This window comes from Monodon monoceros, unplaced genomic scaffold, assembly GCF_005190385.1.
Source record: "Monodon monoceros isolate NGI ecotype Baffin Bay Population unplaced genomic scaffold, NGI_Narwhal_1 Super_Scaffold_21, whole genome shotgun sequence".
NCBI classification, from domain to species: Eukaryota; Metazoa; Chordata; class Mammalia; order Artiodactyla; family Monodontidae; genus Monodon; species Monodon monoceros.
In genome coordinates this window covers 93196184-93484541 of record NW_021703778.1, presented here as the reverse complement: position 1 = coordinate 93484541, position 288358 = coordinate 93196184, and the positions used below count along the sequence as shown (strand labels likewise).

Genomic DNA, 288358 nt, shown 5'->3' with positions numbered 1-288358 from the left:
TTCATTGTATTTAGGCCTTCATTCTTATCTAGGTGTTTAATTTCTTTCAACAATGATTTGTAGTTTTCAGTGCACGTTTTACACTACATCATTAAATTAATTCCTAAATATTTTATTCTTTTAAATACAATTATAAATGGAATTGTTTCCTTGATTTCATTTTTCGGTTATTCATTGCTAGTGTATAGAAATATAATTGTTTTTTGTGTATTGATCTTATTATATCCTGACATCTTGCTGAGCTCATTTATTAGTTCTAGGGTTTTGTTTAGGATTTTCTATATGCAAGATCATGTCTTCTGCAAAAAGAGGAAGTTCTACCTTCTTCTTTGCAATCTAAATCTTTTTATTTCCTTTTCTTTTCTAATTTCCTTGCCTAGAAACTTGGTGCAATGTTAGATGGAAGTGGCAGAGCAGACATTCTTGTCATTTTCCTGATCTTAAAGAGAAACATTCAGTTTTCACCATTATGTATAATGTTAGCTGTGGGTTTTTCTTAGATGTCATTTGTCAGATTGAGGAAGATGCCTTCTATTCCTAATTTGTTGTTTTAGTTTTTATCATGAAGGGGTGGTGAATTTTGTCAAATGCTTTTACTGAATCTATTGGCTTGATCAAGTAGTTTTTCTCCATTATTTTTGCATCTATATTCATTAGAGCTGTTGGTCTATAGTTTTTTTCCCTGTAACGTTTTTTCTGGTTTTGATAACAGGACTCATAGATGGCACATTATTTTTTTTAATAAATGTATTTATTTATTTATTTTTGGCTACGTTGGGTCTTCGTTGCTGCGCATGGGCTTTCTCTAGTTGCGGTGAGCAGGGGCTACTCTTCGTTGCAGTGCGCAGGCTTCACATTGCGGTGGCTTCTCTTGCTGCAGAGCACAGGCTCTAGGCAAACGGGCTTCAGTAGTTGTGGCTCACAGGCTGTAGAGCGTAGGCTCAGTAGTTGTGGCACACGGGCTTAGTTGCTCCGCGGCATGTGGGATCTTCCTGGACCAGGGCTCAAACCTGTGTCCCCTGCATTGGCAGGTGGATTCTTAACCACTGTGCCACCAGGGAAGCCAGGCATATTATTTTTAAAGTATGAAAATTCCTTTAAAAAATTCATACAGTAGGGAAGACTGAAAGTTGAAAAGTATAACTCCTTTGCCCTGAATTCTATTCACTGTGAATAGAATTAATGTGTGTGTGTGTGTGTGTGTGTGTGTACATGAATATATATACAAATTCTATTCAAGTGGACTTAAGACGTATACGTGTGTGTGTGTGTGTGTGTGTATTTTGGAGGTTTGTGGTTAATGAATGAAAAGTGATTATCTGAGATCACTTTTTTGAAAATTAATACAATCATTTCAGATTCTTGATGTTCTCACTACCAATCGAATGAACCTCACAGGCTTGGGAATCAATGCATTTTTGGAGATTTTCCAGTCCCTTGTGATACATTCAAACAAGGCTCTACAAAATAGAATAAATTCAATTAGGCTATTGATGGTGAATATTGGATCATCAAGTTGGCTATTAATTTGAATTTGAATATCAGTATACCATGACAAGCAATACCACTCTACTTTTTATTTTAATGTATTTCTCAGCATAGCCATACACTCTTTCTCTCTCTCTCTCTCTCTCCCTCCCTATTTCATATATGTGTATATATATATATATATATATAGCCAAATTTCTTATATCTCATCATAAATTATTGTATTAGATAAAGTGACATTGGCAGGTCTTCCTAATTAGATGCCAGCTCTCCTCTAAACAGGAGGTCAGGCACTCAGGCTCCTTCCATATTATAACTCTGCCATCATCAGCACATGGTTTTCAAGACATCTTCAACATATAACTTGCAAAGCTGTCATACTCATCTGCATAGAGCTACAGAGGGAAAGGAGTATGGAAGATCACATGTGGGAGATTTATATGGACCACAAACGAAAGTGATACACATCATGTCACTTGCATCTATTGCCAGACATATGGCAATGCTTAATTGCAAGGAAAATTGGGAATTGTAGTCTCACTGTGAGCCCAGAAAAAGGAGGAAACAGGTTTGGTGACCATCTAGCCAGTCTCTGCCACAATTATCATTCTTCTCTATGGTAAAGTTGCAGAATCAGAAATTTTTACTCCAAACCCTTTCTGCCCAAACTGAATGTCTAATATCTCTCACAAATCTCAATCTTCCCTTGACCTAAATTTAGAAAACTAGAATTTTAGATTCAAAATTCTTTTAGTCATCCTTCATGCATTTTTTTTTTTTTTTCCCGGTACGCGGACCTCTCACTGTCGCAGCCCCTCCTGTTGCAGAGCACAGGCTCTGGACACGCAGGCTCAGCGGCCATGGCTCACAGGCCCCCCGCTCCCCGGCATGTGGGATCCTCCCGGACCGGGGCATGAAGCCGTGTCCCATGCATTGGCAGGCGGACTCTCAACCACTGTGCCACCAGGGAAGCCCCTTTATGCATTTTTGAAAAATGCATAATATAACAATTATTTTTATATCAAAATTTAATTGTTCACCATATATGTTGGCAAAGTTTGTGCATATGTATAAATATTTCTAATGTATGTATCTTTACCTATATGTCTTACTTAATTAGACTCTGAATTTCATGAGGGAAGGAAAAAACATGTCTTAGCTTTGTATCCCTGGCACTTAGCATGATATCTAGAACATCATACTCATTCATTTATTCAGCAAATATTTGTTAAGAGGCTACTATGTAACATTTAATGTGCTAGGTATTGGAGCTATCCTTTGAAAGCTCACAGTCAAGAATTCCATATCAACCAACAAGGAGACCTAGAGATCCTGAAACTCTACCCCTACATAACATCTGGCAATGCCTCATAAAATATTAAAAACAGTATTGTGGTGGCTTCATAATATGTCGATTTGGCTAGGCTGACCCATGTTTTCCAGAAATCCCTTTCCTGTATGATTCCAGTTAGGGGTGGGCCACGAGAGAGGTTTGGAGAGGGGGAGTGAGTCAGCAACCATTCTGTAACTCATACATGTTGCTTCTCTGCTGGATTACCCTATTGGCTTGAGGAAATAACTACATTAACTGCTCCACCTTAGCTCTTCCTAAATCTTCCTTCAGGTTCTCTGACTCCTGGGCCAGGTGTATGTGTTTAGCTCTGTGGCAAAAGACCATCTTCAGAATACCCATATCACCAATGTCAGAGACCAAAAGAACTGACATGGTCTTCACTCTGTCCTCATGGGTTCTCTCTCACGCTTGTGAGTTCCAAATTATTATTGCTGTCTACCTCTTTATATCCATCTTTCCCTGCCTGCCCCATGGACTTCAAGCCCCAGCAAAGACAAGCGCCTTACAGAGACTTCTTTTTTTTTTTTTTTTTTTTTTACGGAGACTTCTTAATCAGCTTCTACAATTGCTTAAGGTCAAATCCTTGTAAAACAAAAACAAATCTCTCTCTCTCTCTCTCTCTCTCCATCTACCTCTCTTGCTTTCTATTTACCTATATTCTGCTTCTCTGAGTGAACCGTAAACCCTGACTGATACAACTATTTTAAATGAATAGCTGAGCCTGCAATGAAGTAAGAGAAATTTGCTGAGGCCAAAAATTAAACGCAAGTCAAGGAAGCTAAGCAAGAACTGAAGTTTTCCAGCCACCCAAACATCATATATGAATGCCAACAAAGTGGACTTGCTAGGTGCCAGGCATTTTTCTAAGTACTTTCCATGTGTTAATTCATCCTTGTTAACTTCATGAGGTATGTGCTATAATTATCCCAATTTTGTGGATGAGGAAATTAAGATGGTAAAAGTCACAAAATGTAGGTCACAAAGCTAGTGAGTAGCAAAGCCAAAACTGGAATCTAGGCAGTCTCCTGCAGAGCCTGTGCTTTAACTCTGTACTGTGAGCCCTGTGGCCAAGTACTTCAGTACATATTAGGACTAGGAACAATCTTTAATATTGTGAGGAAAGCATTAAAGACTGAAGACAATTCTGTATAAAACCTGGACTCATATGACCATCAATTTAGGTGGAAATTCCAAAATTAAGATCTCTCTGAAGAATGCATAACCTGGAGAAATCAAGTCTTCACTTGATCATGAAGCCTATAAGCTTAGAACTATAACTTAAAGGGCCATAAAGTCCATAGGGCCCTGCAGCATCTCTCTAGCAGAAGCAATTAATAGCCCTCTTTGGGAGAATACAGCCTCAACCTTAGGCCTCATACAACTTCTATGCATAAGAGAAATAACAGAAATTAATTCATAATTTTTAAATGCACTCCTACAAGAAAATAAGCCACCATGAACAAAAAGTCTCAGAAATAAACACACACAAATTTTAAAATACACCTGCAACCATTTCAGGTATTGGAATTATCAGATACAGACTATAAAAGATATATGCTCAATATGTTTTTTAAAATTTTAAGGGAATGGGAATATGAAAAAGAGCAAAAGACAATAAAAAAGTAAAAGTCAATTAAAAAAATAAGTATATCTAAGATATAAAAAGTGTAATTCACATTCAGTGATTACCTGTGATCACCAATGATCATCTATGTCTTGATTTCTAATACCATTCTCCAGTAAAGGAAATCAGGGGTCATTGGAGAAATGGCTGATTGTAGGACTTGAGAAGGAAATATACAAAATGAGATTATAGTGCCAGAAAGTAAGAGAGTGCAAAACAAAAACAAAAACAATGATACAGGGACACTGGAGCCAATTGAAAGCGCTCCCAATGGCCAAAGCTGAAACAATTTGAGCAACAAAATAAATAAAGTAGTATTGGACTATATATAACTCAAAGTGTAAAATAAATAGTCATGAGTCTATACTGACTTAAAAAAATGGTTGAACCAATAAATAAATGGAGAAGAGACAAATCTCCCATGAAGAAGAATTCCAAATAATTTATTATATATTCCATCATCAAGGAGGTAGAGCATAACTCCCAACACCTCAGGTGTGGGCTGCATGTAGTGACTTCCTTCCAAAGAAGACAGTATGAAAAGTGGATTGTGTGCGGAGAAACTTTATAGTGGAGAAGTCTGATGAACACTACCTCAGCCAGGTGATCAAAGTCAACATGAACAGGGATAAGTCCTGTATACTAGTATATACCCTTGATATGATATGATGAGAAATAGCACTTTTACCTCTGTGGTCAGAAAAGTCCTAGTAGAGGGACATCTGCAAAACACATGACCAGTACTCCTTAAAACTGTTACAGTCATCACCAAGCAAGGAAAGTCTGAGAAACTGTCACAAGCTGTGACATGACAACTAAAGAGCCTAAGGAGACATGACAACTAAAGGAAATATGGGATCCTGGAACAGAAAGAGAAAGAGGGTATTAGGAAAAAAACTAAGGAAATATAAATAAATATGAACTTCAATTGATAACAGTATATCAATATCAGTTCCTTAGTTGCTGTAAATATACTAATGATAATAGTGTATCAATATCAGTTCCTTAATTACAACAAATGCACTATACTAATGTACTACACTAAATGTTAATAGGAGAAACTGGATTCAGAGTTTATGGGAGTTCTCTCTACTATCTTTTTAATTTTTCTGTAAATCTAAAACTGTTCTATATTAAAGTTGATTTTGTTTGTTTTTAAAAGTCTCACTGGATGGATTAAACAGTGGTTTGGACATAGCTGAAGAGAGATTTATTTTTCTGGAAAATAGATCCAAAGATACTACTCAGAATTCAGCTCAGAAATACAAAAGGAGGTTAAGAGACTAGGAAAATATAGCAAGAATCTCCAACATATGTCTAATTGAAGTTCCAAAAAAAGAATAAGGAGAGTGGATGAATGATGAAAGTGAAAGACAAAAAGTCTGAGAGTTTTCCAGAATTAATGAGAAATACAATTCCTTAGACTCAAGAATTGCAATAAATATCAAGTAAAAAAAAAAAAAATCCATACATCAAGACAGATTGTATGCAAAAAGAGAATCTTAAAAGCAGTTGGGGGACAAAAAAAAAAGCCTAATTGCCTGTAGGGTAACATGAATTAGACTAAAAATTGACTTCTCAATCAGAAGATAGTGTAATAATATCTTCAAAGTTGTGAGAAGAAATAATTTCATACTTAGAATTTTATATCTGAAAAAATTATTGAAGAATAAGAATAAAATAAAGATATTTGGATAAACAAAAATATAAAATATATTGTATGACAGAGGTGGTGTTAAACACACTGTCCATTATTGGCTATTTAAATCCTCATTTATCAGTGCTACTAGAAGTCCTGACTTGAACAGCAAAAAATGAAACATATCAAACTTAAATATGTCATCCATATTTCAGCAGCCTCGCCAGCCTATGACTATAAAATAAAGACACTGTTCATATCCAAACTATAATTACACATACCCCAACTGGCCTATTTTTGGAAAACAGCCTACTTAGAGCTTCCCCCAGGTATTTCTGAGAGTTTCTCAGAGTACTGCCTCACATAAACTCTGAAGACAAGAACCCCATTTTCTTCCACACCAGCTTTCTAACATTATACTTCATTTCTGCTGTGGATGAACTTATGTGCTCACCACTTCAGTAAACATGTCTATCTGCTGCTGGTGAACTACCAATGAGTTCCCCCTACTCTGACCTCAGGAAGTAAACATTCTTCTCCCTGATTCCCCACATTATAACTGAGACCAGTCTGTGACTTTCAGCAATATTTCACTGAAGGTTTAATAATGTAACTATAACATGAAGTGGCTATCAGAACATCTGATCATATCCAAAGAAGATATAACCAACAGATATATGGCCAACAAATGGCCAGTGGGCACATGAAAAGGTGCTCAACATCATTAGTCATCAGGGAAATGCCAATCAAAGCCACAATGAGATACTGCCTCATACCTGTTAGGATGGCTGTTATCAAAGAACAAGAGACAGCAAGCATTGGTGAGGTTGTGGAGAAATTAGAACCCTAGTATACTATTGGTAGGAATGCAAAATGTTGCAACCCACTCTTGAAAACAATATAGACGTTCCTCAAAAATTTAAAAATAGAACTACCATATGATCCAGCAATCCAACTTCTGGGTATTTATCCAAAAGAACCAAAATCAAGATCTTAAAAAGATACTAGCACTCCCATGTTTATTGTGGCACTGTTCACAATAGCCAAGATGTAGAAACAACCTAAATGTCCATGACGGATGAATGGATTTTAAAAATGTGATATAAACATGCAACGGAATCAGCCTTAAAAAAGGAAATCCTGAAACAATATGGATAAAACTTGAGAACATTATGCTAAGCGAAATAAGCTAATCACAGGAGGACAGATACTACATGATTCCACTTACATGAGGTATCTAAAATAGCCAAGCTCATAGAAGCAAAGAATAAAGTGATGGTTACAAGGGGCTGGGCAGAGGGAGAAGGGGAAAGTTGACAATGGGTGTAAAATTTCAGGTATGTAAGCTGAATAAGTTCTAGATATCCGCTGTATAACATTGTGCCTGTAGATAACAATACTAGATTGTGTACTTAAAAGTCTGTTGAGAGAGTAGATCTCATGTTCAGTGTTCTTACCACAAAAAAAATAAAAATTTAAAATACATATATATAGTCATGGAACCCCAAAAGGCTAAACTCAATCTAAAAACTCAGGCCTCCCTATGGTTTTGTCAGACTCAACGGCCACTAACAAAAATCTTCAGGCCTTTCCACCCTACAAACCCAAGCCTAACTAAACCCTAGCTCTCCTAACCTAAGATTCACTTTCTTTCCCACCCCTGGGTGATCAATAGTCAAACCATAGATTCCCTTGAAAAAGATTCTACTCCATACCCGCAAAGTATGGTTCACCCTCAGAGAACAGAGAAGTGAATCAATGATAATATTCTGAAAAGTTATTTCCTAATATCTGAATTATTCTATCTCAAAAATGCCATGTAGAGCTTCTCTGGTAGTGCAGTGGTTGAGAATCTGCCTGCCAATGAAGGGGACACAGGTTTGAGACCTGGTCTGGGAAGATCCCACATGCCACCGGGCAACTGGGACTGTGAGCCACAACTATGGAGCCTGTGCTCTGCAACAAGAGAGGCTGCGACAGTGAGAGGCCCACGCACCGCGATGAAGAGTGGCCCCCACTCGCCGCAACTAGAGAAAGCCCTCGCACAGAAATGAAGACCCAACACAGCCAAAAATAAATAAATAAAAATAAATAAATTTATATTTAAAAAAATGCCATGTATGAGCTATCAGTGGTTCAACCCATGTTCTGCTGCACCAGATCGATGTCAGTTCCTTTTCACAGCCTCTCCTCACATGTTAAGTGAAGACATGAGCCTGTACGTGTATGTGGTAGAAGTCCAGTTCCCCAGTGTGCTATGAAGAAGTGCTTATACAAGAACACTGTATGAATTAGGGTCAGATGAGCTGCTGTAACAAATAAGATAAAAAATTTCAACAAATATACTTTATTTTCCATTCATTTAATGATCAAATATAGCATTCCAGATCTGCAGGTAAGGGTCCTCTCAATTCAGGGACCCAGGCCTCTTTCATCTTGGGGCCCTGCCACTCTCTAGATGCTTTGTCAACTGAATCCATCAAGGGAAAGGAGAAAGAGAGCATGGAGAAGTCCTATACACTTCTTAACAGCCTTGGCCTGGAAGCGACACACATCACGTCCACTTACATATTTTTGACAATGAACCAATCACAAGGTCACAACTAATTGTAAGGGAGGGTAAGAAATAATACTCTAGCTCTGTGCCCAGGCAAAAAAAAAAAACAGGAAACAGTTTATAAACAGCAGAGTTGTTTGCAAACACACTCACACAAATAATCAAAGAAAAATCAATTTCTGTCCATTAGGCAACCTCCATTCAGATTTCAAGGGAAAAATTATCCAATTCTGCTGGAGTACAGTTGTGCTAGTACACTCGATTTACTTAACAAATTATTTTACAATGCAGTCTGAAGCAAGTACATTTACATTACTTCATTTCATTGAGAGCTCCCCAAACAGTAGGTGGCGAGGCCCATTATTTAAATCTACATGACTAAAAGCAAAACAATCCCTCCCAAGATGAAGAAAAAGGTTTCCCTAGAGACTAATTCCTACCTCTCACTTTATAAGCCAAAACTGAATTCAACTTCAAACTAGCAGTACTCCATCTTCAAAATTTTAAAATTCAGTCTCCACTGGCTCCCTGTTATAATTAAATTGTAAAGTCTTTGGGAATTCTTCATATGTCACATGATGACTCACACAATACATTTGACAAACCAGGCTGTCAATAAACATTTGTGGAATTCAACTGATTTGATGTTGAGAACTTTTTTTCTTTAATATTTATTGGAATATAGTTGATTTACAGTGTTAGTTTCTACTGTACAGCAAAGTTAATAAGTTATACATATACATATATCAACTCTTTTTTTAGATTCTTTCGCCATATAGGTCATTACAGAGTATTGAGTAGAATTCCCTGTGCTATACAGTAGGTTTTTATTAATTAACTATTTTATATATAGTAGTGTGTATATGTCAATCCTAATCTCCCAATTTATCCCTCCCTTCCTTACACCCTGGTAACCGTAAGTTTGTTTTCTATGTCTGTAACTCTATTTCTGTTTTGTAAATAATTTCATTTGTACCCTTTTTTTAGATTCCACATATAAGCTTATCCTACGATATTTGTCTTTCTTGTCTGACTTACTTCACTCAGTATGAGAATCTCTAGGTCCCTCCATGTTGCTACAAATGGCATTATTTCATTCTTTCTTATGGCTAATGTTCCATTATATATATGTACCACATCTTCTTTATCCATTCCTCTGTTGATGGACATTTAGGTTGCTTCCGTGTTTGAGGACATTCTTTATCAGGTATTTTTGAAGTGAAGAACAAGCCCCGGGTAGTGACTTACCAAGACTCTTTAATCTTTGTTTCCACTCTGTAATACAGGAGAGCAGCTGTGGGAAAGGCTGATGATCTTCTCTAGCAGGCTAGAGCAGGGGCACATGTGCACACAGAGAGGTTACCAAAACTAACTGTAGCATAGCCTCTGTTTAAAAGTAATAATGACTGTACAGGTCTTGGATTCAAACAAGCTAGTTAACCCAAGCATTTGCATAAGAACTTTGAAGACTTTTGTAATTCTGTTGTGTTAAATAGGTGTGCCTTCCGACACGTATTTGTGAATAGTGTTGATTACTTGTTATAAGCCCATAGTCTATACGTTGCACCAGGCTGTTTGGCTTCACTAGACTCCTATACCTATTTCGTCAAAACTCCTGTACCCAAGGAAGGCCTGCATGCACGGATTCAACATAGCCTCAGCATTTATTAAATAGAACTTCTTGACATTTAGTCACACATTCTCGTGTGACACCTTTTTTTCCTCCTGATTCTAAAGTCTAAGTCAGCAGCTATCATATTTTCAACCTACAATATATTCTCTACATACCAATTAGGTTAAAAAAAAAAAAAAACCTAAACCTACAGCTGACACAATTTATGAAGCCTCCAATAAGTCCACTGCATGAAAAAATAGTTTAAAAACTTATAACAAACTGGGGGTAGAAGAAAATTTTCTTAAACTGATAAAGCACATCTATCAAAAAGACCTCAAAAATACTTAATGGCAAAACAATAGAAGCATCCCAACTTTAGTCAGAAACAAGATATGGATGCCTGTTTTCCTGGCTTTATTCAACATTTTATTGGACTATCTATACAGTACAACAAAACAAGAAAATAAAGTGAAACGTAAGGATAGGAAAATGAGAAACAAAATTATTGGAATTAATAAAAGTACGTTTCTAGATAGGCAATGCACTATTAAAAAATTAGCAATGGTTCCATATGCTAGCAGTAATCAATTAGAAAATATAGGGTTTCCCTGGTGGCACAGTGGTTGAGAGTCCACCTGCCGATGCAGGGGACACGGGTTCATGCCCCGGTCTGGGAAGATCCCACATGCCATCGAACTGCTGGGCCCGTGAGCCATGGCTGCTGAGCCTGCGCGTCCGGAGCCTGTGCTCCGCAACGGGAGAGGCCACAACAGTGAGAGGCCCACGTACCGCAAAAAAAAAAAAAAAAAAAAAGAAAGAAAATATAAGATCAGTTTTTTAAAAATCTCATTCACTATAGGAATAAAAATCCTAAGTGTATATCTAACCAAATATGCTTAGGATATTTATGTGGAAGATTTTAATAATAACTTAAAGGGCATAAGAGAAGCCCTAAATAAATGAAAAATACATGATTTTTTTGTGGAGAAAATTTATTATCAAAAAAGTGGTAATTCTTCTCAAGTTAACCTATAACTTCAATGCAATCAAAATCCCAACAGCATTATTATAAAGCTGATTCTGAGTTTCATGTGGAAAGATAAAAGGCTAACACACCTAAGATAATTTTGTATAGAAGGAGAGGAGAAGGAGGAATGATAATGTCCCACCAACTGTCAAGACTCACTATAAATCTTTAGTTTAAAAGCCATGTGGTATTTGCAGGGATAAACAGACTACTGGAACAGGATAAAGAGCCCAGGAAAATATCCGCATATATAGGAAAACGTGGTATTGGACAGAAGGTAAAAATGATAGACCATTAAATAAACAGTACAAGAACAATGACTTATCCACATGGAAAAATGTAAAATTCGAATTATCTTTATACTATGCTCAAAATATGTTGCAGATGGATTAAAGACTTAAGAAAAGCAAAGTTTTAACTCCTTTAGAAGAAAATATTGGCAAACATAATAAGAAAGTTTTTTGCAAATAAGGCAAATAAAGGATAAGGCTTTTTAAAAGATCGATACATTTGACTTCATTAACATTTAAAATTTTTGTATTTCAGAAAGTATCATAAACAAACAAAAAAAGATATACCATGCACTGGGAAAATGTACTTGCAACATATATAACAGATAAAGAATAGGTACCCAGAATATATAAACAACGTTGACAAGTCAGTTTAAAAACAACAACTCAGTAGAAAATTGAGGAAAGCTATGACCAGGCAAGTCAAATACATAGGAAGAGAGCCAAATGCAATAAAGCATATAAAAATATCATCTATTACATCGGTAACAAAAGAAATGCAAGTTAAAACTGTGAGATACCACTTCACTCTCATTAAGACTGATAAACACTTTAAAGTTGTAATTCCAAGGATATATGAGGATGGGGGAAGCAGGAGCTCTCATATGTGCTGGTGGGAGGGAAAATTAGTATAACTGAGAGATATCTGATAAAACTGAAGAAAGAATTTTGAGCCAGCCTTCTACTTCTAGTTATATATCCTAGTACTCCATGTGTACTAAGAACAGTATATAAGAATGTTAATTGCAGTACTGCTTGTGAAAGCAGAAATAAATTGGAAAAAAACCCTACATATTATCTTTGGAGAATAGAAAAATAAATAATGCAACTGAATACTACATTATAATTTTTTTACATTATACTTACTTGTATATTAACATGATATTCACATAGATAAAACTAAAAGCCATAATTTGAAACATTTATTAAATCTGGTGGTGGAAATATGAGTATCTATTAGATTTTTATCTAACCTCTTTGTATGCATGAAATATTTTATAATTTAAAATAATAACAAATTACTGTTTTACACAGTATTAAGCAGAATCAACTAAACCCAGGAATTTCGCAAATGATTTTCCTCTTGTAAATTAGCCAGTGTGGACAACATTTCATAACAAACTGATCAGTAAATTACTTCACTGAATTTTTACTGATATTTTGTTGTTGTTCAACATTAGGATGTATCCCCAATTAAAATAGTATTTGTTAAATGTTGAAATAATAAAACAACTTTTTTGCCTAAATAGTAAAATGATCACCCTCCTTTGGACACGTTATGAAGAGCTCTAAAATGACAGCCCACAAATTATCTAGGTTTCAGGCCAGATCTCTTTGTTGCTAATGAGTCCTAAGGATTTGGAAAAGTTATATTTCCTCTTTGACCCTAAGTGTCATCTTCTATGTAATGGAAGTTTGGACTAGGGGATTCCTAGAAATACTAATACTCATAACTCAGCGACCTACAATTTGACTTGAGAACAAAAAAGTAAATTTAACTTCAAGCATCCCAAGCTCAAGAGAAAAAGAAAAAAAAAAACAAAACTTTTTGATTACTAATAATTCCTGAAGAAGAGAACAGTTCCTAATTAAGTTATTAAATAGGTGATTAAATTGAGAATTTAAACCTCATCATAAATGCATAGCATAGTCTATTGATCTTCTGGTTTTTGAAGGTCAGTGGCTGGTTGAGAAACTTAAGCAATTGAATTTAGAATATTTGCAAATATCCAACTTTCAAAAACCCTGTCTCTTTTTGAAGTCAGACAGCCACGGGCAAACAAAACATAGCTTCGATTTAACTTCAAGATGTGTCCACAACAACTGATTACCCCAATCCTTCTATTTTTCTCTCCCAATGGCAAAATGCAAAAGTTTTAAATACCTCTATAATTATGGTAAACATAGACAACAATCTCTAAAATTGCAGCATACTATTTGGTGTTCCTAACCTATGGGCTGTCGATAAAGGGCTAGATTAAAAGAGGCCATCTGGGAAGTGGAATCAAACACCAGATTCCAGTTGTTTGAGAGGCAATGCAAAGGCATTTCCTTCTTTTCAATATTAAATGAAAACGGTTTTCATATAAGCTATTTTCTAGCTTATATACAGAAAATCTGGAAATCTGTCTGAGGTTATGTTGTAAACAATCCCCAACTCCCACAAGAAATCTAGAGTAATCCAAAACTCTATAAAATGGGACCCATGATTAAAATAATTTATGTTCAGCAATCATTATTCTTTATACTTTTATTTAGTCTTATTTCATTCATCTTTTTCTGGTTTTTTTCTTGTTTAGTGGCCTTCCCCCCACCCCCTTTCCTGTTTTCACTTAGAATGTAATGTTTTTCTCTGTTGGTGTGGAAGTTATAGGTTATATTTCTATTCTTCTAGTGGTTCTAGTGGCCTCCCTGAACATATGTACTTAACTATATGTTTTTCTAACAAAGTCTAAATTATTCAGTGTCTCTCTTCCAAACAAACAAGGCAATGACCCTAGAACATGTAAACACTTCCCACCTCCATAAAGTTATTACTATCTAGCTTTGGTTTCTTATTTTTTCACACAAGATGACATTATTTTTAACAGTGCAATTGTTCTTTTTGAATTTACCAATATCTTTAACTTCTGTGCTCACTGTTGTTTGTTACATTCCTCCTATCCCCTCTGAATATTCTCACCTGTGTAGTATAGTTGCTGTTTTAGGAAGGATGTGTGGGTGGATGTATGCCTGAAAATATCTTTAGTTTATCCTTGCCCTTGAATAACAATTTAGCTGGGAATAGGATTGTATGTTGTCCATTATTTTTTCTCAGAACTTTTGAAGATGTTCACTTCACTGTCCTCTGAAATCTATACTTAACAGATGAGAAATCTACTGGAAATCTGGTTTTCTTGATAGGCAATCTTTCTTTGGGATTAGATAGTCTGTGAGATTTTCTCTTTATCCTTGATATTCTGTAGTTCACTCTGAGGTGGATTTATTTTAGTTAAGTTACTTGAAACTTGAAATGCACTTTCCATCTAAGGATTCATGTTTCTCTTTAATTCAGGAAAATTCTCAGCCAGTTTCCCTTCAAATATTGCTTCTCCAAGACTGCCTTCTGTCTCATCTTTTATACAAACTAGATTCTCTAAATCTAACCTCCATATACTTTCAGGGTGTATGACTTTGGGTAAACTCCTTTAAAATTCTCAGGCTCAGATAATATGGGAAAAATTATAAAACATGTGTCTTCAAGTGGATAGGGCCTATAGATTGCCTGGAAAATGACTTTACAAAGTTCTGTAGCAAGGTCTATCATAGTGAAATTATGGAAAAATGTGGAGATAAAGAAAAGTCTCTAAAATATTTCCTTCACAATAGTACTGGAAACATAGGAACCATAAAATGTTTACTCTAAAGGAAACTTCGTTTTTCAAAAGATAAACTTGAAACATAGAAAGATTAAGGATGATTTCATTTTCATTTCAAGCTATTGTCAGATTCACTACTAAACCCCAAATCGGCAGAATTTCAGTATTCCTAATGTCATTCCACATTCCCTTGCCAAAATATTAGAAATATCTTAGCTATCACATCAATTCCTGCTCAGCTCATTTTCTAATCCAATAGTGGAGGATCCTGAATATCAGGGATCCATGGAGCACCAATGGAATAGCGAGGGGTTACCCTAGTTACCCAGCAACATGAATAAATTAGCCCTCCAACACTGAGCCCTGCCCAAGCAGCCAAACCAGAGTGATTCACTCAAAGAAAAACTACTGGAAATATCGTGAATTAAAAGGCCTGTTTTGTTGAGGAACTGAATATTTGCTCACTGTATAAGCAAACCCATACTGATTTTTCTGTGGGTGGCTGCAAAAATAAAGTTTTGACCAATTTCTTAAGAACTGTATTATAGGAGCTAATTGGTGGGAACTGATTTAACTAGAAGAGCCCTTTCATGGGTTAAAGAGTTTTTACCGTAAGTACCAGAGAAAACTAATGATTGATTAAAGAAAAAAAGAAAGGTAGGGCTTCCCTGGTGGCGCAGTGGTTGGGAATCCGCCTGCCAATGAAGGGGACACGGGTTCGAGCCCTGGTCCCGGGGGATCCCACATGCCGCAGAGCGACTGGGCTGGTGAGCGTGCCACGGCTGCTGGGGCCCGCATGCCTGGAGCTCCGCAACGGGAGAGGCCACTGCAATGGAAGGATCACGCACTGCGGCAGAGAGTGGCCCCCACTCACCGCAGCTGGAGAGGGCCCACGTGCAGCAATGAAGACCCAGTGCGGACATACGTACATGAATAAAAGAAAGAAAGGTAAATCAGGCACGGAGGTAATTAGGCAGGCAAGATGATCTATGCCAGGAGCATGATGGTTACTTGAAAAGAAAAGTGGAGCTGAACAAGAGTCACGTACTCCTTTAATTTATCAATTGATGAATAATTTCAGTATTTCAGTTTGTGTTATATGTCCAGCATGCTACTACAGGTATCATGGGGAAAAGGTCAAAAATTATTAGCAGCTCAGTTAATAAATACCCTACATTGTGTTTTCTCTCGCTCTTCACAGCAAAGTGAAAAGGAGAGCTTGCAGAAGGGAAGAGATCCCATTTTGTCAATTCTGGGTGAGGCAAAGCAGGATGTAATTGGACTTTGCCCACAAGTATATAAAGAAACAATTCTAAGTCAAATACAGATCCTCAATCTGGTTAAGGAGTTCAGAAAGAACCATTCATAAGCAAGAGAAGAGAAAGGGTATTTCTTAGCTGAGCCTGGAAGGAAAAATCACATGAAGATAAAGAAACGTGAATACGTTAAGATGAAGATAAAAATAGCCTAATCTTGCTGAAGAAATGCGAGATTGTCAGTATTTCTCTACCATTGTCTGCAGTGGTAAAGAAAGCAAGCTTGGAGGTTTACAGAGAAAGAAATGTATTTGAAACAACCATCAGGGGATGGAGTTAGGCAGGTAATAGAGGAAGAACAAACAACAGAGTTATGTACAATGGCCAAGGAGGAAATATAAGATTTCGTGGGCCATTTGGGTTTGATTATGAGTCTTTCTTTAGCAGCTTTTGTGGTTAGGAGCAGTAGACAAAAAAGGTGCCTCTGAGGACAGGAGAATCTGATTAACATGACAGAAAAGTCAAACAGGCTGAAAAGATCACCCTGAAGTTGTTGAAATTTTAGTCCTTGGTGAGGAGAGAGTCTAACTCGGACAGGGGAAATAAACTATCAAGACTAACAAAACTTTCCGTGAATTGGCGAGGAAGGGGTAAGAGGCCAGAATGGATGGTCCCAAAATGTATGACTAGCTCCAAAGGAAGCTGGCCAGTGGTGCCAATTATGTTATCCCAGGGAATCTAGAAAACACAAGTCAGATCTGAGGTAGTACCAATATCCATCGGCCTGTGTGAGCATAGGGAACCCCAGTAGGAGTCATCAGGCAGTAACACATAGTCAAAGCAATTAGAGACCCAAGGAGGTGAGAACCTCCAATTTAAGTAGCAACTCAGGCAACAATGTTATATGCACTGAGCAGGGTCCGATCCCCAGGGGAAGAAGATGACAAGGAATCAGCTCCTCAATCAAGGGATAATGGGATTAGGATTATGCTTTAGGATTATTATTATGCATTAGGATTATTCTTGAAATCCAGCATAGACTACAGTACAGATCAGAAGTCAGGGCAGAAGCCAGTCATAGAGCCTAGGTCTGTGCAGTGGGACCTGGGAGAAAATGCTGAACCAGGAAGGGCACTCAGGGTTCATCCAGGGCATTTTAAACACATAGGCCATAGACCATTTCTCAATTCTAACATGTCTTTTTTTTTTTTTTTTTGCGGTACGCGGGCCTCTCACTGTTGTGGCCTCTCCCATTGCGGGGCACAGGCTCCGGACGCGCAGGCTCAGCGGCCCTGGCTCACGGGCCTAGCCGCTCCGCGGCATGTGGGATCTTCCCAGACTGGGGCACGAACCCGTGTCCCCTGCATCGGCAGGCGGACTCTCAACCACTGCGCCACCAGGGAAGCCCCTCAATTCTAACATGAATCCTAGGGAATAAAAATATTTTTCTGACTCTAAATATATATATTCAGGCTTGGTCCTTATTAGCTCAGAGGTTGAGCAGAGCTAGCCTCAGGTTGTGAGATTTCAATTTCTATAGCTCAGTGGTTCTCAAACTGGGGCAATTTTGTACCCCAGGTAACATTCAACAACGTATGGAAGCATTTTTGATTGTTATGACTGGGAGGACTGCTACTGGCCTCTTGCTAATAGAGGCCTGGGATGCTGCTAAACCTCCTACAGTGCACAAGACAGCCAAAGAAAGATTTGGCCCAAAATATCAATGGCATGGAGTTTGAGAAACTCTGCTCTGGATAGGTATGGGTCTGGCAGGGATTGGCACCAACAATTAAAGATCAGGTGGGAAAAACTGCTATTACATTGTAAGTGTTCATTCATTCATTCAATGAACCTTTCAGCAAATATTTAGCATTTATTATGTGCTAAAGACAGTACTAGGCACTGGGGGTATATTGATGATTAAGAAATGGTCCCTGCCCTCAAGAAGTTGTTAGTCTAAAAGGAAGATCTCAACTTTGCAGCCTTCATTCAGTTTTATCAAAATGCCAAGGAGCCAATAATAAATTATTGTTTCCTTCTAGTCTATCCTTTACAGAATAATTTAAATTATTCCAATTATTTAAATTTCCAGTAGAAATTATTCCTATTAAATAGGCCAACTGGGTTTGGGCTTAAAATCATAGTGGGATGCCTTCAAAAGATATGGAATATGTCTAACATTTCCAAAGCATGAATTTCAGTGTCCTCATGAAGGAAAAGGCCAAGAATAAGAATGCGGTTAAGAAAAGTGATAGATGGGGCCACCTCCATAAAGAAGACTCCTGAATAGCCTCCACAGTTTGATCACCAACCAGGAAGAGTCACTTTTTAAAATGTAGCTTAGAAATATTTTGGAAGACGTGCACTGCTGTTTGCAACTCAGCTTGAAACGCATCAAGATATAATATAGATTGAGGTTGGATAGAAAGATGATAGCTGGGGACTTCCCTGATGGCTCAGTGGTTAAGAATCCTCCTGCCAATGCAGGGGACACGGCTTCGAGCCCTGGTCCGGGAAGATCCCACGTGCCGCGGAGCAACTAAGCCCGTGCGCCACAACTACTGAGCCTGTGCTTTAGAGCACCCGAGCCACAACTACTGAAGCCTGAGCGCCTAGAGCCTGTGCTCTGCAACAAGGGAAGCCACCGCAATGAGAAGCCCGCACACCGCAACGAAGAGTAACTGCTGCCCGCCACAACTAGAGAAAGCCTGTGTGCAGCAACGAAGACCCAATGCAGCCCAAAACCAAATTAATTAATTATTTTTTAAAAAGATGATAGATTGAAATGTGAAAAGCAAGAGTTGTACCATGTTAATGGTGTAGTCTAGGTGGTGGGTTCAGTATAAAAATCTTTCAACTTTTCTTTATGTTTGAAAATTTTTGTAATGAAATTTTGCAAAAAGTGCAACCTACTCCCTTCTCCTTGAAAAAAAATGTAAGGCTAAATCATATGTATTTAAGTAGACTATCAAAAAGGTTCTGGCAAAGCAGAGTTAACTTTTGCTTCAGGAGCACAGCTGCAGGAGAGTACTTGGAATGTGGGCCATGGACCTGAATCACTGGCATCCTCTGAGATCTTCCCAGAAACGTGCAATCTCAGAATTCAAGACATTCTCAATCAAATTTGGATTTTAACCAGATCTCCAAGTGATTCATACGCACATTAAAATTTGAGAAGCGCTGGAGTAATAGGTCAATAATCTAGCAGACCCAAGTTCTACTTTTCATTCATTCATAAAATTTAAAAATACATTCATTAAGTCCTATTATTTTCCTGGCACTATTTTAAATGCTGGGGACATAGCAACGATGAAGATAAATTTTTAGTTAAATTCTAGTAAAAGAGATAGTCAATAAACAAGGAAACAATATTTCAGAAAATGTATGTACAATAAAGCAGGTAAAGATATTTAGAAAAATTGGTCAGAAGCTATTTTAATTAGGGAATTCAATAAATCCTGAGCAGAATCCTGAATAATGAGGTGACAAGCAAAGCAGAGGTAGGGAGACAGAGGGAACAGCAAGTGTAAAAGCCCTGAGGCAGGAACCAGAAGATGCACCGCTTCACTTGTCTGGAACAGAGATTCCTCATTGCTAAAATAAAGCTGTCGGACCAAAAGACCCCTGAACTCTTTCTAATGCTCTGATTTCATGGCTATTTTTAAGATGACTATTCATGAGTGTCCCAGGAAGGATAGAGAATTGTATTTTTAATGGAAACAAACCCATGGCTATGTTTTTAAGGTAGCAAGGGTTAAAATGGCCACATGTCCAGTGGTTCTAATCATTATTTAAGTTGCTCATCATTCAAAGATTTATTCTTCTGGTGTTTTTTTGCCTCCTCATCCCTCAACTCATAGCGACAAGTCAAAGATAATTGATAATTATCAGTTACCAGCTAAGTGCTCAGGAAGCCCTTGTATCTAGGAGCTGTTCCCATCACGGTCCCCCTCATCTTCCATTTATTAGTTGATACATTAAACAGTGGATTCCATCTGCCAAGGATGCCAACATCCCAGGAGTTGAGACCTGAGATGAGGTTCTGATATTTAGCAAGTGGGCCGAGGAATACCTGAATCTTGCCCCATCAAGCATCCCTCGAGTTTCCTTTGGAAACTATTCACGCTTGAAACAATAGCAGAATGGGAAACAAGGAAACATGTTACACACCTCTCTTGGCAAGTTTCGGTTCAAGCAGATGACTTGGGCCCAAAATCTGCAGGGAGTTATACCTTCCTTTCGATCCTAAATCCACACCTTACCAGCATCAAGCTGCTGAAAGGAAGACAATAGGTATCCTGCCAACTTCATCTCCAGCTACTCCTCCTGCAACATTCAGATACATTAAAATGAGTTTAATTCCTCAAACCCACTCCACTCTCTCTTATGTCTAAGGCTTAAAATATGCTATTCCCTCTGCCTAGAACACTGTTTGCACCCACAGCTCTCTTCATCTGACTGAATTCTGCTCATCCTTTGGATCTCTGAGTCCCCTCCTATGCAGCCTCAAACTTCTATCAGGACCTTTATCACACTGTATTGTAATGATGTGTTTACTTGTCTGCAGCCCCCTAGGCTGTTAACATGAGGAGTCAGGTACATCTTGTTCAGCTTTGTTAACTCAGAATTGTATCTACAATCCCTGGAACACAATAGGTGTGTAATGATTATTTATTGAATGAATGAATGTAATTTCCATTTGTCCTCTTTCTAATTTTTTAACCTTGCTAACCATCTTTAGATCTGTGTTCTTTTCAACAAACTTTTCTAATCTTTTTGACCAAGGAAACGTTTCAGAATTGAGAACCTGCTCCCCTGACATCTTAATGTCCAAAAAAGAATTTCTTTTCAAGAGTCCCTAGAAAGGGAACCACAGTATTTTTTAAAATACAGGATGATTTTTTTTTTTTAAACCAAGAATCCATGACTCCTATGACAGTGGAAATAAATATACTGTCTTAGTCATCACTATTCTCTTAAACCAGTTTGAGGAAACATGTTTTGCTTTTTGTTTTAAACAGGAACAGATTGCTCCGGGTTTGGGAGAGCCAGACACGAATCAGAAAGCCCTTCCTCTTTCATTTTACAAGTCCTTGCTCTCTGCCCAGCCCTGAAATATTTACTGAACTGCAGATGAAACAACCTTCTTTCTCCTCTCCTGGCAGCCTTGTGTGGTGTTGAAGAGGGAAAGAAATCGTGAGTTCTTCTCCAGCTGCCAGACTCGGGAGCTTAGCACAGGAGGAAGGCCATGAATTCTGCTCACCCTGGACACAGGAAACTCTGAACCCAAGTGGCCTGAGTCTAAACTTGGAGAGGGAATTGGAGTTGAAAATTAACTCTTCAGATGCTGGACAAACTCAGCAAGTTGTGGAATAACACTACTTACCAGATCAAAGGAGGAGCAAGCAATTGATATCTGCTCCAAAAGTCCTTCTAGCATTTTCCCTATGGCTCTGCACCAACCTGTTCTTTTTAACTTTTTAGAAGTACATAGAGGGAAACCAACATTTACTGAGTTCCTTTTATGTGCCAGGCACTGTGCTAAGTGCTCTGCATGCATTGTCTTATTTACTCATCCATACAGTCAAGTGAGGTATCTATTTTTATCCTCATTGTAGAAAGAAATTGATGTTCAGAGAAAACAAGTACCTTGGCCGCTGAATTAATAAACAATAGAGCCTAGGTCCAGATCCAAATCTAATAAATTCAAAGCCCTATATTTTTTCCTCCTGCATCTGGGAATTTGTACCTTGAAATCATAGAAATTTGTCCAGCCCTTTGGAGATAGCACAAAATTTTAAAAGGTTCTACACAGCTCATAACATCATAACAATAACCATTCTGTAGGTGACCAATAGTTGATCATAGCCAGAACATTGTCTCTTGCTGTATTGATAAGACTTTTCTGAAAGACCGTTTTGACAAAGGTTAGTTATTTATCCAAATAATCCAGCTTCCCATTACAATTGAGGATGATTCTGACATCCAGAAATTAAGTATTCCCATCTTAAACAATAGCCCTAAGCACTTAGAGTTTTCCTTAACATTATATATCTATGTTTTATAGCCTCTATCCAGGTATATTATAATGATATATATATCTTTCCCATTGCAGTATGAGCTCCTAAATGACAGAGGAGGTAGAGAGAATGATTCACTTTTGTGTTGCACTTGTGGCCACTCATTAAATGTTTGTTGGATTGATCTGGCAGAGGCGATGATTGTGAACACAACTGGTTATGATGCAATTTGATAAGAACTGCCATTAAAATAGGTTCAAGATGAGGTGTAAGCATGTAAGAACAATCAATTCTGTTTAGAGGAAGGATTGTTTGGGACAATTGCACAGTGTAATGAGTTCACCAGGTGGAGAAGGAATAAGAAGAAAGGCATTGCAAAGATAGAAAGCATAAGCAAAGGCAAGATGGCAGGAAATATGGCAAGTAGCTGGAAGAAGCATCCATGGATTTGTCTTCTTGAACTTTTGAGGGAGACAGAGGAAAAGCAACAAGGGTCAAAATAGTTAAGAATTTTGTCAGCAATATAAAGGGTACCTACTTATTTCCTTACATTTTGTGCTTAGTATATGATGGAAGGTATGGCTGTAGTTCACAGGCTATGAAGCCTGGAGCATGCTTATACATAGGCCATCTTCTTAGACTGCTTACTCCAAATATCACTTGTAGGACTTCAGGGGGATGTGAGGTCGAGTGACCTATAAGGGCAAAGGTCATCAATACTGAGGAAACCTTTTTGGAAGATAGAGACAATCTCTTCCTCCTAAGAGTGAGAAATGAAGTGATTCCCATAGTATTTGCACATCAACATATCCCTGAACTAGTTCTTTCAGGGAGCCCCATGGCCAAGGGCAATGAAAGGAAGTGACACTGAAATCATAAGGCTCCCTTCCCACAGTCTAAGGAGCCCTAGAACAGTGGCTCCAAACCTTGCCTACCTACTAGGATCACTTAGGCAGCTTCCAAATACCCTGATGCTCAGGCCACACCACTGACCAATTGATTCAGAATCTCCATAGATGGAACTAGGCATCATTATGCTTTAAAGCTCCTTGAGTGATTCCAATATGCAGCTAAGTTTGAGAACTGCTGCTTCAAAGAGTGGGCACGTTGGTGGTGGGTAGCTGGGATGGTGAGATTGTGATGTAGTAGATCTGGGATGAGGGAAACCTTTTTCCAAGGTTGAATTTAATATTTCTTTAGTAGTGCTTAAACAATTGACATTAGTGTAGGATATTTACAGAATTCTCAGTCAGCTTGACTGTGGATCGTACTAGGGAAAACCCTGGTATAGCAAATTGGCCTCTGTTAGCCCTATAGCAAGGACCACAGAGCTAAAGTCCATTTGGAGCTTGGTAACCATGTGTGAAAGCCACTGTGTAGTAATGGATCATTGTTACATAACAGCAAACTCTAATCTATTCTTATTCCCAAAGACAATAATGCAGATATCCTTCTAGAAGAGCCAGGGCACTATGTCAGAACATGGAGTACGAAATGCGATATAGCACACAATTGCAATTTCACAGACTGCTTATCCATTTAACCATATGATTTCTCCTGAATGTTTCGCTGAACAACAGCACGTATTGGTCAAAATAATAAGACTGTGGAGGTAACCTTACTGATTTCAAAAGAAAATGCACCTTTAGGGCAAAGGCAAATACTTTTAAATAAATAGGTGTGTGCAAATATGCTTGTGACAGCCAAATAAGAAATACTAGCAGTTCCTTTTCTCCTACTCAGAAGAAGGAAACCTTTTTCCAAGGTTGAGTCAAATGTTTCTTTAATAGTGCTTATGCAATTGATATTAGTGTAGGATATTTACAGAATTCTATAAATCTATAGATTAGGAAAGCAGCATTAGGTTTTAACACATTTAAAGGAAGGTGTATTATGTTTGTGATTTTCTAAAAGTAGTATGATGTTCTTTTACTCTCTATCTACCTCTTGAAAGGCAGTGGTCTTCCTGAATATGTTCATGACCTGGAAGTATTTGATACTTGATCAACAAAGCTGCATTGTAGGTAATTACCTCAAGTATTGGGGTCAGGGGCCAGATCCTTTTAGAAATGGCATGGGACTTCCCTGGTGGTCCAGTGGGTAAGCCTCCGTGCTCTCAATGCAGGGGGCCCGGGTTTGATCCCTGCTTGGGGAGCTAGATCCCACATGCATGCCACAGCAAAGGGGCCACAGCAAAGGGTTCACATGCCGCAACTAAAGAGTCTCATGCCGCAACTAAGACGCCCACATGCTGCAACTAGTATCCCATGTGCTGCAACTAAGACCCAGTGCAGCTGGAAGGAAGGAAGGAAGGAAGGGGGGGGGAGGGAGGGAGGGAGAGAGAGAGAGAAAAAGAAAGAAAAGAAAGGAAGGAAGGAAGGAAGAGAAGAAATGGCCTGCCAGCTCTTCTGGTGTCTTCCCCATCACTAGAGAAATGAGAGTCCAGGAAGACAAAAAGGTTTCCCAGAGGTGCATAGCGTTGTATTGCAGCAACTTTTCCTATACCCCAAAATACTGGGGTGAGACTTTTATACCCTAAGTATTCCCTTTTACAATGCAACCCCCCACCCCCGATAATTCACTAGGCTGCAGCATTTCTGAAGAGAGCAAATGTTTGCTGCCTGTTCATGCAGCACCTCCTGTGTAGAGCCTATTAACCAACAGACCCTTCTTCTGCCAAGAACTGCGGTGGGTTTCGGAATGAAACTTGGGAAGCTATGGATGGTTGAATTGAGTCTAATTCATGGAACCAGGTGGACCAAGCATCTGGCTTACTGAACTATTTTATCACTATGCTTTATAGGAATGTCATGATAAAAGCCATGTACAAATTAGGTAACTTACATACAAACAGATTTCTCAATGCAATTAATTTGATAGATTCAAGCACTACTCGGTCCATGCTAGTCACCCCTGGCTTCCTATCATCATTTCTAAACAGCTGGCTCTATCTGTAGCTGTAACTATCTTTTATTTATTCTTTCTACTTCTAACCCCAATCCAATGGTAAGGTACTTCCCTTCGTTCTCTCTGTCCCTAGGAAAGCTAAATGTCTTTTTCTGTCCATGCCCTTGATAGACTTTTTGGTTTTAGGTCTTCCCGGTCACCAGATCCTCATCGCATAGGTTCTCTGAGCCCCAGCAACTAAGTCACCTTGCAGATGTTCATGGGCTGTGCCCTTTCAATGTCAGTCATCTGAGCCTCTCTGAATTCTAACGATTTTCTCTTGTACTAGTTTCATTAACTGCCCCTATCACCTTCAAATCATTCTAAGCTCTCTCCCCAAGTTTCTATGAGTTCCCTTCTATATATTAGTCAAGCCTTTCTTCCCTTCTCTTCTCTTCCTTTATTGTTGGTTCCAAGGAAAAAAGTCCCATGCACACTTGACAAACATAATGGAGGTTTTATGGAAAGATCTCAGATAATGAAATCCAATAGTTTCCTCAGGGATGGGGAACTGCGAAATGCAAAGAAGGGAAATTTTCGTCTCTGGCGCTCTTTAATACCACTTTCCCCACTCTTTGCTTTCTTCTACTTCTTTATTGTCTTCCTGGAAAATGACCATGACAGCCATACCACAGCTCCCAAGTATACATCAACTCAGTTCAAATCCCAGAGTCTAGAACCTAAGAACCCACATTAAAAACAACCAAACTTCCATGAGCTCTTCACTCTTGGTTCAAGAAGTGATGGCGTGATCAGGTGGGAAATCATGGTTTCTGGGGCAGCACGTCTATGGAAGTGGATCGTTTTCAAAAGAGAGATCATATGGATATGTATTATGCTTAAGTATTATCCCTTACATTTCTCTGTAATTTCTTTGGCCCTACCGAAATTTACGTTTTTAATCCAAATCTTTTTAATGGATGCATCTTATCCTAGATGATGTTTTCCAAACATTTTAAAAACAAGGGACCGTTTTTTTTGTTTTTTTTTGGGTTTTTTTGCAGTAAACGGGCCTCTCACTGTTGTGGCCTCTCCTGTTGCGGAGCACAGGCTCCAGACACGCAGGCTCAGCGGCCATGGCTCACGGGCCCAGCTGCTCCGCGGCATGTGGGATCTTCCTGGACCGGTGCACGAACCCATGTCCCCTGCATCGGCAGGCGGACTCTCAACCACTGCGCCACCAGGGAAGCCCAAGGGACCGTTTTTTTTTTCAGTAAAATATTTCACTGTAACCCAAGATATAAAACAGTTACAAAGCAGAGTTGTTCCAGTTGAATGGAAGAGGGTGGGGAGAAGAGGCCACCTCCTCTGTACATTTTGCCCCCTGAAGCCCTGCTTCAGCCCCTAGGGAAGCCACTGCTCTTGTGTTTATAACTAAAGATAGTCACTTCCATCACCCCAAAAAATTTTATACTTCTGTGTCTTGACTTGTCGACTTTAGACAGTATTTTTGGCTTTCCATCATAAAAGGTAAAGCACTTTAACTCAATTCTACTTCCTCCCCCTTCTTTCCTAGTTTGTAGAGTTAACTTATTTGTAGTCATTATTTGTAGTCATTTCTTCATTACTGTTAGAACTTCAAATATTATACTTAAGGAGTATTATTTTTTTCTTTTGACTTTAGATAATATCTCATCTCTCCACCAACTAAAATAGCACCCTTACACTGCCCTCCATTCCTCAACCATTCCAGTACACACACACACACACACACACACATATATGTATACACACATATACATATATATATATCACTTTTAACATCTGAACGCAGAATAATTAATAGAATTTCTAACCATCATTTCCATTCCTTGAGCCCCTCTGTTGCATAGTGTACTTATTCTCTCACCAGTCTGTGAATACAAAGTTAATTTTAGAGCATAAGCTCCTAGGAAGTAATGGAAGAGCTGGTCTATATTCTTTTAAATGGCACCACCCACAGGAGAAAAAGCAGACAGATGTGGTGTGATGGTGGAGGTGGTGGAATTCATCATCACTGGTTTCAAGAAGCTTGAAATTTAAATTTGAAACACTCTGGGGAGAGGGAGAAGAGGAATGGTTTCCTGCAGAAACTCAAGCATCCCTTAGATTTCATGGTCCCTTTTCTTACACAAATACCCCTATTTTTTTTTTTTTTTAATTCTATACAGTACCACAGAGCAATGCCACATTCAAGCACTGCTAGAATACTTTTCAACTAGCAGCAGCCAGTTTTCCACCGGTTTTGTCAGGGAGATCCCACGCCATAACTACAAACATATCGTATTGTCTGTGAGATGCTCATACTGTTTTCCTTGTTTTTGACAAGAAAAGTCATTCCTCGGTCTCTTCCTCACACTCTGTTCTGCTTTCCCAGCCCTTCTATGAGAATAATGAAGACATTTTTTCAATCAACCTTCTCCATCGACATTACCTCCCTATGTAAATGATTTTCTTAGTAATTCACTGACTCTCTTGGGCTCACTTCAGTTTCCAAGTAATTGGCCAGCAATTCAACACTCATGCTGGAGAAGGTGCTGAAGAACTGATGAGGGAAGAAAACTTTCATTGGTGCTAAGTTGTCAGTGGCTTTTCTAATTGGTGATAAACATTAAGAATACTCAGGCAGAACAGATTATCCTGGCAGTGTTAGTAAAAGGAAGGGGCCACTGGGGATTCGGTGGAATAGCCTTCTCTGGAGTTTTCTTCTTCTTCAACTGTTCTTATTTGGCTATGGGTTTAGGATGGCTCAGTCCATGGGCAAAAGGAAAGGTTTTATGAGCTTTCAAAGTACCATCTAGTCAAGGTACATTAATCCCCAAGTACTTAATTGATTTTGAATACGTTCTGGAATTTAGGAACATTTTCAAGTATACGATCTTATTTGATCTTCCCAACCATACTGTGAAGTCAAAAAGGCAGGTAGTATGTATTCACTTTATTTTACAGATTAGGAAACAATGATTTGTAGAAATTAGGTGTGTTTCACAATACCACATAGCTAAAATGTAGCAGAAGGCTCTTTATACCAAACCATGTTGCCTTTTCCACTTACTGACCAGGGTTGCACCAGCAGTTCCTCTGGGAATGACAAAGTTTATCCACTAGTTTACCGAACAGGATTCATGGGGTATAATCACCAAGCAACTTTATAGTGTCTCACATTTTCCCTTTAAAGGTTAATCAATCAGGAACATTCTTCTTCTGAGTGGGACGAAAACTGAAAAGTCCTATTATTATTCTTATCACTCACGTAATAAAAAAATCCAACTGTCCTTTCAAGTTGCAAATACAGTTTCAAATTCATAATTGAGTATCTAATTACATGTAATAATCAAAACTTCAAATTGGGTATAGAATTAAAACTCCTCCCTCCCTCCTCCTGTAAGGCTTTTGATGGGTAGGAGGTCAGGAAAGTGGTTGGGTAGAGGAGGGGGAGTCCTTCTTCCCAGTTCTTCCCCTTCTCCATTTTGCTAACCTAGTTGTGATCCCTTCCTCCAAGGCCAAATGGTATGAGAAGAGAGAGGAGAGACTGTGAAGAGCAGGAAAACTCTCACCTAATTAGTACTATCATAAAATGGTTTTGCACTCTGGTGAATAACACTGACTCTTACGAGCTATTTAGCAGATTCCTAGAAAGAGCCCTATCACTGAGGATTTCTCATCCGAGATTCCCTTGATATGAGTCATGCACACTCCCCCAATTCCTCCATCTAAAGCAAACCAGGCTGTCTGATGCCTTTTAGATTTCTCAAACACGAGGAAAACTCTGGTCTTCTCTCTATCCTAATTTCCTATCAAGTTCAGTAAGCATTGCTAATAAGACCTTTGCACTGAGCTTAAGATAAGGTGAAGGTACCTCATCCTGCCCCCTTGGGGAAAGTTAGAAAGTTAGAATCCCAGCCCAGATCTCTCCAGAGAAATTTTCTTTAAAATTCTTCCTCAGGCTTATTCTTTTGATCCTCAATGTAGGTAAGTGTTGTAAGTCCTGTGATCTGTTTTGAGACATATCCTTTGAAACTTCACCTCTTTATCTGGAACCTCTCCAGGAAATGTATCTATTGACTCTATGAACTTTAGTCAAAATTTTCAAATGTTACATCCTAATATATTAAGTGAGTATAAAATGTGACCTCTGCTGTTTAAGAGTTTCCTTTCTAATTGGGAAGACAACCAATATATGAAACTACATGAGGGTAGAAACAGCATTAACCACAACTGCTGCAGGTATTCAGTAAAACTGAGAATCACCATGGGCTAGAACAATATATTCTGTAAGTCTTATATTAAAACAAGCAAAAATCTAGAACAAAGTAGGCATTCCAGAGAGAAAAATCACCATTAAAAAAGAAGAGTATATGATACAAATGATCATGATACTTTAACTAACTCCCCGAATTGTCTCTTCTCTCCATCTCTATCACTGCAGTCTTAGTTTAGGCCACCATCATCACTCACCTTGATTAATGCAATAGCCTCTTGGTTGGTCTGCCTAAGTTTAATATTCCTCTTCTGCCACCTTCTCCAAGTCCATTCTCATCATCTGGGTGATACTTCCTTCCAGAAACATCCTTTGTTGTTTTTCCTTTCCAGCCATCCCAGAAATTTCCTAAATCTCTGTGTTATTTTGCCTCCCTTTGATGTACTAATCTCTCCATCTGACCCTCCTACTCCCACCTCATCTTCCCCTCGTATATGTTTTCCTTCCCCTTTTATTGAGATATAATGGTCATACAGCACTCTATAAGTTTAAGGTGTACAGCACAATGATTTGATATGACTTGACATATATTGACATATTTGACATGACTTGACAATAGATCATGAAATGATTACCACAATAAGTTTAGTGACTATCCATTATCTCATATAGATACAAAATAAAATAAATAGGAAAAAATTTTTCCTTGTGATGAGAACTCTTAGGATTTACTTTCTTAACAAATTTCATATATAACATATGGCAATGTTAATTATATGTATCACCTTGTATTACATCCCTAGTACTTATTTATCTTATAACTAGAGGTTTGTACCTTTGACTACCTTCATCCAATTCCCCCTCCTCCTACCCCCACCACCACCACCTCTGGCCACAATACTGATCTCTTTGTCTAAGAGTTTTTTTGTTTTTGAAGTATAGTTGACCTACAACACTGTTAGTTCCTGGTGCACAACATAGTGATTTGATACTTCTGTACATTTCAAAATTATCATCATGATAAGTCCAGTTACCATCTGTCACCATAAAAAGATACTATGTAATTATTGACTATATTCTCCACACTGTACATTTCACACCCATGACTCATTTATTTTGTAACTAGAAGTTTGTACCTTTTAATCTCCCTTAGTTATTTCTCTTATCCCCCCCCAACCAGGCTCCTCCCCTCTGGCAACCACCTGTTATCTATGACTGTGTTTCTGTTTTATTATGTGTGTCCATTTGTTTTATTTGTGTTTTTTTTGTTTTTTTTTTTTTGCGGTACGCGGGCCTCTCACTGTCGTGGCCTCTCCCGTTGCGGAGCACAGGCTCCGGACGCGCAGGCTCAGCGGCCATGGCTCACGGGCCTAGCCGCTCCGCAGCATGTGGGATCTTCCCGGACTGGGGCACAAACCCGTGTCCCCTGCATTGGCAGGCGGACTCTCAACCACTGCACCACCAGGGAAGCCCCTGTTTTATTTTTTAGATTCCACATATAAATTATATTGTACAGTATGTGTCTTTCTCTGACTTATTTCATTTAGCATAATACCCTCCAGGTCCATCCATGTTGCTGCAAATGGCAAGATTTCGTGCTTTTTTATGGCTGCATAGTATTCCATTGTATATAAATATATAAATATATTTATATACATAAATATATATGTTTTGGCTGTGTTGGGTCTTCATTACTGTGCATAGGCTTTCTCTAGTTGTGGCAAGTGGGGGCTACTCTTCGTTGCGGTGCACGGGCTTCTCATTGTGGTGGCTTCTCTTGTTGTGGAGCATGGGCTCTAGGCACACGGGCTTCAGTAGTTGTAGCATGTGGGCTCAGTAGTTGCAGTGCACAGGCTCTAGGGGGCATGGGCTCAGTAGTTGTGGCTCACAGGCTCTAGAGCACAGGCTCAGTAGTTGTGGCACACAGGCTTAGTTGCTCCACGGCCTGTGGGGTCTTCCCAGACCAGCGATCGAACCCATGTCCCCTGCATTGGCAAGTGGATTTTTTTTTTTTTTTTGGCAGGTGGATTCTTAACCACTGTGCCACTGGGGAAGTTCCCCCTTATCAGATATATTGACTGCAAATATCTTCCCCCATTCAGTAGGCAGGTTTTTCATTTTGTTGATAGTTTCATTCACTGTGCAAAAGCTTTTTAGTTTGATGTAGTCCCATTTGTTTGTTTTTTCTTTTGTATCCCTTGCCTAAGGAAGCATATCCAAAAAAATGTTGTTAGAACCAATGTCAAAGAGTATACTGCTTATGTTTTCTTCTAGAAGTTTTACAGTTTCAGGTCTTACATTTAAGTCTTTAATCTATTTTAAGTTTATTTTTGTATATGGTGTGAGAACGTCATCCAGTTCAATTCTTTTGCATGTGGCTGTCCAGTTTTCTCAAGACCATTTATTGAAGAGGCTATCTTTTCCCCATTGTATATTCTTCTTCCTTTGTTGTAGATTAATTCACCATATAAGTGTGGGTTCATTTCTGGACTCTCAATTCTGTTTCATTGATCTATGTGTGTATTTTTGTGCTAGTGCCATACTGTTTTGATTACTGTAGCTTTCTAGGAGAGTGTGAGGTCAGAGAGTGTGATTCCTCCAGCTCTGTTCTTTCTCAAAATGGTCTTGGCTATTTTGGGTCTTTTGTGGTTCCATACAAATTTTACAATTATTTATTCTAGTTTTGTGGAAAATGCCGTTGATATTTTGATAAGGATTGCACTGAATCTGTAGATTGCCTTGGGTGGCATGGTCATTTTAACAATATTAGTTTTTCCAATCCATGAACACATAGATGTTCTTAAGGAGTATTATTAGTCTGCATTCTTTCCATCTATTTGTGTCATCTTCAGTTTCCTTCATAAGCATCTTACAGTTTTCTGAGTACAGGTCTTTTACCTCCTTACTTAGATTTATTCCTAGGTATTTTATTCTTTTTGATGCAGTTGTAAATAGGGTTGTTTTCTTAAATTTTCTTTCTGATCATTTGTTGTTAGTGTACAGGAATGATGCAGATTTCTTTGTATTAATTTTCTATCCAAATTCATTGATGAATAGTTTTGTGTGGCATCTTTAGACTTTTCCATATATAATATCATGTCATCTTCAAACAATGACAGTTTTACTTCTTCCTTTCCAATTTGAATTTCTTTTATTTCCTTTTATTGTCTGATTGCTGTGAGTGGACTTCCAATACTATGTAGAATAAAACTGGTGAGAGCAGGCATCCTTGTCTTGTTCCTGATCTTAGAGGAAATGCTTTAATTCTTTACCACTGAGTATGATGTTAGCTGTGGGTTTGCCATATATGGCATATATGTTGAGGAATAGTCCCTCTATACCCACTTCATGGAGAGTTTTTTTATCATAAATCAGTATTCAATTTTATCAAAAGCTTTTTCTGCATCTTTTCAGCTGATATTTCTTCTTCGATTTGTTAATGTGTTGTATAACATTGATTGATTTGCAGATTCTGAAAAATCTTTGCATCCCTGGGATAAGTCCTACTTGGTCATGGTGTATGATCCTTTTAATTTATTGTTGGATTCAGTTTCCTAATATTTTGTTGAGGAGTTTTGCATCTATGTTCATCATTGATATTGGCCTGTGATTTTCTTTTTGTGGTATCTTTGTCTGATTTTGGTTTCAGGGTGATGCTGGCCTTGTAGAATGAGTTCAGAGGTGTCCCTTCCTCTGCAATTTTTTGCAATAGTTTGAGAAGAATAGGTGTTAACTCTTCTTTAAATGTTTGGTAGAATTCACTTATGATGCTCTCTGCTCCTGAACTTTTGTTTGCTGAGAGTTTTTTGATTACTGGTTCAATTTTATTACTGGTAATTGGTCTGTTCATATTTTCTATTTCTGCCTGATTCAGGCTTGGAGATTGTACTTTTCTAGGATTTGTCCATTTCTTCTAGGTTGTCCATTTTATTGGCATATAACCATAGTAATCTCTTATGATCCTTTGTATTTCTGTGGTGTCAGTTTTAACTTCTCCTTTTCGTTTCTGATTTTATTGATTTGGGCCCTCTCTCTTTTTTTTTTGATGAGTCTGGCTAAAGTTTTACAAATTTTGCTTGTCCTTTCAAAGAACCAGATCTTAGTTTAATTGATCTTTTCTAATTTTTTTTGCCTCTATTTCATTTATTTCTGCTCTAATTTTTATAATTTCTACTGATAATTTTGGGGTTTGTTTTTCTTTATCTACTTCCTTTAGGTGTAAGGTTAGGTTGTTTATTTGAGATTTTTCTTGCTTCCTGAAGTATACTTGTATCACTAAAAACTTTCCTCTTAGAGCTGCTTTTGCTGCATCCCATAGATTATGGCTTGTTGTGTTTTCATTTTCATTTGTCTCCAGGTACTTTTTGATTTCCTCTCATTTCTTTAGTGATCCATTGGTCCTTTAGTAGCATATTGTTTAGCCTCCACATGTTTGTGGGTTTTGAATTTTTTTCCTTGTAGTTGATTTCTAGTCCCATAGCACTGTGGTTGCAAAAGTGCTTGATATGATTTCAGTCTTCTTAAATTTACTGAGACTTCTTTTGTGGCCTAGCATGTGATCTATCCTGGAGAATGTTTCATGTGCACTTTGAAAGAATGTGTATTTTGCTGCTTTTGAATGGAATGTTCTGTAAATACATACATACATGCATACATACATATTATATATCCATGTGGTCCAACATGCTGTTTAGGGCTAGTGTTTCCTTATCGATTTTCTGTCTGGATGATCTGTCCATTGTTGTAAGTGGGGTGTTAAAGCCCCCTATTATTACTGGGTTACTGTCAATTTCTCCCTTTAAGACTGTTACATTTGCTTTATGTATTTAGGTGCTCCTATGTTGGGTGCATATATATTTACAATTATTATGCCTGCTTCTTGGCTTGATTTCTTTATCATTATATAATGTCCTTCCTTGTCTCTTGTCTTCTTTGTCTTTGTTTAATGTCTATTTTGTCTGATGTAAGTATTGCTACCCCAGCTTTCTTTTTGTTTCTATTTGCATGAAATAACTTTCTGTCCCCTCACTTTTAGTCAATATGTGTCTTTAGATCTGAAGTGACTCTCTTGTAGGCAGCATATATATGGGTTTTGTTTTTATATCCATTCAGCCACTCTATGTCTTTGGATTGCAACATTTAGTCCATTTACATTTATTGATAGATATATACTTATTGCCATTTTGTTCATTGTTTTGGGGTTGTTTTTGTAGTTCTTTTTGTTCCTTTCTTCTACTTTTGTTCTCTTCCCTTGTGATTTGATGACTGTCTTTAGTGTTGTGTTTGGATTCCTTTCTCTTTTTTTGTGTGTGTTTCTATTATAGATGTTGGTTTGTGGTTACCTTGAGGTTTATGATTATGATTGTTTTAAGTTGCTGATCTCTTAAGTTCAAATACATTTTATTTAAGAATCCTGCAGTTTTACTTCCCCTGCACATTTACTGTTTTTGATACCGTATTTTACATCTCTTTGTTTTTTGTTTTGTCCCTTATGTCCCCTTTTGTCCCTTATACTTATGTGGATATAGATGATTTTACTATTTTTGTCTTTAGACCCTCCTACTAGTTTTACACGTGGTTGATCTATTACCTTTACTGTATATTTGCTTCTACCAATGAGATTTTTCCGTTTGTAATTTTCATATTTCTAGTTGTAGCCTTTTCTTTTCATCTTTTTTTTTTTTAAATAAATAAATTTATTTATTTATTTATTGGCTGTGTTGGGTCTTTGTTGCTGCATTCAGGCTTTCTCTAGTTGTGGCAAGCAGGGGCTACTCTTGGTTGTGGTGTGTGGGCTTCTCCTCACAGTGGCTTCTCTTGTTGCAGAGCACGGGCTCTAGGTGCGTGGGCTTCAGTAGTTGCGGCATGTGGGCTCAGTAGTTGTGGTGCACAGGCTTACTTGCTCTGCGGCATGTGGGATCTTCCCAGACCAGGGCTCAAACTCGTGTCCCCTGCACTGGCAGGCTGATTCTTAACCACTGCACCACCAGGGAAGTTCTCTTTTCATCTTAAAGGAGTCCCTTTAACATTTTTTGTAATGCTGGTTTCTTGGGGCTGAAATCTTACAGCTTTTGCTTGTCTATAAAATCCTTGATCTCTCCTTAAAATCTGAATGATAGCCTTGCCAGGTAGAGTATCCTTGGTTGTAGGTTTTTCCCTTTCATCACTTTAAATATATATTGCCACTCCCTTCTGGCCTGCAGAGTTGCTGCTGAAAAGTCAGTTGATAAGCTTATGGGAGTTCCTTGTATGTAACTTGTTACTTTTCCCTTGCTGTTTTTAATATTCTCTCTTTATCTTTAATTTTTGTCATTTTAATTACAGTGTGTCGGTGTGTTCCTCTTTGGGTTGATCTTGTTTGGAACTCTCTGTACTTCCTGAACCTTGATGTCTGTTTTCTTTCCCAGGTTAGGGAAGTTTTCAGCTATTATGTCTTCAAATATGTTATTCAAAACCAAACATTCTGGGGCTCAGCTTTCCACTGCAGGCTAGGGAGCCCCATATGGGGCTCAGACCCTTTGCTCCTTGGGAAAAACCTCTGCAGTTGTGATAATCCTCCCATTTGTGGGTTACCCACCCAGGGAAGTGGGTCTTAACTATACCATATCTCTGCCCCTCCTACCCATCTCATTGTGGGTCCTTCTTTATTTTATATTTTTAGAAATATTTATTTATGGCTGCATTGGGTCATTGTTACTGCATACGGGCTTTCTCTGGTTATAGCAAGTGGGGGCTACTCTTCATTGTGGTGTGCAGTCTTCTCATTGCAGTGGCTTCTCTTGTTGCAGAGCACAGCCTCTAGGCATGCAGGCTTGAGTAGTTGTGGCACGCAGGCTCAGTAGTTGTGGCTTGCGGGCTCTAGAGTGCAGGCTCAGTAGTTGTGGCGCACAGGCTTAGCTGCTCTGCGGCATGTGGGATCTTCCCGGACTGGGGCTCGAACCCTTGTCCCCTGCATTGGCAGGTGGATTCTTAACCACTGCGCAACTGGGGAAGTCCCGTTGTGGGTCCTTCTTTAAATCTTTAGTTGTAGAAGATCTTTTCTGCTAGTCTTCAAGTTGTTCTCATTGATAGTCCTCTGTAAATAGTTGTAATTTTGGTGTGCCTGTGGGAAGAGATGAGCTCAGGGTCTTCCTACTTCTCCATCTTAGCCATTCCTCTCCCCTGGTATGTTCGATGATTGATCCACATTCTGCATTTATTCCCACCTCTAACTAGTGTACCTTCCTTTGTTTAGCAAAGCCTAGAAAGCTAAAAATCACATCTCCCAGCCTTCCCTACAGCAAGAGTTTGGCAGGGGGTGGGGGAGGGTGAATTAGTTTACATCAATCAGATGTAATTACTCAAAAATCAGGTGGAAATGAATGAGAAGCCATATTCCAGCAGTGTTTGTTTTCTATGGGCAAGGAAAGTTGTGCAGATATGGCTATTTCTGCATTCCAGTACAGTTTCCAGCTTCACAGATATTGTTGGCAGCAATGGCTTCCTGATTCCAGCTTCCTGATGCCTGGGTCTCAGTCACAGTATTATGTTTTTGAAATCAATAGGTCCAGCACATCTCTTAATTCCCACCTCCTCAATGTGGCAAGATAGTAGATCCCATAATAGGTGGTATTTTGTGAGGCATTACTGGAGGCTCAGGCTAGAGCTCATTCTTCTAGCTCTTCCAGTAATTTCACAAGAACATAAATCCCTGTGTTTAATCCCTTTCTGCTTAAAATACTTATGGTGCTTTCTTTTTTTACATATAAAACCTTGTTTGGTTCACCCTCTAATGTCAAGTCACTCCATAGGCCCCAATTCAAATGTCCCTTCAGCTAGGAAATCTGAGTCATCACAAAACAGACAAAAACAAAGCAGGAGGGTATTCCAGATGGAAGTTTACATTTTCTCCTACAGACTTTCACAGTACCCTGTACATACCGCTATCATTGTATATATCACATACTATAAGATTTTCCTAATATTTATCTTTCTTACTTGCTAGACTTCCCTACTTCTCTTTTAGAAGGAGAAACTTTATCATAATCATTTTTGTACCCCAACCTTCTAGCACAGTCCCTACTACTTGATGAAACTTCAGTATATGTTAAATGAATTAATGACTGAATGAATGGATGGATGAATGGAGTGTAAATAGACACTCAAACTGAAGTAAATGATAATCTTGAATGAATCACTTCTTTTCTGCTTACACATAGCTTATAATTTTTTTGTCTTCATAAATAGAAAATTTTCAGAATATCTCCTACTAACTCATGGAAGTCAAATAGTGAGACTTTTGTTTTCCTTCAGTTGCAGCTTTTAGGATTTTAGTTCCCCAACCAGGGATCGAACCTGGGCTCCTCAGCAGTGGAAGCACAGAGTCCTAACCACTGGACCACCAGGGAATTCCTTCAAATAGTGGGACTTTCTTTTTTTTTTTAAACTTTTTAAAAATTATTTATTTATTTGTTTATTTTTGGCTGCACTGTGTCTTAGCTGTGGCTCGCGGTCTCTTCGTTGTGGTGCATAGGCTTCTCTCTAGTTGTGGCACGTGGGCTCCAGAGTACATGGGCTCTGTAGTTGCGGCACGTGGGCTCAGCTGTTGTGGCATGCAGGCTTAGTTGCCCCACGGCATGTGGGATCTTAGTTCCCTGACCAGGGATCAAACGGGCATCCCCTGCATTGCCGAGGTATTCTTAACCACTGGACCACCAGAGAAGTCCCAGTGGGGCTTTCCTAATGTTTCTTTCTGAAGCAGTGTTACAAAGAAGGAAGTGTACAATTACATGAATATTTTCCCCAGATTTAGTTTCATAGTGAGGGACCAGAAACTCAAACAAAAGTAGAGAAATGTTTTCTTCCTATCTTAATATAAATGACATTATCATATAATAAGGACTACATTGGAATAGCATTTATTTGGAATAAAAATGGGAAAAAACTATAAGAAGATAGATTGTGCAATTGTGTATCTATTAAATACAATAGTTAATGGTACAGTTGTCCCTTGGTATTTGCAGGGGATTGGTACTAAGACCCCCATGGATACCAAAATCCACAGATGCTCAAGTTTCTTATATAAAATAGTATAGTGTAGTCAGCCCTCCATCTCCACAGTTCCACAGCTGTGGATACAGAGGACCAACTGTAGTAGTAATTATTATATATATATATATATTTTATAGTCAGGAAATTGAGCTTTAACTAATAAAGGGCAGAAGAATTGAGAGTCAAATCTGACTTTGATGAGAGACACACCTTAAATGTGAAGACTCAGAAAGGTTAAAGTAAAAAGATAGAAAAGATATACCATGTCAACTTTACACAAAAGAGAATTGATATAACTATAATAATATCTGATTAAGAAGACTCTAAGGCAAGAAGTATGACTAGAAATAAAGAGGGATATTTTATAATGATACAAGTGTCAATTCAACAGAAGTCATAAATTTCTGTGCTTTTAATAACATAGCTTCAATGTATGTGGATGTATATATATATATATATATAGCAAAATGGTCAAATTTATAATGATAATTAAATAGTTTAATATATCTCTTTCAGTAACTGATAAAATAGGCAGATAAAAAGATTAGTAGGATGTATGACATTTTAACAATATGATTAAAAATGATATAATTTGTACATATATAACACTATACTCAACAACAGTTTTTATAAATGTACATGGAACACTTACTAACATAGATCATAAGGAAAGTATCAACAGATTTCAAAGGATACAATCACACAGAGTAAATTCTTGGACCATAGTAGAACTAACCTAAAGATAAATAACAGAAAAGCAACTAAAATATCCCAAAATATTTAAAATTAAGCAATATACTTCTAAATAGCCCATGCATCAAAGAGTAAATTACAATGGAAATTTGAACGTATTTTTAACTAAGTGATAATGAACACTTGAAATATCAATACTTGTGGTCTGCAGCTAAAGCTGTGCTGAGAAAGAAATATATAACTTTAAATGCATATGTTAAAAAGAAAGAAAGGTTAAATATCAAAACTTTAAGCTTCCTTCTCAAGAAACTAGGCTGAAAAAAATACATCAAATTAAACCCAAAGGAAATAAGAGCAGAAATCAATAAGATAGAAAGCAAATATACACTAGAGAAAATTAACACAGGCAAAAAAAGATGATTCTTTGAAAACAGATTTAAAAATTGATAAACCCCAAGAAAGATTAAACAAGGGAAAAAAAGAAAGAAAATACAACTTGCTAATACCAACTATAAAAATGGCAACTTCACTACGCAGTCACAGACATTAAAAAGATAATAAATAAACAGATAATAAATAAATTTGAGTTTAAATGAAATGGACAAATTCCTTGAAAAACACAATTTACAAAAAATGACTTAAAAAACCCAGAAAGTCTCAATAGTCCTGTATCTTTTAAAGAAACTGAATCCATAATTAAAACAATAAAAACTCCTGGCCCAGATGCTTCATCGGTAAATTCTTCCAAACATTTAAGAAAATAAGAAGAATCCTGCAAACTCATTCTGAAAATGAAAAAGAAGGACTACGTCCCAACTTATTTTATAAGGCCAGCATAAGTTTGATGCCAAACTTGACATAAACATTACAAGGAAGGAAAATTACAGGCCAGTGGTTCTCATGGATCTAATGCAAAAATCACAAATAAAATACGAGCAAATTGAACCTATGTATATATCATCATCATCATCATAACAATAACTACATGTCAATCAGGTAGGGCTTGTTACAAGAATGCAATGTTAATAAAGATTTGAAAATAATGATAATGAGTAAAGGAGAAAATCCATATGATCATTTCAATAGAAAAAGTAATTGAACATCATTGCATGGATAAGAAATGCATTCAGCTAAAAATAAAAGAAAATAATAAAACTTAGTAAAGGGACTTCCCTGGTAGCGCAGTGTTTAAGAATCCTCCTGCCAATGCAGAGGACCGGGGTTCGAGCCCTGGTCCAGGAAGATCCCACATGCCGCAGAGCAGCTAAGCCCATGCACCACAACTACTGAGCCTGAGCTCTACAGCCCGTGAGCCACAACTACTGAGCTCGCGTGCCACAACTACTGAGGCCCGTGAGCCTAGAGCCTGTGCTCCACAACAAGAGAAGCCACTGCTTGCTGCAACTAGAGAAAGCCCACGCACAGCAGCAAAGACCCAATGCAGCCAAAGCTAACTAAATAAATAAATTTAAAAAACAAACAAACTTAGTAAAGGTAGCTTAAAGAAAAGGGTATTCATGAAGTTTGGAGGTAAGCAGTTAAAGCTGTTTCAATGTTTAATGATGCCATCTGGGATCTAGACTCTTTTTATCCCTCTGCTCTGCCGCTTTTTGAAGCATCTATAATAGTGCCTGGCACTATAGTAGGTGTTCAGTAAATATTTGCTGAATGACAGAATCAATTTATTCTTCACCCTGAAGCTTATTATCTAGTGACTGTGAGACTAGCCTAATAATGGCCTTCAGGTCCATGTTCCAGGTGCAAAGAAGAACAAAGCTGAAAGGAGTGTGGTGCCTATATCCGGAAAGCCAGAAAGCCTCAGCTTTTAACTCCTTGTACAGAACTGACCCATTTGGCAAGGGAATTTGGAGAGTAAGTATTTTTAGCTGGGCACATTATCACCCTGAAAAAACAGGAGTTCTGTTACTCAAAACAAAGAAAGAATAGGTACTGGGTCCCTCTTTATAGAAGGCACAATGATAAGCACTGTTAAATCCACAGTATGAGTAAGAAAAGTCTCCATCTCTAAGGAGATTGAAGTTTAGCAAGGAGATAAGAGAAGTTGAAAATAGCCATAATACAGGGAACGGTAAGATAACAACCCTGCAAGAGGTTCAAACAAAGTATTCTGGGAAATCAAAGGCAGAAAAGATGACATCTATTAGGGACAACTGAACAGCTTCATAGAATAAAACTTTTGAGACCTTTTAAAGATGGTGAAGATTTTCACATGTAACAATGAGCAGTGGTATACTTTAGCTGTAAAAGAACCAGGGAAAGCAATTAGGCAATATATCTGGTATCTGAGGGACAATAAGTATATGCTGCAGTATCAGGTATTCACAAGGGTGTACTTGAGATAAAGCTAGAAACATATATTTGGACTATATCATAGGGACACTGAATGCTGGGTGAAGAATTAAAACTTAATCCTTTGACAAAGAAGAGACAATGAAGGGTTTGGGGCAAGTCAATGACAAGATAGATGTGGTACTTTTTCCTTCCAGGTTTATTGAGATATGACTCTGTGATACTGTGATTCATAGTAAGAAATATATATTTAGTCTTTCTTCATCCCCATTTCTGGCACAGATATCCTAAAACCCTTGGAATTTCCTAAGTGGCGAGAGTAACAAAGGTGTCTTGTGATGTTTCTGAGGCTACTTCTGGACCGCAGGGAAGGAAGGACCGGTGGCTGGTTGCCAAGGGAGCCAACCCTGTGATTAGCGGGTTGAAACTTTCAGTTCCACCCCCGACCTCTGAGGAGGAGAGAGGGGCTGGAGGTTGAATCAATCACCAATGGCTAATGACTTAATCAACCATGCCTATGTAATAAGGCCTCCATAAAAACCCAAAGGATGGGGTTCATAGAGCTTCCCAGGTTGGGGAAAAGGTGGGGATTTGGGGAGAGTAGAGAGCCTGGAGAGGGCATGGCAGCTCTGCACCATGGAAGCTCCAGGCCCTTTCCCCACACCTTGCCCTATGCATTTCTTTTACCTGGGTGTCCCTGAGATATGTTCTTTTATCAATATAAGAAACCTGTAATCTATTGAGTAGACTATTGCTCTGAGTTCTGCGGGTAGCTCTAGCAAATTATTCAAATCTGAGAAGATCATTGGAATCTCCAATCTATAGGCAAGTCAATCAGAGGCCCAGGTGACAACTTGGACTTTCAACTGGAGTCTGAAATGTGGGGAAGAACAGTCTTGTAAAAATGAGCCCATAACCTGTGTGACCTGACGCTATCTCCAGGTAGATAATGTCAGAATTGAATTGAATGGTAGGACACCCAGCTTGCGTCAGAGAATTGCTTGATGGTGTGGGGAATCATCTCTCCCCACCCCAGGTTGGAATTGGTACTAAGAGCCTTACATTTTCATGTAACATTATATTAGTTTAAGGTGTACAACATAATGATTTGATATACAGTTGATCCTTGAAAAATGCAGGAGTTAGGGGCACTAACACGTGCATGGTCAAAAATCTTTGTATAACTTATAGTTGGCCCTTTGCATAAGCAGTTTGTTTCCTCCACATTCGAGGGTGAGCATCTGTGGGTCCAATCAACCAGGAACTGTGTAGTACTGTAGCATTTACTACTGAAAAAAGATTTGCGTACAACTAGACCCATGCAACTCAAAACAACTCTGTGTATATATTATGAAATGATTATAGATGTGGTACGATTGAAAGTTTATTCCAGTATGTAAAATATTTGGGACAGGGAGACAAATTTCCAGGATACTGTGATTGTTTAGGTGAGAGGCCCACATTCGAGGCATGAAGAAGAACAAAGCAGAAAATTCTTAGTGCTATAATGGTTTCAGTTAAGTGATAGGGTGAGCAAGGAAAGGAAAGGCTGAATGAGAGAGACCCTGAAGAGGAAGAGCCATTTGGATGTGGCAAGTGGCTGGACACTGAGAACAGAGACAAGGTGGTGACAGTCTTAGACTCTGAAAGACATCAGTGATGTCATTAACAAGAGAAGGGCAGGGCATCTAAGTGAACTGGTTCAGCCAACCCAAAGATGCAGCTTTAGGATTCATCCACATGGACAGGAAGAATTTCTCTGAAGGAACATGCCTAGGGAGAAAGAACCCAGGGCAAACTCTTGGAAGGAGTTTGGTAAGTGGAAAATTTAATAGGAGCCAGTGGAAAAGAGAGAGAGGAAATGTAAAGAGGAGTTAGAACCCTGAACATCACCAAGGAAGGGTCCAGGGCCTTCCTGGCATCAAAAACAGAAGCAACAGATTTTTGTGAAGTAGTTGCTTATTACCTATGTGCCTCTCCTGATCCTAAATTCCTTAAAAATAAGAAGGGTCTGATTCATTCTTGTGTTTCCAGTGCATAGCACAATGCCTGCCACTGAATAGTCAGGTAATGCAGAGGGAGAGAGGGAGATTGGAAGAAAAAATAGGGAGTTAGGAAGAAAGGAGGAAGATACTTTAAAAAGTTGGATCAGTAATTAGGAGGGCATTTTCGGTAGAATGGCAGCAACAGAACCCAGAGAGCAAGTAGTTAAAGGTGTGACTAACACAGAATGAAGGCAATGAATACAGAAAGGTTGATGGTGGTGAAGAGAATGGGGGTGAGTTTGGGAAAGTCCAAGACTGGTTTTTGTTTGTTTGCTTTTGTTTTGTTTACTGTGATGGGAATCCCATTTGAGATATTATTCTACGAATTTTTCCTTCTGATATTTAAAGTATTCAGTCAGCTCTCTCCTTGCTCAAAAGTCATGGCTTTTTTTTTTTTTTGAATTTTATTTTATTTATTTTTTTATACAGCAGGTTCTTATTAGTTATCCATTTTATACATATTAGTGTATATATGTCAATCCCAATCTCCCAATTCATCACACCACCACCACCCCCTGCCACTGTCCTCCCTTGGTGTCCATATGTTTGTTCTCTGCATCTGTGTCTCTACTTCTGCCCTGCAAACCAGTTCATGTGTACCATTTTTCTAGGTTACACATATATGCGTTAATATACGATATTTGTTTTTCTCTTTCTGACTTACTTCACTCTGTATGACAGTCTCTGGATCCATCCATGTCTCTACAAATGACCCAATTTCGTTCCTTTTTATGGCTGAGTAATATTCCATTGTGTATATGTACCACATCTTCTTTATCCATTCTTCTGTCGATGGGCATTTAGGTTGCTTCCATGACCTGGCTATTGTAAATAGTGCTGCAGTGAACATTGGGGTGCATGCATCTTTTTGAATTATGGTTTTCTCTGGGTATATGCCCAGTAGTGGGATTGCTGGGTCATATGGTAATTCTATTTTTAGTGTTTTAAGGAACCTCCATACTGTTCTCCATAGTGGCTGTTATCAATTTACATTCCCACCAACAGTACTAGAGTGTTCCCTTTTCTCCACACCCTCTCCAGCATTTGTTGTTTGTAGATTTTCTGATGAAGCCCATTCTAACTGGTGTGAGGTGATACCTCATTGTAGTTTTGATTTGCATTTCTCTAATAATTAGTGATGTTGAGCATCTTTTCATGTGCTTCCTGCCCATCTGTATGTCTTCTTTGGAGAAATGTCTATTTAGGTCTTCTGCCCATTTTTGTTTTGTTTTGTTTTGTTTTTGTTTTTGTTTTTGTTTTTTGCGGTACGCGGGCCTCTCACTGTTGTGGCCTCTCCGGTTGCGGAGCACAGGCTCCAGACGCGCAAGCTCAGCGGCCATGGCTCACGGGCCTAGCCGCTCCGCGGCATGTGGGATCTTCCCGGATTGGGGCACGAACCCGTGTTCCCTGCATCGGCAGGCGGACTCTCAACCACTGCGCCACCAGGGAAGCCCCTTCTGCCCATTTTTGGATTGGGTTGTTTGTTTCTTAATATTGAGCTGCATGAGCTGTTTATATATTTTGGAGATTAATCCTTTGTCCATTGATTCGTTTGCAAATATTTTCTCCCATTCTGAGGGTTGTCTTTTCATCTTGTAGTTCTGGCTTTTTTTGTTGTTGTTCTCCCAAACTCTTAAGCTCTTAGGAGAAATTAGGGAATTTGTGGTTAAAGAACAAGTTTCTTGAAGGAAAATGAAGGGAGACATATTTCCCCTAGACTGGAGTTTTCCACAGTCAGGGCAGGAGGAGGAAATAGAGAGAAAGCCGGCTGTGGATTCCCAGAGCAGAGATATGGGGCCCTGCAGCCCCTCAGAAGGAGGTAAAGCCTGTGAGACAGAGGGCTGTGTGATCTGTCTAGAAATACGGGATCCCAGGCAAGCTCAGGGGTGATGCCCACGTGCCAAGGAGAGTGGAAACACTTCTCAACGGTGACCTGGCAGAGCAGTGACGAAGTGAACAATGGTTGCCCTCTTCATTCTCCCCCCCATTCTCAAGCCTTCCTACTTCAGAAGCTCCACTGGGGAGAAGGCATAAGCCCTAAGAAGGAAAGAAGTTAATATATTTTTAACCACATCGGCAGAATGGGGGCTTACAGTCAGAAATTAAGTTGTATTATAAGGACAGAGAGGTAGGTAGTTAGCTGAGTTTGTGGACTGAGCTCCACTGGAGCAGGTGTATAAGCAGAGCAGCAGGGGCCTCGAGACTGCAAAGTACAGTTAGAGGCAGCCCACACACACCATGATAGGGGCAGAACCCCTCACATGTCCAGCTGGGCTGCCCTGAAAGAGAGGCTGGGGTGGGAGAGGTAGAAGTTAAGGAAAAACTCCTTAGATGGTATCTATTTTTTTAAGTAAATGTTGGAACCAATTCACTAAAAGAAAGAATGGGAAAGGTTTAGAATGGCAATCCTGAGGAGCTGTATGAAAAAATAAACCAATATGTACGTAGGTGAGCAGCAAGAAGCACACAGTGACCTTTGGAGAGCGTGCAGTCTGCAATATGTGTGTATGCATTTATGCACTGATCTGCGTTGTGTATTTATATTCTGCCTTGTTCAACAAAGCATAAAAGCTGCTTTCATGGCATACATGAGAACAGTAAAGTAAAAAATAAATCAGAAGCAGAGAAAATACATAAATATAGGCTAGAATTGACAAGGAGGATGCTCTAGGCCACACAGTTCTGTGTGTTTCTCCAGCCAACACTCAGCCACCTGTACAAAGGATCAGGGAATGTTAATAGCTGGGCTCTTCTGTGGGAACAGTGCAGGAACAAAGAAGAAAGTAGGGAAGTGAAGCCATTAGCTGCTTATGGCTCTGAGCTTTGTCAGAAGCGTGAAATCAAAACAGGATGGATGGACTGAAAGAACTGGGGGGAGTAGACTACAGAATACAATTAAGACAATAACAGGAAGAGATGGAAGAAGAAACAGAAGCTTGTGATCAAAGACTGCGTGGTACAGACCATATGCTTAGATGCTAGCCAATCAGAGTCTACTTCGGAGACCACTGTGGACTAGTTAGTGATGGCATACTCCACCCTGAAATCCAACCCTTCCCAGCTAGATAATGACAGAATACTCAAGCCAATCCTGTGCTTTTAGCCGTTGAGTCAATAGATATTTATTGATCATCAACTATGTAATAAGCTAAGAACAGGATAAAAATAAATAAGACAAGCCCCTTGAGGTACTCAATGGGGAAGTCAAGTTAAGCAAAGCAAGGGAAACCAGGCACAGTGATGAGGGCTGTAGTGAGATATGGGCGGTGCTGCAGGACTACAGCCCATGTGGGCGCCATGCACAACTCACCCTGGGAAGCCAGCATCACCAAAGGGGACTTTTGCCCAGTGTCTTGAAAGAAGAATTGGAGTTTCAGGGAGGAAACACGCAGAATGAAAATGTGTCAAGTCTTGGAGGCACGAATGAGCACTGTATGTTTTGTAAGTAAAAAGACATTCTATGTGGCTTTGTCAGAGTACTTAGAGGTGGGTGCTCAATGAGGCTGAAAAGGGAGGCTGGGGCAGACTGGGAGGGGCCTTGTGTGCCGCCATGGAACCCATGGGACTGAGGAAGATCAGAGATTTTTCTTAGGGAAGTGACAAGGTCAGTGGTGTGGAAAGTTATGTCTGGCAGCAGTATGGAGAATAGCTCAGTGGTGGGACAGAGAGTAGTCAGGGATACTGCTTAGGAGCTTAACAGAATAGCTCATTTAAGACCAAACTGGAGTGAAGCAATCACAGGCAAAGTGTGTGGATAGGTGCTATGAAGACAGAATTCTCAAAGATGAAGCAAAATCGACCACATTGTTCACTTGCAGGGGGACTGCAAATAAGCACGATCTTCCAGGAGGGCAGCTGCAATATGTACATGTAACTTTTAAAATGTTTGTACCTTTTGATCCCATAATTCCTTTTCTAGGGATCTACCTTAGGAAAATAATCAGGACTACAAAAAAGCTTTGTGTTCAAGGATGCTCACTACAGTGTTTTCTAAAATTCATAAACATATTAAATGTGCAGTAATGGAGGAACTGTTTAAAAAAATTATAGCACATTTACACAATACACTACTATTTAATCATTAAAAATTTTGTTTTTAAAGACTATGTGATAGAATGGGAGAAGCTCACAATAAACTAAGTTAAAATATTAACTTTTATATTAAGTATAAAATAATATACAGTTTGAAACCAATTTTCTAAATAGACATGTATGAATTTGAATATTAGATTAAAATTCACCTCACCTCACAGTGGTAAGACAGTAGATAATTTTTATTTTCTTCTCTCTACCTTTCCATATTTTCCAAATTATATTCAGTGAACATACATCGATTATATAACCAGTTATTTTAAAAAATAAGTGAATAATGTAAAGCAAATTGACAAGTATAAGAAGTTTGAGCTAGGACTTCCCTGGTGGCACAGTGGTTAAGAATCCACCTGCCAATGCAGGGGACACAGGTTCGATCCCTGCTCCAGGAAGATCCCACATGCCACAGAGCAACTAAGCCCATGCACCACAACTACTGAGCCTGCGCTCTAGAGCCTGCGAGCCACAACTACCGACCCCACATGCCACAACTACTGAAGCCTGCGGGCCTAGAGCCCGTGCTCCACAACAAGAGAAGCCACTGCAATGAGAAGCCCGCACGCCGCAATGAAGAGTAGCCCCTGCTCGCCGCAACTGGAGAAAAAAGCCCGCGTGCAGCAACGAGGACCCAATGCAGCCAAAATGAATAAATAAATAAATAAATAAAATAAAAAAACGTTATTGTGTTAACAAAAAAAGTTTGAACTACTGGAAAACACAAGTAACCAAGAGAGAAGTAAGTCTGTCTTGCAGCAATCAAAGATGGAGTGAGTCTGGATTATCACACACTGACATTGGCATTGCTATCGCCATTGCCAAAGATTCTGAATCTAATTATGTTATCTTTGTCACTTCACTATCCAAGAAAAAGGCAATTGAGAGGAGTGAAAAAAAAAATTCTGCAATGTTATCACAGGTACAATCAAGACAGAGATTTCTATGAGGATATTTTTATTTAGCGACATCGCTTTTCATTTTCATATCTTTTTAAAAATTCTTGATATAATGTATTCAGATTCCAAACTGCCAGAAAATTCAAATAACCAGATTTTTCCCTAGAATATACAGTAGTCATTACTTTTCATAACAATGACACTAAACCCGTGTGAGATATTTAGACACTTATTATTATCCCAAAACCATTTGCAGAAATGTTACTCTTTTTTTTTTTTAATTTATTTATTTGTTTTTATTTTTGGATGTATTGGGTCTTCGTGGCGGTGCGCGGGCTTCTCATTGCAGTGGCTTTTCTCATTGTGGAGCACGGGCTTTAGAGCACAGGCTCAGTAGTTGTGGCGCACAGGCTCAGTTGCTCCGTGGCATGTGGGATCTTCCCGGCCCAGGGCTTGAACTCGTGTCCCCTGCATTGGCAGGTGGATTCTTAACCACTGCGCCACTAGAGAAGCCCCCAGAGATGTTACTCTTGATCAGAGTAACTGAATGGAGCTAGAAGAAACATCCATCCACGCTGACCAGTCTCCCTTTAAATTCATGACATCCACAACTATTAATTTCAAGCGTGCCCTTCATGCTGCCCAGCAATCATAGTGCATTGCCCTAGTCCTAATCCAAGGAAGATGGTTCTTTATTTTCTTCTCAAACTTCCAGCACCTCCTCTGCCATCTTCTTTCTCAGCCCTTGACCTTGATTGCTATTTCACTGAGAAAATAGAAACAATCAGAAGAGAACTTCCACAAGTTCCCACCTACACCTTCACCCACCCACCAGCATCTGGACCCTAAACGCTGCCTTCTCTCCTGTTACCAGGGATGAACTCTCCACGTTCCTATCTAAGTCTGAACTCTCTGCTTGTTCACTAGATCCCAAGCCTTTTAAATATCCAAGAACATTGCTCCAGAAGTCCCTCCTCTTTCCTTCTCCTTCATTATCTTTTTTCCCCTCTTTCTTCCTCTTTTTGTTTAGACCAAGGAGTCAACCTTGACTCTTCTTTTGTCTTACACCTTGATCCATCAGCAACATCTGTCATCTCAGTCTTCAAAATGTATCTAGAACGTAATGACTTCTCACCTTTTCTACCGCTTCCTCCCTGACCCAAGGCATCATTATCTCTCTCCTGAATTATTTCAAAAACGCTTGCTCCCCTGTCGTCTATTCTCTTAGGAGCCAGAGAGACCCCAGTCTTTACAATAGTCTACAAGGTCTTGCACAATCTACTTCACCCCAAACCTTCCCTCTCTGACATTATTTCCTATGATTTCCCTCCAGTCACACTGGTTTTCCTGTGGTTTGTCCAACACAGCAGGCACACTCCCTCCTAAAGACTTTTCACTATAATTCCCTCTGCTCTTCCCCAGCTATCTCCATGACTCACTCCCTTGCCTCCTTCAGATCTTTGCACAGATGTCACCTGTTCAGTGAGGCATTTCCTGACCATCCTATTTAAAACTACAACTCACCGTCTCCACCAACACACCCTATCCCTTCTACCTGCTTTATTTTTCTTCTCAACACTTATCACCATCTGCCATGTTATCTGTTTTGTTTATCTGGCTGGGGGTTAGGCTGTGTTTATTGTTTGCTGTAGCTATGGGTGTCAGAGATTAAATATTCCTCTGGTGTTCTTATTTTTGTCTCCCTTGTCTTTGGGTTCCCCTAGAAGTGTCTTAACTATATCATCTGAGCTGCACAGTTGTTTCAGTTGTTATTATAAAGGAGCCCTGTGGATGTGGTGGTCAGGTGTGGGGGGAGAGGAAGTGTTCTATAATCCTGTGATTAGGTCTCAGTCTTTCAGTGAGCTTGTGTCCCTGGGCTGTGACCTTCACAGGTGCTTCTGATTTTTTTCGCCCCTTAGGACAGACAGGAAGGCTAAAGGATGCTGGAGCTGGGTATTTCCCTTCCCTTAGGTCAGTTAGTAAAACCTGGCAAGTCAGGCTCTGGTAAAATAGTTTCTCTTAAGGGCAGGCCTTGAAAAGAACAGAATGCCCTGGGCATATTTCACAATGGCTGCTTTCCCCTCCCCTGCCAGAAACACAAGGAGATTTTTCTCTGATCTTTACTGTGGGAACCTGATAGGGCTCCTGGAGGTGAAACTCCCAAAAGTGTGGGGTGCTTCCCTAAGACTGAGCCCCTCTGGAGTTGTTATCTCTCACACTTGTCCACACCCAACCTCCAGCAATTTGTCAACTAGGTTTTCCAACTCTGGCACTGGTTCCCAAGGAGTTTTATACTCCTGGGCTTCTGATTCTCTGTATCTACCTGTTTGTTACTCCAATTTTCACAGCAGTGGTTTGTCCTATGACCTCAGTTCTCTGATGGATCTAAGAAGAGTTGTTAGTTGTCAGTTTGTTTAGCTTTTTGTTGTTGTTGTTGTGTGGAGGAGAGAGACAACGTCCAAGCTCTTTACTTGCTGGACCAGAAACCGGAAGTACATATTACATATTTTGTTCATTTATTTTTGTCTATTGTCTTTCTCACCCACTAGAATGCAAGCTCTGTAAGTGCAGGGATGTCTGTCTGATATGTTCACCACAGTATCCTCAGTGCTTACAACAGTGCCTGATGCACAGTAGGCACTTGGATATTTCCTTGAAGAAATTGAATAAATGGAAAAACATATCCCGGTAGTTTCTAGCACAGAAACTTCTTAGTGAACCACTGCACAAGGGCCTTCACCTATACTGTCCTTCTGCCTGGAAAGCTCTTTTTCATCCTCCACTTTACTCTTTACCTGGTTAACTCCTAACTCCTAAGCATTCACTGAGCTTCAATGTCAGTTCCTCAGGGAAAACTTTCCTCACCTTCAGGTTGAAGATCGTAAGCGCTCATAACCCTGCTATTTCCTCTCACACTTATTGTAGTTAAATAATTATATAAGCATTTATTTGATATTTATATGTATCACAAGTTTATACATTCTTTAAAGGGAGGAATTATGTCTCTTCAATTCACTTTAGTATCCCTGGCACCTAACAGAATGCTTGACACATATTAGATGCTCAGTAAATATTTGTCGTATGAATAAAGACAGCAGTTATCTTGTTTTGGTAAGATAAAGGTATTATTGCTACTTAACACATTGCCCCAAAACTTAGTGCGTTAAAAATAACAATAATCATGTATTATATCTTCATAGACCTTCTATGGGTCAGGAGTTTGAGAGTGGCTTAGCTGAGTGGTCTGGCTGGAGGTCTCTCATGAGGTTACTGTCAAGACATCAGCCAGAGCTCCGACTATGTGAAGGTTTGTCTGGGGCTGAAGGATGGACTTCCATGGTGGATCTTTCATGTGGCTGGCAAATTTGCAGTGGTCATTGGCAGGAGGTCTCTGTTCCTTCTCATGGCGGCCTCTTTCAAGGCTATGTGGGTACTCTTACAATATGTCAATTAGCCTCCCCCAGAGTGGGCAATCTAAGAGAGATCCAATGGAAATGTAAAAATTTTTTTATGATATAGCCTCAGAAGTCACAAGTCATGACTTCTGTCACATTCTGTTTGTGAAAAGGAAGTTCCTACATCTGGCCCCATTTAAAGGGAGAGTTTAGACTCCCCACATTTGCAAGAAATTGTGTCAAAGAATTTTTGGACATAAATTAACAAATTAATGGATAAAAGAATGTAGTGACTCAAAATCAGTTTTCCTAACTTTGGAAGAGAGAAGGAAAAATAACTCTGCAGTCGTTTAAGAGCAACAAAATAAAGAATCAAACAGTAGATGAATATCTGGAGAGATTACTTTTTTAATATCAACATGGTTGCAGAGGTATAATGTTCATAAATGCTGTTCTACATTAGAATATCTTAGGGGAAAGAAATAACAAATGCTAGAAGGTCAAAGACCAACAGCCAACACAGCTATGCAAAAAAAAAAAAAAAAATATATATATATATATATATCATCAGTGTATAAGGTAATAAATGGTAGTTGCAAAATAATTGCACTTTCCATCCTTGCAGGGGTTATAATACCCCTATAAGTATCTGAAAAAGAAAATCTTCTTCAGTCTCTTCACACGTTTTTGGGATTGTGGGTGGAGGACAAGGAGCACATAGAATTACTTTTTCTTTTTCTCATCTTTATTGGAGTATAATTGCTTTACAACATTGTGTTAGTTTCTGCTTTATAACAAAGTGAATCAGCTATACATATACATATACATATATCCCCATATCCCCTCCCTCTTGTGTCTCCCTCCCACCCTCCGTATCCCACCCCTCTAGGAGGTCACAAAGCACTGAGCTGATCTCCCTGCGCTATGCGGCTGCTTCCCACTAGCTATCTATTTTACGTTTGGTAGTGTATATATGTCCATGCCACTCTCTCACTTTGTCACAGCTTACCCTTCCTCCTCCCCGTGTCCTCACATCCATTCTCTATGTCTGTGTCTTTATTCCTGCCCTGCCACTAGGTTCATCAGTACCATTTTTTTAAGATGAATTTATTCATTTATTTATTTTTGGCTGTGTTGGGCTTTCTCTAGTTGCAGCGAGTAGGAGCTACTTTTTGTTGCAGTGCGTGGGCTTCTCATTGTGGTGGCTTCTCTTTTTGCGGAACACAGGCTCTAGACGCGTGGGCTTCAGTAATTGTGGCTTGCGGGTTCAGTAGTTGTGGCTTGCGAGCTCTAGACCACAGGCTCAGCAGTTGTGGCGCACGGGCTTAGTTGCTCCACAGCCTGTGGGATCTTTCCAGACCAGGGCTCAAACCTGTGTCCCCCCGCATTGGCAGACAGATTCTTAACCACTGCGCCACCAGGGAAGTCCCAGTACCATTTTTATAGATTCATATATATGCGTTAGCATACAGTATTTGTTTTTCTCTTTCTGACTTACTTCACTCTGTATGACAGACTCTAGGTCCATCCACCTCATTACAAATAACTCAATTTCATTCCTTTTTATGGCTGAGTAATATTCCATTGTATATATGTGCCACATCTAGACTTACTTTTTCTACTGATTCCTATCAGCCAAATATCCGATCCTAGGATTAGAGAATTAAGTAGATAAAGTACAAGGTTAGAATTTGAAAAGGCATAAATTATATAATCTATTGTAATAGTACCACCATATATATTGCCAAGCAGAACTTTAGCACAAGCCAAGATCCTTAAACCACTTTTCGTGGAGGAGAAGTTAGCCTCAGTGTCTTAGGTCTCCACTTTGGGTGTATACTATCTGTCTGATAAAAATCCTTCTCTAGTTTTAATCGACCGCTGCCATCTCTTTTCCTTCCTTTCCTGGGCCATTTTGAGCAGGAAGAATGGCTTGTAAATTACTTAATAATAAATAGCCCACACCACATAAGAAATATGTGAATATAGGAAATGGTGGTAATTCCTAGGGGATGAAAAGTCCAGTTTAAAAAAATACATGTGTGTGTATGTGCATCTTTCTGTGTATATTCCTTTTTCATTTGACTTCCTACTAAATGAAGATTTCACATAAGTGACTTTTTCATATAACAAAAGCTTACTCCTTCAGGTACCCAAACATTGTTATTTTAATGTAATCACCTTTAACAGACTATAGTAAAATACTATAGTCTCTTTAGTAAAATAAATTTAGTAAAATACTATAGATTTTTCTATATTTTTAAACAAAGTATGCTAAACTTTAACATTTGCTTGATGATTCCAGATTATGGTTATTAAGGATTGTTCTATATTTGTACAAGGCAACCTAGTGCAACAGAAAGATTATTAGATTAAGAATCACAATGACTTCATCAAGTTGTTCAACCTCACTGACATACATTCCTCATCTGTAAAATGGGAACAGTATCTTCCCTGGATTTCTCAATGTTTATGATAAATGTTAAATTATATAACATATGTAAATGTTATCAATCAACTGTTGAATAGAAGAATATAGATACTAAAATAAAGGACTATTTAGACCAAGAAGTATTATGCAACTCTGATTTTGATGTTTTTGTGTTTATTGTATATAAATCATGATTCCCCAAAACAGTTAGATTATGTTTAAAGTTACAGTAAATAGATTCTGAGTAAATGGACTCTCCTATGGAAAAAAATATTTACTTCTGATCAATGGCTTTTATAATACCCATATTTAGTATATGGAGTTCTCTTTTTGCTTATTTTTTCCTTCTTTGCTCTATCTCTCTGGTTAGTTGAGTTTGCTAGATGAGGGAACTCTGAATAACTGAAGTTTTATATTCTGTATATCTTTTCTTAGCACGAAAGCAAATGTCGTGAATGCTTTACTTAATACAATATTCCCATGTTGATTGTCTCTGAAAATATCAATAGCTGTAAAAATATGGCCAATACTGAGCGACACAGAGTGGTCAGCATGGGCACTGATCATAGCCATCATGGTTAAGTTTCCCAAGTATTTGGGAAAAGTACTACATCAATACATTTCTAATATTATTATCAGGCTTTAGTACACTGATTTCTAAGAAAACATAGTTCAACCAGCCACATTACTAAACAGAGTGGATAGTACTGGGGGCATTCTCTCTCCAGAGCTGTTGTGTAAAGCAATGTCTCTCCTCGAGAGAAAACTTTCAACCTCACCTTCCCCATTCCATCACAGAACAAAAAGAACAACTGAGCTATGGAGGCTACAGGCCCCAAATTTGACAGAGATTTTTTTTTTAATAAAATTTATTTTTTTAAAACTTTAGATTTACAGAAAAAATGTGACGATGGTACAGAGAGTTCTCATATACCCACACCCAGTCTCCCCTGTTACAGACACTTTACATTACTATGGTATGTTTATTACAATTAGTGAATCAATATAGATATATTATTGTACGTTCATACCTGATTCCCATCTTTTCAGTTTTTACCCACTGTCCTTTTCCTGTTCTAGGATCCCATCCAGCTCTCCACACTACATTTTGGGGTCACGCCTCTTTGGCCTCTCGCGGCTGTGGCAGTTTGTCAGGCGTCCCTTATATTTGATGACCTTGACAGTTTGCTGAGTACTGGTCAAATATTTTGTAGAGTGAGTCTGACAGAGATTTTGAAAGTCATTTCAGGGCAACACCTAAGGTAGTAGTTTCTAAACAGTGAACTCTGGCCCAGGGCATCAGCATCAGGTGGAAAACGTATTGCTCATTCTGACCTCATACTATTGAAGATGAAGCGTAGGTATTTGTACTTTAAACAAAACATCCAAGTGGTTTTCCTGAGCAGGTCATTTTGGAGAATCACTGGTCAAAATTGGATGCCTGAGGGTGCCCACCACTCTGCATTATCTCACTGTTGATAGAATGTTCCACAGAGAGCCCAGGATTCTGCCATTCTTCCACCCCAACCTAGAGGGGTGGGATAGGGAGGGTGAGAGGGAGACGCAAGAGGGAGGGGATATAGGGATATATGTATATGTATAGCTGATTCACTTTGTTATACAGCAGAAACTAACACACCATTGTAAAGCAATTATATTCCAATAAAGATGTTAAAAAAGAAAAAAGAACTAGTGCTCTGATTTTCATCCCTTCAGCAAGTATATACCAAGTTCCTACCACACGCAATGTGGTGGTGCCAGTTTTACAGCAGAATAAAGCCGATATGGCCTCTTCCATCACTAAGTTTAAAATCCTGTGATAGGAGGAGGGGAGGCAGTATATGAAGCAAATAATCAGTCAGATCTCTATATATCATGGGTGTTATAAAGGAAAACAGGATGTTTGAGACAGTATAACTAGTGCTTCAATATTGATGAGTATGGGAGTGGTCAGAGAAGCCCTCTGTTGAGAAATGACATTCAATTTGAGATTTAAATAATGGGTACCAATCAGTGGTTTGGGCACTCCAAGAGCTATTAACAGCGGGTACAACGAGACCTACAGGAGCAAGGAGTTTCACTTCTTGGACATGATTGTTCTCAAACTGTAGTTTCAGGTCCACTGAGCAGTGTGCCTTAAAGCAGCTTAGGAAAATAACAGTCAAAATCAGGAAGGAGTCCCCATGACTGGTGGGGGTCCATTAGGAGATCCCATTCCTGCTTGTTAGTTCATTTATTACCTGTTTTCAATCTGGGGTTCTAGCAATCAGCTTTTACATAGTTTGACCTAAAACAGTGGTTCTCAATCTTGGCGGTACATTGGATCCTCCTGGGGAGCTTAAAAAACAAACAAACAAAAAAACCAATGGCTTGGCCTCACTCCTAGAAATTCTGATTTAATTGGTCTGGAGTATAGTCTGAACATGAGGATCTTCTAAAGCTCCCCAGATGATTCTAGCATGTAAACAATTTTGAGAATCACTATTTCAAGAAGAAAAACAGCTGAATTGATCAATGAGGAAAGTCAATGAAATAGTTAAAAATAATCTGTGTGTTTCGCATCTCCCTGTTGGAAAACAAAGAACAGCTGGCAAAGTCGAACCATAGGTGACTAAGGTTAACGATAGCCTCACTGGCTCTCTACTTCACATATAGATGACCCTCTTTGGCACTCGATTTGTTGGTATGATGCAATCCTTTACGCCTAGGACTTAGTGTGCTGGGCTGAGGAAAAAGATGTAAATGCAGGCTAAGAATATCTTGTCCCTCAGAAAATTTGAAGTCCACTGGAAATATATAATTAATACCACAAAATAATAAAATAGAGTGTAGGAATTAACTGAGACAACAGAAGTTCAAGAGGTGGAAACAAGCTACACTGAGGCTGGGCAGATCGAAAGAGACAAGAGGATGTGGGTCTTAAGTGATCTTGGGAGCATGAAAAGGAGTAAACCCAGGCAAGGAAGAAGGAATAACAATCATAGAAAAAAGAGAATAGGGAAGAGACCTGCCTTATTGCCCCCAGGGCGGGAGTTGGCAGTAGGAAGAAATCAGCTCTCTCTCTAGTTGAAGTTGGCCAATAACCAGTAGCCATTATTACATCTTGTTTTTCAGAGAACACTTCTTCTTGGGTATCTCCCCTCATAGTGAAGAGGACTGATTCTGTTTTTCCATTTTCCTCCATCAGAAAAGGGACTAATCTTTGATTTCTGAATGCTTTGATGTGAACAAAGGACCTCCCAGGTCCTCCAGTCCTCCTGTCATAAGTAGATAAAATAGCGTTTCATATTTTAATGGTACATTTTGATCACTCAGGTACAAGTGTACCTAAAGAGAAATCAAATCACAGCTATACCATATTACGTCTTTACTAAGTGCCAGGCATGGTGAGAAGCACTGCACATACAGTATTTTATTTAATTTTCACAACATTTCATTAGGAAACTATTATCCCCATTTTTTCAGATGAAAATCATAAAGTTCAGAGAACGTAAGTAATTTGCCCAAGTTCACACAGTAAGTGGTAGAGTCTAGACTTGTGCCATGTCTACCTTATTCTAAAGTTTAACTTGTAGGTACTTCCTTTTACAAAGTTTATAACAGACAAGAAATTAAGATTCTTGATATTACTTTACTACACTTAAGACCTCATGATTACCGTGCAGCAGAACCACCTGTGATACATTTTTAACGTGTAGAGCTTGGATCCCACCTTGGAACTACTGAATGAGAATATCCAGGGCAGAGCCTGGAAATCTGTAATAGTCTCTAAGCCCCACAGGTGTTTATGATGTGCAGCCTGGATGGAGAACAATGATCCTATTTAGTGGCAAGAGCTGGGAAACGTGTGTGGCCTAGATGCTACTTCCTTTGCTTATATGCAGGTCTGCATAAGGCTCCTCACCTAGAAATAAGTGTAGCATCTTTCTATTCAAACCACTAGAAACAACCATAATAAGGAAAACAGTGATGATGATAATTAATAGAAGCAAGTTTGAGAAGACACTCTACCTTGGAGGAGCTCAACCAATCCCAAATTCAGGGAAATTATGAAATGTCACTATTTCTAGTCAGCAATGGGATTGTTGCATTCTTCCAAAAAATATATTAAAACATACTATACTAGCACTGTTGTTTATGGTTTGCAGATGTGCTTCTGGAGCTGAAGCCTGTTTGAGATGAATCCAGTTGCTGGCTTTGGTCATTTCAGCATATATTTTTTGCATCCTTAGAAATTATTTTATTTAAGTACTAAGAAAGGTCAGATTTGAGCATCATCAAATAATGGCAGTCTTGTTAATCATGATCTCAACGGCTTTAGATGTTTTTACAACCAGCATGTGGTTACTTTAGGCAAAGGGGTTTGGGATAACCACAGCAGGCTACGAGAACCAAAGTGGAGAGTATTTGGAAATAAAGTGGGATACATAAGTTTGGGTCAATCCTTCATCCTTTTGGGGAGCAACAATTAATATCCATGTTATTCAGAGGACCATTCTGAAATAATTATACTTAAAACTAAATTTTCTTTCCTTGGGGGCAAAAGACTATTACTCAAGTGCTGTCTATGTGAAATGAGACCTGTAAAAGAAACTCAGCGTTCTCTCATCATCCTTAAGAACTGAGGCACAAAGTAGAAGGCAAAAATGAAACTAAGCTTCATAAGATTTATAAAGCATCTATCAATCGTTTGCTTGATTGTGGCATATTTGAAGCTCTGTACTAATACATTGTTTCATGAGCAATTGAAAACCACCAAGAAATGTTTTTGTGTTGAGTTGTTTGACATTCCCTAGGTATAAATGCAAGAGAATATAAGTGATAAGTCAATTTCTGGAGGTAGGAGGTTTACCTATCATTAGATCTTATGTAACAACTTATAACTGCCTAGGCTTTCAAAAATAGACAAGGACATAGCAATTAAAGAGCAGTTTTGGGACACATAAACCCACTCCAAGCAATAAAATTAAGGCCATAAATTTATTTGCCTACCAGCTCCTGCATATTCATTTGTCGCTACAAATGGTTTAATATAAACAGGGAGGACAAACTACCTAACATCCCCACATTCTGTGATTCCCTAGGAAGTGGCAATTATCAGTGGAAATTAACAGAGAGAGAAAGTGGAAGAGAGCAATTAACATCATAATTTCTCTTTATCAAATCCAAATTGCAACAGATTTTTTTAGTGGCTAGTTTTATACAATTAGAACCCTCTGCCATTTGATGAGAACACATTTTTGGAACTTATTCTTAGAGCAATCTCACCTAGCAGAAACATCTCCAAAGCATCAACTGAAAAATAGACCTGTACTTAGCAGAGAAAAACCTAGAATAGCAAGGTATGTAGAACAGTTTTGCATAAATACCTTTGAAATCATAGGTTTACAATTATCTACCAAATACTGGTGGCAATTCTGAAAGCAGCACTGCTGGATAGAGGATCCTCCGCTTCAAACATCATTACACCAAGACCCACTCTTCTCAGCAGTGATTCTTTGCTCTCAGTAAGTAGAACAGACTCACTTTGCCAAGGTGAAGAAAGGTAAAAGGCCAAGTGACATAACAGTTTTTAAAGTGAATTCCCCATTTTACATCTTAGTTCTAGATTTATAGAATCATAAAACATTCCATCTGGAAAGAACCTTGAAGATCATCAAGCAACCCGTTTATTTTACAGGCGAGGAAACTCAGACCCAGAGGACTTAAGTTGCTAGTTCAAGGCCATATTCCTAGTTCACTGCTGAACCACTAGGTATATCATCAGTGCCCCAGCTTATTAGAGAGAAAGAGACAGATTTCCCTCTCACATTCTACCAACTAGAAATTCTTTGAGGTTAACAACTAGTTCTTTTTTTTTTTTTTTGGAAGGCACTAAACCCATTGGTCATTCCCATATTAATGCCTTGAGTGCTTTAGACAGGCAACATCTAGATGTTTCTGTGAAAGTGTGAAAGGGAGGTTTGTTTGCAACTATGTGGAGGGGAGCAGAGAGACTCTATCCCACAGGAATGTAGGAGGTTTGCTGAACTTGCCATCATATTTTAAAATGTCTATCCCTAGGTCCTAACTTACTACTTGTATGACCTTAAGAAAGTTACTTGATGTCCCTATGCCTCAATTTTCTCATTTAACCAGGATAATAACAATTACTTCCAAGGTTGGTATAAAATTAGATTTCAGGTTGTTAATTATGAAAATACCAAGGAAAATGCCTGGCATTAAGTAGGTGCTCATTAAACATTAGTTCTCTTTATTTTTCTTTTCATTCACCGTTACCTCTGCCAGAAAGGTCTAATAAAATCAAAGTGTTTTTTAGATCCCTGGGCTTAAATTTCCTTATCCATAAAATAGAGATAAGATAGCCTACTTCATGGGGTCCTTGTGAAGATAGAACATGATAATGTCTATGAACGTGCTTTGTAAAGTATACACTATTATACACATAGGGAATTGAGGCTGTAATTGTTATGATCCACACCCCAGTACTCCAGACTCAACGCTATGTTTTCCAATCGGCTTCAAACACCTTCATCTCTCCCCTCCAAGTACCTGACCCTCTTCCTCCAATTCCTAACTTGCCTTTTTCTCTGGTCAAATGAACAGTTTGCTCAGTCTTTGCTGTATGCTGGGATGCATAACAAAGCCCAGACTCTACTCTACCCAACTCCTTTTCAGTGTATGTGTATTATCTCATTTGGCACTCACCACACATTGTTAGCCATCTTTTTGTACTTATATATTTGGATTCCTCTACTAGATTTCTGTACTCTTCAAGGAAAAATAATACGTTTTTTTGTTTTTGTTTGGGTTTTTTGTTTTTTGCAAACTCACAAGTCTAGCAGAGTACTTTGATCTGAGAAAGTTTCACAATACCTATCTGTTGAGTGATCAACAGATTACAGTATTGAATTTGGTCAATAACTTTGTTTTAGTTACTCTACTTATATTAAAAATTACCAGAGGAAATTCCCTGGTGGTCCAGTGGTTCGGACTCTGCACTCTCACTGAAGGGGCCCAGGTTTGATCTCTGGTGGGGGATCTAAGATCCTGCTAGCTACGTGGTATGGACAAAAGTAAAAATAGTTAAAAAAAAAAAATAGTTTAAAAAAAATAGTTAAAATAAAAAAATAGTTAAAAATAGTTAAATAAATAGTTAAATAAAAAAATGGTTAAAAAATAGTTTAAAAATATAGTTAAAAAAATAAAAAATAGTTAAATAGTTAAAAAAATAAATAGTTAAAATTAAAAAAAACACAGAAAACTTAGTGGAGTAAGACAACCATTTATTATGCTTGTGGATTCTGTAGGTCAGGAATTTGGAGAGGGCACAGAGGGAATGGTTCTTCTCTGTTCCTAGGTGGCTGACACTAAAAGGCTTAAAGCAGGAGGCTATAATCATCTGAAGATTATTTGCTCACAGTTAATGGTAGCTGTCCCTGGGAACTTAATAGGAGCTATTGACTGGAACACACATACATGGTCTCTTCACATGACCTGGGCTTCTTCACAATATTGTGCCTGCAAAAAAGAGTCAGGCAGAAGCTGTGTCTTTCATACCACCCAGCTTCAGAAGCCACCCAGCATCACTTCTGTCATATTCTACTGGTCAGAGAAGTCACCAGTGCACCTAGGTTCAAGAGGAGAGGAAGGTTCACCTCTAGTCGGGTTCTAAAGGAACATGTAAGAGTAGAAATGCCACTGTACCCATTTTGAGGGGAAATGTAATCTGACACAAACCTTTATTTTTCTAATGAACTAACACCAAGTTTTTCTGTGTTTTAAATTTAACGGGCTGTCTTACTTAAGTCTCTAAATAGATGACCAGAAATCCAGAGGTCATTTGTTTTACAAATTGAGAAAGCAAGACATGGAAAAGACGTGAGCATAGTGAACATGGGTCCAAACAGCCCTCTGCATTGCTGATTAACTGGATATTCAGGGCAACAGAATCATTAGTTACTATTTAGGTAATACATAAGTAGTCCCATATTTGGCATTGGGTTTGAACTTCTTTTTCTCCCCCAAAAGATGCCTTATCCTTGTTGATACCACAAAGCTGGCTCCCTGATTGATTTCCCTGCCCTGAGAGCTGACCCTTTCCTTGGCTGAAATAACAATCTATTTATGATGCTGACATACTCAATAGCTTACCTGTGATTGCATGGCTAAGGAAGAGTAGAAGACTGTTTTTCAAGTTTATATGTTCTTTACTTTTCTGTAAGAGGTTCAGGGCTCCCTACTATCAACACTTATCCACCCCTAACCACCAAAAAACAAAGAAAAACAAACAAACATGGATAATGTGGCAAATAAAGGCATTACAGTCCACAGAGTATGAAAAACTAACCTGCAGACATCTATTATCATAACAGGGAAGCAAGCTTCTCTAAGAAAGGTGCACAATAGAAGTTCTCCAGGATCAGTTTAGTACAGAAAACTTGTTCTCTTCCAAGACATGCAGCAGGCAAAACTATGAGACAGTAAAGTTTGTATTTTGCCCTTGCTCCATGCATTTACACGCGCGCGCACACACACACACACACACACACACCCCTCCTGTTAGTTCTCATTCCTGCTCTGTCCACACTTAACAACACAGACTACCATGACAGCTACTCACCCTGTTCTTCTGGTCTGCTAAGAAGGTTTCTTTAATATTCTCCATATAAAAAACTACATGATCTTCTAGGTTGTTCACCCCCCTTCTCAGAGTCCTGAAGCCAATTTGTTCTACTGGTCATGATTAATTGGTTAATTAGTTATTCCTTCCAGTTAAACTATTTGTTATTAAGATCTTCTGGGGACATAGATCCTTGGACTGCAAAAAAACAGTAACAAGAATCAGCACTACTTAGCAAAAGCCTTAAAAGAGTGAAAATCTTTTGACCTGCCAATTAGACTTCTGGGAATATATGCCAGGTAAATCATTGAACCCAAAGATGTGTGTAATGTAGATGTTTACCACCATGTTACTTATCATAATGAAAATTTAGAAATAATCTGAATATCTAAAAGTAGGGGAATTGTTAAATACAGTAGAGTATATCCAATTAGTGAAATAATGGCAAGGAATTCACATAATGGGATAATATACAAATCTTTAAAACAATAAATTAAATATATATTTATTGGTGTAGAAATTCTTTGATAATATGAAATATAAAAAGTAGGTTATATAGCATAATATAGAGAGCCATCTGGTCTTTGTAAATATATTTTTCTTATGTATAAAATTTTTCATATGCATATTCTTCCAGGAAAACCCTGGAAGGATATCCACCAAAATGTGTTATAAAGCCTCTGGCAGATGTTTTGGGATTATTTTAATTTTTATTATTTTTACTTACTTGAATTTTCTACTTTTACCCAATGATGAGTAATACTTATATTTCTTTTACAGTTAAATAAGTTAAAAATTAGAGGTAAGTCAGTAGAAAATGTATTTTAACCAAATAGAGTTTTCCATTTTCCATCAAATATACCATGTACACATTGGTGTATTTAAAACTGATAACCAACAAGGACCTACTGTGTAGCACAGGGAACTCTGCTCAATATTCTGTAATAGCCTAAATGGGAAAAGAATTTGAAAAAGAATAGATACATGTACACGTATCTGTAACTGAATCACTTTGCTGTACACCTGAAACTAACACAACATTGCTAATCAACTATACTCCAATATAAAATTAAAATTTTTAAAAAATTTTATCCCATAATCAGCCATCCATTCTGTCCATGGATAGTCTAAGTTTTAAGGGGCAGTAGGTAATTATTTTATCAAAGTATATCAAGGACACAAATCTTACAGTTCAATACATGTATTACAGTAGGTAATTATCTTAAAATGAAAATGGAGATCAATATCTGTACCTATAACAAAGGATAAATAAGAAGTAGAAATTCAGGTGTCAAGGTGATGTCTCTCCATTCCCCAAGTTCAATCAAAGGCACATGAAGGGACTGCCAGTCAGGGAGTCAACACACTAGGGAGCAATCAACCTTTGCTGCTAAGTAATGAGTGGGAGAACATTGTACTTACAGAAATTTTCTCAGGAAGATTGAAATATGTGGCTTAAAGAAATACTTGGATAAGGCAAGCGCTAGGATGTGGTGTGAGGCCCCCCAAGGGGAATGTTTAAGGCCCATTTTCTAAGGAGGTGGGTCAAGTTAACTTCAGGGTGTCTGATTGCTAAATGGTGTATTGTGAATTCAGGGACAGCACTAAAGTGCTTGGACCTTAAAAGAATAGGCCGAGCTCTGCTTCCAGTGGTTTTTCTTCTATGCTTTCCCTCTGTAGTGCTCAGACTCTCCTGCACATAAATATTTAAATATTTAAAGAAAGTTGATTTGTAGGGGTGCCAAAGTTTTAGTCTGCCCGGGACACTCATATGCTTCATTCCACTTCTGAATCCAGCATATAAATTCTCAGGACTCAAGTCTCACCAACAGTACTGGAGCTTCTGCCTCCAAATGGCATCTTCATAGGACTAAATTTATAGTTGTTAAGAGATGTGCTATAAAAACGCCTTAAAGATAAACAACAAGGACCTACTGTATATAGCTCAGGGAACTATATTCAATATCTTATAATAACCTATAATGGAAAAGAATCTGAAAAATAATATATATATATACACATATATATGTAACTGAATCACTTTACATCTGAAACACTAAATCAACTACACTTCAATAAAAAATAAATAACAACAACAACAAAACTTTTAAAGAATTCTCAATAAGACTTTTGATACCAGAGTGTAAGAGGATATGCTGTATTCTCTCATCTTGTATTATATTCTCCCCTCTTGTTTCTTTGAATTGTCCAAATTATTTGCCCTTAATATTTTGGTTCTATATAAATAAAATTAAGGTAATATTATTAGAATTACTAGAAATATTCCCCTTTGGAAATGGTGAAGTACTCCGTACATTCACTGGTTGAACATATTCTACATGAGTTCAAAGGAGTTATAAACAAGTCAGTTGATGACAGCCTGTCTGGTAGGTATAGTGGCAGAAAGATACATGGCACATGGCGTGTCGTGGGAAGAGAGCATGACCACCTGAAACACTGGAGAGCGTGCACGCTAAAAGAAGAGGTGACCACTAGACAAAAGAGGGGGAAAGATCATGTCCCACAGCAACATCTACTTGAGCAGTTTCCCAAAGTTTGTTCTATAGAGTAGCAGTTCAAAGGGATGCTAATCATCAATAAAAGGGTCTGTGAAAAAACATTTAAAAAACACTGGGTTGGGCTTCCCTGGTGGCGCAGTGGTTGAGAGTCCGCCTGCCGATGCAGGGGACGCGTGTTCGTGACCCGGTCCGGGAAGATCCCACATGCCGCAGAGCGGCTGGGCCTGTGAGCCGTGGCCGCTGAGCCTGCGCGTCCGGAGCCTGTGCTCCGCAGCGGGAGAGGCCACAACAGTGAGAGGCCTGCGTACCGCAAAAAAAAAAAAAAAAAAAAACCTAGAAGCAATAAATGCTGGAGAGGGTGTGGAGAAAAGGGAACACTCTTGCCCTGTTGGTGGGAATGCAAATTGATACAGCCACTATGGAGAACAGTATGGAGGTTCCTTAAAAAACTAAAAACAGAATTACCATACGACCCAGAAATCCCACTACTGGGCATATACCCTGAGAAAACCATAATTCAAAAAGAGTCATGTACCAAAATATTCATTGCAGCTCTATTTACAATAGCCAGGACATGGAAACAATCTAAGTGTCCATCAACAGATGAATGGATAAAGAAGATGTGGCACATATATACAATGGAATATTACTCAGCCATAAAAAGAAACGAAATTGAGTTATTTGTAGTGAGGTGGATGGACCTAGAGTCTGTCATACAGAGTGAAGTAAGTCAGAAAGAGAAAAACAAATATCATATGCTAACACATATATATGGAATCTAAGAAAAAAAAAAGGTCATGAAGAACCTTTCATGGGGTTTTTGGGGTAAGATGGGAATAAAGACACAGACCTACTAGAGAATGGACTTGAGGATATGGGGAGGGGGAAGGGTAAGCTGGGACGAAGTGAGAGAGTGGCATGGACATAGATACACTACCAAATGTAAAATAGATAGCTAGTGGGAAGCAGCCACATAGCACAGGGAGATCAGCTCGGTGCTTTGTGACCACCTAGAGGGGTGAGATAGGGAGGATGGGAGGGAGGGAGACACAAGAGGGAAGAGTTATGGGAACATATGTATATGTATAACTGATTCACTTTGTTATAAAGCAGAAACTAACATACCATTGTAAAGCAATTATACTCCAATAAAGATGTTAAAAAATTTTATTTTATTGAAGTATAGTTGATTTACAATGTTGTGTTAATTTCTGCTGTACAGCAAAATGATTCAGTTACACATATATATACATTCTTTTTCATATTCTTTTCCATTATGGTTTATCATAGGATATTGAAGAGTTCCCTGTGCTACACAGTAGGACCTTGTCATTTATCCATCCTATATATAATAGTTTGTATCTGCTAATCCCAAACTCCCAATCTATCCCTCCCTCACTGCCCTCCCCCTTGGCAACCACCAGTCTATTCTCTATGTCTGTAAGTCTGTTTCTGTTTCATAGATAAGTTCGTGTCATATTTTATAATAGATTCCATATATGTGTTATCATGTGGTATTTATCTTTCTCTGTCTGACTTACTTCACTTAGTATGATAATCTGTAGATCCATCCATTATTTCATTCTTTTTTATGGCTTAGTATTCCATTGTATATATTACCACATCTTCTTTATCCATTCATCTGTTGATGGACATTTAGGTTGTTTCCATGTCTTGGCTATTGTGAATAGTGCTGCTGTGAATATTGGTGTCCATGTATCTTTTCAAATTATAGTTTTGTCCAGATATACACCCAGGAGTGGGATTGCTAGATCATATGGCAACTCTATTTTTAGTTTCTTGAGGAATCTCCATACTGTTTTCCATAGTGGCTGCACCAATTTACATTCCCACCAACAATATAGGAAGGTTCCCTTTTCTCCACACCCTCTCCAGCATTTGTTATTTGTAGATTTTTTAATGATGGCCATTCTGACCAGTGTGTCCTCTTATATCTTCTGTATCTTGACTATGGTGATGGCTACACCAATCCATACATGTGATAAAATTGTATAGAGCTAAACACACATACATAAATAAGTATATGTGAGACTGGAGAAATCTGAATAAGGTCTGCAGATTGTATCAATGTCCATTTCCTGGTTGTGCTATTGTGCAGGTTATGGGTGAAGGGTATGCAGGATCTCTCTGTATTATTTCTTCCAACTGCATGCAAAACTGCAGTTGTCTCAGAATTAAAAGTTCACATAGATACACTCTAATCTTTCCTAATGTGTTAACATTTACCTTTCCCAAGGAATAGATATGTATTTTAATGGCATCTAATGGAGGCAATGCCTTTATCCAGACAAGCAGTTCCAATAGCTGGCTGCCTTTAAGTATCTAGGATAGACCCAGGGGAAAGATATTTTTATGCAGGCAAGTCTTTCGGTAATGTTCACATCTCACGACACTGGTAGCTGCCTACTCCACCTACTCCATCTCCCTTCAGTGGATTGAAACTAAAAGTTCGTTCTTATTCATGAGGAGCTGTGCTTAGCCTTGTTCAACTAGGTAACTATCTACGTACATTTCTCTGGGTTATAGTGCAAAACTTAAGAACACTGTTTTAGTCTAACTTTTTCCCTTTTTGAAGGTGAAAGAACAGGTCTGTTCTTGAAGTGTATGTCTAGGACCTCAAAGCATGAGAAATTAAAAAGCCAAACTCAAATGGGTATATAAAAGCTTCCTCCCTCACCCTCCTCTCAGCCACTATGGAGGAGTAAAAGCCTTTTTTTCCCTGTTGACCATCAATCAACAAATATTTACAACCTTTTCAACAAGCTTTTTCAACCATTACTAGATCATTAGAGAAGACTTCAAACTCCCTGGTCCTTTAAAGGCTTTAGGGATTTAGCTGCAGAAAGATGAAACCATACACAGTTAATGGAGCTCCCACTCTGCTCCATACTTCAACCGCAGGTAGCTTTTAAGAATCAATTTGTGGTTCTGGATAAACGGGCTGCACTAGAATGGGAACCCCGAAAAGAAGCAACTGAAAAAGGAGATAAGCAATTAGGAATTATTCTACCAATTATTGTTAGAATACTACTCAATTATATGAGACCTCTTTAAATGAAAAAAAAAAAAAAGGATGTCTAGCTATAAAATAAACATTCTTCACTACTTGTACTTTGTATTTGAATAATTGAAAATGCTCTGCAATTAGGACATTTAGTAATTTGCCTTTGTAAATAACCTGTGGGCCAAGATGATAAAAGATCTACTTAGAATGCTGATTTTATTCACTTCCCTGCATGTCTTTCAATGCCTCTGCAGGTTAGAAATGTTGTACTTACTTGCAAGATTGCATTTATTCTTTCAGCAAATCATGAATTGCAAAACTGAGCACTTCCAACCTCACAGAGTAGGGGAGGTGGTATATAGCAACTCTCTGTACTAGCTACTCAATTTTCTGTAAACTTAAAACTTTTCTAAAAAATAAAATCTGTTAATTAAAAACAGAACAAAAACCTCATAAGGAACCAGAGTTAAGGTTAAAAATATATCTGAATAATTTCCTTATGTTGTGTACTGATATTCTGGATTCCTCCCCTTTCAAGCAAATGTCACAAAAGCCACCTGCCCCCATCTCCCTTCCCCAAAGGAAAGAAAGGAGGGCAGACCTGCGTGGTTCTTAGAGACCTCACTCCTCAGGAGGAGAGCTGGGCGGGAGTAGATGACGTGGGAGGCAAGAAGAGAAGAGTCCCTAAGAGAGACCCTTGCCCGGAGGGTCAGTCATCCTCCGCGCCTTCTGTAGCAGAGAATATGGCCACATCTGCTGGAAATAAGAAAGAGAAAAGCATTCTGTGTTAGCACATGGAATGTTTAGGCATGGGAGACGGGGCAGACAAGACTGGCATACAGTCTGTGGCCAGTGGCTGGGTCAGGAAACACTGGCGTTGCGAGACACAGAGATGAAATGTGTAGGAGAGCCTGCAGGTCCTAGGGCACTCATTCCCCAGGGATTCCCCTCTGCTGTCTGAGCAGAGGGAATGAGGGACTGAGTTGGTAGTTCCCACAGGGCACGGGCAAGGGGAACAGAAAATCAATTTGCTGCAGTAGGACATCCCACCTCTATCCCATGACTGGTATGGCTGGAGGGAAATCCCTGTTATGTAAGTAATCTCTGAAATGATTCACTAAATCATGCAGTGTTGTTAACATGCTGCATCCTTTGTAATAACAATTCCCATTAATTTCTTTTTTAAAGTACACTTACTTTAAGAGAGTCAGATGATGCCACCCATTTCAGAAAGAGTAAAAAATGGGAAGGCTGTGCCATGTTGCAGTTTCTTCGCTTTCCAATCCCAAAAAGACTTTTCAGAAACATCAAACCAATTAGACTTAAAATTCTGAGACTCCTGCCTCTGCTATGCACACTTTACATGGCCTTGGGCAAGAAGGTTCACTCCAAAGTCTCCTTTTTAAGTCTGTAAAATGAGGATAATATCTTCCCAGGAGCAACTGCCACATCTAAAGCGCCACTGGTGACACTTTATCAACTCTGTCAATACATACAGAATGCTAAACTGCATAGGGTACAACTTAGGATGTGAGATGCCAGGATCTAATATGAAACCTCAGACTTTTAGAATGCCTCACATGGACTTCTCAGAAATGTCAGTTAATTCCCTTTCCCCGATCCTAAAAAGCCTAGAAGGGTATATAGCATGGTAATTTCCTATCATGGGTCAACATGGAGGAAGCAACATCTGGGGGTTTCCACAGCTCTTTTACAGTTCAAGGGCGTAGAGATAACACTGGAATTCCCAGCAGCAGCCTCAGTAGTAGAGTTTCAGGATTATAGACGGTGCATGTGCAGAATTGCCACAAACCTTCGAGGTATAAGAAGGGTTTCCAGATCCAGACATAGCAGTCTGGATTGCTAGTCTCTATTGTACTTTCCCAGATAAAATTAGGACAACAAATAATGCCAAAGTTGTAGACCAAACTCCAAGCTTCACTCTTCTCAATACTCCCTGCTGTGCCCAAGAGATGGATTATGGCTTCCAAATAGTCTTGTCCTGGTGCCTTTCAATGAACCCAGCTCTCCCACACAAATACGTGCTACAATCACATGGAACACCTGCCAGCCACAGGAATCTGGAATTTGTCTAGACCATTTCCCTTAAAGAGATGAAGAAATTTCCCCAAGGTCACACAACCAGGAACAGGCAAAACTGGGATTCAAATTAAGTTTACCGAACTGTAGAGATGGTGACCACTGCTACCCACGGCTCTAAGTGCTCCTTTAAAGGAAAAACAATGCTGCCAGTTTGGTTTGACAGGTGACCTGGTCCAGGGTAAGAGCACTAGTGTTCAAGAGGCTAATAATAAAACACACAGAGAATCTCAGGCTCAGGTGGCTCTGTCAATTTCAAGTGTTGTCATTATTTTATCTGCCAGGATTCATCTCTGCCCACATCTCACATTGTACAGTTCGCCAGTTCCTAAACAGTATTGAAGTCAGTTAATGTGTATTTTCCGTTTGCTATGTTCACTGCAGTTTACTGAGTACTATGTGGAATTAAAAGAGGAATGAAACATTTTTCTGATCCTCTAGCAACTCAACTGGGGACTGGGGGTGGGAGTGCAGATATGGAGAATAAAGCAAAAACGCAATTGTCTGTTATTCAGCCCAAAGTAAGATAAATGCCAAGAGAGAAAAACCAAGTCCTGTGGAAGCACAGGTATTACCAAAATGATTTTTCCTAGAGTAGCTGAGGTCCTTTGCCATCAGATTAACCCTAAGCTCACCTAATAATGTGTCTATCAGTTTACTTTGCCTCAGTAGAAGTTGCCTGAAAAAGTCTTAACTTGCTGTTGCCATAAGTCCCTCCTTCTATTTTTATAATAGAGAAGCAAAATTCTCCACTGTTGTTGGGTTTTTTTCCCCTGAGCATTCTTAACATGTTAGGACTTAGTTCTGATCTTTTTGAGAACAGCATAATTGGTAGGAATGTGATCAAGGGCCCTATTCACTAGGAATGTACACACAATTTACATGGCCAAATTATGTCGGTTTTGGGGACATGTTCTCAAGTCACGTAGAAGCAGCTTGAAGATTAATGCACACCTAGGGAGGGTGGGAGGGAGGCGCAAGAGGGAGGGGATATGGAGATATATGTATACATATAACTGATTCACTTTGTTATACAGCAGAAATTAACACAACATTGTAAAGCAATTATACTCCAATAAAGATGTTAAAAAAAAAAGATTAAAGCACACCAAAAATATATTCTTTTTTTTCCCCTCAGATTGTTGCAGCAATATAGTGAGGCCATTCTCTCTGCCGGGCTTGTGTCAGCACTTCCCATCTAACCCTGTTTTTTCAAGTCTTTCAGACTTGGCTGTGAAACTGCCCTGTGGGTCTGAAATTCAGGAGACAGTATTGTAAGGCCGTTTTGATTAGATTTTTGCAAGCCTCCCTGTCTGAGCTGTCTGCTTATTACATGATAACCAAGGAAGGTTGCACAATTCTTAAGCTGTTGTTTCTAAAATGAAATGGGATTATCTACCTGACAACCAGGACTGAGTTTAGTATTGCTATTCAGGAACCAATTAAAATCAATTGCTTTGATCCTTTAGAATTATATCTAAAACACTTTTGAGTTGTGTAAAAATTTGAGATATGTGATTTTAATCTCCATTTTTATGAAGCATGAAGATATTATACATTTTGTCTGATTCTCTCCTTCATGTGATTTTTTTCACCCTCTAAGATCTGGAACTAAAGAAATTCTTCACATGCTTACTCTCACCTTCAAGTGATATGCTTCACTCTGATGCTGATTATTGAGAGGCAATAGGTACCCCGATTTCCAGACAATTACTCTGTTTGTTTCCAATCTAAAACACACAGATTTCTCATTTCTCTTAGTGGTGTCAAGAATTGGGGTGTGTTTTTAGAGATGAAGCAATAAAGGAAGTTCACAGATCGGAGTGTTTCCTTTAAATCATTTTGCCCTTGGTTTCTGCAGGCTGCTGAGAAAGGCAGATTGGTGTGGTGGAAAGTGCATGGGCTCTGAGTCAACAGACCTAGGGTGGAATATCAGTTTTACCACTGTGTGACCAAGGGCATATTAATGGACCTTAGTCCCCTCAACTACTAATCTGTGAAAATAACACTTCATTTATAAGGGGTTCAAGTGGTTAGGATTCACTCATGTATTCAATAAATACTGGGGGCGGCAGGTATTTTCTATGTGCCAAACACATAAGCATTGGAACTGCAGATACAGTCCCCACCCTGGTGAAGTCTACAGTCAGGTAGACAAGCTTGAATCTGATAATGACCTAAATAAAAGTAAAAAGGTAGAGTTACCAAATGATAAGTGCTACAAAGGCAAGGTACATGCTGCTTTGAGAGCATATCAACCTTATCCAGGGAACCAGGGAGGCTTCCTTAAGTGAGTCATGTTGAGTGAAGTCTGAAGGATGAGGAAGCATTAGTTAAGCAGAGTTGGAGGTACTTGGGGGGAGTTGTGTTCCAGGCAGAGAGATCAACATGTGCAAAGGCCTTGCAACGTGAGAGAGAGAGAAAGAGAGAAAGAGATTTTAAATAATTGGTTCATACAATTGTGGAAGCTTGGCAAATCCAAAATCTGTAGGAAAGGCCCAGTGTAGAGTTGCTGTTTGAGCCCAAAGGCCACCTATTGACAGAATTCCCTCTTCTTTGGGAAGGTTAGTGTTTTTTTCTATTAAGGCCTTCAACTGATTGGATGAGGCCCACCCACATTATAGAGGGTGATCTGCTTTATTCAACATCTACAGACTTAAATGTTGATCTCATCTAAAAAGCATCTTTACAGAAACATCTGAAATAATTTTTGAGCAAATATCTGGATACCATGGCCTAGTCAAGTTGACACATAAAATTAACCATCAAAAGTGCCTACTGGTACAGGTGAATGAGTGAGGTTTTGACCCTTCTGGTTTTTGAAGAGTAAAATGCTAATCCTAGTATCCTTGGGATCTACTCCCAAGTGTATTTATTTCCATAGATTCTCATGGCATCTCTGTGCTGGGGTGCCAGCTCAATTAAGACAGTTTCTGAACAGACAAAGCAAAGTTTTAGAAGAGACACAATGGGCTTTGCGTTCCCCAGGATTCCCACCTACCACAGGCCCCAAATGTCCCACGTTCCAGAGTGGGGTGGTGAGATGTTCCAGGAAGAGATATAGCTGAGGGACCTCCCCTCTTGAGAGTTTCCCACCTTGGAAGATTAAGGCAAGAACTGTTTAGCTTGTCAAGGAAATTCCCTAAGGAAAATATTAACTTTAAAACTTCACAGTTTCGACAAGGAAGTTATAAAGACCAACATCTAAGAGCTGAAACTCTTCCCCCACATTCTCATTAAAAAAGAAAAGGAAGGAAAAAAAAAAAGACTTCTCATAAGTAGCTTCCCTGTGATACTTTCGTGCTTGTGTGAAGAAATTGGAGCTATGCATTATAGTCTAACCACACTGACTGCGTTTGTGATACCAAGTCATAATTTCCCCATGGCATTAGCATTTGACTTTTTAATTCACAAAACCCCTCCCTTACTGCTCATGAGGAAAAAAATGGCAGGCTCTGGTTTTTTGTTCATATATCCCCTTATTCAAGAAGGTAAACAAGAGGTCAAAGTCAGAGAATTCAGAGGGTATTAGGGACTCTCTGAAGACATTCCATCTAATGCCACACCCATTTTTTGTTTTCTTTTTTTCTTTCTTTGTCCTTTTATAATTCAAAGAGGGGCAGCATATTTAATAAAGGGAAGAGAAAGTTTTCAGTGTTAAGAATCATTCTGCAGACAGGCTGATTTTTAATTTCACTCTAGATAGAACAAAAGACAATGGGCTTAGACGTAGCCTAAGTGATTGGAGTTATGGGGATCTGTATGATATTGAGAGAAATGCAAATGAAAAGGGGTGTCTGAGACAGATTGTGGACTCTGCTTCCTGAAAAGATCAGAGTGATGATAGACCAGGATTTTCCACACCAGTAATATGAGGACACACCGGCGTATTAAATATCTTATCAGTGTGTCTCAGGAAGGATTTTTGCCTCACATACCCCAGGAGCCAGTGGCCCCAGATCTGTTACTGTTCAGAACCCCCAAACTCTTTCCTTCTTTCTATTACCCTCTCAGTTCAAAACACAGCCAGAACTTTGAAGAAACAAAAATGGTTTGGACGGCCTGCTCTGAGGTGTGTCCTCACCCCAACAGCCAGCACCACTAGTGTCACTTAGATTTCCTTTCTATAATATACATGATAACAAAACAAAACACAAAGACTCATCTATGTTGACACATACCATATAACTACACACACCAACTTAAAGAAATATATAAATGGCAAATTGTTCTAAATAATGTTCTATAACTTTTTTCTCTGTGTAAAAATATACTGATTTTCTTTTACCAGACAAAAGTGATAAATTGCTCTTTTAGAGAGCTACAGTATTTCCACCAGATTAGCCGGTTATTTAGAAGTTGAGACAACCTGAAATTTGCAGAGTCTTCATCACCAAGTACCATCTTTACTTTAGGAACTAGCTAACGCCAACTTAGACCACTGTAGACAGCAAATCTCTGTTCCTCTATAGAGGTAGAACTGAGCAGAAGCAAAGAAACCAATCAGACTTAAGGGAGTAGAAAGGCAGAGGAAGAGAAAAGGGAGGTGAACTGCTTATGGGACCACTTTTTTTCAATCCTGTGGTTTGTCACAGTAAATACTTGTCAAAGGACAAACATTTCATTCACCCCCATCCCTCCCCCATCACAGCTTTCCTTTTTTTCCTTCCCTTAATGAAACACCTCCAATCAAGTTTTATCCATGACTGTCAGCTCTTATTTCCACACCCTCCTCACGTTGTAGAAGTAAACCCTGGCCACTTCAGAAATGTGTAAATTCAACATAGAATGATTATATATGATACAGACCACGTCTTACTAGGATGATGTGATGCTGCTCTACCTGAAGTTTGGATACGATGCTCTAATTGTAAATAATCTGTCAAGGTCCTCGTATGTGTATAGTTTAAACTGAGTTCGATTTAAAAGATATTTCCGAATCCTGGCATATTTGTTTTAACAAGTTTACACTTGTTTGTAAGAATTGAGAAAATGTTATTACCTTGCATTATGAGAGAAAAGGACTTTTTTCCTACCACAGAGGGTCTGACTTTTGTTTTTTGACATGATGGATCAGGAATTAACGCTAAGTCCAGGTTCCAAGGGGGAGAGGCTATTATGATCTGAATTGTATCTCCCCCAGACTCATATGTTGAAGCCCTGTATCTGTAGATATAGCCTTTAGGGAGGTAATAAAGGTTAAGTGAGGTCCTAGGTATGATGCCCTAATCCTCTGGAATTGGTGCCCTATGAGAAGAACAGACAACAGAAATCTCTCTCTGTGTATGCACGTAAAAAGAGGCCACGTGAGCACACAGAAATGGTGACCACCTATAAACCAAGAGAAGAAGCCTCAGAATGAAACCTATCAAGCCAGCACCCTGATGTTGGACTCCCCAGCCTCCAGAACTGTGAGATACAAATGTCTGTTGTTGAAGCTGCCCACTCTGTTGAATTTTGTTATGGCAGCCCTAGCAGAAGCAGACAGAGATCACATTCCTAACTGTGAGGACCAGGAGATGGGCCAGGACTTGAAACCTAGTGAGGAATCTGAATAGCTAGAATGCCCCATGGTTGAGAAAACACAAGGGAAGCACCAGTGTACATAGAAATGCGGCCTGCATTTATAGTGAGCTCTGAGAACCAGAGGATCAGCGAGTGCAGAGCTTATTGGTTTAGAGCAGAACAGGATTTGAATCCTGGCTCTTCCCAGCTGTGTGACCTTTAGCGACTTTTTCTGAGTTACAGTCTTCTCTTTTGTGAAATGAGGATAAAGATGGTGACTATGCATTATGAAGATTAAATAAAGTATATAGGTAAAGAGCTTGGTACAGGACCTGCCTCATAGGAAGCACTTACTTAAATTATCCAAAGCAAGAAAGAGTCAGAGCAGATTGGCCAAGGCTGCCACTTAACAGCTAGCATGGCCAGAGGATGGAGGCAAAGCACAGCTCAGAGTGACAGTTCAACATGGGGGCCTGGGAACCACATCTCCAAAGGGAGAACGACTACCGGAACCCACAGCACTCTAAGATATAACTGTTTGGACCCAGATCAGGGGCTGGCTGCTTGCTATCTGTTCTAAGCAGACTTGCTGTTATGGACAGAGGTAACGTCATCATTTTAGAAGAAAACAAAGAGTGTAAAAGAATAATTGTAGTCAAGGAAAATCAACAAAGGACGGTGAAGCATCCCTGGGCTAGCAAGAGAAGGACACCACCAGCAACCCTAGGCCAGGGGAGGGAGTGGTTGCTGGAGCCCAGTGAGATGTGTATTGTAGGAAAGGGTCCCAACAGGAGTGGTGGCCTTTTCTAGAAGAACACGACCAATGATAACCAGAGGCCTGGCAGGAAGGATGATGGGGAATAGGTAGGTCCACCTCTCTTTCCTGCTGCCCTCTTCCTCCTTTGCCAGTGCCTCCCATCAGCCAAACCCAGAAGGAAGCCAGAGGCAAGGGAACCCAGGTGGTTTAGTACATAGACATCAGACTCACAGGGCTCAGTGTGGAGAAGAGTGGGGTGTAAATGTGAAGGGGCACACAGACTATACAGTGCCAATGAAACAGGGATAAAAGGAGTGTACCTTTCCTCTAAATAAGAAGAGGGTCTGAAGTCATTGTTCTTAGAATTGAGACTAAATCCTCTTAGGAAACCTCCTCAGTGTAACCACAGACTCATCAAGGCAGAAAGGAGCTAAGAAATCCCTCTGTCTTCTCAGGGACACGAAGGCACCTTCCTAGCTCCATCATCCAACACACATCTCCTCCTCTGACTATATTCCCTCATGTGTGTTTCAGAATCTTCAACACCTGGTTTCTGCCTGGGTGGCTGCTCTTTTCTCCTTCAGCTTCCTGGAAGCTTAAAATTCTTTCTAGAAATTCTGTTTCCAAGTGAGCTCTGATGACCCTATCCTACTAAACTGGGGGTAAGTTTGACTTCAAATGTTTTAGAATCTGGTGCATATCTGAACACAATTCAGGGGGAAGAAAATTTTTTTTTTCTTTTTGCGGTACGCGGGGCTCTCACTGTTGTGGCCTCTCCCGTTGCGGAGCACAGGCTCCGGACGCGCAGGCTCAGCGGCCATGGCTCACGGGCCCAGCCGCTCCACGGCATGTGGGATCTTCCTGGACCGGGGCACGAACCCGTGTCCCCTGCATCGGCAGGTGGACTGTCAACCACTGCGCCACCAGGGAAGCCCAGGGGGAAAATTTTTTTAATCTTTTGCTTCTTCTTTAACTTGTGTCCTGAATGCTCTTTGTTTTCTGTTAGTCATTGAAGACTAATGGGACTTCAATCATTTTCATCTTGGACTGTATTGCAAAGATGTTGACTTTGGGATCTAGTCCCCTTGCCTCCACCCCACTGGATATGCACTCATATGTCTTGTTGACATTAATGAATAGTTGTGTGTGCACAGTGCGAGGATAAGAGAGACAACCAAGGGGTCAGAGTGGCAATTTCTTTCCTAGAAGCAAGAGCAATAAACTTTGTCCAACCAAGGAACCACTGGAGTAGCAACACAGGCTATTCTTTTTTCTTTATTCTATAGGGAAACATTATAAGTTCTCCTAATTAATAGAATCTTTTGTGCATCACATTCAGAAGAGCTTTTCCCTTTCAAGAAGGAATCTCACAGCACAGAAAACATATGCATTTCTGGCTGCTTCTCAAGCCATATTTATTACCTAAGTGCTAGGGTGGAGGATGGTTTTCTTGCCAACAGGATTCATAGGACACAGCACTTGAAAGCACATCAAGGAGTGAACCATTTCTGTGACAAGCACAATCGCTGCCTGTAACTCCAACTGAGCTGGTGCTGTCAGCACTGACCACACAAACCACAGACTAACTGAAGAACTTCAGGCACCTGGGATTAAACACAGTCTCCCAGTATTATGAGGTGCTGGGGCCAATCCCCAGAGCCACTTGAATTTAGAGAAAATAGCAGCTGGTCAGACAGAGACCATTTCCGACTTCTCCCCACCATTTTGGACACAGTGATCTTCCTGGGGCTGAACTCTCCCATATCCTGTTGCTGGAAAGGAGTATCTTATTCACCAGAGGGCCTAGACTACTCCACACACCCTTTGCAAAACAACATTTCTGGAAGAAATCCAATGACCTATGAAACTAAAGCAGGGAATCTGCCAGATACTTAAGACACAGGCAGGTTTTCTTTGGTGCCTCCCCCCTCTTCTGCCCACCTTCTCTCTAGTCTCTTCCAACTTCCAAAGTCAGAAATTCTCCTTCCCTCAGAGGCAGCCTGAGAAGATGAGGTTGGAATAAAAGGTAGTTACAGAGTTCATGCAAGGTGACAAAGCTGGCACACACTAAACACTTAGCATTATACAGCCACCCCCTAAGAGTGCTCTAAATCCATCAGTCATCATGGAAAAATTAGAAGCTTTACTGGATTCCTGCCTCTCCAAACAGATCTTCTGAATTTCTTAATGGACTCCATAATTCAGCATTTGAGCATAGAGCTTCAGACCAGCAAGACTGTCTCTGTAACACTCTGTCAGGCAACTTGGAACAGGCAGAGGAGAACAAGTCAAAACAATCAGCTATTTCATTAAGGGGATAAGATTAACCTTGAATAATGCCCAAGGCTGACTCACATTGTCAAATATTATATATGATCTCTATGAGCAGGCCATTTTCCCAATTCACTGAAACATCTGCACATTTCAATGAGCTAAGCTTTACCCTGTCCACTGCCCTCTGGCTGCTTTTGTTGTGGATTATATAATTTAGTGAATGATGCAATCAGAAGAATTCTTTCTACCTGTGCTTTGTACATGAGGTCTGTTGATTACTACAACAGGCTAGATGGCTTGGAACCTTGGATTTCAACACCCTGAATTGCTCTGTGACCTTGGGCCTGTTACCTCCCCTCTCCTGGCATCCACTGTAAAAATGGGGAGAAGCAAATATTCTTACCTCTCTTACCACTGGATTTGAAAATACATTGTAACTGCCATGAAAATAATCACTAGTCCAAGAGACCAATGCCCAAAGAAGTCAGGCTAAGAATCCTAGAAAGTAGGCAGTAGGCAGAATTTAAAGAAAAAATGTTTTTGCCTTTTTTTTCTTTTCACCTGCATTGGGTCTTTGTTGCTGTGCACAGGCTTTCTCTAGTTGTGGCAAGCAGGGACTACTCTTCATTGTGGTGCGCGGGCTTCTCTTGTTGCAGAGCACAGGCTCTAGGCACGTGGGCTTCAGTAGTTGTGGCACGCGGGCTCAGTAGTTGTGGCTCACGGGCTTAGCTGCTCTGCGGCTTGTGGGATCTTTCCAGACCAGGGCTCAAACCCGTGTGCAGTCAGATTCTTAACCACTGCACCACCAGGGAAGTCCTGTTTTTGCCTTTTTAATTTGCCTTTGTGTTTAACTATGTGAGAAGCTCTGTGTTTAAAAGAGGACTCTGAGTATAACTTAGATTTTCATTCAGTGATGTGAATAAGAGAAAGAGAAGTTAGAAAAGTCTAGGAAGTAAAAAGTTTGCTTTGTTAGATGTAAAAATGCTCACACTTTACCCCAAAATATATTCCACAAGGATCAATAATTTAAATGTAAAAATACGATGCTATGAAAACACTAGAAGAAAATGGGTGAATATTTTTAGTATATGTGCTGCAGAAGCGAGCACAAAATGTGTGAATATTTTTAGAACTTTGGAGCCTTTCTAAGGATGTTGTGAAATCCAGATGCCACAAAGGAAAAAACTGATGAGATTACTACATAAAATTGGAAAACTTCTTTACAGGAAAAAATGAAAGATACACACAGGGTCAATGTATCAAAAAAAACAGGAGGCAATGTTTCATTTCACATGTCAGAACAAGGCAAGTGTCCTCAACATACCAGGTCCTCTTTAAAAAACCAGTATGAAAATTATGAATACAAAAATGTGCAAATGAAATGAACAGGCAACTCAGAAAAAAGATTCAAAAGACCAATAAATGTACAGAAAGATGTTCCACCATGCTCATAACTAAAGAAATATAAACCAAAGTCATACATATATGTATATATATGTATATATATATATATATATATATATATAATGCATACATTTGGCATTCCACATCTAATAGAGTGAAAACGGATAAAAGGTTGGCAAATTGGCAAAATATATTCAAAAAAATTTTTTAATAAATTTATTTATTTATTTTTGGCTGCATTGCGCCTTTGTTGCTGTGCGCGGGCTTTTCTCTAGTTGCGGCAAGCAGGGGCTACTCTTTATTGCGGTGCGCAGGCTTCTCATTGCAGTGGCTTCTCTTGTTGCAGAGCACAGGCTCAGTGGTTGTGGCTCACAGGCTTAGTTGCTCCACGCATGTGGGACCTTCCCGGAGCAGGGCTCGAACCTGTGTCCCCTGCATTGGCAGGCGGATTCTTAACCACTGCGCCACCAGGGAAGCCCTATATTCAGATTTTACCTTTGAATTCCAAGTGATTCTTCTTCTAGGAATTTATTCTGCAGATATGCTCCCAAAAGTATACAAAGACTCTGCTTTAGTATTGTTTGTCATAACAGAAATCTGGAAATAGGTGATGCAATACTCTAGTGAATTGTACTGACAATACAAGTTGTCGAAGATTTATTCTTAAGAAAACAAGCTCTAGAACAATAAACATGGTATACTTCCATTTGAGGTTAAGAAAGGATCTATAGTATTTAGAGATGTGTGTGTGTGTATATGTGTGTGTGTTGCTTAAATGCACTTCCTGTTGTATCAGAATCTGGGCTGAGGTTTCACCATTAATAATAGTAAGCAACATGTTCCCCCATATTTTAAACAGAGATATATTATTACTCATTCAGAACTTGCTAAAAGGTAAACAAAACCTTATACTTCAACTCTTAGCTCATCACCCACCTTCAGTCTCGGAAAGGATGTTAGAGGGTGATCAGAGTGAGGAAGAAAAGGCTGTGCCATTGGCCTGATGACATTACAGTTCCATGGGGTTCCCTCCCTCATGAGGAGGCTGAATGGAGTGCCAAGAAGAGAGAAAGAAAGAGAAAACCTAAGAAAGAATGGGAGGCTCACCAGAGTGAAAAAAGCATCTCCCCCACCTTATTGCTTGCTAATCCGTAAAAATTCAGAGGGATCCCTCCATGCTGTTCTTGCAACAGAACGCGGTGAGAGAGCTCTTGGGTGCACTTAATCTGTGTTCCCTGGAACTCAGGGGCACAGAATGGGGTGCCTGCCTCCTGCCTTGAGAAGGCTAAAAGTCAAAGGTTGCCTGGAATGACCTGTAATAGCAGAGCAATGACAGCAAGCTGCAGTGGGAGTGGCCATTTTTCCAGGGTTTGTTGGGGCAACAATGCCAAATTTTCCCATGGGCTAAGCCATCTGGAAGTTAGCCAGCCTAGTGCCATCTTGGAAAGATCTTGCCCCAGACCTCTGATGGCTGGGGCAAGATAACCCCAGCAGAAACCTTCAGAGAAAGGACAGGAATCTTAAGACTGCTCTTGAAAGAGAGTTGTGAGAGGTGAGGCTGAGAGAGAGCATCTCCCACAACAGGAACAGTTCAGAGAACAGAGAACAGAGTCCCTGATTGGGCAGAGGGAGTCTCTGAAAAACTCACAGAACCACCCCATGTAAAAAAAAAGCCAGCGCTAGGTATCCACCACCCGGAGGGCTTAGATTTGTGATTACAAAGCACGCGTTGAGCAAGGCCTGTCCTCTACCTCTGATCCACCTCTGCAGTCCGGTGCTAGAGCGGCCACGGCAGCAGAGTTCAGTGCCGGATCCAGAGGAGTAGAAAAGCACAGTGCAGGAGGGTGAAAAGCCGCATTGCACACTCCTCTTTCTCCCTGCAGGTTTCTGAACCAGGCTCAGGCCTAAGCCCCAGGAAGGGTGAGAGATTTTAAACTAGATATAAGAAGGAACTTTTGATTTTGATCAGATTGCCCTTTTAAATACATTTAAAAATAACAGACTGTTTTTTAACATCTAGACATATTTGGAAAAGCTACAGGATCTGCCTGATGTATTGTCCCAGGGCTGTGCAGAAAGATCTGTAGAGTGAGTTTGAAGGGCTTGGCTTAGGCGAAGAAGAAAGCTACTTTTTTTTAATTTCACTCCATTTAGTCTAGCCCATTCGATATACCAGTTATCCATGCATTAAACACTCCTGAAAAGATAAACAAGAAACTCCTAGCTGTGCTTACTCGAGGTGTGGGAATAGGGTGTCACACAGGTGGGGGCTGTACTGTCATTCATCTGTACTTTTTGGATTGTTTACAATAAAGACAAGTCACTCTGAAAATTTAAGATGTTTTAAATATGGAGCTAACACACACTTTGAAGCCAGATGAATTTATGACAACTCTCTGCCCCGGGGCATTTATAGTATGTTTCTCAGAATCCTCTCCTTCACCTTTAACACAGTTAACAACTGCCTACTTGACCTAATCAGCTAGGATTGGGTGGAGTTCCCTGGCCACCTAGTTGGCCCCCTAGTACACCAGAACCTTCTGGCGTCTATCCACGGAAGTGTGCTAGAGAACAAATAGCCCCCAAAAGGAGGCTCCAGACAGCCGATGCTGCCGCCAGTCAGTCTCACGGAACTAGGTGCATCCCCAGGTGAATTCCTTAAGCCTTTAAAGATGCTGTCAGGGCTCCCGATACGTATATAAGGTACCAAAAGGAGTTCCCAGCATGAACAATCTCAGGTCTCGAGAGCTTCACATCTTTCACTGAGATGCTCGTTCATCCACCCATCAAGCCTTCATTCAGTGTATTCTGACACCTAATATTATGATTGACCACAATGTACCATACTGTGAAGTAGAAAACAAATTGCTGACAATGCTGAGAAAAGGAAAGAGAAATTTTACTCAGTGGCCCTTTTTCCTAAGAATTATTTTGTTTATATCACAGTAATCCTCTCATGTCAATTCAATGGTGTATTTGGTCTACATCCTCACAAATACCCAAGAGTATGGTAAGGTAGTTTCTTGCCTTCAGATTAAATGGCCTGTGAGTGGGCTGTTCACCTGGTGACTCCATCAAAGAGATGGAATCTGGGAAAGACCTTGCTCTAGGGCCTGAGCAAGGGCCTCATGCCTTTGAGTGACAGTAGCAGAAAAAGACAGCCTGTCTCACCTTTGTCTTGCCTTTCCATGGAGGGAAAGTTTGTGTTATCTCACTGTATTTACTCTTCCAAAAACTGATTAGAGAGCTAATCCTTCAGGCTCAGGGAGAAACAACCAAGGACCTCTTTCCATTTGCTCTGGAAAATGCTGAGGAGGCAGTGAAGGAAAGGGGCACAGCAGGGGCTGTGCTGCCACCTTGCCCAGCCCCAGACCTGCCGAGTCCTCTTGACATCCGAGCCAATCTGGGGTACCTGCGTATTGGCTCTTCTCAGCAATTGTCACTCATTCCTGTGGGTTACAGAGCAAGAACCTCATAAATCCAAGGCAAAGTGAGAACCGTGGATGAGGAGGGTCAGACACTGGCAAGTGAGCAGTGTAGGGAAAGAGGCAAAAATCAGGAATCATTTCTGGTGGTAGAATCCAGACCTGTGGCCATGAGCCAGGATGATGTAGGTACCTGAGGTCAATGCAAGGCAGCAGAAGGAAAAAAGGGGATAAGGGAGGGTAGAGGAAAGAGTATGTCAAGAACTTGATTTTGTTTGTTTGTTTTTTTTTGCGGTACGCGGGTCTCTCACTGTTGTGGCCTCTCCCGTTGCGGAGCACAGGCTCCAGACGCGCAGGCTCAGCGGCCATGGCTCACGGGCCCAGCCGCTCCGCGGCATGTGGGATCTTCCTGGACTGGGGCACGAACCCATGTCCCCTGCATCGGCAGGCGGACTCTCAACCACTGCGCCACCAGGGAAGCCCAAAAACTTGATTTAAAAAAAACCAAATAACAGCAACAAAAAAGCAGAGGTAAAGAAGAAACTTGAAGCAGAGACAAATTCAGTTTAGGACTGGCAGCCTGTTTTCTCTTTCAGTATGTTCTCCTCTGCTGAAGACACGTGATCTGCTGGGTCATGCTATGACCGCTCCCTGCCCCCGCCCCGCCTCCCCAGTAGTTGGCTGTACTAGGGAAATAGCTAACAGGATCATTAACCTGGATTTCAGAACCTGAGTATGAAGATAAAGGTAGATCCTAACACAGCTCTCTCTGTTTAGTTATGTATTACGACAAGACTGCTGGGAAAGGAAGTTGCCCAAGGCTGAACTATAACAATTAATTAACAATGCAAAAGAACAGGCTCTGAAAGGTAAGGACAGGAAGCACTCCGTAGTCCTATAAATTATTCCTGCTTATTGAGTGCTAAAAGCACAAGTTCCAGACATATATAAATAATATATTTGTATAAATAATTGAAAACTCAAGGAAAATTACATAAGCAAGAACGAAATCTAAATTTAGCAAGGCCCCTGGCTTTAAGAACCTTTATAAACTATGCTTTTCACTAAGCCCCATCACCTCATCCAGGAGAAAATCAAGATGAGAAATATTTTACTGTAGTGTATGGAACTGACCATAGCATTTCCTTTCTTTTTTCAGTTTTCAATTTCCACACCTAAAAAAACAAAAAGAAAGAGGAGTGTGAATAAATGAGCTCTAAAATCCCTTCCAGCTCTGTTACCATATTATTTCCTTAAAAAATTACTATAATACTCATTAATTAGGATCCTGTTTATACTTCTATAGTTCAGGATAATAACTTGTTTCAGGCTTGATTTTCTGTCTTTATTGCAAAGTCCCCTATGTAAATCCTAACATCTCTGAGCATCCCAATCTCTGAATTTCAATTTTATAATTTATGGTTTGACTTATCCTTAAACAGCACTTTCTCTAGTAACCTTGGTGTTAATTAAGCTAACAAATTACTCTCTTTGGCTAAAAGTATATACTGTAACTACAGCCTTAGTTCATGAATTGGCTAAATTGTTTCTTTCTCTTTGGGATATTAACTTGTTGGCTGTTTCCTCCAGAGGAAGACTTTATACCAAAAGCTCTGGTGTAAATTAAATAAATGGGCTTCCTTTTCCAAGTTGTGCAAAAGGAGCATGTACTCCCTGGTCTTCTTTCCCTTAGAAATGGTTACACTTGATTCTAGGGACAAGTTATCAAGTAGCCAACCGGAAGCCCTGGTTAATGAGAAAAGGAAAAGTCAGGTGCTCTCTGAGTTAGACATAGCATTCAGCATTCTTCCTTGATGAATCTGATTAAACTCAGAGATAACAGTTAAATCAAACTGTCATTTATTGAATAGTGACCATGTGGCAGGCACACATTATCTCTAATCTTATGACAATTTGGGAAAGAAGATAATATTATCTATACCATTAGATACTAGTACTATAGATATCAGTAACTATAGATACTTATAGATACTATAGTACTATAGATACTATAGTACTATAGATACTATAGATACTATAGTATAGATATTAGTGTCTATACTACTAAACTTTGAGTCTCAAAGGTTAAATACCTTGTCTGTGGCCACATAAGAGACAGAAATAAGATTTAAGCCTGGGTGTCCTCTGACTCCAGTATTCTCACACTATTTCTTAGACCCTTTTTAAGCAACATACCTCAGGGGTGAAGCCTATTGGCCTTAGAAACAATACCTGGTTTCAAATCCTGGATCTAGAATTTACTAGCTCTGAGGTCTTGCACAAGTTTCTTAACTTCTTTGAGCCCTTCTTTTCTCATCTGTTGATAGTAATAGTACTGAGTAGGGTTGAATGATGCAATATTGCAGTAATACAATAATGCAAGTACATGCACTTGGCACATTGCTTGGAAGTAATAAGCACTCAGCACATGATGGTGGTTACAGTTGCTATTGTTATATTGGGATCCCCCAGAAGCAGAATTGATTCTGCTTGGAACAAGTTCTGCAATGGAACAAGGCCCTTGCCACAGTATCCACCAACAGTAGGTCCCTAATAAACATTTGTTAATGATCTCTGTGGTGGGCTTAATAATGTATTTTTGTCTGGGTAAGGGATGTGTGTGCATTTATTTTACTTTTATTTACATTTCCTACACTGGAATGAATATCTTTTATTTTTTTACCTTATACGTGTATGTGCACACGTGCATACACATATATATGTGTGTACATGCTATATATGCAGGGTCCCAGTTTGTCACAATGCCACAGAAATGGTTTATTTTAGAGTTTATCATATGGTATGAAAGAGCATATCTTGCATCTGAAATTCCTTATTGACTATTTGGTCAATAAGGTACAACACATGTACTTTGAAGAATACCAAAGAATAGGGTTTTTTTTTCTTCATTTTCTATTTTTTAAAGATGTTATGAAATATTTATTTATAATTCAAAAAGACACATGCACCTCAATGTTCATTGCAGCCCTATTTACAATAGCCAGGTCATGAAGCCACCTAAATGCCTATCGACAGATGAATGGATAAAGATGTGGTACATATATACAATAGAATATTTCTCAGCCATAAAAAGGAATGAAATTGGGTCATTTGTAGAGACGTGGATGAATCTAGAGACTGTCATACAGAGGGAAGTAAGTCAGAAAGAGAAAAACAAATATTGTATATTAATGCATCTATGTGGAACCTAGAAAAATGGTACAGATGAACCGGTTTGCAGGGCAGAAATTGAGACACAGATGTAGAGAACAAACGTATGGACACCAAGCGGGGGAAAGCGGCGGGGTGATGAATTTCCTAATTGGAATTGACATGTATACACTAATATGTATAAAATGGATAACTAATAAGAACCTGCTGTATAAAAAAATATAATAAAATTCAAAAATTCAAAAAAAAAAGAAATGTTTATTTATATCTCTCAAATTTTACCTGGAAGCCACTTATGTCTTCAGAGAATAGGTTTTGGAGCAAAATGTCAATAGTGAAAATGTGTGAGTGTGTGTGTGTGTGTGTGTGTGTGTGTGCGCGCGCCTGTGTGTCTGTGTGTCCCATACCATTCATTTACTATGTAGTTATGATGCTGTCAAATTCACCAGTTCAATTTCTGGGGAGACAACAATTATCCTTACTGTACATTCATCTTATAGTTGATAAATACAGATGGTTAGCAACAATTGTTCCCTCCCAAGCTGTTTAGTCTAACAGAAAAAAAAATTAATACCCGTAATTGAGTTGGTTCCCTACGCTATACATGTTCAAGGAGGCAGGCGAGAGCCATAAAATATGGCCAAGACTGGTCATAGTCACTTTATGAGCCAAAAATCACAGATGTTTGAGGCATTAGGGGTTATGAACCTTGAATAGAAAGCTGGGAAAAAGTGTCTCTCTCTCCCAGTCCCATAAAGTGGAATACAATATCCTCTCCATGAGTAGAATGCCATTCTCCTTGGATAAAGAAGACAGTGAGCCTTGTGAAAAATACTGACCTTAGGACCTTTGCACTCACTGTTCCCTCTTCCTAGAAATGCTCTTCCTATAGAAGCTGCGTGTCTGACTCTCACTTCCTTTGAGTCTTTGCTCACATGTTACCTTCTCAATGAGGCCTAGCCTGATCACTCTGTTAAAGATTGCAACACTCTCCCCCCAGCACTCCTGATTCCCTTTACGCTGCTGTATTGCTTTATTTTTCCATACTATATACTTCTTTATCAAGTTTGGTATTTATTGTCAGTCATCTCACACTAAAATGTAAATTCCATGAGGTCAGGCATCTCTATTTTGTTCATCATTGTATCCCAAGACCCAGGAGAAGCACCTAGAACATAATAGGTCCTCAACAAATATTTGTTGAATGACCATTCTGCAGATGATACTGATGACAGTTATTTCCACAGACAGACATTGCTCCATGCAGACAGGTATTTTCCTAAAAAATACAAAATTTCCATATTCAAACAGTGACCCATTACAAAAATAAAATTCTTTGGGGAAAGAAGAAAAATAAAAAATAAAATCTATCATTGTATACATTTCTTTCTTTCTTTTAACGGAAGTATTGTTGATTTACAATGTTGTGTTAACTTCTGCTGTACAGCAAAGTGATTCAGTCATACATATATATATACACATTCCTTTTTATATTCTTTTCCATTATGGTTTATCACAGGATAGTGAATATAGTTCCCTGTGCTATACAGTAGGACCTTGTTGTTTATCCATCTTATATATACTAGTTTGCATCTGCTAATCCCAAACTCCCAATCCTTTCCTCCCCCAGCCTCTCCCCCTTGGTAACCACAAGTCTGTTCTCTATGTCTGTGAGTCTGTTTCTGTTTTGTAGATAGGTTCATTTGTGTCATCTTTCAGATTCCACATATATGTGATATCATATGGTATTTGTCTTTCTCTTTCTGACTTAGTTCACTTAGTATGGTAATCTCTAGTTGCATCCATGTTGCTGCAAATGGCATTATTTCATTTTTTTTGGCTGAGTAGTATTCCATTGCATATATGTACCACATCTTCTTTATCCATTCATCTGTTGATGGACATTTAGGTTGTTTCCATGTCTTGGCTATTGTGAATAGTGCTGATATGAACATAAGGATGCATGTATCTTTTTGAATTATGGTTTTATTATTGTATACATTTCTTGAGGTGGGAGATCCTGACATAGTGATCCAATCACACATAGTGGATCTATATATGTAGATCTACTCACACATACATCGTGATCCAAACATACAAGTCTGTTCATTTCAGGAATCTGGTCAACTAAATCACACACAGTGGTCTGTCCAATTCTTTCCCCAAGTAATATCTATTCATTTTCGGGTGATGCGGGCTAATCTTCATACAATTACATCTATCTGAAATTGTATCACAATTCCCCAGGCCTTTTTTCAATGGCTTTTGCAATCTGCCTCATACAGAATCCTAGTATTCCATGTTGAGGTGCTGTAAAAGCATTTCACAGCAATAGCATATCAAGTACAATGTGAAAGAGTTGCTCCCCTACCTCCAATATTTGAAGTTTATGTGAAGGTATAGTTTCAGAATCCAGCACCTTTCTCTGTTATTGTTTCCAAGTTATACTCATCCTTACCCTGTAGGACAGCAGTTCTACCCAACCAAAATTAAGGATGATGCCTCTGGTGACACCAGAGTATCTCCACCTTGTATCTCCACCTATATAACTGATATTATAAAAAGAAAAAAAAAAAATTGTGACCACCACAACTTCCCACCCTTATTTGTCCTTCCTCAATTTTTTACACCTTCCCCTTAAAGTTGACCAATAGTTACAAATTTATATCTTTATTATCATTTGTCATGTACATTTATAATAATTAATAATTAGATTGAGAGATATAAAAGTTAAATGCTTGACCATTTTCAACAAAGTATACATGTTGTGAATTTCAAAGCATTTGAGAACTTCTGATTTAAGAATTCGCTTGGAAATTAATTCTCTCTTCCCTAGATTGAATTGGATCTAGCCTGGGGTGGATGTTAAAATCAAAGTGTCTTCAAAAAGTGGATCTAAGGGGCTTCCCTGGTGGCGCAGTGGTTGAGAGTCTGCCTGCCGATGCAGGGGACACGGGTTTGTGTCCCGGTCCGGGAAGATCCCACATGCTGCGGAGCGGCTGGGCCCGTGAGCCATGGCCGCTGAGCCTGCGCGTCTGGAGCCTGTGCTCCGCAACGGGAGAGGCCACAACAGTGAGAGGCCCGCGTACTGCAAAAAAAAAAAAAAGGTGGGGGATCTAATTCAAGTGAGAGTAGGCATATATACCTTACCAAGCATGGATCTAAAATCACTGGAAATGCTGAATGGTTGTTACAATATTTGGAGCTCTCCCTTAGTATAGAATGACTTGCAGTGTTGAACAGAGTATTACTAGGACAAAAATTTTTTTAAATCTCATGCAAAAGTAACAGGATTAAATGTGTCTTTGATGAATGATATTTAAAGAAAAAAATTATTTAACAAAAAAATCTCCACTCGTATAAAACCATCCAATCCCAACTGGCCATCGTCACTGTGATTTCCTGATCTGTGACTTCTTTGTCTCCAACTCCATGCTCTGATTGCAACTGTCACTGAGTCACACAGCCTGCTCTAGGCATGGAGCCAATTTGATTACAACAACTGCTTGTGTGACAGAGAAAGGTGGTTTTCAGGGCCCTAGCAAATGGCTCACCCAAGCTTCTGACTCTGGGGCATAAATTTTGAGTGTCATTCACAAGATGGAAAATAAAGATCCACCTAACCTAGTAAACCAGCAACCTGGGAAATACATATGGACACAGAGTTCTACAACCAGGATACGGTAGGAATGATCAGATTGATCCCACTCTAGCCTTGTAATAAGCACAAAAAAGCACAACCACATTCCTCAAAAGCACAATTTCCAGGTAAACTTAATACGTTTGCAATCATTTTTATTTTCCAAGGTTACAGGTGTGGCTTGCTCATGTTTTAATCCCAGGTGCCTCATGCATGGCATATGCATAAAAATAGTTATTTTAATTCTAAGTGACTTGTTATTTCATAATATATAAAATATTATCAAGTCACTTAGAGGCAGAAAGGTACCTGCTAGGTAGCCTCATCCACCCCAAAACCTGCTAATTCAGGGGGAGGAATCTAAGTATTCTTTTAATCTTTAAGACTGAACTGAATTGTTCTGTTTTAAATTAGTTTTTTTAGTTTCATGGAAACCAAGCCCTGTTTTGTTTTGGTTTTTTTACTTATCAAATAATATGGCATTCTACTAGTATAGTTAATACAATCAAAAATTATTTATGTAGGGAATTCCCGGTCCAGTGGTTAGGACTCTGCACCTCCACTGCTAGGGCCCCGGGTTCCATCCCTGGTTGGGGAACTAAGATCCCACAAGCCGTGCGGTGAGGCCAAAAGAAAAATTATTTATGTAAATAAGATATCTTAACCATGATGACAACTATGAAGGATATCACACTGTATTTATTTTCATGTCTCTATGTTTCTTTTTCTGGTTTTCTATTTTATTTATTTATTTTTGGCTGCGTTGGGTCTTTGTTGCTGCATGTGGGCTTTCTCTAGTTGTGGCGAGTGGGGGCTACTCTTCGTTGCGGTGCGCAGGCTTCTCATTGCAGTGGCTTCTCTTGCTGCGGAGCACGGGCTCTAGGTGTGCAGGCTTCAGTAGTTGTGGCATGCAGTCTCAGTAGTTGTGGCTCACAGGATCTATAGCACAGTTGTGGCTCACGGGCTTAGTTGCTCTGCGGCATGTGGGATCTTCCTGGGCCAGTGATCGAACCCGTGTCCCCTGCATTGGCAGGTGGATTCTTAACCACTGCGCCACCCGGGAAGTCCCTTCTGGTTTTATAGAACATGAAAACTTTTCAAACCTCTGGAAAGAAGTAAGCCTTTTATTATGATATATCTTTTGCCCTGACTAATGGCATATCCTTTTTTTCATTCATATAGTTCACCTGACAAAATCTTCCTAAGCTGAGTACTTAGGCATTTGTGGGAGAAAGAAAAATAGACTGAAAAATAATCATTGGAGCTACCATATAATGAATAGTTCTTGGGCTCCACTCCTGTGCTAGTGCTTTACATGTATTATCTCAAACAAACCTACATGGCTGTTACTATTCTTATGCCCACTTTCCAAATGAAGAAAGTTAAAGAAGTTAAATAATTTGCCCAAGGTGATCTAATAAGTAGGGAGCTGAAGTTCAACCCAGGGCTGTTTGACCCCAAAGCACAGTCCTTTCCTGTTTACATACAGAGTTAGAACCAAAGGAAAAGATGCATTTTGCTATTCCAACCAGCAATTTGGATGGCAAATGAGACACATGTGCCTGAAACAACTTAAATGATTCTACAGGAATACAAAAGGTAATATAAGATGGTCTACGCAAAGGACCACTTTCTAGTAAAATAAACCAACTATACAAGCAAAGTAGAACTTAGGAAAGTCAATCCCAGACTGGAAAGAATCTGCAATTTTTAATCATCCCCATTCTTCCTCCCTCTAGAACATTCATCTCCCAGCTCAGCCAGCTTTTTTTGTGCTTTTGTTTTGCAGCTGGGGTGTCCCTCAGGGTACTCAGCTTTCCATAGATTTCTGGCCACAGTAGAAACTTATTCTTCCTTCCTTTTAGCTGAATCAAAGCTGGAAGTTTCCAAAAAGTATTCTACTAAGAAACAAAGGGAAAAATGAACAGGGAGGAGAAAGAAGGGGAGGAAAGTTTTAAAAAAAAAAATGGAGAAGTAAGAAGAACATTTGAAATTACAGAAATTAATGTTTACAAATGCCAGATATTTTTAAGTTTTTGTTTTGTTGCTTTGTTTTGTTTTCCATTCCTAAGGAAAGTCTACTCAGAGCTCTGTCTTTTCAATTTAGTTAATTCAAAGATCTCAAGTTTCTTTGTTTGCCTTTCACTGGGGGTGGGGGTAGGTGGCAGCTAAGGTTTCTCTGTGAATAAAGTGCATCCATTATCTTATTTCACTAGAGGGACTCAATGAATGTGGTATTATCATCAGCTTTTTACAGAATAGGAAACTGAGGTTCAGAAAAATGAAATACCTTTTCCAAGGGAGCAGAATTTCTGACCGTTCTCCTCTCACAGTTCCACTTTACAGCCTTCAGAACTCTCCCTTTTTTTGGCCCTGAGGCACTTGCTGCTACCACTTTGCATTCTGTCCTGCACCCATAGGTTCTCCAGTAGTGGAAGCAAAAGTCAGCCGTAGGTAGTACACCTAAGACTGGGGCTTAGAGGTTGCATGCAAAGACTCTCAGAATGCTTGGGTTCAAAGCCTTGTGGATTATGTGTGTGTGACTGTATGACCTTAAGCAAGTGCCTCAACCTTCCTGGGGTGAGATTTCTTCATCTGTAAAACGGGGATGAATCATGGTGTACCACCTTACGGGTGAGAACTAAATATGTAAATACCTCCGTGAAGTGATGAGAGCAGTGCCTAGTGCAGATAAGCGTTACATAATTGTAAAATGCTGCTATTAGGGAAGTTGTTGTGTGGGAAGGAATAAGAAATTAGGACTTTAACACTCTTCCTAAAACTATCGGCACTCACTGAGTGATGATGGGTCAGCCGATGGGTCAGCTCCATGGCTTGGAACAATAATGATAAACAGCAAGGAATATCTCCGAAAATAGGAATACCTTGGAATCGCCAGTGTTAATACAATCTATTATATTGATCTTTGAAGTAATGGTTCACAAGGAAAAAAACACATCCTGTTGTTGCAAGATAAACAGAGGCATATCACATTTTTAAGAGTTTGAGCAAAAACTGATTCAAATCAGGCAGAGACAAACCGGAAGTGGTTAGGAGTGCTTCACCAAAAGAGCTAGTGGAAAGACTTTTCTAGAGAAAAGGAAGAAGCAAAGTAAAGAAATTATTTGATTGGCTGTAACTTAAGTGTTTGCCTTATTTGGGAAAGCCAAGTTGGCTGTTTGTGGTTGGTCGTCCTTAGGTTTCCTTTTCTTAACCTTGAGGCATTCCAGCTTAAGTTTTGGTTTGCTTACAGGAGCTACTAAAGCATTAAAGCCACCTCAGAGACTTCCCTGGCAGTCCAGTGGTTAAGACTCCACACTTCCACTGCAGGGGGCATGGGTTCGATTCCCGGTTGGAGAACTAAGATGTTACATGCACAGTGAGACCAAAAAAGAAAAAAGAAAGACACCTCAGTCTAATGGCCTTGTTTAATTAGTTTAACACTGTTGGCCATTTTCTTACTGTGTGTATTTCTTTGAGCAAAAAAGGAACTACAGATAAACAGTTGTTTATCTTGGGGCTGAAGCAACCTTCAGAGGTGATATTTAAATGCTTTCGTACTCAACCACAGCCTTCCAACCACCTTTCATTCCAATACAGATGTTATGAAAACACACACAGAGAAGGCAGATTCAAAGAGAGTCCCAGGTATGAAATTCTTCCCCAAATGGACTGTTGCTCTTGAAGGAAAATGTTATTCATTTATTAAAGAGATATCTATCTATCTATCTAGAAGAGGATTATGTAATTTGGAGGACTGGAGAAAAGACATTTTACAGTGATGCCCATTTAAAGAAAATTTAATTGAATGAGATATAGCTTCAAGTCAGGCCTGTTTTCAATGACCTGAAGGATTTAAATGGGTCCTTTAAAAACAGATGTATTATTTGCGCAATAGACTGGTTAAGAAAAGTCTCCAAGTCTTTGACATAAATAATAATACTTTAAGCAAAATTAATATTCCTGCTATAAAACTAACTTCTGTCTTACCTATTGAAGCCTAACTTCTGTCTTACCCATTGAAGTTTCCAGTTATTTTTAGAATAGTTTAGATGTGACCTGGGAAACATTATTTTTAACAGGTTCCTTGGGCAATTCTGATGCACACCAAAATTTGGAACCCGCTGACATACTTTTTAAAGGCTGCCAAGTAGTATATTATATAGACATATACCATTTATTTCATCAATCTCCTTGTCTTGTGCACTTAGGTTTAATCTAAGTTTCCACCATTATAAATCATGCTGTGATAACTTTATTTATAATAACAGCTAACATTTATTGCATGTTTCCTATTTATCAGCCACTGCACTACACACTTATTTCCTTAGGACAAATTCTTAAGAGGTAGAGTTACTCAGATAAGTTATGTGTATTTTTAAGGTTTTTGATGCCCATTGCCAAGATGACACTCCAGAAGGTTTGCTCTGTGGTGACTTTGGAGTGGGAAAACACTAACGGTTATGTTCCATGAAGACTAGTATTCAGCTATCAGCTCAGTAAGCACCCACAAACAGTGGCTCATTCAAGAGACTTAGAGAAGATACAGCACAATGTTCTGACTCGTTCATCATATCTTAGCTGCTATTGTTGCTAAAAGTAGCACTCCTGAGTGGTTGCTTCCAGGAATGCCTATCCAGAATCCGGCCACAGAGACAGTATGCTGTTTCTGGGAACTGGCACATTTCACATGCTGTCCCTTCCAGGGCCCATCAAGGCACAGCCATCTCCAGTAGTCAAGGGAATGCAAGGCAGTATGGAAATGCTGGATCCAAGATCATTTTTTTAAATAGCATTTAATAAGAAAATGTTCTGATATCAGACCAAAAAATATGTACTGACCTATGTGTCCAGGTAATGAAATTAAAGCAGGCCTAAAAAAACTAATCAGGTAGGCATACTGGAGACATCCAGTGAACAAAAATGAAATGCCTTTCCTCTCCATTGCTCTTTTCTTAGATTTTCATGGAATGAAATGTGTGGAGAACTCTGTGGTATGAATTATATATTCATACCACATCTTAGCCTTCTAACATGGGAAGGGGCAAAAGAAATCATTTGGAGGGATGGTATTTTTCCATGTAACACCAGTGTGAGATGTTTTTGGCTACCTAAATAGATATTTTTAAAATCACAGCAGCAATCCATTATAATGCTAGCACTGGGAAACAAAGTCATCTTGTTTTCAAATAAATCTGGCTGATTTAATTAACATAAATTAGATAATTTAGGATCTGTGTAGAAACGGTAAAATGCAAGCACTATTTCACCTTTTCAAAGCAGAGGGAAACCACTTGCTATCGTGAAAGTGTGGAATTTTGAAACTGGAATGGATTTTATTTTTCATTGTCTTCTCCAGTCTTTTTCAGAACATAGTAAGATTAGAAATTATAAATAATTTCAATAGAGATTATCTAGTCCCCGTTCTTATTTTATAAATCAGAAAACTAAGGCACAGAGAAGTTAAGTGAACTTCTGAAGGTCACAGAGCTGGCAAATGGAAAGTGTGATGTCTGACTACAGACCAAGACTCAATGTACTGTCTATTCCTATATATTCTTTCCTTCTTGGCATTCCCAAAGAATTTGCAATTGTACATATAAATGTTCCGCCCTTGAGGAAAAGTAGTAAATGGGGCATTGTAACTACTAGCTAAAGGTGTTTTTTTCTCTCTACTTACAATGTGCCTGCTATATGATGAAAACATCTACCCCTTTGGAAGCCTTGTGTATGTTAAATATGTATCTTATGACTGGGTGTGTCTCAGAGCAATCACTCTTTGTGTGGATTTTAGAAAAGCTAATATCAGAATCAATTGGCACGTGGGAAAGCAATGACGAGGCAGAGAGAATGGGATATTTTCTTGAGTTTTCAATCAGGAAGATTAGGGGCAGTGATTTAAAAAAACGAAAACAACAAACTAGGCTCCTTAGAAGAAGGGTGATCAGAAGACAATCTGTTTGATCTAAGAAGCAGTAGAGTGAGGACATGAGGACTTCCATGGCTGTTCATTGCTGTAACCACCCTGATCACCTGAAAGCAGCAGTTCTGGCACGTAGTGAATGCTTGGTAAATGTCTGTTGAATAAGAGAACACAAGCCTGGCACTCAGGAAACCTGGAATCCACTTCTAGCTCTCTTACTAGCCTTGGTCCACCTACTTTTCTGAGCCTTATTTTCATCATCTTACATTTTCATCATGTAAGGCTTGGATTAAAGTATTTCATGGTAGATACAGACACTTTATTCTGCCACATACCCTCTTCAACTCCATCATCTATATGGTTACAATGGCACCACACTACTAATCACCAAATTCATAAACTCCAACCCTGCCCATGGATAATGTTGATTGATCCAGTGGGGCCCATATTAGTTTTTTTCACAAGGAATTTCAGAACTGGAACCAAAAAATTAATATCAGCCTCCTTTTGGTGGCCGAAACTGATGCAATTGAGAGTCTACAAACCTACATCTGGTTTGTGGCCAGCTTCCTCAATTTGATATGAGTGGTAGAAATAGCCAATAGACAGAAAAAAGAAGCAGACACAGAAGTACAGCAGAATGACAGAAACAACTTTTAAATCCACGACCCTGAGGCCCAATGCATTCTTGTCCTTTATGTAATTAGATGCCTGAGAATTCTCACATTAAATTCCCCATTTTTAAAAATTAAATAGGACATGTAGCCATTAAATCATCTATTAATTGAGATGAAAAATTATATCCAATATATTCTGATATCTCTTTCATTTCTAAAAAGTTGAAGATTCTAAGGACTATGACGCCTGCAGCATAGCCAGATAGGAACATTATACTTTGACAGGAAGCAATTTAACCAGAGCAGACATGAAAACAAGAAGATGTTCTGCTGACGGGAGATTTCCTGGAGTGGGGATCAAAGGAATATTTTCACTCAGACATCAGGGAATTAAATGAAGTCTTGTCTTGCCTAAATGTGAAGGTAAGTCATGGAGAAACAAGACAGAATGGATATTATTTCCACAATCCCAAGAAAGCTAAAAAACAAACTTCTCTGTGATAATTTAAAATTTTGATGTTTTGTTCACCTGACCTTAATCCCAGGCCTAATACAGAGTTCGGTGTGCACAAAGTGTAGAAGCACGAGTATTGGTAAGAAGTGAAAGTGGAGAAAATTATAGACGCTTTAGTGACATCTTAAGTCAAATTAAATAAAGTAACTAAATGGTATGTTTAGAATTTGCCTTCTTGCATATAATTCATGTCCCCAAGATTTCCTTCCTCTGTAGTAGAATAGTTTTACATTTTCACTGAGTGACCCTAGTATGTACTTTATTGAGTGATTATTATAGAAGAAGCACTGGAGAAGAACTATAAGCATATTTCCTTGGGACTCTGAGATAAAGTTCTTCGTTATGAAGTGTTGGGAAGCTTTTGATCTTGTGTGCTGTGGATCTGCTTTGCCATACTCACTCTCTCTCTCTCCATATATATATATATATATATTTTTTAATTGAAGTACAGTTGATGTACAATATTATATAATTTACAGGTGTACAATATAGTGATTCACAATTTTTAAAGATTATACTCCATTTATAGTTATTATAAAATATGGGCTATATTCCCCGTATTGTTCAAAATATCCTTGTAGCTTATTTTATGCCGAATAGTTTGTACCTCTTAGTCCCCTGCTCCTATATTGCCTCTCCCTCCTTCCCTCTCCCCACTGGTATCCATGAGTTTGGTCTCTGTATCTGTGAGCCTGCTTCTTTTTTGTTATATTCACTAGCTTGTTGTATTTTTTAGATTCCACCTATAAGTGCTAACATTCAGTATTTGTCTTTCTCTGTCTGACTTATTTCACTGAGCAAAATGCCCTCCAAGTCCATCCATGTTGCCACAAATGGCAAAATTTCATTCCTTTTTTATGGCTAAGTAGTATTCCATTGTGTATATGTGTGTGTGTTTATACATATATATATGTGTGTGTGTGTGTGTATATATATATATATATATATATATATATATGACATTTTCTTTATCCATTTATCTGTTGATAGACACTTAGTTTACTTCCATGTCTTGGCTGTTGTAAATAAGCTGCTATGAACACTGGGGTGCGTGTATCTTTTCAAATTAGTGTTTTTGTTTTTTTCAGATATATACCCAGGAGTGGAATTGCTGGATCATATGGTAGCTCTATTTTTAGTTTTTGAGAAACCTTCAGACCGTTTTCCACAGCGGCTGCACCAATTTACATTTCCACCAACAGTTCACACTGTACTTTTATCTTGGTGATGATAATGGGGCAGAAGTCCCCTTCCCGCCATACTCTTCATGTTCTTCTCTCATGAATGAACGTACTATTCTCCTGTTATTTTCAAGTTGTGTCACTTGGTTTTAAATGTAGATCTGAACTGGGTTTGGTATCTAATATTGATCTGACAAAAAGTCATTTCTAAATGGAGTCTCTGAAGACGCACTAATAGACCAGGTCTCTTAGTTAACACATATAGCAAAGAAGAACTGACCCCATTGCTTTAGTGGTCTCCAAAGTGGTGAGAAAACCCCAGGAAGTATACAAATGATGATCCATTGGGGTACAGGAATACAATTTTATAACTGTTACTTTCACTTGTTTTTTATCTCATTTATTTTTAAAATTTTATTTTGGAGTGTTTTATAATGAACATAACATATATATATATATATACACACACACACACACATATATATACAATTATATATATATATATATAAAACACACACATATATATATAATTTTTACATTGATTTATTTGATGCTGTATTTAAACATTACCAATAGGGCTATAGTTCATTCTTTGAATGATCTTGGGAGCAGGTATAATGAGATAAGGAGAATCATGTTGTAAAATAATGCTAGATTTGGTTGGAGTCAGAGAACATGAATTCAAATTCTGATATACTTCTTACTAGCTGTAAGTTTGGGCAGATAAGTTCACCTTTTTGAGACTTCAGTTTCTACATCTGCTAAATGGGTATATGAGGTTTACATGAGACAATGTACATAGGTTTAAGCAGAGTATCTGGTACATAAAATTTTATATAGCATATAAATCTCAAATATATTATTAAATACTCATTTTCTTAGACTCTCTAAATATATCACATTATCATTAATCAACACATAAAAAGGGACTAATCAAACCTGTAAAGTATGTTTTCTTAAGATAAGGAATATTCATCCAAATATCCTAGTATTTGGGTAATACTAATTACTGAGTAATAATTATTCCTTAGATAGATTCAGTAGAATAAAGGTTTTCCTTCCTTTTCTTCTATCATTATCCCAACAATACCTGCTCAGTTTCATTTAAATCCATGGCTTTATAAAGAAACACCCAAATAACATCATTCACAAAACACTTCTGCAAAATATTTCATGACCTGAGGTAGAAAACTGTGGCAAGAAATTGCACCCAAATATTTTGGCTTGGACCTTTATACTATTTCTGTTTTGCACCAATTTTTTTTTTTTTTTCATGTATGGCCTGGCCTTAGGCCAGACAGGAAGGAGTTGGAAGGAAAAGATAGAGTTTGGCTGGAAAGAAAAGTTCCAATTACCTCTGTATTTTCGTTAGGGGACAAATTCCCATGCCGCCAGAGAGGAATTTCAACCTGACCTGGGTAGTGTTGCCTTACCTACCAGGGGCTCTCAACATTGGTACTGTTGACATTTTGAGCTGGATAGTTCTTCAATGCAAGGGGCTGTTCTTAGTAGCATCCCTGGCCTCTTCCCACTAGATGTCAGTGGTATAATCCCTTCCCCTGCCCCCATCCCAGTTGTGATAACCAAAAATGTGTCTGGACACCACCAAATGTTCTCTGGGTGGGGGGAAAACCACCCCTAGTTGAGAACCACTGTCAGAGAATAACCCCCATTATCTTTTCCGCTGTGCTCAAGATTGAGTCTATGAATCAGGGAGAACGTGAAATCAAAATCCAAATTTCTCAATGTTTTTTCTAGAATTTTTTAAGGGCACACTTTGTAAATATTTGGCCACCAGCTTGTGTTACGCCTAAAAACACAAATCATATGATGGACTACAGTCAATCCCATCTTTCTTTATAAGAATCCACATCTCTACAATTTTTGTGAATCTTTGAAGCACAGCAAGGGAGATGTTCCCAAGATGAAAGAAGTATGTCTGGATATGGGTGGAAAGAGTGGCTGAGCCAAAGGCTAGAGAGCATGAGGAACACCAAGCCCACAATGCAGTGCATTTCATTGGTGCTGATGTGAGCCCTGTTTAGTTGGCCACTGGGTTGATGGCATGAGAGGGTCAGAGGGCAATTTTCCCCATTTCTTTCTTTCCTATCTCCATCTTCTTTTTGTCCTTCAGCTTTATTTTTTCTTTCTTGTCCTCTTACCCCTCACTTCCTTCTTTTCTCTCCTTGTCCATGTCCTTCCTCTTATAGTTCCTTTTCCATGTTACTATTTTAACCAAACACTGTTCATGTAAGCCCAGCAGTGTGGCTGTGAGTAGGGCTCTTGAACCAGTTAGCCTGAGTTTGAATCAAGGCTCTGCCACTTTCTTGCTATAAGACCTACTCAAGCAAGTTATTTAACTTATGTGGTTTCATTTCCTCATAACTAAAATGGAGATGATAACTACCTATCTCATGATGAAATTTGTATTAACACATGTGAAGCACATGGAACAGAGCCTGGCATGCAGTAAGCACCCAATATATGTTAGCTATTATGATTATCTTCATGTCCTCTACCAAGGAAGAATGTATCACACTTTTTTTTTAAACTGAAGTATAGTTGATTAACAATATTGTATTAATTTCACGTGAACAGCAAAGTGACTCAGTTGGGTTTTTTTTTTTCAGATTATATTCCAGAATAGGTTATTACAAGATATTGCATATAATTTCCTGTGCTATACAGTAAATCCTTGTTGCTCATCTATTTTATGTATAGTAGTTTTTAATCTGTTAATCCCATACTCCTCTTCGTCCCTCCCTCCCTCCCTCTCCCCTTTAGTAACCGTTTGTTTTCTTTGTCTGTGAGTCTGTTTCTGTTTTGTATATAGAATCATTTGTATTATTTTTAGATTCCATGTATAAGTGATACCATACAGTATAATAATCTCTAGGTTCATTCATGTTGCTGCAAATGGCAATATTTCATTCTTTTTTATGGCTGAGTAATATTCCATTGTATATATATATATATATATATATATATATATATATATATACATCACATTTTCTTATGCCAATCACCTGGGTTTTTTTTGTTTTTGTTTTTTTAAGTTTATCTTTTGGATAACTTTTTTTTAAAATTTATTTATTTTTGGCTGCATTGGATCTTTGTTGTGGTGCATGGGCTTCTCATTGCGGTGGCTTCTCTTGTTGCAGAGCACAGGCTCTAGGCACGAGGGCTTCAGTAGCTGTGGTGCAAAGGCTCAGTAGTTGTGGCTCATGGGCGCTAGAGCACAGGCTCAGTAGTTGTGGTGCACAGGCTTAGTTGCTCCGTGGCATGTGGGATCTTCCTGGACTAGGGCTCGAACCTGTGTCCCCTGCATTGGCAGATGGATTCTCAACCACTGCACCACCAGCGAAGCCCCCAATCACCTGTTGATGGGCACTTGGATTGTTTCCATGTCCTGGCTATTATAAATAATGCTGCTATGAACAATGGGGTGCATGTATCTTTTTGAATTAGAGTTTTCATCTTTTCTGGATATATGCCTTGGAGGGGGATTACTGGATCACATGGTAGCTCTATTTTTAGTTTTTTAAGGAACCTCCATACTGTTTTCCATAGGGGCTGCATCAATTTACATTCCCATTAACAGTATAGGAGGGTTCCCTTTTCTCCACACCCTCTCTGGCATTTATTATTTGTAGACTTTTTGATGATGGCCATTCTGACTGATGTGAGGTGATATTTCATTGTGGTTTTGATTTGCATTTCTCTAATAATTAGTGATGGAATTGAGCATCTGTTCATATACCCGTTGGCCATGTGTATGTCTTCTTTGGAGAAACATCTATTTAGGTCTTCTGCCAATTTTTTGATTAGGTTGTTTGTTTGTTTTTATATTGAGTTGTATGAGCTGTTTGTATATTTTTGAAATTAAGCCCTTGTCAGTTGCATCATTTGCAAATATTTTTTCTCATCCTTTAGGTTGTCTTTTTGTTTTGTTGATGATTTCCTTTGCTGTGAAAAAGCTTTTGAGTTTGATTGGGTTCCATTTGTTTATTTTTGCTTTTATTTCTTCTACCTTGGGAGACTGATCAAAAAAATATTACTACTATTTATGTCTGAGAATGTTTTGCCTATGTTCTCTTCTAGGAGTTTTATGGTGTCATGTCTTATACTTAGGTCTTTAAACCATTCTGAGTTTATTTTTGTATATGGTGTGAGAGATTGTTCTAATTTTATTGAATTACATGAGCCTGTCCAGCTTTCCCAACACCACTTGCTTTCTCCATTTTATATTATTGCTTCCTTTGTTATAGATTAATTGACCATAGGTGTGTGGGTTTATTTCTGTGCTCTCTATTCTGTTCCATTGATCTCTAAGTCTGTTTTTGTGCCAATACCACAGTGTTTTGATTACTGTAGCTTTGTAATATAGTCTGAAGTCTGGAAGGGTTATGCCCCAGCTTTGTTCTTTTTCGTCAGGATCGCTTTGGCAATTCTGGGCCATATACATAGTACCACACTTTTATGTAAGATTCCAGGAACATCTGCCCATATGTATTTATTGAGAGGGTTATGCTATATTACCGGTTTAATATAGAGGATAACGTTACGTTTCTGTCTCATAACACCTTTTGAAATAATGCTGGTTTTATTTAATACCTTTGCACTGGGGAAACTGTGCTAGGGGAACACTATGGACAAAGGTACATTTTATAGTAATAGAACATATGTAGTTCCACTGAATTTCTCCCTGAAGTATATGTATTGTTATTGCTAGTTGAAATACAATGTATACAGTGTTGCCATGTGACTGGAGAAAAAGCAAATTTTTAAAGTACATAAACCAAAATAGAATACCAAATACAGGAATAAAAATTTTGAAAAGCCCTAGTTGATCCTTGAACAACACAGGTTTGAACTGTGTCAGTCCACTTATAAGTGCATTTTTTAAAATAATAAACACTACAGTACTACACAATCAGGTTGATTGAATCTGTGGATGCGGAACTTTCAATATGGAGGCCCGACTGTGAAGTTATACACAGGTTTTCTACTGAGTGGGTTGATGTCCCTAACCCCAGCGTTTTTCAAGAGTCAGCTGTATTTTTATTTTTTTATCTATTATTTTTCTTAGAAAAGATAGTGACCCACGCAGAAGAATGTTTAATAAATGAGTCTTTTCATAACAGTTACTTCACAACAATATTCAGCTAAGGGGAACAGCTAAGGAAACTGAGGCATATAGAAATTAATGAGAAACAGTTGGATTAGGAAATTCACTGAAGAAACATGAATAAAATTAAACCTAATGATTAGAGAAAGGCAAAATAAAACAGCAATAAGATACCATGTTGGGTGGTACTAGACTGGCAAAAATTAAAAGAGATTTTTTTTTTTTTAAACATCTTTATTGGAGTATAACTGCTTTGCAATGTTGTGTCAGTTTCTGCTGTATAACAAAGTGAATCAGCTATATGTATACATATATCACCATATCTGCTCCTTCTTGCGCTTCCCTCCCACCCTCCTTATCCCACCCCTCTAGGTGGTCACAAAGCACTGAGCTAATCTAAAAGAGACTGTTAATATCCACTTTGAGTGAGAGTATAGAGAAAAGGGTACTCTCATACACTATTGGTGAGAAAATAATTGATTAAAAAACGGAAGAGCATTTTTGGAAGACAATTTGGTATTATTTTTCATTATTTAAAATATTCGTTCTCTTTGACCTTGTAATTTCATTAATATAAATCTTTCCAAGAGAATTCTTCACTTTTAAGCTCAAAATAAGTGTACAAAGATGTTCATTAGGGCTTCCCTGGTGGCGCAGTGGTTGAGAGTCCGCCTGCCGATGCAGGGGACACGGATTTGTGCCCCGGTCCGGGAAGATCCCACATGCCGCGGAGCGGCTGGGCCTGTGAGCCATGGCCGCTGAGCCTGCGCGTCCGGAACCTGTGCTCTGCAACGGGAGAGGCCACAGCAGTGAGAGGCCCGTGTACCGCAAAAAAAAAAAAATGTTCATCAAAGCATTGTTTCTAGCCGAAAAATCAAAATCTACAAACAATGACTGATATCCATTTATAGAGAGAAACAGATAAATTATAGTATACTCACATTATAAAATACCATATAATCATTTACAAGAATGAACTCTACTGTCGAAAATGTACTTGGCATGTTAAAAAAGAAGTAGAATAATATGTAAAACTTGTGTTCATTATATGTGTATGTCTATAAATACATAGAAAAGGATCTGAAATTATATATTCTAAACTGTTAATAGTGGTCACCTTTAGGCAAGTGAGATTGGAGTCCTCACTTTTACTCTGTACTTTTTTTCTACAGAGAGAAGTTTTTACAGGAGCACTTGTTTTGATTAATTTAAAACTGAACCAAAAAAGGCAGTTTAGTAACACTTGAGGATTACTGGGGTGATATATGGAAAAGGCCATATAAATGTTCAACTCTGATATATCTGATTTGAGGTAGCTGATAAAGTCTTGGGATTTCTTCATCTTGATATAACTTTGTGCCTTTTAAATTTATAGTTCTGAATTGCACAAGGTGAGTGATGACCCACCTTCACATGAGCTTCCTTCAAATTTTGGAGAGGCAACAGGTAACTTCTGTCAACACTGTTGAGGGTACAATACTAGACATTTTGAGAAGATAAAAGAAATCTTAGAAAGTAAAGCCCCCATTTCCTTAATGTGATATACAGTAGGAATCTAAGAACATTTTTTGGAATAAAATAAATAAAACAAAATATATGTCGGTATAGAATTTTTGCATGCATTCAGAAGAGATGAGAGAAATGGAAGGCTCAGTGAAAACTACCTTGGGGTGGATGACATGAGAAGCAGCCTTGGGCATTTAGTACACAAAAAGCAGCCACAGACAGTTGTTGAGTTGGGAATCAAAACGAAGTGCATTGTGTAAAAGATTATTTTCTCAGAGTATTTAGGTACTAATTAGTAGACTGCTGAAACAAACCAAAATCACCTATACAATAAATAACTCCCAGAAAACATAATTGTAAACAATCAAGCCACCTACATAGACATCTATTAGGTCACTGCGTGGTATCAAACAGACATTCTCCCAGGGAAAGTGAAGGTAGGTATTAGTGAAAGGGGTGAAATATTTAAATAGGCTGAAGTTTGGGGAGTGGCTGTAAGAGCTTTATCCTCATGGGCCTTCATCTTCAGCATTCTGACCTTATTGTTATATAAAAATGTACAAAAAAGAACAATTTATCAAATCTCTCTTAGCTCCAATTGTCCCTTTGGAGGTAGAAATTATACAAATAAAAACCATCAGCATTTTTTTTTTCTTTTCACACTCTCCTTGAACACATGGGTAACGACATTTTCAAGGATGGTTTTCCATTTCATTGTTCTTGCCTGTGTTTCTTCACAATAATGTTTTACAGTAACTCAATGTGAATAGGGAAAAAAAGATAGATAGATAGATAGATAGATATTAGATATATATTGGTCTCTGCCCCTGGTTCCTGGCCCAGAGCGCATAAAACCCTTGTAATTTCCTAAATGATAAGAACACTAGGACCATCTCTTGTTCTAGTATTTGTCTCTGACCCCCATCCCTGACATAGAGCTCCTGAAACTCCTGTAATTTCCTAAATGATAAGAACACTAAGACCACCTCTTGTTCTAGTATTTGCCTTTGACCCCCATCCCTGACATAGAGCTCCTAAAACTCTTGTAATTTCCTAAATGACAAGAACACTAGGACCAGGGTGGAGTCAAGATGGTGTACTAGGAGGACGCGGAATTCACGTCTCCTCACAACTAGGGCACCTACCAGGCACTGGTGGGGGACCATGGACACCTAAGGGGAGGGGAGGAACCCCCAGTGACCAGGTAGGACGTGGGGCATGGGGGGAGTGAAGGGGGAAGAGAAGTGGAGGAGGGACGGGACTGGCTCCCCTGAGGGGTGGCCGGGGGAGGGGAAGGGATCCCATACCCGAAGGGGGAAATTGGGGAACCACTGGGAGGGCAGAGGGTCAAAAGGGAGCGTAGCCAGGTTTCCCCTGCCCACTTGGGACCCTGGGAGCCTGCTGAGATCCTGGGCCTGATCCTCTGGCCACCGAGGACCCCTCTAGCTGCGCAGTCCTGAGGGAGTGGGAAGGAGGTAAGGGGGAGAAAAAACTAAAGGCTGGACCTCCAGGACCAGCACTCCTGAGGGGTGGCTGGGGGAGGGGAGGAGTTCACAAACCCAGTGGGACCCACCCACGTTTAGGGGTCTAGTGGTGACAGGGGAGACCCTGGGGGAGACGGTGGGGCAGGGGCACAAAGGAATAGAAGGGAACACGGCCAGTGCCTTCCCTGTCCACGTAGGCACCGGGAAGCCTGTTGGACTCCCGGGCCTAATCCTCTGCCGTCGGAGCCTCCCTCCTGCCCTGGAGAGCCCAAGCCCCACCCCCATACCCCCACCCAGGGCCCTACCTCCAAACTCTGGAACTCCACACTCCAAAGGCCCTCCTTTCCACATGCTGCCTCTCCCCTTCTATGCAGGTCCTAAGCAGAGGCCCCGCCCCACGCTTGAATGTCGCCCAGCCTAGGCCAAGCCCCCAGGGCCTTTTGTGGCTACACGGATCCTGAGCCTACGCCCCGCCCAACACTCAAACTTCACCACCCCCCCACCAGCTTAGGTCCCACCCCACCCTAAACCCTGGCCCTGCTTAAGTTCCACCCCTGCCCATAGCCAAGGCATTTTTTTCTTCTTCTTCTTTTTTCCTCTTTTAGATTGGGATCCTGTTTTACCTTGTTGATTCATTGTTGTTGATTCTTTTATATCTAATTTTATTTTATTTATTTATTTATTTTGCGGTACGCGGGCCTCTCACTGTTGTGGCCTCTCCCGTTGCAGAGCACAGGCTCCGGACGCGCAGGCTCAGCGGTCATGGTTCACGGGCCCAGCCGCTCCGCGGCATGTGGGATCCTCCCGGACCACAGCATGAACCAACGTCCCCTGCATTGGCAGGTGCACTCTCAACCACTGCACCACCAGGGAAGCCCTCTAATTTTATTTTGATTTTATTCTTTGACATTGTACTGCTTGCTTGCTTGCTTGCTTGCTTTCCTTTCTTTCTTTCCTTCCTTCCTTTTTTCTTTTCTTTTCTTTTCCTTTTCTTTTCTTTTTTTTTTTTTTTCTGCACCATGAAGCTTCTGGGATCTTGGTTCCCAGGCCGGAGGTCAGGCCCAAGCTCCTGTGGTGGAAGCTCCAAGTCCAAACTACTAGACTAAAAGAGAACCTCAGACCCCAGGGAATATTACTCAGAGTGAGGCCAACCGGAGGTTCTCATCTCAGCACCAAGACCTGGCTCTATCCAACTGCCTTCAAAATCCAGTGCTGGATGTCTCAGGTCAAACAACCAGTAAGACAGGAATACAGCGCCACACATCCCCAAAAAAAAGAAACGACAAAAAATGAAGGCGAAATAGGCAACCTACCTGAAAAAGAATTCAGAGTAATGATAGTAAAGATGATCCAAAATCTCGGAAACAGAATGGAGAAAATACAAGAAACATTTAAAAAGGATCTAGAAGAACTAAAGAGAAAACAGTGATGAACAACACAGTTACTGAAACTAAAGATACTCTCGAAGGAATCAATAGCAGAATAACTGAGGCAGAAGAACGGATAAGTGACCTGGAAGATAAAATGCTGGAAATAACTACCACAGAGCAGAATAAGGAAAAAAAAATGAAAAGAATTGAGGACAGTCTCAGAGACTTCTGGGACAACATTGAACACACAAGCATTCGAATTATAGGGGTCCCAGAAGAAGGAGAGAAAAAGAAAGGGTCTGAGAAAATATTTGAAGAGACTATAGTCAAAAGCTTCCCTAACATGGGAAAGGAAATAATCAAGTCCAGGAAGCACAGAGAGTACTATACAGGATAAACCCAAAGAGAAACACACCAAGACACATATTAATCAAACTATCAAAAATTAAATACAAAGAAAAAATATTAAAAGCAGCAAGGGAAAAGCAACAAATAACATACAAGGGAATCCCCATAAGGTTAACAGCTGATCTTTCAGCAGAAACTCTGCAAGCAAGAAGGGAGTGGCAGGACATATTTAAAGTGATGAAAGGGAAAAACCTACAACCAAGATTACTCTACCCAGCAAGGATCTCATTCAGACTCGATGGAGAAATTAAAACCTTTACAGACAAGCAAAAGCTGAGAGAATTCAGCACCACCAAACCAGCTTTACAACAAATGCTAAATGAACTTCTCTAGGCAGGAAAAACAAGAGAAGGAAAAGACCTACAAAAACAAACCCAAAACAATTAAGAAAATGGTAATAGGAACATACATATTGAAAATTACCTTAAATGTAAATGGATTAAATGCTCCAACCAAAAGACACAGACTGGCTGAATGGATACAAAAACAAGACCCGTATATATGCTGTCTACAGGAGATGCAGTTCAGACCTAGGGACACATACAGACTGAAAGTGAGGGGATGGAAAAAGATACTCCATGCAAATGGAAATCAAAGGAAAGCTGGAGTAGCAATACTTATATCAGACAAAATAGACTTTAAAATAAAGACTATTACAAGAGACAAAGAAGCACACTACATAATGATCAAAGGATCAATCAAAGAAGAAGATATAACAATTGTAAATACTTATGCACCCAACATAGGAGCACCTCAATACATAAGGGAAATGCTAACAGCCATAAAAGGGGAAATCGACAGTAACACAATCATAGTAGGGGACTTCAACACCCCACTTTCACCAATGGACAGATCATCCAAAATGAAAATAAATAAGGAAACACAAGTTTTAAATGACACATTAAACAAGATGGACTTAATTGATATTTATAGGACATTCCATCCAAAAACAACAGAATAAACTTTCTTCTTAAGTGCTTATGGAACATTCTCCAGGATAAGTCATATCTTGGGTCACAAATCAATCCTTGGTGAATTTAAGAAACTGAAATTGTATCAAGTATCTTTTCCGACCACAATGCTATGAGACTAGATATCAATTACAGGAAAAAAACTGTAAAAATACAAACACATGGAGGCTAAACAATATGCTACTAAACAACTAAGAGATCACTGAAGAAATCAAATAGGAAATTAAAAAATACCTAGAAACAAATGACAATGAAAACACGATGACCCAAAACCTATGGGATGCAGCAAAAGCAGTTCTAAGAGGGAAGTTTATAGCAATACAATCCTACCTCAAGAAACAAGAAAAATCCCAAATAAACAACCTAACCTTACACCTAAAGCAATTAGAGAAAGAAGAACAAAAAACCCCCAAAGTTAGCAGAAGGAAAAAAATCATAAAGATCAGATCAGAAATAAATGAAAAAGAAATGAAGGAAACAATAGCAAAGATCAATAAAACTAAAAAAGCTGGTTCTTTGAAAAGATAAACAAAATTGATAAACCATTAGCCAGACACATCAAGAAAAAAGGGGAGAATGCTCAGATCAACAGAATTAGAAATGAAAAAGAAGTAACAACTGACACTGCACAAATACAAAGGATCATGAGAGATTACTACAAGCAACTATATGCCAATAAAATGGACAACCTGGAAGAAATGGATAAATTCTTAGAAAAGCACAACCTTCTGATACTGAACCAGGAAGAAATAGAAAATATGAAGAGACCAATCACAAGTACTGAAATTCAAACTGTGATTAAGAATCTTCCAACAAAGAAAAGCCCAGGACCAGACGGCTTCACAGGTGAATTCTATCAAACATTTAGAGAAGACCTAACACCTATCATTTTCAAACTCTTCCAAGATATAGCAGAGGGAGGAATACTCCCAAATGCATCCTACGAGGCCACCATCACCCTGATACTGAAACCAGACAAAGATGTCACAAAAAAAGAAAACTACAGGCCAACATCTCTGAAGAACATAGATGCAAAAATCCTCAAGAAAATACTAGCAAACAGAATCCAACAGCACATTAAAAGGATCGTACACCATGGTCAAGTGGGGTTTATCCCAGGAATGCAAGGATTCTTCAATATATGCAAATCAATCAATGTGATACACCATATTAACAAATTGAAGGATAAAAACCATATGATCATCTCAATAGATGAAGAAAAAGCTTTCAACAAAACTCAACACCCAATTATGATAAAAACTCTCCAGAAAGTGGGCATAGAGGGAACCTACCTCAACATAATAAAGGCCATATATGACAAACCCACAGCCAACATTGTTGTCAATGGTGAAAAACTGAAACCATTTCCTCTAAGATCAGGAACAAGACAAGTTTGCCCACTCTCACCACTATTATTCAACAGAGCTTTGGAAGTTTTAGCCATAGCAATCAGAGAAGAAAAAGAAATAAAAGGTATCAAAATTGGAAAAGAGGAAGTAAAACTGTTACTGTTTGCAGATGACATGAAAGTATACATAGAGAATCCTAAAGATGCTACCAGAAAACTATCAGAGATAATCAATGGATTTGGTAAAGTAACAGGATACAAAATTAATGCACAGAAATCTCTTGCATTCCTATACACTAATGATGAAAAATCTGAAAGAGAAAATAAGGACACTCCCATTTACCATTGCAACAAAAAGAATAAAATACCTAGGAATAAACCTGCCTAAGGAGACAAAAGACCTGTATGCAGAAAACTATAAGACACTAATGAAAGAAATTAAAGATGATAGAAACAGATGGAGAGATATACCATGTTCTTCGATTGGAAGAATCAATATTGTGAAAATGACTATACTACCCAAAGCAATCTACAGATTCAATGCAATCCCTATTAAAATTACCAATGACATTTTTTACAGAACTAGAACAAAAAAATCTTAAAATTTGTATGGAGACACAAAAGACCCCGAATAGCCATAGCAGTCTTGAGGGAAAAAAAGCAGAGCTGAAGGAATCAGACGCCCTGACTTCAGACTATACTACAAAGCTACAGTAATCAAGACAATATGGTACTGGCTCAAAAACAGAAATATAGATCAATGGAACAAGATAGAAAGCCCAGAGATAAGCCCATGCACATATGGTCACCTTATCTTTGATAAAGAAGGCAAGAGTACACAGTGGAGAAAAGACAGTCTCTTCAATAAGTGGTGCTGGGAAAACTGGACAGCTACATGTAAAATAATGAAATTAGAACATTTCCTAACACCATACACAAAAAAAAACTCAAAATGCAGTAAAGACCTAAATGTAAGGCCAGAAACTATCAAACTCTTAGAGGAAAACATAGGCAGAACACTCTATGACATAAATCACCGCAAGATCCTTTTTGACCCACCTCCTAGAGAAATGGAAATAAAAACAAAAATAAATGGGACCTAATGAAACTTAAAAGCTTTTGCACAGCAAAGGAAACCATAAACAAGACGAAAAGACAACCCTCAGAATGGGAGAAAATATTTGCAAACAAAGCAACTGACAAAGGATTAATCTTCAATATATACAAGCAGCTCATGCAGCTCAATATTAAAAAACAAACAACCCAATCCAAAAATGGGCAGAAGACCTAAATAGACATTTCTCCACAGAAGATATACAGATTGCCAACAAACACATGAAAAGATGCTCAACATCACTAATCATTAGAGAAATGCAAATCAAAACTACAATGAGGTGTCACCTCACACGGGTCACAATGGCCGTCATCAAAAAGTCTACAAACAATAAATGCTGGAGAGGTGTGGAGAAAAGGGAACCCTCTTGCATTGTTGGTGGGAATGTAAGTTGATACAGCCACTATGGAGAACAGTATGGAGGCTCCTTAAAAAACTAAAAATAGAACTACCATATGACCCAGCAATCCCACTACTGGGCATATACCCTGAGAAAACCATAATTCAAAGAGTCATGTACCACAGTGTTCATTGTAGCACTATTTACAATAGCCAGGACATGGAAGCAACCTAAATGTCCATAGACAGATGAATGGATAAAGAAGATGTGGCACATATATACAATGGAATATTACTCAGCCATAAAAAGAAACGAAATTGAGTTATTTGTAGTGAGGTGGATGGACCTAGAGTCTGTCATACAGAGCGAAGTTAAGTCAGAAAGAGAAAAACAAATACCGTATGCTAACACATATATATGGAATCTAAAAAAAATGGTTCTGAAGAACGTAGGGGCAGGATAGGAATAAAGACGCAGACATAGAGAATGGACTTGAGGACATGGGGAGGGGAAAGGGTAAGCTGGGACAAAGTGAGAGAATAACATTGACATATATACACTACCAAATGTAATATAGATAGCTAGTGGGAAGCAGCTGCATGGCACAGGGAGATCAGCTGGGTGCTTTGCGACCACCTAGAGGGGTGGAAGGGGGCTTCCCTGGTGGCGCAGTGGGTAAGAATCTGCCTGCCAATGCAGGGGACATGGGTTCAATCCCTGGTCCCGGAAGATCCCACGTGCCACAGAGCAACTAAGCCCACGCGCCACAACTACTTCTCCTGAGTAGAGCCTGCGAGACACATCTACAGAAGTCCATGCGCCTGGAGCCCATGCTCTGCATCAAGAGAAGCCACTGCAATGAGAAGCCCGTGCACCGCAACGAAGAGTAGCCCCTGCTCGCCGCAACTAGAGAAAGCCCGTGTGCAGCAATGAAGACCCAACACAGCCAAAAAAAAAATTAAAAAGGAGGGTGGGAGGGAGACACAAGAGGGAAGGGATATGGGGATATACATATACATATAGCCGATTCACTTTGTTATATAGCAGAAACTAACACAACATTGTGAAGCAATATTACTCCAATAAAGATGTTTAAAAAAGAAAGAAAGAAGAATACTAGGACCATCTCTTGTTCTAGTATTTGTCTTTGACCCCCATCCCTGACACAGAGCTCCTAAAACTCTTGTAAATTCCTAAGTGATAAGAGAGCTGGGAGCATCTTTTGTTCTAATAAGGTGACTCTGGGTGGGCTTCTGGATGGGGGACAAGCCATGATCAGAAGCTTAGAATTTTTGGCCCCATCCCTTATCTTACAGAGAGGGGAGAGGGAAGTAGAAACTGAGTTAATAATTGATCATGCCTATGTGAGGAAGCCTCCATAAAATGCCAATAGTAGGGGGTTCAGAGAGCTTTTGGGTTGGTGAACACATGGAATCTCTACCCCTTTCCCCATACCTTGCCCTACATATTGCTTCTATCTAGAGGTTCATCTTTATCCTTTATCATATCCTTTTATAATAAACTGGTAAACATGAGTAAATACTTCCCTAATTTGGTGAGCTGCTCTAGCAAATTAAACCTGAGGAGGGGCCTTTGGAACCTCCCATCTATAGCCTATTGGTCAGAAGCCTAGGTGATAACCTGGGCTTGTAACTGGCATATGAATTTGGGGGGCAGTCTTATGGGACTGAGGCCTTAACCTATGAAATTTGATGCTACCTCCAGGTAGATGGTGGCAGAATTGAGTTAAATTGTAGGACATGCACCTGGTGTCGCTTGGTGTGTGTGTGGGGGGGCAGAAACCTCTACATGTTTGGTAATCAAAAGTGAAGTGTTCGGGCTTCCCTGGTGGCATGGTGGTTGAGAGTCCGCCTGCCGATGCAGGGGACACGGGTTTGTGCCCCGGTCCAGGAAGATCCCACATGCCGCGGAGCGGCTGGGCCCGTGAGCCATGGCCGCTGAGCCTGCGCATCCGGAGCCTGTGCTCCGCAACGGGAGAGGCCACAACGGTGAGAGGCCCGCGTACCACCAAAAAAAAAAAAAAAAAAAAAAAGTGAAGTGTTCTGTGTAAAAGTAACAGAGACACACAGGAGAGAAACATAGTAGGGAAGAACTGATTTTTCCCTACACAAAAGGAAGAACACTGATTTTTTCTCCCCTAAGTACTCACCTACTGTCAATCCTCTATTTTAAGTGAAGCAAAAACCAGTTGTTCCTGTAGCACTTTATTTGTAACTCTTAATAGCACTTACCATGGTGATTTACCAACTTATATCTTCACCAGACATGGGTTCTTTGAAATCAAGTACTGCTTTAATTTCATCTCTAGTACTTTGCCTGGCATATAAAATAATCAATCAATTAATTAATACTTCTGGTATAGACAGCTTTTGTGTGTTTATTAAAGATGGATCTTTTGAGAGGTGGATGTAACACCACTCTCCAATGATTTCTGATGATAGCTTTTCTGAAGCTTCTCTCTATCCTTTACTGAGTACTTTTGGTTTTATAAAAGAAGATCAATATCAGAAGTGAAGGTGATGAAAAAGAATAAAAAACCAAGAAACAATTATTGTTAGAATTAAATGAGTTACATTTCAAGTGATTTCCAAGGAAATTTGACATTGTAGATATGTGAAAAGTATAAAATAAACTGGAATCATACATAAATATAGAATTTATGAATTTGAGTGAAAGTTTGGCATAATTTCTAATATCATTTATACATTTGAATGGATAGGAGCTCCAGAGACAGCTGTCTGACCTATCAGAGAGCTCACTTTATAAGTTATTATACAAAAGTAATTTGATTTTTTTTATAAAAACTTGGAAACGATGAATAAAGGTTTTATAAAAACTTGGAAACAATGAATAACTAAATATAGACATTAAACAAATATGTAATTAACAATAATGTCATGGGACTGTCAAGAGTAACTCATTTCTAAGATGTAGACTAGACCAAATAGTGTAGGACTGTAGGAAACAATTTCATTTTACCAAATCAATTCTAAAAGCTCTATGGAAACTAGCAGGGGATGTACTTCAAATAAGCCAGGACAATAAGTTAGTAAAGAGAAACTGTTCAAAGTACTTGGCACAGCTTGGCAGGGGACCCAGAAGGAAGACTGGGATGACCCAACCAAGGAAGCCAACTTGAAATAAACAAAGATTGGCTAAGACCCAGAAGATAATAAGGGTGTGAAGTGTTTTAGGGCTTCCTGATAAAGAGCTTTAGAGCTGAGGGTGGCATTCTCTAGTATGAAGGAAAGTCTGTGTCTTCTTAGGATTTTGAATCTTATGGAGAATGAAAGCATCTCTTTCTGGTGAGGTAAAGACTGGCCAGATGTCACTGGAACTGAAGTTTTCAGTATCTAATAGTTTTTAAACACAGCACATGGTGTATACTTTAGATTTTATCATACAAAGATACTAAAGATATTATCATAGGATTCCAAAAGGGATATATTTGGGGATGCTAATAAGATTATTGTCATTAGAGGGAAACAACAGCAGTTATTTTTACTACTTGCCACGACATTTGTTCATATAACATCTTGTATTTTCTAAATGCTTCCTTTTGGTTTTCCATGTCTTCCTAGCTAGACTGTAAGTTTCTGAAAAGCACGTTCGCTCCCAGAACCTAAAGTAGTCCTGAATATTCTGTAACCAACATGCATTGCTATTTGTATCCATTCTCTTCTCTCTAGCCCCTGACCAGTGCCCTAATTTTTTTCTTATGTAGACCACTGCAACAGCCTTTTTACTGCTCTCCAAAATCTCACAATATATCTAGGAAGACATGGAAAACCAAAAGGAAACACTTAGATAACACAAGATGTTATACAAAGCAGATAACAAAAGTAACTGCTATCTTTTCCCTCTAAGACTGACATTTCCTCTATAGCTCTCGTTCCTTCTATCACTATCGCCTAAACTTCTATATTCTTTGAATTATAACTATTAAACTATATATTATATATGTGTGTACACATACACACACACACACACACACACATTGCCAACATAGATGGAGGGCTGGAAGGGCCAATGTTATATGTAAACACAGGGTCTTAAGTTTGTTTTTAGATTATAGTAGAGCAGATAGAAGTTAGGACAATGCAAAGTTTTAAGACTCCCTGGGTGGGTTGTGTAGAACCAGTAGGGTTCACACATGCCTAATAAAGTGTAATGAATTCCAATTAAAGTGTGATGTTGCAGAGTGGGGAAAGGAGGGAACCTTCAGCTTAGAAACAGAGAGTACCCCAACTTGCCTAAAAAAAGAATGTTTTTTAGGAGAGTGGGAAGATTTGAGAGAAAAGAGGGAAACAGGGATGGGGGGAGGAAAGGGGCAGACCTCAAGGGCACAGTCAGTCCTCTGGCAGAGTCCCAGGACTGCAAGGGGCTCAGAGTACACAGTAGGCTTAATCCAGATAGAAGCGGAGATAAGGTGCTGGGCGGTCTAAATCCTAGACCAGAAAGAAAAGGCTAAAAGAAAACAGGAACAAAAATCCTCTTTGGGGGGCCGGGTAAAAGGGTTGGAAATAATGGGAAAATTTTACTTTTATAAAAGGAATATTTTACTTTTATACAAAATCCTGAAGAACAACAGACCTAGTTAAGGTTAGGAAAGTCCCATAATTAGAAAGAAATCTTCAGCAGGACTTCTTAAGCTTTAGTGTGCAGTTGAATTACCTGGGGATCTTGTTAAAATGCAAATTAGGATACAGTAGGGCTGGGGTGGAGCCCAAGAGTCTGCATTTCTAACAAGTTCCCAGGTGGAGCTATGCTGCTTTGAGTAGCAAGGATTTATGGTATTAAACATGAGCATTTAAAGCATTTTTATAAAAGAAATAGATCAGTGAATCAGTATAGAGATCTCCCCAATATAGAGAGATCCCAATATAGAGATCTTCTGTGGGTTTATCAAAGACTTTAATTATGAAATTATCCTCCCTTTTACCTTTAGTTGAGGGCAATGAAGACATTTTATTTTAATTGGAGTAAAATTGCTTTACAATGTGTTAGTTTCTGCTGTAAATGAAGACATATTAAGATGAAAAGACGGAATACAGTGCCTCAGTTCAAACCAATAATTACATATTTGAGAACATAATTATTGCTAGATGTCTATATTAATAACAAGATAACTACCTGTGTTGGTTACAGGTAGTATATCTGCATGTTAAAGTGCCCCAAAGAACTTTCTGTGATGACAGAAATGTTCTCTATCTGAACTGTCCAATATAGTAGCCACTAACCATCTGTGGCTATTGAGTACTTGAAATGTAGCTAGTGTAACTGAGCAGTAAATTTTTAAGCTTATTGAATTTAATTAATTTAAATTGAAACAGCCACGTACGGCTAGTAGCTTCCATGATCATCAAAGCTGCTGGGATCACCAAAAGACAATCAGATGTTTTTGCCTTCTGATGGAAGTAGTCTTCCTATCAAGGCTCTAGAATTAGCCACCAATCTGCAAAGGAGACCCCAGAAGTGTTCAGATCACATTCTGAGAACTGATCGTATAAGAGAATTTACTACCTGATGCCCACAGAAAGCAGTTGATAAAACAGCCAGAGAATTCAATACTCCCTTTATCTAAAGGAGAGTTCTCCTGCCAAGTCATCATCTACAGTAATACTGACTTGAAATAGAAAGAATATCCCACGAAGGATTCTGCCTTTGAAAAGTTCCATATAATACACATAAACACACATATATGCGGCCTTTTGAAGGAGAAATTTTTTTTTTTTTTTTTTTTAAGTTTTTGGCCATGCCAGATGGCATGTGGGATCTCAGTTCCCCGACCATGGATGGAACCTGCATCCCCTGCATTGGAAGTGCAGAGTCTTAACCACTGAACATCCAGAGAAGTCCCATGAAGGAGAAAATTTGAGTTTCACCTCTAGCTACATCCTCACTAACGTGTGACCTCTGGCAAGTCACCTAACCTCTCTGATCTTCAGTTCTAATTCTCTCTGTAAATTGGAGTTGATAATACCTAGTGGGCAAGAGTGTTAGGAAGGTAAGTTCTTGAAGGACACTGTAAGTTTTAAAGCCCTATGCAATGGCTAATTATTTATTACTCACTAAAAGGGAAGTGAAATGCCATATTTAAAACAGAATCCAAGGAACTGCTCAGACTCTTTTGTTGTACTGAACTTGTGTTGCATGCACATGACCTTGGAAATGTTATGTAACGCATATTCAATCCTTCATTTTTGTTGTAACGGGGTGTAACCTTCAAGGAACGGGCATTCCAAAGCCATTTGGGAGAATGATGGTAAGGGAGGAGTGCTTTATTTAGTAGTGTGGGGCCTGGTAAGCATCCTCCCTGCTAAGATTATACTGAAAAGAAAGGAAATCGCAGACGGCTCATTTCCCTTGTACTGGTTGTAATCTTGTGGAAACTTCCTGTAAAAGGCAGTTATAGCATTAAACGTAAACTGATTTCACACTCGCCGGATACTACCAGGGCAACAATTGCGGTCCTTTGGGAGAAAAATAAAATAGCATACTTATCGTTTATATTTTGTATTAGTTTGGAAGAACATAGAAACCCTAGTAATGGAGAAACAGACTCATGCCAGAGGCAAGGAAACTATTTAGAAACATGGTTACCATTTAGTAATTCCACTGAGAGGCAGAGCTCATTAGCCAAGAGACTGGTTACACTAAAAAAAAAAAACACAAAAAACCCAAAAATACCCCAAAACATTCATTAAACAAAGTACAGCATGAAGAAAGAGTCCCCTTTGATCTAGGTACATATTAACTACAGTTTTAAAACACAAAATACAAAATTTTAATAACATCTGCTAAGGGGTAATGTTAAGAATAAGTTTAGAAATGGAAATGTGTACATATATTTTATGTACTGTTAGAACCTCAAATGTTGGCATGGCTGTCTCCTTTTGGCTTTCCAAGAATACAAATATCTGCTGAGAGCTTATTAGTGCAAGGGACAGAGTGTGTGAAATGCTGAACTGCAGCAGTGTTGAAGTCACAATAGGAAGCCAGAAGGGACTCCTGATTTCCATCACAGTGTCAGTCAACACAGCATCATTTTCATACATACATAAGGCCTTTGCATAATATTTGAAAAGCCTCCATTACTTGAAACCACTGCTAAAGAGAACAGCAAAAAATATGAAATGCAGCCTCTGCCTTCAAGCCACTTAAAAGAAACATGAACTCAAAAAAGTTGATTAGGAAAAGAGAGAGAGAGAGAGAGGATTATCAGTGAAGGCAAAAAAAAAAAAGGAATTTGTTGAAGACAAATTCTGAGTACATAAGAAAGATAATCAGTATGGACCAAGTGGTCTGGAAAGAGGGAGAAAGCCTTGGAGTGCTACATGCTGTCTGTCAGTGACTCCATGAAAACAGGCTACCTTTGCTATGCTTATGAACCCTGGTCTGACACACACATAGAACCCAGAACACATTTGTACCTTAATTTTCATGGCATCCTATACTGGCAACTAGTTGGCAATTGTGCTGTTGGTTCTTGCATGCTTTTGATAATTAATCATCTATAACAGGTTAAGTGGCTGTGGCTAATTCCTAAAGCTGAGGACAATAGTACTGAGAGCCACCTGTGAGCACCAGCAATTGTGACCAGCCTCTTTCCTAAGACCCACCTGAGAAAACACAACTGAGCAAATACAAGTGTCCCGTGCCCTGCTGACCCCTGACATGGCCATAGAATCCTTCCTGACTAGTGCTCACTGGTAGCTATACCAGCTGAATGAAGTTGGAACTTGAATTGTGATCTATATCTTCTCACGTGGCTTATCAAGTCTTACTGGATCTACCTTCCCTAGCTAAACCAGCCCTTTGGCCTTGGCCAGTACCTACCTTAGTCTGAGATATACTTTGGACCGCACTTTTTTGTGTTCTGCTGGAATGAGCTCTCAGGGATGTGTTCAGAGATGGGATGACACAAATAGTTGCAAGGAAAGAGGGAGAAGCCTGTGAAGGGCTAAGAAGGATCTAGTACCTAGAATGCTTCTGAAAAAGCAGATTTCTTGGTCCCATTGCTGATCTGCTGATCACAATCTCTGGAGTGGCGCCTAGGAATCTGCATTAAAGCAGTACTTGCAGTGTACTTAAAAAACCTTTTTATTATGGAAACTTAAATATATAAAATAGTACAGAATAACCAATCTTGTTTCATCTAAATCCCTACCTACTTCTCTCTACTCCTAACCCCACTGGATTATTTTGAAGCAAATCTTAGATATTATGTCATTCACTTGTAAATATTTCAGTATGTATTTCTGAAAGATAAGGACTTTCACAACAGCACAACACCAATTTTTTATAATCATCAATTTCCACTTAGTGTACGTTTCTCCAATTATCTCAAATTTTATTTTTTTTTAAGATAGATTTTTTTCTTTTTTTTTTAATTGGGGTATAGTTGTTTTACAATGTTGTGTTAGTTTCTACTGTACAGCAAAGTGAAGTAGAGTTTCCTGTGCTATACAGCAGGTTCTTATTAGTTATCTATTTTATACATATTAGTGTATATATGTCGATCCCAATCTCCCAATTCATCCCACCTCCTCCCACCCTGCTTCCCCCCCGTGGTGTCCATATGTTTTTTCTCTACATCTGTGTCTCTATTTCTGCCTTGCAAACCGGTTCATCTGTACCAATTTTCTAAATTCCACATATATGTGTTAATATATGATATTTGTTTTTCTTTCTTTTTATTTTTCTCTTTTCTTTTCACTTCACTCTATATAACAGTCTCTAGGTCCATCCATGTCTCTACAAATGACCCAATTTTGTTCCTTTTTATGGCTGAGAAATATTCCATTGTATATATGTACCACATCTTCTTTATCCATTCATCTGTCAATGGGCATCTAGGTTGCTTCCATGACCTGGCTATTGTAAATAGTGCTGCAATGAACATTGGGGTGCATGTGTCTTTTTGAATTATGGTTTTCTCAGGGTATATGCCCAGTAGTGGGATTGCTGGGTCATATGGTAATTCTATTTTTAGTTTTTTAAGGAACCTCCATACTGTTTTTCATAGTGGCTGTACCAATTTACATTCCCACCAACAATGCAAGAGGGTTCCCTTTTCTCCACACCCTCTCCAGCATTTATTTGTAGATTTTCTGATGATGCCCATTCTAACCGGTGTGACATGATACCTCATTGTAGTTTTGCTTTGCATTTCTCTAATAACTAGTGATGCTGAGCACCTTTTCATGTACCTTTTGGCCATATGTATGTCTTCTTTGGAGAAATGTCTATTTAGGTCTTCTGCCCATTTTTTGATGGGGTTGTTTCTTTTTTTGATATTGAGCTGCATGAACTGTTTATATATTTTGGAGATTAATCCTTTGTCCATTGATTTGTGTGCAAATATTTTCTCCCATTCTGAGGGTTGCCTTTTCTTCTTGTTTATAGTTTCCTTTGCTGTGCAAAAGCTTTTAAGTTTCATTAGGTCCCATTTATTTATTTTTGTTTTTATTTCCATTACCCTAGGAGGTGGGTCAAAAAAGATCTTGCGGTGATTTATGTCAAAGAGTGTTCTTCCTATGTTTTCCTCTAAGAGTTTTATAGTGTCTGGTCTTACATTTAGGTCTTTAATCCATTTTGAGTTTATTTTTGTGTATGGTGTTAGGGAGTATTCTAATTTCATTCTTATACATGTAGCTGTCCTGTTTCCCCAGCACCACTTACTGAAGAGACTGTCTTTTCTCCATTGTATATCCTTGCCTCCTTTGTCATAGATTAGTTGACCATAGGTGCGTGGGTTTATCTCTGAGCTTTCTATTCTGTTCCATTGATGTATATTTCTGTTTTTGTGCCAGTACCATATTGTCTTGATTACTATAGCTTTGTAGTATAGTCTGAAGTCAGGGAGTCTGATTCCTCCTCAAATTTTAAAATACTTGTTTAACTCAGGATCCAAATAAGGCATAACACACATTGCCTTGTTGTTATGTCTCTTGTACCTCTTAAGGTCCAGACACTGGGATAGACCAGGGCAGCTGCTGATAGAAAGTCAGACTAGAAGACCTGGGCTCTGAGCTTCATTGTAGGACCATTTCTGATGGTTTCAGGGTAGAAGACTAAGAGCTCTGGCCATTCAAAGACAATTTTTCTTTTAAAGTTGGTAAGATCTTCAACAACTGGGTGAGAGGAGAGAGCTACAAAGTCACCCTTTAAAGAAGGGCACAAAATTGTCCTGAGAATGGCCTGGGGAACACCAAAGGCAGTGAATGGATTATGACTGTGTCTTGGTCATGGGACTGGGAGCGATTTGGAAAGCATCAATTCGAGCTGTTGATCATACCTTGTCCCTTTAGGTAAGCAATATGTGTACAAGTAGCCAGCACAGTGCCTTGCACACCACAGCCAAGATGGTTTTCATATCTTCTCTCAAAATTTGTAATTGATACTTTTCCTGATGCACTTGAACCTCAAACAGATAAGAATTTTCTTCAAAAGAAAAGAAGGCCTTTGCAAGTGACCCAACTTTCCTTGTACTTACTTACCTATAATAACTCTGAGAGCTATGATTTATTGATGGCTTACTAGGGACCAGGCCATGTGTCTAGCAAAAGTGGTACATGGAAGAAAACTGATGGTTATTTGTTGAATGGATGAACAAGGCTACTGAATGCTTTACATTGAACCTTCAGAGCAACTGCCACCACCTTGTCATGGAGTTTATTATTATCTCCACTTTACCAAATCATGGTAAGAGCGACACATTGAGCTCCTAGTCTGTTCTAAGTGCTTTCTGTATATTATCACCTCATTAATCAGTACAGCATTTCTAGGAGTTAGGTACTATTATCCCCATTTACACAGGCACAGAGTTTAAGTAACTTGCCTGGAACACACATTGTCTAGAACACAAATTACAACTGATGGAACTTGATTCAAATCTGAGCAGGCAAAGTGGTGAGTACTGGAAGGAGAGCAGGGTAGTACCAACACTCCCAGTTACAAGTTATTTGCAGGAACAAGACCAAAAACGCAGGTTCAGAGGTAACCTCTGACTATGGAGGATCCCCTTACCTCTTCCTTTCACCAACACTGCCCCTTCCTTGCTCTCAAAAAGGATAATTCTGCTGCGAGGCAGGAAGCAAGAGTTACATAAAGAAACCTCGCAAATCAACAGTACGGATTTTTGGGCAGACTGACTAAACTCCTTCATTTATTCCTCAAACATTTATTAAACACCTACTATGTCCAAAACACTGTTAACAAGCTAGTGTAGAGCTCCCGAGTACAGCAATCCTGAAACTTTCTGGGGATGGCAAAAGAGGAGTGCTGGCTCGTTCGGGAGTTCTCCCACTTTCTTCTTCCTCAGGAATTGTTCTACCCCTCAAGGTGGCAGGAGCAGGAACCCTCATTCTCAGGTCTCACAAACCTGAGAATGAAGAGAAAGCACTGCACACAGAGCTAGACTGATATCTCGGGGGATGCGTCAGAAACCTGTGACTCAGTCCGCCAGGCCTGATGATGTATAGGCTGGCTTTCTAGGTAAAGAAGAGATAATAGCATTCGCAGAGACAGGAGCTGAGTCTTCTGGTCCCGCAGACCCTAGACTCCGGCCCGCAACCCCAGCAGGTTTCTGTACAAAAACCTTTTGAACTGAATGCATACATTGTCCTCTAACAATGCAAACGCTGCAGCTGCCTATTGAATAATCGTCCCGCCTCCGTTTAGAGCAGTTCGTGCGTGCCACAGAGGCATCTTCTGCGCTATAGTTATGCAACCTCACTCGCAGCGGGAGTTATTTCCTGTGCTTCTGGCTGCGCCAGATTCATGTAACACGCCTACCCAGGGCTCAATGGAAGTCGTTCTCCATTAACAACCAGTCTAGCTTTCAGAGATGAATGCCCCGCACAGCATACCCCTTGCACGGTAAGAATCCAAGGTATTAAAACTCTTCCTCGCTCTCCAACACACACACGCACACACACACACACACGCACTCTCTCTTCCCCCCCCCGTGTGCACGCAGCTAGGAGACTGCAGCAGTGCAACCAGAGGGACAGCAGGCGGAGCTCTCTTTGTACAGTCCCTCTCTCCAACCCCCACCAACTAAAGATGAACTCATGCCAATTCCATTCTTTGCAAGGAAAACACACACACACACACGCACCCACAGAACAGAGCAGCCTCCAGTTTCCTCCTGGAGCACACTGTCATTCTAGCCTCTCCGTTCAAACAACCCGGATATTCCAAAGCGAGTAACGGGGAGCATCGCGCCGCAACAATGCAACCTTCCGAGCTGCTCTCCGTGCAGCTCCCACCCCCGCCCCCTTTCGCGGCGTGCCAAGAGTTTGGAGCGCGCGCACGCACATGAGCGCGGTGCCTGCGTATCCCTCCGCCTCCCTCCTCCTCTCCCCGCCCGGAGGCTCGACAACGATTTGGGAAATGAAGGGAGGAGGGAACTACTTTCCTGAAACTTGCTATGCTGCACACGACTTCGAGTTGCAGTGATTCGCCCGGAGGCCGAAGCTTTTAGTCCTCCTACCCACACGCCCTCTCAGTCCGGGCACCCCGCTCGGCAAGCCCAGTTCGTACCCGCTCTGGCCCTTCGGGAAGCCGGCGTCCCGGAGAAATCACCAGGGACTACTTCGCCTCCTTCTCCCGCGGGCGCCCCCCGGTTCGGGCAGCGGCGGCGGCGGCGGAAGGAGCGGGCGGCGTGAGCGCTTCCGCCGCCCCCCTAGCGGCTCCCCTCTGGCGAGCGTGAGGAGCTGGCCCGCCGAGCTGCTGGTGGGCACTGGCTGGTGGGGGGCTCGCGGTCGCTCTCCTTGCTCTCCCGCCTCTTCTCGGGACCCTGCCCCTCGGGCGCGCCGCTCTTCTCCGGCCCTGGTGCGGACGATTGGTTCGCTCGCCCCTGCCTCACACGCGCCCCGCCGCCCCCTCCTCCCCCCTCTGGAGTCGTTCGGGCCGGAGCGTGTCTGGAGGAATCCGCCGCCGTGAGGCCCCTCGCCCGCTTCGGCTAGTCCCGAAGGACTGGCCCGGTCGCCGCCGGGGGCTGAGCGGGCAGCCGGCGGCGAGGCGGGAGATGGTGGGGTGGGCTCCGGCAGGACCGCGCCGCCGCCGCCCGGAGCCTGGGCTCGGCACCCCCCCGCCGGCCCCCACCGAGCGGAGCCCTGCTTCCTCCTCGCCGCATCCCTGAGGGAAGCGCCGCCTCTGCTCCCGGGTTCTCCGCCCGCCCGCCTGCTCGCTTCTTCCTGGCCGGACCCCGCCGCGCTCCACCCCAGTGGCCGGAGGAGCCGCTCTCCAGTCTGCCTTCACAACCCCCTTCCTTTTTTCCTTCGCTTCCCAATCCTCCCTGGCCTCATCGGATCTCTTGGTTGGGCGCTGAGGCGGGGGAAGAGGCTGGGGTCGCCACGGCGGAGGTTGTCGCCGCCACCCCCCTGCGGGGGTGGCCGGGGTTCCCGGCTGGGGGGGCACCGTTCCGGGTGAGGCATCCACCATGGTGAGGCCCCTGAGCCGCTGCCCCCGCGCCCCCCCGGCCGCCGCTGCCTCCTGCCCCTCGGTGCTGCTGCTGCTCCTCCGCCTGCTGTTCCTCCTCCATCTCCAGATCGGATCACGGTGAGGGAAAGATGAGCGAGGAGACGGCGACTTCTGACAACGAGTAAGCACCTCACAGATCTAGATTACTTCCCCCCCACCCCCCATTCTTCCTCGGCACCTCCCCAGACCCCCTGGGAGACTTGGGTGCTTGCAATCCTGGAGAGTTGAGTGCATTCTGTTCTGGAGAAAACATTTGATTTCCTTAGCCATTTTATTTAATGGCAGCAACCCCCGACCCCCACCCCCACCCCCAGTATTTAGTTGCTTTCTTCTGGGAGAAGGTATTGAATGTTGGGCTGGAGTTGGGCTGGAATGGCAATTGTATGTCCATGAGATGGAATAATGTAGATGGATGGAGTCGGGGTAGAAATTACCCCAGTGCCTGGAAGACCTCTGACCTGTCCTTTTTCACTTTAGCACACCAGTCAACATACCTTGAATATCCGTCCATACTCCTTTATAGCTATTTCACTTGGAAACTAATGTGTGGGAGCACCTCTTGCAGCAAACTGTTCTTGAATCTTAATTCGATGAGTCAGTGACTCTTAAATACCGATTAAGCCTTCCCCCCCTCCCCCCCGCCCTTTTTAAACTTATGACCTGTAAGATTCTTGTAAAAAATGGGGCGAGGGAAACATTTTTATAATTTGATAGCATTAAGGACACCTGGAGTGTGGGAGATGTTGAACTATTCTATTTTGCCTTTGCGAATACTGGATTTGTCTTTATTAGGAGCGTAAAAGAATTTTATAGGCTAATTTTTATCTTTCAGCTATATTGAAACACACCGTTTACGTTGATTTAACACTGTTTACATTGCTGAACATGTTGATGACTTCATTCATTAACTTGTAGAGCGTCCCGGCTTAAGTTTTTGTTTATTTGGGCTGTCCTTATGTTTTCCAAACGAAATACTTTGCCTTTTAAATATTTTGCTTTAACATAACAGCTGACTGGAGGAATAATGATGCGGCAACAGTTTCCTATTGAGACGGGGTTTAATTCCATGCGAATATTTGTGTCCGTTTTCTTGTAATTAAATTCAAGTTTTATCTTCGGAGGGTTGGAAATGGTTAAGTGAGTTAGGACTAGTCCTAGGACGCATTCCTTTAAGTAAAGTGCATTCCTCGGATCAGACCTTTCTGAGAAAACTTTAAAGTCCAAGGCCTAAGCTTGTTTAACATAAAATAGCTTGAGAAATGCCAAGCAGCGTCCCCCCACCCCTCAACACACTCTTCTGATGAGCGGGGGTGGGAGAAGGTGGATTGCTGCAGTGTCAGTGCAGCCTAGAAGCAGAAGTGGCCGCCATGTTCTCTCTCTTTTTGTGAATCGCCCTCATTTGCATAGCACACTCTTCATTCATAAAAAAATAATTAAACATCCATCACCTTGGACATCTTGAAAGAATTTCCCAAGAAAAAAATTCGAAGCTCAACTGTCTGTCTTCATGTAGATTTTTGAGTTCAGAAAGTAAGGAGAATTCGAAGTTATAGGTTAAATTCAAAAATAGACGCCCACACAAACAACTACCCCTGTTCTCAGAATGTTGACACAGTTATGTGGGAAATATCAGTTCGGGGAGGTGCTGGGATCACGTGATCGCCTCCATTCATAAAATACCTGGCTGTCCATTCACAGTGCAGTACACTGTCTCACTGCCTTCCGCAGATTAGACCTACTTTGAGAGAGATCAAGAAGTATCTCAGCGCTTAGTTAGGAGAAAAACTGCTAAAAATCCTAACAGAATGACGATAATTTTTGCTGCCGTCTTCTTTTAAGAAAGTAGCCTGGATTAAAATGTCAAGTTCTATTTTTGAGATGGGAGAAGACTAATTACTATATTTAAAGTAAAATATTGAATACCTCCTTTTTGGGTGCAGCTAATTAGAAACGCTAATATGGGAATGTGAATTGACACACCTGTGAAATACAGTTTTTAAGTGAGCTCTTTTTCAAATACTTGTCATGGACAAATTGAGAGTACAGGTTTTTCGGTGTAGTGATTATCAGTGGATGATACCACTTTTACACTAAAAATGAATAAATATTCCCGGTGGTTTAAGTCCAAAGATTTTGATATTTGAAACACCTAAGGGCAATATTTACTGGTAGGATTGCCTTTAAAAAAAAATTTTTTTTTAATGTATTTAGTATGGGACAATTTGGAAATTATCTCACTCACCCAGACTTTTAGAATTCTGTTTTCACAAATTTATCCTGGTTTATTAGTAAATTTTTCCCTACTAGGGGCTTTGTTATGTTTATTTTGGTAGGTCAAGAATAATATGTTTTAGCGTATAATTTTTTGCCATGAGATGTTAACTCTTCATGGGGACAAACTCTTGGAGGTGTTACTTAAAAATTTTTTTTATTTTAGAAAGTGATGTGTTCATCTGATAATCAGTTTTATTATAGCCCGCATTGTTTGTGTAATAGCTAAATCACAAAGAGTGAACTTCTTCGGAATGTAGACTTTATCCCGATAACTTACATATTTCATCTTTCATATATATAGTAATGTTTTGAAATGGCAATTTATTATATACAATCATACATATTATGAAGAAACAAGAGAGATATTATTGTAGATGCCCTTAAAGCCTTAGCATAGTTTAAAACTGCCCTGTAATATGGATTTTATTTGGGCCTTATGTTTATTTTTTCCTTTTGCTTTTCTCCCTTTTTTTAAATCCACAATCAAAAGGTATTTACTTAAAGTAGAGACTGTTCTTAACACTCGAATGTTTTTCCACCTGATTTCGACCTTTAAAGAGTGAAAATCACCAATATCTTGGCAAACTGTTAACCTTTTCTAGATAGCCATTGTGGTAAAATCCAGTAAGGCCTTTAGAGGCCTCATTTTGAAATCCTCTAGTACATGCTTATTTGAAATTAGAGTTCTGTGTAGAGAGAGAAATAGTTCTCAGAGGTTGACTGTGGGTATATAATTAATCAAGAATTACTGAAGGATCATATTATAAGTCTATAACACTTTGTCTTATGCAGTGCCAAACTTGGGGAAGGGTTGGTGAAAGTCTGCTTTTCTTCTCTGACCTTCAGTAGGAACTGGAACTGCATTAAAAGTGCCATTAAAAAAAAAAAAAATTCCTCCATGCAAGAGTAATAGTTCATTTCAAATAATGTACAAAATGGTCTTTAAAGTAAGTAATTATTTATTAAACAAATACTTATTTATTTAATAAGTCTTAACATTTGACATATAATCAAACTTTACCTTTTCTGTGATGTTGATGATGAATCATATTCATTTATTGGATTTTTACTATGTGCCAAGAATAAAAATATGTGATAAATGCTTTACACATGTATTATGTAATTTATGTATATACATGTAGCTTCAACAGAGTAGAATTGCATAGTAGGTACTATCATACCTTAATATATTGTGAACATTTTCCTGTGTCATTAAATATTTCCTAAAACATAATTTTTAATGCCTACATTATATTCACTGTATAACATATATTAGTTTTAATCAGTCTACTATGTCTCTTATTTCTGAACAGTGCTGCATTTGATCCTGAGTTCTGTCTTCATCCAAATTTATTACTTTTTCCTTGAAATAGTCTAGGAGTGGAGTAAAAGATGCAAATTTTAAGTTGATTTATTTTTTCTACTAAATTGCCCTCTAGAAAAGAAGCAGTGTGTGAGAGTGCTTATGCCTTGAAATGTCTGTCCAGTTCTCTTTGAAAAAAATTTTGCCAATTTTGAAGGTGGAAGTGAGATCATGTTCCTACTTTTAAGATGTGATGGATAATAAAATAAAATTGAGTTTTCAAAAAACTTGTTAGGTTGTTTTGGGGCAATTGGACTGTTTTTAAATATAAGCAGAATTAAAATGATCATACAAAAGGCATCTGCAGATAATTTAACTCTTACCAACTTTTATGCAGTATGGTATAATATAAAGAACATTGGACTTGGAATTGGGAGATGCATTTCTGTCCTCACTGTCACTAATTTATTCTGTGATTCTGGGCAAGTGACGGCCTTTGTGGCCCTCAGTTTGCTCACTTGTAAATCAAGGAATTTGAACTAAGCATCATTATGGGCCCTTCTTGTGCTAAATTACCCTAAAGTAATACAGTGATAGACACATTGCAAGTCACTAGACTTGTAACATACATATTTGTTAATTGGTCAATTTTATTAGATTGTTGATTTTGATATATTTAAGCAAATGAAAGACTTCCAGTAGAGATCTTTTAGTATTATGAAGTAGAAGCATGAATTTTGAAGAAACAAGATAAATTTGGAAACAGTTGGTGCATTCATAATCTTTTAAGACTTTCTCATTTTGAGCTTAATTTAATAGCCATGTGTCTTTGATAATATATATACATCACAGATGGAGAACTTTGTAGTGCTTTTTTTTTTTTCTTTTAAATAAATACGGTCTCTGGATGAATAAGTAAACAAAAGGCTATTGAGCTTAAACATCAATTTGAGTAGTTCTGAGAGGAATATATTCCAGCCCTCATGCTTTACTTACTGGCCTAGAAGTGTCAAAAGTAAATCTTCTCATTTGGTTATTCATACAAATTATGTTAATCTAATACTAAAGGATAATTTCACATTTATTCAGTGCAACAAATTAACTCAGACAATGAATTTTTTCATTCTTTAACATTTAAGTTGAATTTGCTGTTTATCTCAAGTTGTATGTCATAGCTGCGTCTCATTTTAGAGTCCAGTACCAAAGTTACTACAAATCCCCAAGATGTTGTTTTTGTGGCACTCAGAATGGTTTGAAATGGAAAACAGACAAACTTATTGGTGTATATTTGTTTAAACATGGTTCATTATTTTTGCTAAAACATAGTTTATTAGTAATGGATCTCAGACTGAGGTGTTAAATTGATTTAGACATAAGAGTCTTAGAATTCAAAGTGTTTTTACTAATTTCTAACTGAAACTTGTTTACTTTCATAATTGAAGAAAATACCAGCAAAGCATAGCAGCATCAGAGGTACTTGTGACAGCAACTGTATTAGTTTCCTAGGGCTGCTGTAACAAAGTACCACGTGTGTGTCATGCCCATCTTCTCATAAGGACACTACTGGATTAGGAGCACACTCAACTCCAGTATGACCTTCTCTTAACTAATTGCATCTGCAGTGACCCTCTTTCCAAATAAGGTCACATTCTGTGGTACTGGGGGTTAGGACCCAACATCTTTTTTGGAGAGATTCAGTTCAACCCATAACACCAATAGAAATCAGATTTTTTTTCTTTCTTACAGTACAATTGCTGTTCAGTTGTTACAGATATTTTGAAATAGCACTTACGGTCATCACTAGTTTGAAATTATTATAGTTATTAAGCCATTGCTAGAGCTTGTATTTTAATATGTTAGTACAAAAACATTACTATATCAAAATTAATATTTTAGCGTATGTGCTGCCAAAGCAAGCACCAAAATTAAAAATATTTTGATAATTATTTCAATATAATTGATTTCTTTTGTAATTTTATGTAGTTTGTTTTAAGCCTTTAATATTCTGAGAAAGGGGGCCATTGGCTTCACCAGACTGCCGAAGAGGTCCATGGCACAAAAAGCTAAAGTCCCCCGCTATGACTGAGGCCCTAAAGACTGAACCCAAAGATAGAGATTATAAAATAGGAAGATTAAGAAACATGGACGATAAGATGAACAAGTCCAAGTTACAGCTAAGGGTTGCAAAAGAAGAGGTAATGGAGAGGAAATATGGAGAGATACTGTCTGAGAATTTTCAAAAAGTAGCAAATTAAACCCAATTCAGTGAACTAAAAACAACAAAGCCTCACAGTAAAACCGAGTTTATCGTGAGATTGCAAAAATGTCAACATGAGAAAATCAATGTAGTTTGTCACATTTGAAGATTAAGGAAGAGAAATGATACAATCTTAAATGCCAGATTGTCATTCAGTCTCTGCTTATAAAATGGAAGTGAATGTCCATAATTTATAGATTTATAATTGTTCATAAATATGGATTTATATTATTTTTCTGCTTCCTAGAAGATTTAGACTTTTAATTTTTCTGATTTAAAATGAGAGTGTTGGATTTTATCAACTTTTAGTGTTGCTTTTAGTTCAAGAATCCTAAGTGATTTTCTTTGTATTTCTGAAATTCACATTTAATCATTCATGTAGCTCATAAATACAGGATTGACTACATAAATTACTTTGTATCTGAAATTTTAAAATTACCTTGGAAGGCATTTTCTATATTTAGAGTATGAAGAATAAGCTTTGGTAAATTTAAGAGTAATTGGAAATTAAATTTTAATCTAATATCAGTTTTATCATTTTATTTCTAAATGTTATCTGTAAAACAGAGAGTATAGTTTAGATAAAGGCCATTATGACTTGGAATGCAGAATGTAATTGTTCTCCTGGTAGTATATAATGGTACTGTTTCTTATGATTAGACACATTTTGTTTGTCTATTCCCTTGGTTAGAGATTACTTTCACAAATACACCGTATTTGTTAATGTGTTGGTATCCAGTAGTTGCATTACCGAAATTTAGATGGAATTTAGTGAAATGTGACTTTGATGCCGCTTTTTCAAAGTTATTGTAACTTTTACCACATCAGAATGTTAATGATTAACTTTGGCATAAAATCACCAAACATTTTTTACTGTTCTGTTGTGAATTACATTGATATTCTGAGATTGGGATTAGGGATCAATTCTGGGTTTGCCCCCTTAGTAATATGTAAAAACATTTCAGAATTTTAGTTGCTGAATTATATATATGGATTTCTTAGTTTTTCTGGATTTTCTTCAAGAATTTCAGTTCAGTGACATTTGACTGCCTACTGGGCACTTGACTTTTCTTTAGCCCCGGAGATACAAAGGTAAGTAAAACCTGATAACTGCTTTCACTATCCAGCAAGGGAACTAGATCCCTCTGAAATGTGGTGAGTGCTCTGCTTATGAAGTTCTTCAAGGCTTAAGAAGAAAGTAATTCTACCTTTGGTGGATGGCATAGTGGGAGTTGTGTGAAGGAAGCCTTCAGAAAAGAGATGGCATTTAGGAGTCAGCCAGAGAAGAGGGCAATGGAAAGAGGAAGGGCATTCCAAGAAGATGGGAAAAAACCCCAAACAAGCATAAAAGTTATTTCAGTGGTCTAAACCAAACCTGCAGTATCTCCCAAGTATGCCTGTAGTTGAAGTGGAAAATTGACCAAGGAGAGTATTAAATAGTAATAGAAAAATGAATAGGGAGAATCAGGAGTGTTTTCAAGGGAGAGTGAGAAGAGACAACAAAAGAAAAATCTTGAGAGGTAGGAGAGAAAGTGTTGAAGACAAAATGGGAAGTGATGAAGTGGAGACAGCAAAAAGTAAGATTACATAAATTTAGGGGGAAGTGTTAATAGTTGAGATTATTTGTTGGATGAGATGATGTCAGTAGTGGAGAGGAAGAGAAAAAGAGATTTAAGGAAAGGTGGGTAATTGGGAGAGCAAGGCCCAGGAAAGCGGAGTCTTGCAACTGTTGTACTGCTTGTGTCAGATACTGTCGTAGATTTAATCCTTCTAATGACCATGTGAGCCAAGTGTTATCCATAGTTTACAGATGAGATAACTGAGACTTAAGAGAGGTTTAGTAACTTGCCCACAGCCACGCAAGGGAGTAAGTGTTAGAACTGAGATTCAAATTGCACTGTATTTATACTACACTATATCTCATATATTTAATGGCCAGACTGGATTTTGAAGAAAAAAACTAAGTTTGAAGTGATAGGTAGACAAGTAGAAGTGACAGCTGTTTTGAGGGACTGCAAGTTTTGGTAAAGTTAAAGAGCATGTAGAGTGGAAGTGGGGAAAATCGAAAGATAGATTTTGATCAAAGAACACAGGCTCCAGAGTGATAACATATGAGGGAAGATTAAAGTAGAAACAGGTTGTTAAAAGTAGAGGAACCAGGATCTGTTAGGATATTTAAAAAGGTCACCACTGTGGCTGTTCAAGTTGCTGGGTTGGTATCAGAAGTTGAGGTGGAGAGGAATCCTGAGCCAGCGCCAGTGTATTTTATAAGTGTGTAGGATGAGCTGCTTAGAGTGGGAGTATGAATACTGACATCTGCCCCTGCAATTTAAAGAGACAGGAGTAAGGGTTTTGGTGAAAAGGAGTATGTCAAGGGGAGGAGGATAAGAAAAGGGAAGGGCTTAGCCTGGAGGAGTTGAGAATATTGGAAATGAATAGGATCTCATGTAATAATGGTCCTACCAAGAATGAGGGGTGTTGGGAATTAGGAAATAGAGAGGAAGACAGACATATGAATAAATTATCCAGATTTGGATTTTATTAAGAACTTTGTTTTCTGAGAGGCTGATCAAGATGTTGACTGATTTTGTAGGGCTTTATCCAAATAAATTATATGTCTTTGACAGAATGTATTTTTTGTGTACTCCAATCCTAATGTGGTTAGAAAGGCCTTTTCAAAACAAAATTCACTAATTAAATTTCTACAATTAACATGGTGTTCATAATTAACATGATCCTGTGGTTACTACTGACTGTCCCATTAAGACTTTGGCAAATCATGTAACCTGTCTTTGTGCTTGATTCTCCATCTCTAAAACCAGGATAACATGGCCCTACTTCAGAGCCATGTTAAGATAACACGTAACCTCCCCTCCCAATAACATTTTTTGATTAGAGATAAGAGAATATTAAAAATAACTTTTAGTTCTTGAGAAGAAAGGTACTATGTTCATGAAATAATCAGTGCTCATTTTCATTTAGCCTGAAGGTAGGGTTACTTTTAAAAAAGGATTATTGATCTGCTGGGAAAATTGTATTTCAGTTTAAATGTTAAAAAGCTGCTTTTCAGAAAAACTTAAAATTTAAACATTCCAACAAGCAAAAAAATAATTTAATTCTATATTGTGAACATTTTTAAAGCAATTTTAATACCTGAGCACATTTTGGAAGTACATATGAGTAGATTTGATGTCTCTCCATCAATTTCAGGGAAAAGCCATCTTTCTCAGAGTCGAATGAAGGAGGTTTCAAATTATATGGAGGGAAAAAAATCTACTTTCATGGGAGAAGGGGAGAGGAATTTTTTTTTCAGGTTATTAAAGATTTAGACATTTAATTTTTCGCAACTGTAATCAGCTAGGATCCCTGTTAATAGGTGAGATAGGCTAGATCTGCTAGCTAGAAGTTCATTGCTTGTGGTTTAGTGCCGACTTTAATTTGGACAGCTAAAGGTCTGTAAGCTTATGTTTAGTTCATTTTATAGTCATCAACAGCTAAAGGAAAAATTTGTTTATATTTTGATTTAGCCTGATGTTTAGAATTATTATTCTGAAACTGTATCATTTGTTAATTCAAAAATAACAGGCTTAGATACATAATTACTGAAACTTGGTTTACAAATCAAGATCTTGAATGAATGTAAATCAGGAACTTAAAAATACGATGATGAAAAATGTATATGCTTTTTCTCTTGAGAATTATTTGATCTAAAAATCCAAACTTAATTAACTTAGTAAAGATTAAGAAAATATAGCAAATAACTTTAATAAGTAGCATATCAAATTAAGATATTCTTCAACTCTGCATTACGATTTTTTCAAAAAGGAAGGGGAGAGACAGGAGATGAATGAATAAGACAAGGTGACCTCTCTAATCATCTTAGTTTTCCTTAGCAGTTTTTCATCTTGATACTTCTGGAGAGAGCCAAACTTAGCTTCTAAGTCAGCCAAAAGAAAAAGAATGTATCTGATTTTATATAGACCCTATTATTGTTGAGTCTGAAACTGTGTAATGTGTACTAGGCCCCAGCATACATCAAATAAAAGTCGTTTGATTATGGCTAACTTCTATTCCCATTTTTGCATTTACACCGTTTCAGATAGATTTAGCTAGGTACTTAGGAGGAGGAAAACTGAGCTGAATCCTTTTAACTGACTCTTACTGTCTGAATGTTTGTTTCCCCACCAAACTCATGTTGAAATCCTAACCTCCAAAGACAATGGTATAATGAGGTGGGGCCTTTAGGAGGTGCTTAAATCATGAGGATGGAGGTTCCACAGAGATCCCTAGCCCCTTGCACCATGTGAAAAGTCCCTAGCTATGAACCAGGAAGAAGGCCCATACCCAGCCATGCTGGCACCTTGATCCTGAACTTGTCAGCCTCCAGAACTGTTAAAAATAAATTTCTGTTGTTTATTAGCTACCCAGTCTGTCGTATTTTGTTATTGCAACCTGAATGAACCAAGATGCTGACTTTTCTTTGTTTTGGGGAGGACAAGGAGCAATAATTACATCAAAGAAAGAACAAAATCAATTAAAAACCCAACATAGTTTTCAGTTGCTTCTAGTTCCATACAAATATATTTTACTTGTTTTAATAGTGTATGTATGAATATTTATTTTCACTGGATATACTTAAAGAATTTCTATGCTTGTACATAGTTTTTTAGTAATCATTATTTTAATGCCTATAATAGTTCATCAGGTTGTACCATAAGTTTACATAGCTGTTTTCTTCTTAGTGAACACTTCAGGTGTCCAGCTCTTATAAGTAACATTGTAATGGGCATCCTTTCTGCATATAATTGTTTTTTTTCTGTTCAATTAATTTCTTAGGATGAACTTACAGGAGTGAAATAATTATGTCAAAGAATATAAGTGGCTTTTTAAAAATTCTGGTTATGAAATGCTGCTTCCAAAAATTTGTATATTTTCTGTTGTGGATTATTTATAAATGACATTCTCATATTTCTTAGATTCCATTTTTGTTCTTTAGTACCTTGCGGGTTTTTTACATAGCTCCCAGTATGTAATTAAATGATAGATAATATTTGAGTCATTACCAGCATTGTCTTAAAATCATTTGATAGAATTAGTCTTCATAACAACTCTTTTAAATGTTATTACTATTATTACCACCATTTACAAAGATGAGGAAGCTGGGGCTTAGGAAAGTTGAATAGCTTAGCAAAGATTACATAGCTGGTGAAGACTCCAAAGCCTGTACCCTGAAACAGTAGCTTTTAAACTCTCGACTGTAACAGTAACAAATACTTTATACTGTTTGACAGTGTACATACATACATACATGCATTCATACACACACACAAAACCTTTTGTGAAACAACTTGGACTTACTGTGATGACATAGGCTGACTTCTGTATTCTGTAGACTAGAATTATATATTACAGAATATTTTATTCTGTGTAAGAAGTTAATGCTGGTAAAGACCCTTGTAGTTAAAAGTACCCAGTTCTGAACTACAGTGCGTTATATGGGATATTGTCCTCTAAGGGTGTATCTCCTTATTGGTACCAGAGATTTACATGTATGTTCAGCTTATTATTTCATGAAGGAGATAATATGAAAAGGTATAGGATTCTCAGGGGGAGTGCATTTCAAGGTTGAGTTGTGAGGCATTGTAGGGGAATTCAGATTTGAATTGCTGTAACTAGATTATAGATAATATGCCTTACGTCATTGCTTCTCAGATTTCTTTCGGGGCACCAAAGTGCCCCGAATGTTAAGGGAGTGTATCCCAAAGCAGCCTGTAAGATTGTATAATTATTTTGAAATCTAGTAAACTATCACAAAGATATCATGTGAATATTACATTTTAATCAATAAGAGAGTTGTATTTTCAATATGAAATGTTTTTAGTCATTTATATTAGGAAAAAAAGAACTCTTAACCATGCAGTCTTTACGTATTTATATCCTATGGCATTATATGTCTCTAACTTGTATGACACATTCCTGGGAGAATGTGTACTCTGGTGAGAGGCAGCATTTTGGATACATTAGGGTGTTGCTCAAGGGTAAGTCATGATTGTGCACTGTAATTATAGCAGCTGCCATTTTCAAACAAAAAGTAGGAATGTATGAATCCAGCAAACATTAATAGAAACTTTTTGAAGTACAAAAACAATATAATCACATTGTAGAAAACTTGGAAGACAACTGGAAATTACTCATAGAAGAAATTTTCTTTTTTGCACTCTTACTAAAAGTTTTATAAAGGCAAGAAATATATAGGAAGGATTTGAAATTTAAAATTTGTTGTTTCTCTAAACACTTCATGTAGATCATACGATTTATATAGATAGTGAATTACCTGGGTCAGAAAGAATAAAATTATGCTAATTGGCACACTAAGAAATCTGCAAAGCTGTGTAGAAAAGAAAGAAAAACTCAGGTTCTAGTCTCAGTTTTGCCATTTACTTATGTGACTTAGAGCAAATCTTCTAGTGTCTAAGCATCTGTGCTAATGAAGACAGTAATCTTTTCTCATCCATAAATTACTTTTTGCCTGAAAATTGTATAAAAATGGATTTATGTATGTATGAGTTTTGATTTACTCACAGGGAAAGGTAGTGTTTTCTAGAGGATTGGGGGGAAAAAAAGAGAGGTAAGGCAGAAGGCAGAAAAAGAAAAGGTTCTAGCAAAACCTTAGGGAGAGGAGGAAAGCTGAGGAAAATGAACCTAAACCTTAGAATTGAAATGTCTGGGCCTGTTTGGGGAACTGAAGGGGATTGTACATCTAAGGAATACAGCTAAATTAAAGATTATATAACCTACATATTGAGAAGTAATGCAAAATATCTACATAGGTTATGTAACCTATATATCGAGAAGCTTTGCGAAATATCTACATAGTTAAAATCAAACTGTGTATTAAATGCACTGGAAAGTGCCCTTTTAAAATATTGTTTTCAGTAAAACAAGTTCACAAGAATGTTGAGAACCTGAAGTGGGATGGGGGAGATCCTAAACGCTTTAAAGTGATCAGGGGATGGTAAATGAGAATTGGTTATACAAGACCCACTGTTTTTGAAAGATAGTTACTGTTGATATTCTGTCCATTATTTGAGCATGCTTTCCTTATTTCTTTATTAATGAAGGTAAGGTAATTATAAGAGTTTTCATAAGCTCATATATTAAAGCTGTGTTTGGTACACAATAAGTGCTATTTGCCAGTATGCCTTCAGATACGACTGCAGTCTCTTACCTTATTTTCTAAGTATTTAAGTCTTTTCCTCGGTTGAAGTAATAACCTTACTATCTTAGTTGGGGAGGGATTCCTGCCTGCTTTTGTACATCTCCAGCCTTTGAAATCATTATAAAGCAATTGTAGAAAATATATTTTTACCACTAGGTTTTAATTCACTGTCTCTCAGTTCTTTCCAAATGTTTCTATTACTTTATTGAAATACTTTTTTTTTTCCTCTGCTGAAATTTTCCTTATTTCCATTTGCTACCATTTGGGCCTTATCGGAGTGCTTTGAGAATCTAAAGCAGTGTTTCCAATAGAAGTTTCTGTGGTGAAGGAAATGTTCTGGTGTGCTGTCCAGTATGATGCTCCTGTGTGGCTGTTTGGCTTATGAGTACTTGAAATGTGGCTTGAAGGACTGAGGAACTAAAATTTTAATTTAAATTGCCACATGCTAATGATTCCTTTATCAGACAGTGTATATCCTGAGTGTTTCTAACCCTTAAGTCCCAGCAAATTTTTGAAACCAATGACATGGTCTCTATTCAATCTTAGCCAGTTTGTTGAAAAAAATTCTAATCTTTTAAATAGGGGGATAGCTAGAGGAAGTGCAGCATTTTCCAAAGTATGGAACTTGCCCCTGGTATGTAAGGTAATTTCAGTTGTTTCACAGATGTGGCATTAAATTGACAAGTTACTCCTTTCTCAATACGTTTTGCATCTTAATTAAATTAAATTTTATTTTTTGTATGTTTGTTGTTTTTTTGTTTTGTTTGTTTTGGCGGTACGCAGGCCTCTTACTGTTGTGGCCTCTCCCGTTGCGGAGCACAGGCTCCAGACGCGTAGGTTCAGCGGCCATGGCTCACGGGCCTAGCCGCTCCGCGGCATGTGGGATCTTCCCAGACCGGAGCACGAACCCGCGTCCCCTGCATCGGCAGGCGGACTCTCAACCACTGCGCCACCAGGGAAGCCCTGTTGTTGTTTTTTAATAAGGAAGGAGTGATGTCAACCTCAGTCTCTGGTAGATAAGCCAATACTGTTTGGCTTTTACTATATTAAATTTTATGGTTACCATCTGTTTATGGCTTGTGATAGTTTTTTTTTTTTTAATTGGCTGTTGTGATTAAAACCTTTCCTTTTAGGAACAACATTTTTTGGATAATATATATGGTACACATATAAAGCAAAAAAGTAATGAAGGTCATGACTATCAAAACAAAATTGAGTTTGTGACATACTGATCTAGTGGAAGGAGAATTGGATTGGTAGGGAATCAGGAGCCCTGCTGTGCCACTAGTTTGCTGAGCAGGTCTCTGTCTTTTTTAGGGATGGTTTCTGCTTTAGGAGGTGGGAAAGAGGTTGGTTTAGAGTGAGAAGAGATTTTAAATCTTAAAATGTGTTTTATTCTGTAATAAATTATACCATTTTAGATAGTAGCTAATGTGTATTAAGCATTTTGCTGCGTGTCAAACGTGAATTATGTCATTTGACCCTTCATTCCAAAGCAGGTTACAATTAACTCTCAATTCTTTTTTAAAAAACCTTTGGTGCACAGAATTAGACTAATCATTATCTTGGTTCATACTGTCATCATTGGTCTATATATGGACCTCTGTAGTCTAGTAATTTTACTTTTTTATTTAATTGACAAATACCCACTCACAGTACAATCCAAGAATCAGGACAGTGATGATTACTAAAATGTACCTATTGTGCTTCTGTTATATTCCTTTTATCTTTTCTTAGAGGTTACTCTATCCTGAGTTGTGTATTTACCATTTATTTCCTATTAAAATACTTTACCATATATATTTGAACTCTCTAAAAGGAATATACTTATGTAAATATCAACTCCTGAACTTGATTTTTTTTTTTACACTCAGTAATAGTAAGATGTGTCCATTCTTTTTGCTCTAGTTTTTTGTTCATTTGCCCTGACGTATAAGATTCCATTGTGTGACATTACCACAATATAGACAATCTGTTGTCTAAGGATATTTGAGTTATTTTCAGTTATTTCCTATCATGAACATTACCCCTGTGAACATGTTTGTAATATGCTTCTGATGCATATATGCTAAAGGTTCTCTTTAATATATATTTAGAAGTAAAATAGTTGGATTTAAGTTATGTTGTAAATTTTCAAGTTTATAAGGTAATGCCAAACTGTGTCCCCGCATAGTTCCAATTTGTACTCCTACTGGCAATGTAAGAGAATGGGTATAAAAACTGTATTTTTATAGCAGATAATGACATTTGCTAAAATTTTTTGATTGCTTACTATGTGCCAGGCACTGTTCTCAGTGCTTATATGAATTAATAAATTCTTTAAATCCCACAACCACTCTATTGGGTACTGTTACATCCATTTTATAGATGAGGAAATTGAGGCATGATGAGGTTAGTAAATGACTGTTAGGATTCAAGCTTGGTTAGGTCGGGATGCAGAGTCCAGCCTCTGAAATGTGATATTTTACCTCTCCAAATGCATATCTGTGCATTCACCTCTTTCCTTTTTCCCCTATCCCCATCAATTTCTTGGCCTTTATGTGCTTGTGATGGTGAGTGTTGGCTATTCTTTCCTTATATTATTGTGTATTGTCCATTGTATAGTCTTCCTTTAAAAAGCAATTTCTTAGAAAACCTGAGTTTCCTAGAACAAGTAAGATGGCTCAGATGATATCTAGCATTTTTGGCTCTAGTATTTTGTAATTTGACATAATCTCCTATATATTTCATAATTTCAGGGTAATCTTATTCACATTTTCTCTTTTTAAATATTAAAATGTGAAACAGTTTAGTGTACTTTATTTCACTGTATAATTTTATTTAAAGTTAATTCTTTATTTTTTAATAGAATCTTTTTAATCTATTAAGTAGTTAAAAAAAATTCTGGCGTGGACATGAATGTATACTCATCTCCACATAGGCTTTTGTATGTACATCTCTTGTACTGAATGAAATTTTTTCCTTTAACGTTTGTAGGTATTGTTCTTGAGGTAGTTTATTTATTAAGCCAATCATCTTCGTAATCTGCTGGATGCTTGGTAGATGTTTTGTTTTTTGTTTTACCTTTTAGGTACTGAGTTAAGATGAAGTGTTACTTTAAAATTCTAATTGTAGTGATAGATGAGAAGTTATTTGCTTAATGTTGAATGACAAAATTCTTGACCCAATAATATACACCTAATTATCCATATATCTTGCCAAAGTAGGGTATTATCTAAACCGCAGATGTTAAAGTGTTTAGGTTCTGTAAAAATAGTATTAGAACTGTTTCAGTAAAGAACAGTCTGTTAATTCAAATCTGTTATGTGTGCGCTGCACATTTAGTGGTAGTTAAATGTTTTTGGTGCAGTGGGCCCTAAAGGATCAATCACACGTGTGTTGGAGTGGTAGGCTGATAGAAGCAGCCAAACAGATGGAGATCAGAATGTTGCAGCATTTCTTATTAGTCAAATTTAGTCCTTCTTCTGGATTTTACATTGCTCTTAGGTTTGGCACAGTCATTAGTGTTGATACTGAATGAAACAGCTACAATAAACGTTTATTGAGCCTTTCTTATATGCCAGAGAAAGGATTGGAAACTAACCTTTTTGAGATCCCAGGTGTTAAGCCTATAGGCTTTGGGGATGTAGATGAGTAAAATCTGGGTCTTTGCCTTCACAGAGTTCTCAATCTGCTTTTAGAAATACATGATTGGTTCTTTGGTAATGAAGGACTTGATTCTCTGCTAGGGGAAAATACAGTTGTCCCAGAAGAGTGAGGAAAAACATTGAAAGTAAAAATTACTTCATTTTGAAGAGACATGTTTACATGTTATGTGTAACTTGGTGTATAGTTCAGTAGTCTTGTGATCTGACAAAGTAGCTATAGTCTTGTCTTTCAGTTCACTTTGAAGTAGGATAGATTGTGTAAGAAAGGCAAAAGATTTAGTGTCTTAACAACTTAGAGCTAAGGGTAGATGATTACTGTGAACTCAGTCTTTTTATAACTTTAGACTTTATATATTATAAAGTTCTATATATTAACGTTTATTTATAGGATGTGAATGATTTTAGTCTTTTCTTTTTAAAAAATCATGTCTGACTAGCAAGAGCTTTGAAATGAGTAATTTTTAATTGTTTAGCCCAGTTGGGTCAGGCTTTAGTGTTTAGCCCAGTTGGGTCAGGCTTTAGTGTCAGAGCAATTTCTGATAGGAAGACTAAGGGGCATTTTAGGTGAAGTACACAGTTGTGGTTCCAAACTCCTCACATAACTTGTCGTGAACCTACTGTAATTTTTCTCTGTTTCCTCTTAATTATTTGTATTAAAAATTGGAGATTTTATGGGCAGAGATGTCAAGGTAGAAGCACTGAAGGGATTACATGAATATGTAGGTCTGTCATTGCCTCTTACCAGCCTACATAATCTTGAGAATTTTTTCACTATTATATACTAAAGAGCTGCTCAAAGATATGTGGCAGTTATTGGTAAAACAAGTATAAGCTAGTCTTCCTCACATTGCTGTGTTTCTTCAGAAATTCATGTGTGTGTATATAATCTCACTTTGAAATAATTTTAGACCTACAAAAAATTTTTTTCCTACAAAAAAGTAGGAAAAAATATCCAAAGAATATCCATATATTCTTCACCTGGCTTCCCAAAATTTTAGTATCTTACATAGCCAAATCAGGAAATTAACATCGATGTAATATTATCTACTGACCTTACTTCAAGTTTCATCAGTTCCATAATGTCCTTTTTCTAGTTCAGGATACAATCCAACTTTGCATATTGTATTAAGTATTCATGTCTCCTTAGCCTCCTTTAATCTGAAATAGCTCTTCGGTGTTTCTTTCATGATTTTGAAACTTTTTTGAAGAGTACTGGCCAGGTATTTTATGGAATGTTCTTCAGTTTGCATTTGATGCTCAGTCTTGATTAAATTGAAGTTAAACATTTTGGGCAACAATACTATAGAGTGAAGGTGTCCTCATGCTTTAGGAGGTCTGTGATGGTGATATATCCCATATGATGGTATGAAATTTGATCATTTGGTTAAGATGATGCCTGCCAGTTTCTCACATGGTAGATCCTTTATGTAATAAGCATCTTCTGGGGGGTGATACTTTGAGATTATGTAAATATCATGTTTCCTATTATACATTTGCTCACTATTTTTAATGCCTGTTTATGAGTCTTGTCTGTAACAAATATTGTGATGTTTGCCAAATTGGTGATTTTGTTTCCATTATTCCTTTCATCTTTATTAATTGGAATTCTATAGATAAGCTTTCTCTTCTCCCCACCATTTATTTATTTATTATTTATTTCTATTAGTATGGACAATAGTCCATTGCTGTCATTATTTTGATGCTCTGTTGTCCCAGATTTGGCCATTGGGAGCCCCATCAAGTTGGCTTCTGTGCCTTTTGACATGTTCCTTCATTTTTTGAGCACTTCCTTTTTGCTTTCCTTTTGTTTGTTCGTTTAAAATTTTTTTTTTGTTTTTTGACAGGGAAGTAGGATTTATTGGTGGGCATGAGCAAGGAGGGGACACTGTTAAGGCTGTCATGAATGCAGGGCCCACCATTTGTCCAGGGGCCACAATTAGGCATGTATTTGACCCCACACCCATCCGGGATGAGCCACTTTTCTGCTACCCTGTTTTCAAATTCATCTGCAGTCAACTTAGTAAATCCCTACTTCTTGGAGATATGGATCTTCTGGCAGCCAGGGAACTTGAACTTGGCCCTGCAGAAGGCCTCAGTCACATGCTCCTTGCTCTGCAGCTTGGTGCGGATGGACACGATGACTTGGCCAATGAGGACCCTGGCCACTGTGCCCTGGGGCTTTCCAAAGGCACCATGAACACCTGTCTGGAGCCTAGATTGGGACAGCATGCCAGTCATGAATGGCCACTGGAAAGGGCTGTCTCCAAGGTCCGTTTGGGCAACCCATAGAGGCAACAGGCTGCATACACTACCAAGGAGGCTGCTGTTTGCAGCCCTTGCGCACGGGGCCCCCATGGGGAAAAGGGCGCGGTCGGCTTAATTGACTGCAGATGAGCACTTCCTTTTTGGCTTCACAAGATGTTCTAGGCTCATTTTGTATTTTCCCTGCCACAGCTGTAGAGTCATCCTATTTATCCAAGGAACTCTGGTTTCTTTTATTGGAGAATTATATTTAGAAACTATTATCTGAGTGGTAGGTGTGCTTATTGGCATTAGGGTGATGCTGGTGGTACTAACCCCATTTTACAGATGAAGAAAACTAAGCTGAAAGTTAAAAGTCTTGTTCATAACAGCCAGGTAAAAGAGATATAGTTGGGACATAAACTCAGGCCTTCTCTGTCCAAAGTCCGGGTTCTTTCTACTTACTCTCCTATATCACTGTAATTCCTTCCTTACATTTGTCTTTTCCGTTAATTCTGTTATTTGTCTTTCCTGGCACGGACAGGGCACACTTTAGTTCGTAATATTCAAGAAAATTATTAAACATTATAATAGGTATAGCTGTTTCAAAACATAAAGTAGTCATTACAGTCCCAAAAATATTATATTCTTGCTATGGTTAAGGCAGTATGCTAGACATTGGTAGTATTTGAGTATATGTTTTGGGAGGACATTGTGCTGCGAATGTTTACTATGTGGCATTTTTTTTTCCCCTCAATAGTTAAGGGGTTGAGGTAGGTGGTATGGCTATTGTAAATTGATTAATTATCCATGGCTCTCGGCCTTAGCGCCATCTTCTGAGAAACCTCCGCCCCACGAGAGCAAAGTGGAGGAAGAAACGCGTGTGCAGGCTGAAGCGCAAAAGAAGAAAGGTGAGGCAGAGGTCCAAGTAAACTTGTACCTGTGGAGGCCACGGGAACAGAAACAAAGGGCAGCCAGGGGCCAGGCAAGCTGGTGCAAATTGTCAGACTGCCTGCCTCCCGTCTAGAAAATGTCTGAACGAATCTGGAACATCCATGGCCATTACGATCGCTTCACCCACCTTCGAGAGACCCACCTTGCTCGTATCAAAACGGTCCCCTTTTGGTCCTTTGCCCTGGACCTGTGATATTCTGGACTAGTTCTGTTCTTAGTTGTGGCTGAGAATGTAACATGTGTACAATAAATCATCTCTTTTGCTGTCTTAGCTGAAGAAAAATAAGTTGATTCATTATCCATGAATCCAAATGGCTGATTTATATATTATATATAAATTATGCTAAATGAATATATAGTATTTAGATTAATATATAATATTTATGTGCCTCCTTTTAATACATTGCCACTTAATTTAGTAATATTATGCAACCATATATGATATCTGTTTGCTAAGCACACTTACGTAAGCATTTTATGTTGTCGCTTTTAATTCTTCCAGTAGCTTCTTGAGTGGATACTATTTTTCCCATATTCCATGTAAGCAAAGAGACTTAAGTGATTTGCCTAAGATCATAAAGTTTAATAAATATTATAAAGTGGTTTTAAATCCAAGTTTTATACTGCCTACTGTGTGAAGTACTGTTTCTGTTATATATGTATTCACACTTTCAGAGTGTCTGTTAGTTGTCATGTTGAGGGTTTGATGAACAAGTTTATTCTGTATACCTCCATGGGGGATTTTGAGTTCATTCTGCCAAGATTGGAAGCCTAGTTCTGTCACCAGTTTTGTGATCTTGGACTTTTGTAAATCATGTCTGTAAAATGAGGATAATAATATGTTTTGGAAGACTATTGTGAGGATTAAATGTAATCCATGTAAAACATTGAACTGTGTAAATAGCAAGTACTGAAGTGTTAGCTATTAATAGTAGTAGTAGTAGTAGTAGAAGTAACCAATTCGTTGCAAAGAAACTTTAAAAGTTCATCCTGTAGAATAAATACTAAGTATTAATTGACAAATATTTATGATGGACTACCTGGGATAGTTTTACACGTCTTGGATAGTTCATGGAATCAAAGAAATTTAGAATGAGAAAGGATTTCGATTAAATAGCATCTTGTCTCTTTAAGTTTTTTGGATGAGGGTATTAAGGCCTGGAATGATAAAATAGTTTGCCCAAAATGTTACAGTTGCATTTTATCAGTCTCAGTGGAAACTTTGATTTTTGACTGTTAATTCTGTGTTTTTTCCACCGTAGATTTTTCCCCCCAATATCTGTAAAGGGAAATAATTTATTTAGGGATGTCATCCTCTTCTTTAGTTTTAGGAATCATTGATACCAGTAATCAACAGTAATGCCTAAAATATAGCTAATGTAAGTTGGAAGAGAAATATCTGATTTGCCTTTTTAAAGGGATTTTAATCAGAATCCCTTCATTAATAGGAACAACAGGTAAATGAAAAAGCATCTCTGAAAGAACAGTTCAGATCCTTATGCTAGTCAGCAGGATCTTGGTAAGAAATAGTTTATTTAGCTTGTGGGTGAGTTGTTTATTTAATTTTTAGAAAAGTAAAAGATGCAAAGAAGGTAACGGTCATGTATTCTTATCATCCAAAGTTAATCACTGTTAATCGACTGTCTTTGTCCCAGGTTTTTAAAAAAAATCCATTATTGTTTTTGTGATGGTAATTATAATTGAGTTAGGCTACTAAATCTATTTTATCTAAAAATAGATGAGATGAAAAATGTGATATTTTAGCCTCAGTTATTTAGGACATTTGGTTGGGCACTGTATTCAGGAAGTTAATGAATCTGTATGTGGACCAGCAAACTACATTTTCTTTTGTAAGCAAAACCAACTGTTTGCAAAACCAAACGAGAACGAGTAAGTGCAAATTATTTAGCATCTCTTACAACTAAAAGGACTACTTAGAATGTGAACTCTTGACCATCATTCAGGAATGTGGCTGTAAATTGGATGGCACATTGAAGGAGAAAGCAGTGAACTGCTTTGCCTAGTGAGTGAGCTTAGCCCATCACCTAACATCCATATCTAAAAAGTTGTTATTTATTCTTTTCCCACACACACATAGCCATTGTGACAAATTCATAATCTACCAGTATGATGAGGTATTTCGAAACTAGGTTAGATGAGGAAGAGTCATAGGAACTTGTCATGTTGAGCTTGGGAAGAGTTGATCAGCAAAAGAATGTTAGCTATCTCCAGATGATTAAAAACCTCATAAAATATTTGGAGTAAACTTAGATTCTCTTATTCCTGAGAATAAAACCAGATGGAGGTTAAAGGGTGGGGATGTAAATTTTTGTTTTATGAAAAAGACAACTTCCTAATGATATGAGTTGGCTAATAGTGGAATGGACTGTCTCGTGAAGTTGGGAGTTTCTCAACTTGTTATTTTCAAACTGAGTTAAAAAGAATTATGATCATCAGTGTGGATCTTTTCAAAACGGATCTTTTCTTTAACCTGTGTTGTGTGTTGTATTAGTCTATGTCTTTCAGGCTCCTTATAACTGCTTAAAAGTTCTATGCTTTTTAATTTTTATACGCTTAGTACCCCACTCTGATTTGAAGTTTCCACCTTCTGAAAAATGCACATTTTTCTGTATAAAAATAAAATGCATACCTTTGGAGAAGTACCTCACAGTTTGAGATGTATGGATGAAGAAAAAGTCATCTGTTAATCTTTTGGTTTAAAGGAAAGCACACATACTCAATTCATGTTCACTTATAGGAAGTTCCTGAAAAATTTAAATGTAAAGTTCCTACCCGTTTCAACATACCTTCCTCTTTAGTAGATGATATGGGCTCTTATAGGGCAAAGAAAGTATGTTTTTGTGGCTGTTTTAAATTTATCTGTGGAATATCTATATGAATTTTATCTGTGGAATGAAAAAGCTTTCACTCCTTGATGCTTTCGCCAGCATTACAGAGATCATACATGTTCCCATGTATACATCTTTTTGGAAATAGGTGTGATTTTACTATATGTTCATTAAGCATTCCTTATTCTGCTCAAGCTGTGTCTGATATAAAAGCTGCTGACCTAGATAGATAAGTGGTATTAGACTGGTTTGAGTTTTTGGATATTAGAAACACTTGAAAATTCTTATCTATGCCTATTTCCTAATACTAATGGGAAATATATTCTCTATATCTTAACTATAATCTTTTACTTATTACAGATTTTAAAATGAAAGTTTATAGATTATAATTTGTTTGATGATTAAAATTTGGCGATGGTTGTTTAACTTGATGATTAAAGTTTGGCGATGGTTGTTTTATTTCACCATTCCGTTTTTAATTTCACATGAGGACCGTGGCTTGTAGGTTAGTAGGAGCCTTACTGGCATGCTGTTTTTGTTTTGTTTTTTAAACTACTGTGTATGAGGACCACGATGCTGATTTAAATCCAATGTTGGTCATAATTGAAAAGCATCTCCTAAGTTTTAGTGGATTTCCATGAGGTATACTAGGTTGCTGAACATTTTTGGGGTCAGGGGATGGAGTGGTATTGGGCTTTATATAAAGGGTATGTTGTCAGGGTGCACATGTTTACTTTGTGAAATTAGGATTACAGATTTGAGACTTGTTTCTCTGCAGAAGGGGGAGTCATGATTGTGGAATCATTTTTTTAAGTAGATGCTCTGACCTTATATTTAGACTTATAAAATTGTAGAAAAATGGAAAATATAACTGATAAAGAATATTTATTCCAAATACTATTCTTACTTTTACATAAATGAAGCTGGAGGTAAAGAGCGAATTTTTTTTTTACTTTCTAGTCACAGCTATAAGTTGTGGAGCAGAACTAGAACAGCATGGGTTTTAAATCCTTGCTCAGTCACTTCCAAGTGACGTAAGTTACTTAACCTCTTGAAACTTTAGTTTCCTTCTGTAATATAGAATAACACCATTTTGCAGGGCTATCATCAGAATTAAAGATAAGTCCCAAATAGATTAGGCATATGGTAAGATCTACGTAAATGTTTGCTATTAAATGTTTATTATTAGACCTTGAATTGCTTTGTTTCATTTTGGTACTTTTATTGTTTTTGTGATTATAAAGGAAGAGAATAAAGGTAACCTCTAACTCTGCTACTAAGGGATAGCCGTGATGACATCATGTTGTGAAGTTTTGCAGGTTTTTTTTTTTAAGGTGTATTAGTCACATTTTATCTTTTTATTTCTCTAAAACTGAGTCTTAGGGCTTAGCCTCTTATCATGAATGAAATATGTAGCTCTTGCAGGGTTTTGAGCAAGAGTCATGTGACCTGACTTATGTTTTTAAAAGATCACTCAAATGTTCTTGGCTTCTAAATATACTTAGACACTTTTTTTTTGTTGTTACCTTCTTTTTCCCCAAAAAAGTCCACTGATATTTTAAACTGAATTTCCAACAAATAAACATAATTTACATAGAATTATCATCTTTAGAAAATACACAGTAAAATGTCCTTTTATTCACTCAGGTTCTTTATCCTCTTCATTAAAGTTTTACAGATTTCTTTATATTGATCCTACACATTTTAGTTAAGTAATTTTATATTTTTTTATTGTAGATTGGGTCTTTTTGTATTGTAATTTCTTAATTCACTGGTAAATAAGAAAGCCAGTTAATTTTTAAATTATTTCTTATATCCAACTGCTACACTGCACTTCTTTTTTTTTTTTTTTTTTTAACAGACTTTATTTTTGTAGAGAAGTTTTAGGTTCACAGCAAAATTGAGTGGAAGGTACAGATTTCCCACATACTGCCTGTGCAAACACATGCCTATCTGCTACCATCGTCAACATCCCCCACTAGAATGGTACATTTGTTACAGTTGATGAATCTATGTTGATGATATATCATTATTACTCAGAGTCCATAGTTTACATTAGGGATTACTCTTGATGGTGTAGCGTATTAATCACAGTTGTTTTAAATTCTTGGTTTGATAATGCCAACATCTCTGTCATATCTGAGTCTGGTTCTGATGCTCTGTCTCTTTTAATTGTGTTTGTTACCTTTTAGTATGCCTTGTAATTTTTTCTTGATAGCCGGACATGATGTATTGGCTGAAAGGAACTGCTGTAAATAGGCCTTTAATAATGCGGTGGTAAAATGTGAGGGGGGTAGGGAAGTGTTTTATAGTTCTATTATTAGGTCTTCTTTTCCTCCAGCTTTAATGAGTTATAATGGACAAATAAAAATTGGTTATACTTAAGATGTACAGTTTGGTGTTGATATTCACATATATTATGAAATAATCACCACAGTCAGTGTAATTAACATATTTATCACAGCATATAGTTATCTTTTTTATTTTTCTTTCTTTTCTCTTTTTGGTGGTAAAAACAGTTAAAATGTACCCTGTTAGCAAACTTCAAGTGTATAATACAGTATTGTTAATTACAATAACATTGCTGAACATTTGGTCTCCAGAACTTAGTCTTTTGTGATCCTATGTCTCTGGACTGTGAACTTCTCAAATGCTTCTTTGTTTCTCCCTCACCCCTCTTAGGTAGGACAAGATGGCTGGAGTGGGCTGTAGCTGGGTATTTATTTACCTTCCCTTAGGTCAGTTAGGTTCTGATACAACTTTAGGAGGTTAGACTCTGGTTAAATAATTTCTCCCAAGGGCAAACTTTGTTAAGAACAGTGTGCTCCATGTATTTCAAAATGCTTCCTTTCCCCCTTCTAGAAATATGAGGGGATTTTTCTCTGATATTCACTGTGAGGAATTGGTAGAGTACCAAGAGGTAAAACTCACAAAAGTGGGGGGGCATTTCGATGACTGGGTCCCCTTGGAGTTTTTAATCTCAGAATTGTCCACACTGAGCCTCCAGCAGTTCATCAATTATAGCTTAGGTTCCCCTACCCCAGCACTGTTTCCCAAAGAGCTCTCTGCTCTTGCGTTTCTGTTCCAATAAATTGTCATTCTCTGTATTCATCTGCCTGGCTTTCCAAGTCTGGGGGCCGTGGTTTGCCCTGTGACCTCACTTCTCTTATGGACCTAAGAAGTGTTGTTGATTTTTAAGTTTGTTCAGCTTTTTACTTGTTGTTAGCATAGATTGGTGGCTTCCAAGCTTCTTATGGGCTGTTCTGGAAACAGAAGGTCTTCCTTATTTTTCTAATAAATTTGCTTGTTTTTTTGGAGGGGTGGGCTGTGTCGGGTCTTATTTGCGACACGTGAGATCTTTATTGTGGCATGCGGGATCTTTCATTGTGGCATGCGAGCTCTTCATTGTGGTGTGCTGGCTTCTCTGTAGTTGTGGCGCTCAGGCTTCTCTCTAGTTGTGACACGTGAGCTCTGTAGTTTGTGGCACGTGGGCTCTCTAGTTGTGGTGCGTGGGCTTAGTTGCCCCGCAGCATGTGGGATCTTAGTTCCCCGACCAGGGATAGAACCCACGTCCCCTGCACTGGAAGGTGGATTCTTTACCCCTGGAATACCAGGGAAGTCTCTGCTTGTGTTTTTTTAGATAAGCAATCATATGATCTACAAATAAGGATAATTTTTAAATCAATATTTGTATTTCATTTCTCTTTTCCTTCCTCACTCTTTAATCATATAACTGCAATATTAATTTTTTTAACTTCCTCAGTAATGTCCTATAGCTGGCTATAATAGAAGCATCTCAGGTGTTTCACTTAGAGGTATGTAATAATCATTGAGTTTTTAATAGCTTTTACCATGTTAGGGAAGTATTTTTCTAATATTTCTTTACCAAGAATATTTTCAAGAATTAATGTTGAATTAAAAAAAATTTTTTAAAGCATCGTTCAAGGTAGTAAAGTTTTTCTGAAACAGTGTTTCTTCATTCCCAGATTAGTTCCCTTTTCAGCATTTGAATCTTGGGCTGCAAACTATGTAAAAATAGTATCATCCTACTTTATTAAATTTATCAAATTTATATTTAAAACTCTGCTCCTGCTCTGTTTCTATATATTTTTATTTATAGTGCACATTATTATGTTGCTATTTGTATTGTTTCTCATGCTATTTAATAATGCAATTTAGATGGTGAACTCCTTGAAGAAAAAAGTGCCCTTTGCATAAAGTAGTCTTCTATCAAGAAAACCACTCTATCCCTTCCTTCACTGTTCCCCTTCTTTGTAATTTACCTCTGTTCATCCTTCAGCTCTCATCGGATCCAGAGTGTACTTATTTCCTGGGTAGACAAATCACTCTGATATCTGAGGTAGTCTTCCCTGAATGACACATAGTTGAGACAAATTTTATATCTTTCGGGTTTTGCTAGGATTGTAAGAATGTACTTGCTTGCAACTCTCAGTGTCATTAGAGTTGGTTTCGGAGGCTCTTAGGCTTACCTGCCTCAAGTCAAAATTACTTGACCACAAGGGTACAGGGGAATGACGCTTCTGGAGGAAGGGAGCTCAGAGGAGGAAAGTAGAGGAAGCTAGGGGAAATTTCCTATTTTAATCTTGCTTAGTACTAAAAATTGTATAAAACATTTTATTGTCTTCATAGAGGTTTATCAATGTGCACATTTAAGTTAGAATTAAAATTGGGGGAGTTTGTATGTTTTTCTGTTCATTTATTCAACAATTACATACATATTGAGTACTTACTATATCTCAGATAACATTCTAGTGAACAAGGAAAACAGTGTCCCTGCTCACATGGAACATAAGTCCTATTAATAGGAGACAGAAAATAAATACCTAAAGAAATAAGTAAATAAGGGACTTCCCTGGTAGTCTAGTGGTTAAGACTTTGCCTTCCAATGCAGGGGGTTCGGGTTCGATCCCTGGTCGGGGAGCTAAGATTCCACATCCCTTGGGGCTAAAAAACCAAAACATAAAACAGAAGCAATATGTAACAAATTCAATAAAGACTTTAAAAATGGTCCATGTGAAAAAAAAATCTTTAAAAAAAAGAAAGAAAGAAGTAAATAAGATAATTTCAGATAGTCATAAGCATTATGAGGAAAAGAAAACCAGGAAAAGAAATAGAGTGTAATAGATAAGGGTGGAGGGAAGCTGGATGTTGGGGGTAGTTTAGGTTGGGTGAATCTAATTTGAGGAGGATTCATGTTATCTAATGCTTAAGGAGGAAGCCAATAGAATATCTCAGGGGAGTCTCCAAGTAAGTGCAGAGGACCTGGGGTAGAGGGAGACTGTTTAAAGCATGGAAAGAATGCTGTTATGGTTGGAGAGAGGTAGTCAGAGAGGTGTTGTTTTGTTAAGTCATGCTAAGGAGCTATTAAAGGACTTTAGATTGCCAAGATATTTTAACTCAGTATTTTAGTTCTGACTGTTGAATTCTTGAGTTAGTGCTTTCCTTTGGAACTTTAATTTTTAAGATTATCTAAGGCCTAATACTAGAGTAACCTGCCTGACTATATTGCCTGAAGTGATAGGAAATAAATTATTCTAAGTAGAATTTATAGTGACAGATTTTCAGTTCTAATGTATTCAAAATTAGATTAGTTTTATGGTTTATTAATACTCTGAATAAGTAGTTATTCCTAAATACAGCTACACGTCAGGACTCTTTAAGAAATTTAAAATACAGCTTTCCTAAGCCTCATCCTTTAGGAATCAAGGGAGTAGACCAGTAGACCTTGGCAGCCTGTGTTTTTTTAAAGTTCTCCAGATAATACTCACAGAATGAGCCAACCCTTGGACATGAGTTTAGGAACCTCTGAACCAGTGGAATTTTTATCTGGAGCAAGTTTGGCCATGATTCCTGGTCACTCATGTGGTCATTATTAAATGAATTTGTTGGGATTTTACATGTTTTGTGTTTCGTGTTTAAGAGCAAAGTGTATTCAGCACTTTGAAATGAAAAAATGTATTAAAGTGACATTTAGTTTAGGGAATTAAGGATAAAGTACTAATTGGTTAATTGCTGTTTCTTATTTCTTGCATTGTGTAGGAGATGCCAAATGCTATGTTTATTGCATAGTGTTTTAGTTAAAAAGAGATGAATGCAGTGGTTAAAAACAATTTTTATTTCGGTTGAACTAAAGATTCATTATTTACTTAAAACAAAAGATGAAAACTGCAGGTGAAGCCGGTCCACATATAAAATGAGCCAGTATTTAAGAAGTCAGGGGACTTCATGTAGGCAGGATTTCCAGGTTCTCTAAAAAGATCAAAACATTCTCATAATACTGAGCTTGCATTCCTGCAAGGCAGCTGCTAGAATGGAGTGTTACATATTCGCTTTAGATGGCCACAGTCCCCACCACTACAAGTATTATAAGCACTTTACTATTTTTGTTCATTTATGTTTGTTTTTGACCTTTGCGTTAAGACCTAAGATACTATTAGAGGTATCTTTATAGGCTGAGTCTTCTGTGAAATGAGAAGAGGTAGAAAATTCAAACATTGATGTACAGCTATTCCTTTCTAACAGACAGTCTTACTTAAAATGATTTGTTTAACAAAAAGATACTAGCAGAATCTGAATTATTTATTCTCTATTGCTGGAGAAATGAGTGTTCTACATTTATTGTATCAATCCATTAGTACTTTTGCTTTCACATCATGTTTCCAATAAACTAGGCTTCTCTTTTGCATTTTAAGACAAATCGTTGTCCTGGTTTTCATTACACTGTATTCCTCAAATTTTCCTACCGATCTTAAGTACTCTGACCCCTATCACTGACTCCTCTCTTCCTCCTTAAAAGGAGGAGTATTTCTCCCAAAGCTCAGCCTCAATATATTCTACTTTTCTTTTTTTTACAGGCTTCTGTTTCATTTTTGAAGCTTCCATTACCAGAATTAATGGTAATTTAAAAAAATTATTGCCCTTATTACTTACTCAAGTTAGTTGTATTGTGATTTCTTTGAGAACAGGGACTGTGTCTTATTCATCTTTGGATACTTTCTGTTTAATATGATATATGGCTTGTAAAAGACATCCAATCCATTCATCCATATATCTTATTTTTTATCAAATATCTGTTATGTGCTAGGGACTGTTGAATTACTTATGCTCCCCATGGCTTTTTAGTTAATTCCTTTGAGTGTTCTTGCCACAATCGATGACGACTCTTATTCTAGATAACGACAGATTCTTTTCTGCATCATTTACACTCTGTACTACCACTGGACTGAATCTTTACAAGCCTACAGTATTGGAGGTTATCTTTGACTACTGTATTTTTTGTATCCTCTCCTTATTTTCATAATATTTGTTATGTTTATGAGTTTTGTTTAAAAGAATAGATTGAGGATTCTACCTTGAACTTCTATCTGTAAAGATACTGCTGCTTTCCCAGGTTTCATTATTGAAATAGCATTTGGATTCAAATAACATCTTCCTAGCTGCCTTTCTCGCTCTGCTTCCTGAATATTCCAAGGTTTCCTGATCCTATTTTTCAATATAATTACTCTTGGATATCAATTTAATTACATCCTCCCTACACAGAAGCTTAGAATAGTTCCCTTTTGAATACGCGAGGCCTTCACCAGTAGCATTCCTATTTAGTGTAATTCATTTTTGTTGTCTTCAGTAATCTTCCAGCTCAAGCAAGAATAACTTTTATTGCATACTTGTATGTCCACTTTCATGATGTGTAGCCCATTTTGATTAATTTTTTTACCTTATCTTGAATTCAAGCCCATATTACCTTCTTCAATATTGTAATGGTCATCTATTGTTTTAGTATGCCAAGTATACCGTGATTATTCTTCTGTTAAAAGGTGCAAGTAAAAAGTACCAAGGAAAAGTACTTTTCTTGGGGGAAGTCATTCCTTCACTTTTAGGCCTTTTGGTTTGAGTGGGTTGACCCTCCATGGGTGTGATTAGTTCAGGGCAGACAAATCAGAGACATGAGACTCGATTCCACGACTTTTGAGCTATAAGAAGAGGCATTCTCTGCTGCAACTATAAGGATTTTGCATACCTAGAGCTAATTGGGTTGGGGGGAGATAAATAAGGAAGCTTAACCAGAGTCAACTTTAAAATGAAGTCAGTTTTGTTTAAAATTAAAACCCTTTCGGTTTGAAGCCTTGTCAGTACACTTCAGACAACTCAATAGCAGGGACCCTGCTAAATGTACCACATAGACATTTGTATGTCATGTCCACATGCGGGAGGGGTGTGTGTGTCTGTGTGTGTGTGTGCGTGCGTGTGCATGCGTGTGCATGTACACATGCAAGAGAGATTACTTTTTAACTTTATAAGAATCCAACAGCTTCTTGGAACTGTGGAGAGAGATTAAAAAATTTTATTTTTGAGTAAATGAATACATATAAACGTGAATATCAGTGAGTTATATCAACCATGCATTTGCTTGGTTGTAACAGTGATAAAAAGCCTAGGCTTTCTATTCAGACCTTTGTTTGAATCTTTGCTCTATCACTTACCATCTATGTAATTGGGTATGGAAAAATCGAGGAGTTAAAGAAATCTCACTGTAAGAAAAAAAAAAAACTAGTTCTGAAATTGAATCTTAGTTATTTTAGTCTAACTGGAGAAATGTTATCAAGAGAATGTCTTTGTTTTGATCCCCAAAGGGATCCCTTTTCCTGTGGTTAATTGGCAGCTGCCAGACTTTCTTCTCAGAAGGCTTGATTCGGAGGAGCATATGTCCTGTCTTCCCACTTTTAAAATCTACTCTGCCAGCACAAATTGGCTGGCGGTTCTCATAAACTTCCTCACCTGCTCTCTGTCCCCACAACTCCGGATACATATCTGATGCTGTTTCTAAATGTTCTGTCACAGTCCACTTTTTAAATAAGGTGTGACTAGAATATCTTTCTGCCTCTGTCAGTGACATTTTAGTTGAGATGTTGTTGGAGGATATTTTACTTGTTGAAAGCAGCAATGTTTTCATATTTACACCTCATTATTACAAATACATACATAAGAAACTTTAGTCTTAAACAGAATATTATTACAATGAATAGGTTACATATAATTAGGTAATATCCATATTCTGATTGTTGATATTAATAAACTGAATTACATTGAGCGAGCACCTCCTTATGTATGTATGTAAATGTGTCCCCATCTACTTAGCAGTTACTCTGTTTTACATAATAAAGACCTAACCAAATCTATTCTCCTTTATGGAAAATGACTTTGGGTTAAGCTCTGGTCGTCTGGAATCCTGATGAAGATAGAATGTCAGTTGTGTTAGTAGGCAACATTGCTGATTGGTAAACGGCATCTACATGGGGAGGATTGTGAATGAACTAAATATATATACCTGGTGGAAAGCCAGAGCTTTGCTCTGCCCTGAACGTGGTGTATTTGTTTACTTGGGTATATCCCTTGCCAGGAGTTCAAGGAGCTATGTCCATGGACTGTTTGTTACGAGATATTTTGACTCTTGTATGGAATGTGGGGCTTTTAAGCCAGGAGTGTTTCCATGCATTCATGATTTCATACGCATGGGGTTTCATCCCCTCATAACTGAACTATCAATTAAGGAGCTAAAGAATAGCCCCTGAATTGCTACGAGGATGTTGCAGGTGTCCTTTTGGTATCATCATTACCTGCATATGAAATATTGTTTATTAGTTGTAGTAGGGAGAGAGTTACGATGGAACAGGAAGATGTTGAATGTTAAGTTCTTGCTGTATACGAGGCACTACATACAGGTGGGCAGGGAAGTTTAAGATGTGATAAATTGGAGAATTGGAAGTTAAATAATAGAAGATAATGTTAGAGGAATCATAAGGGTAATAACTGCCTGAAAGATAACGTGATGAATACATTGAATTCACCAGAAGGAGAAGCCTTTATAGTCTCTAAAGGACAAGATGAGAGTTAAGTGGTGGTCTTTTACCTAGCTGTAAAGACCATTCCAGGGGAGAAAATATGGTCTAAGGTAGGATTATGCGTATATTTATTTCTTTGGTGGCTACTTCAATTTATAAAAAAGAGAAAGCACTGGAGATTACCTACAAGTGTTGTAAGATAGAAAGTAAGTATTCCAGATTTTAAGAATGTCTTCTTTCAGTATATGCTCACCTGACAACTTATTTTTGTAATCTTTTAATAAGATTCCCTGGCGAGTATGGTAGCTGTTAGCTACATATGACTATTGAGCACTAATCAGAATTGACATACGCTGTATTTGTAAAATGTGCACCAAATTTCAAAGACTTAGTATGAAAAAAATATAAAATACTTTATTGATTATTTTGTATTATTTATTTAAATATGTTGGATAGAATGGATTAAAGTATACTATTAACATTAATTCCACCTGCGTTCACTTTTTAAAAATTGAGATGAAATTCACATATAACATAAATTTAACCATTTAAAGCGTACAACTTAGTGGCATTTAGTACATTCATATTGCTGTGCAACCCCCATCTCTGTGTAGTTCCAAAACTTTTCATCACCCTAAAAAAAACCACAAACCCATGGGAATTCCCTGGCTGTGCAGTGGTTAGGACTCTGTGCTTTCACTGCTGAGAGCCCTGGTTCAATGCCTGGTCAGGGAATTAAGATCCCGCAAGCTGTGTAGCCCCCCCCCCCCAAAAAAAAACAAACCCATATCCATTAAGCAGTTTTTCAAAACTTTACCATACCCCTAATCCCCTGGCAACCACCAATCTATTTTCTGTCTATAGATTTGCCTATTTTAGGTATTTCATATAATTGAAATCATGCAGCATGTGACCTTTTGTGTATGGCACTTTTTTTTCATTTAGCATATTTGTGAGGTACCATGTTGCAGCACATCAGTACTTTATTCTTTTTTTATTAGATGATGTTGTATTCATTATTAAAAGTATGGTGGGTATTAAAGTCTCCAACTATTACTGTAGGTCTATTTCTCCCTTCAGTTTTGTCAGTGTTTACTTCATATAGTTTGGGACTCTTATATGTTTATAAGTGTTACATCTTCTTCATGAATTGACCCTTTTATCAATATATAATGACCTCTGTTTCTTATAATAATATTAATATATTCACCCCAGCTCTCTTGTTTTATGGAATACTGTTCTCATCTTTTCATTTTCAACCTGTTTGTAGTTTTGGATGTAAAGTCAGTGTCTTATAGACAGTATATAAGTTGATATAGTTTAAATTGATACTAGCTTAGCTTTAATAGCCTATAAAAGCTCTGCTTCTGTTCATCTCCACTCCCTTTTATATTGTTATTGTCACAGTTTACATCTTTATACATTAGTGGGCCCATTAATACAGATTTATTATTACTGTAGACAAAAAGAGAAGTTAAAAACCAAAAATACAATAATAATAGCTTTATATTTACCTATGTAATAACCCTTACCAGAGTTCTTTATTTCTTCATATGGCTTTGAGTTACTATCTAGTGTCCTTTAATTTCATCCCAAAGGATAGAGGCAAACTCCCTCAGCCCTTTAGTTATCTGAGAATGTCTTAATTTCTTTTTCATTTTTGAAGGGTACTTCTGCTATGTATAGATTGGTTGACATTTTTTTTTTTCTTTCAGCACCTGAAATATGTCATTCCACTGCCTCTGGCCTCCATTGTGTGCTATAAGTCGGCTGTTAATCTTATTGAGATTCCCTTGTATATGATGAGTAGCTTTTCTTTCACTGCTTTCCAGATTCTTTGTCTTTCAACAGCTCCAGTTTCTATCTCTTTGTCCATTTTGGAGTTTGACTTCTTGGATGTGTAGATTTATTATATCTTTATCAAATTTGGAAAGTTTTCTGGCCACTTCAGATATTCTTTCTGCCCCTTTCTCTTCTCTCCTGAGCCCCCTCATTACACATACATTGGTACATTTGATAGCATCCCACAGATTTCTTAGGCTCTGCTCATTTTTTCTCATTCATTTTTCTTTCTGCACCTCAGATTGGGTCATTTCAGTTGACATATCTTTAAGCTCACTGATTCTTCTGCTTGCTCAAATCTGCTATTGAAACTTTTTAATGACGTTTTCATTTCAGGTACTGTACTTACCAGCTCCCAAATTTCTATTTGGCTACTATTTTTTTTTTGAATTTTGTTTTATTTTATTTTTTATATAGCAGGTTCTTATTAGTTATCCATTTTATACACTTCAGTGTATAGATGTCAATCCCAATCTCCCAATTCATCACACCACCACCCCCCGCTTTCCCCCTTTGGTGTCCATACGTTTGTTCTCTACATCTGTGTCTATTTCTGCCTTGCAAACTGGTTCATCTGTACCATTTTTCTAGATTCCACATATATGCGTTAATATACAATATTTGTTTTTCTCTTTCTGACTGACTTCACTCTGTATGACAGTCTCTAGGTCCATCCACATCTCTACAAATGACCCAATTTCGTTCCCTTTTACGGCTGAGTAATATTGGCTCCTTTTTGTAATTTCTATTTCTTTATTGATATTTTCTATTTGCTCATACATTGTTTTCCTGGTTTCCTTTACCTCTTTGAGTATATTTAAGACAGTTGACTTAAAGTGTTTGTGTAGTAAGTCCAGTATCTCTGCTTCATCAGGAACAGCTTCGATTAACTTCATCTGTGAATGGGCCATACTTTCATGTTTCTCTTCATATTTCATAAATTTTTGTTGAAAATTGAGAAGTTTGAATATTTTAATGTGATAACTCTGGAACTTGTATTCTTCCCATTCTTCAGGGTTTGTTTTGTTGCTGGCTGTGGGCTGTGGTTGTTAGGTTGTTTTTCTAAACTATTTTTGTAAAGTCTTTATTCTTTGCCATGTGTGGTCTCTGAAGTCTCTGTTCTTGTTGCCTGTGATCCTTTTGTGTTTTGACAAAGATTTTCTTAAACACCAGGAGTTTAAAAAAAGAGAGAGGAAGGGAGGGAGGAAGGAAGGAAAACTCTCCCGTTCTTTGCAGATTATCTCTGTATCATGGCACTCCTTTAATGCTTACACAAGCCGTTTACAACTTTGCCTTACCCATTACTTCCTGCTTGTGCTGAGCCTAGATGAAAACTTTGGGTCTTCCCAGAACTTTTCTAAACATGTGTTCTGCCCTGGGTATGCATATGGCTTCTTAATTCCCTAGAAAAACTGTCTCCCCAGCTTTTCCTCCCGGGCTTTTGGTACATCTATTGTTGGCCTCATTGTGATATTTTGCCCCCAGCAGCAGCTGGTCGTTCATTTGTCTTCCGATGTGTTTGAGGAATGCAAACGCCTTGTGTCAGTCCTTCACATAGCTCCAGACAGGATTCTTTGAGACTAAGGTCTGCTGTGCTCTCTCTGGAACCAGAGACCAGGATCCCATACTGAGAATGCAGACTGTCATCTTTAAGACCATTGCTGATGGAACTTCCCTGGTGGTGCAGTGGTTAAGAATCTGCCTGCTAATGCAAGGGACATGGGTTTGAGCCCTGGTCTGGGAAGTTCCCACATGCTGCAGAGCAGCTAAGCCCGTGTGCCACAACTACTGAGCCTGTGTGCCCCAACTACTGAAGCCTGTGTGCCTGGACACCGTGCTCCACAACAAGAGAAGATACCGCAGCGAGAAGCCCACTCACTGCAACGAAGAGTAGCCCCTGCTCACCGCAATTAGAGAAAGCCCACGTGCAGCAACGAAGACCCAACACAGCCAAAAATAAATAAATAAATAAATTCATTTTAAAAAAACAAGACCACTGCTGAGGCAGGGGTGGGAAGTGAGGTTAGACCACTGGCAAGTAAAAGTGCCACAAAGCTTTCCTACCGCTTTAAAGTTACCTTTTGATTTAGCATTTGCTTCATCACTGTAAACCTTTGGCTGTTTTCTCGAGTTCTGACAAAGTTGCCTGGCAATTTTTGTTCTTTTCTTTTTTTAGTATTTGTGTTGTGGGATGGGCTCTTAGAGCTCCTTTTTCTACCATTTTCACGGCCATCCTCCTCTTTACCTTTTTACTCTAACTACTGGAAAGTTGAAGATTATGTATTTGGCTTGCGTTGTATTTCGATTGGACAGCACTGCTGTAGGGTATTAAATCTTCAGTGAAAACTGAATCCATTTATGTTGAATTTGGAAGGAAAAAAATGTTCAAAGGTCCCACAATTGCACAGTTAGGATTAGCTATTTACCATTGTACTTTCTATTCCCAGACTAATGTGGCATTTTCAGAGGAACTCTATAAACTTACTTCTATAGGATAGTGTTATTAACATTGTGTATTTATGTACCTCCATCACTGAAGGCTCCTAAATTTTGACTCGATTATCATTTGATTAAGTGTTCAAGCCACCTCGTGCTGTCTACTTTTCTCTTGATAGGTATTGTAAGAACCACTGAACACTCTTGATAGGTATAAGAAGAGCTGAGAAGTCTTCATGCTGCTTCATTGGATTTTATTTTATATTTCTGGATTCAGTTGTACACATATTTATTAAATGCCTATTTTATGGAGGTACTCATAGGACTTATCTTCAAGTGTTAGCCATAACCCGTACTCTCAGATGTTGGTGATTTTTAATATTGAATGTAGAGATACTTTCTTTTTCTCAGGAGATTATTTTGCTGATTAATTTGGGTCCCTGCCACTGATTCCATATCTTTAGCATCCTCGGCTTGTGGCCTGACCCCTGAAGAATTGGCATCCTAGATTTGCAGGGTTGGCAGCTTACCCTTGTTATTCCTCTGTTCCTTGCCATTAAATGCCAAGATGTTATATGCATTCTTAGCATGGGCAAAGCTGCACTCTAAATACTTGCATACAGGTGCATTTAAAAAAATGAGTGCCCTTCACCTCTACTAAAACTAAGGTAACATGTATAGAACCATATAGAAGGGGTTGGCAACATATTCAGAAGTTGTGGATATTAAATGTGAGGGATTCTTTTGGCTTCATTAGCGAAAGCCATCTCATATTGACAGTGAAAGAATTCCCTCTTCAGTACTGTCAATTGAATTTCCCTGAGTAGTCTGTTCCCTGACCAGAGAGAACAGTGATCTCTCACTGAATGTTCTTGCCATTGCCCTGATACAGTCAAAAGATTATTACTTCATCTCAGGCATAAACCTACAATTTTTTCATTAATATCTCTGGTGGCACAGATAAAATCAGGCAGAATAAATTTACTAAAGACCCTGAGAAACTAGAGTAATAAACTACTGTGCCTTCTTCCTACTTGGTAAAAAGGAACTTCTCATATAACTACATAGCAATACTCATGAGGATATAACATACCTAACCTAAATCAGAAAAAGAGAGCACTGTTTCCTTTTTGCTTTAAATAAGAATTATCAACCACAGCTAACCATCAAGTATCAATTATTTGAGTCTCCTGCTCATACTTAACATGATGGAAGCATTTACAAAAGATATCTAGCCCAATGATAGGCATCAGGAAAGACTTTCTGGAGAGTAATAAATAAAACTAGATAATTGTTGTAATTTAGAGATTGTCCATGTTCACCTTGGCATCTGTAGGAATACCTCTCTGCTAAACATGTCTGCTTTCAAAGGGTAGAAATCATTTTTCTCCTACCACCCAGGAACCCCTCAAGCATACCTTTCCTTCTTGAAACCTTGTTCTAACGTGTGAGAGGACTCTGGAATCCTTTCTCCTGACTGTCCACCTTCTGAGTTTATATTTCCTCTCTTAGGACATGCCTATTTTTTGTATATCCAGTATGAGAATATCCAGCTTTCTTCAGGTAAGACCTTATTTGCTTTCTGCCCTTATACAGAGCAACTACTTTAAGTGTAGTAAAATGAGCCCAACATCTTTCAAAGGAATACATGCATATGATATGATTTGTGGGATGTTCTTAGAAGTATGTGGAGAGAGCTGGGATGCCAATCCTTATGTTTGAACAAGTATGTGTGTATGACTGGAGAGAACTATAAATTGTAAACAGGTGGAAACAGAGCAGAGGTATTGCCTCTCTCAGGTTGATGGGAGGGGTGCAGGGTGTAGCAGCTTCTGACATTAGGGAGGGAACAAGGCTGTTCAGATCAATCTGCATTCTGCAAAATAGTCATCATTGTACTGTTAATGGCAAGTGCTAGCTCCTGTTAGACAAATACTGTTTTGAGATCATAGCCCTTCAGGGAGTGTGTGTGTATGTATAAGAGTTTGGTAAATGTATTTTTGAATGGGTAATACATACACATGGTACAAAATTCAAAAAATATAAAAGGTTATTTAATGAAAGGGAAATTACCCTTGTACCTCTGTCTCATTTCCCCTTGCTAGAGAAACAGTTACCAGTTTTATTATGTAAAGATTCTATTCATATACAAGCATATGTGTGAATGTGTTTTTTGCCACAAATGGTTGCATACTAAACATACATACGTACCTTTAAAAAAAAACTTAATAGAACTTAGAGATCAGCTTACTTTGACAATGTGAAGAGCTTCCTTATTTTTATCATGGCTACATAATATTGCATTGAATAGGTGTTTCATAATTTTACTAGTTTCCTATTGAGTCTTCTTTAGGTTGCTTTCATCCTTTTTTTTTGTTAAAAACAACATTTTTCTTTAAACTTTGCTTATAAAGGTGTAATTTCATACATGTAAAAGAAAATGGGTAGAAGTAGCATTTGCTGAGTCACAAAATATGTACATCTTAAGTTTTGATAGATATTTCCAAATAACCTTCCAAACATATTTCCGTACTCCTCACCAACTTCTGTGTTAACTAATTTCTTGGTATTTGCCAATCTGATAAATGAATAATGGTCTTTAATTTGCAGTCCTCTTATTTTGAATAAAGTTAGGGGTTTTTGATTTATGTATTTCATGGCACCTATATTTTTCTTCTGTGAATTTTGTTCATGAACTTTGCCTATTTTATTCTGGGTTGTTGATTTTTTTTCTTATTGTTTTTGAAGTTATTTTTAAGGAAATACTGTGCTTGTTTTCTGTTAGAACAGTGTGTTGATCCTCCTCCCCCAAACACCCATACCTCAAAGATGTCCTTGCCCTCATCCTCAGAACCTGTGAATATGTTAGGACTTTGCAGAGGTGATTAAGGTTATGAGCTTTGATATGGGGTGATTATCCTGGATTATCTGGATGGGCCCAATTGAATCACACAAATCCTTAAAATTGGAGAACCTTTCCAGACTGTGGGACTGCAGTCAGAGAGAGATGTGACTATAGCAGAAGGGTCAGAGAGAAAAAAATATTCCTGGCTTTGAAGATGGAAGAAGGCCACAAACTAGGGAATGTGGATGACTTGTAGGATTTGGAAAAGACAAGGAAACCCATTCTCTTCTACGGCCTCCTAAAAGGAATGCAACAGTGCCAGCACCTTGATTTTAGCCTTGTGAAGCCCTTTGGACTTCCAACTCATAGAACTGTGTAAATTGTGTTGTTTTATGCCACTAAGTTTTCAGTAATTTGCTATAGCAGCAATAGAAGGCTAATACATATTGCTGTACATTTTTTCTCAATTTGTTACTTTTTTTTTAACTTTACAGGTTTTTTTTTTACTATGCAGGAATGTGTTTTGTGTAGTTGAATTTATCTTTTTATTTTTTAATGGCCTCTGGATCTTAAGCCTTTTCTACTACAAGATTATTCTAAAACTTACCATATTTTATTCTAACATTTTTATCTCATTATGAATTCTAGTATTAATGTTGGTTCCCTGTCTTCTACATTCTGATCTCTTACTGACAGTGAATACTTTTATTTATATCAGCTCTTCTGACATAGACTAGAAAACTTCATAAGATTGGCGCTGGTAGTCAGGGAGTTGGGGGACATACTAAGACATGGACAGTAGTCATGCCAGAAGGCAGGGACATACTAAGTGTTAAAATTTTAAACTACTTTGGCAGGTTGATGATACTGTTTAGCAGAAACTAGAATGGTTGATTTTAAAGGAATATTTTATGAATATCTCTTTATTCTTCAGATTTTAGTTTTATGTTTTCATTCTTGTGGGAGACTCCCCAGATGCCTATGACTTGGTTAGATGTAAATGTTTCCATCATGTAAGCAGTTTGTGGAATATTTTGATAACTGATGCTGATACTTAGCTGTGGTTAAAAATTTTTACTAAAAGTAAAAAGTTCTGATGGGGGGCTGTCTCCTCAGTTTGTTATATAAAACTATCATAAATACAGAACGAGGCGAATTTAGGCCATTTCAGAATGCAGATATTGTAACATCATAGAGTTAGTTTATTATATCAAGTCCATGTAGTGGTAACATTTATTGAGTACCTAACTGTGAGCCAGGTACAATGCTAAGCACTTTGCATAATTTCCTCATTTAGTTCTCAAACCCTGCAGTAGATGCAGTTATTATCCCCATTTTACAAATCAGGAAAATGAGGGTACAGAGAGTTTAATTTGCTCAAGATTTTAACTTTTAAATGATTCAACTGCCTTTGGAATCTAGGAAATCTGACTTGCTATTAAACACAGTATTATTAACTGCCATGTGGTGCTTTAGATTGATGATTGCTGCATGGAAAATAATAAGCGTTATAGTTTTAAAAGTTGCCAGTACAGGGACTTCCCTGGTGGCACAGTGGTTAAGAATCTGCCTGCCAATGCAGGGGACATGGGTTCGAACCCTGGTCTGGGAAGATCCCACGTGCCGCGGAGCAACTAAGCCCGTGCGCCACAACTACTGAACCTGCACTCTAGAGCCAGTGAGCCACAACTACTGAGCCTAGTGACACAACTGCTGAAACCTGCATGCTGCAACTACTGAGGCCGCGTGCTGCAACTACTGAAGCCTGCGTGCCTAGAGCCCGTGCTCTGCAACAAGAGAATCCACTGCAATGAGACGCCCATGCACCGCAACTAAGAGTAGCCCTCGCTCGCCACAACTAGAGAAAGCCCACGTGCAGCAATGAAGACCCAACTCAGCCAAAAGAAAAAGTTGCCAATACAGAAGGAGTATTTCAAGACCTTTATCTTTCTAATTAAACTAATTCCTTACTTTCCATATCTGTAAAATGAAGAAATAACCCATCTCATTGGGGTTGATGCAGTAAAGTTCTGTTAAAACACAAGTCAGAGTATTCTACTCCCTTGCTTTTGTCACCCTGTGGTCTCTTTATTGTGATAAATAAGAGTACTAACTTTGTTCGTGGTGTGCAAGGCTTGATACAGTAAGGTCCAGTAAGTTAAGTATTATTTCATTTCTTACCCTTCTCCTGCTTATGCCTGCCATCTTCTTTTGAACTTAATATTCGTCCTTAAACATGACATACTTGTGTCATGCTCCCTCCATGGAGTGTCCTTTGCCTTTTTCTACCTGATATACTGCTGTTCAAAATCCACATCAAATATGAATATTAGTCATTTCCTATACTCCCAATTTGTGTTAATATATCTTTGCCCACTAACTTGTGAGCTTCTATAGGGAAGAACCATAACTTTTAAATTTTGTTTATGTGTGAAGCATATAAATAAATGCTTACTGGATAAGTGAATAGTCCTAATGTGGCTGTCTTCTAAATCTGCTTCTTTATAGCTTAGAAAGCAAGTAAGTACTTACACTGTGAGGTGCTATATCATAAATTACTTCTATTAAATGCTTCCTTTTTTTATACCCAGTCTCTGTAATAATGTTTAACATTTTGGATGGTAATGTTTACTTAAAATATACTGTAGAGAACATAGGATGTTTTGTCACTGTAAATATCCCTCTATGGGAAAATATCATAAATTCTCATTGTACTGAACAAATCTTAAGGAATTCTAAGTATCTTCTCTTTTTTGTTGTTGTTCTTTGAGGGTATTTTGGGCTATTTTGTTTTGGTACAGTTGTAGTTAGAAATGGAAAATAGTTATCTTTGCCTCCTGTATATGGATTGCTTTCATATCCTCAAGAAGGTTTTTCCCTCATCTTTTGTATTGTTTCCTGTTGCTACTGTAACAAATCACTACAAATTTAGTGGCTTAAAATAATGCAAATTTATTATATTGTAGTCTGAAGGTCAGAAGTCCAAATGGATCTCAATGGGCTAAAATCAAGTTATTCGTAGAGCTGCATTCTTCCTGGAAAATCTAGGGAAGAATTCATTTCCCTGCCTTTTCCGGCTTCTAGAAGCCCGTATTCTTGTCTCACGACCCTTCTTCCATCTTCAAAGCCAAGTAGTGTAGCATTTTCAACTCTCTGATTCTGGCCTCCTCTTCTGCCTCTCCTTTCTACTTTAATTGCTCTTATTTTGGTTTCATTTTCATTTTCTGAATATTACTTAACATATTTCATTCACTTGGAAGTATAATTTTGTGGTCTACTTAAGAGAATGTGATGTAACTTCTTAACCAGCATTCAGATAACACATTTGTAAGGAATTAGCATCTTGATAAATCTGTAAATTATAGGACCTAAAAACCTATTGCAGAGCAACTTTGCCCTAGGGATTAAATGTTCTTAATCTCAGGTTTGTGAACCTCTTGGAGGGGAGTGTGAATCCCCAGAATTGTGTTCAAATATAAGTTTTTAGCCATATATGTATTTTCTTCATAGGAGGTAGGTAACTGTGCTTTAATCACAGTTTCAGTAGCATCTAAAATACCTTTCCTTTGTTTTTCTTCCCTTTTCTCTCTGTTCTTTCTTCTCTCTATATATAGACACACACTGTATATATACTACATCTTCTTAATCCAGTCATATGTTGACAGGCACACTTGGGTTGCTTCTGTGTCTTGGCTATTGTAAACAGTGCTTCTATGAACATTGGGCTGCATGTATCTTTTCGAATAAGTGTTTTCATTTTTTCCAGGTATATACCCAGGAGTGGAATTGCTGGATTATATGGTAGTTCTATGTTTAGTTTTTTGAGGAACCTCCATACTGTTTTCCATCGTGGCTGCACCAGTTTACATCCCTACCAACAGTATACAAGGGTTCCCTTTTCTCCACACCCTCTTCGACTTTTTAGATAAATTACTGGGAACAAGTGCCTTTCAGCTATTTTAAAGAAGACCAAGAATGAAATGCTGAGTTTTTGACAATAAGAGTACATTGTCATTATATAAACATAGCTGTTGTCTCAGAGACTAATAGATTGCAAACATGATACCCAGAGAGAGTAAAAAATCCTACAAATTCTTAAATTTTAAATCCATGATGGCAAATACTATTTTTCTTTATTTTCCACATTTACTAGAATGGGCATCTATTGTCCACATGGTCAGGAAAAAACATTTGTTGTTATTTTAAGTAGGAGACTATGATTTCGTTCCTTGCTCTTAAGTCATTTTTATCTAAGTAGGGGATTATAATTACAGATTTTAATAATGCTACAAAGCAGAGTATAACAAAGTTTATAAGAGCTGCCACTAATGTCTTTGGGAGTGGTTGCATGTTTTTAGACAAGAGTTACTGTTTTTATTTGGGGAAAGAAGACATTTGAAGGCAAGGAAGTTATGAAATTAAAAGCACAGGTGAAAAGTTTAACCTTGGCAGGAAGGAAGGTCTTTCAAAAAAAAACCCCACATTAAACAACTTGAAAATTTTTGCATTAAGTATTCTAGTCTTAGAGCTTAAAGTTGAAAGCTGAGTTGTTAAATTCTAAACTAATGAAGGCTGTGGTGTAGGGAGTACAAATTTATTTACATAAGCTTCTAGAATACCTTAAAGTTTAAAGGATCGACTTGAATAGTTAAGGGAAGCAGTTATATATTTGGTATGGTTGAAAACACGAGATTCAAAAAACAGTTTATATAAATTATTGGCCAGCTTTAAAACCTCTTTTGTTGTATTAAGGTGAACAATGAATCAGGCAACCTTATTCTTCCAGTAAGGAAATCTTTATTTTATTCAATTTTCCTAAAAGGGCAACACATCTCTTCTAGGTGGTACTTTCATAAAACAGAAAAAAAGAAATTGGAGTGGTGAGGAGAATTACATTAGGGATACTTTTGTTTAAAACATATTCCTGCACTGTTAAAAGTAACATTCTAAAGTTTCTACAGTATTTTGAGTAAAGCCAAGATATAGTTAAAATGTGTTTTTGATTTATTTAAATTACTTTTAATTTATAAATATTAATTATAAAATAATTTTTGGAGAAACTGAAAAATGAAGGGAAAATATTCTAATATCACCATCATAAAATAACTTTTAAAATTACTAGGGTTTTCATGTATTTTCTAATACTCTTGCTTAAGCAGTTTTATATTTTAAAAATACAAAGTATGCCTAAGAAGCATTATACAAATTGTGAGAATTAGTAATATTCAAAGATGATAAAATAAGAGTCCATATGCTCTGAAGAGGGTAACTGCTGCTGCACTCTGAAGTTAAAATATACACTGAGCTTCTAAATGGGGTTATTTTCCTCCTTGGGTCTCCCCAGTCTTGTAGAATCTAGTATAAAATTCTTAAATTTTCTAATTTACTACATAATTAAGTGAGAAGGAAGAGTCAGGATCCTAGAGTAAAATAAACACTTAAATAATTATGGGGAACTTGAATTTTGGTTTTGACCGAAGTTCTACCTTAATGACTTCGTAACTTCACTGAACTTCAAATGTGCTGAGCTTTACATGCATGAGTTCAATTCACACATATTTAATCTGAGCCTAATATGTCTAAGTTATGTGCCATGTTTCTGGTATATACTTAGACTTAAACTCTTAATAAACCAAATAACCTTCATTTACTATTACTTCTATCCCTCCAAGATGGTTTCCACTGTAATCTTCTCCAGCTTCTTGGGATGCATGTCATGTTTATTTATAGTAGAGGTACTTGTTCCAGCTCCTCCCGGAAGGAGGATTCCAATTTGATATCTACCTCAGCCCAGTTTTTATGCACCCATAACTCCTCTGGTCAGTTCTCTGAACTGAAGATTGGTAAGAATTGGCCCCAGGCAAGAATCAGAGCCTCTAAACAACTGAATAATAAAAAGCTTAGACAGAATAGTCATCTGTAAATCTAAAGACTTTCAGAACTTCTATACAAAGAATTATTTTGACCCTAGTAATAGAGGATTTTGTTTGACCTTGTAAATTTTATTTTTTCCCAGCTCCTCCCTGGCTTTGAATTACCAGTATGACAACTACTTCAATTTTAAATTCTTTGTTGTAGTAATAATTAACTTATAATAACACTTATATAGTGTTTATGTGTCAGGTATTGTTTACGTTTATTAAAGGTAGGTATTGTAACTTTCTCAAGGACATGTAGGTACATTGCTGAGCTAGGATCCAAATAAAGTTTGACTTTAGACTCCTTAACAACACAGTGCAGCTTTAAAAGTATACAACTCTCTGGCAGAAGACTTGTGTTGAGACTATATGAAGAACTTCTAAAAATCAATAATAAAAGACAGCACAATAAAAAATAAAAAAGACTGGGACTTCCCTGGCGGTACGGTGGTTAAGACTCTGCACTTCCACTGCAGGGAGCATGGGTTTGATCCCTGGTTGGGGAACTAAGATCCCGTGTGCCACACGGTATGGCAGAGAAAAAAAGAAAAAAAAGACTTAAAAAGAAGGCATATAAATGTGACCAATCAGCATATGAAAAAAATGCACAACATCATGCATCCATCATGGAAAATGGATATAAAAATCACAATGGGTTACCACTTATATACTTACTACAATGAGTAAAGTTTAAAAAACTGAAAACAACAAGTGTTGGCACAGATGAGGAGTAACTGAAACTATCATACATTGTTGATGGGAATGTACAATGGTCCAATCACTTTGGAAAACAGTTTGTTAGTTTCTTATATAGGTAAACCTACTACCCCATGACTCATCAATTCCATTCCTAGGTAATTATTAAAGAGAAATGAAAACATATGTCTACAAGAGACTTATACAAGAATGTTTATAACAGCTTTATTCATAATAGCCAACAGCTAGGAACATTTCAAATGCCCATCAACATAAGAAAGAGTAAATAAATTGTGATATATTTATTCAGTGAGAGGACTCTGCTTAGTGGTAAAAAAAGAATGAAGTACTAATACAACAGCGTAATGAGTGAAAGAAGTGAGACAAAAAGGGTACAAGTCATGATTCTATTTGCTTCCATTTATGTGAAGGCCCATAACAGGCAAAACTAATGTATATATTAGAAACCGGGGATAGCAGTGTTACCTAGGTTACCTATTTGATGGGAGGGAGGCTTCAGGGAATTTTCTGGAGTTCTGTATCTTGATTATCATGTTGGTTGTACAGATGTGTAATTTGTCAGAATTTGTTGAACTTTATATTTAATATCAATATGCCTTATGTGTAGAGTAAAGTAGAAAAAAAGCAAGGGGTAGATCTCACACAAGCACTCTGACAACAGAAATGACAACTGGCAACTTAACACTTAGAATGTGCAGAGACAATAAGTAGCACATAATTGTTACATTGAACCCCAGTTGATAGTAGTAATAACCAAGACATGTTTAAGTTGTATTCAGTGTAATTTTCTAAGAAGTCAGCAAGGTATACCACTTTTAGAAAGGATTTCATTAATAATTATTAAAAGTTTTTACAACTAAAATGCTGAGATGTCAGTTATCTAGAACATTAGTATATGAAACATTACTTAGATTTTATGTAAAAAGTAGTTGTGGCTAATACTGGGAAATGATTCTAAATGGAATTAGAATATGGTCTCTCTTAAGAATAGTCTGCCAAAAAGAGGGCATGAAAGACCAATTTATTTGATAACTTACTAAAATAAAACATGTTTATATATATTTATGATTTAGATTCCCAGGTGTTAGAAATAATCAAAAATGTGTCTGAGCTAATAAGCATGTTTGTTTCAGCATTTTACTTATATTTCAAATATGTTAGAAACATACAGATGTCACAATTAAATGTGCTAAGATACAGCAGTAATTTGTCCTGATTATATTAGGAGGTGAACATATATTAGATAAATGTGATGGCAGACTGTAGTTTGACCGTGTTTGTCTCTGGGATCCTTTGTTACATGTTCCATGGCAATCAGATGTGCTTGAACTACTCAAATGATGAATTGAAATAATCGATCTGTAGTCTTTTATTGTGAGATTGGTCTTCAAAATAAGTTAACCTTTAAGTCAGTTACTCTGTGGTTTTTGATCTTTTTCAATCAGGTTACTGTCTGTGAACTGTCATGGAAGTAGTAAACACTTTAGTTACTACACGTTAATTGATGTGGTCTTTGGCTTCTCAAGCAAGACTGACACCTTGGCTGTTTTTTGTTTATGGAAAAGCTAACTTCTAATCTTTGCATCTATTTTAGTAATAGTTATGCACGAGTGCGAGCTGTGGTGATGACCCGGGATGACTCAAGTGGTGGATGGTTACCACTTGGAGGGAGTGGACTAAGCTGCGTCACTGTCTTCAAAGTCCCTCACCAGGAAGAGAATGGCTGTGCTGACTTTTTTATCCGTGGAGAGCGACTCAGGGACAAAATGGTAATGAATAATGCATCTATTGCTATAATTTTAAAATTCTATAGAATGAATTTTCTGTTTAAAATTATGATTAGTATACTATTATTTATGAAAATTATTTTTGTCCAGGATCAATGATTGTTTCTGTAGCTCTTTTAAAGTTAAAGACAGCAAAATATGCCTGTTTCTTTGCAGCTGGGACTGACGTTAATGTGCATGTGTTAGAGGGGAGCTGCTTTTCTGTTAGGTTTAATGCAAGAACATTCATGAATAGTCCCCCTAGTTATTAACCCAGGTGCACCATCTTCCCCTTCTCCCCACTGTTGCCTAGACTGGAGGTTGGCACTATAGTCCACAGGCCACATCCAGGCCTGTCATGTGTTTTTGTACAGCCCATGAGTTAAGAATGGTTTTTACATTTTTAAATGACTGGAAAAAATCAAAGAGTAATAATTTTATGAACATGAAAATTATATGAAATTCAAATTTCTATGTCCATAAGTAAAGTTTTATTGGAACATAGCCAAGCTGATCTGTTTACATTTTGTCTCTGGCTGCTTTCACACTGCAGTGACAGAGTTGAGTAGTTGCAACAGAGACTGTAAATATCTGGCCCCTTATAGAAACATTTTGCTGGCCCCTATCCTAGACTCTTGTGTTCTCAGATTGTTTCTCTTCATCCCCTATCAATCTAGTCTCATCATATGACTACCTGGTGGCCATCCTAGGTTTTAACTCTACTATCTTCCACCCAGACAAGTGTTTTCTTACATTCATATATTTAAAAATTTGAATCTAACCTTTGATAATGTTAGACGTCTACTCACTCTTAATTAGTGTAGAAAGCTCTTTCTCTTTTATTTCATTTGTGAGCCAAAAACAAGTCATATCTAAAAAGCTGAGTAATGTTAATGTCATTCCTGCATTAAGCAGAGAGCATACAACTTAGAAGCAAAAAGAGAATAAAAGTGCCCAAAATTTCCAAGACTCTTGAACATAACTGTTATTCCCTTTAACTATATATCTGTGGATTAGTTTGTGAGCTCATTCAGCATCTATAGTATTATTTCTATTGAAAATGTGTTTTAAGTGTTGAATAATTCTTTTATACATGAACATTTTATACTACTTTTAATTTTGGTTCTTGGTTTCTGGATATTTTTTACTATTGAATTATTTCAGTAATTTTAAAAGTTGCCTAACTTGTCTTTGCTCCAGTTTCTGTCTCAGTTAACTAGAGAGTTTTCCTAAATCATCTTGAAAGCCTTCTAACTCTAATTTTTTGTGAGTTTAGGATTTACTACTGTGTATCTCAATTAACCAGAATGTGGTTTTAGGACTAGGAAACCCCATTTGAAGTCAGAAGTATATATGATAAATTTAACATGTCATCTCTAAAAGTTTAAATATTTAAATGTGGTTCTGGCCTTGGATAACATGGTGGCTAACATATACTGATGCTTATTTAAAATATGGCTTGTAGACTTCTAAGAGAGAGCCTATGGTGACCCGTCCTGGAGTGTAGTGCTTTTTGTCTGAGCTGTTGATAATTGGGGAGTGTTGGAGAAGAAGTTGTAGATTTTAGAAACTGAGTAAAATAGTGACAGTCTAAGACATTTTTTAATAGTAAAGATGGAAAAAGAGAAGAAAGAAGTCAAAGGTGGAGAAAGGGAGAAAAAAAAGCTTGCTAGAAAAAGCATAAGAACAAGGAAAAGATGACCTAGATGTGAAAAAGAGGGAAAAAAAATATCTGAAACAACACAGTCGACCCTACGTATCCATGGGTTTCACATCTCTGGATTCAACCAACCACAGATGGAAAATATTTGGAAAAGAAATTACAGAAAGTTGTAAGAAGCAAAACCTGAATTCTCCTTGTGCTGCCAACTATTTACATAGCATTTACTTTGTATTAGGTATTATAAATAATTTAGAGATGACTTAAAGTATATGGGAGGGAGGATGTGTGGGTTATATGCAAATACTATGCCATTTTATATAAGGACTTGAGCATCTGCAGATTTTAGTATCAGTGGGGGCTGGGGGGCAGATCCTGGAACCAATCGCCTGTGGATACCAAGGGACTACTCTATTGGCTCTATTGATGAGCATGGACAGTTTACTTGAGGAAAATTAAATAAGGAACCAAATCTGCATCACTAGGAGTGAGGCTGGTCAGAGATAAGCTCAGATTAATGTTTTAGGTGGTTGCTCAGAGTGTGGCTTTGACATAAGCTTAGAGAGAGTAAGCCTGGGATTTGGACATAATACAAACTTATTTCCTAATGTGGGACATAAAAAAGAGCCCTTAACTTAATCCTAAGGTGTAGAATCATAATAGACTAACAAGAAAATAGGTTCTTTTGATAGAAGCACTGACCTAGGAATCAAAACGGTTGTTTCACTTAACCATTTCTCCTTGAGGAAGCTTGTTATTTGTGAAACAGGAATGATAAATATATCTCAGTGTAGACATAAAGGAAACATTACTTTCAATTGGAGGATTGTCTTAATTCTTGTAGGGAATAGTTATAATAAAGCATTTTAGGTTATGGGGAAATTGTATGATCAAAGGCAGAGGCAATAATGCATGGCCATAAATTGAAAATAGCAGTCTCGTGAAGTCTCAAGACAAATGGGACAGTGACATTGAAATAAGCAGATTAATTGGCCCCTTCTGCTGCATAATACACTTCTAAGATACTTCTGAAGCAATTACAGAATTGAAGTATTATTCTTTTACATTATCACTGCATTTGGGGGTCATTAATGTCCATTTCTATAGATATTTTTATTGATTGGCTTTATTTTAATCCATTTTTCTGGGTTCTAGTAATATAAAAAAGGTGTACACTGTGACTGTTGAATCTATAAGTTTACAAAGTTAATGATAGTTTTCTTTAATATCCTTCTTGATGAGTAAACTGAACTTTAATATTGTTCCTATGTAATAGTTAATCATGTAAAAGATAGTGCTACAAACTGTGTTCTCTACCCATTTTGTCTGTGGGTCACATCTCAGAGTCCTCTACCTTGGATGAATTCTAGAAATGAAGTGAGATACCTACCCCTCATACCTCAGGAAAAAACTTGTGTCCTTTAAGAAAGAATGGATAATTAGTAATGAGGTACCTATAGCCACTTGTGTAGCTAATAAAGAAATACTAGATAATATATATATATTTTTTTGTGGTACGCGGGCCTCTCACTGCTGTGGCCTCTCTCGCTGCGGAGCACATGCTCCAGACGCGCAGGCCCAGCGGCCATGGCTCACGGGCTCAGCCACTCCGCGGCACGTGGGATCCTCCCAGACTGGGCCACGAACCCGTGTCCCCTGCATCGGCAGGCGGACCCTCAACCACTGCGCCACCAGGGAAGCCCTAGATAATATTTTAAAGAGGGCTTATAATAGTCAAAATACTAGTTACAGTAGTGAAGATGAAAGATGGCTTTTCTGAAGAGTGAACGAAGCATTTAGTAGAAGATTTTTCCAGTCTTAGATTTACAAGTACTTGTACTAAAAATGTCTTGTTACACTTCCCAGAGGGTTACATTTCACTTTTTTTCTTTTTTCTTTTTTTTTCTTTTTTTTTTTTTTGATAAGAAAGGGAGCACAAATCAAGAGCAGGCTGATGAGGATTTTTCAAGAAGGTGGTATTTTGTATAATTTGCTCAGTATTCATTCATTCAGAGTGACCTGAAATTATTTCCTCTGATGCTTACCTATAACTTGCTTGTTTTTGTGATACTTACAAAGGTAGAGTTTATTTCCCAAGTTGCTAATCTAAATTAGAGTTTCCCAAGCTGTGTGCCATGAATAGGTTAAAGTGGCTGGAGCCTCCAAGTCTCTTTGCCTCTTAACCACTAGGCTCCTTCTCTTTTCTAGTTGCCTTATAATTGTTATTTTTCTGAGTATGCCTGAGAAATAAGTTGGAAAGCACTGCTTTATGTAATTGGCTTTCATACTTTATTGATAATTCAGGAGAAATTGAAAAAACACCAGGCTTTGGTGTTGTAGCCCAAGGTAATGAAAGTACTTTCTCCCAGATACTTAGGGATGTATGGAATGGTCTTTGACAAGGATAGCTTCTCAGAACCCCTTTTCTTGATATGTATGAGTTGTATCATCCATTTCCTTCTAAATCTTTATAGCTTTGATTTCTCCCTTTTATTCTTTAATATAAATTAGTGTTATCTTGGATCACATTTTTTTAAATGCTAACTAAAACTTAACTGTTAATTTGTATAAATAATCTTTATTGTAGAGCTTCAGATCCCCATGATAGAAACTTTCTCTTTTGCATTCATTTTTCTGTAGTGGCTCTTCTCTATTGGTGTGACATTGTTATTTTATAGGCAAACATTTTATCAGCTTACCATATGTATATGTTAAATTATTTGATCATTTTTAGTTGAATTGTATGTGATAGGAAAATCTAAAATACTGAACTATAATACACTTTTAAAGTCTTTGTAAGTACCTGAATAAACTTTCAATAATGATATTAAATTTTTGCTAAAATATTTACTACTAAACAAAGTTTTTAATAACTGTGGGGATCTAAATTAGCCATTCTTAAGCTTTTATTGTAGGACAATAAAATACTGTAAATTTACTAATTAATGTTATTGTGCTTTTTAAAGCATATTATGTGCTAAGAGATGACAAAAATCTAGTGGGCTACATAGAAAGGTACAGTAAGACTTACAACCACAACCTCTGTACTTAAGATGTTCTGTGGAAAATAGAAAAAGGCACTGTTCAATGTCAAAGCAAACTTATAGCTATCATTATAAACTTAGAGTTTATAATAAGTATAATAATTGAAACGAAGAAAGGAAAAAGCAGGAGATATCAAGTTTAGGAAGTTGCCAAAGAGATTAAGGAATTGTTGTTTTGGATTAATAAGTAATTAGGTTGTGGATAAAAGTGGTTTATAAAAATTAAAATGCCTATGAGATAATAATTCTGTTTAAAAAGATACATTTCTAAAATGGAGTTTCTTTACAGTTATTAGAGCCTGAAGCAAAATTCGAGTATTTTTAAAGAAGAAAATAAAATGATTATAACATAGCAGTAGCTTTATTAAAAATGAGATTCATCCTCCTTTCCACCATGGGAAACCCCAAAAGACCAGGGAAATATCTTTCTGCCTTGGATTGAACTTTGTAAAGTACAGAACAATTTTCTGCTTAGCCTTTCCCACTGTGCCTCTGTGAATTACTCCATTGTGAAACATCAGTCCTTCTACAGTACTCTTCCTCCACTAAAAAACCAATTCTGTTAACTGGCATTACCCTTAGGACTCAGCAGCTCTGTCTCTTGAAAGATACTGGTTTTCCTGTTCACCATAATATCACAGAGTTGGGAAATAAGTGGGAGTGGGAGTAGAGGTAGTGTCAGCATTTTTGTTGTTCCTTGTTCCCCTCACAGAATGTTACTATATAACCCACATATAGACATTTTTTTACTGATACTCTGTACCATTCAGAACACCATCCTTTAGCTTTTATTTTCATCTACTGATTTTAGCAATTCCTTCTAAATGCCAACTTTTCCACATCTGAGCCTCATCATCATTCTTGGCTACTTTTCTTTGCATGGCCTGACCTTCTGGTCTTCATTTCAGCAGGCTACTTTCCTGGATCTGGTTGTTACCAGAACTTTTCCATTTGAGGAGTTTTACAATTTCCTGTCATTTCTATTTTATTTCCCATCCCTTGCTGTACAGTTTGATGCTTACTCTATTATCTGTGCCACTCATTTCACTAGATTTCTTCTGGCTTCTTTTATTATTTTATTATCTTTATTATTATTATTATTATTCTTTAATTCTTTTATTATATTTAGTATATTTTATTATTTTCTTTTTAAATCCAATCTGAATTTTCCTTGTCAGTCATTTAAACCACTCTTTCATTGATATTTCAGTGGAAAATATGTTGCTGAGTTGTTTTTTAAAAATATTTATTTATTTATTTTTGGCTGCATTGGATCTTCGTTGCTGCATGCGGGCTTTCTCTGGTTGTGGCGAGTGGGGGATACTCTTTGTTGCAGTGCACAGGCTTCTCATTGCGGTGGCTTCTCTTGCTGTGGAGCATGGGCTCTAGGAGCACGGGTTTCAGTAGTTGTGGCATGTGGGTCAGTAGTTGTGGCACATGGGCTTAGTTGCTCCGTGGCATGTGGGATCTTCCCGGACCAGGGATTGAACCCGTGTCCCCTGCATTGGCAGGCGGATTCTTAACCACTTCGCCACCAGGGAAGCCCCTGTTGCTGAGCTTTAATCTTACCTTACACTAAAGGAACTTTGTTGAATACCCATTGTTAAAAGGGAAAATTCAGTATTTAAAGGTGAGCCTTTCATACAACAAATATTTATTGAGCATCTACTATTTGCTAGATACTTGCTGTTCTAGGCACTGGGAATATGTAAATGAACAAAGACAGAAATCCCCATTCCTAAGGGAACATACATTGTGGTGAGGGCCAGAGAAATACTACCGTAAATAAATAAGTAAATGAATATTATGCTAGACATAATATTAGAAAGTATTAAGTGCTGGGGAAAAAGGAGTGTAGGGGATTTTTTGTGAGGAGGTTAGTTAAAGTTTTACATAGAATAACCAGGGAAGGCCTTACTGAAAAGATCTAGGTAACATTTGAATAAAGATTTCTATAATGAACAAGGCCTTATATTTTAGTTTATATGTTCAGATTTTTAAATCTTGAGTATTCTTAAAGTAGGATAAATCTATATTCTTACTTAAATTCTTATGCTACACTGTATAAGATCTTGGACTTTTCATGGATTTGGTGAATGATATCAAAGTATGCATCAATAATAGTCAGAGGGCTTCCCCGGTAGCACAGTGGGTAAGAATCCGATTGCCTGCCACTGCAGCGGACATGGGCTTGAGCCCTGGTCTCGGAAGATCCCACATGCCATGGAGCAACTAAGCCCATGTGCCACAACTACTGAACTTCCACTCTGGAGCCCGTGACCCACAACTACTGAAGCCCGTGTGCCACAGCTACTGAAGCCTGCGCAGTTAGAGCCCATGCTCCACAACAAGAGAAGCCACTGCAATGAGAAGCCTGCGCACCGAAACAAAGACTAGCCCCCGCTCACCACAACTAGAGATAGCCTGCGCACAGCAACGAAGACCCAACGCAGTCATAACTAGATAGATAGATAGATAGATAGATAGAAAAAAATAGTCATAAACCTAGGTATGAGTGATTCCTCCATTTATTCAATCAGGTCTTCTTTATTCTTGATTCTGTTTCATCCTTTTCATCTCTACCCCTCTTCAGTCTTGTCTGTATTATTGCAGATAAGGTTTCTAATATTTTTTCAAGGCCCAGTTTTCACCTCTCTCTAACTTTTATATTGCTTACAATACTGAACTTTCTAAAGCTTGGGTCTCATATTCCTTTAGTAGTTCCCCCAAAATTCCTAGATACAATTTCATCTCCTTAATTTCACCACAATAAACTCATATAATCTGACCCTTACTTCCTTGAATCTATCTACCTGTTTCCCAAAGACAACACTTCCATGATGTTGCCTTACTGAGTTACTCATCATTCACTAAAAGCATGCATTGAACTTAGAGAAATGCTATCCCCTCTTTTACATTAATTAAATACGATAAAGATAGTATACTACAAGTTGTATGTGGAATAGAGAATGTGTACATACAGCTTGCTAGTCCTGAGGAAATAATAATGGCAGAAACAATTTCCCTTTTATTGTCACAGGTAACTCACAGATGGACAAATAGGAAAATTGAGTTAGAGGAAGCACCTTGGGCAAACCAGTTTTGCTGTGAAGGACTGTAATTGAAAGAAATGCTAATAATAATAACATTCATCTAGTTTAGAATAACCTGTTCATTTTAGGGTCAATCCATTGAAAAGATAATAAATTATACTATTAATTACTTTTCTGTACAACCATGAATTTTGTGACTTTCTCCCAGCAATTTTAAAATAGTTCATTCTTTAATACTACTAATATTCCTTGAAGGGGAAAAAAACCTGCCTGCTGCATTTCTATTCTCTTTCTTTTGGAGCAAAAAATAGCTCTGTGTGTGGCGGGGGGGATGTTAGCGGTTTCCTGTGTTTGTGTGTGTGTGAGCGGTTTCCTGAAAATTAAGATTTAGAATGTAACCCATATTACCTTCCTGGTTGCTATTATTTCCTCTTTTTAGAAAATGTCAGCTTAATACTTATTATTCAGTTGTTTTGAACTAACATTTCACTCTTTAGCTATTGATTTATACTGGTTGATCTAGTCTATCAGGTTCATCATGATTATCTTGGCTTCATCTTTCCCTTTTATATCTGATTGTGATATATTTCACAACCTTTCCATTACATTCCCATTGCCACTAAACTATTATAATGGATAATAGCCTCCCTAATAGCTAAAGCCCAAAATCTTTGATCTCAAATTATTGGCCTTACTTAATAGTTTTCTAAATATTTCCTTACTAAATTATAATCTGAATGTAGCATGCTTTTAGTTGATTGATATTATTCTTTTAATTAATCAGCAGGTGTTTGAGAGCCTTCTGTGTACTAGGCTTCTTTGTTTTTAAGTTTAAGGTGTACACTGTGATGGTATGATTTAGACTTCTTGTATCAGTCTGCTCAGGCTGCCATAACAAAACACAACAGACTGGCTGATTTAAACAGCAGAAATTTATTTTCTCACAGTTCTGGAGACTTGGAAGTCCTAGATCTGGGTGCTGACTTTTCTCTGGGATAGATGACCAAGAGTACAGTTGATGGGTTGTATGGTAGTTTTATGCTGAGTTTCATAAGAAACTGCTAGACTTTCTTCCTGGGTGGCTGTACCATGTTAAATTTCCACCAGCAGTGTATGAGCAATCCAGTTTCTAGGGATTCTTGCCTGCATTTGTGTAATCAGTATTTTTTATTTTAGTCGTGTTGATAGGTGTGTAGTGGTAGCTCGTTGTAGTTTTAATTTCCATTTCCCTAATGGCTAAGGTTGAATATCTTTTTATGTGCTTATTTGTATCTTCTTTGGTGAAATATCTGTTCGTGTTCTTTTCCTGTTTTCTCATTAGATTGTTAGTTTTTTTTGCTGTTGAGTTTTGAAGGTTTTTTTTTAATTTTTAGATACTAGTCCTTTTCAGGATATATGGTTTCTAAATATTTTCTCCCAGTCTACAGATTGTCTTTTTAACCTTCACGGGATATTTTGCAGAGCAGAATTTTAAATTGATGAAGTTCACTTTATCAGTTTTTCCTTTCATGGATCACATTTTAGGTGTCAAGTTCGTGAACACTTTCCCTAATCCTGCGTCCTGAAGATTTATCCTATTTTAAGTTTTATAGTTTTATATTTAAGTCTGTGGTCCATTTTAAATAATTTTTATATAAGGTGTGATACTTAGGTCAAGGTTCAGTTCTTTTGCCTACAAATGTCCAATTTTTTCCAGAACCACTTGTTGAAAAAGTTGTCATTTCATTAAATTACTTTTGTACTCTTAAAAAATCAGTTAAGCATTTTTATGTAGGTTCTCCATTTTGTTCCATTGCTCTGTCTATCCCGCAATAGGTATCACATACTGTTTTACTGTAGCTGTATTGTAAGTCCAAATAGTGGGTAAAGTGATTTCTCCCATTTTATTCTTCTTTTTCAATATTATTTCAGCTATTCTAGGGTTTGTGCCTTTCCATATAAATTTTAGAATGATCTTGTCTATGTCTACAAAAATCTTTACTGGATTTTGACAAGAATTGTATTAAACCTGTTGGTCAATTGGGGAGAATTGACATATTTACTGTGTCGAATCTTCCAGTCCATGAATGTGGTACGTCTCCAGTTTAGGTCTTTGAATTCTTTCATTAGCATTTTATAATTTTCAATGTATAGATCCTAAAGATATGTTTTATTAAGCGTATACCTAAGTGTTTAATTTTTCTTGGAGCAATTGTAGATAGTATTGTGTTTATAATTTTGGTTAGTGCATGCTCATTGTATATGTATAGAAATTCAATTAATTTTCGTGTGTTGATCTTGCATCCTGTTACCTTGCTGAACTGTGAGGTTTTGTGGTAGATTCCCTGGGATTTTTTAATGTAGACAATCATGTCATCTACAAATATGAACAGCTTTATTTCTTCCTTTTCAATCTGTATACCTTTTATTTCTTTTTTTTCCTTATTGCAGTGGCTAGAACTTTAAGTTCTGTGTTTAATAAGAATGGTCATAGTGGACATCCTTGCCTCATTCAGATTTTAACGGAAACATATTCAGTCTTTCACCCTTGAGTATGATGTTAGCTATAGAGTTTTTTATAGATGATCTTTTTTTTGTTTTTTGGCTGCGTTGGGTCTTCGTTATGCGCAGGCTTTCTCTAGTTGCGGCAAGCGGGGGCTACTCTTCATTGCAGTGTGTAGGCTTTTCATTGCGGTGGCTTCTCTTGTTGCAGACCATGGGCTCTAGGTGCACGGGCTTCAGTAGGTGCACGGGCTTCAGTAATTGTGGCTCGTGGGCTCTGGAGCGCAGGCTCAGTAGTTGTAGCACACAGGCTTAGTTGCTTCACGGCATGTGGGATCTTTTCGTACCAGGGATTGAACCCGTATCCCCTGCATTGGCAGGTGGATTCTTAACCACTGTGCTACCAGGGAAGTCCCTATAGATGATTTTTATTGAGTTGCTGATAATTTTTTATTATGAATGGATGTTGGAATTTGTCAAAGGTTTTTTCTGTGTCAGTTGATATGATCACATCTTTAGCTTGTTGATATAGATTACACTGATTGATTTTTTTAATGTTGACCCAGCCTTGTATTCCTGGAATAAGTCCCACTTGGTCATGGTGTGTAATCTTTTTGTATATTGTTGGGTTTGATATGCTGCTATTTTTGGAGAAGTTTTGTGCTTAAATTCTTGAGAGATACTGGTCTGTAGTTTTCTCTTTTTTTGGTACTGTCTTTGTATGGTGTTGGTATCAAGATATTGGTGGCCTCATAACATGAATTGGGTAGTATTCCCTCCTCTTCTGTTTTCTGAAAGAGTTTGTGTAAAATTGATGTTAGTTCCTCTGATAATATTTGGTAGAATTCTCCAGAGAAACCATCTCAGTATAGAGAGATTCATCTCTCTCTCTCTCTCTCTCTCTCTCTCTCTCTCTCTCTCTCTCTTTTTTTTTTTTCTTTTTCTTTTTTGGCCACACCCTGCAGCTTGTGGAGTCTTAGTTCCCTGACCAGGGATCAAACCCCAGGCCCTTGGCAGTGAAAGTGTGGAGTCTTAACTGCTGGACTGCCAGGGAATTCCCAAGAGTGATCTCTTTTTGAGAGCTTTTAAATTACAAAATCAGCGTCTTTAATGGTTACAGAACTATTTAGGTTTATCTATTTTATCTTGGTTGAGTTTCGATAATTGACTTTCAAAGAATTGGTCCGTTTCTTCTAAGCTGTCTAATTTGAGTGTAAAGTTGTTTTTAGTATCTCAAGTACTGTTTTAAAGGCTACAAGGATCTTTAGCAATATCCCGTCTCATTCCTAAAATTGGTGATTTGTGTATTCATTTTTAATTTGTCAATCTTACTAGAGATTTATCAATTTTATTGCTTTTTTTAGACCAGCTTTTTGTTTCATTGAGTTTCCCCCCATCTATTTTCAATTTCTATTTCTGTTCATTTCTATTATTTGATATTTTCTTCCTTCATCTTGCTTTGGGTTTATTTTGCTCTCCTTTTTCTAGTTTCTTGAGGTAGGAACTTCAATTATTGATTTGAGATCCTTCCTTGTTCCAACATCCATAACCTTTTAAAAGACTTCAATTCACTGTAATATAAAGGTTTGAATTTATAAAGTTTAACCTTATTTACTAAATTATTCAAATCTTATGTATCCTTTTTGTGTGTGTGTTTGCTTCAATTTAAAGGCTGAAGATCTACAACTATCATTATGTTTTTGGATATTCTTGTGTTTCTAAATGTTTTTTTTGTTACATAGATATTGCTGTGTAGGTCAGTTAGTAAAGGTTCATGGCTGTTAAATTCTTAGATCACTGAGATTGGTTCCATCAGAATTGTACGGGCCCCTCTCCAAATTATGCAGACCCAGTTGAGGGTAAAGAGAATTGTTTAAGCTTATTTAGTTTTATTCTAGCAATTCAGAGTTCTGACAGCCTGTGGGGACTTGGGAAAGAGCCAAGTAAAGAAGCAGGGGCGTATTGCCTGTGCCTAAGAATTTGCCACCAGGAGTTAGAGCAGTATCCTAATTGTGACAGTTCCCTCCTCTGTTTTGTATCTCATCTCCTGTTCCCTCATCTTGTCGCCTTTCACTATCATTTTCTACTGATCCAGTTTCTTTAATGGTTACAGGTTTCTAATGGTTTTCTATTTTCAGTCAGTTTTGGTAAGTTATAATTTTTCTAGGGAATTGCTATTTCACTTAGATTTTCAAATTTGAAGTCATAAAACCTTACATTGTATTGTATTCTTCGTTTTTTAATATTTATTTTATTATTTATTTATTTTGTCTGCACCGGGTCTTAGTTGCGGTACGTGGGACCTTCATTGTGGCATGTGGACTCTTACTTGCAGCATGCAGACTTCTTAGTTGCGGAATGTGAACTCTTAGTTGCAGCATGCATGTGGGATCTAGTTCCCCAACTAGGGATCGAACCCGGGCCCCCTGCATTGGGAGCACAGGGTCTTACCCACTGGACTACCAGGGAAGTCCCACACTGTACTCTTCATTACTTTCTAAATCTTTGCTGTGCCTTCAGTTTTGATTATGTAGTCACAGTATAATTATCCTATTTAGGAAATTTAACATAAATGTAGTACTTTAGTCCATATTCCAGTTTCACCAACTGTTCTAATAATGTTCTTACAACATTTTTGTTCTCTCAGTACAAGATCATGTAGCGTTTAGCTGTCATGTGTCTTTATGCTCCTTTAATCTGGAGCAGTTCCTCAGTCTTTCTTTCATGACATAGACATATTTTTAAACTATTGGCTCCCTCCCTTCCTTTTGTGGTAGCTGAACTGTTATTATTTGAGAAGAAACACTACCTGTGTTCCTTCTGTTACTTTTAAAATTTTTTTCTAAAATCTTATTCATCTCAGAATCCAGCTTTGAACACAAATTTTTATTACTAGATAATTAGTAAAAATGTGTTATTTGATAACAATATAGTTTCATATTTCATAGAATGCACTGGTGTCCTTTATAAAGGATATTAGTTTTTATGTCATCCAGAAAACTAAAGTTCATAATACAAGGCAACTATTTGAGATACCAATTATTGATTTTGGTTATCAAGTAATTTAACTTGAATATGGAGTTTTTATTTCAAAAATGAAATGTTTTTTCCTTGATTCAAAGGTATTTCAGAAAGTTACTAAAGTAATTTGTCTAGTTACCACCTATTACTACATCTTAGATAATACTTTTTGTAAACATGTAATTATCTACTTGTAAGGTAGCATCTATAATAAAGTTACATAGTAGTTTGAAAGTACATTTTTAACTTTGCTCTCCCAAATTATTAGTTGTTATTAGTGAAACAGAAATGTACTTATACCCATTTTTGGCTTGGTCTATTTTAAATTCTTCTGGCAAACAGTCCAGTAATTTGCTCTATATTTCCCAAAATAACTTGGAATATATCTTCAGAAGTTTTAGTTATTTAGTAACTGTGGTGTCCCCTCCCCCACTTTTTTTCTCTGTAATATATCCTAGAATTTCTTTCAGAAGAAGGAAAAGCATTGGAGATTATGTTTTCACTGTCTTTAGAATCAGTTAACTTAAGCTTCACGGCATCTATTCATAAGCTCTTTGAGGTCCTGAGTACCTTTATTTATCATTCAAACTCCTCCCCCTCCCATACTCAAAAAAGTAAATACTGACCTCTCAGGCTTTCATAGCAACTGTACTATTATGGGCTAGTGGCATCACCTTGTGACCAAAATCACCACTGCTACTAGTATGTATTGAAGATCTACTCTTTTGTCAGACACTATTTGAGTTCTCTGTATGTATTGCCTTATTTAATTCTCAAGTCAGATGGGTAATGAGTGGTGGAGAGTAGATGGGACCCAGCTATTCTAAGCTGTAGAACCCACAAGCTTAATTAATTTCTATACCAAAATTCCTCTTACGCTTTAATAACATTTTTCTTCTTGGGAAGTGTATGTGTACTTTTCCTGTTCCTTCTGTTATTCATATCTTAATTATTTTATTTTGGAAATTTTTTACTCATGTGAAGAATATCCATTCTCATTAACCATCTTTCTTCTTTTCCTTTCTCTTTTAACTCTTAGCTTGGTACTGTAAGGAAACCACTTCTGTTCCCTGACTCCCTTCATCTATATAGATTTTAATATATTTATGCTAATAGTAGTTTCGCTTTCCTTAAATTCAGAGTTCACCTGTGCATCTGTTTGTTCTTTCATAATATCTATTTAACCTTTTTAGAAGAAAGACAAAGAATATTTGTTCTTTTTGTTACCACTATCTCAAAAGACTTCAAGATCTTATTAATCATGGTTCCAAAAGTATTTATCTAGCTAGAAAAGACTTGTATGTCTTAAGCAACTTAGACCTATTTAGAGTCTATAATATTAAAATGCAAAGCTGTTCTGCCAAATACTCCTTAATATTCTCCCTTCGGTATAGTCCCCTTCCCAAAGGTGGTTCCAGTCAGTCTGTTTGCAGTGACTATATTCTACTCAAACCTAGTCAGGTATATTGGTATGTAAAAGTCTGAAATTTTTTCTTTTAGAGGTGTCAGTATAAAAACATTTAAGTGCTTTTGAATTTGTTGTTGCTTTTTCTAGTTAAATTTTTTTCCATTATACTTTTTTATAGTTTATAATAAATAGTGATTCTTTTCTAATCCCAGTATACTTGTAGATGATCCAAAAGTTCAGAATATTCTAGTACTGATTATAAAACATGACTCTTTAATTTCTTCTTCGTTAACTAGCCACGTGCTTAGTGGATCCATTAGTGGTTATTGATGTCAAGTTATTTGGGCAGCATATTCTTTTGTAGTTATTCTTGTTGAGTCACTCTTACACTTAATATTCACTTTACAGTTGTTATTTACACTCAATATCTTTTCTGCTTATTAATTTAATATATAACCTGTCTTCTTTAGGGTAGAAATAAGGGCAGCGCCACTAGTCTACTTTAAATTTATCTTTCTCTAATTTATACATGTCCTTCATGGTTACTATGGAGGTCTGATGAAATTCACATCACTCCTTAACCCCAGAAAGAAGTATAGTCAATTAATAATTAGAATTAGCTAGAGATGTGTTTCAAGTTTGACAACTGTTTACAGACTATTTTTACGGTTAACTTTTAATGGCTTCTGGCAGTTGCTTTTAGGGTAGTCTTAACAGAACTTAAAATTATTCATTTCATTTTGTACTAGATCTTCTCTTGTAAAAAAGTTCTAAGAGTGAGTGCAAGTCTTGTATTCTGGGAGAGATGTAACCACTTCAGGCCTGTAGAACACCTGTTACTTTACTTTATTGGTAATTCTCCCTACTGGCCAGAAGTAATTTATCAGGGTACCTTATTTTTCCAACAGCATAAATAATTCACCTGGCAGTGCTGGATTGGTTGATTGTAATATCTTGGCAAAAATGTAATTGCCATTTTCTACAGTTTGTTTGCTAGTTATTCCAATCATAGATATGGTAAACTTTGAATCTGCTTCCTGTATGCCTGTTACTGTTAATATTACTGTGATCTTAAGATACAGAATTAATACAGTGAAAACTGCAGTGAACTAAAGTCAGAGCACATTGTTCTGATATAGTTGAGAAGAGGCAGTGGAAATGGGAGGCAGCATAATTCACTAACTTTTAAGAATCCTTCTAGCTCTTAAAATTGTTTTTGTTTTTTCTGGAATGCAGATTTAGTATTGATCACATGGTAGGTAGAAGCCTTATGAGACATTCTTTTAACTACTTTTTTTTTTAACACCTTTTTAATCTCATTGATCTTTTTAAAAAATTTGAGATGGACAGTTGTTATCCCTATTACTTAATAAAGGTGTGGTTTATATTGTCTTTAGTGTGATGAGAATGCATTTATTTTTTAAATGCTACTTAAAGTCAGAAGCAGAACAACTTTTTAATATATTGTGTGACTTAGATGAGAAATTGTTATGCCCTAGATATGGAGGCTTTGATAATTATGTAAATGCTGAGTGATGCAGAATGTTCTAGGAAGCATAGTTTTTAAATTATCTGCAAAGATGGTGAGTGGTTATGTCAGTAGATTACCTGCACTTTTCTTTCTCATTACCTATTCCTAAATTCAGAATAGCTACTGCCATAGTAGCCTTTTCCTAAATGATAATTATTTTTAATGGTACGTTAAATACATACTATGAACAGTAAGATATATTTTATTTCCTAATGTTACTTTGTAGATAAAAGTTAATGACATAAATTGACATCTACTTCATAATTAGGTGACATTTTGTTTTTGTACCAACATGATGTGTATGATGTGCAACCTCAGTATTTGTATGACTTTTAGGTGGAACACATTCTTGCATAGGTACTTGTATGAGTCAAAGAACTAGTTCAGGGCTTCCCTGGTGGCGCAGTGGTTGAGAGTCCACCTGCTGATGCAGGGGACATGGGTTCGTGCCCCGGTCCGGGAAGATCCCACATGCCACGGAGCGGCTGGGCCCGTGAGCCATGGCCGCTGAGCCTGCACGTCCGGAGCCTGTGCTCTGCAACGGGAAAGGCCACAACAGTGAGAGGCCCGCGTACCGCAAAAAGAAAAAAGAACTAGTTCATTATCCTTACCATTTCCTCAGTGTATTTTAAAGCTCATTTTAAAAATTTATTTTTCTATGTGTTTTTGGAACCTCTATAAAAAAATAGATGGCCATTTGTAAATAAGTGGTATAGATGAGTATACATCACATTGAAATTTTGTTTATCTAACAGATAATAGTTGGAAAACAACTTTGGGAAGTTTCAGAGAGGAGCTAATTCAGCAATATTTTCATGTATTAAAGATTAATTTAGTGACATTTTCATGTAATAATGACTGTAGGACCAAACTCCATTTTTTATGTCCTTCTCTTTTTTAACAATTGCAATTTAGCAGTTTTCTAAAATACATATCTCTTTCCCACTGTTTATGAATACAGTAAATATGTTGCAGTAATCCATAATGCCAATTTTAACTTCTTGAATTCCAAAACCTAATATATTTATGAATTTTATTATTATTATTGCAAAATGGTTGTTGCAACAGATAGTTAAATCTTTGTTAAATGCCAAGTGCTAACACACTTTGCCTGTAAGCAAGTAGGACATTATTTTGTTACCTTCTTTGTTACTTATTTCAGAATAACAAGACTTAACTATCACAGATATTCAGTGACAGGCTGGTAAAATTTAACAATCAGCTTTTGGTGGGGGATGGCGGGGGGATTGGAGAGAGGAAATGCTTTATAGCTTAACATACTCCCACCGTGGCAGTTTTCAGTCAATATAACGTCACTGCATGTGGAGCTGGGAAGAAGTGATTAGTAGTGCACCATTATTTTTTCTTTTGTTACCTGTGCCTTTGGTGTCATAGCCAATAAAACAGTGCCAAATCCAATGTCATGAAATGACATTGACATTGACATATGATATTTTTTGTCCTGTTTTCTTCTAGGACTTTTATCGTTTTAGGTCTGCTTAGGGTCCTTGATACATTTTGAGTTAATTATTGCCTGTGGTGTTAGATAAGGGTCCAACTTCATTCTTTTGCCTGTGCACATCCAGTTTCCCAGTACCATTTGTTGAAAAGACTTTCCTTTCTTCCACTGAATGGTCTTGGCACTGTTGTCAAATATGTTGAGGTAGTTTCCTTCTAGTTCTTGTTAGGTATTTTTATCATGAAAAGATGTTGAATTTTGTTAAATGCTTTTTCTGCATCAATTGTGATGATCATGTGGATTTTTTTCCCTTTTATTCTGTTCAAGTAGGATATTACATTGATCAGCTTTCATGTGTTTAACCATCCTTGCATTCATTTGTTGAGGATTTTTTGCATCAGTATTCATAAAGGATATTGATACATAGTTTTCTTGTAATGTCTTTGGCTTTGGTATCAGCACAATGCTGTCCTCATAGAATGAGTTAGGAAGTGTTTACTCTTTCAATCTTTTGGGAAAGTTTGAAGTATTGGTATTAGTTCTTTAAATGTTTGATATAATTCACCGGTGAAGCCATCAGGTCCAGGGTTTTTCTTTATTGAGAGACATTTAATTACTGATCCAATCTACTTACTAGCTATATATCTATTCAAATTTTCTATTTATTTCTGATTTAGTCTTGGTCTGTTTTATGTTTCTAGTAATTTGTCTGTTAAATCTAGGTTATCTGACTTGTTGGTGTACAGTTGTTCATAGTACTCTCTTATAATGCTTCTTATTTCTGTAGAATTGATGGTAATGTCTCCACTTTCATTTCTGATTTTTATAATTTGTGTCAATTTGCATCTTCTCTCTTTTTCTTCTTAGTCCTTCTAGCTAAAGGACTTATTAAAATCTTTTTGAAGAACCAACTGTTGGATTCATTGATTTTCTCTATTATTTTTCTGCTCTCTAATTTGTTTCTGCCCTCATTATTATTTCCTTTCTTCTGCTAGGTTTGAGTTTAGTTTGTTCTTCTTTTCTAGTTCCTTAAATTGTCAAGTTATGTTGTTGATTTAAGATTTTTCTTTCTTTTTTTTTTTAATGCAGGTGTTTCTAAATTTTCCCCTTAGTACTGCTTTCGCTGTGTGCTCTAAGTTTTGATATGTTGTGTTTTCGCTCTCTAAGTATTTTATAATTTCCCTTGTGATTTCTTCTTTGATCAGTTGGTTAATTCCCAAAATTTAAAAAATTTTCCAGTTGTCCTTTTGTTATTGATTTTTAATTTCATCTTATTGTGGCCAAAGATACTTTGTATGATATCCATATTTTTTATTATATTGAGATTAATTTGTGGCCTAACATATGGTCTGTCCTGAAAAATATCCCATGTGCACTTCAGAAAAATGTGTGTTCTGTTGCTGAGTAGAGTGTTTTGTATATGTCTGTTTGGTCTAGTTGGTTTACTATGTTAAATTCTCTATATCTTTATATTCTGTCTGGTTCTTCTGTTGATTATGTGAGTGAGGTATTGACATCTCCAACTATTACTGTAGAACTGTGTTTCTCCCTTCAGTTGTGTCAGTTTTTGCTTTATATATTTTGATGGTCTGTTACTAAGTACCTAAATGTTTATTGTTGTATCTTTTTGCCTTATTGAACCATTTATTAATATATAATATTTTTATTATAATGTCCGTTTTTATTTAAAGTCTATTTTGTCTGATATTAGTATAGCCACCCCTGATCCTTTTTGGTTGCTCTTTGCATGGAATGTTTTTTTCCATCCTTTCACTTTCAACCTGTTTGTGTATTTGGTTGTGCTTTTATTTGCTCTGCCAATCTCTGTCATTTGGTTGGACAGTTAAATCCATTTACGTTTAAAGTAATTGCTGATAAGGAGGGACTTCTGTGATTTTGCTGTCTTTGTGTGTCCCTAGTAGTCTTTTCTCCCTCATTTCCTGCATTCGTATCTTCCTTTGTGTTTAGTTGATTGTAACAAAATGTTTAAATTCCTTTCTCATTTCCTTTTATTTATATTCTATAGCTATTTTCTTTGTGGTTACCATGGAGGTTGCACTTAACATCCTAAAGTTATAACACTAATTGGGATTTAAACTAGCTTAACTTCAATAACATACAAAAACTGTTTCTTTACAGCTTTGACCCCACCCCTTTCATTTGTTGATAAATTACATCTTTATACACTGTTTGCCCAGAAACATAAATTAATACTTCTTTTAAATATATTAGTTTCTCAAATTTTGTAGAAAACAATATTTGGAGTTATACACCACAGTTACAGCAATACTTAGCTTTTACACTAATAATTCATTGTTTTCTTTAAATGTAATAGTCTCTCTTAAATTTTATAGAAAACATAAAGTAGAGTTTCAAACCAATGTTAAAAATATTGCTTTTATAATTGCCCTTATATTTACCTTTATTTCTTTATATGGCTTAAATTTACTTTCTTATGTCATTTTATTTCACCGTGTAGGTCTCCCTTTTGCATGTTTTGCAGGGCAGATCTAGTGGAAACAAACTCCCTTAGCTTTTGTTTATCTGGAAATGGCTTAATTTCTTCGTTACTTTTGAAGGATATTTTTGCCAAATATAGAATTCTTGGTTGACAGTTTTTTCTTTCAGCACTTTGAATATGTCCACCCACTATCTTCTAGCCTCCAAAGTTTCTGAAGAGAAATCTGCTGACGTTCTTACTGAGGATTCCTTGTATGTGATAATTCACTTCTCTCTTGCTACTTTGAAGAATCTCTGTGTCTCTGTGTGGCCTGTTGAGTTCATCTTATTCAAAGTTTGTTGAGCTTCTTGGATGTTTATGTTCATGACTTTCATAAAATTTGGGGAGTTTTCAACCATTCTTCACATATTCTCTCTGCCCCTTTCTTGTTCTTCTTCTAGTTCCCACGATGTGTATGTTGGTCCTCTTGATGCTGCCCGTAGGTCTCTCAGACTCTGTTTGTGTTTCTTCAGTCTTTTTCCTTTCTGCTCCTCAGACTCTAATTTCTGTTGTCCTATCTTCCAGTTCACTGTTTATTTTTTGTGCCTACTCAAATCTGCTTTTGAATCCCTCTAATTGGAGTTTTCATTTTAGTTATTTACTTTTCAGCTTCAGAATTTTTTAGTTTCTTTTTAGATTTTCTATCTCTTTATTGTTATTTCCATTTTGTTCATACATTGTTTTATGTCATACTTTGCTATATGACCTACTGAGAGAAACAAAAAGAAATCAACAGAAAATGTCCCAGAAAAGACCCAACGGCAGATCATTAGACAAAGACTTATTAAGAAAAACTGTTGTAAAGATGCTCAAAGAACTAAATAAGATATGGAGAATCTTTGAATGCTTTGGGATTTTTCTGTTGAACACTGGACATTTAAATCATAATATGGTAACTTGGAATATGGTAATATGGAAATCAGATTATTCCCTTCCTTGGAGTTTCCTAATTTTTGTTATTGTTTTTGTTTTTGTTTTTTTTTTGATTGTTGTAGGTTGTCTCTGTGCCAAGGATCAGCCTGAGGTGTAAATTTAAGGTTTTTTCATGTCTTTTCTGAGCCTTTCCCTGGATATGCATAGTCACTTTCTAATTCTTCCTGTATATGTAGTTATTTTTGAATGTCCTAGTCTTCAATGTCTGGCTCCCATCATGGGAAAAAGTGATAAATGACAGATAAAAAAGGGAGCTGGCTTTTTAAATACCTTGAAAGTCACTTCGTTCTGATGCAGAGGAACTTGCAACAATGAGGGAAGATACAACAGTGGCAAATGGCTACCCTCCTCTTTGTCTGCACCTCTGTGATCAGAAGCAGCAATTAGTGATGAGAGCACCGATCCCTGATACTTGGAGGATAAGGTCCTTTTTACCTACCATGGCTTCTGTAATTTGCATGTGCAGGGCTCCCTGCCCTATGGCTGGGAGTTGGGATGAAGGAGGTGCTGCTACTGTGCTACTACCTGAAATAGACAAAATTAACTGCAATTTACTGTCCATGTCTTCCCTGGAAGTTACAAGCTTTCAACAGACTCTGTCGAGTTCTAACATAGTCACAGCAGACAGATTCTGCCAGTCAGTTTTGTCTAGGTAGGGAGACAGATTTCCTGGTGCTTCTTGCCTCCTGCCATCTTCCCAGAATGGTGAGAAGATGGTGCCTGCTGCCATCTTCCCAGAATCTTCTTTAATCCCATCTTAATTTCTGTATTGAGTGACTTTGTGAGTAGGTTAAGTAGCAAGACCTCTGTATTAATGGGTTGGGAGTGCTTTTATTAAAATATAACAGCTCTTTTCTCATCTGCCTTTGTATTTAAGAGCTACATTAGATGCATTTGATATATGTATAGTAATTTTGGCATTTAACTTTTGGCAGGTGGTTTTGGAATGTATGCTTAAAAAAGACCTCATTTACAATAAGGTCACTCCAACATTTCACCACTGGAAGATTGATGACAAGAAATTTGGTCTTACCTTTCAAAGTCCTGCTGATGCTAGGGCTTTTGATAGAGGCATTCGAAGAGCTATAGAGGATATTTCTCAAGGTAGGTTATTTTGACTGTTTTCTTAATTTGTTTATCAGTTATATATAGTAGAAGTGACTTCAAGCAAGTCAGCTTTTGTGATATGAGATTAGGCTTTGAAAGCTGACTGTAGGTGAAGATAAAATAATGGGCTCCTTAATCTGTTTTATGTTTGTCACATCACAGTATATACCAATTACATGTATTATCTTGAAGAGCCCATCAAGAGCACACTTCAGATAATTTGAAAGTTTTAAAAATAAGAGCTCAAAGAAGAGGGCGGCAGTCAGGTAGAACTTTGAAAATCCTCCGTGAGTATGTTACTCATATCCTTGTTTTGGTAATTATAAAGAGAAAATTTGTAATAATCAAATATATGTCAACTCCAGTTATTCTATGGCAAAACCTTCCTTACTGCTTTATCTGATTTCATTAATAAGGATTGGCGGAGACCTCAACCCAATCTATCCCTTTGTATATCTTACCAATCTGTTAAGATCATTAACTCTAAAGCTTGCAGGTTTTAAAGGGAGAAAGAATATTTACATGTAAGACTGGCCTGTGCTTAATTAAACAAAAAGAAATCACGTTAAAACCCATTTCTTTCCCCCAAAGAAGTCATAACTAAGATTTGATTTGCTTTTCTAATTAAGAAGAAACATTATCTCTATTAGTAGAAATAACCTTCTTATACAACATAACTGAATGAAAATGTGTTGACAACATTGTGACTCATATATTTTGAAGATGGCATTTTAGTAGGAAAATCAGAAGAAATAAACTAATTACGAGACAAACCATAGGCAAGGACATGGAAATGCTTAGTACAAATATGTATTGCTAAGTGTGTGAAACTGAAGTTAAATAATCTATTTAGCTACTTTAAAAGACTAGAATTTGGTAAACAAACAATCTTTGATTTCTGATTCAGAAAAAAATTCCATGAAATGATAGCACTCATTTTTAGTACAAGAACCCATAAATTCTTCCTATATCAGGGTTCTCATTGTTCCCTGCACATTTGAATCACCTGGGAGCCTTTTGAAAAATAGCATAATTGGTCCCCACTCCAGCTCACTTGAATCAGACTGCCTGGGGAGTGGTGCTGAGGCATTCCTTTTTTTTTTTTAAGTTCCTGTTCATTTCAAATGTGGTGAGGAATTGTCAGATGATTATATATCATGAATTCAGGGAGGGGCAAGATGAATATGGATCTTCATATTCTCCAGTAGTAGTTGTGGTTCTCAAACCACTGCAAGAAACTTAAAAATAAAAAAATTTATGATGCCTGATGCCTCATCCCTCAGAGATTCTGTCATTATTGGTTTGAGACTGTGTTCTGGCATCAGTATAATTTTTTTAAAGTTTCCCAGTTAATTCTAATATTTTGTTAGTGTTGAAGAACCAGTGCTTTAAAAAGAAAATCATTATCCATGGTTGCTGGAATATTTAGTTTTGAATACTTTTATGCCCACATTTATACCCCCATAGGAACATACTTCTTTCACTAGGATCAGATAGATTGGGTTTAACCTTTTAAAAGAAAATTAATGAGAAGCTTACAAACACCTAGCCAGGTAGAATAGGCTACAGTACTCAGCCTGTCTCATTGTTTTTGAACATTTTTGAAAACGTACTGGTTAGCATTATTATCAGCCACTGTATAGGTTTTCAGCAATCCCATTTTCTTACTTAGCCTCCCATGACAGTAAGAATAAACTATGCACCCTTTCCATAGAGCAGTTTTCTCTTCATCTCCATGATAGCTATGTCTCAAGGGTAGCATAAACTCAGAATACTTTGCTAAGGTAAATCCTTCCTTATTAATTTATTGGAACTAAAGGCACTCTTGAACGCCATGAAAACTTATATAGAGGCATTGGTACACAAAAGTCAATAGCAACAATTGGCTATTGACTATCAACAGTGGATTAAGGCTCATTTTTTTTCCTTACTAAAGCTACTAAAATCCTAGTTGGGGGTACTAATACCGTTTCCTGGGTCAGAGTACTTAGAAAAATTGAATAAATCACGTGGGCATTACCTAAACACCAGAAGAGTGTGGTGCATATACTTTTCCTGGCAGTTTCAGTATTTGAGAGAAATCAGAGGCAGGGCTTGCCAGAGATAGCGTACTTTCACAGAAAACACCTCTTTAAGTAACTGGAAATTTACCTGTAGAAGAGGAAAACAATTGCTTTATTCTCTGTCTAACAGAGGGGCAAGTATGAGTGACCAACATCTGACTGGTTACCAGGCAGTCCAGAATGATCTCTGATTAGTCTTCTACAGTATCATAGTGATATTATCAATGAGTCAGCAATACTAAAATCTAAAACAAAAATTCTATGCTTAATTAACTTTTACCCATTTTCTTAGGATGCCCAGCATTTAAAAATGAAACTGAAGGAGCAGAAGACAACTTACAAGTAAGTAGTTTGGATTAAAAGGAATTTCTAGGCATAAAGGTTGTGGAGGAAATCACTAGCCTTAATAAATAAACAATTCATATAAATTCTTAAGAAATTTCTGGTCACTGTATTTGTCAGGAAATACAGGGAAACAGAACCAATAGAATGTGTGTATGTATATATATATATATATATACATATATATGTATGTATTTATTAATATGTATAAAGAGGACTTGGTTTTGTTCGGTTTGTTTGTTTAAGGAATTGGCTCATGTGACTGTGGGAACTGGCCAGTCCGAAATTCACAGGGTAAGCAGGTAGGCAGGCATCCCAGAAGTTCTGGCAGGAGTTGATGTTTTGCTCTTGAGTCAGAAGGCAGTCTCAAGGCAGACTTCCTTCCTCCTTGGGGGACCTCAGTCTTTTCTTTAAGTCTTTCCAGAATGAGTCCACCCACTTTATGGAGGATAATCTCCTTTACTCTGAGTCTCTGATTTAGATGTTAGTCACATATGAAAATTACCTTCACAGTAGTTAGACTGGTGTTTGACCAAACCACTTGCCACCATCGCCTAGCCAAGTTGACAGATAAAATTAACCATCACAGATACCCCACCGCATAGGCAAGGTACTTGTATTAAAAATTCGTAGAAAAGTAATTTCAAATTATTAATAAGCATATGGACACCCTTCTGTTTTATATCACTAGTAATCAGCAGGTAGTATAAATTAACATTAGTTATGAAATTATCAAAGATTTAAAAATTAATATTACCCTAGACTGTGTCTTTCCATGAGGTTGACAGATTGGTGCTCTGCTAGAAAATATAGATTGGTAGATTCTTTTTAGAAAGCAGTTTGGTAATAATGTATTTAAAACCCTTAAAAATAGAAAGAGGACTTCCCTGGTGGTCCAATGGTTAAGACTTCCCCTTCCAATATTTCAGGTTCGATCCCTGGTCGGGGAGCTAAGATCCCACATACCTTGTGGCCAAAAAGCCGAAACAAAGCAGAAGCAGTATGGTAGCAAATTCAATAAAGGCTTTAAAATTGGTCCACATTTAAAAAAAAAAAATCTTAAAAAAAAAAATATTCATACCTGTTGATCCAGTGAATCAATTTAAGGAAATAGAGATACACAAAAAATTTGTATACACAGATTTTTGGGTGTGTGTGTATGAAATATTGATAATAAAAAATAAGCTATGGAAATGGAGTGGAAATGGTAGAATTAAGGTATCTTTGTCATGCGACCACTAAAAATTTTATTATTAATCTACTTGCAGTGTATTGAGTAGTAAAAACAGATAATTATATGGTGTTGTCACCCATTGTTACTCAGCTAAAATGTTAAATTTGTTACTTTTGGATTGTGGGATTCTGAGCTATATGGCTTTCTTTTTAGTACTTTTAATTTCCTAAAGTATTAATACTTTTAGGAGAATAGTGAAAGAGCCCAAATTTATATGTATACCTTGTATTAATAATCAATTATTCATATTATTGTAAAAATAGTCATCACCTAAAGGACATGGCAAAATGTTTTATGTACATTTATAATCAGAAAATAAAAATGGTTTTTATTTCTGAAAATTTGAGAAATATAGTAAAGTTCAAAAAATAAAACATAGATATGCTACCATCCATGATAACCATCATACATATTTTTTAAAATATTTATTTGGCTGCTCCAGATCTTAGCTGCGGCACGCAAGATCTTTGTTGCCGCGTTTAGGATCTTCGTTGCTGCATGCAGGATCTTTAGTTGTGGCACATGGGATCTTTAGTTGCTGCATGCAAAGTCTTAGTTGCAGCATGTGGGATCTAATTCCCTGACCAGGGATCGAACCTGGGCCCCCTGCATTGGGAGCACAGAGTCTTAGCCACTGGACCACCAGGGAAGTCCCATATGTATTTTTAAATATAGCCTCTGAGTTTTTTTCTGGACAAATAAATGGATACACATGTGTTATTATGATATCATTATTCTTTAGCTTTTTTTTTCACTTAAATACATAATGATATTTTGTAACCTTAAATATTTTTTCAAGTTTACAATTTTTTTGTGTCTATCTAATTTGTTTTCAATAGATGTATCCTAACCCATTATCCTTATTGTACATTTAAGAGTTCTTATTTGTGTTTTAATATATGAATCTGTTTATTTTATTGATGGTTAATTATTATTTTAAAAACTCAGTTTCAGTTAATTAGGTATAAGAAATAAGTAATAAAATGCAAAATAAGTATACTTTTTATGGTTAAGTGTTTCCTAAAGTTCTGTTCTGGTATCAATGAGAATATGGAGCTGGAAATGGGGAAACATTTTCTGAATTGCTCCCTGTGAAGAGAGTAAATTTGGTTAAAATTCAACTTTAAAAAGAATTTTTTAACATTCTGCTTTGGTTTTACTTCATTTCTATATATAGCACTGTATAGAGGAAAAACTTTTACAGGACTTAATTGTTTGCAAGACTTTGTGCATATTGCCATCAATGGCTAGTAGAGATAATTATTGTATAACCAAAGCAAGGAGTAGTTAATCTGTTGTTAGCTCCTTGGGATCTCTGCTTCATAGTAAGTTCTCTCCACTGCCCCCAGTCCAGCAGGTTACATACACACACACACACACACACACACACACTCTCTCTCTCTCTCTCTCTCTCTCTCTCTCTCTCTCTCTCTCTCTCCCCCCCCCTCTCCCCCCCACACACACATGTACACACACACACCTAAAAGAGTTATTTATATTTTAGCTTCATTATACACTAAAGCACTTTCTTGGTTTTTACTTTCATAATAAAATAGAAAATGTGCATTGTCACTAGAGACTCTAAAATAGGCTTCCATGTAAGTGTAATTTCACTAAGAGCAATTTTTATATCAAGTTTTAGTTCTTGGTTTTTACTTACTGTGGTGTTTTAAAAATAGATTCTTAAATTATATTCCTTTTGGTGGAATCTTATTCTCCTCCCCTTGAGTGGGCGCTATACTTACTGGGTTGTTTTTTAATAAGGAGCATATGGTAGAAATGACAAGAGTATGACTTCCAAAGGTAGGCCATAAAAGATATTGCAGCTTCTTTCTGGCTCTCTTAGATCCCCTGTACTGGAGGATGCCAACTGCCATGTCATGGAGACACTCAAGCAACTCTATGGAGATGTGCTTGTGGTGAGGAACTGAAGTTTTGTGACAATAAACATGTTAATGAGCCATCTTGGATGCAAGTCATTCACCCCCAAATGAGCCATCAGATGACTGCAGTCATGGTTGATGTTTTAACTGTAACTTCCCTAGGGACTGTGAGCTGGAACCACCTCATTAAGCTGTTCCTGAATTCATGACCTACAGAAACTGTAAAATAACAAATTTCATTTTAAGCCTCTAGGTTTGGGGTAATTGGTTACTAATAGAGATTTTGCTACCCATAATAATGAGGTGCTGCCATAACAAATACTTCAAAATGTGGCATATAATTTGAACTTGGGGACAGTAGATAGAAGCTTAAAGTTAAGCCTTTGAGGAGACTGCTGATGAGGTCTTAAATGAAAATGAAGAACACCATATTGGAAACTGAAAGAAAGGAAATCACTTTAGTATATATATAGCACTTTAGTATATAGTAGCAGAAAGTTTAGCAACACTGTCACCTGTAGTAATAAGTGAAGTAGAAAATGTACTACTTCTGGTTATGGTAAAGCCGTGGATGGGAGAAACAGGCTCAGGAAGGGCTCCTAAGCAAACAAAAAGAACCAGGACTTGGTGGTTTGGAAAATTCTCATCGTCTCAATATGTCGAACTATGCTAAAATTAGGAAATGGCTTCCAGGCAAAGATCATATCCTGGGCACTCTCAGAATAGGTTTGTCTAAAGATGAAGCCAGTGGTGTGACTATAAAATCCTTTGTTAAAACCTCAGAAAGATGTAATGTGAGCCTCAGAGAACCTTTCAATCAAAGTAAGAGGGCTTAAAGCAGATTAAGGGTGTCCTCAGCAGAAATTTAAAGTAGAGAAGAGTTTGTCTCAGAATTGTGACTGTGCTTTTTGTCTAACAGAGTGTGAATCCCAGTAAGATTCCCAAGAGACCCACAAAGTTTTCAAAAGAGTTAATTGGTAGAAATATTACCAGTCTGAGGAGCGGCCCCTTGGATCCCCAGAATTTTACCGGCAAGAAGCAGGTTGAAAAACATTTTACATTGTAAACATGGACTTCCTTTCTTAAAACGGAAAGATAACTCAGAAATAGAACCAGAATCTCAAAGGGCAGAGCCAAGAGCTATGGAGAATTATTCCCATATTCAAGGAACTTCTATCGTGTTCCCACCTTGATTACAGAATTACTTTGGATCAGTGACTCCATTTTCTCTTATTCTGAACCAGAAGTTTTATAACAGTTATCCTCTGCCTGTCCTACCATTGTATTTTGGTTGTGTGTGGGGCAGATAATTTGTCTGTTCAGTTCATGGGTCCTCACAACGAGAGGAACTGTACTTAAGGAACACCATTCAGCTAAGTTGCTCCCAAATTTCTTACTCAAAGAAACTATGAGATAGTAAATGTTCTTTGAAGCTGCAGTTTTGTGGTAATTGGTGGTTATGCACCAACAGCTAACCAATACATAAGCAGAAAAGGAAGATGAGTAGAATGAAAACTAACATTTATAGTCATGTTCATTTTATCTTGCTCCCATTCTCAACTTTTTTAGATGATACATCTAGCTTAGGTTAAATTGCATTTTTCAATAGATTTTATTATATCTTGGTTTTATAGCCCCTTTACAACTAAAAGTATGTTCAGGTAGAAAAAAACACAGTTCTTATTAGTTTAAAAAATTCTGAGCCCGATTATGTATGTATAATATATTAACCTTAATTATACCAAAAGGGGCTGGGGGATACTGAGATGCTAGCAAAATGTGAAATTTTTTAAAAAAGAATCAACTTACAGAATTAAACTACCAAAGAAAACTCTTAAGTTTACTTTAGTACCATTTATTTCATGATATGCTAAAGTTTTCACATACATCATTCTTATTTTGGAATGTATTGGAGGTTATAAAGTATTCTAATTCAGTTAACCACTTTATTAGGAACAAAGTACATTATTGTTTTGTAAACCACCTATGGGCTTGACATACATAAACATTTTGAAATTATCTTGAGTGCAAGTTGACTATAGTTTATGATAGTGGTTATGTCAGGTTTACTTTATTAGTGATTATTTGCAAAGACAACTAAAATGGCTTTAAAAGAATAACCCATTCTCTAATTATTTTAACCCCAAGGAAGTAATGACTGTTAGTTAGATCATAAATGTCTTTAAGACTTTAAATATCAGAGTGGAAATCCTCTCCATTTTGAGTACTTATTAATTCATTCAGTAAATATTTGAGCACCTGTTCTGTTCCAATAACTATACTAAACATTTGATTATTTGCTGGTAGACAACTTTCAGCTTTCAGCAATTCAGTATCTTTATCAGTATTATAAATCATCAGAAAGGTATTTATCTTTCTATTTCATACTTATCTTTGAAAGGTTTCATAACATCATTATTTGGATTTAAAATCATATCTTGCTCATCTTTTATCCCTGATGTTTAGTACAATTTTGACCATATACATAGTTGGTAGGAAAGGTTTTTTGAAGAAAAATCTTCAAAATTAAGGAGTTAAAAAAAAAAAAAACAAGCAGCAGTAAGGTATGAATGTTCTTTTCATTTGGTTTCTTTATTTAACTATTTTAATGAGCCGGTTAGGTGGGTTTTTTTTTTTTTTTTAATGTTAGCTTACATTTGCTTTAAGATTATTTTTACAGTGTTTTTCCAACCAGAGTTGTTAGTCATAACAGTTTTTATTGTTCAGATAGGCTAGGTTGCTAACAAAACCCATAAAACTCACCTCACGATTGGTTTGTGATTATAAGAGGAAAAGATCTCAGATTCCATGCTTTGGGGCAGAAGAAAGGTGACACCTAATTGATCTGAAGTGAAAAGGTATCATATTTTCTCTTCGCCACTGAGAAATACTTGACTAACTTACTCTTTTTTAGAATTAAGTAAGGTTATTTTTGAGCCAAATGATTAAAAGGATTGTGATTTACATTTATTGTTCAAAGTCATTTGCTTTAGTCAAGGGCGCTATGAATTGTTCATGTACTCATTTTCAGAGGTAGTAACATTTTAATAAGGCTCTATATCTGAAAACTAAGTTAATGGATAGAACTTTATTTAGCTAGCAAAATGGATTTTATATTACCGTGATCTCTCACTATCCTACCTTATAGTTAAGTTCCTGTAACCTTTATATATTTTAGATTGAGTTTAATTATCTAATAAGGGAGTAAAAAAACTCTATATAATCTTTTTTGCATAATATTTTGTCACTATTTAATTTTTCCTTGACTCTTAAACTAATCTTCATGTAGGATATTTGGTTAGTTAGAAAATTATAAAGAAGAAATCAGGAATCATTTATCCCTACCTAGTGGTAATTGCTATTAAGATTTTGGGTTCTTCTGCTTAAGTTTTCCTTTGTTCTTGCATGTTATATTCAAATACATACTTCTTTTTAAAAGTACCATCAGAATCAGTCTCTTCTCCATTTGGATTGTGTTTTTGATAGGATTTTTGTTTGTATTGGTAGTGGTAGTGATAGTGGTGGTTGGAATTTAAGTAGTACAAATTATAAAATTTGAACCCACACAGTCTGATTTCAGAGTCTTTGAATTTTGCCATTATATTGTGTAACTATACTACAGTTTATTTAACCATTCATGTTTCGTTGAACATTTACTTTATTTTCCACAGTCTTGTACATTAATTTTTGTTGGTACTTCTGAATGTGACCTTAGGATAAAATCCTAGAAATAGATTTACCAATTAAAGGATTGTCTAAAGATTTATATAGTTAGCAGAAACTATGCAACTATTGCCTGCCTATTAACTAAAAAACAGATTTGCAGACAATAAACAATCCCTGAAAACCTAATACCACATTTAAGCCAAACTAACTTTTCATTTAAAGTGTAGTTTCTGTTGATTAATAAGGTGGAGGACTTGTTTTTCTTTTTTGTTTTTGCTGGACATTATATGTTGGTACTTTTCTCGTATGCCTTCTATATTATTTCATCACTGATTACTGTGTTCAGGTTGCCTAAACAAAATACTATATATGCTATTAGTATTTTTAGACAAAGCTCATAGACATGCAAAATTGAAAATTCAAGGTTTAGTTTATTCTTTTTTTTTTTTTAATTTATTTATTTTTGCTGTGTTGGATCTTCATTTCTGTGCATAGGGCTTTCTCTAGTTGTAGCAAGCGGGGGCCACTCTTCATCACGGTGCGCGGGCCTCTCACTATCGCGGCCTCTCTTGTTGCGGAGCGCAGGCTCAGTAGTTGTGGCTCATGGGCCCAGTTGCTCCGCGGCATGTGGGATCCTCCCAGACCAGGGCTCGAACCCGTGTCCTCTGCATTAGCAGGCAGATTCTCAACCGCTGCGCCACTAGGGAAGCCCCTAGTTTATTCTTAAACTAATAAAAAGTAACTAAAGAAATCTAGCAAACAGAATAGGAGACGTTGGTGGTCAAATATAAAATGCATTGCTACTGGGTGCTACATCAAAGTGTAAATAGTGATTTTGTTGGGCTTGTAGAATTGTTAGTCATTTTTTTCCTTTTCTGTGCTTTCTGAGTTTGCATAATTTGACTGTATAGTTTTAAATACCAAAAGAATAGCTTTGATAGCATCTTTAACATATGCAATGCTAGAATATAAGATTTCTTTATCAAAGAGCATCTAAAATTTTTTCATCATGCTAAAGTAAACTAATAATATAATTATTTAAAACTTCTCTTGTTGAATATGACCCAGTCACACGTTCAAACCTGTGATTCGTGATAATACAACTACAAGAATGAAAGTTTGGAACAACTGATAGACTGTGATATCAGTTTTTTTCGCACTATATTGTTTATTGGGAATCATACATTTTAAAAAGTTCACAGAACAATGCTGTTTTCTCTGCCTTAGAATAAATATAGAGAGAAGGGACAAAGGAAGGAGAAAAGCAAAATCTGTATTTTCTCTACAGCTATCATCTAGACTTATGTTCTGAAAGAGAACTACAGCTAGAATTATTTTATTACTTTATACTGCATCCTTTTGCCTCTACACACAAAATTGCTGTAATAGTCTTGGAGAAATAAAAAGCTAAACAATCTCTGAGCAACCATAGAAGAATAATTATTATACCAGCCTCTGAGAGTGGAACAGATTTCCACTGTACATGAAATATTGGCATGGTTTACTTTTTAGGTAATACAGATGAGCCAATGCCAGCACAGTACTAAAAGCATTGAATGTGGATGTATATTATTGCTATAGACAACTTTTTAAAAGCTGGAGCTCATGCAAATGTATGTACATCCTTTGTGCGTATCATACATTAGATTTTCTGCTCTTGTGGAAGATTTTTTGGCATTTTCCACCACCTAACTTAAGATTACACCCCTTTTCCCATAGTAATTGTTACCTTTAAAGAGTTTTAATCCAGTAAAAAACATTCAAGTTTGACTAAGCCAGAATACTTTTTACTCAGTCTGATCCAAGTTTTAAAAAATGTTTTGGCTACTATTAATTTTAATAATGGAAATGGTACAAATAATCTTTTTCATAAAATAACAATTAAAATTTTTTTCTTATATGAGTTTGGCAGAGATAGTTAAATGATAAGGCCCAGTGTGGGTAGAGGTGTGAGGAAATAGTCTTTCTTGAGAGGTTTTCAAAGGGCACATAAGTTTGCTAGAGGGTAGCTTATACTCTGTAGTATTAATGGAAATTAATCCTAAGGAAATAATACTACCAGTGCACCAAGATGTATTTATAAGGAGGTGTGTTGAAATGTATATGGCCAAAAAATTGGAAGCTATTTAAATGCCCCTAATTTGAGTTTTGCCTACAGAATACATAACATATACAAATATTGAACTTCTTTGCAACCATTTTAAAGCACAGGGTACATCTTTATATATTGACACAGGGAGAGGTTCATGGTATGTTTTGTGGTAAAAGAAAGCACTACATGGATAGACCTAAATATATAAAAGGAATCAAATTATACATAGACTATAAACATATATATATGTATTAAGTCTAGAAAGATACATGTCAAATAATAATAGGTGCTATTCCATATGGGGGTGTGTGTGAAGAATTTTTTGTGTAATTTGAACTTTTAACAGTTATTAAAATTATTTCTTTTGTGGGTGAAGACTTTTCATTGTTGTTTAAGGAGTTCTTTTTCTACATTTTTTTCTACTGCCAAAGTTACTCCCAAGGGTCTATATTAATATAATGTGATCTGACTTGTGGTTATTTGCATATCACTGATTATTTATAGGGTACTCACTGTGTGTCAGGTATAGTTCTAAGTTCTAGGAATAAAACAGAGGGAAAGTCATTACTGGCTCACAGGAAAAATACAAATAAAAGAACACTTAGAATATAGGGTGATAGATATAAGTATTTTTGAGGAAGTTCAGGGGAGGGAGTAACTTCGGAGTAGATTAACAGACTTTTTGAGGCGTTTATGGCTGATGTTAAGGAGTTCTTTTTTTTAATTTTTATTTTATATTGGAGTATGGTTGATTTACGTTGTGTTAGTTTCAGGTGTACAGCAAAGTGATTCAGTTATACATATACATACATTCATTCTTTTTCAGATTCTTTTCTCATATAGGTTATTACAGAATATTGAGTAGAGTTCCCTGTGCTATGTAGTAGGTCCTTGTTGATTATCTGTTTTATATATAGTAGTGTGTATATGTTAATCCCAAACTCTAAAAAGGAGTTTTTCTAGTGGAAAAATTGAAGATAGTCTTTGTGGACAGAGGAAATGACATGTACAAAGAATCAGAAGTGTGAAATGTTAGACAGTACTGGAGAGAAACAGTAAATCTGAAGCAAAAAGAGATGATGAAACAGTAGAGAAGGAGCCATGGTAAAGTAACAAACCTATGCATTCATTTGTTAGTTCTTTTGTTCATTCTCAAAATTTCTTGTTCATGAAAAGAAAACACTGTAATTTTTAGTAAGACTAGTCCATTATCATAGAAATTAAATAGCATATCCATAAATAAGAGTGAAAGTTGTGATAATGCCTAGTCTTAGTGAGAATATAGAACATTGCTTGTGGATATATGAATTGTTAAAACCACCTTGGAAAATAATTTTTATTTTATAAATCAGAGCATACGTGTATCTTATAATCTAGCATTTCCACCCCTGGATATGTACCAGAAAAATTCTTGTATATATGTATCATGAGGCCTGTAGAAGAATGTTCTTAGCACCCTTGTTTGAAATAGCAAAAAATTAAGTGTTTTATCTTAGGCAAGTTACATAATGTCTTTGAGCTTTAGTTTCTTCCTGTGGAATAGAGAGATAATAATGCTAACTAGCTCGAAGGGTTGTTGTGAGGATGAAATGAGTTAACCCATGTAAAGTACTTGAGACAATGTCTGCTACGTAGAAAATGCTTAATAGGTGTTAGCTATCATCACTACAAAGAAGTGAAAATGAGTGAGCTATTGCTACATATATCAACATGAATAAGTTTCATGAAAAAAAATGAGCAAAAAAAGCAAGTTCCAAAATGTCCCAAATTTCATGATATCAGTCAAATAAAATTCAGAAGCATCTAGAACTAAATATTGTTTAGGAATAATACTTATGTGGTAAAGCTGTAAAAAACAGTAAGAAATTGTAAAATAAACAACTACTTCAAGATAATATTTACCTATCCAAGTGGTAGAGGTGGGGGATGCTATTATTTGTTGTCTTGATAATATAATATTTGCTGTCTTGGTTATTTCTCTTTCTTAAGTTGGGTGATAAGTATACACATATTCACTTTATTACCTTTATATTATTATGTCTATAGTCCTTTATATAAAATATTTCCTAAGGGAAATATCAGTGGTTTGGTGTATATCCTTCCTTAAACTGATAAAATTTTAAAATACCTATTCATCCATCCTATCAATTTGACAGATAGAATCATGTCATACTGACAGTTCTGTCCCTAGCTTTTTTTCATTTAGCAATATCTTGTGAGTACTGCATACAGATCTTTTTAATGGCTTTTAGAATTCTATCATATATGTATACCATAATTTTTTAACCAGTCCTGTGCTGATACAGCCATAGGATGTTTTCTCCTTTTCTTTTTTTGTTAAAAAGAGTGCTACGATGATTATTTGTGTATGTATCTGTATATACGATCACTTTCTCAAAGAAGAAATGCACTCCCACCAACAGTGCAAAATATCCTGTTTCTCCATACCCTTGCCAGTGTTGAGTATTATTATATTTTCCATCTTTTCTAGTCCGTATAAAAAATTGTCATCACATTTTTAAGTCTTTAATTGAAGTCCATCATCTTCTTTTCATGTATTTGTTGTCTATTTCTTTTTCCTGTGAAATAAAGTTGGACTTTGTCTTGTACCTCAGTGCTTCTGGGGTGAGAGAGCCCATTTCTATGGATTGTGTAAATTATGTATCTTGAAAGCGTTCCTCAGACAATAATGATTCTCGGCCCTCTATTCTCCAGTGTGTACAGGGTTCCCCAATAGAGCTTTGATAATTGGATACCTTAGAAGGATTCTGAGTAGAAAAACCAACAGATTGGCATGCCTAGCCTTTTCACAAGACTGGAAACAAGGAGATCACTTAGAAACCTACTAAAATAAGAGAGGCAAAAAAGGATAATGAGAGCTTGCATTAAGAGAGTAGGTAAGTGGATATGGAGAAGAGAAAATGGATTTGAAAGACACTCAGAAGATTAGCTTGTTTAGAAAATTATTTTATTTTACTGACCAAAAGAGATATTCTGCATGAATCCAGAAGGGTTTAGGGCAAGGATTGAACAATGTCTCAGTTTATTATCTCAAATACAGAGTGGCGGGGGAGGGGGTGGAGGGAGGAATCTACTTATGCCAAAAAGCAAGTGACTGGTTCATTAGTCAGTTGAATTACTTGACTATTTTGATAAAATATAATTGTATTTTTAAATATTATGACTATATCAAAAGGAGGGGGGAAAGTATATACCTAGATTTTAAAAGAAATCGCCCTTATAAACATAAATAAGCTCTAGAAAAATTGGAAAATCATTTATAATCATACCATCAAGGAATAATATTAACATTCATTTTATATCCTTTTAACCTTTCATCTTTTTATGGTTATAATACTATAAATAAAATTTTATATACTGATTTTTTAACATTAAACATTTCTCCACAAAGTAGGTATTCATAAACCTAATTTCAAATGACCGCTCATTCCATTAAGTGGGCATACCATAATTTACATAACCATTCCCTTAATTTAGGACATTAAGGTTATTTCTTCATTTTTACTATTAAAAAATTCTGAGAAAAATATTTTGTGCCTAAAGCTCTTTCCATTTGGTACAATTTTTTCTTTACTAGATTGAATAAGTGGTGAAAATGTGTGAATGTTTTAAAAGCTTTTGATACATTTTACTAAAATTGCTCTTCAGAAATGGTTGGTCCGGATTTTCCTCCTGTGTATAGAATAAGCAGTGAATGAGAATGACCATTTTCCTTATCGCCACTTTTTTTTAATACTTTGTCAACTTAATATACACCTAAATTTAAACTTGCTGAAAGAGACATAGGTAGTAGGAAAATGGTCTTTTCCTGTTTAGGATTCTCTAAAAATGTTAGTTTCTGACAATTCATGTATAATATGTCCCTTATTATAGATTGTAGACTCTACATTTTCAAACAGTGAGGGTTGGTTTGTTTATTTTTACCATATCAGACACCTGAAAGATGTTTTAGTTATTTTATTAGCTGAGACACATTTAGGTGTATAGTTATACATTCACTGTGTAGTATGAAATATTTCTTTTTTTAAAAAATATTTATTTATTTATTTGATGGCACCATGTCTTAGTTGCGGCTCATGGGCTCCTTCTTTGTGGCATGGGAACTCTTAGTTGCGGCATGCATGTAGGATCTAGATTGAACCTGGACCCTTTGCATTGGGAGCGCAGAGTCTCATCTACTGCACCACCAGGGAAGTCCCAGTATTTCTAATTAATAGGTTAATTCCAGGTATTTTGGTAAGCATTTTTAAGTTGAACTAAATCATTTATTACCCAAATACTATACACATTTTATTTGTTTAATAATGAAACAATACTTTTGATATTTCCCTTTAAAAAATAATGTATTTATTTTTAATCAAAATGAAATTTATTACTGTTTAATGTAAGTAGAATTAACCTCAGTCAGTACAGTAAAACACTGGGTCATGTAAACATTTTGTATTTGTTCAGATACAGATTTTTAAGTAAGCTTTATTATATTTTACAATTCTTAAATGACTTCTCAGTTAGATTAGAATACAGTAAAGACAACCTGATCAAAATAGTTGTCACCATTAAAAGCATAATTACTTTATGATCACTACTAATACAGTTTATGCTTGTTTATAGTTTTTAATCTCTTGAGTATCTCAACTAACCCTGAGATTTTTAATACAAATACTATACCCAGTTTATAATAAAAAGGAGCTGTGATTTAGAGAAGTTAATTGCTTAAATTTCATACCCAAGTTGGATAAGACAAGGTTCCAACCTAGGCCCTTTCTCTAAACCTTTTTGTTGTTATTGTTGTTTTCTTCTATTCAGTTTGCTTATGATTTTTGACAGTTACTTGGGTCATTTATTTTGAAAACTCCCTGGAACAAATAAATATGCTTCCTGAATTCTTTTTACTCTCCCCAGTTTTGATCATTAATTTTGAAAGAATGTTTGCTGAATACCATTATTTAGCCACCTCCTTTCCAATAACTTAGCATTAACTGTCATAACACATTGATATAACTATTAGGAAAATTAGCTAAAAATAGCAGTTAACTGGGTTTGACACATGTAGTTTTAAGTGACAAGAGACTCTCAGATACATTTTTTAAAGTTTAATTGCTTCCTGATAAAATAACAGCTTTTAGTTTTCAGAGCATTTTCACATATATTACCATCTCACTAAATCCTTATGACAATCCATGTCATAAAACAGTATAGGTATTATAATTATTGAATTGAAAAAACTGAGTTCCAGAAAAATTAAATGTCACAAAGCTTCTTTGTTTCAGAGCAAGAACCAGAACATGCATTTATAAATTTATAATATCTTAGCTATAACTTTTATGAACTTTATTGCTTAATATTAGAAGTAATACCAAATTTTAATAACTTTTATTAACTTTATTGCTTAATATTAGAAGTAATACCAAATTTTAATGTTTTTTATTTTTATAAAAAAGCTTGTAAGTGTTTCTACCTTTAAAATTATTAGCCCTATAATGATTACTCTAAATTACTTTAGAGTGAGCCAGTAAAGGTATTTCTGTAATTTTAGTTGGCTGTCACTTTTTCTTCCCAAATAATTATATACTAACAGGAAAAATAATAGCAAAGAGTTATCTCATTTCTTAAAAAAAAAAAAAAAAGAAACAAAACCTTTTCAGGACTTTCTGTTTTGTAATGTGCTAAGTTTCACTTATTCAACATTTATTTCACAGAAATATTGTTTATGAAATTCCAAAAGCATTTTGTTAGTGACTGTCATTGATTGAGCATATCTCCTTCACTGAGTCTTGTATATGGTTTGAATCCTTCTAAATAATCAGCAAGTTCAGGCTAATTAATTAATTCACTCATTCAATTACTTTTAAAATTACGTGGACTACTGTCTTCCTTCTTCGATCCCTCGTATCATACAGCACAATCCTTGGTACTGTGTAAAAAGAAAAAAGTTCTTTAAAAAAAACTTGCAAAGTAACAATTTTATTGATTTGTATTTTTTCCTCATAATTTCTTCATTTTCTGTGTACATATATCACTTTTAGTTATAATTAACAGCTTTATTGTAATTAGATATCTTTCTCACTTGGCATGGATAGCCTTCTAATTCTTCCTATGTTATTTTTTTTAAGAAAGTCCATTTTGCTTATAAAGTTGATTTTTATTTTTAATTCATATTATTTTATTTTGACATGGCTTCCTAACGCACATTTGAGTTTGGGGAATTGCCATACACATTGATGGTGGTGGTACCTACTTACTGATTTGCTAAATTTTTGTTAGAGTGAAGGTATCTTATTTTGTTGTTGTTTTTTACATTCTGGTAACTAATGAGTTGGGGATTGTTCCCATTAGGCAGCTGAAGAGGATACTTCCAGTTCTCTAGTGAAAGATCATCTCTTCCAGCAAGAGACAGTTATAACCAGTGAGCCTTACAGAAGCTCAAGGCCTTCTCCCTTTGAAGATCTGAATGCCAGAAGAGTCTACCTGCAAAGCCAAGCCAATCAGGTGAGAAAATAAATATTTTTCAATATATTATTCATATTTATAGGAATCGGATGTGTTAGATGAGAACATTAGGACCATCTGCCCTTTACCAGTCAAAGAACAACAGAAACCCAGGAGAATAAGATTTATAATCAAATCCGGAATGAGACAATACATATATGTCATAATGTCCTAAACAGGTTTAATAATTGAGTCATAAATTTGACTTTAAATTTTTTGATGATAAAGGGGAAAAGGTGTTAGTTACATTTTCATTATCCAGTAGAGGGATACAAAGGAACATAAACCATAGTTTATGTTCTAAAAGAGTTTATGATGGCGTAATAGATACGTGCTCATAGTGATTGGGAGCACAGGATAGGGGTATTGAAGTCGTTGTGGAAGATGAGAGTTTGTGTTTTTTCTTAAGATACACCTGAACTTTTCAAGGATGAGAAAAACTGTTAACTAATTGAAGAGGGTGGGGCTGGTGATGAAAATTGGGGGGGAAAACACAGGAGGAGCGAGGGGATGAATGTTTTAAACAGAGGGAATTTTAGTCAGCATAGTCTGCCATAACAAAATACCATAAACTGGGTGGATTAAATAACAGGTTTTTTTCCTCACAGTTCTGAAGGCTTGGAAGTCCCAAGGTTAGGGTGCCAGCACGGTTGATTCCTAGTGAGGGCTCTCTTCTTGGATTACAGACAGCTGCTTTGTCTCAGTGCCAGAGAACGCCCAAGTGAGCAAGCTCTCTGGTGTCTCTCATAAAGGGCACTAATCCTGTCATACCAGGACCACACCCTTCATGACCTAATTACCTCCTGAAGACCCCATCTCCAAATAGCATCACATTGGGGGTTTGGGTTTCATATAATTTGGGGGGGGGCAGGGGTGACACAAACATTTAGTCCATGGCAGGGAACAGTATGAGCAGAGGTATGCATGATCTAGGGGGAAAACAACATGGAGGGTGAAAAAGAGGGGCAAAGAGAACAAGAGCCAGACTGTCGGGGTTTTATGTCCTGCAAACCATCTTGGACTTAAATCTTGTTTGTTGTTTCGCAAACCTGGGTACACATTCATGTGCCAGAAGACACAAGAAACCACAGGTTAAACACAGTGCATTTTTATGGAGTGTCACTTTTACTTACAAACAAAAAAATCCAAAGCGGTGTACCAGGTTTACATTCCCACTAGTCGTGGGAATTTTCCTGAATACTTGGTATTGCACCCCCCCTTTTCCCCCTCCCCCTTTTTTCCTCCAATTTAGTCACTTAGTGGAAGTAAAGTAGTATTTTATTGTGATTTTATTTTATACTTTCCTGATTACTACTGCTGTTGAGCACCTTTTTTTACATGCTTATTGACCATTTAGAAATTCTGTTTTGTAAAGCACCTATTCAAGTATTTTGCACATCTAATATTGAGTTGTCTTTTTCTTATTGATTTATAGCCATTTTCTTTTTGTTTATTTTGGAAATAAGTCCTTTGTTGGATATATATATTGCAGATATCTTCTCTCTGGTGGTCTGTCTTTTCACTCTTTTAATAATGTCTTTTGCTGAATAAGAGTTCTTAATTTTAATAGAAGAGTGATTTAGTGATCGTTCCCTCTGTGGTTAGTGCTTTTTGTGTCATGTATATGAAATCTTTGAGTATCCTCACCAAGCCATGAAGATATTTTATGTTGTCTTTTAGAAACTTTATTATTTTTTCTTTCATGTTTGATTTTTGTAAGTGGTATAAGATTAGGAGGTCAAGGGTTCCCTCCCTGCACCACAACCCCCAAATCTGGATAGCCAGTGATCCAGCACCATATAGTAAAAAAATCTATGCTTTCTGAAACAAGTGCATTGCATTTTCAGCTTTGTCATGTGACTGTATGTGTGTGGATCTATTTCTATTCTCTGTTCTGTTCCCTTAGCCTATTTGTCTATTTTTATACCGGTACCACACTTTTAAAATAACAGTAGTTATATAATATTTCTGGGATCTGGGAGTTATGTTCCCCAGCTTTGTCCTTTAAGATCTTGTTGTTCTTGGACCTATGTAAATTTTAGAGTCAGCTTATCAATTTCCACAAAACTTCTAGAATTTTGATTGACATTGTATTGCATTCATAAATTAATTTGGAGGAAGTTAACATCTTGACAATACTGAATCTTCTAATCCATGAAATGGTAAATTCATTCATTTATCTTTTGTTAGATTTATTCTTAGGTATTTAATTTTTGTAAGTTTATTTAGTTATTAATTATTATAAGTATATTTTGTAAATTGATCTTATATCCAGAGACATTGTTAAACTAATTTATTAACTCTGTACTTAAAATCTGTAAATTTTTTAAATGTCTGTTTCTTGTCACACTGGCTAGGACTTCTAGTGCAGGGGGGATTGACTTTCTTATTTTGTTCCTTATCTCAGGGGAAAGCTTTCTATATTCATTGCATTCATCATTAACTATGATATTTGCTGTATGTTTTCATAGATCCTTTTAACAGATTAAGGTATCTATCTATTATTCCCACATTACTGTTTTTTATGACATGCTTCTGCAGTAATTGAGATGATTCTAATTTTTTTCCTTGTTGATTCTGTTGATTGGTAAATTGTAATAATTGGTTTGCAACCTTGCAGTCTTGAATAAACCCATCTTGGTTGCCATATAATACTCATTATACATACACATATAAACATATGCACACATAAAATTGGGTTTAATAATATTTTATCTAGGATTCTTATGTCTGTGTTCATGGAAGAGATTGGCATATAATTTTCTTTTCCCATAAAATCCCAGGCAGGTGTTGTAATCAAGGTATGCTAACTCCATGAAACAAATTGGGCAGTGTTTCTTTTTTGCAGTTTGTGGAAAAGTTTAAAATTTGTTGTTTTTCTTAAATGTTTGGTAGAATTTCCTGGTGAAGCCATCTGAGCCCAGAATTTTCTTTATCAGATGATTTTGAGCTACAGATCGATTTCTTTAACAGATTCAGGACTATGCTGATTTTCTAATTCTTTTTAGAAAGTGTTTTTACAGGATTTTGGTTTTTATTCCTTTTTTATGGAAAATTTCAAACATACTAGAAGTTGAATGGATAGTGCAGTCAATTGCTGTGTACTACCCTGCTTCTGACATTAGTCATTGGCAAAATGATGATATGCCATATTTTCATTATTATTCAGAAATGGATTGATTTTTAAACATTTGGGGTTTTCTACTTTTCTTTTTATTGCAGATATTCTAAGGATATACTCTGAATGATTTCATTCGTTAACATTTGTTGAGGCTTATTTAATGACTCAACATAAGGTCCGTGTGCCATGTGCACTTGAAAAGACTTCATATTCTTAGATGTTGTGTGTAGTGTTCTTTCTATATATTAGGTCAGGTTTGTTATCCTTATTAACTTTAAAAAAATCTGCTTGTCAGTAACTGAGCAAGGTATGTTTAAAAATCTCCAACTTTGATGGTAGAATCATCTTGTTTTAATTCCATCAGTTATTTACTTTATATATTTTGAGGCTATTATATATTGCTTGTAATTTTATAATTGTCATACCTTTATGTTGAATTGACTCTCTTGTCATTATGAAATATCCTTCCTTATCTCTGGTAATACTTTTTGCCTAAAAGTCTACTATGTCTGATATTTTCTTTTGGCTAACGTTTACACAGTGTGTGCTTTCCCATCCTTGTACTTTCAACATTTATATGTCATATATAAGATGTCTCTTTTAAACCATATGCAGTTGGGTTTCGTTTTTTTCTCAGGGTGTTTTTGTGTTTTAGAGTATTTTGTCTCCTTCCTTTTACTGCAATTATTGATATAGTATAAATCTACCATCTTACTTGTTTTCTGTTTGCCCCATTTTTCTTTGTTCATTATTTCCTCCACTTGCCTTAGTCAGGTATATTTAACTACTTAATTTTTCTTTTTTATTAGATAATTAATAATACAGTTCAGTGCTTTTATTGTAATCCTAGAGGTCACAATACGCATTGTTAACTCCTTAGAATCTACCCTAAATTGATTGTTTTTTAAACCACTTCTGGAAAATGCATGGATCCTACAATACCTTAATGCCATTTATCTCTTGTTCATTTACCGTTTGTGTTGTTGTTGTCATGAAATTCATTCTGTGTGTATGTATTTATAACCTCCCAAAATAATATTTTAAACAGTCAACATTGATTTCAGTTTATCCGTCTACTTATGCTTTTGGCTGTTCTTTAATCCCTTGTTTATTACCATACTACCATGTAGGATCATTGGCTGCTTATTGCTGTTGGTGAATCTTCGTTGTCGTTTTTCTGGAAACATCTTTTATTTCCTCCATATTTGAAGGATGTTTTGCTGACTGTCACATTCTAAGTTGTCATTTATTTTCTTTCACCACTTTAAAAGATGTCACCATTATCTACACTTTTCCATCATTGCTATTGAGAAATGCTGTCTATCTTTGGCTTTTCGCTGTTTTATTATGCTATGCCTAGGTACTAGGTTTTTTTATTGGGTTTATAGAGCTTTTTGAATCTGGCTGATATCTTTGAACAGATTTAGAAATTTCTCCACCATTGTCTCTTCAAATATTGTTTCTAAATCTGAGGCTCAGGGAGAGATATGGACTGAACTTAAAGTTGGGAGTCATTATCTAACGATGGAAATTAAAACTATGAGAGAAGTTTGAATTACTTTGTAAGAAGAATAGTATTCAAAGCTGGAACACTGAGGATCACTAAATGTTAAAAGACAGGGTGTTGAAGAAGAACAGATAGGAGAACTAGGAAAGGGCAATAATGTCTCAGAAGCCTGAGAAGGAGAGTTAAAAAGGTAGGTGAAGGAGTAGTTAATTAATGTATTGCAATTACATGGTCCAATAAAGGACCTGGATGAATCCTGGATTCATCTCTGTAAAGGTAATTGATACCCCTAGCATAGTTTCAGTGGGATTAGGAGGCATTCATGACAGTAGAAGAAACAACATTTTTCTTTTTGTCTGAGCTCCTTTCAAAAGTTTGACTACAGAGGCCTTCCTTTAGAGAGCAGGTGGAGCTAGAAGGTGGAGGGCCAAGGAAATAAATATGTTTAAAATTTGAAGGGTTAAAGAAAGTGAGAAGTTAAAGATTTGGGACAGAGAGAATAATTGATAAAGACCCAAAGGAGACTATCAAGGACACAGGGATTACACTGAAAGAGGAATTACTTCATTTTTCTAGACTGAAGAGAAGTTTAGATAGAACTACAGATTTATTAAAAAGGAGGTAGAAGGTTAATGAAATTCAGACTTGATCAATTCAGCAGTGTGTGCCCTCGCATTCTTGGATAAACCTAAAATTTAATTGTTTTTATCTTAAAAACTTGAATATGGGAGCAGGGGGTAAAGAGAAAATAAAAAACCTTCTAGATCATCTGGGAATTTTTCTTCCAGCAAGTCCCAATACAGCCATACCACAGCAAATAAATAAATATAGTTTGAAATATTCAAGTTAGACACAGATTGTGAAAGGTTCCCTGCCAATAGATCTGATTAATTAGGTTACTTAAGGTCGCAAGAAACATATATTCTCAGGCTATGTACGTTGTTGGGGACTTATTGTAATGACCTGGGCAAGTACCAGGCTAATAGCATGTATTCATTCAGCCTCTCTGGTCCTCCCATAATTGGAACTTCAGTTAGGATTATCCCCCTTCCTCCACTCTAATTAAGTCTAATGCCAGTGTTTCCCATATAAGTAAATGGTATATCACTTATACATTTGCTCAGGGCAGAAACTTGAAGCTATCCTGACTCGTTCCTCTCTCAATCTCATACTGTAGATATCAGCAGTCAATCAGCAATCCTGTAAACACTACATTCAAAGTATATTTCTCAGACGTTAATCCTTTCTTACTGCTATAGTCTTCTAATTTCCCTACTTCCACTCTTATCCTTCCCATCCACTCTAATAATCTGTTCACACAGTAACCAAAGTGATCCTTTAAAAAGATACAAATCAAATGAGTTCAAAACTTTATAAAAGTCTAACATCCTATTTAGAACAACATACAGAGGTTTTACAGAGCTGTGCATGATTTTGTTCGTGGCTTCTCCAGATTTATTTTCTATTCTTTCTCACTCACAAGCTCCTTAATACCTCGACCTCCTATGTTTTAAGTATATTAAGAATATCTATGCCTCAAGGGCTTTGCATCTGCTCTTCCTTTTATCTGGAACACTCTTCCTCCAGATGTTCCTGGAGCCTGCTCCTTACTTCAGGTCACCTCTTCTGTGAAGCCTTCCCTGAGCACTCTAAATGAAATACCAACCCTTCCATCACTGTATCCTTATGCTATTTTACTTTTCTTAATAACACTTATTTCCTGATTATAATTTGTCTCCTATTTGTACTTTTTTTGTTTGTTCACTGATACGTTCAGGAATCTAGAAGTTCCTAAGATAGAGTAAGTACCCAGTAAATATTTGTTGAATGAAAGAATAGATGAATAAATGCTAACAGCATCACCTTGGAAGCATCCTACATCAGAGGAATAGCCTTGCCAAAAGGACTAGACTACTTTGTTGCTGTCAAGAAATATGAAGAGTGTGAGATTTAACCCTAGCTAGCAAGTTATATGAATGCTGCCAGAAGACATAAGACTGCTAGGTCAGAGACAAAGGACTGTTACTCACAGCACAATAAAGTAGCATGAGCTTCATGTTTGTGTCAGTTCCCCTTGCTTCCCAAGTCCCATGGGGGTGGTGCTAAGCTGCTCAGGTGAATATTGCACACTCAGTGGGTTTGCATCCCAATATTGGAACCCTGAGTTTTGGGGAACCCCAGTCTTTTATAATGGGCGATAATCCTGCCTGACTTTTGCCAGGGAGGGACACAGTGTCTTTGTTATACTCGTTAAGTAAACAAACCCAACTTCAAAGGAGAGATACCATATCTTTCAAGGGTTTCCCTATTCACACATCTTTGAAAAGATAGTCTGAAGCAAAGGCAGATAGTACCTCTACTCACTGTATCTGCAGAAGTGAGACCCATGGAGAATTGTCACCTAACATTAGTTTAGGTTTTTTCCCTCTAGCAGTGCTTAAACAGGTATTGTCAATGTTTGTCTTTGGCTCATTTTCTATGCTTCCATGAACTACTTAAATCCTTTTGATGGATTAGGTACATTCTTTCAAACTGCTAGTGCTCTCAGTCGGGTTTTAGTTAAATCTAATAGGCCTGGAGGCCATTATAGTCCTTTTACTCAATTTCGCTTACTTTCAAGTTCCTGGAGGTCATTTCACGGCAGATGAATAAGACCACATGTATTATGGTCTTACAGCCAAAGGTTTATGATGTATTTAATACATAGAAAATAATACATGTAATGAATACCTGAGAAAGCAAAAAACTTTTAAAAACCTCCAATCCTGTTCCCTTGCCTTCATCCTAGAGGTGACCTTTACCTTGGACTGTGTTTGCTTATTAGCATTCTTATACTTTTCTTGGTAATTCTACCACTTCTTTTTCTTCTGCCAGTAGATATTTTAGTTGTTTCCATATTTTTGATATTAGGCATACTGCTAGTACAAACTTTCTTGCCCCTCAGCTATTGTGCAAGAGTTTCTTTAGGGTATACAGAAATGGGCCTTTGATATTGATGTGCTATAAAAAGGCTCTTGGGCAAATTAGTCTATAGGATTCATGTGTTCTGTGACTATAAGAGAGATATTTTGAGCATTTGAGAGGTTAGAGAAATAACGCTGAATATTCCATTACAAACTAATTTTAACCATATACTCTTATATAACTTGTTATTGAGTAATAAAATTTTCAGTGACACTTCTTTTTGAATTTTATTTTTGGCCAGTATCTCCTAGTTTATGGTGGTTTTTCACTTTTTTTATGGTGTTTTGGTGAACAGATGTTCCAAAATTTAATACAATCGAATTTATCATTCTTTTCGTGGTGGTGTTTTTAAAAACTCCTCCCCACCCTTATCTGAAAGATTTTTCTCTTGATTTTATTCTAAACGTTTTGCAGTTTTGTTCGTAAAACAAACTGATTTTTGTTCCACTTTTATTTTTTCCATATGGATTACTGATTGTTAACAGCACCACTTATTGGATCCTTCCCCCTACTAATAGGCAGTGCCATATCTGTCATATATCAAGTTTCTATTTCTGGTCTCTCTTATCTGTTGGTCTGTTTGTCCTGGCACCAGTGCCACTTGTCTTCTTTACTATAGGATGTTTTAACTCTATAGCAAGTCTTAATATCTGTAGAGCAAGTGCATCTACCACTTTTTTCTTCTCTTTTTTGTTGGTGGGTGGGGGAGCTGTTTAGTCTTCCACAGAATTTAGAATTAGCTTGGGACTTCCCCAGTGATCCAGTGGTTAAGACTCCACCTTCCAGTGCAGGGGGTGTGGGTTCAATCCCCGGTTGGGGAACTAGGATCCCACATGCCATGGGGTGTGGCCAAAAAAAAAAAAATTAGAATTAGCTTATCAAGTTTGTTGAAAAATCCATCTGCAGTCTATATTTGAATTGCACTGAATCTGTATATTAGTTTGGGGAAGAATTTAGCCTTCTTTTCCATGAATATATAATATATCCTTCTATTTAGCTCATCTATAATGCTCAATAAAGCTTTGTATTTTCTTCATGAAAAGATATCATATATCTTTTAAAAGAGTGGATATATGGGGCTTCCCTGGTGGCACAGTGGTTAAGAATCCGCCTGCCAATGCAGGGAACACAGGTTCGAGCCCTGGTCCAGGAAGATCCCACATGCCTCAGAGCAGCTAAGCCTGTGCGCCACAACCACTGAGCCTGCGCTCTAGAGCTTGCGAGCCACAACTACTGAGCCCACAGGCCACAACTACTGAAGCCTGCGTGCTCAGAACCCGTGCTCCGTAACAAGAGAGGCCACCGCAGTGAGAAGCCCACACACCACGATTAAGAGTGGCCCCTGCTCACCGCAACTAGAGAGAGCCTGCGCATAGCAACAAAGACCCAAAATGAGTCAAAAATACACTTTAAAAAAAAGAGTGGATATATGTATATGTATAACTGATTCACTTTGCTGTACATGTGAAACTAACACACATTGTAAGTCAATTATACTCCAATAAAAAATTTAAAAAAAAAACATTGGAGAGGTTATAATCATGCAAAAGTAATCCAGCCTGTGTCCTAGAGCCCACGAGCCACAACTACCGAAGCCTGAGCACCTAGAGCCTATGCTCCACAACAGGAGAAGCCACCACAATGAGAAGCCCGCGCACCGCAAAGAAGAGTAGCACAAGCTCGCCGCCACTAGAGGAAACCTGCATGCAGCAGTGAAGACCCAATGCAGCCAAAAATAAAGATCTTAAAAAAAAAAAAAGTAATCCAGAAATCTTACTTCATCCCACATCAGTCCTTTAGTCCTACAACATAATTAAAATTGAAATACTTCTGTTCCTCTTTATGTTCCTACCATGTGATTAAAGTGCTAATGAAAGTAAAATTCAAAACTGCAGGAAACAAGGCCAGGAATGAGATAACCTCTTCAGTCATTAACTATTTTTATTAAACTTTCTTTCCTGTTTAAGACACTACTAATACTGAGTAGGTGGTTCGAGTTGGATATATCCATTTAAATTGCTTTTTGAATTGAAGCATACAAACTTTTTAATCCAGCATTTTTACTTTTAGCAATTTCTGATACAGATACACTTGGACATGTGTATTAAAGATAAATATGTATAAGGATAATTTATGCAGTATTGTTTGTAACAGCAAAAGGTGGGGAAAAGCCTATATATATATATAAATCAGCCTAGTTAAATTAAGTCATCCATTCAGTGGAATACTAAGCTGCTATTAAAAGAATTAGGTATTAAAAAAATTAGGTATAAACACATACGCACACTTGCATGTGTGTGTAAATTAAATATGTGGCCAAAAAGTGGTAAGTACCACCTGAGTGGTCCATTTGTTACAACTGGTGAACCTACGTTGATACATCATATAATCACCCAAAGTGCATAGTTTACAGTAGGGTTCATTCTTGGTGTTGTGCATTCTGTGGATTTGGACAAATATATAATGATATGTGTCCATCATTATAGTATCATATAGCCTTTTTTCACTGACCTAAAAATCCTCTGTTCTCTGCCTGTTCTTCCCTCCTTACCTCTCCCTTCTCCCAAACACAGATCCTGGCAACCACTGATCTTTTTATTGTCTCCATAGTTTTACCTTTACCAGAATGTCATATAGTTGGAATCATACAGTATGTAACCTTTCACTTAGTAATATGCACGTAAGGTTTTTTCATGTCTTTTTTTTTCAATACTGAGTAATATTCCATTGTCTGGATATACCACTGTTTGTGTATCCATTGAGCCTACTGAATAGATAAACTTAGTTTCTTCCAAGTTTTAGCAATTATGAATAAGGCTGCTGTAAACATTTGTGTGCAGGTTTTTGTGTGGACATGTTTTTGATTCCCTCGGGTAAATACCAAGGAGTACAATTGCTGGATCATATGGGAAGAGTATGCTTAGTTTTATAAGAAACTGCCAAATTGTTTTCCCAAGTGGCTGTACCATTTTGCATTCCCATCAGTAATGAATGAGGTTTCCTGTTGCTCCGTGTCCTCCCCAGCACTTGGTGTTGTCAGTGTTCTGGATATTGGCCATGCTACTGGGTGTGTAGTGGTATCTCGTATTTTTAACTTGCATTTCCCTGTGGTGACTTACGGCGTGGAGCATCTTTTAATATGCTGATTTGCCATCTGTATATCTTCCTTGGGGAAGTGTCTGTTGAGGTCCTTGGAACATTTTTAAATCAGGTTGTTTATTTTCTTATTGTTGATTTTTTAATAGTTCTTTGTATATTTTATCTAAAGAAGAAACCTATTAATGAAAAATATGACACATATAAAGAAAAAAAGAGGTTTTTGTACATTATAGGTATCAGTCCTTTATCAGGTATCTTTTACAATATTGTCTCTTACTCTGTGACTTGTCTTCTCATTCTCTTGACATTTTATTTTTCAGAGTAGATGTTTTTAATTTTAATGAGGCCCAGCTTATCAATGCTTTCTTTCATGAATCTTTGATATATCTTAAAAGTCACTGCCATAACCAAAGTCATCTATTCTGTTCCATTGACGTATTTTTTTTTTTTGCTGGTACCACACCGTCTTTCTTAGTGTAGCTTTATAGAAGATCTTGAAGTCAGATAATGTCAGTCCTCTAACTTTTATTCTCCCTCAGTACTGTGTTGGGTATTCTGGGTCTTTTGCCTGTCTATGTAAACTTTAGAACCATTTTGTTAATATCCACAAAATAACTTGCTGGGATATTAATAGGGATTGCATTGAATCTATAGGCCAGCTGGGGAAAAACTGACATGTGACAGCCTTGAATCTTCCAATTTACAAACATGGATTATCTATATTTATTTCTTTAATTTCATTCATCAGAGTTTGATAGTTTTCCTCATACAAGTCTTGTACGTATTTTGTTAGATTTATGCATTAAGTATTTCATTTTGGGGGATGCTAATGTAAATGGTTTTTAATTTCAAATTCCACTTCTGGTTTGTTTGTTTGTTTTTGCCGCACCGTATAGCATGTGGAATCTTAGTTCCCTGACCAGGGATCAAACCTTTGCCCCCTGCAGTGGAAGCACAGAGTCTTAACCCCTGGACCACCAGGGAAATCCCTTGTTCATTGTTGGTTTATAGAAAAGTGATTGTCTTTTGTGTATAAGCCTTGTATCCTGCAACTTTACTATAAATCATTTATTAGATGCAGGAGTTATTTTGTTGATTTTTTCAAATTTTCTATATAGATGATCATGTCATCTGTGAACATGGACAGCTTTATTTCTTCTCAATCTGTATACTGTTTATGTCTTTTTCTTGTCTTACTGCATTAGCTAGAAATTCCAGTATGATGTTGAAAAGGAATGGTGAGAGAAGGGACATCCTTGCCTCCTTGTACCTGATCTTAGTGGGAAAACTAAAAGTTTCTCACCATTAATTATATTAGTTTCAGGGTTTCTGTAGATATTCTTTATAAGTTGAAGAAGTTCTCCACTGTTCCCAATTTACAGAGTTTTTATCATGAATGGGTATTGGATTTTGTCAAATACTTTTTCACAATATATCGATAAGATCATGTGATTTGATGTGTTACATTAATAGATATTTTAATGTTAAACCAGCCTTGCATAGTGGGGTTGAATACACTTGGTCATGATGTATAATTCTTTCTATACATTGTTGGATTCAATGAGCTAATATTTTGTTGAGGATTTTTGCATCAGTGTTTATTTGAGATGTCTGTATTTTTGTTTGTTTTCCTTTTTGGTAATGTTTTTGTCTGGTTTTAGGATTAAGATAATGCTGACCTCTTGGAATGAGTTAGGAAGTATTTTCTGTTTTCTATCTTCTGAAAGGGATTGGAGAGAATTGGTATAATTTCTTACTTAAAGTTTTGTGGTATTCACCAGTAAACCCCAGCTGGATCTGTGTGCTTTCTATTTTGGAAGGTTATTAATTACCCGTTCAACTTCTTTAATAGATACAGACCTATTCAGATTGTTTTCTTCTTCTTGTGTGAGTTTTGGCAGATTGTGCCTTTCAAGGAATAGATACATTTCATCTAGGTTATCAGATTAGTGGATGTAGAGTTGTTCATAGCATTCCTTTATTATCCTTTTAAATGTTCATGGAATCTGTAGTGATACCTCCTTTTTCGTTTCTGATAGTGATTTGTGTCCTCTTTTTTTTCTCTTAGTTCCCTGACTAGAGGCTTATCAGTTTTGCGGATCTTTTTAAAGAACCAGCTTTTGGTTTAATTAATATTCTCTGTTGATTTCCTGCTTTCAGTTTCGTTGAGTTCTACTCTAATTCTTATTATTTCTTTTCCTTGCTGTGGATTGAATCTTTTCCTAGTTTTCTAAGGTAGAAACTTATATTATTGATTTTAGATCTTCTTTCCTAATATATTTAATGCTATAAATTTCCCTCTATGCACTACTATTGCTGTATCCCACAACATTTGATAAGTTGTGTTTTCATTTCTGTTTATTTCAAAATAATTTTAAATTTCTGTTGATATTTCTTCTTTGACCCATGCGTTATTTAGAAGTGTGTTGTTTAACTTCCACTTATTTGGTGATTTTCCAGATATCCTTCTGTTACTGACTTATACGTTAATTCCTTCATAGTCTGAGAATGGACATTGTATGATTTCTACTCTTTTAAATTTGTTAAGGTTTGTTTTATGTTCAAGAATGTGGTCTATCTTGCTTAAGGTCCCATGTAAGCTTTCAAAAATGTGTATTCTGCTGTTGTTGGATGAAGTAGTCTTCAGATGTCAATTATATCCACTTGATTGAAGGTGGTGTTTAGTTCACCTGTGTCCTTACTGATTCCCTGCTTGCTGAATCTGTTCATTTCTTTATTGTTTTTTAGCATCTTTATTGGAGTATAATTGCTTTACAATGTTGTCTTAGTTTCTGCTGTATAACAAAATGAATCAGTTATATGTATACATATATCCCCATATCCCCTCCCTCTTACACCTCCCTCCCACCCTCCCTATCCCACACCTCTAGGTGGTCAGAGCCCCGAGCTGATCTCCCTGTGCTATGCAGCTGCTTCCCACTAGCTACCTGTTTTACCTTTGGTAGTGTATATATGTCAGTGCTACTCTTTTACTTCATCCCAGCTTACCCTACCCACTCCCCGGGTCCTCAAGTCCATTCTCTACGTCTGTGTCTTTATTCCTGTCCTGTCCCTATGTTCATCAGAAGCACTTTTTTTTTAGGTTCCATATATATGTGTTAGCATACGGTATTTGTTTTTCTCTTTCTGAGTTACTTCACTCTGTATGACAGACTCTAGCTCCATCCACCTCACTGCAAATAACTCAATTTCATTTCTTTTTATAGCCAAGTAATACTCCATTATATATATGTGCCACATCTTCTTTATCCATTCATCTGTCGACGGACATTTAGGTTGCTTCCATGTCCTGGCTATTGTAAATAGTGCTGCAATGAACATTGTGGTACGTGTCTCCTTTTGAATTATGATTTTCTCAGGGTATACGCCCAGTAGTGGGATTGCTGGATCATATGGTAATTCTATTTTTAGTTTTTTAAGGAACCTCCAAACTGTCCTCTAGTGGCCATATCAATTTACATTCCCACCAACAGTGTGCAAATGGTTCCCATTTCTCCACACCCTCTCCAGCATTTATTGTTTGGAGATTTTTGGATGATGGCCATTCTGACTGCTATGAGGTGATACCTCATTGTGGTTTTGATTTGCATTTCTCTAATGATTAGTGATGTTGAGCATCCTTTCATGTGTTTGTTGGCAATCTGTATATCTTCTTTGGAGAAATGTCTATTTAGGTCTTCTGCCCATTTTTGGATTGGGTTGTTTGTTTTTTTGATATTGAGCTGCATGAGCTGCTTGCATATTTTGGAGATTAATCCTTTGTCAATTGCTTCATTTGCAAATATTTTCTCCCATTCTGAGGGTTGTCTTTTCATCTTGTTTATGGTTTCCTTTGCTGTGCAAAAGCTTTTAAGTTTCATTAGGTCCCATTTGATCATTTCTGTTTTTATTTCCATTTCTCTAGGAGGTGGGTCAAAAAGGATCTTGCTGTGATTTATGTCATAGAGTGTCCTGCCTATGTTTCCCTCTAACAGTTTTATAGTGTCTGGCCTTACATTTAGGTCTTTAATCCATTTTGAGTTTATTTTTGTGTATGGTGTTAGGGAGTGTTCTAATTTCATTCTTTTACATGTAGCTGTCCTGTTTTCCCAGCACCACTTACTGAAGAGGCTGTCTTTTCTCCATTGTTTACCCTTGCCTCCTTTATCAAAGATAAGGTGACCATGTGTGCATGGATTTCTCTGGGCTTTCTATCCTGTTCCATTGATCTATATTTCTGTTTTTGAGCCAGTACCAACCATACTGTCTTGATTACTGTACCTTTGTAGTATAGTGTGAAGTCAGGGAGCCTGATTTCTCCAGCTTCATTTTTCTTTCTCAGGATTGCTTTGGCTGTTTGGGGCCTTTTGTGTTTCCATACATATTGTAAAATTTTTTGTTCTAGTTCTGTGAAAAATGCCATTGGTAGCTTGCTAGGGATTACATTTAATCTGTAGATTGCTTTGGGTAGTAGTATAGTCATTTTCACAAGGTTGATTCTTCCAATCCAAGAACATGGTATGTCTCTCCAGCTGTTTGTATCCTCTTTAATTTCTTTCATCAGTGTCTTACAGTTTCCTGCATACAGGTCTTTTGTCTCCTTAGGTAGGTTTATTCCTAGGTATTTTACTCTCTTTGTTGCAGTGGTAAATGGGATTGTTTCCTTAATTTCTTTTTCAGATTTTTCATCATTAGTGTATAGGAATGCAAGAGATTTCTGTGCATTAATTTTGTATCCTGTTACTTTACCAAATCCATTGATTATCTCTGATAGTTTTCTGGTAGCATCTTTAGGATTCTCTATGTATACTTTCATGTCATCTGCAAACAGTAACAGTTTTACTTCCTCTTTTCCAATTTTGATACCTTTTATTTCTTTTTCTTCTCTGATTGCTGTGGCTAAAACTTCCGAAACCATGTTGAATAATAGTGGTGAGAGTAGGCAACCTTGTCTTGTTCCTGATCTTAGAGGAAATGGTTTCAGTTTTTCACCATTGAGAATGATGTTGGCTGTGGGTTTGTCATATATAGCCTTTCTTATGTTGAGGTAGGTTCCCTCTATGACCACTTTCTGGAGAGTTTTTATCATAAATGGGTTTTGAATTTTGTCAAAAGCTTTTTCTGCATCTATTGAGATGATCATACTGTTTTTATCCTCAGTTTGTTAATATGGTGTATCACATTGATCGATTTGCGTATATTGAAGAATCCTTGTGTTCCTGTCATAAACCCCACTTGATCATGGTGTATGGTCCTTTTAACGTGCTGTTGGATTCTGTTTGCTAGTATTTTGTTGAGGATTTTTGCATCTATGTTCATCAGTGATATTGGCCTGCAGTTTTCTTTCTTTGTGACATCTTCGTCTGGTTTTGGTATCAGGGTGATGGTGGCCTTGTAGGATGAATTTGGGAGTGTTCCCCCCACTGCTATGTCTTGGAAGAGTGTGAGAAGGGTGGGTGTTAGCTCTTCTCTAAATGTTTAATAGAATTCACCTGTGAAGCTGTCTGGTCCTGGGCTTTTGTTTGCTGGAAGATTCTTAATCAGTTTCAGTTTCAGTGCTTGTGATTGGTCTCTTCATATTTTCTATTTCTTCCTGGCTCAGTTTCAGAAGGTTATGCTTTTCTAAGGATTTGTTCATTTCTTCCAGGTTGTCCATTTTATTGGCATATAGTTGCTTGTGGTAGTCTCTCATGATCCTTTGTATTTCTGCACTTTCAGTTGTTACTTCTCCTTTTGCATTTCTAATTCTGTTGATTTGAGTTTTCTCCCTTTTTTTCTTGATGAGTCTGGCTAATGGTTTATCAGTTTTGTTTATCTTCTCAAAGAACCAGCTTTTTTAGTTTTATTGATCTTTGCTATTGTTTCCTTTACTTTTCATTTATTTCTGATCTGATGTTTATGATTTCTTTCCTTCCGCTAACTTTCAGGGGGATTTTTGTTCTTCTTTCTCTAATTGCTTTAGGTGTAAGTTTAGGTTGTTTATTTGAGATTTTTATTGTTTCTTGAGGTAGGATTGTATTGTTACAAACGTCTGTCTTAGAACTGCTTTTGCTGCATCCGATAGGTTTTGGGCCATCTGGTTTTCATTGTCATTTGTTTCTAGGTATTTTTTGGTTTCCTCTTTGATTTCTTCAGTGATCTCTTGGTTATTTAGTAGAGTATTGTTTAGCCTCCATGTGTTTATATTTTTTACAGTTTTTTCCCTGTAATTGATATCTCATCTCATAGCATTGTGGTCGGAAAAGATACTTGTTACTATTTCAGTTTTCTTAAATTTACCGAGGCTTGATTTGTGACCCAAGATATGATCTATCCTGGAGAATGTTCCATGAGCACTTAAGTAGAAACTGTATTCTGTTGTTTTTGAATGGAATGTTCTATAAATATCAATTAAGTCTATCTGGTCTAATGTGTCTTTTAAAGCTTGTGTTTCCTTTTTTATTTTCATTTTGGATGACCTGTCCTTTGGTGAAAGTGGGGTGGGTGTTAAAAGTCCCCTACTATTATTGTTACTGTTGATTCCCCCTTTTATGGCTGTTAGCGTTTGCCTTATGTATTGACGTGCTCCTATGTTGGGTACATAAATATTCACAATTGTTATATCTTCTTCTTGGATTGATCCCTTGATCATTATGTAGTGTCCTTCTTTGTCTCTTTTAATAGTCTTTATTTTAAAGTCTGTTTTGTCTGATATGAGTATTGCTACTCCAGCTTTCTTTTGATTTCCATTTGCATGGAATACCTTTTTCCATCCCCTCACTTTCAGTCTGTATGTGTCCCTAGGTCTGAAGTGGTCTCTTGTAGACAGCATACATGTGGGTCTTGTTTTTGTATTCATTCAGCTAGTCTGTGTCTTTTGGTGGGAACATTTAATCCATTTACATTGAAGTTAATTATCAATATGTATGTTACTGTTACCGTTTTCTTAATTGTTTTGGGTTTGTTTTTGTAGGTCTTTTCCTTCTCTTGTGTTTCCTGCCTAGAGAAGTTCCTTTAGCATTTGTTGTAAAGCTGGTTTGGTGGTGCTGAATTCTCTCAGCTTTTGCTTGTCTGTAAAGGTTTTAATTTCTCTGTTGAACCTGAATGAGATCCTTGCTGTGTAGAGTAATCTTTGTTGTAGGTTTTTCCCTTTCATCGCTTTAATATGTCCTACCACTCCCTTCTGGCTTGGAGAGTTTCTCCTGAAAGATCAGCTGTTAATCTTGGAGATTCCCTTGTATGTTATTTGTTGCTTTTCCCTTGCTGCTTTTAATATTTTTTCTTTGAATTTATTTTTTGATAGTTTGATTAATATGTGTCTTTTCATGTTTCTCCTTGGCTTTATCCTGTACGGGACTCTCTGCACTTCCTGTACTTGATTGACTCTTTCCTTTCCCATGTTGGGAAGTTTTCAACTATAATGTCTTCAAATATTTTCTCAGACCCTTTCTTTTTCTCTTCTTCTGAGACCCCTATAATCAAATATTGGTTTATTTACTGTTGTCCCAGAGGTCTCTGAGACTGTCCTCAATTCTTTTCATTCTTTTTTCTTTATTCTGCTCTGCGATAGTTATTTCCACTATTTTGTCTTCCAGGTCGCTTATCCGTTCTTCTGCCTCAGTTATTCTGGTATTGATTCCTTCTAGAGTATTTTTAATTTTACTTATTGTGTTGTTCATCATTCTTTGTTTGCTTTTTAGTTCTAGGTCCTTGTTAAACATTTCTTGTATTTTCTCTATTCTATTTCCAAGATTTTGAATCATCTTTACTATCATTACTCTGAATTCTTTTTCAGGTAGACTGCCTATTTCCTCTTCAGTTGTTTGGTCTGGTGGGTTTTTACCTTGCTCCTTCATCTGTTGCATATTTCTCTGTTTTCTCATTTTTTTTAATTTATTGTGTTTGGGGTCTCCTTTTCGCAGGCTGCAGGTTCATATTTCCTGTCATTTTTTGCTGTATGCCCCAGTGGGTGAGGTTGGTTCAGTGGCTTGTGTAGGCTTCCTGGTGGAGGGGACTGGTGCCTGTGTTCTGGTGGGTGGAGCTGTTTCTTGTCCTTTTGGTGAGCAGGGCTGCAGCTCGTTGTGTGTTTTGGAGTGTCCATGAACTTAGTATGACTTTAAGCAGCCTCTCTGCTCATGGGTGGGGTTGTGTTCCTGTCTTGCTAGTTGTTTGGCATGGGGCATCCAGCACTGGAGCTTGCTGGCCATTGGGTGGAGCTGGGTCTTAGTATTGAGATGAAGATCTCTGAGAGAGCTCTTGCTGATTGATACTATGTGGGGCCGGGAGGTTTCTGGTTGTCCAGTGTCCTGGACTCAGTACTCCCACACCATGGAGGCTCAGGCCCAACACCCAGCCAGAGTACCAAGACCCTCCCAGCCACATAACTCAGGAAAAAAAGGAAGAAAGAAAAACAACAACAACCAAAAAAATGAACAGACAGAACCCTAGGACACATGGTAAAAGCAAACCCCTGGTGAAATTTCAGACCCACAGAAAATTGGGTCTGCTTCATGCGGAAGATCCAGTAGTGAGCCAGAAGAAGCCAAGAAGGATGGATTCCAGGTATGATGCAGAGATTGTAAAGTTACTTTTGGTTCTCAAGACATCAGTCTGTTCATTTCTGATAGAGAGGGATGTTGAAATCTCCAGCTATGATAATGGGTGTATCCGTTTCCTTCAGGTTCTATCAGTTTTTGCCTCACATAATTTGATGCTGTGTTGTTAAACACATACACAATGAGGATTGTTATGTCTTCTTGAGGAATTAACCCCTTTATCATTATATAATGCCTTCTTTATCACTGATAACTTTCCTTGTTTTGAAGTCTGCTCTGTCTGAAATTAATATAGGAACTCCTGCTTTCTTTTGGTTAGTATTAGCGTGGTGTATTTTTCTCCAGCCATTTACTTTTACTCTAACAACACTAAACCACTTTACAGTGAGTGGGAGTACTTTATAATAACCATAATCCTAATTCCTCCTTCCATCATTGCATCATTGCTGTCAGTCATCTTATTTTATATACATATATATGCATATGTATGTAAATATGTGCATAATCATACATGATCAAGTACACTGTTGCTGTTTGTTTTTGGCCACGCTGCTTGGCATGCAGGACCTTAGTTCCCTGACCATGGCTCACAGGCCCAGCCGCTCCGTGGCATGTGGGATCCTCCCGGACCGGGGCACCAACCCGTGTCCCCTGCAGCGGCAGGCAGACTCTCAACCACTGGACCTCCAGGAAGGTCCCCCACTGTTGCTATTTTTTTGAACAAACTTCTGTTAGCTCAGTTAAGAATGAGAAAATTAAAAGTTTTGTTTTATTTTCACTTATTTCTTCTTAACCGCTCTTGCATTCTCATGTAGATCCAAGTTTCTGACCTATATTATTTTCCTTCTCTCTAAAGAACCTCTGTTAACATTTCTTATAAGGCAGGTCTACCAGCAACAAATTTCCTCCATTTTTTTTTTGCTTAAGAAAGTCTTTTTGTTTCTTTCACATTTTTTTAATGTTTATTTTTAGATTTAATTTTTCTTTTACGTGATAGCTTGTCTCTCTTAATCCCCTACCCCCATGTTGCCCCTCCCCTCTTCCCTCTACCCACTGATAACCACTAATTTGTTCTCTGTATCTGAGAGTCTGTTTCTTTTTTGTTATATTCAGTAGTTTGTTGTATTTTTTAGATTTCACATGCAAGTGGTATCATAGAGTATTTTTCTTTCTCTGTCTGACTTCACTTAGTGAAATACCCTCCAAGTCCATCTGTGTTGTTGGAAATGTGAAAATTTCATTCTTTTTTATGGATGAGTAATATTCCATTGTGTATGTGTGTGTGTGTGTGTGTGTGTGTGTGTGTTTATACACCCCACGTCTTATCCATTCATCTGTTGATGAACACTTAGGTTGCTTCCATATCTTGGCAATTGTAAATAATGCTGCTATAAACATTGGGGTGCATGTATCTTTTCAAATTAGTGTTCATGTTTCTTTCAGATATATACCCAGAAGTGGAATTGCTGGGTCATATGGTAGTTCTATTTTTAGTATTTTGAGAAACCTCCATACTCTTTTCCACAGTGGTTGCACCAATACATTCCCACCAGTCTCCTTCACTTCTGAAGGATAATTTTTGCAGGGTACATAATTCTAGGTTGGCAGACTTTTTCTCTTACCACTTTAACTATTTCACTTCACTTTTCTTGCTTGCATGGTTTCTGCAAAGAAGTCAGATGTAATTACTCTTTATAAGTAAAATATTTTTTCCTCTGGCATCTTTCAGGATTTTTTTCTTTATCTTTGATTTTTTATAGTTTGAAAATGATATGCTTAGGTGCTTTTTTTTTTTTTTCTTTTTCCTTCCCTCCATTTTCCTGCTTACTCTTTGTTCTCTGAGCTTCTTGGATATGTGATTGGACATCTGACATTAATTTGGGTAAATTCTCAGTCATTATTATTTCATATATTTCTTTTGTTCCTTTTGCTCTTTCTTCATCTGTTCTTTCTGTTTCGTGTATGTTACACCTTTAGTAGTTGTCCCACAGTTCTTGAATAGTCTTTTTTTTTTTTTTTCAGTCTTTGTTATCTTTCCTTTCAATTTTGGAGATTTCTGTTGCTTAATCCTCAAGCTCAGCGGTTTTTTTCCTCAGCCGTGTCCAGTCTACTAAGCTCATCACAGGTATTCTTAGTACTTTTGATCTCTAGATTTTTTTGCAGGGGGTGGTATTCTTTATTAGGATTTCTATTTCTCTGCTTGCATTGCTCTTTTGTTCTTGTATGCTATCTACTTTAAACATTGGAGTCTTAGCATATTAATCATAGTTGTTTTAAATTCCTAGTCTGCTGATTCCAATATCCCTGCCATATCTGGTTCTGATGCTTGTTCTGTCATTTCAAAATGTATTTTTGTCTTTTGGTATTTTTTTTCTCGTTTCTCTTGATTGCTAGACATGATGTGCTGGGTAAAAGGAACTGCTGTAAATAAGCCTTTAGTGATGTAGTGGTAAAGTGTATAGGAAGAGGAAGTATTCTATGGTTGTGACTAGGTCTCAGTCTTTTAGTCTGAGCCTTTCCCTCAGGATTGTGAATATCACAATTATTTATCCGTTTTTTTCTCTCCCTTTAGGTGTGTCAGATGGTTAGAGTTGACTAGTGTTGGGTATGTCCCCTCCTCCAGATCAAATAGACTGATAATACCACAGTAGGTCAGACCCTCCTTAACTAGTTTCTCCTGAGGACAGGCCTTGTTAAGAACAGAGTGTTCTGGCACATTTCGTAATGGTTCCTTCTCCATTCCCCTGCTGGAAGCATGTACGGATTTTTCTGATACTTATTGTGGGAACCTGGTTGATCTCCTAGAGGTAAACTCACAAGAGTTTGGGGGCATCACAATGACTGTCCCCACCCCCAACCAGGAGTTTTTTTGACTGTCAGAGTTGTCCATCCTGAGCCTCCAGCAATTTGTCAATTACAGTTGAGTTTTTTTTTTTCCCCCCCACCCTGGCACTGGTTTCCATGGTGATTTTCATTCATGAGTCTCTGCTCTGGTAAGCAGTGACTCCCTTTTTTTTTGCTCTCTCTCTGCAGTCTTAGGGGTGGGGTTTGCCCTGTGTCCTCCTCTCTCATAGATCTAAGAGGAGTTGTGGATATTTTTTGTTGTTGTTCAGCTTTTTTACTTGTTGTTACAACAGAATGGCAGCTTCCAAGCTCCTTATATGCCAAAACAGAAACCAGAAGTCTGTATTACTTTTTAAATTAAATTTTAAATGTATAAGGAAAGACCTAAGTTTAAATAATAAATAGGATGACTCAAGTGATGCTTTTTGTTAAAACCATTTTGAAAACCCTTACTGCTAATAGATTATGAAGTTTTGGAATACACATTATATATAGTTTTATTAAAAATAAGGAATGCATTCTTTTGTCACTTAAGTAGAAATTGTTTGTATTTTAGATAATGTTCAGTCATCCAGGCCTAGACATTCAGGGCAGAAGTATAGAATATGTACAGCGGCAAATACCCAAGGAATGTGGAAGCCTAAAGTCCCAAAATAAGGTAAGTAATCTTAGTTTTATCTTCTGATTTGGAATGTAACTAATTAACATGTAAGTGAAATTTTCCAGTCTTTCTAATTCTCCATATAGTTGAGTTGTACTAGAATTGTTTTTTAGTGTATAAATTTTCTATTTGTTTATATATACTTCTAAACCCCATTACTTAAATTCCCTCCAAATTTCTGGTTTGAGTCTGGGGGATTGTCAGTATACTTATCACCAATAGGAATCGTATGTTATAATATAATGGTCTGCATCCATCACTCCACCTTTAGTCCAGACGTGGAATTTTTTTAGCCACAATTCCAAATATATGGGGAATAGAAGTCTGCCCCAACGTGGATTCATGTGCTTACTTATAAAGTAGTCACTGTGTCCAGGGACTGGCACTAGAAGATATAAATGTGACTACTAGAAGCCCACTTATATGGGTGAAGGGAAGAGTCATTTTGATTTATGCCTGAAAAATTTACTTTTCTCCCTGGCCTCAAGGAAACAGGCTACCCAGAAGGATGAGAGAGTGTGATGTGTTTTAAGTCATTTTCAGAGACTTGTATAGCCAACCTATGAACACGTATGTCTTTGTATTAGTTTGCCAGGGCTGTCATAACAAAATACCACAGACAGAGAGGCTTAAACAACAAAAATTTATTTGCTCACAGTTCTGGAAACTGGAAGTCCCAGTTCAAGGTGTTGATGCATTTGGTTTCTTCTGTGGCCTTTCTCCTTGGCTTGCCAATGGTCACCTTCTGGCTGTGTTTTTTTTCCTCTGTGCACCCACATCTCTGGTCTCTCTCTCTCTCTCTTTCTGTCCAATCAAATTGGATTAAGGCCTACCCCAAGGGCCTTATATTTTAATCACCTTTTTAAAAGGCCCTATTAACAAATGCAGTCATATTCTGACATACTGGGATTGGGGCATCAACATATGGATTTGGGGGGACACAATTCAGCCTATAACGTTCCACACTCTGGTCCCTCTTCTCACATGCAAAATACATTCACCCCATCACAACACCCCAAAAAACTTAACCCTTCCTAACATCACCTCTAGGTCCCAAATCTCATCTAAATACCATCTAACTCAAGTGTAAGTGAACTCAAAGTTTGGTTCATCCTGAGGCAGAATTCCTCTGGGCTCATGAGGGAGGTGGCCCCATCCCCTTGGCCATCAGTGATAGCATCTTCCTGAGAATTTTCTTGCTCTTCAACTTCTGGTTCATTTTTGTTTTAAAAATTACTATTTCAATTAATCACTTCCTTCTCATATTGTAGTATAAGCAGCAAGGAGGAACTAGGCTGCACCCTCATCACTTTGCTTGTAAATTTATGTTAAATATCCAAGTCCATCACTCACAAATTCTACCTTCCACAAGAGACTAGAATACAATTCACCCGCATTCTTTGCCACTTTATAACAAGGATCAACTTTGCTCTGGTGTCAACAGTATGTTCCTCATTTCCATCCAAGCCCTCACCAGAAGCACCTTTAATGTTCTTATTTCTACCAAGTCTCTTCAAAGCTACCTAGCCTTTTTATAACATGCACCTCAAAACTCTTTCAGCCCCTACCCATTACCCAGTTCCAAAGGCACTGTCACATTTTTAGATGTTTGTTAGCACAACATCCTACACCTTGGTACTAAAATCTGTATGAGTCAGGGTTCTCCAGAGAAACAGAACCAACAAGAGAGATATATATATAAAGAGAAAGAGACTTATTTTAAGGAATTGGCTCATGTGATGGTAGAGGTACATATTCAAAATCTGCAGGGTAAGCTGTCAGGCTTGAGACCCAGGGAAGAGCTGTAGTCTGTATCCAAAGGCAGACTGCTGGTAGAATTCTTTCTTGTTCCAGCAAGGTCAGTCTTTGTACTAATAAAGCCTTCAACTGATTGGATGAAAGCCACCTACATCATGGAGGATGATCTACTACACTTATGGTCTACCCATTGAAATGTTTATCTCGTCCAAGAAACATCTTCACTTAAACATGTAAAATAATGTTAGCCAAATATTTGGGCACTGTGGCCCAGCCAAGTTGGCACATAAAATTAACCTTCACAGTCATTATTGCAATTTTCATCTCTTTCCTTTTTAGGTCCCTTTGAAATCAATCCGACATGTCAGCTTTCAAGATGAGGATGAGATTGTCAGAATAAACCCTCGCGATATCTTAATACGTCGCTATGCAGACTACAGACATCCTGACATGTGGAAAAGTGACTTGGAGAGAGATGATACTGACTCCAGTATTCAGTTTTCTAAACCAGACAGTAAAAAATCAGACTATCTGTACTCTTGTGGGGATGAGACTAAGTTAAGTTCACTCAAAGACTCTGTGGTATTTAAGACACAGCCTTCCTCATTAAAATTTAAGAAGTCAAAACGAAGAAAAGAAGATGGTGAACGTTCTCGCTGCGTATACTGCCAAGAAAGGTTTAATCATGAAGAAAATGGCAGGGGAAAATGTCAGGATGCTCCAGACCCTATTAAAAGATGCATATATCAAGTTAGTTGCATGCTCTGTGCAGAGAGCATGTTGTATCATTGTATGTCAGACTCAGAGGGAGATTTTTCTGATCCCTGTTCATGTGACACTAGCGATGACAAGTTCTGCTTACGATGGTTAGCCCTAGTAGCTTTGTCTTTCATTGTACCATGTATGTGCTGCTACGTCCCTTTGAGAATGTGCCATCGTTGTGGTGAGGCGTGTGGGTGCTGTGGTGGGAAACATAAAGCTGCTGGATGAAAGCATCCAGTGCCAAAATGAGCTTAAAATCTTTGTGTCCAGGAATTAGCTAACTTGGATTTGTGGAAGCTTTTGGCAAGCATTATGAAATCTTGCCTGGTATCATTGGGGCCACACGTGGAGGAAGCAGAACTCATCAGTTCTTGGCATTTCACAAATGCTAGCCATGCCTAACTTTTTCCCTGGAGTGCATGGCATGTTTTGTTGCAGGTTCTAAAGAATATTTGCAAAAGGAAACCGTTTCTGGTTATTGGCTATATAAAGTGAGCATAAATATGATCCAACTAAAAGGGGTTAATTTTTTGGCATTTTTGTATATTTATGCATTAGGTGATGGGACTTTTAAAGGTTTGAATTCATTAAGATATAAACTTAAAGTGCACTAGGGGACAGTTGATTTCAATCTAAAAAAAGTTAACACTTGGGAACTGTAAGAAGTAAAACAAGTGCAACTAAATCATTTATTAGTTGTTTTTTGAAAGCAGTTTTATGTATAAATAACAAATGTTTATATTTAACTAAATATAAGGTACGAGTTATTACATATTAAACTTTTCCTCCCCTTCCTAGTTCTGAAGTAGATGTACATAATATATCTACTGTCACATTCCATTATATTTTGAATATTTTACTTATCTAGTTAATAACATTTTGGTTCCATGTGAATGATTTGATATTTTCATTGTCATTTCCCCTTGGCTACAGTTTATATTGAGTTATATCTGTACATTCTGGTAATCTAAAATCCTTAAAAAATATTCTAATAGCCTTGAGTGACCAACTTTTTTTTAAAGCACAGATGTAATTGTCTAATGTTATGATGGGAACATAACACTTATTTTTATATAAAAAGAGACTGAGTAAACATTATAGAAAAAAGTAAGGATTTGGGTTGTTGTTTTGTTTTTTGTGGTATTCAACCAGCAAGTTGTTTTCTTTCAGAGTTTCCTCCTTCAAAAAATTATATTGCATTTACAAATGTTTTACAAGGTGAAAAGTGTAACTGGATAGTTAGAGTAAGTAAAACAGTTTCCTCCTGAGATTTCCACTTATCATTCTGCTAAACCAGAATATGTTCAGCTGTGTTACTAACTTTTTAGCTTAATTCTCAGTGCTTATTATCACATAACAATGATAACTTTTCTCAGTTGCATTTTATTTTATTTAAACTGGCCAGAAGCAAAATTATTTTATGTAAAGGATGTGCTAAACTATCCCAAGAAAGTATTTAATCCAGTATTGTGAATGAAATATCTTGTACGTATAAATTTATTTCTTTTGCAGAGCATTGTCTTACTGGATGTTTTATTTACAAAGTAGTAGGATAAATGTTCTAGCAAATTGTTTGAAGTACTTTGGGGTCAAATTGTCTTTTTTTTTTTTTTTTTAAGTGTTACATTAAAACTCTAACCAAGTAAGGGGTTCCTTAAGAACATTCCCTTAAAGGGAAAAGTTGAGAAGTGTGCCTTTTTTTAATGGCTTGAAGTTTCAGAAGTGATAAAAATTAAAATCACACTACTGTTAGAAGCTCATTTTCTATGCAGGTTTTTAAATGTCATTTATGTAATCATTCTTTTTACATATCACACTTAAGCTTGTGTTAGCTTTCTTCTTTTGCCCCAGATCAAACTGAACAATGTATATAACACTATCTGTCTGTAAAATACTTTTTTTAAGAAAGCATTTATATTTATATGACAGCTTGAACTGACAACATTGTGTATATAGATCATCTTAAAGTATTATTTCACATTGAAAAGAAGAAAAATATATTGATAACTATAGATGTTATGAAGAAGAGGTTATTTCTAGTTTTGTACTAAAAATTAATTGGATGAACTAAGTCCAAAACATGATACCGTAGCAGCAGTTTTAAGTCTTATTTTTACTGTTTATATATTTGGAAGCTGCTACACCAGATGATCTTCATCCCTGAAGTTTTCAGCTAAACTTGGTTTCCTAGAATAGACTGTTAACTTTCAAAATTACTTTTTATTGGTAAAATGGAAATACTGGTTTTCCTTGTGAATAATTTTCGTATTTGTAAGTGCTGAGTTTATAATTCAGGTTTGATCAGGTGCGAACAACTGAAGAAAATAACTTGCTGGCTATATAGGAAAATGCTGTGGAAATGAACTGTGTATATACTTCTGGGAAGAACAAATTTAATCATTTCTTCTGTTGAGCACTAATCAGTATAGTGCAACTCCTGGTCCTGTACTGTATTTTATATGCAACATATATGCTTTAATATTTTAATGTTTGTGCATTAATATTTTCAATTTGTTTAACCACTTTGCTGCTAAGATTTTTCCGTCCCATCCCCATTTTTCCTTTACAGTTTTAAACAAGTTTCTTCATTAAAAACTATGGTCATGAAATGGTTTTTATTTTACCTTGGATCTTTATAGTTTAACACACCCTGGTTCCAAATCAGTCTGGAAGACTAACTGATAATATAATGTTACCTGAATCCCTATGTGGAAATTTTCTCTTGAGTAAATTAGAATTCTTATGTGAATTCTTAGGTTAAATTTCTCATTCTTAAACGTGTATAGGTATATTCAGGAACATTTTCTTGTTCTGCATACAGATTTGGCACTGCCAATTGGCTTGTCCTCTAAAACCTTTCTCTTTGGTTTTAATCTGGTAGTAGAAGCAAATGGCTAAACAAAACTGCTTAACTAATAGTAAATATTGAAAATGAAATCATCTAGATGGCATGACAAGAAAGACTTTTCGTCTGATGGCTTGTTCAGAATTGATAATCCTTAAATGATTTGTCCCCTGAGTTGACAGGGGAATCATTTGATTTCAGAAGAAATATGAGGTATGTAACTTCAGCACCACCTACTGGATGATTTATAGACCATACGTGAGGTGGCAATTGGGATCTGACAGGGTTCATCATTACTACCAGTAAAGGGCTATTTAAGTGGTGGCCACCTCCAAATGGAGAAAGCAGGAATAAGAAATATCTCGAACTGTAAAACCAATCTTTTCCCTAATGTGTCTTGTAGAAAGATTTTAAGCACTTTTTTCTTACATATCCTGTTTTAAAATATTTATCAATATTTGGAACTGGCAATCAAACTTAATGTGCCGAAGCATTTATAGAACCAATTCTTTCAACTTGCAAAAGCCATTACCAAAATGGTATTCTTACTTTTCCTCCCATTACCAGTCAGGGAGAATTTTTTAGAAAAAATAAATATCACTGTATTTCATCATGACAACTTCAGAGAGTGTGTGTGTCTCTGGGATAATGTTGGGCAGGGGTTAAAATTTAAAGGGGGAAACTTAAAACTACCTATTTTCATTGGTTATTCAGCAGTGCCTAAAATGAACTTTTGAAGTAATACAAATGCACTTTCAATTCATGTGTATAGTGCCATCTGATATCTTGGGTAAGTCTTGTCTTTTCTTTTTCTCTCCCCAGCCCCCCCTTAAAGGAACACTACAGAGATGTTTCTTAATACCTGTATGTCTCAGAAATACAGGAAATACGTACTTTCCTACAGATTTAAAGAATCTTAAGGATGTTTGTTTTGTTGAAATTTACTTTAGGTTTTGTGATACACTTTGGAATATGTGTTTAAGATTGGGTTTTTTATTTTAGCCTAAAGATATATTAAACAAGTGTAACATTTTTCTACATGAAACTTTGAAAACTTTAGTTACCTGGAAAACATAGATTCTTAACTAAATATTCTTATTCTTAATTTGATTTCCAAGATCACATTTCTAAGTATAAGGCGAAGCACTAGAAACTTGCATCATTGTTACACTTAAAAAAAAAAAAAATTGGTCTGTACTCCACAATAATAGCACCATAAGGTGTTTTGCAGTAAGTCAAAACAAAGAAATCACAACCTGAGATAATTTATATAAACCAAAAAATAAGGTGGGGGAGGCTTTAAGTTATTAAGGTACTGTTTGCCTAGCAGCCAGGTGGTTATAAAACTTTGATATGCTTTGAAACACTGATGTCAGCCATTGTTCCTGAAAGCTCCTTAAATTGCATAAGTTGCTAGTTTTGAAATTTTTCAAGAATAATCTAGTTGAAAAGCCTTTGTATTAAAGATACACGTAGAGATTTTTGTGAACATTGCCAGTATGTAGTATCATTTGCTTTCTATTTTTGACCTCAAAAGTGCCTCACTTGTATATTATTTCCATTAAAAGCTTGACTGCATTCTTTCCAATAAGCAATGAAAAATTGTTTAACTCATGTCATAATGTATCTCCTTAGATATAGTTGACTAGCTTGATAGTTTTGGATATATAATGTAAATACGCATATATAAGTTTGTAACTGTTTTTGTTACATCATACCCATGTAATTGGACATATCAGATGATATCATAAGAATTTGTTTTAATTACCTGATTAAACCTATCATGAAATATAAAAGGACTTTTTCTTACTCTTCTAGAGATAGCAAACTGTCACATAAGAGATAATAATTACTAAAGGAGAAAGCAGTAGTAGAAATGGAAGCTTTTGATCATAATTTTTTAAGGTGTATTTTTAACCAAAAGGTCATGTATAGTTCATTTTAATGACTTATTTATTCACTCTTGATTGTATCCAGATTTTTTTTTATAGTTTGTTACCTGATACATTATTTGGTTTGGGAACATGTTACAACAAAGTCTGGATTAACTGCCTTAAATGATGTGTGGGAAATTTTTAACCCACTACTCTTACTCTTTTTTTTTTTTTTTTTGTATCATAGTTTCAGAGTTTCACTTAACTTGTAATATAAGCAAAATTAATCTAAATGAAAAATTATTAGGACAGTACTCAAAAATCATAATGTATTTTAACACCAGAATAACTTTTGAATTACTTATATTACAGTTGTATTTATTTGAAAGATCAAGAATTAACTGTTTATACCTTTACCATGAATTATGAAATGTTAGTCTTATGTGTTTATTTACAGGTTTTCAGAAATTTACTTTATGTTCTTCACATCAAGTTAATACCCACAAGTAAGTAGAATAGTTTTTACACAAGAGAAATTGAAACTAGGGTTTCTGCTTGGCTGTCAATATAGTGTCATGCACACAGTAGTCCTTAAAAAACATCAGCATTAATAATATGGAAGTTGGAGTCAACTTTAAAACCAACTACTCTAAGATTTGCAGTTTTAGAGGTATCCTTAAAATAATGGCTAAAAAAATGTATAATAAAAGTCTAACAAAATCATAGTTGAAATGGTGTTTTCTTTTGTCTAGCAGTCTTTATTTTATGTTTTTAAATGATCACTTACAGTCCTCAAATAACCATATAATGTAAGTATTATCCTCATTTTACTTAAAGAAGAGGTTTAGGTTTCAAGAGGTTAAAAACTATCCCCAAGATCACATTAGAGGTATCGGGATTGAACCAAATTGTCTTACTCCAAAGCCCATGCTTTTAGTCACAATGCAGTTTTGTGTTTCGTTATAAGAGTCACAGATGTACTTCATAGAATAATCATATTGTTCTGTTAAAATGAAATTTTATTTAAGTTGAACAGTATGATTATTCTGTGAAGTACAAAGCCTTTAAAGACAGAGCCTGTCTTTAAACCAGAGTTGCATTTAGTATCAGGGCTGCTACTTACACACGTGTCAGATTGATGAGTTTACTGTCCCCACTTCCCTCAAACTTAATTTTAACTTAGAAATAATACAATAACCAAGAGTCTGTGTACAGTTTGGAAAGAAGTAGGACAGGAAGAATTCCAGAATTTCTAATACTGAAATAAGATTCTTTCTGGATGATGAAACTGAGACCTGTTTAGCTTTCATTTCCATTACTGATTAATTTTGCATTGTCAAATTGTAAGATACTTTCTTTTAAAAATGTGATACAGGAGATCTTATGGATATTACTTGTCAAACATAAACCCCTTTTGTGCTCTCAATTTTTTTTTCTCCCCTGTTATAGGAATAATGTCTCCAACTTCTCCAAATCTATGAAGAGAAGAATTCATGGAGAAGAAATTTCAATAGTGTATTATAATTCATTTTTAAATTCTTATATTCTTACCAAGGATGACCAGCAAGCTTAAATGTGTGTCTCTCATCAGTAGAGGAATCCACAGTGTTTCACTCTCTCTTAAAATTTAAGAGGAAACAAGGTTGTATGAATGTATAAGCTCCCAGCTAGTTAATGGTTCTTGTTAAATTATCGAAGTAAAATATACAGAAAGCATGAAACCCCAAAGTTCTAAGAAAGAAATAGGGATCCAAACCAAATTATTTAAGATTACTGAAAAAATTGAGTTCACTGACATTTTAGGACTGGAAGGCCCCTTAGAGATCAGTATAACACCCTTATTTTACAGATGTAGAAACAGGTCCAAAGAGGTTAAGATATTAGTGTTAAGGTCATTAACTTATATAGAAACACAGCCTGTACTTTAAACCCATACATCCAACTTCCTACAGTGCATCTCTTGCATGCATTTCAAATTCAGTAAGTCCAAAACTTATTTCCCCCATTCCTTAAACCTTTTTTCTCTTCTCTGCCTTGTTAGATGGTGATACCACTGTACATCCAGTAGTCTAAGCCAGCAACCTGGTTATTATCTTAGTTTCTCATTTTCCCTTAGGTCATCTCACACTACTGATGTTGAGGCTTAGGCATTGAATCACTTGAACATATTTTTAACAAAAGATGGTAAATATGACTGGAAGGTGAAAGTACTCTAGACTGCAACAAAATGGTGATAAATGGAGATGTTCAGGTTGAGATATCCGCAGATTTAGACAAAAGAAGTGGTTTGTGTGGGATTGAGGAATCGAATGGTGGTGACTTGAAAGAATACTTCAGCACCTAGAACCAACGAGGGAGTTAAGAGCAACTTGAACTATCGAGTGCAAACACAGAGAAATGATAAATTTTAAACTATATTCCCCTTTCCTTACACCCATTCCCTTTTTTTCAGTAATATAAGCTTGTTGTCTATTGTTTCTTGTGATGGTTGTTTTCTGAGAGTTTGGGCGAAAGAAAAGTCTGTTACTGGACACCTTTGGAATCCATAATCAGGTGAGCCCATAGTCAAAAGGTTTTCTTTTTACACCTCATTTTGCCCTAAAGCAATGTCAGAAATAGCCATCGTGGTACAGATTTCTTCCTCTTTTGAATGTTACATCTCCAGGCAATGCCAACTATTTAAAGGATGTTTGGGAGGTGCCATTTCATGTAGAGTAGTAAGGGAAGGCCATGTAAATTTTAAGTAGGAAAAGAACTATCCAGGTTGAAGGAAGAGCAAATGCAAAGGGGTCTGAAGAGGAAGGAGTTTGGCTTGTTGAACAGCAAAGAGGCTAGTTTGACTAGAGGTGGCAGAGTGAGGAAGCTCATGAAAGGAGGGAAAGTCACAGGGTACCAGGCACCAGATCTCAGGGCCTTGTAAGGCAGGGGGGGAGGAGTTCAGATTTTATTCTGAGGGTGATAAAAATCTACTGGAAGGTTTTGAACAGAGACATATCATGATCTGGCTGCTCTGTGGCCTATTTTTTTTAATGATCAATAGATTTATTTATTGCTTTATGTCTACTATTCCTCTGTCTTGTCAAATGAGAGTTTTTATTTTAATTAGCCCATTCTTGCTTCAGCATTGTATATTGGATGTGTTGGAGGGAGGAGCAGATCAATTGACTACTAGATATATGGAGAAGAAACATGTCTCAAAGAAGAGAAATACATAGGTCATTTGGAGATCCAGGACATTAAGCTGGATACAACACTAAGAAGGTACTTTATGTTGTCTCACTTGGGAATGGATTGATTGTGTTCTTAGTGTGGATAGAAAGGATCAAAGGAATAACTCATGAACTGATTAAAGCAGAGATTGTTAGTGCTGATCCAGTATCCATGTGCTTCTCTACATCTCCAAGCTTCCCCTGGGGATGGGTTGAGGCCATAAGAATAATTCTAGCCAGATGATTTGAGGGGTAGTGAAGTGTTGGGGCAAGGCAATTAAGACCAGTGGGCCTTGTTTGTCTCTTGCCCTGCTAAGGATTTCTTGGAAGTCATGTATAGCTGGTGTAACATGATGGAGGAGGACCACCTGAACTTCTCTGGACTTTACCCAAGTAAGGAATAAACCTTTAAGTCCATGGTGCTTTGGAGTTGTTTGTTTTATTTTGTTTCAGCGACATAATTTAGTATTTAACTAAATGATAAGCATAATTTAGCTAAGTGATAAGCATTTTCCTGAATCATTTTAGAGTGTTGATTCAACTTTAGCCAGTGAAAGCAATTACAAAGTGAATCACTTTCTGTGTACAGTTTGTATCAGTAGACCATTAATCTGTCCCCATCCTCACTAAATCTAAACTTTTTATCTATCTGAAGAAGCAGAACTTTGTTAGCTGTCTTAGATTGTTTATGTGACTTTGTCTAACACTGAGTACAGGAAAGAGTCACGCCAAATATGAAGCTAAAGATTCTAAGTTTACTGCCATATCCCCAGTGGCAGTCCCTGGGGATGAATGAAAGGTAATCAGACATTATATTATGAAGACTCATATGTCTTACCAGAAAGTTTAAACTTTATCCTGATGATTATAAAAATCCATTAACGGGAGGAGGATGCCATGATCAGATTTACTTTTTTGAGTAATTATTAAATTATTCAACAAATATTTACTAAGGCAATTCCAGGATGAGCAAGACAGACAAGTTACCAGCTTTCATGGAGCCTATATTCTAGGTCGGAGAGAGTGTATTCAATGAACAAACAACTAAATCAGTGAGTTGAAAGTTATATATCTGGGTGGCCAATGACAGCCTAAGAAAGTGGCTTTTGAGATGAAATCCAAGTGTCAATAGGGAGCCAGCCATGTGAAAATTAGAGGAAAGCGCATCCCAGGAAGAGGGAACAGTCCTGTGGTAGAGACTTTGGTATTGATATCTGACTTGTTTCTTCTTGGCACACAGGAGTACACACTTCTCCACTATCTTGCAGGTGGGTGGGCTTATGGACAAGTTCTGGAAAACAGACTGTGAGACGAAGTAATATAAATAATTTCCAGGCTGATAGAAGACCCTCTAGTACCCTCTTCCTCTACCATAACAATCATGGGTAAGGCCACATATTGAGATGGTAGAACCTCAAGACTGAGGCAGCCTGAATTATTGAGTCTTCTCATGGACAACAGTTGTCTTAGAGAATGACCTAGCCCCTAGGGTTACTTTGTGTGATTTGGGGATTGTGTCTTACAGTAGCATAACCTATCCCCATCCTGTCTAATGCAGGCCCTGAGCTGGGAACAAGCTTTATGGGTTACAGGATGAGCTAGAAGAGCAGAACAGGAACAGAGTGAGCATGGGGAGAATGTCAGAAGCCAGATCACATAGGCTTTTTAAACCAAGGTAAGGAGTTTTTATTTTAAGTATGAGAGGAAATAATTGAAGGGTTTTAAGTGGGGGATGACATTTTATAATTTACAATTCTAAAAGATTACTCTGAAAACTGTACAGAGAACTGATTGGGGAGGAGGGAGGCAAAACAGAAAGGAGGAAGGCCAACTGGGAGACTGTTAGTCTTTGTGAATTACTCTTGTTTGGATCAGGGTGGAGATAGCAAGGATGAAAAGAAATGGACAAAATTTACATATGTTTTGGAGGAGACATCAAAAGGATTTCCTAATAGATTAAATGGGGTGGGTGGGAGAAGGGAATCAGTAGAAGAGAATAATTTGGGGGCTTAAATCTGGAGAAATGTTGATATAGACAAGCCTGGGAAAGGAGCAAGTCTTGGGGGTGGGGGTGGGGAGGCTGTATCACATTTGCAGTGACTATTTGCAGTGGAGAAGTTGACTAGGGACTTAAATATATGAATATAGATTTGAGGAGCAGTCAAGTTTAGAGATATAAAATTAGTATATAAATTATTTTGCCCTGACCTTTTATGGGGCTAATAGGATTAATTACATAATAAATAAGCTTCATCTAATGAATACATATTGTACCCCCAAATTGCAGAACATACTTTGTTTTCAAACACATTTAGAAAATTTATAAAAATTGACTATATATTGGGCCAGAAAACAAATTCGGTCAAAAACAGATCTCTGATCTCAATGAAGTTAGGAAACAGAAAGATAATTAGAAAAATATATATATAAGGAACATTAAAATCACACTTCTAAATAGCTTGTGGTTACTTAAAATAAAAATTTAAGATTCTTTAGACCAGAACAAAACTAAAAATAAATATCAAAGCATGAAAGATGCAGCTAAAGCAATACTTGGAGAGAAATTTATAGCTTTAAATTCTAATATTAGAAAAGAAGAAAGTGTTAAAACTAATGAGCTACTAAAAAGCCAATATGAAAAGTTAGAAAAATAGTATAATAAAGATGAAGAAAGTTTATAAAGGAAGAGAACAAGAAGAGTTGACCTGAGATAAATAGACTGCCAGATATTTCTCCAGCAAAAATGAGTGTATTTGGGATCGGCCGAGAATTGTAATTCAGGGTCTGGAACCATGGTTGGCCACGTGCATGTCCTGCATGGCAAGGGAAGGAGAACAATGTTACAGAGAGGAAAAGGAAGTTGAAAGAGGTAGAGTCCATGCCTTTTCATTGGCTGAGTCCTTGCCTGGAAAGAAGAGGGTTCATTCTTCTTGTTGGGCTCTGCTCTCACCACAGGACATGAGAGTGCCCCCTTCTGGTCTCCTGACTCTCTTTAACTGAGGTTTCTGTTTATTAAAATTTTTACAGAAGTTAAGGTTGGAATTTAATAAACTAGAAAACATGCAATATGGAAGATCAATAGAGCCAAAAGTTGGTTTTGAAAAAGCTAATAAAGTCGATAAACTTTTGGCAAAATTGGATCAAATAAACAAGGACAAATAAACAAGATCAGCATTCTATATCCAACAAAAAAATATTTCAGAAGCAAAGCTGAAATAAAGAGAGTTCAGTTATATGAAAGCTGAAAGAATTCATTACTAGCAGACCTACACTGTAATAAATGCAAAAAGTCTTTCAGCCAGAATGAAAATGATACCAGATGGAAATCTGGGTATAAACAAAGGAATGAAGAGCACCAGAAGTAGTAACTACATGATCAAATAAATGCTTTACTCATATTTAATTCTTTTTACAAGAATATTGACGGTGTAACTAATAATAAAAACAATGTAGTGTGTGGTATATAACAGATGTAGAAATAAAATGTATGACAATAGCACAAAAGCTAGGAGGAGAGAAATGGAATTACAAAGTCCTTAGATTATACGTGAAATGTTATCACATGAAGACAGACATAAATATTATACTACAAATTCTAAGGTAATCTCTGAAATAGCAGAACAGAATTATGCAAAGATTTCCCCTATCCTTCAAGGAGATAGCCTTACATTATTAGACTGGAAGCTATAGTTCTCCACACTGGGCCCCAGGACCTAATTTACAAAACAGAAACACTCATTAAGTTGTTTTCTTTTTTTTTTTTTTTGTGGTACACGAGCCTCTCACTGTTGTGGCCTCTCCTGTTGCGGAGCACAGGCTCCAGACGTGCAGGCTCAGCGGCCATGGCTCACAGGCACAGCCGCTCCGTGGCATGTGGGATCTTCCCGGACCGGGACATGAACCTGTGTCCCCTGCATTGGCAGGCGGACTCTCAACCACTGCGCCACCAGGGAAACCCCATTAAGTTGTTTTCTTAAATAAAGGTGCCAACCTCCTGATCCTTGGCTGTCGGCACCACAAGCAAAGGGCTCTGAAATTACAGTTTCCTTAGGCTGGGCTTCTAGCTTCACTAATCTCAAAGGAAGGGGGGGGTCAATAGAAAATTTTATGTTTGCAATCCAGAGCCATCCTTTCAAGCACATGAGGAATCTTCACTAACAAAGTATAATTTCCACTGGGCAAAGACTGAATGCTATTTAAATGTTGTTTATACTTCAGCCCCACAGAGTACTCTTCATTTTGACTTGTATCTCTGCTTAGAAGTTCGCTCAGTATTTGCTAAATAAATGAATGATTGGCTATGTGGAAACTGTATAAATGAATCACAGAAAGGTCCCTGAGGGTCCCACCACCAACCCACACGTTCCCACCTCACGACGGTTAGAAATCTGTCCTCTCAGAGCTTGTCATGTGATTGGGTTGCTTTTGCCTTGCTTGTTTTGAGCTGCATCATGACAATGCTACTTCTGCTTTTCTTTCACTTTTAACCTGGCCTCAATTCACAAAATTATCTGAACTCACTTCTAATACCTTGCTCATCGAATATTATTGCGCGTCCTGCACAGACCTTTCATGTGCCAAGAGATCTATCATTCCCCACCCCCCAACACTGAATAAAAAATACATTCATTACTTCAATTATTTACCCAGGGTTAGGGTCTCTTCTCCGAAGAAATTCTAAACAGATTCTTGAAAGACTAAAGAAGTGGAGAAAATGTAGTTAAGCAACTTTCAGTCTCTTTACAAAAGGCTTCAATTTAGTGTCTCCTTTAGAGAAATTTATTTTCCTTCTCAGTCAGTAAGATGCAGATAATAATGTTTTCAAATACTAACGCTTATGGTTAAATTTGTTGGTCTGTTTCTCTATTTGGTAAATTATTATGGTTCATAAAAATCTATTATGCCAGCTTTCTTTAAGAAAATCTTTAAAATGCAGTAATGACACCTAGTATTTAAATGACGTATGATTTCACAAATAAAGTTATTTTGTTTTGTGCATGAATGAATGGACAGAAAGGAGGGTGAAAAAATCTCCAATTTCAAGTGTTATATACCTTGTTCTCTACCTCTGACTTTGAGAGTAGTGCCTGGGGGTGGGGATTAGGGTTGGGAAAAGGGAAGGGAGGTGAGGACAAGAAGATTGAAATTTAGAGTCGAGGTAACAGGTGAAATGGGGTCTGGGCTCTGGTCCTCCTCTGGCCTTTCTTCATTGTCTCCTCAAATCACCCCTTGATTGCTGTAGTCCCAAAGATTCCACCCTGAGATAACTTGACTTCCCACTCAGTGCCCATTTCTGGGGAAATCGCATTGGTTTGGGGGGCTTCAGCTGCCACCCTTGTGCAGGTGACACCCAACTCTGTAACTCTGGCTCAGACATTTCTCATGAGTATAAAACTTGTGTTTCCGACTGCCAGTGGACATACCCAACTGGATATCTCTCTGGTAGAGCAGGGGTTGGTAAACCATAGCCTGTGCAAGTCTGCCCTGATGCCTGTTCTTATACAGCCTGCAAGCTAAGAGTGTTCTTTACATTTTTTAATGGTTGAAAAAAAATCAAAGAATAATATTTCACAACACGTGAAAATTATGTGAAATTCAGATTTCATTGTCCATAAATTAAGTGTTCTTGGAACATAGCCATGCTCATTTAATTGACTGTAGCTGCTTTCATGCTACAATGGCCAAGTTGAGTGGTTATGAGTAGTTGTGGCAGAGACCGTATGGCTCACAAAGCCTAAAACATTTACTCTCTGGGCCTTTATAGAGAAGGTTTGTTGATCTCTACTCTGGTGTGATTCCCCAAGCTAGATCAAAAAAGATGATGCAGCTTTTGCACTGTTGACTGGAATACTCAACTTTGAAGCCTTCAGTTATCATATAAGCAGTCTGGGTGCCCTGGAGTCACCATGTTGTGAGAATGCACAAACCAACTGACATGGAGAGTCCATGGGAGAGCGCAGATCCAGTCTCCCGTCCCAGCCATCCCTCCGTCCCCAAACTCCCATTGCAAGTGCGTTATAAACTCCCGAACCAGAACCGTCCAGCTGAGCCCTTCTTGAATTCTAGACCCACAGAAACCATGAGCAATACTAAAATGACTGTTGTGGCTAAACCACTACATTTGGGGATGATTTGTTATGCAGCAGTACGTAACTGAACCACTGCCATTACTTTTTATTACTACAATAGCCTCTTCTTTGCTCCCTCTCCATCATTGCAGTATCATTTCCAATCATCTGTTCCCTCCCCTGGAAGAGAATTTTACATCATCATCCTTGTGATTGCCTTCCTATTATACTTCCCCATTCCTTTGTTTGGCTTGGCCACCTGGCTCGCTTGGGCCAATGGAGATGTGAGTGTGGGTTCTAAACAGAAGCTTTTAGAGATATGCCCTCTGCCATGAGAATAGTGCACCTCCTAGAGGGGCTGCTGCTCTACCTGAGTCCTAGAATGGGGAGATGTGGAGTTTGCACACAGTCCACCTGCAACCTGGGGTAGAACCTCAGAGCCACAGAGCTGCTGAACCCCAGCTGGTTCATTGCTGATATGTAACATGAATGACAAATCACCTTCATTGTTGCAAACCACTGAGAATTTGAAGTTTCTTGTTCCTCAGTGTGACTGTAGCAAAATGAGCTTCTACTATGTGCCAAGACCCTGAGCATATATAGACTACATTGCAGTGGATTGCTTCTGGTCCCTTATCTCCTGCCATCACCTGACAGTTTCTCCCTAGTGCTTCCATGTTTCTATGCCCTTTGCACACTCTATTTCCTCTTCCTGGAATGCCCTTGGCTGCCTTTCAAATTATATGTACTCCTCAAAACTTCATGTCATCTCCTTTGTGATGGTTCCCCCAACATTCCCCAACAATCTTTCCTAGTAACTTCTCCAGCACTTCTCTTTGTATGGTGATATCTAGTTCTGAGTCTTTGCCCCCTGCTAGACTGTCATCCCCTTAAGCACAGGGAGAGTATCTTTTCCATGTTTGTATCAAGTCCCCAGACCCTCGCACAATGCCTAGCACTGAGAGTTCTTAAGGGACGTTTGTTGAAGAGTGACCCAAGACAGAGGCAGGCAGTCCTGAGGGTGAGGGACTGGATTTAAGTTTGGGGCAAACCCTCTGTTTGGAAATCTCTCATTTCTTGCCTCCAGCATTTTCCTGCTGAACAAATCAGATTCAAATAAACATCAAGAGCAAGCTTGAAGGGTAAAAGACTCAGAAAAGTTTGGGGGTTGGTTTTATATATGTGAAGCTTGGTTTGTTTGCTGATTTGTTTATTTTAGTACCACCACACCACTCATTATCTCCTCTCCCTTTAGCAGTCCTCTTGTCCTCAAATCCCCCAACCAGTGAGTTCCAGGCAACCACCCAACTGACAATACCCTAGTGCGCCTTCAAAGAACTACCCTGGGCCTCTGCTAGAGCAGGCATTTCTGATTCACTGTCTCCCGCTTTGGGGGCCTCTGTCAGAGCTGGGGCAGCTTTCTGAGAGAAGGCAGTTGAGAAAGTCTATCACATAGTATGGAGCGCGACACCTTTTGCTGATTGATGAGGACTGCTTGTCAGCAGAACTGGGTTGTCCCACGAGTGTGATGGGGACACTTTTAGGTGAGTCTTGAGTTTCCCGTGTATAAAAAAAACCCTATAAGAAAGTAATAATGTAACTATCAGTGATTGGGAGTATTACTTGTTTTATGTTTGTTTTATTTGACTATAACCCTGACTCTGCCTCTAGCTAGCTCTTTGAGCCTCAGCAAAATGAGTGGTTTAGAAGTAACTGAGAGCTAATGTTCCCTTAAACCTCTGAGATTCTAAGATTTCATAATGGATTTAGCAGCTGCAGGTTTTTGATGATGTGCCCAGAAATACACACCACAATTGGATCAAGATTGTGAAAGCGCTGATCTTTAAATAAGGATGAGTAGGGGAACTGATGAGATTTTGGTGAGGATAAAATAAAATGCTGGATGTGAATGTGCTTTGGAAATGTCTATGCATTTTGTGAGAAGTGCGGCCCACATTGAAGAGTGAAACACTGCATTCAGTAGCTTGCTATCTCCGTAACAGAATTGGTGATTATTTCATACTAATGATAGTCCACAAAGGAGAGAAATGGCTGAAAGCAGGTTCTATTGAGAGATGGTATAAAGAACAGAATGATCCTCACATTGTTTATGGTCTTCTGCCCTTTCTTTGCTTCATGAATCAGTGATCATCGTCACCATCTGACCAGTCTGCAAGCTAGAAACTCAGCACTCTTCTGGACCCACCGTCTCCTGCATTCCCCCTGCCAGGGCCACTGCTCAGCACCACCTCCTTGGTCCAAGCTGCCATTGCCTCTCGTCACCATTAGTCTGTTCCACCCATATCCATCTGTGCCCTGGCCCATCTCCCCCAGTCCCTTTCCTACTCTTCAAATCAGAGGGAGGGCCTCCCCTGCTCAGATCCCTTCCATGGCTCCCCATTGGCCCTAGGACAAAAGCACAGCCCCTTAATACTGCCATGTGCACTCTACAGCCCCCTTGGCCTCTAGGGCTCCAGACATTCAGGCTTTCTTTCAGACCAAGCTCCCTCTCACCACAAGATCTTTGCTCAGGCATTCCTAAACCTGACAGCTCCCACAAGTCTCCCCCCCTGATGAATTCCTATTCATCTTTCAAGAAGCCCTGGCATCATTTCCTCAGGAAAGCTTTCCCCGGACTCCCTGACTGGTTATGCTCTCTCGTGGCTTCCTGCACGCACTTGACATTTATTTGTGCGATTGTTTGATAAATCATAAACTGTAATTCCCATGAAATCGGGAGCTGTGTTTATTTTTGTTCATCATTTGAATTTCTAGCACCTAGCAAAGTGAGAGCTCAATAAATATTTTTGAAATAAATGAATAGTATTAAGCATTGCCCTCTTCCCCTGGTCCTCCCCTGAGGCCCAAGTACCCCTGGACCAGAACACTCCAAGTTATTAGATCTGTTTTCCTTGTAGACAATAACCACCTAGAGGGGCACTGAGATCATTTCATACTTGGCATTGCAGGTAACTCGAGTGCAGAGTGAACACTGGGAGGAGAAATGAGAAGTGCTGTAGATGAGATAAGACACACCTGTGTCCCCTGGTGCCCAGGAGTGGTTCTGCATGTTTGTGTATGGAGGTCCTACATGGACAGAGGGCATCCACCCATTGGTCCCTGAGCTCTAAGGGCCCTTCCAGGTCTGAAAACCAACAGAAAGAAAATTCAGGAAGCCATGAATAAGTCATTAATCTGAGAGTGACCAGAAAAATCATGGGCCTGGCTTAAATTGCATCTATGTTGGTGAAACAAAATCAGCCCACTCAAAAGAATTATCAAGGCAACTGTGAGAAAGAGATTAAAGTTTGTTTTTGCTGTACCTTTAAAGTCCTGCTTATTCAACAGAATGATTACACTTGTGCTTGGTATTTCTTGTCTTTTTATCTCTATATGAAAGAGACTCCTTCTCAGCCTCTCAGCTTCATTCAGGACACTAGACCGACCCTTCCTTCTTTCTTGAAACTTTTTTCCTTTAGCTCTAGGAATACTCCTTTCTGGTTATTGCAGAAAGGAGTAGACTCTTGGTTCTCCTTTTCAGGCTCCTTTGCTAGCTCCTCCTCCTCTGCTAAGCGACTAAATTATGTCCCTGGGCTTGGACCTTGGCCCTTTTATCTTCTCTGAGTGATCTCAGCCGGAAACATGGCTCTAGTTACCATCTGTTAACTGAAGGGCTCCCAAATTTGTATCTCTGATTTCAACCTCTCCCCTAACTCCCAGACTTGCATAACCAAAAAAAAAAAAAAAATGTTAACCTCTCCATTTGGATGTGGTGCTGGATATTTTCCATTTCCCCTTCCAGCTTCACTCTCCTCCCATCTGTACTGAGCCCTGCAAGGCTGACCATTATGCGCAGCATCACCAAGCTGTCTTTGCCAATGGGAGGCATCAGTGATAGATAGGAAGGAGAGAAGGTGGGGCAGGCATCGCCTTGTCTTCCTCTTTGCCTGCTCACCAGCTACCACTATCTTTTCTGGCTTCTGATAAGCCCGCCCTTCCTCCCCTTGTCCTGTTAGTCCTGGAGCTGGTCACAGTCACTGTTGTGTGCTGTGGTTTGTCCAGGGAGCTTCCCCACCACTTGTTGGTCTCCTTGCCCCGCTCTTATAATAGTCCCTTTAGTCAACTCTCCTCAGTGCTCCAGTTTGAGTGTGTGTCTGCTTTTTGCCTGACTGATGGAAATGGACATCTACCAGACATCTCAAACTTAACACAGCCCAAATAAGACTCCTCTCCCTCCTAAACTTCACAGTTCTCCCATCACAGTACAGGACATGGCACCAGCATGCATCCCCTTGCTCCAGCCATGACCCTGGGACTCAACTCTACTAAAAAATGCTGGCATTTTGCTCGGTCCTCATGATTTCTGTATGAAGGTTGTTCATCTGTGACTCTCCGTCTTTAACAACTACAATTGTAGTGGTAACACTTCAAAGTCTGGGGCTTGTCCTGAATGCCGTTTAGTCCATTTGCAATGAGAATTTCCTACCATTTCCCACTACCTTGTGAACCCTTCAGTGACATAACCTTATTCATCTTTGTGTCATCACCCGGAACAGTATTTGAACTATAGTAGATGACGGAAATATGTATGTTGGATTTTTGAGTTAATTAATGTTTGCTAGATGTTGGCCTAGTTAAAGGGACACTTTTTGTTCTTGTATATTTAAACTTTTAAATAAAAGTGTAAAACTCTTTTCTGATTAGTAAGATCTTAACTTACCTGAAGTAGTTCTTTCTCAGCCTTAGTATTCTACGACTTTTAGTTTGAATTATTCTAAAGTGCAAGGGATGCGGATTAAGCAGGAATGTTTTTGGCTTTTGGATTGTTTTGGAGCCGAATAAAGTCCACAGAACTACTGGGAGGTTTTTACATGAACAGATGTTATGTGACCCTGTAGAAGGAAATGTGCATTTGAAAAAAATGACAGTATAAACAGTAAACATGCTGGGAGGTCAAACTGACAATGGGAAGAGGAAGACTGGGAATAGGAGGGCTGAGACAAGGGACTATTTCACACCAACTCGGAAAGAGCTAAGCATTTTTCCTGACGTCTTTAAAAGAAGTTTTAGCCGTTTTTGGAGAAGAGCTGATTGTGGCTATTTATGAACATCACGTTGCTAGGTGACAACATGGGATGAGCACCATGCTAACCTATCACTGATTTCCAGAACTAGCAATGAAGGGATATACACGGGGGCGGTAGGGGGGGGGGCAGAATCCAGGAAGGAATGCAGAGGCATGAGGACAAGAAGGGTCTGGAGTACATGAATCAGCTTTAGAAAAACCTTCATTTTTCTCTCTCCATTCCGGTAAAATGATCTGTGCAGGATCTTAGGTCCAACCTTTCCCCTGCTCTCTCATTCGGGGGCCCCTTTGTTGCCAGCAGCCTTTTCCTCTCTTATGACATTTGGCCTCCTCTGGGAGAAAAGCAGCTCTGCTTCCTGCAGAAGCCAAGTCGGGAAATCACCAGGGAGGAAACCCAGGAGTCAGGCTCCCCATGCGGCTCGTCTGAGAACCGGCATTTCTTCTCTCTGTGCACGCGCGGCTGTGGGAATGTGTGGGAGGCTGAGGGCTGTGCTTGAGTGGAAGCGGGGGCGGCGAGAAGGATGCTGCGTGTGCTGCAACGTGATGAGGCTGCCTTCCAAGCAGCTGATCACCTGCAATTTAAATACATTTTTTAGCCATTGAAATCATAGTGACTGAAGCAAAGCCAATCACCATTTTGAAAGGGACTCCTCATGTTTAGTTGCCTAATAACCTCGGGATATACAGGTTCACACAGCTGGCCAGAATCAATCAATAGTCACCCGTGGGATATTAGCCAGCATCCTGGGACTGTAAGAATTTATGAATGCTTTGGGGCAGGGTGGTGTGTGCGCTTGTGTTCTGTAGGCCTGTGTTTCCTGAGGCTACCCGCACCTTAGGGACACAGGCTTGAAGATAATTGCAAGGTGGATGCTTTGAGCCTCATCCAAAGCACTTACTGGAACTAAATGCCTTTTATCTCCTCCTGTCACTGAGGCTGCAGTGAGTCTTCTGCACCTCCTAGTGGCCATGAGTTTGTGCAAACTAGGTCCCCTTTTCCTCCTGATGCAGCTGCTGCTCCTTGGAAAAAATGGGGTTGGTGCTGTTCTCTCTCATCTGGTTTTCCCTGCTTCTGCTGGTGGTATCTGAGCTGCTCTCATAGCTCCATTGCAGTTCTCCAAATTAAAGGTTATGCTCAGTGATCCTAGCTCTTGAATGCAACCCCCAACAAGAGCCCTCTGATAGTCGCCTTTATGCAAATTTTTAAAAGGATGATTTCTCGGGACTTCCCTGGTGGTCCAGTGGTTAATAAGACTTTGCCCTTCCAATGCAAGGAGCACCCGTTAGATCCCTGGTTGGGGAACTAAGATCCCACATGTGGTGCAGTGTGACCAAAACAAAAAAAAGCGGATTTCTCATTATGAATACAAAATGGCTTCTAAGTGAAACATTAAAAAAATACACGTTCCTTCTTCCTGCTGATACCCCTGCCCTCCAAGGCAAATGGCTTGGCAAGAAAGGCCAGGGCTGGACTTCTGTCCCCATTTGTCCTCTTAGCCTGGTCGGTGCCCCATGAACAGCGTATGTGGAGGCCTTGCATTTGAGACAGCACGCTAATTTTGAACAAAAAGTTTTCTTATGAAAAATTTCAAACCTATACAAAGTAGATGGAATAAGAAGAATAAGATAAACATTCAATATACAAAATACCCATCTTCAACAATTTTCAGCTCAGAGCTAATCTTACCTATATATACCTTAACTTTCTCCCCCACATCAAGTAGTCTAAAGGAAATTCTAAAAGGATTGGGTTGAATCTGTATCATTTCATCTGTAAACATTTCAGTATGTGTCTCTAAAAGATAAGGACTCCTATAAAAATATAAGTAATACTATTATCACAAACAGTTAAAAACAGTTAATAGTAATTCCTTAATACCAACAAATATACAAGTTGATGTTCATATCTTCTTGTTTGTCTCATAATTTTAAGTTTGCTTGTTTGAGTCAGGACCCAAATAAAGTCCATATGTTGTGATTAGTTGATATGTCTCTTAAGTCTCTTTTAATTTCTTTTCTTTTTTCTGCCTTGCAATTTTTTGTTGAAGAAATGTTGTTTTCCACAGTCTGGATTTTACTGATCACATCTTTGTGGTGATATAACATCTCCCAGTATATATTATTCTTGGTATTTTCTGTAAATTGGAAATTGAGTCAAGAGTCTTGGTCAGATGCAGGGTTTTGTTTTGCTGTTTGTTTTTGGTGAGATGACTTCATGGGTGGTGGGTTATGCTTCTGCTAGGAGATGCGTAATGTGTGGTTGTTTTTCTTTCTTTTTGTGATATTATCAGCCGACAGTGTTCTATCACGTACCATTAATTCATTAGGGGGCCGCAAAATGATGCTTTTCTAACTCCTTTGTTCCTTCTTCATTTATGAAGTGAGATTCTCCATGAAAGGGAAGTTCTCTCAGCAACTATTTGGTAGCTAGGTCATACAGGACAGGCAAGATAAATGCTTGATTCTTTCATTTCACTTATCAGTTTTCAAAATAGTGAGGTGGTTTCTAGAATCTCTCAGAAGAAGTCAATGAGATTTTTTTGAGTATTTTTTAAATCCAGGGACTCCTGGATTTAACATATTTGACATGTTTTAATCCTTTACACATCATTATCTTTATTGATGTTCCCATTGTCCTGTTCTTGGTCAGTAGAAACTCAAGTAGTTTGGCTTCCCCAATATTGTCCTTCTATTGTTGTTGGTGTTGGTGTTGGTGGTGGTATACTACCATTTATTTATTCATTCATCAAAGTCATCGGACTTTCCCCCACTGGTTTTAACATCCCTTTCTACATTGTTGACATTCCACCGTAAGGTGAAGCTTTCTCTTCCCCACATTTGTTTATTATTTATTTCATTATGTTAAGTGTGGACTCATGGTTTTTCAAAGAGTTATGACACCTTATCATCATTTATTTTGATACTCTATTGTCCCAGATTTGGCCAGTGTCAGCCCTTTCACACCACCTTCTGTGCCTTTGACATGTCCCCATCAATTTCTGAGCACTTTTTTACTTTCTGGCACAACAGATGTTCCAGGCTCATCTTGTACTTTCCCTGTAACCTGCCATTTCTCCACTAAGCTGTAGTACCTATTAGTGGAGGATGGTACTTAGAGATCAAGATCTGGGCAGTAAGTGCTTCACTGTTATTGAGGTGTTGCTCACAGACCTTCTCAGTGGACAGCCTCAGGAATATATGTATCTATATGCATACGGAGATATACATTTACATCTATATTTCTGTATCTGGTTATCTATCTATCTACCAGGGCTCCTTCTCTGATTTTTGTTTCCCTAGTCCTGTAAATCTGTTAAAAGCTTATTTAGGCTTTCAGCCATTATTTTTTAGACTGGCAATTGCCTAGAGGGGAAAGGCAGCGCTAAATGCTGGGCTTACCTCTCTGGGCTCACTTCTCTATTGGATCTTGGTCCACAATTTCCCACCACCTTAGTAGCTCTCTAATACTTCCAAACATATTTTTTTTAATTGAAGTATAGTTGATTTACAATGTTGTGTTAATTTCTGCTGTACAACAAAGTGATTCAGTTATATATAATACATTCTATTTTGTAATATTCTTTTCCATTATGGTTTATCATAGGATACTGAATATAGTTCTCCATGCTATATAGTAGGACCTTGTTGTTGTTTAGCCCTTCTATATATAAGAGCTTACATCTGCTAACCCCAGCCTCCCACTCCATCCCTCCACCAACCTCTTTCCTCTTGGCAACCACAAGTCTGTTCTCTATGACCGTGAGTCTGTTTCTGTTTTGTAGATAGGTTCCCTGTGTCATACTTTAGATTCCACATATAAGTGATATCATATGGTATTTGTCTTTCTCTTTCTGACTTACTTCACTTAGTATGACAATCTCTAGCTGCATCCATGTTGCTGCAAATGGCATTATTTTGTACTTTTTTATGGCTGAGTAGTATTCCATTGTATATATGTACCACATCTTCTTTATCCATTCATCTGTCTATGGACATTTAGGTTGTTTCCATGTCTTGGCTATTGTGAACAGTGCTGCAATGAACATGGGGGTGCATTTATCTTTTTGGATTAGAGTTTTGTCTGGATATATGCCCAGAAGTGGGATTGCTGGGTCATGTGGTAGTTTTATTTTTAGTTTTCTGAGGAACCTCCATACTGTTTTCCATAGTGGCTGCACCAACGTACATTCCCACCAACAGTGTAGCAAACACATTAAAATTTTTTTTTTGTTTAATTTTTCTAGTTGTTATAAATGGGGAAGTAGTTCTGAAACAACCTAGTCCACCAAAACTGGAAGCAGAATTCCATTGAAAGGGAAATATGAAGTATGAGATTTGTTTTATGAAAGATGAAGTGTACCAAATTTGCTGATGTTTTCTCTGATGCCATATAGTTACTGATAGCATGCTCGCTAGCATATTTTTTTTTTAAATTAGCATTCTTGATCTATTCCTACAAGGTAAAAGGTGATATTTAACAGTAAGCAAAGAACCACCTTTCAAAAGAAATTTGTGCTATGGAGAATTTTGAAAAGGAATGTTTGAAAAACATTTCCATCATCTCAAGATTTTGTTGTTGCAAATGATATCAGGTCAACGCTTCTAAAATCTCGCAGTTGCACAGCCATTAAAAACTAGAATTCTTATGGTTTTCTAACCTATTAAAATTTTTCTCGCTAAAAAAAATTTTCAGTGAGTCTTGAAGTCATTTGTTAAAAATACAAAAATGCAACATTTTCCAATTGTTTGCCCAAGAGCAGGAGAAATGGAAATTTACTAACCATATTTCCCTCCTCTCCCCCACCAAAAACCCTTTTGTAAACTGGTAGATGAAGTTTAAATAATACGAACCATAGTTTAATAAACATAGCCAATAATGTACTTCTTTCATTTGGATTTATGTATCTTTGTAAATTTTTTGTAAATATAGCTTCCGTTAAATCAAGTATAAAAGCTGACTTTAGGATCAGATATTCGAAGCATATTCAGTACCATTGCTCACATTAATAATGTCTTAATGAAATACAAAATGATTTTGTATTGTTTTAATAAACGTTATTTTAAAATATTATTTCATATTTTTAAGATGTTATTTAGAACGCACACAATATATAAATATTGTAGTATATATAACTTATAAATAAACTTACATATATTATTAGGGGCAATGCTCAAAAATATTTGCTGATGGGTATGTGAACAAAAAAGCTCAAATGCTTCTGCTCTAGGGAATATATCAGAGGCAGTGCACATACTAAAAAATTCAGTGTTTATATTTCAAAGACAAAACAAACTGTTAAAAAGAAAAACAAACAGCTGAGTTAGCATTCCCTTGAATTGCAGAGCCAGGAGGAAGTTGGAATTTCTGCTTCAAATTACTTCTTCTCTTTGCTTTTAGACAGGCAACATTGTTTCCACAAAGCTCTCCTGCAGTTGGAGAGATTCTCAGCCATTGTTGTGTGGTTTTTAGCAGCTCAAGTTTTGAGTCCTGGTAAAATTGCATGAACTCAAGGAAGTTGTAGAAACTGTGCTCAACTAGTTATCTGCAGGAGGGGCTAACAATAGTATTTTATTTAATTATTTTTGCCACCTGACATCTGACCACCTCTCCTGTTTACAGTTGCCCCCCTGCCCATCCTGGGACTCTCTATGGCAGCCAAAGGAGCAGGTAGACATGAGTGTCTGTGGCAGAACTGAACATCCAGTGCTACCAGAGACTTCTATAGTAACACTTTTCCAGTCCTTGTTCTTTGCCCTTCCTGTCAATTCTGTGAGCCAATCAATAGTCTTCAGATTTAACCCTTTTCTGCCTAAGTTAGCGTGAGTCAATTCTGACACATCTAAGAAATGTGAGAGGTACACTGTCTCACTGTGACTTACTTTGTTGTTGTTGATTCTATTTTTTAAATTATCATGCAAAATTGCTTTTTGTTGTTGTTGGCTTTCTTTTGGGTGTACAGTGTTATGAATGTTAATACCTCCACAGATTTGTGTTACCACCACAATCAGGATACAGAACAGTTCCATAATGGGAAAAACTCCCTCCTGCTATTTCTTTATAGGCAGGCCTGCCCACTTGCCGGCATGTGCACCACCTAGTAGTCAGTCTGCAACCAGGGCAGTGGTCTATTGTTAGTTCAGTTTTCCAAGCTTTTGGTATGCCCATTAGGATCAGACCCACGTAAGCACAAGAAGGTGAGCCCGGTAGTTCACAAAACAACTTTATGGGTTCACTTTCCTGAGCTTATTCCTCTCTGCAATTTTCCTGTAGTTTTTGGTTCCCTGGGCTCCCCTCTTTGGTCCTCTGGCCAGAATGCTGTGGCTTTAGTTGCACCACTGTGTTGTCCACAGGGCCAAGTGGTGGAAGATTGGAGAGAGAGATAAAAACACAGGCAACCAGGTTCGCCCCACTGTCTTGGGATCACAGCTCCACCCACTGGACAGGAAGGCTCCCATCTCTCAAAGTTTGGCTCCAGTTGAATTGCAGCCTCTGCGGTGCTGCCGTGGGATTGCAGACATAGGAAAATAGAAGGGAAATAGAGGGAGGGGGACCTCTGCATCCTCTCTGAGCTTTAGGAGTTCCCTTTCTGCTCCAAATCCAGATCTAGAGGTCTTTTCCTGGAACTCTGTTCCCACCAATGTCCACTTCTGAGTTCCAGGCTGCCTTGAGTTCAGGCCCTGGGGATACCAGAGAGGGGAAAAAGTGGTAAACATCGCCAGTATGGTGGTCATTTTAATCTGGTTTTCTTCCTCACCCCACCTGCTACCATTTACCTCCCAGAGTCCTCAAATAGCTGCCCCATACATTCTGGGAGACTGAGATTTTGCCAAGATTCAATATGATACTACATGTTGTATCAGGATGCCTGTCTGGAACTTAAGGCTCATGAAATGTTAGATATTATTATCTTTACTAACTTTTATTTACATTGGTCGATTAATGTACTAACCAAGATTAATTGGAGCATCAAATTTCTTCTGAAGTATGTAAAACCAAAAGACTGAATTAAAAACAATTCTGTCCAGGACAATGTGTGATAATGTCTTCTTTTGAAAAGAGTTTCCAAATTCATGGAAAAGACTCTGACAAGCACAGTTTTCTGGTAACTGACTATACTGCTGAACAGAATGAAGAAGCATTTTCAGAACTCTAATGGAAAACTGATGAATTCATACAAGTGCCAACAAAAGATCAAGATGAAAAAGAAATTAATTACATGGGACTGAGTGAACTGATGAGGATGATTATAATTTTTGTGACTTTCTGTTTGAATTTAAAAAAAAAAAAAAAGAAAAGAGTTTCTGAGAAACATCTTTCCTTCCTCCCCCACCTCCTTTCCAACTTGACTTAGAGGTCATGTGTATTTACAGTTAGGATGTGCTATGTTAATGGTATCTATGTCACAGAACAGAGTGATCTGAAGACACCACCCCTATCATTTGTAGATCCAGATGGAGATGGATGGGGCAGGGAGGCTCTGGTTCATGGATGGTGCATTTCTTCCTTTTGAATCCCGTTTTTGATCACAAGCCAATTAGTGTGGAGACTTCCAGAGTTCATATATTTTTTAAATTTATTTGTAACTTAGCCCAGAGAACAGAGGACAGAATTTAGAGTCTAGAGAATTCAGTTCTTCTAGACCAGAGGTTGGCAAACTATAGCTTGTAAGCCAAACACATCAGGCCCACCCACCACCTGTAAATACATACATACGTAAAGTCATAAATAATGTAGTAAGTAAATAAAATTTTATTGGAACAGAGACATGTTTGTTTCTTTACATATTGTCTACGGCTACCTTCCTTTTTCTCCAGTTTTATTGAGAAATAATTGACATAGATCACTGTATAACTTTAAGGTGTACAGCATGATGGTTGGATTTGCATATATGTTGAAATGTAGAGGTTGTCAATCCAGGACAGCTTGGGCACTGCGCAGTGTCAGAGACCTGGGCTCCTGTTCTGTTGCTCCACTATGAACGCCTTCCATTCTCAGTGGTCCTATGGCCCTAACTGATTGCTAAAACTGTAATCACTACATCGGAATTTTGAATTTTAGGATTATTTGTTCTAGTTCTGTGAAAAATGTCATGGGTAATTTGGTAGGGATTGCATTAAATCTGTAGATTGCTTTGGGTAGTATTGCCTTCTTAAGAATAATCTTCCAATCTAAGAGCATGGGATATCTTTTCTGGTCACCACTTTTAAAGAATATAGCATGAGTTTGTATTCCTATATTTATCACTTGATTTTACTTATTTTTGGACCATTTTTCTTGGGTTTTGAGGGATACAATTTAATACTTAGCTTCACCCTGTCACCCTATTCTAGAAGGCTTTATTATCCCTCAGGCTTTGGGAGAAAAAATGAACTATTCAACTGATTACTTCTCAAAGTCAGTGTCTCAATAAGACCTTACCAGTTCTGCATTAATATTAAAGCTAAGAAGCAGAGATAATAGCAATTAAGAGACAATAAAAGACCATGGAATCCATTAGTGTTTTTAGCCAATTGAAAACGATTCCAAGGTCAAGGACAAAACAAGATTAAACTTCCCAAGGTGGATGCTGATGAGTTGCAAAATAGCCTCAAGTCTACCACTCTTCACATGCTTGGGGTCAACCTATTCCTTTTTTTTTAATCATGGTAAAATAGACATAACATAAAATTTACCATCCTAACCATTTTAAAGGGTATAATTCAGTGGCATTAAGTCCATTCACATCATTGTGCAACCATCAGCACTGTCCATCTCCAGAACTCTTTTCATCTTGCAAAACTGAAACTCTCTATCCGTTAAAGAATAACTCCCCATTCGCCTTCGCCTCCAGCCTCTGGCAACCTTATTCTACTTTCTGTGTGTATGAATTTGTCTACTCTAGGTACCTCATGTAAGTGATATTAGACAGTAATTGTCCCCTTTGTGGATGGTTTATTTCACTTAGCATGATGTCCTCAAGTTCATCTGTGTTGTAGCATTCCATTGTAAGTGTATATATACCATATTTTGTTTATCTATTTATCTGTCAATGGATACTGGGGTTGCTTCCACCATTTGGCTTCTGTGAATAATGCAGCTGTAAACATTGATGTACAAATATCTTTTCAAGACTCTGTAATTTTTTGGACATATATCCAGAAATAGAATGGCTAGATTACATGGTAATTCCATGTTTAATTTCTTGAGGAATTGCCATACTGTTTTATATCAATTTATGCCTCTTAACTTAAAATGAAATCTCAGGACTTCCCTGGTGGTCCAGTGGATAAGACGCCGCACTTCCACGGCAGGGGGCACAAGTTTGATCCCTGGTGGGGGAACTAAGGTTGCGCATGCTGCACGGCATGGCCAAAAAAAAAAAAAAAGTGAAGTAAAAAAGAAATCTCATGCCAGGGAGCAATTCACCCTGGATGCATTGGGGTTTGCTTTTGAAGGACTACAGAAAACAAAGTCTAGAAGCTAGTAAGTAATTTAATGGTAGCCCCAAGTTGGAAAAACTGTATCACAGTTGCAACCAACCTAGCAAAGCAAAAGGGGAATAGAGCGTATGAAATAAATAACAAACAATGGATTTGGATATAATTATTCTTTCCCTACTTGGAACTGTGCTGTGTATAATGCTCACTATTTTCTATTTCAGGTGTCCCTGAAGAGGCTCTGGGTGATTAGCATTTGGCAGAGGCTGGGATGCTGTTTTCAGAGAAATACTTCCATGGGAGTGAGATGGAAACAGTTTAGAGTCTCTTCACCATGGTTTGGTATCATGTGGATTTCACTGGAATGAATCACTAAACTGGGCTTCCAGAATGCTACCCTGAGAAAAGTGGGCAAAGCTCTCTTTGAATTAAAAGCAAGGGTCTGGAATACATCTTGTGTTCCCCTGCCAGGCGGAAGGCTGTCTGTGGAGGAGGTGGAATCTGCAGGATGGTAGGCTTTCTTCCCACAGCTGCTAGGGGCCTTTTCTGGGAAATGAGAGAACATATTTGTAACTTTTCATAGGCTAGGTTAGGCCTGAGGTTGCCTTTTTTCAGGTTCTAGGCTAGTTTTTATTGACAAAATATAAATTCCAGCTTTAGAAGTTGGGGCTAGGGGTGGGAAAGAATGCTTTTAGAGGTTTATATTCAAGACAGAACGAAGGAGAAAGCACATCGAGCTTCTTAGACATCAAATGGCTCTAATAAAACTACATTTTGATGGGTTAAGTGTAAATGATCCCAAAACATGTGGATTAAATTTTCCAAGAAGCACACATGGATTTAAAAATCAGAAGGAAGGAGATCTTGGCAATGTTAGTCTGGGGCCTTCCCAGACTCCCAATGCTTTCCTGTTCTCGGTGCCTGGTGGGTTTCCATAATCACACTCATTTTTTTGGGATGGTGACTCACAGGATGGTTGACTGAATAGTTGTCTGAGAAATGAGGCATTGGCAATGGCCAAATTGAGCATTTCAGACTGAAAACTCTACTTGAGCTCTTATCATTCACGGTGGCTCTCTGTATCCCCAGATTCACCAGTGACTCAGCCATTCCCATCCTCTTTATCACCGGGCGCATCCATGTAAGGAGCACCAAAAATTCTGCTGCTATCCTCACATCCCCACTCAAAGGACACTACCTGTGTGGGAGCACCCTCACCTACCTCCTGCTTCACTCAGGTGAAATGGTGAAGGGTATGGTATGGAATAGAAAAAGAACACAGGCATTGGGTTCAAATCTCAGTGCCACCACTTCCTTGTTCTTCTTCCTTCAACTCTGCACCCTCATTCTTACCGTAGTATTGTGAGCATAAAAGGAGGCGATGCAGATGAAGTGTTAGAGTGCTGGGTACACAGGAGGTGACTAATAAATGGCATTCGGCGCTGGGAGGCACTCCTGTTTCAGTTTTTTTTTCTTTTTGTTGTGCCATGCCCTGCTTCCAGAGGCTTCCTTAACAACTTTTTCCCTAGCGGTCTTGACATCTGCTCCATTCCCCAGACCAGAGTTAGAAAATGCAAGGGTGCATAAAAATTGCCTTGGGTGCTTTTTAAAAATGCAGATCCCAGGAGCTCCAGATTCTCAGGGCTGGAGCGGGAATCCGTGTCTCAAATAAGCGTGATGCTGGTGCAGGGCTGAGGACTGCACTTGGCACACAGGCAGCCTCTAAAGATGGGCCACGTGTCCTGTGAGCCACACACATGTGGTCACGTAAAATAATGCCTTAAACTCAGGTCTCTCTGGAAACGTATTAGCACTTGATTAATCAACAGGATGTCAATTTTGAAAGTGGTGTCTGTGTGGAAAAGGGGCTGGCTGGCAGCCCCAGAAGGCGGAATTCCTGAGTGGGTCCTGCCATACCAGTGACTGCTCCCATTCATGGGGTTCCATTCTTCTTCATTAAATACGCTTGAATGGAGGGCTTTACTCTGGGACTTTGAAATAATCAATGAGAGCAGTGATCCTTAAAGAGTGGTCTCAGACCAGCAAGATCAGCAACACTAAGGAACTTGTTAAAATGCAAAATATTGGGCCCCTCCCCAGAACTTAGTGAGTCAGAAACTGGGAGTAGCACCAGCAGTCTGTGTTTTAATAAACCTGGCAGGTGATTCTGATACATGTTAAAGTTTGAAAATCACAAATTTAGAAGGACATAATCATTATTTTTTTTTTTTTTTTTTTTTTTAGTGGTACGTGGGCCCCTTTCAGTGTTGTGGCCTCTGCCGTTGCGGAGCACATGCTCTGTTCACGCAGGCTCAGCGGCCATGGCTCACGGGCCCAGCCGCTCCGTGGCATGTGGGATCTTCCCGGACCGGGGCACGAACACGTGTCCCCTGCATCGGCAGGTGGACGCTCAACTACTGCGCCACCAGGGAAGCCCTAATCATTATTCTTTTTTTTTTTTTTTTCTAATCATTATTCTTGAAAGCAAATATCTAACAATAACAACATGTGAATACATGTATAGAATGTTTGGAATATATGTATAGTGTTTAGAACTGTCTGTTCCAAAATGTGTTAAAATAATTATATGTAGTGCGTACACACACATGCTGGCCCATGCAGAAATATATTCTGGAGGTATGCATAGAACTTATTATAGGAGCTCTGAGAAGTGAGACTGGGAATGGGGGTGAAGAGAGAGAGAACTGAACTTTTCATATTACACCTTTCTGAACTGTTTGGTACATTTTCTTTAAATATGTGCCTATATTATTTTTATTTAAAAATGTTAACATAATAACAACCACTGAAGAAATTAAAAATAACTGAAAGAAAATACATATAATATTTATCTGATTATGAGAGGGAAGAGTAATCACAGAGAAAGAAAGATAGATTTACATAACAGAATAAAATTTTTGTAAATCAGTACACTACCAATACAAACACACACATGTAAAAGCAAAGAGACTAAGAAAATGGATAGTCTCCTGGCAATCAAGGGAAAAAGTGAGATATCACAAGTTACTAATGGTAGGAATGAAAAAAAAAGGAACATCAATACATGTAAATTAAAAAGATAAAAGAGGATATTATAAATGTTTTTCTGGCAAATAATTTGAAATTTTAGATGAAGTGCACAAATTGCTAGAAAAACATAATTTACCAAAACTGATAAAAAAGAATGAGAAGATCTAAAAATCTATATCTAGTGAGGAAATTGAATCCATAATTATAAATATTTCCACAAAGAAAACTACAGGTCAATATAACATCACCAGTGAATTATACTAAACATTTAATAAAGAAATATATTTATTCATAGATAAAGAAATACTGATAAAGGATTAAAATGCTTATTAAATAAAGAGTTCCCTTAAAAGTCAGTGAAACAAATGCTTCATTAAAAAACTTGAAAATCACAAGTGGGTAACACATAGAAAAAAGGAAAAGAAACTTAAATTACCAATAAACTGACTAAAACGTTCCTTCTCACTCATAATTACATTTAAAAAGTTATCATTTTTGTGCTGTTGAAGGTGGTACAAACTGGCAAATGCTATGAACTTTGTAGCAGGCAAGTTGGCAATATGTAAGAAACATCATTTGACCTAACACTTCCACTTCCAGGAATTTATTTAAGAAAATGAACATAGATGAAGAGAAAAAGTTTATTTATTAGAATGTCCATCTCTGTGTTGATAGTAATAAAATAATTTTCAGAATTCTAAATGTCCAATGATAGGTTAAATAAAATAAATTTTGACATATCCATACAATGGCATATTATGCAGCCATCAGACGTAATGTCAGAGAATAGTTTGCAACGTGGAGCATGTTTGTGGAAAACAGTGAAAGAATAGGTTAGAAAGTAGTATTAGCTTGCTTTTCTTCACACACACCCATACGTCCCCCAACCACACACTCGTGGTAAGAAAATGGAAAAAACATGCAAAATGTCCAGGTGGTTCTTCTGGATGGTAGGAGTCTAGGTGATTTAATTTTGTTTTTCTTTTTGCTTGACAATATTTTCCAAATGTTATAAAATGAATACTCAATAATTACATAATAAAAATAAAAATTATTTGTTAATACCTATGCAGATAAAAATGAAAACTTAAAATAGCACTAAAAACAACAGTGCTAGGAGTATCTGCATTTACTCTATGACAGATGCTTATCCCAATTATTTCTGACAACATACTGATAGAGTGGATACTATATCATCCCCATTTTACAGATGAGGATAGCAGGCTTGGAGACACAAAGCATCTTTCCAAAGGTCAAAGAACTGGTGAGTAGAGAAGTGGGGGGCAGATGGAAGCCTTTCTGACTTTAGAAGCCTACTTTGAAAACCATCCCCAAACATTGGTTGACCACTAGTCAACCCAGGGCCAGAATCTGAAAGATTTTTACAACAATTATAAAGCCCAAGAAGCTGATTTGGAAAAAATGAATGGTGATCTATTCCGTGCTCTCCCAACCCGAACAAACATGGGTGGACCCACCTTTTTGTCTGTCATTCAGAATTAGAAGATTTGAACCAAATGAAAAAAAAATGGAATCTTCCCTCTCCTGTGTTGGCACTTTCCCTTGAAGCAGCCAGTGTTGTCCCGGTTTCCCATCTGTACCTCTTTTTTCTGTATTCAGCAGAATAAAACACTTTCAGGAAACAACTGGGCAGGAAGTAAGAGAGGACCGAATTTCATCCTGGGAGGTTTGATTCCCACAAGTAAAGTGCTGCGGTGGGAGCAGTCAGGAAGCATTGTCGGCGCATGGGGACTGTCGTGCTTTATAAACTCCATCTGTTAAGAGCATCTGAGAGTCATGCAATGGGGCAGGGCAAGAGCCTGTTTCATTCCAGCATATCCCTATTAGATGAAATCTAAAATGAATGCTAGAAACTGGGAACTAGCTGAAAACTGTGTGCATCAACTCATACACGGACATCAGATCTGAGAAGGTGACTCAAACCATCCCACTTGGAGCGGGGTCAGGTGGAAAGCATGCATTCTATGTATGTATTAGCCAACACAAGATCTGAATGGAGCTCACCTCACTCTAGGATGAGAAGAGAGAGTAACATGTGGGCCCATGGAGAAAAGTATTGCCAAGTATCGATAAGAGGAAGAAAGCATCATTCTCAAGATTCAGAGAAAGGACAAACCTCTGAAAAATGGTTTATCATACGAACTAGGAGAAAATCATTTGGTGTGCCCCTAGACTGCAGAAAGACATGCCTCTATGAAATGGGAACAAAAAACTAGAGAGAGAATGTAGCTGACATGAAAAAACACTGGCACTAAATGAAAAGAAGTACATGAAAGGAGAAAAGAGAACAAACAGAGAAAGTAAAAATTCCATAGTAATCATTCGTTATTTACTCAGGAAACATTTACTGTTCACATATGTGCCCAGCACAAAAATAGAAGCAGGATGGAGCAGGGTTAACATGGTAAAAGTTGAATCAGAGACATGGAAAACAAATTTGAGAAGATTCTTGAAAATGCAGGGAGGACAAAGAGATGAAAATGAGAGAGAAGATGATTGACAGGACAGGAGTAGAGATCTATTCCTGCAGTAATAGAGGCTTCTGGTCACAAAACAAAAACAAAGATTAAAAAACAAGGACAATTGGAGTACAAACTTGATCAAAGATAAATTTCCTAAGCTTAAAAATTAAAAACAAATAAATATATGTACATGGAACTAGTTTACCACATTCCAGGCAAAATCAGTGAAAAGAGAATCATCTTTAGGCATAACCTGAATGTTTTAAAAAAAACTAACAATACGGAACTTCCCTGGCGGTCCAGTGGTTAAGAGTTCGCCTTCCAATGCAGGGGGGTCCGGGTGCGATCCCTGGTCAGGGAGCTAAGATCCCACATGCCTTGCAGGCAAAAAGCCAAAACATAAAACAGAAGCAATATTGTAACAAACTCAATAAAGACTTTAAAATTGGTCCACATTTTAAAAAACTCTTAAAAAACTTAACAATGATTTAAAAATGTTTACGCAGGGGAAAAATTACCTACAGAGAAACAGCACCCAGGCTGGCTGCAGAATTTTCACTTGTAAAACAAAATACCCGATGAAAATGTAGCAAAACTGCCAACATTTTGAAGCTAAATGGTTGTAAATGAATAAGCTTATACAAAGCACAACTGTATATAAAAGTGCAAAAATAGTTTAAAATATGTTAGAGTTTGGAAAATATCATGAAAATTCCTATAACTATTCCAGCTTATTGAGGGTTGGGGGTAAATAGCACACATCTTATCTGCCCAAGTTCTGCACTGATTTAGAAATAATCAGAACTTGGGGAGATGGGCCAAAATATTCCCTTATGTTGTTGCTATAGTTCATATTGGAGGATGTGCCTTATCTCTATGGACTACTGGCTTTCCTAACTGAACCCTAGGACTAGATAGCTGTACCCACAGATGTCTCCCCGACATCGGTATCTGTCTTGTAAACATCCAGCCTGGAGGGGCTGAGCAGAACAGACGCTTCCTGAAGGCAGGCTTGGCTCAGAAAGGATGAGACAATCCCAAACATGACTGGTTTTTAGGCTCAACTTGCTGAACAGATAAGTCACTGCTCCACTCACCCGGCGGAAGTGAGTGAAGGGATGGGAAAGGAGCCAGGAGTGTTCCACCTGTGGCATCAGGAGTAAGGGAGAGGCATCCGCCCTCCCCATTACATCAGTCCAGACCTCTCCTTCCTGCATACCTGACAACAAATGCAGCTGTCTGAGAAATAAGTGAAAACAAAAAAACTGCATATTGGGGAAGTTGTGATATAAATGGTCTGACATGTATCCTCTCTATTGGAATCTATATTAAGGAAAAAAAGGATAAAATTTATGTTATTACAGCATTATCTACTATATAAAAATAGCTCTGTACTATTCATTATAGTAAAATATTGTAAATAACTTAAATGATTATCTTTAGGAAATGGAAAAGTTACTCTGTCTTAAAACTAATGTTTTAAAAGGTTTTTAACAACCTGGCGAAACGTAGGAGTCATAAGGATAAATAGTATAGAAATTGTATGTAGTTTTATGCCGTGTGTCAACTTGAATTGATTGTGAGTGGCTGTTTTTGTGGGTTTTTTCCAGATAAACTTTGAAGCCACATCTGGGCTGAGTGGGAAAGGATGGTGTGAACAAAAGTGGACATGGGATGTTGTTGTTTGGGGTGGGATGGGGGTCAGGGTAGGGAATGGTGTGATACCTGCCAAATATTTACCATCCATTTTATGGTATAATTTCAACTGTGTCAGAAGAAAAATACAAATTAAACAAAAAGATGAGAGGAAGATACACCAAAATGTAAGTAGATAAGGCCTCAGAGAGTCAAGATCACGAGTGGTGTTTTTCCTGCTTACTCTAAGTATTGCTATTGTGGGTCTAGAGCTGGTTTCCCTGGGATTGAAGCCCAGCTCTGCCACTTGCTAGCATATGTCAACCTCTCTGTGCCTCAGTTTCCTTTTCCAAAGAAATGATGATAATAACTGCACCTACCTCATAAGGTCAGGACTCAGGCAGATGTGAGTCCTACAATTTCAATGCATTAAAATATATAATGTGTGCAGGACAGTGTCTGGCACACGGGAAGTCCCATACAAGTTTTAGCCATTATTATTAATGGTAGTAGAAGTAGTAGTTCAGTGAGCAAATATTATTTTTATAATGAGATAAGAAAAAACAGGAAAGACAATGCAGAAATATGAGAAAAGTATTTGACAAAATTGTAAGTGGCCAGAGCCTTAATTATGATTTTACATTTAATTTGAATGCAATTATATAAAACTATGTATGTTACTGAACCAAATTTAGGTCTGCTCACCTGCACACAGTAAAGCCAACCTACTGACACCAGGTTGTGGTGAAGGAAAGTACAGCATTTATTGAAAGGCCAAGCAAAGAGTAAGGGCAGCTCAGGCTCAAAAGACCAGAACTCCCCAGTGGCTTTCAGGGAAAGGTTTTTCATGATAGGGTTAAGGGAGAGGGTTGCAGGGTGCGTGATCAGCTCCTGGACATTCTTCTGATTGGTTAGACGTGAGGTAATCAGGAGTCAACATAATCAACCTTCTGGTTCCAGCTGGTCTGGGAGTCTACATGCTTGTGTTAACTTCTTCCACCTGGTGGAGGTTTCAGTATCTGCAAAACAGCTCAAGGTATGGCTCAGAATATCATCTATAGCCCTTGAGGAGGAACTAAAGGTCCTTGATGTTGTTTAATGGCTAAACTATTATTGTTTGTCTTGCTTGACTGTTTTCCTTTGTTTTGGCATTTTCTCACTTCTTTGATAAATTTGCTCTTTGGGACTTGGGGAAGACCTAGGAGGTTAAAGCTTTTCTACAAACAAGAAGCAAGCAGAGGACATGGGACCGACTGTCCTGGGAAGGCCCCATGGGGTCCTGCTCAGTTACATTTATACATGTGGGAAAATATTTGAAAGAAATATAAAAAAAGAAAGACTTTTAAGAGATTGAAATTATGGGCTTTAAAAACCATTTCCTTTTATGTCCACATTAAGTAATTTAGAAATATCATGTGATTGAAAAGATTCCACCCCGCATATCCTTACAAGCAAATAGCTTATCTACAGTAGATGTCTATAATTGTGTTTGCTTAGCATCTTTCTGCCCTTGTTCTGAGAAAAATAGCCCCCTTTTGCTGGGTGTCATCCTCCTCGGCAGCCATGGGGTTTGTACAAAAGCTCTTATAGCTGATTGACCCAAGGGAGGGCACTTGACCCAAGTTGAGCCAATTAGAATCCTTCCTTGGAGAATTTTGAATTTGGAACTGGGAGTATGAATCCACATCTGTCTCTGGTGCTGAGAGTCATGATTTGAGAACACTGGCAGCCGTGTTACCCACCAAGGGGAGTGAGTCTTTCCTAGTGAGAAAGCGTAATACTGCACACAGAGGGAAGGAGAGATGAATGGAAGTTTTAATATACATGTATATATACATATGTGTGTATATCTGTACATGTGGACATATACATGTACATTCTATATCTATCAATGATGTCCTGATTACAATTATGTCCTTGGTCCCAGATATTCCGTTAATCCTGCCTTTGCTGCAGTTTCATTGTTTAACCCTTATGTTATTTATGGAGAAACTGCAGTATCATTCCAATAAATTTCCCTTTTTGCCTGAGGTAGTTTTGAGTTGGTTGCAACCAAGAACAGTGACTAATTCATATAACAGCTTTACTAACAATAACAACAAAATAGGGAACAATCTTAATCAACAATTTTCGGGAATGGTTAAATAAATTATGCTGCATCCATACTACGGGAAATTGTAGTCATTAAAACAAAACCTTCAAAGAATATTTGAGAACTCATTTGGGATATTAAATAAGAACAGGAGAGTACCTGACATTGGCAGAGGGATAGAGATTGAGAGCAATCCAGGACGAAGGACCAGCAGAGGCCTTGAGGGCCAATGAACTTGGCTTGTAAAGGTACTGATGGGAGGCTACTGTACCTGGAACAAAGAAAGCAAGCGGGGACACGGAATGAGGCGGAGATGACAGGATCGGTGCTGTGGGACACTGGGAGGCGTTCCCATTTTATCTCAGAGCAGCGAAAAGTCATTGAAGGGTTTTGTAAAAGAGGAGTAACAGGAACGATTTAAATTTTTTAGCTTCTGGGAAGAGAACCTACTGGAGCTGGGCAAGAGTGGAGGCAGGGAAAATGGTCAGGAGACAATTACAGAGGAAACCACATAATTCAAAATCTGGACGATTTTGGGAGTGAAAGGGAGACTTCTTCTCATTACAGCAGGACCACAGGTTCAAGCCAGGACTTCCCTGGCCAGACCTGGACAGGTGATCCAGGCAGCAGACAGTGGTGACTTGAACGAGGGTGGGGAGACTGATAAGCATTATGGCCATGGGGTGGGGGCGGGGGGGCGGCAGCTTAAGGATGAATCTCAGTTCCTGATTGGCTACATCTGGCATCATCCTCTCTTGATGTTCCTTGCTTTGCCTTACTACGTTCGATAGGTAGCTTTTCCTGGTGATTTCAAGGCCTCTGTATCGATGGTTCTCAAAATTTAGTGTGCATCAAAACATTGTGGGCTTGCTAAGGCACAGATTCTTGGCCCTCACTCCTAGAGCCTGTGATTCTGTAGGTCTGAGGTGGAGTCTGGGAATTTGCATTTGCAACAAGCTCCCAGGTACTGCTGGTGCTGCTGGGCTGGGTACCATACTTGGAGAACCATTGCTTTAGATGTATGCTGATGGAGAAGCTGACTCAGGATCTCTCTGTACTGGCTCTGTCCAGTTTCCATTATGTATGTTTTTAGACCTTTTCTGATGCAGGTTTTTTGTTTTTGTTTTTTAAATCTCTAATGTATCTCTGTTTCATTGCATTCATGCAGTCATGAATTGCTGTATCCAACTGAATGGGGTATCTCTGGATCTAGTCAGGAAAACTATGGTTATTCTTTTTACCTCTTGTATTTGTTCTAAAATTGCACTGGGCTTAGTTTTTCTTTGATGGTGGTTGCTTTAGAGTTTCTCACCTCTAAATCATTCCGTACCTTTTTTTTTTTTTTTTTGGTAATGCTGCAGTTTTCCTGTACTGGTCAATTGCTGACTAAGCTCACATGCTGCTCTTTGTAGCTTGAAGCTACACTCTTTATTCAGCCATAGTTCTTGCTGTCTTCAGCCCTCTCACATCTCAGGAACCTCATCCTTACCTTCCTGGCTGCTAACTCAGCAACCTCTCTGTTCCCAACTCCTTGCAGATCTCTGTGGACCACGGGGCTGCAGTAACCACGAGAGGCACCCACTGCAGTACACCGTCTGTCTGTCACATCTCTCTGGCCTGCCGTGACTCTCTGCTTTGTCTCAAATCTCTCCTGGTCTCTGCTGACTTAGGGTCTTGTGAATCCTCTGGATTCATCACTCATGAATCCCGATAAGACCACGTAGGAAGGCACAGCTTCTGAGAACAGTGTTGCCAGGGAGACTTCAGCCTAGAAATAGCAGCCACTTTTCTCAATAGTCTTTTCCTGTTCCTGCTTTCAAAATCATTCCCCTTTTTCACAGCTTCAGGGTTAGAGACAAAACAGCTGTGCTTTATGTTTGAAAACTGCAACTCACATTCAAAATGCTACAATCCTGGCGGAAAGCCTGTTTTCAGCACTTTTTTTTTTTTTTTTTGGAGAAGTAGGCAAAGCTTATTCTTTTATTTTAATATAAATTTGGTGTATTTTAATTACACACGTAATACTTTTTCATTGTTGAAAATTTGGAAGATGCAAAAATAGGAAAATAACCACTGATGATCCAAAAAAAAAAAACTTTTAAATCCTCTTATCCATATTTTTTAGCAGCAAAAACTTTCCTTCAAATACAATCATATTCAGAAGCCCAATATGGAAACAGATGAAGCTGCTTGGGTTGGAGAGGAGGCGGGAGACTTGGGGCCCAGCTGCTCAACTTGACCCTCACTGCCCACGATAGACCAGCAGTCCCATCTGCTGGATGCTTAGCCTGTGTGAAGACGCTTCTCTAGGTCATTCCCGTGCAAAGCTTGGACCCTACAGATTCTCTGCCAAAGGCATTCTCTGCTTGGCACTCTGGCTGCCTGGGGCCATGAGGAACAGATGCAATTTGGGGGGTGATGGGCCCTTCAGCTTCCATATATTTCATTTTTTCTCAGAGTCCATGTCACCTCCAGTCTAAAGCAGAGATTGTTAACCCAGGGCTCAAACATTCCCTGAAAAGTGTATATCCATAGCTTTAATTAGTGCAGGGTTCATGCAAATTCTTTTTTCCTTCATAAATGATATTTTTAAAGATCTCAGCAATTTCCACTTCAGCAATACAATCGAAATCTTTGCATTTCAACAGCTAAATGGTTGCAGTGCTAAATATTTAGGAACAAAGGAGAAAACAGTTTGAGTAGAAATTTTGTTCCCATTGCTTTTAAGTCTGACCTTAACGTGTCCATCGTATTTTTTAAACAACTGATTGGCATTTTCCTCCTTAAATTTAAATTGTCTTACATCTCATATTTGAATACCACCATTATAAGATAATTACATAGCACATAAAACTAAACTTAGAATAAAAATTAATGGTAATGGCACTGATTTCTTATAAAGATAATGCTTTTTCCCCGTAACTAGGATAATTCAGTATGCCATAAGGTATGTGAAAGGTATGCTTTAAATTTTTTTTAATTTCACCTGTTTTAAATGCACTAAGATTTCTTTCAAATGAAATCCCACATCAAGGTCATCCTTTTAAAAGGTGATAGTGCTTTTGTAATGTTAGCGCTTTTACAATGTGACTAGAGGTCTGTATTTTGTTGTTTTATAGGTTCCGTCTGATCTCACATTTATTTTGAATTTTCTAAAAGTTGGGTCCATTGTGTATTGGGTGTCCTCGGCTAAGTACTTGTCCCACACAGGAGAGGCAGGTCTCATTCTTGGACTGATGGAGACGCAGCTAATAGAAACAGCTCTCAGCTCTAAACATTCCCTTGGCCAGGCTGAGGAGTTTGCTGCGTTTAAGGCATCTTCTGGGCGGGGCGGGGAAGCAGGGCTGGGCGGTGACTGCCTCCACCACGATCCCGTCACCCCGCCTGAGCATCTCCACCCCCTAACGACATGCAGAATAGTCTATGCCCCATTTATCTCTTACTTCGTGCTCATGGGAAATTACGACAATTAAAAGGACAGATTGAGATGAGACCCTAAACTTCCTCCCTTCACAGAGGCCTCAATTAGCTCGTTTCATTTAATATCCTTTTGTTTTCAATGGTTGTTTCTAATGTATAAACGCAGCACTGAGTGCTCTCCTGTTAGTGGATGTTCAAGAGAAGAGGCAGAAATCCGTGGTTAAAAATTTTAAAGGACAAAATTAAGGCAAGAGGCAACATCGCTGTGGCTTCCTCGAGTGTGCGGGAGTCTCTCTCTGCTCGCTGGAGCTGAGGTACCCCCTAGCGGCTCCGCAGCGATTTCTGCTTCTTGTTCAGCTAGGCTGCGCCGCGTGCCAGCTGGTGGCTCCCGAGTGTTTGTGTGAGTTAGAGAATCACAGCAAGTTCTGCATCTCTTTGAAATCAGTTGCATTCAGGGCTTTTTGTTCCATGTTGCATGGCTTTACATGAAAAAGGGTCCCTGAAACGTGGAAACAGTAGGTAATTGACATTCTTCATTTTCTTTTATGTTAGTTGCCTGCTCTCTTTAGATTAATCCTTCCCATGTTCTGCCCCCAAAAACACAAGTGCGGTCAGGTGAACAGAGACATTAAAGGTGTGGATTCAGGGCACACGGTCCACCTCAGTGGTCCACTCCTGAGAACCCCAGCTCTTTCTGAGCACATCTCTGTTGATCTGTGCTCCAAGGCCCTTATGCTGCAAGAGGACTAAGGATTTCTTTTCACCTCTTGAGGCAATTTGGACGTATCTTAGAGGCCCTGGGGCCCTAGACATTTTTCCGACTTGTAGACTAGCCCCCGAGTGCTGGACCCCTTTGTCTCTGAGCATAGAGTCTTGCACATCGTATGTGCTTCATATGTGTTGATTGAATAAAATAATGAATAGGTACTTCTGTGTATATAACACCCTGTCTCAACTCTGGTTTCAAAGGGAAAATATATTATTTCCCCTGGCATACTCTCCCTTCAGAATCATTGAATACTTGAAAATCATCCCTGAAGAGATAAACACTGTGTCTAATGACAAAGTATTTCTGTTTTTCACCCCTTCTTGGGGGTTAAATCTGTAGGTATAGACCATGCCTGCTCCTAGACTGTAACACTGTTTCAATCTAGAGGGCAGACCTGTGATTAGTAGTGATGTGGGGACATGGAGTCCATCCATTTGGAGTCGTATAGAGAGCCTACTAGCCTGACAATTTGATCTAAAAATCAAAATGTGCTGCTGTTTGAGGGAGTGACTTCCAAGGAGGGGCCATGTGAGCCTCTGTCAGGGATGGTATAAAGAAAAGTTTAACACAGGAAGTTAGTGGAGAATAGGTAAACTCTAAAGTCCCTGCCAGCTCTGCTATAGGAGTCTGTGATTCTTCCTCTAAATTTTAAAACATTCTGGTCTTATGAGCCCATCATCTTAGCTTTTGTTTTTTTTTAAAAAAAATTAAATGGAGGACTATGAATCATTGCAACTAAGCAGTAGTCTCTGGCCCAGTCTCACTGAGGAAATGGTTCCCTTCTTGAGCTAGAATATCACAGGCATGCTCCTACATATCCAGCATCTTCCTACCACCCCTTGGGTTTCTTTCCTCTTCTAGCCCATCATGCGGCTCTCAGATCATTGCCAGGCACTGCTTTTCCTAGACAAGATGCCCCACGCCTAGGTTGGCACGATTCCCCAAGACCCCCTCCTCCCACACCCACCATCTGTTGCCCTGCATTGTCCTGATCTTCTGTTCCACTCTGACTGCTACCTTGCCAAAGAGGGAGGAGAGTGGTGACAATAGAAAGCATATCCCCTACTATCTAGTAAACTCTGTCACCAGGTCGTAACACAGCCCTCCCTGAGTCTGTCTTCTGATACAGTTCTCTTATTTGGCCAGATAATGTAGTCTGTTGTTGCTCCTCAAAAACTGGGAAGCAGACTGAACTAGAAAGCAAAGCCCCAGGAAGGAAGGTGGAACAATTGGCATAAGGAGGCCAGGGTCTCCTGGGGCGAAAGGAACTGATAGCTTAAATTCTATAGTCTGAAAGAGTCAAAGTTAGGGAGCCCTGTTGAGATGGACCCTGGCTAAGGGTCCTTTGAAATAAAGTTGCCCTAAAGCATCAGGAGGGTGGAATTAGTGGACAAGTCTGACACTGGTTTAGGAATGACATGATCCAGGGCTTTGAGATGGTCCCAGACCTCCTGGGAGCGGCCAAGTTGTGATCTGAAAGGGCTGGTCTCAAAGAGGCCTGTGAGAGTCTGAGCTTTCTCCATGGAGCAGAATGCTGGGAAGATCTTCCTCTTTCAAAGAGCCTTATGAAATAATCAGGAGAGTGGTGTGTACTTCTGCAGGCGGAGTCTCTGCAGCCTAGCATGTGACTGAGCTAGGATTAAAACCACACCAAGTTCCTAAACCATTATGAATCCCAGAGCTGAGCGGCATCTGTGTCTTAATGACTGACACAGGATGTCTGGTGGGATTCCAGAAATCAGCAAATGGGTGAGGATGATTTTGGGTGGGGGGCTGGAATAATGGGGTCTACCTGGTGCTTCCAAAATCTACATGGGTAATCAGCAATTTAACATTCTCTGCTGGTGAAAAATTGAGCTTGACAGAGTCTGTATATAACAAGACTGAAAAACCTCTCCCCAATTCTTCTGTGATCTCACACCCACATCCTTTCAATGCTTCTGCATCTTATTTCTGACTCCTGCTTTGCAGCAAACAACATCATATGACCTCATCGTTCCAAGCAATAGGGCCAACATCTATCTCATCATTTCAAGAAAATATAATCCTTGAAAATTTGTCACAAATTGTACAAAAAGAATGGACTAAGGAGACACCTGTGACATACTTATGCTTTTGCTTATTTCAGGTATAAAGATACTAATTCTGTTTTGAGAGATTACTTCATTTCCAACAGTACTAAATGTTATCTAATTTTTTTAGCAAACACTTTAGAATGACATGAAAATTACTTGGTTCTTAAAAAATAGCTTTACATAATAATTTATTAGAGCAAGGAATAATTTGATACTATGTCTTTGGGGAAAGAAAAAAGTATATCTTTAAATATCACATTCAGACTTCAGATAAAATTAACCTACTTTTAGAAATTTTTATTATGTTCCCTTCTAGTTTAATGATCATTAGATTTGTCTTGTAATCAATTTGAAATAAACCACGAAACACTAGTGAATAGAACTGGCTATAATTTAGGAAAAACCTGGCATCCCAAGTTAATAATAATAGGATTTATGAGAATGGGATGAAAAATGAGTCCTGCTGTCAACAGTATGATTTCCATAAAACTTGAGCTATAGGGTATTGGAAGTCATAGGTAGGAGCTAAAGGACTCAGGGTAGAGGCATTCTTTCCTTTTAAATGCAGCTAAATATTATTCTATAACATATACTCCTAAATTTAACGTTGATTTTATTAAGTTTCAGATAAATATTTATGGAGTGATGTTTCCATTTGCTTTGGTTGGTTGCAAGTAGCAGAACCTAATTTAAGCTAAAAATAAATTATTAGAGAATTGGGGGTAGTCCATGGAATTGAAGGAAAAGCTGAAATACTATGCTGAAGTTTTAAGGGTCATATATAATACCCCATTCTTTCTCGTCAGAGTTTGGGAACAGGTGAGAGGTATATATAGGATTTATTAAAATGAAGACTGAAAAATCACCTTTATTTCCTAATAAAGCTGATTGCAGCTTTAAATCTGTAGCTAATCATGACCGACTATCAGTTATACTGTAATCTGATTCATGTCTTAGTTCTAGAGTTTGATTAGTATGTATCTTCATAACTTACTCTAAATTCTATCAGACCTTTCCCATCACTAGCACAGGCTCCAAATATTTTTTATCTAGCCTGAAACTTAAAAAAAAAATCCTTGCAGGCTTCCCTGGTGGCGCAGTGGTTAAGAATCCACCTGCCAATGCAGGGGACACGGGTTCAAGCCCCGGTCCGGGAAGATCCCACATGCCGTGGAGCAACTAAGCCCATGTGCCTCAACTACTAAGCCTGTGCTCTAGAGCCCGCAAGCCACAAGTACTAAGCCCGCGTGCCTAGAGCCCATGCTCCGCAACAAGAGAAGCCACCACAATGAGAAGCCTGCGCACTGCGACTAGAGAAAGCCCGCGCGCAGCAACGAAGACCCAATGCAGCCATAAATAAATAAATATTTTTTAAAAAAATCCTTGCACTTTTCTTCTCTTCTTGAATTCAGTGGCTATTTCAGTTGAGGGAGTCAAATTGTGTATGTATTGCTAAAGTCAGTCTTTTCTTCTGCATCTCACTAACTGGATAAGAAATGTTTGTTTGGATATGTTAAGCCTCCAAGAACACAAAAATTCTCTTAATGATATCTTTCCAACCAGAAGTTTCACTTTGCTCTATAAAGTGTGAAACATTCCTCCTCCCAAAAGGTATTTTCAGAAGTTACTGCTCCCTGGGCAGAATTTAAATCAATACATGATAGCATTTGCTTGTCTTTGTTTTTGTTTTTAAACAATACTTTGAACTCAGATACTGCCGGCTTTACAGTTACAGATTAGAACTATCCAGTGAAATTTAAACAAAGTGCTTTTAATCAATTTGAATTGAGTTCACATGATTCCTAACTCAGGGTAGGAAACCTCATAACTCAAATCCCTCTTTCCTCACAAACCTACCTGTAAGAAGGTCTTATCCCTTATTTTATGCATGGGGAAATGGATTTTAACTGATGCATTTATTCACGGCTTAGATGTTTGCAGGTCTTCATTGATATCAATGTGAAGAAATGTATTTCAGATTGTAAAATTGATGTTTTGTCTCGATTCGTTTCAAAGTCTTCCAAAGGAATAAGGTTTATTTCCTTTAATATCATTCACCTGGAAGGGACACACCACTGTTGAGAAAAGCAAGGTAGGCTATTGAAAATAGCACTCAGGTGGCTGTTCCCAACCTGGCTGATCATCTGCAACACCTGAGTAGCCTATAAAAGCCGGGCTCACGCGGGCGGAGTCACTGGCTTTGGCAGCAAGGATGAGGCTCCGTGACGGCGTGGTTGCTGGAACAGGGGCTCAGACTGGAAGAAAACAGAGGAGGCAAAGGACTGGAGACGTGACAGACACCTGCCCTGTGAATGGTGGCTTACAGGAACAGTGGATGTTAGAAGTTGCACGTGATGACCAATTGGTAAGAGAAGGATTTATACATACACGTTTTGAGGAGAACTGAAAAAAAACCGACACATAATGCAAGGTACCTCATTGAATCTCCTTACCTTCCCCTCCTCCCCTCACACTTTTGGAATATATTTAACATTTGTATTAATATTTTTAAAAGTACAACTGAAAAAGGGGAAGTTAACTGGTTTATGCTATTGTTTAAATTCAAAATATACGTAAATATTTAGTACAAGAGTGGTTTCCAAACCTTACTCTTAAGTAGAATCATCTGAAAACCTTGCATATATATATATATAGTTCTAGGTCCCACCTCTTTTGCTGGATCAGAATCTCTGAGAATGGAGTCTGGATATGTCTTTGTGGAGCAAGCTCTCCACATGGTTCTGAGTGGCAGGCTTTCTGGGCCAGCACAGGTGAATTAAGTCAAATACCTGTGTTTTCATATTTTTAATCGTAGAACACAGAAAAGCTAGGAACCAAAATGCAGCTGGAATGATGCCTCGCAGTAGTAGTTCTCAAAAAATGTTTAAGTTAGAAATCTTTGTTCAAAGAAATGTTAGCTTGGTCTGTAAACTGTGGGAACAGCAAGTAGATAAGCTGGAATTACTCCAGCTGGTGGTGGTATAGGGGCAGAGGTGGCTGAGATTAGCTGCATTCTCCCCTTGGCTTAAAGGGAACTGGCAGGGACCCCCCAGGGCTCTTAAGGGAGCCTATACAAATTTGGCTTTCATTTTATTTCTTTCCCTCTGCCTTGCCCACTGGAAATTTCCCAGTTTTTGTTAATATCACCATCCGTCTTGTTCTCAGGAGTCAGAAGCCCCGGAGTCAGGAGGCTGCCTATTAGGGGACCCCTACAGTCTCTACCTTTTCTCCTTCATTGTTTCTCAGGATATAAAGCCCGTGGTGCTCTAGACACTGTCTTTGTTCCCAGACAACAGGCCCCAGCTTGGATTTTTTTTTTTTTTTTTTTTTTTTTTGCGGTACGCGGGCCTCTCACTGTTGCGGCCTCTCCTGTTGCAGAGCACAGGCTCCCGACGCGCAGGCCCAGCGGCCATGGCTCACGGGCCCAGCCTCTCCGCAGCACGTGGGATCCTCCCGGACCGGGGCACGAACCCGCGTCCCCTGCATCGGCAGGCGGACTCTCAACCACTGCGCCACCAGGGAAGCCCCCCAGCTTGGGTTTTTACCTCCTGATCTTTCCTGGTGAATGAAGCTGGACAAACTAGAAGGCGGGTTGATGGTTCAAGCCTCTCCAGGCGTCATCCGCTTCAAAGGCCCTTCTGAATGTCTTTTCTTCAAGCAGATGTCTCAGAGGGCCCAATCCTACCAGTTCTCGGATATTTATAGTCCCTTCACTCCTCCCATTAGAGGCTCCACTCCCTAATATCCTGATGGTTTTATCTTAGAGATAGGGGTGGAGTGGTTAGATAGAACTTCCTGCATCCTCCCCTCCTCCCTGGGCTATTATCTCATCTACTTTTAGTGTATCAGTGATTATTATCCATACTGCTGTGCTCTGGGGCCTTCTTGGCCTTCTCCATCACTCTGGCCTATGGCGGAGGACACCATGATCACCATGGTGATCACCATGTCTTCACCCAGAGGAGGTGGGAGCAAGGAGGAGAGGCTTGGATTTTATGACAGCTGCTCAGCTCTGGTGGTGACTGGAATCGCACTTGAGACTGGGCAAGTCACTCAACTGCTCTGGGACTGACAGTTCACCTGGAAAATGGATGTAATTAGGTCATCCCAAGGGCTCTTTAGTTTAAGAAAATGTTCTGACTTGATCTGTGATTCTTCTTTCTTCCTTTTCCTCATATTTTATCAGCGGTAAGAGCATCTTTTCCCCCCTTTCAGTAAGTACACTAGCTGTCCCTGACCTTCATTCCTTCTGCCCCAAGACTCATTCACAACTTTATCACCTTATGTCTAGACAACAGCAACAGCATCCAGTGTTCCCCGTTCTCTTCCGCAGCCGAAAACATCTTCCCTTTAGAAGCTTATTCCTTTACCATCCTGTTTATCAAACTTAGCAGCTTAAAACATTTCATCATTTTTATGGATTCTATGGGTGAAGAATTCAGAAAGAGGGAATTCCCTGGCAGTCCAGTGGTTAGGACTCCACGTTTTTACTGCTGAGGGCCCGGGTTCGATCCTCGGTTGGGGAACTAAGATCCCACAAGCCATAGCGCGGCCAAAAAAAAGAATTCAGAAAGAATGTAGTCGGGATGGTTTATCTCTGCTTATAATATTTGGGGCCTCAGCTAAGATGACTCAGAAGCTGGGAGTTGATGCTGGCTGTCTGCTGGGATATCTGCTGAGGCTTGGGGCCAGAACACCCACAAGGGCCTCTTCAGGTAGACTATGCTTTCTCATAGCATGGTGGCCTTCAACTTTTTACATGGCAGACCAGAGAACCAAAGGCCACTGTCAAATAAAAGAGTCATGAATTGTGTGGCCTTTGATCTAGCCTAAGTTATAGCATCACTTCCACTGTGCACTACTGGTCTAGCAGTCACACACCCTCCC

The 288358-nt window shown here is 37.8% G+C and overlaps 1 protein-coding gene and 1 non-coding gene across 3 annotated transcripts; one reads left to right on the top strand and one right to left on the bottom strand.

Annotated features, from left to right (window-relative positions):
* The first annotated feature begins 125200 nt into the window (after nt 1-125200).
* SPRED1 (sprouty related EVH1 domain containing 1) lies at nt 125201-244891 on the top strand. Of its 2 annotated transcripts, XM_029237318.1 has the most exons (7): nt 125201-126224; nt 174060-174234; nt 196257-196425; nt 198784-198833; nt 214066-214218; nt 236844-236945; nt 239046-244891. In XM_029237318.1, the coding sequence occupies exons 1-7, from the start codon at nt 126193-126195 to the stop codon at nt 239694-239696; spliced, it is 1332 nt and encodes a 443-aa protein (XP_029093151.1). In that variant the 5' UTR covers nt 125201-126192; the 3' UTR covers nt 239697-244891. The 2 variants fall into 2 exon arrangements, with proteins under 2 accessions (XP_029093151.1, XP_029093150.1); XM_029237317.1 differs by lacking the exon at nt 125201-126224 and having other exon boundaries at nt 174022-174234.
* Nucleotides 145059-145193, bottom strand: LOC114905335. Its single transcript, XR_003796175.1, has one exon. It is a non-coding gene; the product is annotated as a small nucleolar RNA SNORA70 (small nucleolar RNA).
* Nucleotides 244892-288358: the final 43467 nt, after the last annotated feature.

What these genes read in the sequence shown, in the direction of transcription:
- SPRED1 (XM_029237317.1), top strand. Translation starts at nt 174,022, where the DNA reads ATGGAAAAGCTAACTTCTAATCTTTGCATCTATTTTAGTAATAGTTAT. An exon ending in AGCGACTCAGGGACAAAATG is followed by an intron (nt 174,235 to 196,256) that starts GTAATGAATAAT and finishes AACTTTTGGCAG; the next exon opens with GTGGTTTTGGAATGTATGCT. An exon ending in TATAGAGGATATTTCTCAAG is followed by an intron (nt 196,426 to 198,783) that starts GTAGGTTATTTT and finishes CCATTTTCTTAG; the next exon opens with GATGCCCAGCATTTAAAAAT.